The sequence below is a fragment of the Carassius carassius genome, chromosome 33 (genome assembly GCF_963082965.1).
Source record: "Carassius carassius chromosome 33, fCarCar2.1, whole genome shotgun sequence".
In the NCBI taxonomy this organism is placed as follows: domain Eukaryota; kingdom Metazoa; phylum Chordata; class Actinopteri; order Cypriniformes; family Cyprinidae; genus Carassius; species Carassius carassius.
In genome coordinates, this window is record NC_081787.1 from 4043835 (window position 1) to 4332192 (window position 288358).

The 288358-nt window shown below is 37.4% G+C and overlaps 1 protein-coding gene across 3 annotated transcripts; it reads right to left on the reverse strand.

Moving 5' to 3' along the window:
* Window positions 1-34895: 34895 nt before the first annotated feature.
* On the reverse strand, window positions 34896-200083 carry LOC132113540 (protocadherin-11 X-linked-like). Of its 3 annotated transcripts, XM_059521346.1 has the most exons (7): window positions 199479-200083; window positions 190788-191372; window positions 183167-185653; window positions 136996-137055; window positions 103811-104012; window positions 38412-38817; window positions 34896-35588 (listed from the first exon to the last, which is right to left on the reverse strand). In XM_059521346.1, exons 2-6 carry the CDS (start codon window positions 191325-191327, stop codon window positions 38420-38422), a joined length of 3687 nt encoding a protein of 1228 aa, XP_059377329.1. In that variant the 5' UTR covers window positions 191328-191372; window positions 199479-200083; the 3' UTR covers window positions 34896-35588; window positions 38412-38419. The 3 variants fall into 3 exon arrangements, with proteins under 3 accessions (XP_059377329.1, XP_059377330.1, XP_059377331.1); XM_059521347.1 differs by lacking the exon at window positions 34896-35588 and having other exon boundaries at window positions 36230-38817; window positions 190788-191369; XM_059521348.1 differs by lacking the exons at window positions 34896-35588; window positions 38412-38817; window positions 103811-104012; window positions 136996-137055 and adding an exon at window positions 177364-178401.
* Between the last annotated feature and the right edge of the window lie 88275 nt (window positions 200084-288358).

The window sequence follows — 288358 nt, forward strand, 5'->3', positions numbered from 1 at the left end:
AAGCTGCATTCAACTTGACTCCCCTCTGTTATAAGCCACACACGTACAACAAACTAATGTCACAGTGGTATCGTGTACTGTAATCGAATGTAGCCCAAGTTATTACCTGTTAAACAGTAGACAGCACACGCGGTGTTCATCTAATAAGGATCTCCATCGCTAGCAAATAATAACCTTTGCAGATTTCAATTCAGTGCAGTTCCAGCCACGTTTTCAACGCTCTTTCGGTTCTTAAACGTTACAACTCCGAGTGAACCACTTCAGACGCTCAGCGCGTGCGGCAGGGAACTGAGCGACTCATTCAAACTGATTCATGAACAAATTCACTCGTTTGCCAATTGGTTTGATCAAGCCTTTGAACAGAATTGACTCAAAAGAATGAATCATTCGCGAATGGGCATCGCTCATTGCCCAGAGAAAAGTAGACGGCGCGTTTGGAATAAACTGAAGCATTATAACATTTATTGCATTAAGATAAAGTAACGAGAGGAGCGTCGCCCACAGTAACGAAGTAAAAGTACAGATTTTTCCCCAAAAATTTACTCAAGTAAGAGTATAAAGTACCCATCTTTAAATATACTCCGAAAAGTATTCGTTACCCCAAAAAATTACTCAAGTAAATGTAACGAAGTAAATGTAACTCGTTACTACCCACCTCTGGGGTAATTGTAGAAGAACCCAGCTGGATGGTGAAATTATGCGTTAGAGTTGGAGTGGCAGGAATGACAAAAAGCTCAGTCTTTGCTATGTTGAGCTGTAGGTGATGTTCTTTCATCCATGCCGAAATGTTCCGCCAGGCAGCATGAGATCTGTGCAGATACCACTGAATCATCTGGTTGAAATATGAGATAGAGCTGTGTGTCATCAGTATAACAATGGTAGGAGAAGCCATGTGTCTGTATAATGGGACCCAGTAATGTAGTATATAAGGAGAAGAGGAGGGGTCCAAGAACTGCTCCCTGAGTAACCCCAGTGACCAGTTGATGTGCTTTGGATACCTTCCCTGCCCAGGCCACTATGAATAGCTATACATTGTTGAATTGATAAGGCATTCACTAGCACCAGGAAACTGCATACCTGTTTGATAAAAAATGGAATACCTCTTTTTTTTTATGTGGTCATAAATTAGATTGATTTATTTAATTCAGGCTTCTAAATTATAACTCAAATCAGATCATCAAGGTTTGTCACACTACAGTATGTGTAGCAAGGCAAGAAAACTGGGGATACACAAACAAGTGACGTTTCACAAACGAATTTCGGGAGAAGCGTGCACGGATAATTAACACGGCCAGTTCATCATCATTAGCAATTACACTGGTTAACAATCAGCTCGAGAAAACGCCTATAAATAAACAAGTACATCCTACCTTCGTTATCTCTCGACTTTCAGAATCCCTCCGCCACCCCATCTCGCACCTTCAGCCAAGTTTCTACCCCAGCACGCCAAATACGCATAACCTTTATTTAATTATAAGTAAATGCGAGCTCGTGAATAATACTTAAATCCAACCTTCAAGGGAATAAACACGGGCCCAACAGGAGCATAGGACACACACAGGTAGACATATAATCTCCGACCAACGTAAACTGAATGGACTAGGGCTTATAAACACAGGATGATTGGGAAAACACAGGTGCTAGGAATGACCAATTAAAAGGGAACACAGCACAGATGGGGAGGAAAAACACAACACTATGAGTCCAGGGGCGTGACATGGTTTTTCCTTATTTTGCTGTTTTCAATGCTGTGATCTTCATTTGGGAGCGGTGAAAGTGTTATATAGACCAGAATCGATCAAAATATGTATCTATTCAATTATGCTGTTTGTTAAAGAAATGTGTGTTAAATAGGAATGAAAATGAAGAGGAGTTTGTTTCTTGGAACAGATTTGGAGAAATTAAGCATTACCTCACTTCGTTTGATTCGAATCAGTTTGATTCCCCGGGAACACATGATAGGTAACAATTGATAGCCTGAATGCACTGTAAGTCGCTTTGGAAAAAGCGTCTGCTAAATGCATAAACCTCACTTGCTCATCAATGGATCCTCTTCAGTGATTGGGTGACAATAATTCACAAGTAATCCACACCACTCCATCCATCCATCCATCCATCTTCTACCGCTTATCCGGGGCCGGGTCGCGGGGGCAGCAGTCTAAGCAGAGAACCCCAGACTTCCCTCTCCCTAGACACTTCCTCCAGCTCTTCTGGGGGGACACCGAGGCGTTCCCAGGCCAGCCGGGAGACATAGTCTCTCCAGCGTGTCCTAGGTCTCCCCCGGGGTCTCCTCCCAGTGGGATGTGCCCGGAACACCTTCCCGGGAAGGCGTCCAGGAGGCATCCGGAACAGATGCCCGAGCCACCTCAGCTGACCCCTCTCGATGTGGAGGAGCAGCGGCTCTACTCTGAGCTCCTCCCGGCTGACTGAGCTTCTCACCCTATCTCTAAGGGATCGCCCAGCCACCCTGCGGAGAAAGCACATTTCGGCCGCCTGTATCCGGGATCTTGTCCTTTCGGTCATGACCCAAAGCTCATGACCATAGGTGAGAGTAGGAACGTAGATTGACCGGTAAATCGAGAGCTTCGCCTTGCGGCTCAGCTCTTTCTTCACCACGACAGACCGGTACATCGACCGCATTACTGCAGAAGCTGCACCGATCCGTCTGTCAATCTCCCGTTCCATCCTTCCCTCACTCGTGAACAAGACCCCAAGATACTTAAACTCCTCCACTTGAGGCAGGAACTCTCCACCAACCTGAAGTGGGCAAGCCACCCTTTTCCGACTGAGGACCATGGCCTCGGATTTGGAGGTGCTGATTCTCATCCCAGCCGCTTCACACTCGGCTGCAAACCGTCCCAGTGCATGCTGAAGGTCCTGGCCTGATGAGGCCAACACGACAACATCATCCGCAAAGAGCAGAGACGAAATCGTGTTGTCACCAAACCTGACCCCCTCCGGCCCCTGGCTGCGCCTAGAAATTCTGTCCATAAAAATCATGAACAGAACCGGCGACAAAGGGCAGCCCTGCCGGAGTCCAACACGCACCGGGAACAAGTCTGACTTACAGCTGGCAATACGAACCAAGCTCCTGCTCCGTTCGTACAGGGACCGGATAGCCCTTATCAAAGGGCCCCGGACCCCATACTCCCGGAGAACCCTCCACAGGCCGCCGCGAGGGACACAGTCGAATGCCTTCTCCAAATCCACAAAGCACATGTGGACTGGTTGGGCATACTCCCATGAACCCTCCAGCACCCTGTAGAGGGTATAGAGCTGGTCCAGTGTTCCACGGCCTGGACGAAAACCACACTGTTCCTCCTGAATCCGAGGTTCTACTATCGGCCGGATTCTCCTCTCCAGTACCCTGGCATAGACTTTCCCAGGGAGGCTGAGAAGTGTGATCCCCCTGTAGTTGGAACACACCCTCCGGTCCCCCTTCTTAAAAAGAGGGACCACCACCCCGGTCTGCCATCCCAGAGGCACCGTCCCCGACTGCCACGCGATGCTGCAGAGGCGTGTCAGCCAAGACAGCCCCACAACATCCAGAGACTTGAGGTACTCAGGGCGGATCTCATCCACCCCCGGTGCCTTGCCACCGAGGAGTTTCTTGACTACCTCGGTGACTTCAGCTTGGGTTATGGACGAGTCCACATCTGAGCCCTCAGCCTCTGCTTCCTCAATGGAAGACGTGACAGCGGGATTGAGGAGATCCTCGAAGTATTCCTTCCACCGTCCAACGACATCCCCAGTTGAGGTCAACAGCTCCCCACCTCTACTGTAAACAGCGTTGGTAGGGCACTGCTTCCCTCTCCTGAGGCGCCGGACGGTTTGCCAGAATCTCTTCGAGGCTGACCGATAGTCCTTCTCCATGGCCTCACCGAACTCCTCCCAGGCCCGAGTTTTTGCCTCCACAACCACCCGGGCTGTAGTCCGCTTGGCCTGCCGGTACCTGTCAGCTGCCTCTGGAGTCCCACAAGCCAACCAGGCCCGATAGGACTCCTTCTTCAGCTTGACGGCATCCCTTACTTCCGGTGTCCACCACCGGGTTCGGGGATTGCCGCCTCGACAGGCACCGGAAACCTTACGGCCACAGCTCCGAGCGGCCGCTTCGACAATGGAGGTGGAGAACATGGTCCACTCGGACTCAATATCTCCAGCCTCCCTCGGGATCCGGTCGAAGCTCTGCCGGAGGTGGGAGTTGAAGATCTCTCTGACAGGAGACTCGGCCAAACGTTCCCAGCAGACCCTCACAGTACGTTTGGGTCTGCCGAGTCTGTCCAGCTTCCTCCCCCGCCATCGGATCCAACTCACCACCAGGTGGTGATCGGTTGACAGCTCCGCCCCTCTCTTCACCCGAGTGTCCAAGACATACGGCCGGAGGTCGGATGAAACGACCACAAAGTCAATCATCGACCTACGGCCTAGGGTGTCCTGGTGCCACGTGTACTGATGGACACCCTTATGCTTGAACATGGTGTTCGTTATGGACAAGCTGTAACTAGCACAAAAGTCCAATAACTGAACACCGCTCGGGTTCAGATCAGGGGGGCCGTTCCTCCCAATCACGCCCCTCCAGGTGTCACTGTCGTTGCCCACGTGGGCGTTGAAGTCCCCCAGTAAAACGACGGAGTCCCCAGTCGAAGCACTTTCCAGCACCCCTCCCAGAGACTCCAAGAAGGCTGGGTACTCTGCATTGCTGTTCGGCCCGTAGGCACAAACGACAGTGAGAGACCTATCCCCGACCCGAAGGCGCAGGGAAGCGACCCTCTCGTTCACCGGGGTAAACTCCAACACATGGCAGCTGAGCTGGGGGGCTATAAGCAAACCCACACCAGCCCGCCGCCTCTCACCTTGGGCAACTCCAGAGTGGTGAAGAGTCCATCCTCTCTCGAGGAGTGTGGTACCAGAGCCCAAGCTGTGCGTAGAGGTGAGTCCGACTATCGCTAGTCGGAACCTCTCTACCTCACGCACAATCTCGGGCTCCTTCCCCGCCAGTGAGGTGACGTTCCACGTCCCTAGAGCTAGTTTCCGTGTCCAGGGATCGGGCTGTCGAGGCCCCCGCCTTCGACTGCCACCCGATTGTCTAAGCACCGGCCCCTTACGGTCCCTCCTGTAGGTGGTGAGCCCACGGGAAGGCGGCCCCACGTCGCTCCTTCGGGCTGAGCCCGGCCGGACCCCGTGGGGGGAGGCCCGGCCACCAGGCGCTCGCATACGAGCCCCAACCCCGGGCCTGGCTCCAGGGTGGGGCCCCGGCTGCGCCATACCGGGCGACGTCACGGTCCTTTGATTGTTCCTTCTCATAAGGGGTTTTGAACCGCTCTTAGTCTGACCCGTCGCCTAGGACCTGTTTGCCTTGGGAGACCCTACCAGGGGCATATAGCCCCGGACAACATAGCTCCTAGGGTCATTCGGGTACTCAAACCCCTCCACCACGTTAAGGTGGCAGTTCAAGGAGGGGCAGTTCACCACTCCAGTCCATCAAATAATTTTCAACAAGTTTTCATTTCTGGGCAAACATTCCTAGCTTAGATTTAATAAAAATTTATCTTCTTGCAGTCTTTTAAAATTGTTAAATGTAGCAGTGAAGTTTTTTTTAATTTTGTTCTTTAGGTGTTTTAAAATTACCTTGTACCATGCGTTATTCTGTAATGAACATATTAAGCTTGCTCTTGAAGACTTCTCTGCAGATATTGTATGTTTCTCCTATCTGACAAGTTCAGTTGAGTTCACAGAACTCTCTCCTAATGAGCAGAACATCTGAATCAGGTGTGTTGAATAAGACGGACACATAAAATGTGAAGTGCTGTGGGTCACAACTCAAGACACCTTTCAGAACGGGAAGACAGGGCCAGGAACACTGGTTTTAAAAATTGATTGCTATGCTTGAATAATCTTACAGCCTTGTAAAGAATGTTTTAGACTAAGTTGACTTTCTTTCTAATGTTCTGAGGCCTTGGCTTCTTCAAGAAATTACCTGTTTTTCTGTAGATGAATACATACAGGAATGTGAGGTTTAATTGCTTAAAAGGTCAGTCAGGTGTAAATGTAGTGTCAATATGTCTAATAATTTGTTCATCTCCAATGGATTGTATGCCATTGTAGGCTGCAGAATTTTTTCATGTAGCCATTCAGATTCTGTAGATGAATACATACAGGAATGTGAGGTTTAATTGCTTAAAAGGTCAGTCAGGTGTAAATGTAGTGTCAATATGTCTAATAATTTGTTCATCTCCAATGGATTGTATGCCATTGTAGGCTGCAGAATTTTTTCATGTAGCCATTCAGAAAAAGAGAAAAGAAGCACAGGCAATGTCTCTTGAACTTGACCTGTTCATTGGACCAATTCTGATTGCCACGTCATATTTGCCCACATTTTGCCTTAGGAATAAGGAGTGTGGCGATTTTCTGCTATGAATATAAGAATCCACCACTGCTGAATGATACAATAACATTTTACAGCGTTGAACTCAACGTCTCATAATATCTTCATTTATTCCATAGGATCAAGATTTTCCACATTATAAAGCCAAAAAGTGTTAAGTAATAATTTAACTGTGAAAAGGGTTCTTTCAAGTCCATTAGATATGCAAGTTTTCAAAGTGCAAGCATTTTAACGACGACAATTTTTTATATCACACCATTCTGTCTGCACCTCAGCATGAAAGCATGCACCTGTATCTTACTCTATAACTTTCCCAAAGGGTTCTCACACATACACACAGTCCTCATTTTCTGTTTGTTTGTTCTTGCACATTCATTGCTTGTTCGATTTTTAGAACAATAAGTTTTGCTTTTGTGAAAATGACATTGAAACAACATTTTTTTTCTTCGTGTTCAGATCTGGTAGGATGTTGAAAGATACAAGGATAATAATTTGTTGTCTGAAAGTTGCGGAATAATAATAATAAAAAAGGTTATTACCTTGAAATGGAATATTAAGATGCATGTCCATTATTATATGACAGATATAGCTTCAAAGCCTTACTGGTTGCCTGTTTTTCATTTAATCTACTACAGCAATGCTTCGTTACATACCCTTTATGATCTCATTTTGTTTTATAGTACATGAATTATTCCTCTCTGGTGATAGTTTCATTTATTATGACTATCAAGAAATAAAATGACCAAGGTTTAATTCACAACCCTGCGCTACATTTTTACACATAGCAACATTGCTTAGACATGCCAGGAGTCTTTCAAACTATTAAAGATGAACTAGATTTCAGTTGTCCTTATGTGAATCCAAAAACTTTTTACTCATACTCAGAACCATAAAAATGCAGGCTAAAACAAGATTGTGTCTCACAACCATAAAAAAAGCTATTGTGCTGCTCAGCAGAGTCCTGTAACACACTGAGTGAGGAGTATAATCTAAGTGCAGACCTGAGAAAAGAAAAATTGATCACTCTTTTGTGTGTCTGCTACACTTTTCTCCTAAATTTATCTGTCACCTCCTCAAGTGCACCTAAAATAACTCCAGCACATTCTTTTAACCATGGGCTCATGAAGGACAAAAAATGCATAATCCTGTCTGCGGTGGAGAACAAGGAGAAGCAATAAAGCTTTAAAGTTAATGTTTTCTACTTCTTCTGTGTTATATAACAGGAAAGAAGAATCACAGGAAATGCTAAATCACAAAGCAGATTCAGACTTTTATCTCAACTCTGTTATGTAAAACATCACCAAAATAATATATATGAATAATGATTTGTGTAATACCATTCTTATATCTTTTCTAGGGGTGTTATGAAAAACCTGTTAATTCTGCTTAGCCTACTGCTTATGTTTAGTTTGATTACCCTTTTGCTGATGCTAGCCTATTACTGCTAGCATGGGAATAATAATATTACTGCAGCAAAACAGAGCAAAGCTTAAATATTCAAATTAACGCATTATTGTTAACGCATGTTGAAGCTAATACTGTGATGTTAAACTGTTGATGCTAACATGCTAATGTTAGGTTTACACTCAGACATCCTCCATTCCACTCAAATACCATCTTGCAGAACAGAAAATGGATTAAGTTTTTTTTTTAATTAGTACTATGTTGCATTAAACGTTGCCCTTTGCAAACCAGGTCCATGAAGAGTTCATGTCCTGAGTTTGTAAGCAGGAAATCCTTATATATATGTTTTCATTTATTTTGAAAAGAACACACCGCTGTTTCATCACTGAATGAATCAGCTGCTTTAAAAAAGTTTGAATAAAATATTGAAGAGACCATGAGAGAATGATGGTGAACGGTAAATGATCATCCACCAAGCCTACTGGCAGTTTTCGTTTCATATTTAAACATATCATTTTATTTTTCCATCAGAATTCTATATTCAGAATTGTGTCTTTAAGACAACATTTCAGTATTTATGAAGTTATGAAGATGCAAACTCTGTGCCACCTATGAAGTGCAAAGTTGAATTTTTGTTATTAGTGATTTCATTCATCTGGTAACAGCTCCAGTGTCTTATTATTCTAATAGTATTAATTGATTAAATATAAGACATTTCTCAGACAGTATGTGGATCTTTCAGAAGTGATGGAATGGTCTTGCTCTTACTTGTCTTGGTCTCAACCTCTCCAAATCTTGGTCTTGTCTTGATTTCAGCACACTCTGGTCTTGGTTGTCACTTGCTTTTAGTTTAGGTGGTCTTGACTACAGCACCACTGATATAGGCCAATATCTCTAAACCACACAGCACTATGAAACTGCTGAAATAAAGTTAAAAGTTAGACCATAACTTAAGATAAAACTTTTTATGCTTCTGTTGAAGTGCATTAAAAGCAGCTCTCGGCAGGCCTAATGATCCCCTGATGGAGTAACTGACCCTCTGATGCTTTACTTTGAAACTTTCATCCTTGGCATTTTTCCCTGACAGAGTTTCCACTTTTGAAATATCGTGCTGGTCGTAGCAGACACCAAATTACTATATAGCCTATCATTCTTGTTGCTGACTAGCTCAGAATTCAATTTCGTTGTCTAATTGTAAGCATGCTGGCAAATTATAGACTGTTTATAGAAATACACAACTTAAATCTGTCTGATAGATCTGTCTGTCCGACAGCCATTGTCAACCTCTTAGGGTTTCTTGATGTACTGTAAATGATGACAAATGATGATTAGATACTGGCTGGCTTCACAGCCTCAGACAATGCAGTTATTTTTATGAAATACAAATCTACAGCTTCTTTAATGCAGTAGAAAACTTTGACAAAGTGTTTTTGCCATGGACCATGTTTCTGTCTTCTACTTACAAACAGATTCTGTAATGTGAAATGTGTTAACAAAAAGCTTAATGTGTGCTTAACTGTGAAATAAATAAATAAATATCTGTTGAAATAATGGTGTGGCTGTTTTCCCCATTTAAATGACCACAACTGGTTATTTAGTATAATTTGTAGTACATATAAATATAGTGAACGTTCTTTGAATGGTCTCACTAATCAATCAAATAAATTGGGTGATTTTCAACCTGTTGATGCATCGTTCAAGGCAAGCTATTTTTTAATACATATTCTATAGCCTCGGGCAAAACTCAGTTACTTTGATCCCCAGCAAGCCTTTGCATAAAGGATCATAAGGAATTGTGCCATTAGGGTGATGGGAACTGCTATCGAATACATCAAAGTTCTGTTGGTGCTTATTAAACACACACATTTGTTTCTCTGGACAAAGTAAAATAGGGCTATATCTGAAAGGACAGTTTTCTTACAATTATTTGGTAATGCACATGGATGTATATTTGAGTGTCAGGTACTTTTTATGGAATGAAAAAAAAAATGTTATATTTTTAGCAACTGAAGGAAATTCAGTTTGTAAACTTAAAATAATTTTGTTACTTTAAAGTTACTTCACAAAGTAGCCTAATTATGTAACTTGCATTGCTCTCCCAACACTGGCTTAGGGTTAAACTCCTTTCACTCTACGGTTATGGTTTATTTATTTTTAATTTCATGCCATAATGAGAATCAAAGGCTATACAAGTAATAATAATAATAATAATAATAATAATAATAATAATAATAAAATAACAACTTTGTAAAATCTTTCAATTTGAAATGGGATTAAATTATTTTTTCCAGTAGAATTATTTTTTTTAACTCCATTAATATAATTAATTAATTTCGGAGTAAAAATGTTTACTAGTATAATTTAATCTAAGGCACTCAAGAAAATATGTTTTACATTCAAGGTAGACTTACACAAATCTAATAAAGGCAATTCTTCTCTTTTCAATACATACACATGGGTAAGTATTGTGTGACCAATTCAACACCCTTATATACAGTCTGGATATTTCTATTATTAAAATAAAATCAACGTTAAGATCTTTCCTTTATAACTGGATGCCTCTCATGTAATTAGTTATTTAAAGTTATAGTATTTCAAGAGACTATTGATAAATGAATGCAAGTTTCAAAATTCAAATTTGTTTTTTTTTTTTTTTTGTATAGATGCATACACTTGAAAACTGTTGCATGAAACTATGTTCTCCGGTGCTTAAAACCTGCAAGTGCCTATTCTGATAAATTCTCACTAATGTACAGTACTTTGATACACTTGTATAAGCACAGAACCTGCACAGAAACCATTTGTGTTGATGGTTTTTGATATTCACAAAAATGAATGGCCCCCGTTGCTCTTTAGGAGAGCATCCGCTGGAGTTTGTGTGCCTGTGCTCTAATTATCCTGACAGCTGTGCTCAAAAAAAGATCTCCATGAATTAATCCTTGATCACCTGCACTGCCTATATTCCCCTCATATGTGATATCACTTAAGGGCATTGGATGAGCCACACATTTCTCTGTGTACACTGCAGATCCAAACAAGAGACCCCCCCCCCCCCCCCCCCCAAAGCAGATGAAATGCTGCTTTGTGTTTGTTTTCGCCTGGTCCTGAAGGATCACATTGCTTCTGAAGACTCTGTCGCTCTCGGCAACAACATCTGCCTTGTGAGTGTGGGGCAAGTCCCTTCAGAGCAGAAATGCCATTTAACAAGACGCGAGGGATTTGAGTCAATGAGTGCTCAATGTGGTGAACTTCATCACAGCACTGAATCTCTCCTAAGAGCTTTTAGTGATAGCCTTTTTCTCGGATTGCTGGCGGACTCTCTTAATAGTGGGGTAGCTAACAACACTGTGCTTTTGATTCTGCTTTTATGTCAGACCGCTCCAACTGGTCTGGCTGTTTTAGCTTAAACTACAACAGACAGACACACACACACACACACACACACACACACACACACACACACACACACGCACACACACACAAATGAACAACTCACTAGGTTATTAGTTTTTGTTTGTTCTAAGAACTTTTTTTTTTGTTGTTGTTGTAACAAGCCGCAGCTCATCCTTTATGATATTCTTCTAATTTCTCATGTTAGAATAAGTTTATTACACTTAAAATCAAATAATTTATGTTTTTTTAACAGTGTTGATGTTTGTAGGATTGTTTTTACAAGTGCTTAGTTCTCTATTACATGTACATTTATATAGAAAACATTACATAATAATAATACATGATTAATTATTCATTAAATTATTACATTACCAAATAATAATAGCACATATACTGTAAAAAAAAAAAAAAAAAACAACCCCCCCCCCAAAAAAATCCAACTATTTCAACTTGAAAATTTAAGTCCAGTGACGTCCTTAATAAACAAAAATTTTAAGCATAATGAACTTTTTTCAAATAATTTAAATTTAAATTTCATTAAAATGACTTAAAAATCAAGTTGAATTTCACATAAATAAAAAAAAATACATAAAATACAAAATACAAAAAATAATGCTCTTCTAAACTTTCTGGTCTTCAAATAATCCTAAAAAGAAATAACCATTTCCACTAAAATATTAAGCAGCTCAACTGTTTTCGTCATTGGTAAGAAATGTAGAATTAATGATTTCAGAAGGATCATGTGACACTGAAGACTGGGGGTAATGGCTGCTGAAAATTCTGCTTTGATCACAGGAATAAATTACATTTAAAATATATATTCAAATAGAAAGGTGTTATTTTAAATTGTTATAGTTTTTCACAATATTGCAGATTTATGATAAAATACATGCAGCATTGTTGAACGTAAGAGACTTAAAATAATAATAATAACAATTATATATATTATTATTCAACATTAAGATCTTGTGGCAAACAGAATGTTCAGATATTGTGTTTCTTTTATAAACACTATGGTTTACTTGGTTTGCTTAGTCCTAAAAGGACAGAACACCTGCTTTACCAGCGAAAGCAGGCCTTAGAATCAGTCTTGCTGTCTTCTGTCCAGTGCCCAGGAGAGCTGGGGATGAAGTGTATACTAGCATGTGTAATTACAAGCTCTGCAAACCATGTGAGTACACTACTAAACACGACTCATGAAAGCCTGTCCTCCTGCATGACATCACAACCATGCACATGTCACAAGAGGGACTTTGAGACCTTCCTCAACTTAATGAGCCCCCTGACAGTCCTAACCTCATTTTTGTTAAATTGGCTAATTAAAAAGACATTTACGACACAAATAAAACCAGTGTGCATTAAACGAATACTGCTTCAGTGGATATACCTTTTTAAACAGAATAAATCCACTCTTTTAGACTTCATTTCACAATAAAAAGCAACCAGAGAGGACATTAACCATTACAGTGGTATAACAACACAGAAAGCAAAGAATAAAAGATAATAAAAGATTACACTAAATGAATTTAAACGAGTCATTAAAAAATGTGTTCAGGTTGAGCTGTGGTGTGCTTCAGTAATGTGTTAGTTCATTATTTATTTATTTTACCTTTATTTAACTGTTCAAGTATAATTTAATAGTCTGGCAAACATAATATGACTTTTAAAGCTTGGCTTTGTAAATCTAGTTCCAGCATTTAGGGACTTGTTTTGTTACTGTTTAAATCAATGCGTGTAGTCTTGATCACGTTAATTAAAGTAGAAATGGCAGGAATACTGTGAACTTTTTTTTCACTCTTCTTCTCTATTGTATGATCTGTTAGCAAGAGACAATTTGCATTATGTGGCATTAGTGAAGGGATTAGGGAACATGATTTATGCCGGCAAGACATTCTTCATTTTCGCAAATGAGTTTCCATTCCCAGTTGAACAATGGAGCACTGTCTGACCCTCCCTTAATCTCAGTGAACAAAAAGGGCTTGCTAAACCATAACTTTGGGACCTTGTTATTCAGACCGTGATTAAACCAGTGCTCCTAAATTAACATTAGGTTGGATCTCTATTAATTCTCTGAATTTTCAGCATTAATCACAAGTTAGCAGCCAATCAACGAGTAATGACTGAAAAAAGTAAAGACTTTCTGCAGCATAGGCATCTGCTGTTTCAAATGGATATGCCTGATTGCTAATTTACTAAAGTAAATCAAATCAAATCAAATCAAATCAAATCAATCGGTAAATTACTTCAGGGCAGGTACCCAGGCAAGTATCCTTTAAGAATATATCGTGTCCTCAAACAATGCAGAATTACTTAGGCCTTGCCATATATACATATATAATTATTTTGTAATTCAAGCTATTTTTTTTTTACCTTCTTATGTTTTCTATATAGATTGTCAATAAATAGTCGCATGTGGTTAGATGTTTGACTAAACCACATAAGAAAGGTATGGTGTGCAAAAAAACGTATCCTTTTAGGTCGCTTTCTCTAAGATTGTACAACAATAATTGGCTGACATTAAAAACAATAATAATAAATGTAATTAATGGTACAGCAGATGTAGAAAATGGTTGAACAGCAAACATAGGAAAAACAGCAACGTGCAAATGTGTATTAGACTCTATGATCAAATTTTCTGCCTATTCAGAAGGAATAACTACAGACTATTTAGTAGATATCTTGTCTGTGAATATCCCATTAACTAGATACCAGGTGCCACAAACTAAATTCTGAATATTTTATATCAGATTTGATTCCATTAACCAATCCACTGATTATTTCATCTTCAAAAGTAAAAATCTTGGGCACTCTTATGCTTTTATGTGCAACTGCGGAACTTGTAAATCGGGCATTTATTATTTACAACATGTCATGCATTCAGGTCAGAAACATAACATGGATGTATTATAAACAAAAGAAAAATATTGTGTGTATATAATCTTTACATATAATCTCAATTAACGTGAAGCAGATTGTGATAATTTATATTATTTAAATATCAAATCAGCACGTTCAGCACAACTCTGCAACTTATCTAAATGTCTGGGTGTCCTATTTGTACATACGATTTGGTAATTCACGTGCTCTGAATTCATAATTACGATATTTCTGACTCAACTTCAATGGCAAATGAGTCCCAAAGGCTGCATAAATTCAGCTGATTAGATTAGAGCTAGCCATATTGCTAAATAATGTAAGGGACATGAACAGGAAATTTTACCAGCCAGAATCAAACCCAGGTTTCCCACATCAGCACCAGGGCTCAGCACAACTCCCAGGCCACAGCTCTGACTATACCTGCTGACTTAAAAATGTTAATGGCTTTTGGTAAGTAAATTGCCTCGAGCTGAAAGCAAATGAAGATGTGTGAAGACGTTCCCGTGTTGTTACAGCCGGTTTGTTTGGTGTAATCAATGAGAGAGGATAGGCGTGAGGAGAAGGCAGAATGACTGGCAAGGCCCTGACTGCACTGGCCAGGTGCAGAGTGAGTAGGGACCTCCCTGTTAACACATGGCACACCACTCAGCCAGGGAGATTAATGGGTCTGACTGCATGGCAGCGGAGCGGCCAGGGATCAGGGAGTGTAATTGTGCTGGGGCAAGTATGGACATGGACAGCTGCACATAGCAGGAGCCAATCACACCTCGTCATCCCTGCCATACCTCCAGTTGTTCACCCCAGGTAAGAGTATCCCAGTCCGAGCCGTGATGGGATACCAAGATGAGGATTCTAGGTGAACGAAAAGGTGTTTTATCTTCTATCACAAAAGCAATTTCATGTAATAAAAGTTCTGTTTTGGTTAAATTATGGCAGAAGCACTTTTGTGGGTACAGGTCATGTGTTAAGACTTTGAGAGAATCTGTTTCTGCCAGGTATCAGAAACTTCAGCAAAAGTTATGTTTTTATATTAGACCATTGCACGTCAGTGTACAGTGTGGGGGAAACACTGTATTCGAAGGTTTATCCTCTGGAAAATATTTATGTGGATCCCATGCTCAATAATGCATTTTTGTGTACATGAAAATCTCATTTTAGACATGAGAGACATTCACAATAAATATCTCATATCTATAATGATGAAATTGCATTTCTGCCTCTCCTAAGAAAATTTAACACCCTGCTCGTAACAGTCTGCTTCTTGCTCTGCATGAACTGTTTTGACACCCGCATGCTTGTATTATTTCACTGAAGTCCTTGTTCCAGCGACAGATGTTTAAGACAATGTAAATTCATTGGTGACATTGAGATGGTACTTTGCTATTCAAATGAGCTCCATCTCCTCCAGCGCTAAACGGCTCCGGTATTGGTTGGAAATATCAGTGTCTCTGTAAACAGCTGTGACCCCATGCAGGAAGTCAGGCATCCCACTTCCTGTGGCAAGCTGTGCCGCTGGCTCTCCTGGTCAGAGATGGCTTTCTAATTGGTGTCCTCTCACCTCTTTATACTGAGATGCTCCTGTTTGACAGCTCTTGGCAGCAGGATGAATGTCCTTGAAGAACAAAAAAGTTGAATCCCAAACCTGTAAAAGTAAAGCAATTTACCTTCAAGGTTTTTCAAAGAGAAAAGGGAAAAGAAACAATACCCAGTGTGTTCTTTAAAGAGGCAAAAGTTTGCTACTGAATCCTAAAAGTGTTAGGAAAGTGAAAGATGTTGTACTGTCCCATTTCAATCTAGAACTCAGTCTTTGCTAAATGATTTACTGATAAAAGGTCTCACACTGAATGAAGCTCTTTCTGACAATTTTTAAGAAAGGAAAAATACAGGTACACTGCTACTAAGATGTGTTAAACTTTATATTCCTTATATTTTACTAAAATAATGTCAATAATAATAATCAACTATGCACATAATTGGTAAAAATTATCCATGTGCATGTTTCACTTTTTTTTATTCATTGTAAATTAATATTTTCACTTTGTGTACACAGTTTCTAACAAACAAATAAACACAATTTTACACTGACAACCTATAATATTGTATCTTTACATTTAAATTCTAGTTAGTATAGAATCATATATTTAGATGATCATTGATTATTATATGATTATATATAAATATATACTGTAACAAATATTTAAAGCTTTTAAATTTAAGTAATTTATATTAACTATATATTATTATATATTCAAATAATTTGAGTTGGAAGAATCCGTGTTAGAACCGTGCAGCAAACTTCTCTTTTTCTTGTTTTGATCATTAGTCCGTTCGGTAAACACCGCAGGTGTCATGAAGTCTCAGGCACGGAAATTAATTTTTAATTTCACTAAAAATAGACTAACCCACAGTCACATATCATTATTTCTTCTGAGTCATGTACTATTTACTCCCATCCGTGATTTAAGCATAATACACAATGCTCACGAAGACGTGAACTTGAGAGGCGGCATTTGTTTTCATCATGTGACCAGTAAAATAGGCCAATCACACCGCGATGGAGGCGTTGTTTTGTTGACAGATGATTGTGATTGAGTTGACCAATGAAATCGATGTTGGGGCTGGGTTTATGTTTAAAGATCACATCGACCCAAATAAAGAGATAGGACATTGTTAGATACTGTATACTGCTTCCCACTAAAACGTGTCTCCGATTGTTTAAGTTAATATTTTTATTGTAGATTACCAAACCAGTTTTGCCTGGTTAAAGATGTTTTTTTCTTCTTCTGCATGTACTTTACATGTGGAAGAATTGACAATAAAGCAGACTTGACTTGACAACCTACAGTATAAAACAAAATGGAACTAATCTGCTTACAAATGGGATGGTGGGTAAAAATGGAAATAAGAAGATTTTTGTACAGACAACTGAACTTTTTGGCCATTGTCATGGGTAGAGAAATGCTCCAAGTTACTGAAGTTGAGAGGAGGCTCTTGGGTATGAAGCATTTACATGTCACAGACATGCAAAAGCTTAAATAAATAATACATTTGACCCAGGCAAAGGCTATTTTAAGAGGTCATCATATAGCTTCATAAGCAATGAGAGATCTGACAGCAAGCAGGTCAAGTGTCGTCCTCAAAACCTTGTTTTTTTTAAAGGGTTAGCTTGCAGCAGCTGTTCAAGCAAGCAGGTAAGTGACCTGCTCAGTAAACCATAAATAAGTCGGAAAAATATGCAATGACTTTGTAAAAACGGCTGTTGTTTACAACGGGTGTTGTTCACCTTGATTTGTGATACTTCAGACATTACAACTTGAATGTGTACCACATAATTACCAATAACCTGAATCCACTGAAGCCCATTTCTGCCCCATACGAAAAACAATAATGTTTTGGTAAGTCATAACTATGATGTAAAAAGTCATAATGATTAGACAAATAAATTGTATGTACCAATGACCTGTTTTTAAAATTACTTAAGTAATTGAGCTAATATTAAGTTATTTGCAGTATTGCAATATTCAGTCATTACAATATCATAACTTAAATATATGAATATACTATTCAAATGTTCTATCAATTTTGTATTGCATTGTTTATATTATAATGAGAAAACTGTTTAGATTATTTCTAAAAATATGGCTCAAAGGGCAATGTCCAGATTGTGGATGCCTTCAAGGTGCAGCTGAAAATCTGAGCTCCAGGGTATTTTTTCTTTATTATTTCTTTCATCATCTTTCATTTTTTTCAGTACTCTGAGGTGTAAACCATCTGTTTGTCTGAATCACCAGATTTCCCTCTGAGAAAGTCCACCAGCAGTACATTGTCTCACCTGTTTGACACTATCTCATGGTGGGCGCTGGCATCCGTTGATTGCTTCAGCCTTGGTTTTAGCAGGAGTCTCTTTGGGAATAAAGCAATCTGTCCATTCTCAGTAGAGTACTTTTTTAATGAAAAGCATAGCACTGCTGCATAAGGTGTTTGGCAAAGCCTCATTGTGCGGGTGCCAGAAGTTGCATTATCCTCAATTTTATACTTAAACAGTGTTTTCTTGGCAGTGGCTTGGCTGATTGCATTGAGTCAAATGTATACACTCACATCAAAAATGTCAAATTCATAAAAAAAGCTTATGATTTTTATCCTAATAGATAATAGATCACTTACCGTGCTCTTGTCAATAGTTTCAAAGCCAACCTTGAGAAAAAAAGAGGTGATATAAAATAAAAAAATCATTGTTATTATTTTATGACTTATAAGATGGTCTGTACAATCAATTAAAAATATAATCTTATTAATTACAAATATATGCTGATTAATAAATCACAAATAACATATATATATATATATTAAATTACATTTTGTTGATATATATATATTCTCATTTTCATTTTCAAAATGAAAATGAGAAATGCTGCCTTGGCAACTAGCTGAATTCAAATGAAATAATCTTATTGGATGGACTGTGTTTTTTTCACAAAGAGTCTCTGTTCTGTGTTCGAACAAAAACCTGAGGCAGGATTTAATGTAAGAATAGGTCTCAGACCTAAAACAGACTGATTGCCATAGTGAATTCTCCTTTTAAACTGACAATTGTGAATACATTTTATTTCTATATTGACTATATTTCTATATTCTATTATCTGCCAGTGAAGCCCCTTCAGACATTCAGGAGTACAGTAAAAATTAACAGTTTTATTATTCTTGACAGGCAGAGAAATTACTTTTAATAAAGCTGAATTCTCAGCCAGTCTGACGTATTGTTAACTACCCCCGTAGAGGAGCGGGCAAGAGAATATCACTAAGTGGAAACTGCCTTATATTTTGCTTAATGCTTTAACCAAGATAATTCATTTTTTTGTGAACCAGGCTGACTGTCAGGAAGCAGACTTTGACAAGGAAACCGACTCTGACCTTCAATTAGACTCCCGAATGATAATGCTGTGGGGAGAAAGTGGAAAGTAGAAAAAAGCGTTAGTGCAAAAATCAATAGCTCATTTTCTCCTTTTTTGTATAGGGATTTTGATGTTTGCTGAGATAAAGGCTGACAAGACTTAGGAGTGGAGTGTCAGATGAACTTGAAAAGCAGAGAAATTGTCACTGTCGTGTGGAACTCAATACGTTTTGTCCACGATTTGTAATTATGTGCAGCATTTTACAGGGGTCTGTCAGTGAGGAAAAACATTATCATAGAATATTGAATCATGTTACTCAATCTACAGTTTGACTGAATTAAAACACTGCTACACACACACACACAATGATTTTTTAAAATTTTTTTTTTTATTTCAGTGATCCTATTATAACACTATTATAGTTTTTACAACCCGATCTCACGGCAATTTGCAAATTTTTCACGAGGTGGCTTATTTGTACAAATTCATATGATTTTTGCCAAATCGTACGTATTTTACGAGTTGCACAATTCGTATGAAATTGTACGAATGACCTACACCTAACCCCGCCCCTAAACCTAACCGTCACTGGGGTTTAGACAAATCGTATAAAATCGTATGAGTGAAGTCGTACAAATTCGTACGAATAAGCCACCTCGTAAAATACGTACGAATTGGTTGTGAGATAGCGTTGGTTTTTATCAATATTCTGATTTAGTTACTTATTTTTATGTTTTCCCTTTTCATTTTAAAGTTTTAGTTATTATGCTGTGTGGGTTTGTCAATTTTATTCATTTTGAAAATATTTCTATATACATTTATAAAATCCTATTTTAGTTGTGTTTCAGTTATTTTATTATAAGTTAAAAACTAAATGATGAACAGATATGTTGTCATCTAGTTGAAATAAAATACGTTTTTATTAGTAACTTTTTTATGGTTATAGTTTTAGTTAACTATGATAACCCTGCTGTGTGTGAGTGTTAGGAGAAACCAGGGCAAGTTGTCAGATACACAATAAGGTTTAGGGCCCTATCATATACCCGGCGCAATGCAACGCAAGGCGCAGTGCAAGTGTGTTTGCTAGTTTCAGTCCAGTGCCGTTCGCATTTTCACGTCCAGTGCCACATTGTTTAATTAGCAAATGCATTTGCGCTGATTTGTGCGCCCATGGGCATGCTGGTCTAAAAAACAGGTGTGTTCAGGCACATTGCTGGTGCAATGCTATTTTAAGGAGCCGAAAATAGACTGCATAGGATTGCAATGCATAAGAATTTTTTGTAGGCTAACTAAATATATTATATATGCCTACATGTCATAATGGATAGTCATCACATGTATCAGAATTAGGCTATCTATTTGCTTGCACACGAACAGCTCCATTTCATCTCGAAGACACGTTCTGTCTTTGCGCTTGCCAAATTCCGCCGTCTAAATAGCAAATCTGTCATGGCATGAGCGCAACTGGCTCTTAAAGTGAATGGAAGATGAGACTCTGATTGGTTTATTGCACATTACGCCCAAAAAACACCCATTACTCATTAAGAGAATTAGACCATGTGCCCGGGCGCGCCAACTGTTTTTCCGTCGTTAAAATAGCAAAAGTGGATTTGGACACGCCCTGAGTGCACCTGCGCCGTGCACTTTACACTTTGCATTTAGATCATTAAAATAGGGCCCTTAGAGTCATGAGACCATTTGGATAATTATATGATTTCTCAGTCATTGCTTTTGTATACTGGCCTCAGACAACTAGTTAAAAAGACCTCTTAAATATTAAATATAACTAAAATTTAATATAAAAAAATAAGAAAGAAAAAAGTTTTTACTGTTTAATTAATTATTTTGTACCATACCTGTTTTACTGTTTAAGTTTTTGCTGAAAAGCTGTTTGCTGGCAGCTTCTATCTATCTATCTTTTTTATTTTCTAAATTTCTTGCAGTCGACTTCAAGATCTGTGTCTTTATAAAAATGGAGTAAAAGTGGGACAAGTTGCCCCGGACTCCTCTACACAATTTCTTGGTAGCTCATGCAGACCATGAAGAATCTGTAGAACTTCTGTAGAATATTTTTGTTGCGTATTTCTGGTTTGTAATTCCTATCCTATTCCTAAGTGCTGTGCAATGACAAAAACAAAAAAAACAAAAAAAGAGTCAGGAGTCCATATTGTGTGTTTTTTAAAGAGATGGAGTCTCTGAAGCATGTCTTCCCCATCTCCCTCAGGTGTCTGTGTCTCTTATGCTCTTCCGACAGTCCTGTTTCCTGCTATACAAATCTCCCACCCCAAGAGAACCAGTGAAGAAAGTTGTGGTTGTGTCTGTGTATTCGTGTTTATGAAAGAAAGAAAAAAATCATCACCAGTACTCAGTACGTACAATTGCAGGACATATGAACACATAAATTGTGCTGCAATCACTGCTCACTTTGCCTATGGCAATCAATTTCTCTTTATCTCCATACAACCCAGTTCTATATTTATTTATTTTTTTTTTCTACCTGGTTTCTCTTTAGGTGTATAAGCTCACCGTCTAAAAAGAGAAAAATTTGGGGAGGGGTTAAGATACATTTAAATCAAACTCTCCTTCTTTCCTAATGGTGAAGCTAACACTTGCAGAGTTTGATCTGAGACATTGATGACATAAAGATTAGATGACGCTACGGATGTCACAGTCCCTAAGCAGGCTGCTAGGTCTCTAATGAGTCCTGAACCATGCGAATGTTAAGTGGCATGTGTAAGGTCTCAGGGTACAGTTGTTTACAGTCAAAGGAATAGAGCTGAACTCCCTAAACACCTGCTCCATGACAGTTCTGCACCTCCCATCCAACTGGAGGAAGCTGTCTTGTGTGTTGCCAGCTCTGCAGCGAGCAGGTTGCACTGCATCTTAAAATAAAGCAACAACATGAAGAACCACAACAACATGGAAAATTTATCAGCAGCTACAAGGCTGTGAATTTCAATGAAAAGGTGGGACAAGTGTTTGCTTCCGCCGCAGATGAAGAAGAGGGTGGAGGAAGCAATCACTGTGCAACAACAGTCCGTTCCTGTGGGGTCTGAAAAACTGAAAGATGTTTTTGATGGTCAAGAGTTGATTGGAGGGAAACTTTTGAGAAGCAGTAGGAACATTTTGCACTTGTGACTTATATAACTTCCTGTCATGTCACATCACTTCAGTCCTACAAATGAGATGCAGCTGCTGTTGTCAAGATGTTTTCTTACCTCCACTTTATCACACTTGGTCTGCGTTTGATAATCAGATCTTATATAAAAATAAAAGGGATGCAATGCTATCAAAATTATGGTTGATTCATAAAAAAAATTAAAACTCTATAGTTTGCTGAAAACATCAATAATGTAATACTGAAAAATAAAGTTCAATTCAATTCAAGTTTATTTGTATAGCGCTTTTTACAATACAAATCGTTACAAAGCAACTTTACAGAAAATTATGTTTCTACAATATTTAGTAGTAGCTAGTAGTTTGTGCACGTTTGACAGGATTTTAGAAAAATAAAAATAATAATAATAATACAAGACGTAGTCAGCTAGATGATGAACTATCAATATTATTAATTAATAGTAATTATAGGATGCAGTCACACATGTAGCAATAATTGTTAGTTCTGTTTGTTGATTCAAGGTTAGCATCATCTGGGGTCCTCTGAGGGTCAGCATCATCTCTTCTCAGGTGTTCTGGATCCAGACTGGAGCTTGTGTAAATCCTAGTTACCACGGGATGTAAATCCCGTGGCAAAACATAGAAACAAAATAGAGACATCATTAGCATAGCTGCTGATGTAAAATTAGATTAACCCAAGCTAAAGAATAAAAATGCAGATGCAACTACACTCACAATTTAAGAGATACATTATTCGAATGCTTGGCGAAAGAGATGCGTTTTTAATCTAGATTTAAACAGAGAGAGTGTGTCTGAACCCCGAACATTATCAGGAAGGCTATTCCAGAGTTTGGGAGCCAAATGTGAAAAAGCTCTACCTCCTTTAGTGGACTTTGCTATCCTAGGAACTACCAAAAGTCCAGCGTTTTGTGACCTTAGGGTGCGTGATGGGTTGTAGCGTGGTAGAAGGCTAGTTAGGTACGCAGGAGCTTAACCATTTAGGGCCTTATAGGTAAGTAATGATAATTTGTAACTGATACGGAACTTAATAGGTAGCCAGTGCAGAGACTGTAAAATTGGGGTAATATGATCATATTTTCTTGACCTGGTAAGGACTCCAGCTGCTGCATTTTGGACTACCTGTAGCTTGTTTATTGACGAAGCAGGACAACCACCTAGAAGTCCATTACAATAGTCCAGTCTAGAGGTCATGAAAGCATGAACTAGCTTTTCTGCATCAGAAACAGATAACATGTTTCGTAGCTTGGCAATGTTTCTAAGATGGAAGAATGCGGTTTTTGTAACATTGGAAATATGATTTTCAAAAGACAAATTGCTGTCCAATATAACACCCAGATTTCTGACTGTAGAGGAAGTAACAGTACATCCGTCTAGTTGCAGATTGTAATCTACAAGATTCTGTGTGGTGTTTTTTGGTCCAATAATTAATATCTCTGTCATATCCGAATTTAATTGGAGAAAATTATTTGTCATCCAATCTTTTACATTTTTAACACACTCTGTTAGCTTAGATAATTGGGAAGTTTCATCTGGTCTCGTTGAGATATATAGCTGAGTATCATCAGCATAACAGTGGAAGCTAATTCCGTATTTTCTAATAATATTACCAAGGGGCAACATGTATATTGAAAATAGAAGGGGACCTAGGACGGATCCTTGTGGCACTCCATATTTTACTGATGATAAATGAGATGACACCCAATTTAAGTAAACAAAATGGTAGCGATCGGACAGGTAGGATCTAAACCATCTTAGAGCCTGCCCTTGAATACCTGTATAGTTTTGTAATCGATCTATGAGTATGTCATGATCTATGGTGTCGAACGCAGCACTAAGATCAAGTAAGACTAGAAATGAGATGCAGCCTTGATCTGACGCAAGAAGCAGGTCATTTGTAATTTTAACAAGTGCGTTATTTTAAGTCTGTTATTTTAATTGTGAAACATGGCATAAAAACATCAGTCCTAAAACAACTGTGTTGTTAAGTTATTAGTGTTAGTTATTACTAACTTTGAGTGTCAGATCATGTCAAAGGTTATGTTAATGTATCCAAAAATGAAAATCATCTGTAATCATTAACTCGCTTTATATATATATATATATATATATATATATATATATATATATATATATATATATATATATATATGTTTATATTCAGTATAGACCAAAAGTTTGGACACACCTTCTCATTCAAAGAGTTTTCTTTATTTTCATGACTATAAATTGTACAGTCAAACTGAAGGCATCAAGGGCTATTTGACCAAGAAGGAGAGTGATGGGGTGCTGCGCCAGATGACCTGGCCTCCACAGTCACCGGACCTGAACCCAATCGAGATGGTTTAGGGGTGAGCTGGACCGCAGACAGAAGGCAAAAGGGCCAACAAGTGCTAAGCATCTCTCGGGGAACTCCTTCAAGACTGTTGGAAGACCATTTCAGGTGACTACCTCTTGAAGCTCATCAAGAGAATGCCAAGAGTATGCAAAGCAGTAATCAAAGCTAAAGGTGGCTACTTTGAAGAACCTACAATATGACATATTTTCTGAGATACACTTTTCTGTTATGTATATAATTCCATATATAATTCCACATGTGTTAATTCATATGTATATATATATATATATATATATATATATATATATATATATATACATATATTTGTTGAAAAACTTTTCACTGCATGATCACATCACAAACATCAAATAAAAGTTTGAAAAGTTTTTTTCTTTCAGAAAGATTTTTGTTCTTAACAATAACTTTGTGAAAATCTCCTTTCAACAACCTTTGGGAGATTTTTTTATCTTTGACAACTGCCCTCACTGTAGTTTGACATCCATCTCATGAAATCCCAGTTGAAATCTGGTTGTAATTAAAGCAAACAGACATCAAAGCTTAGGTGCCCCAATCACCCTAATTCATGTTCCATAAAATCATCTGTTCATTGGTAAGTTCTATGACATTAAATACTCTTAACATCTTTTCTGTTGTCCAGTGATTTTTATGGCTGGTTTGTACTGCGATCAATAGTCTTCAACAGATCTGTCTGGCATCTGAGAAAAATGCATTTACTGTGGTTCTCATGAGGAAAATCTCTGTCAGCAGATATATCTTTGAATTTGTGCATCACAGCTGTGACACATGACAAAACAGTAACAGAAAAGTGACTATGGCATGGAAGGGAGGTGTCAGTTATTGAATGACCTCTTATATATTGGTGGAAAGGAATGAGGTGTCACAGCAAGCAGTGATAATAGACTGGAACACATTAAATAATGGGGGGGGGGGGTCTACTGAGCTGGAACCAATCTGTGCTTTCTTGAAGGTTCAGGGACCACCAAAACCAGACTGCATGCTGGGTATCTTGATTGTGTGTAAGCGATCTGGAATGCACGAGCAGACGGCACGATAAATGGCATCAGCTAGTGTTGAGACTCATTTCAATGAGACACTATCAGTATAACACTGAAGAACAATAAAATTCATCTCCAGAAATTCAATGTATATGTAATGACATTTATTTATTTCTTTTACACACCTTATTGACATCTCATAATGCTTATGTAAGCAGAGAACAACACTTCAATGTTAGGAACAATTTTTTAGCTCTATTTTTTTTTCCGCAGATGCAATGATAAACACATAATATCACAACAGTCGAAAACCAACTCATTTAGAAATGGAAAAGGCAGTTCATTATTTTTGCAGTGTCTTGTACTTTCTGTACTTTTTACATTTCCCCTCATCATTTCCTCCTAGATTTCATAGATTCTTCTCATGGAATATGTGATGTTATTTATCTGCTCTTTTCCATTTGTAATATATGTTATGTATAGTTAACATATTCAAAATACATTTGAGAAAAACACTTCCAATAATATGAATTTATAAGAATGTATTTATTATTAAACTTCACTTCAACTTCACATTCATTTATAAAGCATATTTAAAAACAGCTCATGGTTGACTACAGTTATTTTATGTTTTATTATTCACAGTCTCTTAATTAAAGCAATGTGTCAAACACAACAACAACAACAATTTCTAGCTATATCATTATTTGTATTTCCAATTCCAAAATTAAAGTAATATTTCCGGTAACAGCTACAACGATACTACTAATACTAATACTAATACTAATACTAATACTAATACTAATACTAATATTTCTATCAGATCTTCTGATAGAGCTCTTTTAGTTGTCCCTCGCTCACGCTTAAAAATGAAGGGTGATAGGGCTTTTTCTATTGCTGCTCCCCGTCTCTGGTACCAACTTCCACTGGACATTCGCCTTTCACCTTCTACTACAAACTTTAAAATGAAGTTGAAAGCATATCTTTATTCCCAGGCTTTTTAAATTTTAACATTTGGATTTTATCTATGTTCCATTGTTTTACTGTGTCATCTGTTTTGTTTATTTTATGTTTATCTTTGACTTTGTTCAGTGCTTTGGTCATCTTTGCTGTGATAAATGTGCTATATAAATAAACTTTACTTACTTACCTACTAACTAATACTAATACTAATACTAATACTAATAATATTGTTATTTCCAATCCCAAAATTAAAGTAATAATAATAATAATAATTATTATTATTATTATTATCCTGTCCCATTTTCAGAGAAGGTTTTTCATCCAAATCTGTTTGAACATGAAAAGGCTGCGTTCATACGTGTGATACAGTTGATTGATTCTATAATAGGACGCTCTGACACATTCAGCCATGACTTCATCATCGAAGAAACATTACTTCCTTATCTTTGTGTCTTATGAGCATTTCTTTGACATTTCAAAGGCTTTTGTCCAAGTACACCTCACAAGTCAACTTAAACAACAAATCTCAATGCATCTGGATGCATCAGGGCTGAAAGCTGCCTAGATCTGCTGTTTTGTCCTCCTTGGAATTGCTTATTCTCCCTACTGATCCAAATAGTCATCTTTGGGAGACATCAATGGCACAAAGGCACATGTGTTGCCAGGAAACAATAATGAAAAAAACTCTATTCTAAGTTCAAAGCACCTCAAGTTTGATATACTGTAGCAGTTTTCTGAAGGACTATACTCTATTTGTAGATATTGTAGCACATATTTCATAGACTGACAGGATGGTGGAGAGCGCCTAAAGCTCTCGGCTGGTAATCATGGGTTGCTGGCTTTATATTGAATGTTATTTGGGTGGGGGTCCAAGCAAATGTCTGCTACAGATTTCATTGAGTTTGTTTCATTGGAGAGGAGACCTTTTTCCCAGTCAGTAAAACAAATGTAGGTGCTCCAAAGTAAATGTTTTCAGATCAGCTATTTCAAGCTTGATGGTCGATATGTGAGTTTGTAGTCATGACTACCACAAATGCCAGGTGAAGCACTTAGTGTGTTTACATTTACAACAAAACTCTGATAACTATCTAACATAATATATTCACTTCCTGTTTCTAACTTCAACTGCACGTTAAGCATAAGATTTAGCATAACATTTGTATATTTTTGCAAAATCTTATTGTACTGTAAATGCTGTTTTTCAAAGAGATCTTTTAATATGACTTAATTTTGCCTGTTTTGTTCTACTATTTCAGTTGTTAAACTTATTTACAAAGACTCCAGAATCATTGTGCTTTTGAATTTGTGTCCTTGGATTTTCTGAGATGCCAGGTTGAGAAAGAAACTCCACTGGGTGAGAAAAACGTCTTTGATCAACACTTTCAGATTCATATCAAACTGTCTAGGCAATTGTACTCCATTCAACAGTTAACAAAACCCTTTGCCAACAACACATTAGCACAATAGCAATATTGGGTAGAGTCAACGCTGATAAAGTTTCCTATTGTATCGCAATTAAAAATGAGTCCTACTGGTGACTCCCTTGCTGATTTTCCTCAAGAAATGACAGTTCACACTCCATCTGGACGCGTTTCTGAGCCAGATTTTGGGAACTCAGAGGGAGGAACTGACAATCCAAAAAGGACTCTGAGCAAAGACATGATTAGTCAGACGTGAATATTAAACAATGCTCAGGGACCAGAGTTATCTTTTTTTATGACCCTCCCATGAGCCAGCGAGGCCGGTATTTGGCATGATGAATATCACAGGTAATGAACTTTTCACACCCCTGAATTAAGTTCTATTGTGCATCAGATGATACAGTTAATGCACACTTTAGTGGAACAATTTAGACCTAATTTTCCATTCATTATAATTAAGAGGCAGCCCCATTGCCATTGCGGTATTAATTTTTATTGCCACTGGTCTACCTGTTTATTACTTTACTGATCTAAAATTGAAGAATCGTGTCTACGCTTATAGTACATCAGCAAAAGCAGCTATTCCCTCTCTGATATCACAAGCCACAGGCCTGCATGACAACTTATGTGCTTCACAAAGGTTATACAAGAGGGTCACCCTGCTTCAGGACCATGGACAGAGAGAGAGAGAGAGAGAGCTGCAATATCACAACTGTCTACCTTCCCCCCCTTTTTCCTTATTAACTCTTCTTCCAAATAAATTATTCTAAGACTTGCATAAGAATGTTTTGCAAATACTTTTTGGAGGTCACAGAGCACATTGTGGTCTGGGATTGAGGAAGCATTAGAATAATATAATAATATTATAAGGAAGTACATTCTGATTTACATTATAAGCATTTACCTCAGCAGGGTCCTGCGCCATTCAAAATTCAATTGCCATGCCTTTTAAATTACAGTGTGGATCCTGAAGTTGAAATGAGGTAGCAAACAGGTGCAATTAAAATAGAATTTGCTGCTTTTTAAGACTTGGTTGTAGCACCATGAGTTTAATGTGAGAAATAAGTTCCATGAGCACCATCCTCCTGAGGTGACCACATGACAAGTGACAATTCTGAGGTAGAAAAGTAAAATTAGAAATTTGATTTTAATTGTAGTAGTAGTAGTAGTAATAATAATAATAATAATAATAACAATAATACATATTTGAATGATCTAAAATAAAGATAGAAATAAGATAAATAAGAATAAATAAGATATAAATATTTGGAACAGTAATATGTATATATGATCTTTTTAAAAATGTATATATTATGTCTCTTATTTGTTTACCCAAGTAAATCTATTTATCATATTCGGCACAAAATCTGAAACATCAGTTACAAAAGTTTATGTAAATGATTGATTTATATAAATTAATTCATTTCATAAAGCACACATGACAAACATGTCCCACAATCCTCAAAATTACTGCAAATTCAAGTCACTTCAAGAGGGGTGTGTAGAAAATCATCTCAAAAGATGAGACAATTTCTATATTCAGAATTTTGCTCAATCTGTGTCAGGAATTAAAAGATACTGCAGATGTTTTCATCCATCTCTACCCTTACTGCTATTGCAATGTACAGCTGTACTTAGAGTATCTTGGAAATTTGAAGACGCTGTGCGAACATGAACATGAATATAGAGTGTCCTTGTATATATTATTCATAACTCACTTACCAATGCACTTTATGAAAAGATAATAACCTGCATGGCTATTATCTAACTCCAGAAGGCTAGATGATAGCGGTTGCATGTTCAGCCTTTGGAAATGCATAGCAATAATGACATATAGCAGCCAGCATTACTTTAATTATGTCTTTATTCACAATCGATCATTATTGAGTTGATACTACAGCAAAAATAACCATACAAAGCCAATTTCGCTAATATGTTAAAACAAAGAAACAAAAAGTATAAGGTATATCCATTTACATAAGGTTGCCAGTGGCAGTGCAGCTGCAGAGTGACACATTCCTGCTCGACAGCTCCAGAAACCCTTCCATCAGCACCGTCACCAAGAGCTGTGCCGTCTCTAATTAGAGGAAATGTACGGATCATTATCCCGTTGGCCAATTAGCATTATTTAAATAAGTCATTGCAATTGTCACTCATTAATCAGCAGATACTGAGGACTTTCTGTCAAGCCTGTCAGCTCACATAGCACACAGCTCACAGCTGATTTTTGTGGCCTTCATTGTCTACATCACACAATCACCTGACCCCGTCCAGAGCTCGGTTCCTGTGGAAAGAGGGGACTATAGCTAATTTCTGATTGTTCCATCTGCTCGACTAAAAGCCTGCCTTTGAAAGCCTCTTTTATCTGAGAAAGGGTCTTTGTTTGCAATGCTTTCCGAACTTGTGAAGTCACGAGTGGATTAAAGTTTCAAAGCTGAGTTTTGAGTAATGAACAGGAAAGATAAACCAATTATTCATTTTCTTGACAGCGTGAAATCTATAAAGGAGCGATTAGAGACATTTGAAAGTTTCTGCCCCTTGCATTGGTTTTATGTCAACTAATTTTTTCTTGCCATTCCGAAATAACACCTAGTTTTCATTGTCACCATCAATAATTGAAATAGATTTTTTCCCTTTTAAATCTCTCTTTTTTGCTGCCACTGTTTGCTGTTACAAAGCTTAATCACTTATTACTTACACAATAGCCTGAAACTTTAATTTCTGCAATATACAAAACTAACAGTGTACATAGATGATTATAGATCCTATTTTGAAAGGCTTTAATATATGTGATTAACATCAAATATAGCCATATATAGTTGCTGGTTCCAAAACATTCCCCGGATCGCTCACTAAGAACCTCTTCAAAAGTTACACCTTTGTACCAGTGACATAAACCGAACACATTCCTTTTGGAACACCAGTGCTTACCATTTTTTATGCACATATTATGACAACATGACAGCAATGTATACAGAATATAATATTAATACTGTACCTATCATACAAGAAAATCTAATTTTTTAATCTCAAGCCGCATGTACTACAAAATCACTAGGAATATGATGAACTTTTGCTGCTTTTTGGTCACAGTGCGCTCTGTGACTTCTTAAAGAAAAAAATGAATTGCCCTATGGCAAGACAGGGGAAATTGAATCCCGTGTGTGAAGCACGAGAGACTGGACAACATAATACTATTACAGTATCAGGGCAAGAGCCAATGTGCACTGAGCCTAATGATTGAATTAGTTTGACCTGAATTTTTCTCTCTCTCTCTCTCCAGGAAATACAGAAGAAGTCTAGTTGGACTTGGTGCAGGTACACTGTGTTTACCATCTAAAGGTTAATGCTACAGTGTAGCAACATCAATAAAACATTTGAGAGAGAAAGAGTGAATTGAATTTACTTGTAGAAACAACTGGTATTATCACAAATGAAATAAACAGTAAGTTAGGAACTGAATTTACCGGGCCGGCTCGTAGGTTTGTGGAACCTAGATGAAATCATGTAAATGGACCCCACTGGTGTAAAAAAAATGTCATAACATTAAACCTACCACAGCAAACATGACAAGCCATTTATTTTTTAAGAGAAACCAGTAAACATAAACACACTGTACTTGGGTAGGTGAATAACACTGGCACAAACCTTTTGGAAGATTATATCTTTATAACTCTAAAGACTGGAGCAATGATGCAATGAAAATTTAGCTTTGATCACAGGGATAAATTACATTTTAACATATATTACAACAGAACTGTTATTTTCAAAATAATGTAGTAGTATTTTACAATTTTACTGTTAACACATAATTTGGTGTGCATGTAGTCACTAACTCTGTCCACAAAAAAATGTGTATGCATGGGGTAATTATCATAAATACAATCTGTGTTGTCTTCAATTTGACACCTACTCTATCTAATGTTTCAGTAAATTCAGTTATGAGGCCAATCATGATGTACTGTTACTTTTAAACCTTCTCTGCTCTGATATCATTTATAGAAAGGCTTCAGAATCACATTTGTAAAAATGTAATCATTTGACATTCAAGACAGTCAGGTCCTATATCATCTTGAAATTGAAAATATCATTGAGCTCTGACTTGTGTTTAATACATTGGTATATAACTTATTTTTTTGTATGTGTCATGCTGGATGAAACTGTAATACTGACATGAGTCAGTCTTCACTAAAGGCAATAAAACATAATTTTTTATCACCAGCTCAAAATGAACGTCACCATATGTGTAAAAATCCTTTCCCTCATACTGTACAGCTTGAAGACCGAATCACAGGGTTCGATCTGAAAATTCATTTTAATAGTTGTGGGCATACAAAGTTCAAAGCGGATGTCTCTGAAGCTATCTCTTCAATTATGAATTATTCACCAGATATTATTCCAAAGGTCATCTTATAGTAATTAGTATCCTGCTGAAGACTAAACAGCCTCAAGGTACCTGATGGCCAGTTTAATTACAATTTAAAATGAGCGTGCTGTTTGACACCCTCTATATGTTCATCCACGGCCTCTGCAGATGGTGCTTTGAAAACCAAGTGCGTCTCCACTAAAGAAACATATTTGCAAAGTTAACAAGTGTTCTTGAAGCAGGAAACGAATGAACAATAAGAAGGTGTGAGTTGCTTGCAAATGGCCACTTCAATCAATTTCCCATTTGACACATTGAGGCATTTTTCAGCATCTCGGCAGTCCGTCTCGTAGTGTATTGTATTTGCAGCTTCCGCCAGTGACAAATTATAAATGGCTTGCTTTGTTTTTCAATAGTAACTTTATTACTTTGTCACCGCACTGGCTTAAACTCTCACTGGCTCTGTCTTCGCTTCTGATTTTAAAAAGATTGCTGGATTTAAACGCTGGGTCAACATGGCAATGAGACATAAGCCATGCTGCTGCACTGGCTTCAGCAACCCACTTGAGCAAAAGGAAAAAGCTTTGAGCCGGAGATCTTCAGCGGTGATGTGATGACCCCATCTAGATGCCCTTGATGAGATACTCTCTCTGTACACATAAGCCCTCTTTCGACAGCCATTGTGTGATCATATAGTAACCTCAAATCTAGAAACTTGTTTAGCTTTTGCGATCAGTTCGCCACATCCACAGGGACTTACCCAACTCAGGTGGGCTTTAGCAACTCAATCAGTGTGGGCTGTGGCAGGAAAGTCTCTATCTACAGGTAAAGAATAAAACGGCAATGAGGAAAGTGTCAGAAGTCTTCTTGTCCCCCATTTGAGCTGCTACAACACAACTGGGTTGATTAGCTCTATGTTAGCCAGTCATGTCTCATTCTTCCAATAAAATGGCTATGGGGAATAATGCTGGGAAAGTGTGGAATCGCTCGCTGAATGTGTGACTGTAAGAACTTATCCTTACCCTTTCGCCCATTACCTTTTCTCATATTCCCCCATGCATATCAACCCATTGTCACAGCCACTTAGTGTCCACACATGCACTCTCTGCTCACACACTCCAAAATGCTGGTTTTATAGTTTCTGGCTTTTACACTAATGCACTGACACAACTGTGCTTAAAATTGCATCTTAAAGGGACAGTTCCACCACAAAAAGTTCTAAATAACATTCTAAATATGTGTGGAGTTTTTTTTGTATATATATATATATATATTTTTTTTTTTTTTTTCAAGCGTCAGAAATGACAGTGTGTGAAAGTAAATAAAGACTTAAATTTCAATATGTGCATCACACAAAGAGATCATGTTACATCAGAAGACTTACTGCCTGTACAAACCAAGAACAATGACCATAAAGATAACTATAACAATAACTATATTAGCGTCCACACCAACTTACAATAGTGTTCTTTTTATTAAAAGTAGGCAGGAGTTTTAGCACCTGGCGCTTTAAATGTGTAAGAATTTTTAAGCAGATTTGATTCTGATTGGCTGTCGATCATTATTATTATTACAGTTTGGCTGTGGTTAAAAAAAAGATATATATATATATATATATTTATATATATATAACAAAATATAGTTTTGTTAACAAAATAGTTTGTAAATGATACTAAAATGCCAGTTTGATGCTTTAAAGCTTTGGTTCCACTGACTTTAATTGCATGGAAAAAAACTGTTTCAGCAATCCTCGAAATGTTTTTTTTCCCTGTGTTCTTCAGAGGAAACACAGTTAAAGGACATGAGGGTGAGACAATTATGACAATGTTAAGTTTTCAAGAAAACTATCACTTTAAATTGTTACATTTGCATGCTGTTCCTGCAACTTTATCCGCATTGCAGTCTGGATGCTCAGTATTACTTTTGACTAATGAGGGAAAGGAAGGGTAATTGAGCTCACCCCTATATGAAAGCTAGCTCACACTTATATACACATACGTGCTCGTCAAGCATCAAAAATGTAAAGCCAGCAGAAAAACAGTTTAACGAGGCAGTGCAGCAAAATGTTCAGGAAGTTACAGTGCTGTAGGTAGACCATTTTGCTTGGATAATCTTTATTCATTTGCTTTATTAGGCTCCTTTCTTGCTCCCAACTCTGTCTTGGGTCCGGTCCAAAGCTGCAGTACTGGCACATTTGCAGAGCACATAATGGTGGTTATATGCCCAGACTCACCAATTATTCTTGAGTCCACCTAGGTGGCCTTTTCTCGGTTTGACTAAAATCTCTCAGGTGTGTTTCCGAAGCTTACCTCCTACACAATCAATGCCTCTAACAGCTGTATAACTGCTATTGTCTGTGCAGACGGACTTAATCAAGAGTTCCCTCTGCCTTCTTTTCTGCAAATAGATAGTGTTTCATATGCACATGCCTTGCTTCCCCTAATGGAAGGCAGTCCATAACCGAACCACATTTCTTTCTTCTTTTTTTGTTAGTATTCTCCTCCACCACCTGCTTTCTAAATCAAGGCTTTGCAGTCTATAAGAGAAAAATAGGATTAAAGTGTTTTGCAATGATAGGACACACAACGGAGTGTCTAAAGATACACAATATTTAATGGTTCAAGAAAAAATTCAAGACAAGGAAAAACATCAAATGTAAATGAGCGTGTTCTTTGTTTCTTATTCTTCTCATCTCCATTTTTTTTTTTTTTTTTTTTACATTTTACAGGGGTATGATATCAAGATATAGGCTTTTCAATTGTTCAACAGTGTTTGAATGCTGTCACATATGAAAGCTCACCTCTAAAGAAAGTAATAATTGTGAAATACAGCTAATTATGTTTCAATTACAAGCAGATTTAATATATCAGCAGTTTTATATTCTTTCAGATTCTATACAAGATACATAGTGTGTACATACATTATCCAGACACTGCTGTGCCAGTATACATACATGCACACACACAAACGCACGCGCACACATATAATAATACACAGTATGTATATGTTTTGAATACATTACAACAGAGATTGTCCTCAATTTTCATGATTTTTTGTCATTTTCAGAAAGTATAAACCACTTTTCCTTTTGTTTACACACACAGTATGTTAAAATTAGTTTCTGAGTGTTACTGCTAAGTATATCTATGTACACTTTGCTCTTTTTTTCATACGGTGAATTGATTTGGTTTATGTTAAGATGTGTTGGGGACTCAAAGTGTGTTGCAATTCTAGTCCTTCACACTAACTATAACACAACTGAGGAGATGATACTGAATACTGATTCGTGTCAGAACAAGGGTTTAGTGCTACAGAACACAATCAGCCAGAGGAGGTCAACTGGAATCACATGCAAATGAAGATGCCTGACTACTGGGACGGTCTGCCATAATATTTTCCTGAAGAAAAAAAAAACATCAAAAAAGGAAAGAAACAACTCATTACCAAGGTTGATTACATGATACATCAGGTAACAAACTTTTTAGAAAAGTACAAAAGTGCTAGAGGGGAGAATATCCATGCATATTGAGACCTTTTATGCATTTATTTATCACAAATGTCCTTATTTTTATTCATTCGCACACAATGTTTGTCTGTTTTCTTGGTAAACCTTTGGCACTAATATAGTTGCTCCACTACTCAAAAATAGCTGTTTCAGATTTCAGCAAATGTTTATCTTCATAAATTCATACATTTTTAAAGTCAACATGAAATATAATTTGCAACACATTTAACTTCCGTAATTGTGACAATTTTTTCTTAAAAAGAAACGGGATATTCAATGAGAAAACTATGGCTTATATTTATCAGTTGGGAAGTCACCAGAAGTCACTCTCAACAGTTAGGTTTTGTAGTTGAGAATGCAGTGGATTAGTTTTGTTTTTGATGGTAATGCGCTACCAAATAAAAAAAAAATACAAAAAAGAGGTGGGGTGAGCAGTAGCTCATTATAATTTAAAGAGACATGCACAAAATGTCATGCTATGTACAGAGCTGTTTTTGACAATGTAAAAAAGGTTGTTATGCAACCATTGAGGAATTTTAACCAAAGTATGTCGCAGACATTTCATAAAGACCCTAAAGAATCATTCATACAGATGAATCATTCACAAAAACCCCACTGACATGCATTACGAGAGTAAACAGGGTCTTTTTTCATTTCCTGTTGACTTTAAGAATGTAAAACCTCTAAATCTATGCAGTTCTGAAAAAATATGCAAATATATTTCATATGTGTTGTGAAGCTCTACAGCTCTCTTCTTCAAAAAAACACTGTCTTTAATCTTTGGAAATTTGATGATGATCTTTCTGTCCTTTGTAAGTAGGTGTTTTCTATTGTGTTTTGAATGAACAGAAGAAGTGATTATCAAGCAGTGTTAAGCAATACAGACACTATGGGTGATGTTAGTGTTTCAGACCTTTTCTTTCAAGTGTTTCTGATGTATTTTCTGATCTATTTTTTAAACTAGGAGTTGAGTCACCATCCTTATACTCTGTACTTTTACACCGTCCCAGCTAGCAGACATGCAAAAGCTCGTGCGAAAGACCAGGCCACCGCTACTTTCTCTTAATAGAGTCCCACTCCACAATTATTCCTCTTAATCAAGAGTGTTCAACAGATCTTAAATTGCTGCTGGAGTGATTGCCAGTTCTCTCGCATTAAAGAGCAACACACTCCAACACGTCTCGCTGTGACACATTTCTTGTTGCTGGCACGTACACTATTTAATAGTGAAGTAATTTTTTGGATCACTGACCCAAATATTTCTGTGTCATTAGTATATACTAAGGAGAACTGTTGTCGTATTACATTTGTGCTGATTTCTCAACCTGCACTGCATCTGCATCTGTGGGATTACTTGATGTCTCTGTTTGAATGAACTGGATGAAAAAATGACACGATTGTAAGCAAACTTCTACTTCACTTAGCAGTCATTACATCCATACAATACACATTTACATCTTAAGGCTGTTTCTTTGACATCGTTATATCTAAATCTTGCAAACACTTACGCAAGTTTAAAAAGAAGTGCGCACCATACACGCATACGCACACACACATTCAAAAGGTAGCCAATTATGCTATTATAGAGCAGCGTTCTGCTTCTATAGCAGTTATGGTGATTACTGATCAAAGTAATTATACTATTGGGAGATTCTTGTAATTGGTTCCACAGCACTTATTATGGTGCATAAATTGTATATATGAAGAGAAAAACTTGATATAGTAGTGCGAAAAAACAAAGGACGTCTTTTTAGTCATGTCTGTGCCTCTGCTAATGAGAAAATGTTGAAAATAAGCGGGTTTCTTATAATGGCAGAGAAAGGGTGTCAGATACATGGAAACTACCAACATGCCGAACATCAGAGGAAGGCTCTAAGCTCACCAGGGAGAAAAAGAGCTAACGTCAAAGTATAAGAAGAAAAAAGTACCCTAATACATAAAAGTTTCTATGTGTTAACACTGAGCAAGGCTAATTTTTGCAGAGAGGCATAGCTGTATCTGTAGTCTTGACAGAGTAAGCAGCACATACAGAGGCATGGAACTCTTCTCTTTAGCAGAATAAAACTGACTCAGGCAGAATTTCAGCTGGAAACGACGCACCTCACCAAAGCTGAAAGAAATACTGCAGTCACCCAGTGCTCACACATTACACTTAGCCTTATTGACTACGCTTACATGCCTCGTAATATTCCGAATGCGGTTCTTAACGCATTGTTTTGTTTAGAAGCATGTCTGTGATCATGTGCAAAGCACAAGGAAATAACCACTAGCTTTTTTTTTTAATATATATATAATTATATAAGAATATCAGTGCACATGTAAACATATGCAATGATTTCTTCCGCCAGCACACACTTAAAAGTAATTTGCTAAGTTGCATTCAAGAGGCGCACAAAAGAATGATATATATATATTGTCCCTTTTGATCAACAGTAAAGCTTAATTCACTTGCCACTAATCTGTCACTAAGACACATTTCACACCATTTTTTTTTTCACTTGAGGAGCTACTTTGGTCTATATCTACCAGTTGTCTACTGTACATGTTTCAGTTACACAGAGGATACCGAGAGCTACCGTCCTTTGCTTTAACTTCCCCTTCTGCTGAGTTTAGAAACATCCTGTGTCATGAAACATTTGACACATGCTAATAACGATCAGAACCCGTCAGCTTTTCCATTTCAATCACTCTCATTATGCAGTGCTCTGAGGCCTACCCTCACTTCTACAGCTGATGCTCGTGCAGGAAGGCGGAAGGACCTCCGCTCGTGGACATCTGAGAGCTGGACGTGGCGGAAAAGCTGGCTAGTGGGATGACCTTGATGGGATCCTCTTTCTTGCTGCAGTGTCTCTCAAGTGTGTTGTAGAATTGGGGGCGGTTGCTCCCTTTGTCCAGATCATCTCTGGGCACTGACCTGCCAAGGGTGTGACGCCCATCTGCCTTGGTCCCCCGTGCCCAGCTTTGTTGAAAACCAAAGGAGGGCAGAGTGGCAGCGCCGGATGTCTGGAATTGGGTCAGCGCTGGCGGCATCCAGCAGCTGTCAGAATGACCCAGGATCAGACATTCCTGGGTACAGGTCTCCGAGGCCTCGGCGAGAGCTTTCTGCAGGTTCACTTCAATAGCTGTGGATGATGAAATGACAAATGTGGAGGCTCAGTCAAGAGGTGAACATGGAAGACAAAATAAATCATACTTTCTCTTATTGCTAAGGCACTTGGAGATGATACAAAGTTGGAGCTATCAAAAGGTGACCTGTAAATGTCATCTTCTGAGAGAAATGAAAGGCAGTAATAAATGTTTAATTCATCTTAAAATGACAAAAACAACACCAGTTCTTTTAATTTAAATGGTATTCCCATGGTCCTAAGTGTTTACCTACAATATGCACTGAATTCCCTGTGGCTTAATTAAATCTCTGTTGTTCGTGTCTGAGATTGGCTTTTTATATATTAAAGAATAAATGAACAGCTCTAAAACCATTGTTTATTTTAATCGCAGTCATTGTGGTACACCTTTTCTTCTGCTGATGTCTCCTACTTAAATCAAGTCAATTAAGACAAATCAAATGGAAACGTAGCAGTTCTTCCTTCTTCAGCTACTTGTTAGCGAAGCTGACACGTACAGTATTAGGTGCAGTAAACTTGCTACAGTAGCTGCCAGCAACAGAACGTGATTTGCTCAAAGAAAAGAGAACATAAACTGCAGGACCTCAACTTTCTTATCTCATTAAACTTGCTCTGACATCACATGCGAGATGTGCCAAGAAAAAGGGCTCAGTATTGAGCCCCAGTCATAAAGCCTGTCAACTCTAATAATTAGAATGTAAAACAGTGCTTGTGGAGGCAGACTGGAGCCCTACAGCGGCGTATGTATACCTTAACCCGCTAAGAAAAGCAGAGCCATGTATGAACATCACTTCGCTCATGCTGGTCCCCACTCCAAGCTGACATTTAGAAATAATTTACCATATTTGCATAAGCAAAGATGTTAGAAATAATTGAAAGGGACTATGTCTGATTTCCCTGCATTACATGGTTGGGTTATTTTTGTTATTCTTTTTACCACCAGGAGCCAATTTAGTTATTGCTTTTTTATGTTCAGTATTTTAATATCATGCAGAGGGAAATCCAAATATTCTCAATAGCAGAAATACAGATTAAATATTAACACATTTACCCAAAGTGACAGACTTTGCATTCAATACATTTCATCAGTTCATGCATTTCTTGGGAATCAAACCCACGGCCTTGCATTGCTAGCACCATGATTTAATATTTGAGCGATAGATATCCTTACCATGTTACTGATTGTCAGAGAACTCTAACATAGGTATTTATGGTTTTCACAACCATAGGCTGCATAATGTTGACCTTTTCCATGAAAATTCATAGGTTTTAGTGTGAATGTTAAGCAGCCTCTGAAATGTTGACTGTTCCAAGATGGTGGACATGTACGTTTATAGATATCTATGATTTGAGTTATAGGAACTGCGTGGATTGAGCCACAGTAATGCTGTCAGACAAATCTGTAAATACCACCGCCCCCCCCCAAAAAAAATGCTGATTTCTAATAAACATGTGTCATTATACTCAAAAATATACTCTATTTGATAGCAAGTGCAAACACAGACCCTTGACATGTGAGCACTGGAATGTTTCATCCTTGTCCAGTGACTGTGCTATTTCTCTCCAGGAGTAAAAATATGTCTTTGTACTTTTTACTACTTTAAAATAATGCTAGAATGCCACTCCAAATTGGAGATCTTGGCCAACCCATCAACCCAAACTTCAGTTTGACAGTTTCCAAGATGGCAGCAATCAATAAAGAGCTGGTTCATGAGGAACATGAAAATTATCTTTTATGTATTCTGATGAACATATTGTATGAATGTGCAACATATAATATATTTTTTGTTCATCAATAAATGGCTACCTATTTTTCTTTTTGTTTTTTTTTGTTAAATGCCTACTAGTAAGACAGCTATTAAGTGCTAATGTCTGGAATAATGTACTATTACATTTGACATAAGATTGTTTAAAAAGTTTGAATAACGAATGAAAACATACAGATTTTAGGACAGTCTGAATGTTAATTTTCCAATAATTGGCAGCATATGAAATGTTCTTGAGTCATGGTGGCATTCTGTGGTGTGACTGGAACACACTCGCAGGTCAGAAGTGGGATATTCCCATCTATGACTTGTTGCACTCTCCAGTAGTTTGTTGTTGTTCAGTCTATTCAATGTCTTTTTTGATTAAAAAACAACAGGACAGGACAGTGTTGCCACCTTGTGGACGAATGAATTAGTGCAAAAAAATAAAAAAATAAAAATAAAATCAAGTTGTATCTGCGAGCGGACCATACAAAGTATATGCGGTTAGAATAATTGGGCATGCACCTTGCTGACGATATTTATGCCACATACACTATGCTTACGCTTGCACACACATAAAAATCAAAGTATATTGATGGCTTTAGACAGCTTACTAGGTTTTGGAACAGAGCTATATTATGCTCTTATTTTACATGTCAGTTGGTCTTAATACAAGAGAACTAGACAGAAAAGCACAGAAAGCTATAAACAGAAAGAGAGAAAAGAGTGAGAGAGATGTGGCCACATCCTCCCGGTCTTACCCTGCCATAGCCTGCCTCAGAGCATCAGTGCATAAATCAGTGGAGCGGTAAACGTGTCACCTTTCAGAGGGTCACTAACTTCATTAAGGAAAAATGATGCTGCTCACTCTCTGAGCAAGCAGAATGAGTCCTGGCCAGGTTGCTCTCGGAGGCTGCTGTAAATCACCCCAGAGCTGCTTTGGAAATTGGAGGCGTCTTACAGAGACATTGCTCTTTTGAGGGGCTGAGCGCATCACACCACGGTGGAAACATTCATGCCTGTAGACACAATATAGAATGTAGAGGCCCTAATACATTCGCTGAGAAGTGCGTGAGACACCTTTAGTGCATTTGCCCAGCAGGTCCATGTGTGTGTGTGTGTGTGTGTGTGTGTTTATAAAGCCAATCAGAACAAGCTGGGGAGAATATGTGCGCAATTACATTATGTGCAAAAGGTGTTTTGAAACCACCCTACTTTCCAGTGTGCAGAGGCACAGCATGAGCTGTCAGTGGCGCTATGTCAACAGCCAGGAGAGCTTCTATTTTTTGTAAGTGATATTTCACATTAAACAGCTCTAAAGATGTAGTCCGTATCAGTTTCTCCTCCACAGGGACTAGAACTGCTTGACTGATGTTTGTGACAGAGTTGAATGTTTTCGTCAGCCCGAGGAAGCGGCTCACTCTGATGCTGTTTAAGTGCTTTTTGTATTCAGGGGAATCACTACTCTCCCGTTGAGCTTTTAAAAAAGAATCAGCCCCCCCGTGCTCTGGTCTGCACATACATAGATATGTCGGTAAAGTGCACGTTTGCGGCTAAGAGATAGTATTTTTAATTTCACCTTCTGCAGAAAAAAATGTAATAAAATGTCGTGTGAGGTGATGATATTTACATTATTGCAAAACATACGCTTAAAAATGTCAAGCCTATTTACTCTGAGAGTAATAGAGCTTCTAGTAATGGCTCGCATTTAAAGCAAATTGTCTGCAGATTGAAACATTTCTCAAAATAGCCAGTGGTTATTGATTGAAGTCCCAGGCTGATTCACACTTGTAATTACAGCAGTGTGAATGCTTGAAGATAGTTTCAATCTTCCCTTGCAAACACTGCCTAACACTGTCGTCAGAGATTGGTAATCGGTTCGCTCCCGTATGACAAACCACAAAGGTCTCGTCTTCTGTTCCAAAAACTGAGCTTTATTTTCCAATCTAAAACTAAAGGAAAGTGTTCCAATCCTTAACGGAATAGTTCACCCACATGTGAATCATCATTTACTCCCCCTCCAGTTGTTCTAAACCAGTGTGAATTTCTTTCTTTAAAAGAAGATATTTTAAAGAATGCTGCTGACCAAACATTTGCTGGTCCCCATTGGCTTACATAGTATTTTAGGATTTTTTCATAAAGGAAATCAATGCGGATAATTTGAAGATATTATGGAGAATGTTAGCAACCAACTGTATGGTTACCACCATTTTTTTTTCTGTTTTGTTCGACTCATACTGGGGTGTGTTTCTCGAAAGCATCGTTAGCAAATCATGGTCACAAGTTCCGTCATTACTAAAATTATTCAATGATTTAGTGTTTCCTGAAACCAGAGTTCAAATGAACATTCGCTGTCACGGTTCGTGAACGCACCGTCTCCAGCTGTAGTCATGTTATGTCATGTTGATTGGTTCATGTGGGTGTGGCCACTGATCGCCTGATCAGCGGCAGGTGCATCTCATTCCAACCGCCTATATAACGCCCTGTCTTTCGTCTCCTGTTTGTCAGATCGTTGTTTGAGGTCCATGTGTTGATGTCTGTTCGTGCTCCTGTGTTCCTGTCCTTGCCCTGTTTCCTGTTCGGTCTACTTTGGATTATCACAGTCACTCACGGATTATCACCACGGATCACCGATCTACCACCACCGTCATCTCTACCAACGCACTCAAATCACCTACCCACCTGTCTGTGCTGCCATCGTGGTTCCTGCGTCACTCACCAGCATTCATCCATCACAACTCCGGTCAATAAACTACCTTTACTTGCATCTGCCTCCTGTCCTCCATTGTTAGCGTCACAGAACGATCTGACCAACATGGAGGCAGCGAGTAATCAACCTTCCTCCCTCGAAGTTTTCCTCAGCGCCAGTGTTCGGAGGATGGACTCCCAGGAGCAGACTCTTAACGACACTGGTCGCGCGGTTCAGACTTTAGTGACGCAGGTGTCCGAGCTCACCCAACAGTTCCAGCTATTACGAGCTCCCACTGCGCCACTCACACCGCCTGCTCCACCAGCCCCATCGGAGGTCCCCTCCCAGTCGGAACCACGCCTCCCGATTCCGGAAGCGTACTCGGGTGAGCCCGACTATTGTAGAGGTTTCCTTAACCATTGTGATATGCATTTTGCCCTCCAGCCTAGAACCTTCGCCAGTGAGAGGGCCAAGGTGGCCTTCGTTCTGACCCTGCTCTCTGGGAGGGCGGCATTGTGGGGAACAGCGGTGTGGGAGAACCAGGACCCTTGCTGCGCCTCGTTCCAGGCGCTCTCCGCCGAGATGAGACGGGTCTTTGATCGGGCCGCCGCAGGACGGGAGGCGGCCAGGAGGCTGGCGGAGTTACGCCAGCACGAGAGATCCGTCTCGGACTATTCCATCGAGTTCCGGACCCTGGCGGCGGAGTGCCATTGGAACGAGGAGGCGCAGTGGGACATGTTCCTGCATGGGCTGGCTGACCGCGTCCAGAGGGAGATCTACGCCCTGGACCTTCCCCCGTCGTTCAATGGACTTATTGAGCTGGCCCTTCGGGTCGATGCACGTCTGGCACGGATGGAGAGGAGGGGGCTACTCAACACCCCATCCAGGGGACAGGCAGACGTGCGGTTCAGCGGCGGGGACGTGGCCAGCCCCGTCTACGATCACGAGCCCATGCAGGTAGGGCGAGCTCGGCTTTCCCGGGAGGAGAAGGAGAGGCGGAGGTCCCTGGGCCTTTGCCTTTACTGCGGGGGAGCCGGACATCGAGCCCACGCCTGTCCGGTAAAAGGGCCAGGCCCGGTAGTACGCATGAGGCTACTATCGGGTGGGATCTCCGCCGAGAAGACCTCGTCATCATCATCATCATCATCACCATCATCTTCTACGCTCCTCCCGGTATGGCTGCGGTGGTCAGCACAGACACATCACTGTCAGGCACTACTGGATTCCGGGGCTGAGGGTAACTTCATGGACAGCACATTAGCCCACAAGCTCCACATTCCCCTCAGACCTCTTCCGCACCACATCACGGTTCACGCCCTCACTGGTCAGCAACTTCCCACCATATCATACATCACTGAAGACATTACACTCATCACCTCTGGCAATCACTCTGAGACCATCTCTTTTCACATCCTTGACTCTCCCCTGGCACCCATTGTCCTCGGACACCCTTGGCTCCTCCTCCACAACCCTAGCATTGACTGGCTCTCTAACTCCGTTTTGTCTTGGTGTAAAAGATGTCATGAGTCTTGTCTAGTGTCTGCCTGTCCGTCTGTGTCTGTGTCTGTGTTGCAGGAGGAGGCGGTGGATTTGTCTAACGTGCCCGCTGAGTACCTCCATCTGAAGGAAGTGTTCAGTAAGTCTCGGGCTGCTTCTCTTCCTCCGCATCGTCCTTACGACTGTGCCATAGATTTACTATCAGGTAAGTCTCCGCCTAAGGGCAAACTCTATTCACTTTCTGTTCCAGAGAGGGAGGCTATGGAGAAATATATTTCTGATTCTCTAGCTTCTAAATTCATCCGCCCTTCCTCTTCTCCTGCGGGGGCGGGGTTCTTTTTTGTGGGAAAGAAGGACGGATCTCTGCGACCTTGTATTGATTACCGGGGACTGAACAACATCACGGTAAAGAATACTTATCCTTTGCCGTTGATGTCTTCGGCCTTCGAGAGGTTGCAGGGAGCGTCAATTTTCACAAAACTGGACTTACGCAATGCGTATCATTTGGTTCGGATCAGGGAGGGGGATGAATGGAAGACCGCTTTTAACACCCCCAGAGGGCACTTTGAATACTTGGTTATGCCCTTTGGGCTCTCCAACTCCCCAGCGGTCTTCCAGGCACTTGTCAACGACGTGCTGCGAGATATGATCGATCAGTTCATTTATGTCTACCTGGACGACATATTGATTTTTTCTTCTTCTCTCCAGGAACATGTGCAGCACGTCCAACGAGTGCTTCAGAGGTTGCTAGAGAATGGGCTTTTTGTCAAGGCGGAGAAATGCGAATTTCATGCACAGTCAATTCCATTTTTGGGGTATATCGTGTCGACTGAGGGAATACGCATGGATCCCGAGAAGGTTAAGGCTGTGGTAGAATGGCCAAGCCCAGATTCCCGTAAGGCCCTACAGAGGTTTCTGGGGTTCGCTAACTTCTACCGGCGTTTTATTCGCAACTTCAGCCAACTAGCCGCACCTCTGACCGCCTTGACCTCCGCCAAGACTGCGTTCAGGTGGTCGGACACAGCTGAGGCTGTGTTTGCCAAACTGAAGAGCCGTTTCATTTCAGCCCCTATTCTGATTACCCCTGACCCTACACGTCAGTTCGTGGTGGAGGTCGACGCATCAGAGGTGGGGGTAGGAGCGGTGTTATCTCAACGTTCTCCCTTAGACGACAAGGTCCACCCTTGCGCATATTTTTCATATCGTTTATCTCCGGCAGAACGAAATTATGATATTGGTAACCGAGAATTGTTGGCAGTTAAGATGGCATTAGAGGAATGGCGACACTGGTTAGAGGGATCGGGGGTTCCTTTTATAGTATGGACTGACCACAAGAATTTAGAGTACATTAGCACCGCCAAGAGGTTGAACTCCAGGCAGGCTCGGTGGGCACTTTTTTTCGGACGTTTTGACTTTACTATCTCGTACCGCCCGGGTTCCAAAAATATCAAACCCGATTCTTTGTCGCGTATTTTTGACCATTCCGAACGCCCGTCCACTCCCGAGTGTATTTTTCCTGAGACATTAGTGGTCTCCACTCTCACATGGGAGATCGAATCGAAGGTCAGAACGGCCTTAGAAGGGGTAACGCCTCCGCCCGGGTGCCCACCGAACCGTTTATTTGTGCCGGAGGGATTAAGGTCCAACGTTATCCAGTGGGGACATTGCTCGAATGTAGCTTGCCATCCAGGGGTTAACCGTACTAGATTTTTAGTCAAGCAACGATTCTGGTGGCCACTTATGGCTCGCGACATTCACAGTTTTGTTTTGGCTTGCTCGGTTTGTGCCACTGGTAAGACTTCCAATCGGCCCCCTGATGGGTTACTCCAACCGCTGCCGGTTCCTTCGAGACCCTGGTCCCACATCGCTCTAGATTTTATTACCGCCCTCCCACCCTCCCAGGGAAACACGGTAGTTTTAACCGTGGTGGACCGGTTCTCGAAGGCGGCCCACTTTATTCCCTTGCCCAAATTACCCTCAGCCAAGGAGACAGCGTTGACCGTCGTAGACCACGTCTTTCGTTTACATGGCCTCCCGATAGACGTGGTTTCCGACAGGGGACCCCAATTTGTGGCTAAATTTTGGCAAGAATTCTGTAGACTACTGGGAGCGACTGTAAGTCTGTCCTCAGGGTTTCACCCCCAGAGCAATGGTCAAACCGAGAGAGCCAACCAAGATTTGGAAAGGGTGTTGCGATGTTTGGTCTCCAAGAATCCTTCCTCCTGGAGCCAACAATTGTCTATGGTGGAGTACGCCCACAATACCTTACCAGTATCAGCTACGGGCCTATCTCCTTTTGAGTGTAGTGTAGGTTACCAGCCACCTATTTTTCCCAGTATGGAATCCGAAGTTGCGGTCCCCTCCGCTCACGCCTTCGTCCAGAGGTGCCACCGCACTTGGACCAGAGCCCGTGAGACTCTACTCCAAGCGGGGGCGCGCACCAAGGCCAAGGCCGATCGCCACCGGTCTAGGCCTCCCGTATACGTCGTGGGTCAAAAGGTGTGGCTTTCAACCAAGAATATTCCTCTCCGGTCCGTATCTAATAAATTGGCTCCCAAATTTATTGGCCCGTTTACTGTCACCAAAATCATTAGTCCGGTGGCAGTCCGCCTTAAACTCCCTCCTACGTACAGGAGAATTCATCCCGCCTTTCATGTGTCCAAAATTAAGCCCGTATTTCATTCTCCCATTAATCCGCCTACCCCGGTCCCTCCCCCGCCGCGTCTCGTAGATGGGGAGACCACCTATTTGGTAAATCGTATTCTGGACTCTAGAAGGAGGGGACGCGGATTTCAGTACTTGGTGGACTGGGAGGGTTACGGTCCGGAGGAGAGAAGTTGGGTACCTGCCAGGGACATCCTGGATCACTCCCTTATCGATGATTACAATCGACAGGTAAGAGATTCTGGGGACGCCAGGAGGCGTCCTTAGGAGGAGGGGTACTGTCACGGTTCGTGAACGCACCGTCTCCAGCTGTAGTCATGTTATGTCATGTTGATTGGTTCATGTGGGTGTGGCCACTGATCGCCTGATCAGCGGCAGGTGCATCTCATTCCAACCGCCTATATAACGCCCTGTCTTTCGTCTCCTGTTTGTCAGATCGTTGTTTGAGGTCCATGTGTTGATGTCTGTTCGTGCTCCTGTGTTCCTGTCCTTGCCCTGTTTCCTGTTCGGTCTACTTTGGATTATCACAGTCACTCACGGATTATCACCACGGATCACCGATCTACCACCACCGTCATCTCTACCAACGCACTCAAATCACCTACCCACCTGTCTGTGCTGCCATCGTGGTTCCTGCGTCACTCACCAGCATTCATCCATCACAACTCCGGTCAATAAACTACCTTTACTTGCATCTGCCTCCTGTCCTCCATTGTTAGCGTCACATTCGCAAACTGCACCTCAAACTTACATGGCTGGAACTACAACTGTCGATCTGTGATTAGAATCATAGTTACTTGTTAGTAAGACATTTAGACTTAAATTAATGATGCTCTTGGGAACAATAAGCAAGCTAACATGCAGTACAATCTATATCTTCCATTTTATTTATATTTATATACACATTTTTATCCATATATTTTTTCCTGTACAGAATCAAATATTAAATTAAGCAAAATGACGGAACAAAAATAGTAAATTAGCCACCAGGTGCCATGGTCAATACAACAGTATCTCAGAGATCTCAAATACAATTAATCAGCAGAAGTTATTACTCCACCACATGTGTGCTATGTCATTAATAACTGTTCAATCAATGAGGTTCAAATGACGGAGATGCGACCGTGTTCGGGAAACATTTGTAAATTGCTAGTTCATTTACACAACAATTTATTATACTATGGTGGTTAAACAGAGAGATACGGGACATGCTCCCAAGGTTTGGAACAACTTGAGGGTGAGTAAATATAGATGGAATGTTCATTTTGAACCAAAGATCTACAAAACAAACAAACAAAGAAGTAAGCCAGTATCTTTGTGTGCATGTGTGTATGAATATTGCATGTTGAAAAAGCTTGCACAATGGGATCCAAAAGTAGTTTTTCAAATACACAATACATGAAATTAACATGCCTCTCAAAACCTGAGCTAAATTTTTTCAAAATAAAACAAAAGAATAGCAATTTTTTAAAAACCTATTAACATAATATAGTGTGAAAACTGAAAAGGAATTGTTGTAGAGTTTGTTAAATACATTATGACATCTCACTATCTACACAGTGATACAAGGTTATACTGTATGACAATAAATGCTATTGAGGAAAGAAAAACAACAACAGTTATCACATAAAATGAACCAACATGTGGCTGGGCTATAGTGACATTTACAGAAACAGACTATCTGACAGCATGGGACGCTCCTGGTCAGGACGTGTGATGAAAAGGTGCTCGTGCCGACAATAAGAACGGATGACAATTTGTGACAGGGCTGTTAAGCAAAGCAGCACGACCTGAATATAACTTGATGGGATTTATATCAAGGATGCCATAGAGATGATTACTCAAGTCATTATGTTAGCATGTGCAAACCTATTACAACCAATTAGAGGACTAATTGCATAAATATAGAAAATCATCTCTCACCGCTCTCTTTCTCCTGTCTAAACATTATCTGGTTGACTGTAGAGCTTAAGAAAAACAGCACATTTCTGCATAGAGCAGTGAGCTTTATGTCACATGAGATAATTCAACCTTGGATTTTATTGAACAACATATATGTAATATATATATATATATATATATATAGTGATACTGTATTTAGTGTTTCTTTGCTTTAAGTGTGTTGGGTTGTAAGGGTTGTGCTTTTTCGAAATGCAAATGATCAAGTAATGAGTCTCCATGAAGTTCACTGAGCCAAAACATACCCACTGAGGGGGTACACTGTGGCATATTTGATCAAAGTTTAGTATCGTTTCAGCCATGTATGCATGTATTTAATTGGCGCACTTGATACGAGCACAGTTAGAACCCTCGAGGACAGGAGAAGAACACGACAAGAGAGAATATCCATACTAAATTAAGGATATTATTATAGTTTCATCAGCTGACAACCTTAAGACCTGAAGGAGGGCTGGAGTTTCTTACAAATTCAATGACATCCAAATGTCTGAGAACACTGTTGAAGATACTTCTATTGGGCATTTTTTTGTTTGATGCTAATTTTTCCCATTACACATTAGTAAGAAAAAAAAAACATAAATTTCATATCTTTCGTTACAGAGCCTATAACTTTCACTCATCTAAATTTTGGGCAATGAATGAATGAATGAATGAATAAATAAATACATTAAAATGTTTTTAATTTACTAATGTTTTGAACTAGGTTTTTTGTAACAGTATCTCTCATGCCATTTGATTATGGAAAAAAAATGAAATAAAAAATAAAACAATAAATAAATAAATGGTTTTAATTTATGAGGGTTTTGAACTAGGCATTGTTGTAACAAAACCTGGGTTAGTTGTAACAATTTCACTCATGTAATTAGTTTGGAGGATACAAAACAAACAAAAACAAAACAAAACGAAAACAACAACAACAACAACAACAACAAATCAACCTAACTAAACTAACTAAATAAACATCTTTAATTTAAGAGCATTTTAAGCTATTGTTGAAAACAATAGACTGTATAAAAACATTGACGTAGTGTCAGTGATGTCACCCGTGGATTTCTCAAGAGTGTTTTTGACACCACGGGTCACTCCTGAATAATCGAAAATGGGCAAAGAGGCTGGAGCTGGTTGCTGAAACCACGCCCACCAACTCGACGGTGGTGACAGCAGCGGCAATCCACCTGTCACTGAAGTGGCCACGCCCTTAATTATGCAGAACTTTAAGGCTTAATATAATTGAAACGGATGAGTTATCTAAAAAACATTTCCCCTTCACAGTTGTCATGAAGGCCAAAATTAGCTATGTAGACCAAAATCACAAGAGAGAACGGAAGGTTGCTGCTCGTAGAAAACACTTGTGACTGAATCACAGTTACTAAGATCTAATGAGCATCGTGTGCTTTAGCAAGAACATCCCACTCTCTGTGAAGGAGTTGATTTGGTCTGTGTCACAAGTTGACTTATCTGATTAGCGAACTAGAAATACTACACCGTTTAAAATATTTCTCATTAATTTTACATGAATGATTTTTTATTTTTTTTTATAATTCTAAAATCTTATTAGATTTCCCATGCCAAGTTTTCATTGTGGCCACAGTCATCTGGACTCTGCAATACAGATGAAACAAAAGGCATGAGCTTCATGCAAATTCCATGCTTTAAAAAAAAAAAGACATTTGAAAGATAATAATTGAGTTTGTAATTACATGGACTTTATCATTTTATTACACACCTACTCTGACTCCACATCTAGATTGGCAAATGGATGGTCATTAATAATAATGGAGCTATTTAACCCCATGGGTGTTTTACAAGGGGAAAGATGCCATTTTTCACTCAAGGGTTGGACACAACCATCAGGTGAAATAAGAGACCCACTTTTCATTCTCATGAATCAGGGAAAAGCCACTTACTGCAGGCTAGATGCATTTCATCACCAGCTCCACTCCAGCACCAGTCTCGTATTTCATCGCTGCTTATGAGTGATTTACACTTTTACTTTTGCAGAGGAGATCCGTATGATCTCATGCTACTCTTAGCTATTATATATTCATGAAGTCCCAAATGTACAAATGTACAGTGGAATGTAAACTGTGACATGCATCACAAAAATAAATTACAACTGGAGGCCAGGGGCATGCAACACTGCAATATGTTAAGGACATTCCGGGCTCCGTGGAGCCATACAACATATTTTATACACTTGTGGGAGCTTTTCAGCATCTTCACAAGTCCTACTTTAAAGATTTCAGCAACTAAATATTACCTTTCAAATTAATCTTAATGATGAATTTGTAAATTGTTATAATGCATTTAATTAACAAATTGGTAGCCAATACACAGTCATATAGGAAAATATAGAACTCAACATTTCATGTTGATTAATACACTAAGAACTATAGAATACAATTATGTCAGTCAGTAATGTAATGTGTTAAGATAATATGATACAACTTAATACAAAAGTAATATATATATTTGTAAAGGTGCTTAAAATACATTAATGCTAAACTAAAAACACATTCCTTCTGATCAATAGGTACATTTCTTAATGAGGAATTTCCTATGAATGTATTAATTTAAGGCTGAAATTGTACCTACTGTCAATACAGAGCATGTTTTCTTATCATTTTGCATGTCTGAGAACTGTTTCTCAAAGCTGAACTACTTCTAACAGTAACTCAAAAGCACTGCCTTAAAAGGAATAGTTCACCCAAAAGTGAAAAACTGATGAAAGTTTTACTCACCCCTAGGCCATTAAAGATGTAGATGAGTTTATTTCTTTATCAGAATATATTTAGGGAAATTAATTTTATATCACTTCCTTACCAATGGATTCTCTGTAATCCACAATGATCCAAACAAACCGTTAAAGTAAATAAAAAAAAAAAAAACATTTTTTTTTTTTTACTTTAAACTGCTGTTTCTGGATTAAATACGAGTCCTCTATCCATAATACTGTTTTTTTTCAGTGAAAAAGTTGTTTTGTCTGCATAAGGAGAGAAATATGCACAGATCAAGCACTGTTTACAAGTGAAATCAATGCATATATTTTTCACTTCACAAGATGTCGTGTGGATTATTGTGATGTTTTCATCAGCTGTTTGGACTTTCATTCTGACGGCACCCATTCACTGCGGAGGATCCAGTGGTGAGCAAGTCAAGTAATGAAAAATGTCTCCAAATCTGTTCTGATGAAGAAACACACTCATATACATCTTCATCTTCATCTTGGATGGCTTGAGGATGAGTACATTTTCAGCAATTTATTTATTTTTTGGTCGTTTGTCTGTGAGAACTATTCCTTTAACAGTGCAAGACCCTGAAAACACAGCAAGATGTGACACAACGACCAAATACAGCAGTCTGAGACATGCATATATTCCATGGGGAAAAATAGCACACACAGACTACAAGAACTAGGCTTCAATCTTGTGTTCAGTGAAGTGGAAATATAACAAATAATAAATACACTGACTATTAAAGTGCATTTTTACTTAGGCCTATTGCTTTACTTATCTGCTACAATACTATCTGAATTATCTTTGGGGTGTGTGTGGGGGGTGGGGGTGGGGGGAGAGGGGTTCTCAACAATTATTCACACATGTGTTTCATTGTGATTAATATGATTATTTAATCAGCTTATCATGTAATTAGTTTGATATTTTACTAACTTGTTAATCAGTGTAATTGCTGATTTGATTGAAGACTGATCAGAGAAAAATAAACAGCTGTGGAATTCTATAGATAGTATATGTTGAAAAATGCCCTATTTGAGATTAAATGACCGATTGACAAACAGCGTGACAATTTCAGGGGGAGGTTATAATTCACTATTGCACAGCTGAGTTGCTCTGGGTTCCAGCAGAATACGGAGTGTTTTTTTTTTTTTTTGAATAATGGCCCCCTGAATATGTAAAGTACACATTCCACCATCTGTTAGTAAGCAGTGTAAAAAAAAAAGTACAAAAAAGCAAAAAACCTTGAGGGCAACACATGTGCTGTTTCCTGTATTTGAATACAAATCTGGCACAGATGATTTCTCCTCATGAAAAAGAGCATCTTACAAAGAGAAGCATGTGCTTTACGCCTGGCAAATGTTCAGAATTGTATCTTCTCAATTTGCTACTTGTTTATCATCTTTCACACCTGCGCAACAGACACTGCTTACAACACGAGGATATTCACAGTAAGAGTGCTGTCATACGGATACATTCATCCCAACAACACTGACCTGGCTTTGTTACTGAGGACAGTTTTTCTATTTAATTTGAATTATTATGTTTGATTACACAATGCACAATCATTATAACTTCTGATTGGTCGTGGAGGAATCAAGTCTTATAAATCATTAACAAACAGTGTGCAATTATTTAATTGACTTAAACTAAAATTTTCATCCTTTTCAAACCACATTTAATTGACTCAATCCTTATGAAATGGAAACCGCTGTGGCATTACAAGGATGCGCTATATTTCTCAAGCTAATACGTATAAAATAAGAGTGGAGTTGACTGACAGCACCTCAACACATTTTTAATGTGCATATTTTTAGGTGCATATTTCACAGTGCAGCTATGAAAAAAAGTGCCCGTTAATTTATAGCAGTCACAGCGGGCCTCATTCACTAATGATTGCACATAATATGCAATTTTTTTGCAGATTTTACATAATGTGTATGCAAAAATATTCCAGGTGTGTACATGCATAAATATGTTACTTTCATTCTAATAGTGATAAATTAAGATTATTCTAAATGAGTATGAGCTAGTGCATAAAGTTAGTAATTAGCATAATACTACAAGCACAAACCGTCACCATATAATGGCTTTACAAACAGCCTCTCCTGTAAAGCTATTTGTCAGACTCTACCAGTGTACCCTTATGCTCTAAAAATTTGCTTTCGCCTGAGCTAGAACACTATGTCCTTATATAGGACTAAGACAAGAAGTATTTAGACTATTTCTAGATTACTCTTGGTTGTCAAACATTAGTGGAATGTTTCTGTGATAAACAGCACCTGTGGTGACTCTGCTATAGGACACCTGTGTGAACTTGAGAGGAACTGACTTCATACATCAACTAAATATCACCTTGGGACAACTTGGTTAAAACAAATGGCAAAAATGGCTGGAAAAAGTGAAGTTAGATTTGAAAAAAGCATAATGTCTTTAGCAAAACCCACATAGTTTGATATTGTGTTATCTGTGAAATTACAGCATTTTTGACTGTGACTTGCAGCCATAGTTCCAACTGTATTTGTCAATGTCAATACAGTGAAACTTCCAAACACATTTAGAAACAATCAAAGAACTTTAATTTCTGGGTAAACTTTCCAAAATACTTATTGGAGCCACCATACATTATCGTTCAAGAGTTTCCTCCATACATGATCGTTCAAGAGTTTGGGGTCAGAACTTTTTTTCTTTTCTTTTTTTTCAGAAAAGGTATAAATTGTCAAGTCAAGACTTTTAAAATCTTACAAAAGTTTTCTAGTTCAGATAAATTCTGTTCTTTTTAACCTTTCTGTCTATCAAAAAACCATGACTGTTTTCAACATTGATAATAATAATATATATCATTGAACAGCAAATATCAAAGGTATAGGTCACCCAAAAATGAAAACTCTGTCATTAATTATTAGGTCAATCATGTCGTTCCAAACCCATAAGACCTATGTTCATCTTCGGAACACAAATTAACCCTCTGAACCTCCATAGACAGCAATGCAACTGCCACGTTGAAGTCATTAAAATAACAGTAAAAAAAAACAGTACTGTCTTTGACACACGTACCATGCATTTGGCACTTTTGTGAATGGCGGTGCAGACTGACACGAAAGGGAAGAAATTGTTGAATAAAGTCATTATTTTTGTTTTCTTTGCTCACAAAAACTATTCTTGTAGCTTTATCAGCTTTAACGATGTCCTTACTTTCTGAACATTGAATGTGACAGTTGCTTAGCTGTCTATGCAGGGTCAGAAAGCTCTCGGATTTCATCAAAAAAGATCTTAATTTGTGTTCTGAAGATGAATGAAGGTCTTACGGGTTTGGAACGATTTACAGGTTTGGAATTATTTGAATTATAATTTTTGGGTGAACTGTCCCTTTTATTATGCATTATTAGCACATTCTAATGATTTCTGAAGGATCGTGTGACACTGAAGACTGAAGAGTAATGAGGCTGAAAACTCTGTTTTGCATCACACAAGTATTGGAACAGAAAAAACTAAATTGTTCTGTTTGCTGTGGAGTTAAGAAATCTGTAAATATGATTAAAAGATTAATATGACACACAACTACAGAATGCCACATTTTATTATTGGGTGATTCAACACAGATATGTTTTACCAGGGAAGAAGATCAGCATTTTTAGAGTTTCATCTCCCTATCTGATGTGAGCAGAAGTATTGGAACAGTTGCCTCACAGGTCTTTCTACGTATTCAGCTGTGTCCTGTTGTATTCATTCTTCAGATATTAAAAGCAGAGAATGTGTTTTATTAGTTATATCCATTGCTTCTGCATTCTAAATCTTGCATTTGACGATAACACACACAAACCAGGATGAAGACGAGGAAGCCGATTCTGAAAGAAAAGCAAGCAATTTGGAGGCTAAAAGAAAAAAAGGAAGTCAATTAGAACTATACTGTAGGAAAAACAAAGGGAATGGAGAAATCAAGAGTTTGGAAACTACCGCAGACACCAGCATTCAATGACAACCTGATCGGCTGAGAAAAACAACAGTAGTTGATGACAGACAAATCATAAAAGCTGTGAAAATGAACCCTACAATACATGTCTGTAAAATGACCAACAACCTCCAGAAAGCTGAGGTGATGCTCTGTCAATCTACGGTCCACAGGAGAATTTGACACAGAATTACAGAAGCTACACAGCAAGATGCAAACCTCTGTTCAGCAGCAAAAATAGAAAGGCAAGATTCTTCACAAATGTGAGCCAGTAGAGTTTTGGAACTGAGTTGATGGACCAATGAGACAAAGATGAACCTTTATCTAAGTGATTGGAAAGCACAAGTGTGAAGAAAAAAAGGAACTGCAAATGATCCTAAGAATACCACCTCATCTGTAAAGCTTGGTTGGTGTGGTGTCATGGCTGTCTCTAGAACAGGACCTCTTCATTTTAATGATGACTTAATGTATGATGGCAGTAACAGAAAGAATTTGGAAGGGTACAAAATCATCTTGGCTACCAGTATTCAAGAAAATGCCACCAAATTCGTTAGAAAGCACTTCATATTGGATCAGGACAATGACCCAAAACACCCTGCCAGTTCAGTCAAGGGCAAAGATCAGGGCAAAGAAATGTAAATTGCCCAAATCAATCTTCAGATTTAAATCCGATTGATCATTAATTTCATCAACTGAAGAGGAGACTAAAAGAGAGAAACTCCACAAAACAAGCAACAGCATTTCAAAGCATAAGACCAAGAGTCTGGCGATGTCTATATGTCGCAGACTCACTGCTCTGATTGCATGCAAGGGATCTGCAATTAAATATTAGCTTTTAATCTTTTACATCTGCCTTAAATTCAACTGTTCCAATCCTTATGCTCACTTCAAATAGTGGGATGACCTCCAAAAGTGCTGTCCTTTTCATTTGGTAAAACATGTATGTGTCAAAAGAACTAATAATAAAATGTGACATTCTGTAGTTTTGTCACAAATACATCTTTTAACCATATTTGCAAATGTCTTGAATCCACAGCAGAGAAAGCAATTTTGTCTTTACTGTTGCAATACTTATGGAATATATATATATAAAAGCCTTGGTGAACATTAGAGACTTCTTTCAAAAACATTAAAAGATCACATTTTTGAATGGTGGTGTATATCAGTTGAGCTCCCAGCTGATTGCCCAGATATATCAAAGTTCTTCAAGTCTACTTCCTCTTTCCTTCTTCACACACCACCTCTCCTTCCCACTTCACTCTTCTCTCTATCCATGCTGTGTTTGACCCAATGCAACAGAAAGTAATTGCGGGCAGAAAACATTTAATGATTACTTCATCCTCAACTCATGAGGGGAGAGAAGTCACAGGCAGGTAATTTGAACAATAGAGGGAAACTTTTTTCCCGACACACCATTTTCAGACAACAAAGACTATTATTGACTTGGCTGAGATTAAAACAGCAAAACAAATAAAAGAGCAAAATCAAGGACAAAGTGACCACAGAAAGATGTTACCCCCCGAAACACGGCGGGTCAAACTGTCTCCACTTTCTTTTCTTTTGTTAGTGTTGATTAAAAACAAGCAGGGGACAAAAGATTCCATTTGGTGTCTGATCTGGAAACAAATAAGTAAATCTTCACGCTGCCACTCACACGCTTGAAGAATAAGATGCTGCCGTACAACTTTCCAAACATCCCTCTCTCCATGTGTGTTAAGGTGAGAATGAGAGGTAAAGAATATTGAAACTCTATTTTTTTGGAGGGGGCAAGAGATTGGCTGCATTCTACTCTTCTAGCTACTTGACTTTTCCCCTTTTTTCCCCTCTCCCATGGACTGATGGTCTTGATTGTCTGGTGTGGTCCTACCTCTCCTCTAGTCTGCTGTGTTCAGGCCTCTCCTCCATTAGGAAGACAAGAGGAGGAGGGTGTTAGCATCAACACAATCAGCACTGCCCAAACACACAGCATGGGCTGAATAGAAGAGTGGTGCAAACACCATAACAATCAGCAATCAGCACTGATCATGATAATAACATAGAGAGTGCTACAAGATCCATGCTGCGCGCTCCCTCCCCGCCAGGAGGACTTATTGTGTACATGGGCCGGCATGTGAAGAGAAGAGTTAAATTCAGCCACAATTTGAAAATGTGAAAAAATACCTTAAAATATAAATGGTAAAATGCCCAATGATGAATGTTTATGTGCTTTTGACAACTTATATAATACGCTAGATTTTGTTCCAGCGTATTATATAAGTTGTCAAAAACACATAAATATATAGATATACATTTATAGATGACATTTGTTCTTCACAACTTTACTACAAATAAATAGTCCTGTGGTGTGAGAAACGCATACAGTATAAACACGGAAGCACACACACACACACACACACACACACACACACACACACACACACACACACACACACACACACACACACACACACACACACACAACAATACATCAATAGTGATTAATTACTATTAGTACTTTTGGCATTTATCCAAAGAAAAAAATTCTAACAATGTAAATCTTTAATATCACATTTTTAATCAATTTAACACATCATCACTGAATAAAAGTATACAAATTAAAAAAATTACATAATAATAATAATAAAAGATAAAAACTACAGCACCCAAATGTTTAAATGGTCATGTACAGTATATTCTTACAAAATATTTCTATGATTTGTGATGATATCTGAAGGATCATGTGACACTGGAATAACTGGAATATATATATATATATATATATATATATATATATATATATATATATATATATATATATTGCAATTTTACTGTATTTTTTGTATTTTTGATCAAATGAATGCAGTCTTGATGAGCATAAGAAACGTCTTTAAAACACAAAAAAATCGTACTGATCCGAAACCTTTGAAATTTTTATTATATTGTATTGTTATTGTGTCATTATCTTTATTGTCTTGTTTAAGTTTATTGTATTGTGTTTTAATACAAATACACCATATTAATAGTTTATTAATTCATTTAAATAGTTCATGCACACAAACTTGTTTTGACCTCCACTCTGGACAAAAAGCAAAGGAAAAGGCCACATTAACATACGTGGAGAAATCTGCCAGTAAAGTGAAATGTTCAATGGACAACACTTTTTGAAATGTTAAAGTAAGGAAACAATTTCTTTGGGGTAAAATATCTGCCTTGTACACAGAGCCGGTGCTCTTATGAAGAGATAACTAAGATGGATGAAGCAATATGTGTGAGAGATTATGGAAAGCTTTGGAGGTAAGGGCAGAGACAGAGCCACGCACTGCCTCCTCGAAAACTCACTCGTCATTCATATCAGTTTGTAAAGCTGGGATGTTCTCCATGGTGGCTGATATGAACTCCGTTACCATTGGTAGTCCTCATAATATGTTTTTAGGCTTGCCAAGAACATCTGCAGATAGGCTTTAAGCTATTGGGCATTCCGTCAGTGCTGTTTTTGATCTGTTTACTACAATGCAACCTTTCTGTGGGGAAATATCATATCACATATGAGGGAAATAACATCAAAGATCCAAAACTGGTTTAGACGGCGAATTCATACGTATTGTTTTCATGCAGGTGTATCATTTGCACCACTTTCATGCCGCAGCCACAGAAGCATCATATACAAGAACACCAGTGGGCTTTTAACTCACACAACAGTCTATACCATCAAATAAATTCCTTCGGGGTGGGAGGGAATAAACTATGCCTCCGGATCTGCAATATATCTGTTAGTCACTAGTGATTTGTTCTTTTCCCCTCAGCAATATATTTTGGTAACTGCCTCTATGGTCAGGCAGATAGTGAGTACATGGCATCAGAGGTGGGCCATCTTTCAAGCCTTTACTGGCAGGACTGAAGGCCAGCTGCCATGCTCACTCCATTGTCTCGCAAAATAAATGTACCTGCAAATGATGGAATCATTAACAATGGCAATCCAGAGAAGTGGGGCTGGTTAATTAGCTGCTAGGAATATTTAATAAACAACGTTCAGGGTCTCCTTGTGTCCGTGATATATGCCTCTTAGTGATGCGCTTTCTATTCGACATCTGATTCAAGGAAGGGCCACGTCCAATTCTCTGAGAAAGAGCTAAGAATAGCCTGAGTGCTGTGAGGGGCGTCTGTTTGAGGTGCTTCGTACATTTTCCAACACGGAGAGGGTGTTTTCTGAGTTACTGTTTTATAGCGCTGATGGATTTGTGAATTATTTGGCATCGCCGCTGTAAAAAACAGAAAGCTTGGCGACTTGCTTTGTGACAGCAGCTTGCGATTTATTAAAGATGGTCTGGGACACCTCATGGGGTACAATGATTTCAATAAATCACATTTTCAAAAATGAAAAAGTTCTTAAGCTGCTGTTATTATGTTAACATTTCTGCCTTTCTCATTCTCTGCAAAGATTTTCCTCACTTTCTTGTAAACAGAAAAGCTCTCCCATTCCTGCTCCAGACCTGATCATCTTTTAGGATATATATATATATATTTTTTTTTTTTTTGCCTGCCTCTGCTCCGCTGGGAACAGAACATCTTTCAGGCATCAAGGGGACATGCCATCAGTTTTGGAATATCTGAGTATTTAGTGCTGTTGACATTATAACCTCTTGCTTTTTCTTGCCATAGTCCAGAGGTAGAGCAGTGTGTCACAAGTCCAACTAAAGGTCAGTGTGCTTTTTTAAATAGTACATTTGGAATCATTTGCATGTAAACTCTCCTCTAAACAAACATTTTGTTATCTCAGATTTATTAATCGTTAAACGTGTGTATGTTAATGAATCCCAGATATTGGTATAATTCATAATACCCGCCAATGAATTACAGCTATTTGAATTGCATGTACAAGAATGTTGTTGAATCTTCCGGAGTCCCTTTTTAGATTCGGCTCCAGTGATATGCATAAATGCAAAAGAGACTAATTGGCCATATGCCTAACAAACATTTTTCAGTTAAAGTGTTCTTGCAGGCAAATACTACTGGTGCTCAGAATAATAATTTATGATAAAACAGATTGCTGTTTTCAGTCATTTTTCAAAATCATTTAATTGGTTTACTAATTTTGTTATGATGTTTTTTAATAGCTATTAAAATGCACTGTCATTAGTTTGCCTAATATTTTGAATATCATTTTCATTAATCTGAAAAATATGTCAGAATGGCTTTATGAACAATTCACACGTCATTTATAATTTTCCTTTTACTTTTTTCCATCAATAATTAAATTTTTGCATGTTATCTTTTACATTTTTGACACCTTTTTCATATTTTATTTTATTGTATTTTATTATATTTTATTTCATTTTATTATTATTTTTTGTAGCATTCTGACAACTTACCCCATTCATAAACATACATAAAACAAACATGCATACTTTCTAAGTTTTATTAATACATCTTAGAAGTGTTCTCCTGAGTATGTACAACTGAAAAATGCCTCTGTGCTGTGAAATATTAAAACATTAACAAAAACATTATGCAGTAAAACAGCTTAACTAAACTGAGTTGTACAGTTAAAGATGAATAATTTATTAATGAGCATAAATCAAATTTCATGACATTTCAACAATTAAAAGGTATTTCCTCTAATGACCTGTTAAGCATTATATAAAGTAATGTTGCTCTTCTGTTAAGCACCACCAAAGATAATAATATTTTACAAAAGCGTGGCATTGTTCAATTGCAAATGCACAATGCTGATGTGTTGAGATGAATGTGCTGTATGTATGACTTCATAAGAATATATTTAAGTGCCCATACAGCAGTCAGCTCCAGGGCCCTTCTTCCAAAGACATGTTTTTCCTCCACTCTCTTCCCCTACACTTCACTGTCTACCTGTCAAACGCCTGTCACCAGCACCAGTAATCATACTATGTGCAGCGAGCATATTATGATCCTTATTTCTGAAAAATCATAGTTTTTAAATCAAGTCTCAGCATATTTATTATCTGCCAATACTGCAAACAAACTATACATTTATGCACATTTATACTAGATACTGTACGTAGATGCACAAGGAGTTATGGAGCAGAGCAAAATGTCAAAACATTTCTTTTTATTTTGAGGTATGCAATTTTTCATTACAACATTCAGGCATGAATTAGGGTCAAAAGTGGGATTTTATAATATCTAATCAAAATGCCTCCAGTTATTGTTCACCACAAAGTATCAGAGATAAAATGCATCTGTGCACATGGATATTTGCCGTTATACTAAGTTAGGGAAGGATTTTTGGTTTTTGGCTTTTATGCAAACAGAAAGATCATGTTTCCTAAAAAAAAAAAAACACACAACATGTTTAACTAAATCATGTACAGACTCAAAGCTGCCAGGCTTATAGAACAGAAAAGAAAAAGAAATTCTTCAAAATTCAATCAGATACATGAAATCTCAGTTTTTGCTGTTTACTAAAACACATTGAAACCATAATTATTCTTCTAAAGTTTCTCAGCAGTCCTCTTTGTTTATGTGATGATGATTTAAATCGCAGGACAAATGTTAAAGAACTTTGACATCCCTTCGACCATTTACCATAATGTTTATCATGGCGGGCCGAAGAGCGTGAGCTTTGAAAGGGTGAAACAAGAAATATAAATACACTGTGGCGATCAATATGTAAGCAAACTCAAAAGAGCAGGATATACACACGGGTCCAAGACTCAAAGGAAGCCGACAAACCATAATTCTGGAAAAAGACACCCAGTCACGATGAAGGCAGCTCAGATGGACAAGACTTCCAGTGAGTGTAAGGAATAGAAAATAGCCACAGGGCTGTGTTCAATAGACTGCCCGAAACCTATTGACCTTAATGCCTGAGGCAACCACTATCAAACCTTAACACCATACGTACGGGATTGTGTCTCTATCCAGCCCTAGATAAGCCTTGGTCATTTGTCCTGCAGTGCCAGAGCACTCGTAAGGCACTGTAAAGGGGTGTCATCGGGTTCTAGGTATTTTTCTTTTCCCCAGATAACCCTTTGTCTGTCACATTTTATGCTTGGCATCTCTTACAGCTGTAATGTCAGGACCTATTAGCGTGTCTCGGTGATGGCATGGAAAGACAGAAACTCCATACTCCAAATGTCATATAATTTTGTCATCATGTTGCGATGCCGGGGACGAGGCTTAGCGTGGCCGCTTGTCATCAAAGCCCATTCGGTGGATTCAGCCTCCTCTCCGTCTATAACGAAACCCGATCCCATATGCATGATAATGATGTCTCCTCACCAAACCAAGATGAGGTGGCCTATCTAATAGTGCTTGAGGAACAGGCCTTTAGATTATGTTCATTATTTCACAGGATTTGTGTTTCTGGTCGGGGGTTAGAAAGCGCAGGCTTTAATATGAAAGTAAGATTAGTTGCCATTGGTCAGCATGAAGGTTCAGAGCACATCACATACTGTAATATTCCAAGGTGATCCCTTCATAATTTCTCACGTTCTTGATCCGTGCTCTCCGCTCTAATATTTCACAATTAGGTGAACCCATCAGGTAGACAATTTCATTTTCAATTAAAACTCTTCGCCCCTTGTGACCTTAAGAGTAGCAGGGGAGTGCTGCATATAGACTGCTGCTTGGTATGGACCGGTCTGGGCACCATTTAAAAATACTTTTTAATTTAGGTTGAACCCCTCAGCATCTAATCGAAATGGCTGTTCACCTTCATGGAGGCTGGGGAAGTAAATTAAGGTGGACAGAGTAATATGTTAACATGATTTCTGAAAATGTTAACATGATTTGGCTTCGAGATGTATTGGCGGACTCAGCAGCAAGTCGCAGACTGAAAATTCTATGTACATGTGACCCATGTATGTCAAATCACATCAAGTCACCTTTATTTATATAGCACTTTATATAAAATGTTTCAAAACAGCTTCACAGTTATATATTTTATCATCATCAGCTGTTATAAAATATATAATACACATAATCAGTTAATACATGTATTCATTTTTGGATAGATACTGAATACTAAAATAATCAACTCTCTCTTTTGCTCTTTACTGGTGTTTCTTTTTTTATTATTATTTTAATTAATGACTTAATCTAAGTGTAGTGCCCTTCTGGTGCATATTAGGTCTGGTTACAGTTGATTGAGTGTGGTCAAATAATATTCATTCATTCATTATACTAAATGCTGCATACAAAAAGAATCACCTCTCTCTCTCATTTGCTCTTTATCTGTTGATTTTTTTTACCTCTTTATTTATTATTTTAATTAATGACTTAATTTAAGCACAGTTCTCTACTGGTGCAGTTCTACTGGTTAGGTCTGGTTTAAAGCTGATTGTGCTTGTAAATAAATACCACATAGTAAAGTGGCAAAACAATTTAGCGAAATTCACCCCACACAGCTTTGCTACAATAGCCTATAGCATGGCTGAGATATGAATCAAATTTTTCATAATGCCCCAAATAGGTAATATATAACTGGTGCAATCAAAGAATCCATAAAATCAATGTGGTGCCAATCAGCTGAATGTTTATTCAGCAAGCTTCTGCTTTTCATTTGGACATCAGCAGAGATGTCACAGTGAATCATCAGTCAATTGCTCTGATGGAGCTGATAGAAAAAGTTGATTTCTGATGATTCCCCTCACCCTGCATGTGCCGAATACGCAGTCAGGCATTGTTGGAGCCATAGCCAAAAATAGCCTATAATGGGCACTAAAACAGTCAGTCTTCATGGGCCAACAAACTAGGAAAATCTAAGCTATATACAGCTCTATACATCAACTGAGAAATGCAAAAACGAATACTTTATATATAAAAATACAGGTGTAAAAAATCAGGTAATTACAAAAAATTGCTTTAGTACTCACAAGTTCACTATTTTATATTGATAATAAGTAAAACAAAGCAAAACAAATTATTAATTTCACTTTTTATAATGAAGACGATAAACAGGATCTTATATTTCAACTTTAAATGACTGTAAAACTCTATTTAGATAGTGTTTGGGTATGATGTGGAGATACTGAATGAAAGCACCGAATAACAACATGTAACTACTCTATTCTGCAGCGATTGTATCACACAGAGAGAATAAACGACAAAAAGAGTGCTATCTAAATGTAGTAATTGACTATCTGAAAATCCTTACCTTACCACCTTCAATCAATACAACACTCACAGATAAGAGTTTTCATTTTTCGATTCCCCAGCTCAGCAATAACATGAAATGATGTGGTTGCAAACAGATAGTGACATTAATTTTGCACAAGCCTTTTCTGTGGTCACAAGGTCCATCTCGGCACAGTCTAGTATATTCCAAATCGAACACTAAATTATTGTAATTCATTTTATTGTACACAAGAATTACATAATCAAATACGCTGGCCATTAAGAGCAAAGCGCTCTCCTCTGCAGCGGTTTGAAAATGGTGTGCTGTATACATGTTACCGAGATGAATTCATTGAGTTTGACAGTTTTACTCCTTCTTGCCTACTTCCCCTTTCCTGCGCTGTATCATCAGAGTCTTAAACCTGCTACGGCTGGTTCATGACTAGAATAATGGACTGAAATCACTAGCTGAAAGCACAAATGATAATTTCTCTGGAAATGTGTTAATGTGAATTCATGTGAAACATAGCGTTGTAAAGTCATAATAGACATTTTGCACCCTAGAAATGTCAAGAACAAAGACGACAGGAATGACAAAACATGGATCCTCTGTGGACAGTTTTTATTTATTAATTTTTTTTATGGATATGCCTCAGCTCAGACTCTCAGGAAATGAACTCTGGGTAACTAGCTGCGGAAATGCCAAGCAGTGTCATTACACATGAGAGAGGAAGAAAGAAAGAAAGAAAGAAAGAAAGAAAGAAAGAAAGAAAGAAAGAAAGAAAGAAAGAAAGAAAGAAAGAAAGAAAGAAAGAAAGCTCAAACAAAAGATTAAGGATGGCAATAAAGAAATAAAAAAACAAAAGAAAGAAAAAATAATTAAAGAATTGTCATTACAGATATTATAGAAGGAAGGAAGGAAGGAAGGAAGGAAGGAAATGGAAAAAATATTGAATTAACAAACAAATACACGATCAAACAAAAAAAGTTTAAGGATGGCAATAAAGAAAAAAAAAACAAGTAAAGAGAAAAAAATAAAGAACTGTTATTATAGACATTTTTGAAGGAAGGAAGGAAGGAAGAAATTAGGAAGAAAAAAAGGAAATGGAAAAAAAATAAAAAATTGCAATGAAGAAAAAGAAAGAAAGAAAGAAAGAAAGACAAACAAAGAAACAAAGAAAGAATGAATGGATGAACGGACAAAAAAAGATTGAGCATGGTGATAAAGAAATAAGACAAAATGATAGAAAAACAAGATGAAAAAGAAAGAATGAAATAAATAGGGCTGCTCCGATCACGATCGGCCTATCGTTATGCGCATCTCATCAGTAAAGCCGGTAAAGATGCGCAAATAAACGCTGAAAATGAACGTGGATTTGCGCAGCTTCTCAGTTAACAATGGCTCTGTGTAGTAACAGCTGCTCTATGTGAAATCACGCACCTGAGGGAATTTACCGCTGATTAGAGAACCGGCTTTACTGACAAGATGCGCATTAATGATCGGCCGATCGTGATCGGACCAGCCCTAGAAATAAATGTCACTTTACTGACGAGATGCGCATTAATGATCGGCCGATCGTGATCGGAGCAGCCCTAGAAATAAATGTCACTGTAGATGGATGGAAGTATGAAAAGAAGAGTGATAAAAAACGAATATTAAATTCCCTTATTTAAGAGCGACTCTTTGTTTATTTTGTGATGTATTTGGTTGAAGGCAGCTGCTCATCTCGAAGCACGGTTCTGCTTGACTTGTGTAGGTTGACTACAGTCTATCCATCTCTCTGCCAAGCTGCAAACTAATTTACTAAATTTGCTTGTGGCTGACCTGGGTCATTTTTATTTATGATCCATTAGTGAAATATATTCAGACATCAAACCCCACATTAAGGGAATGATGGAGAATTACATAGCCAAGTAGTGGAGAAAGCCCTCGCTACACCCAAACATTTGAAGGAGGAAGGCATGGTGACAGGCACCCTTTAAAGTTAAAAGCAGAGGACACATGATTTGAAACAGGAGCGTGCCAGGAGAGGAGCTTGCAGATGTCTCATTTATAAACTGGACTGCGTTTCATACAAGGCACAGTAAAGTAGGACAATTACCATTTATAGTGGTTGTACGCCCTTTTCCCTTGCCTTTTTATATGAAAAATACTATACATTTTGCTATGGCCTAACGTATTGAGTGAGGGGACACCAGTGAGCTGGTGTTTGGGGTATTGAACTTTGTAAATGGGTGCAGATTGCTTCAATGTTTCAAGTGTCAGCTCCTTATAAGATGAGAGCAAAGTAAAGTAAAGTCATTAAAAAGTGCTCCAACAAGAGTTTCATCTTCATTTAAATCGAATGCTGCAGTTGATGTTTTAAGTGATGGCCGAAGTGTCTGCACCGTGTTGTTCGTCGCTGATTTATGGAGCAGCTGTTAGATCATCAATCATCGCAGCCAAAAGTTAATGACAATAAAACTGACAAATAATGTACAAACAAAATTAGCCTCTATAGCTGCGAATGTGCCAAACGGCACTGGGCGAACCAAGAACCCATGAACCCTGCCTAAAAAGGCTCACAGGGTACAGATGGAGCACAGGTTTGGATGGAAGGTCACTGGAAGAAAAATCACGGGCCCCGTCTTAACTATAAATAGAAAGTAAACCATGGCTACGAGCTATGAAGAAGCACGAATGCATGATATTATTAACTTTACTGAATATTTTAGTAGCATGCCTGTTTCTTTTAGAAGAGCTAAAGAAGCTTCTGAAGTGAATAATTCTTCTTTTCGTTCAAGAATTTTCTTACTACCTGCTTGTGTCAAGACAACTTCATGTGAGGTGTTTCTTGCTGTCTGCAAAGCTGTGATAAGTGTCTTATTCCAAATGAATAGCAATTCACCACAGCGGTCTGTGTACATACTTTCACTTCAAATTGTTAATTAATTCATGTCCTCTTCTATTTGCCTTTGATGTTTTTCTCCATTTTGAATGAGAATCCAAAATTAGGTGAACAATAGATGAGTGTCCTGGCTTTCTCTCTTGAGCATGGATGACGCATGCAGAAATGAAAAAGAAAAGAAAAGAAATTCCTGAGAATATCACTATTAACAGTTTTCAGTTTTCACATCTTAAATAAAGAAAGAAAGAAAGAAAGAAAGAAAAAGAAAGAAAGAAATCTATTAAACACGTGCACTGGTGTCCAATTGGGTAGAAATAGTGCATCACAAAAGTGAGGCAATGTTGTCACACTGTATTTATATTAAGCTGTCAATTACACACACACACACACACACACACACACACACACAAACACACACGCACACACGCACACACACACACACACACATTTATTTTTGTGAAAAGTGAGTTCATCCCATAGGCGTAATGGTTTTTATACAGTACTAACTGTATATTCTATCGCCCCTCACCAACCTTACACCTAACCCTAACCCTCACAGGAAACTTTGTGCATTTTTACTTTCTCAAAAAAAAAAAAAAACTAATTCTGTATGATTTATAAGCGTTTTGAAAAATGGGAACATGGGTTATGTCCTCATGAGTCTCCCTCTCCTTGTAATACCTGTGTCATACCCATGTCATTATACAGAGTTGTGTCCTGATATGTCACAAAAACACACATTTAAAAAAAATGCTTTGGGTCAAATATGGACTAACCCAACTGTTTTTTTAACTCAAAGCTTGGGTTAGACTATATTTGACCCAATGTTTGGTTGAAACAACCCAGCATTTTCTTTCTTTCTTTCTTTCTTTCTTTCTTTCTTTCTTTCTTTCTTTCTTTCTTTCTTTCTTTCTGTCTGTCTGTCTGTCTGTCTATCTATCTATCTATCTATCTATCTATCTATCTATCTATCTATCTACAGAGAGTGTGTGTGTGTGCATATAGCTACTGTCCGATACTCTAGCCTAACAAGGATGCAGATTCTCTCCTCTTCGCAGCATGTGAAAGGCGAAGGCCTGTTGATAGCGCGCTCGCAGCTCTTTGATCAGTGCGTAGCTATTCCATGCCCTGCTGAGCCCCTCTAGCCAGTTCTCAGTTTAATCAATGAAGATGAGTTTCTCTCCCTAATGAAATCTGCACTGGATCATGGGTTTGTCGATGACCATCACGAAAGGTCAGGCCATAAAGAGGCTGTTTTCCTCCTGGAGAGAAAGCATTGCCATAATGAGTTTACATTAAATGAAATCTGACACAAGAAACTCTATGACAAGTTATGCCTTCAGTTTTAATTAGGTCAATAACTTAATATAGTCTGGGTTAGAAAATCTCTAGGCTAATTGAATTTGACCTCTGAACTAGTCAAGTCATTACCACCTGAGACAAAACACAGCAGGACTCAGCTGCATGGAGTCACTTGCCAACACACAGTGGGCCAGGTCAGACACTAGAGAAATGAGCACAACGATAATTATGAATCCATGTTCATCTCAGCATTTTCATTTACACATTCTCTTCATTTGTCCATTGGCTTGGAGGGCGACCATTTAAAAAGCAATTAAATGTTGACCCAGAGATCGTAAGTGTTACTTAAAAGGGAAAATCTGTCATGTTTCCTGTTCCTATTCTATTCATGCTTTGTCTATGGTAAAAAAAAATGCTTTTACATTTATTAATCTCACCCAAATACACAAACCCCATTAATAATTGGCACAGTAAAGCCAAATATAATTTACATTCATGCATCAGTTTATTTATTTATTTATTTTTTTGAAAACTAAGGACTGAATGACCCAAAACATTTTGTGTGATTTAGCATGTGACATTTCAACACAAAATTGCATCTTATTCACCACCAACCACTTACAATTAATCATAACCTGCTGCTAAATGTGCTTCAACAGTGCTGCTTCAAGTAAATTAACGGTAACACTTTATTTTATGGTCCAGTTCTCACTATTAACTAGTTGTTTATTAGCATGCATATTACTAGCATATTGGATGTTTATTAATACTTGTAAAGCACATTTTAACGCTTTTTTTCTGCATGACCATATGCTAGATCCCTTAATCCACCCCATACCTAAATTTAACAACTACCTTACTAACTATTCTTAAGCAGCAAATAAATAGTGTATTAAGGGAAAACTCTTAGATAATAGTAAAAATGTGTTCCCTAATCTAAAGTGTTACCAAATAACCAAATAGTACAAACTAAATTTAAAATGTCCTGTATTCACAGCTAGGGATGTACTGATGGGGATATTTTGACTGATATCGATAACCAGTAATTACTAATATATATTAAAGCTGATAACCTGTACACTGCCAGAAATAAGATACTGTATCACTCCACATTTTGCGAGAGTAGAAAAAGAAATGTTCACTTTAAAAGTGTTTTAAATGACAGCAAACCTCACTTACAGTGGGAAATAGTAACAAAAAAAGTAGGTCTACTATGAAGCACTGGAATAAATAAATCATACATGCCTTAGGCCAAGTTTATGAAAGTAAAGGAAAAAAAAAAAAGCATTTTATTTTGTATGATTAAAACAACAGGTAGGTCACCCATAAATAATGTTAGCGTGATGCCATTATTATTGACTGATATAATTACCAATATCTTGTGCATCCTCAGCTAAATTTGATTTAAAAGAGATGTTTGTGGAGATCGACTGATCACTGCAGTTCTCCAGTGATGTTATAAGCAAGCATACATCCAGACGCACTTTCAACATTTCAAAGAGCTGATTCAGTAGTGTAGGAGCGATATTGTACAATCCCAGCATAACATACTACAATGAAGCAGAACTCAGAACCGAACCGCTAGATGGAGAACTTAAGTAACTGTGGCACTGAAACAATGCAAACGGAGAGTGCGAATAAACAACATCATCAGCGGACGTAAGCCATTCTCAGTGAATTCTCTCCTTAGTTGACAGCAAAAGGAAATATTTCTTAAAATATGCTTAAAAATCTTATTTTAACATGCACGAGCATGGGCCAGGAGTATCTCTTCTGATTCTTCTTTTGATTCTCTCAACATTAATATTTGATTACTGTAGGAAAGAAATATTACAACACGCAGGGAACAAAAAGGAAGCATCTCTGCCTATACCAAAGCTAAGAAGTGTCAGGAAATAACCTGCACATTGGATGCATGGGGTATTGTATACTGAATTTTCTTCCTCAGATCCATGATATCTAATGCAATATTCCCCTATTACAGTTAGACGTCTCCTCTACTTGGAGCAGCTGGCACATTGTGCAAGGGATCATTTTGCACATCCAAGAAAAGCCTCAAACTGTTAACACATTGATGCTGCTCAACACATCTGAAAAGATCCAGCCCAATGCATCCAGCAGTGCTTCATCACTTCCTATGACCTTTCAACACACTCTAAAGAACTCTAGATCTCAGCAAGGTTCAGATGCATTGACAAGCCAGCGTGCTTTATGCAGTAATAGGGTCCCAATTCTATGAGCCATTCATTGCTGGAGAGGAGAAGCCCGACTCCAGTGGTCTTGTGTTAATGTAAGATTTTGTATCTGTGGGGCTTTGGAGAAATGGGAAAAAAGAGGATGAAAAAGCCATTGTCTGCTTTCTGCATTCAGGTGAAACCAAAAGATTTTGATCGATACAACAGCGACTTGATGTACAGTAAACATGGATCATTCTTTATTATATGGCCTTGAAAGTGATCACACAAGTAATCTGTACCACATAGGAATATCAGAGTTCTTGGTGTTTTAAGTTCGTACAACCACTGTTTTCTCTCCATAATGTAGAATTGCATTCGTCCTCTCCTAGTTGGCCAGTAGAGGGCGGATGAAATCCCTAAAAGATGCAATGGCTTCAGTAATTACAAAATGTACTGCTTTGAGCAAGATCCTACCCTTTCTTCATAATGTAGAGACAGAGACGTCCTCTTTTGTATCCTCAAAAAACCTGAATATATGATTCCATAGCCACCTCTTAAAATAATATGGTCAAAAGCCTATGCTCAATTACAGTGTAAGGGGAGCAAAAAAAAAGAAGAAATCCTGAAAACATGCTGTGCGCCCCACAGACGGTAATTTATACGTGCCAGTGAAAGAACACATCTCTGCTCCCTTTTACAATGTAATTACCTGATAATTATGTGCTATTTCAACATGTGACAATTCATAGATTATGTGGATGTGCCCGAATACAGCAGGTTATCAGTCACATGGTCTGTGAGTGCCATTCGATAATGGGAGGACAGGCTCTCCTGTGACAGGTGAAAAAGGTGGCATAAAGCTGTGAGGTTGTAAGACATCCATTTAAAGTGCTGTCTAGGTTACACTACACAGGTCTGTTTGTTTTTCGGGCGATCACTGCGGGCCGGCTCCACCACGCTCTGATGCTGGATGTGACAGCGTGGCCCATGGATGGACCCGGATTAATGGCTTGTGACAGCTTCACCAGCCTGAATATGAAGTGACATCTTGCTGCCATTATGTAAGTGGAAACAGCTGTTATTTCAGGAGAGGTTTTGTCTGGTTAGGGTCTTCAGCGCATGGGGGAACAGACTCCACATCCCCCACCCCTCCAAAAACATTCAAATGATTTTCTGTTACCTTAATGTGAATCAATCAAAACTGGTTACTGTTGTTGTTGTATATATACAGCTTATATAATATAATAATTGCTGAACTGTTTTCAACATTGATAATTTAATCGGTAATAAACTGATAAACAATTACAGTAGAGACATTTCTAATGTTGTAATAAGTACCTTAATTTCATCAAATAAAAAAGTGTAGCAGTTTCCACAAAATTACCAAGCAGGGGTGCGTTTCCCAAAAGCATCGTTAGCCAAATGGTAGCAAGTTCCGTCGTTACAAACATATTAAGTCAAATTATGTCTTCATTATTAAAAGGAAAATGTGTTGCAGACAAAATTCTCCATACATCTTCCTACAGGCACACCTTTGTGCCCTCTATATAAAAAAAGGACTGCAAATCGTAGGAAATGCTGCCTTATAATTACACCCTCTATTTGGACATGTGTTTAGTGCACCCACTACTGTGACACAATTAATTGTCTTTATAAGGGATTAAGTGACTGTGAGGACAAACAGAGGCAGTGCAAAATTATACCCGAGTACAGAGGCGAGTGGTGTCTGCAATTAGATACGCCATCATTCCTCACCATTCACGCACTAGAGCAGCTTTGATGCAAAACAAAAAGAATTAGATGCTCTATTGTGATGCTTTCATGTTTTGACTGTAAACGTACATAGCGAGAAGAAGAGAGAGAGAGAGAAAAGACAATATGCTGTTTTGCATCTTCTTGCAATGTGTATTACAAGGGCTTTACGTCTATTGTATTTGGGTCATTCATGTGAGGAGAATTGAAAGCTTGTGCGAGGAGTCACAAATTCACATTTTTGGTGACTGAGAGCAGTGATGTTCACTCTCTAGTAAAGCCTTTGCTTTTGTTCTCTCAAACAGCATTTAGGGTAACGAGTGAGCTTCATCAGTGTGCTTGTTGCATTGAGAATGTACTATTGTATAAAGCAATCTAGCAATGAGAAGGAGTCAGAGCTCTGTAATACACACACACAGACTTATAAAACCCAAATTGTATGCACGGAAGTACACGAGTGGACATGTAAACATAATGTAGCATATTTTAGGTAACAGAGCAGAAATATATACAAAACATGCCCAGTGACGGGTTTCTGCTCTAGTCGATGAATAATTTCTCATCAGGATTCTGAAATACTATGTGCATCCTAGAGTTCAGTGTCCTTGCTTAGGATTCAGCAGATGGAACCAGGGAATAGAGGTTATCAGGCATCTCATCTCCCCCTGGACTGTAATTCAGTGGTGACAATGTGCTATGGACCCTAAAGGCTGGCCATCTGCTGAAGTTTTCCCTCTCCTAAGGTGAGAAAGACAGACCTCAACCTGGAAGTTCCAAAACACACGCTTAGGCACACGCTCGGATGAACACACACACACACACACACACACACACACACACACACACACACACACACACACACACACACACACACAAAAGAGCAATGGGTGTGGTGACCTTGAAATATCAGTACAATTAACAACCATGTTACTATATCGCAAGCTGTACAGTTTTTACAATAAAGTAATTTTATTAATAGCATGAGTTCACTATAAATCAAGCTCATCATTTGTTGCGTACTGTTGTTTCTGAAACAATTACTTTGAGCTGAGAACTGTAGAGACACCTAAATCCACAATTCTGCACAAGTTTAATACACAGTTTTACCAGAATATGTACACAATGTACACACTACCATTCAAACATTTGGGATAAGTTTGGAATAAGATTTTTGAATGTTTTGAAAAGAAGTATTTTATACTCAGCAAGGATGCATTTATTTGATCAGAAATACCTTGAAAACAGCAATATTGTAAATTAATAATAATAATAATTAAACAAAATGTTTTCAGTTTCACATAATCCTTCAGAAATCATTATAATATGATGATTTGCTGCTCGTATCTTATTATTATCAATGTTGCAAACATTAATAATTTTGTGGAAACTCATGATTCTTTGATGAAAAAAAGTAATCTTTTGTAACATTACAAACGTCTTTTGATCAATTGTATGTGTCCATGCAAAACACACACACCTATATATACATATATATATATATATATATATATATTGTACGGACACATGTAATTATATATATAGCTGTGCAATAGTTGTGGTTATAAATAATGTGCATTTTAACAGTTTCTGCCAGGTTGTAATCAAGTTTTTTTTTTTTTTAAGCCAAAATTATTTTCTGTGGTTATCAATATTATGTCACAAATGCTGTCGATAAAGTTTCTTTTGTATTGATCCTGTAACATTTCTTTTTCTTTAATGCTGAAAACATTATTTGACATTATAATGTGAGATTGTGAAGTCTGATATAATTTTAAACGGCAGACCGATCATAGACTCCTCATAGTCAATAAGGAGTTCAGTAACTGATTGTGCATTATAATAGCTGTTAATAAACTGTAATTTTAGTTAAAAATGAAAAGCAGTCTCATAATTTGCAGTTAAATTTGAATAATAACAGAATATTAAATTACTATAATTACTCATTTTATCTGCAGAATTCACAGAAATCTTCCATTTAACAGAGGTTTCAGTAATAGTAGTCTTAAACCTAAACAAAATCACCCACAAAGAGAGAGAGAGAGAGAGAGAGAGAGAGAGAGAGAGAGAGAGAGAGAGAGAGAGAGAGAGAGAGAGAGAGAAAGGGCTGAATCTTCACAAAATGATAAATCGACACCCTGAAAGAGCCTTAAAACTTTCAAGAATGTAATGGAAGCTAACATTGGTCACACTCGGCTAAGAGTGTCAGATGACAGAAACTCTGCAATGTTTGGACAAGATTAATTGCCCCAATTCAGAAAATAGCAGGGCATTTGTGTGGAAAGAAACATTTACTGTGAAACAGACACCAATAAGGATTCCATCAGACTGCTGAAAATACAACAAGCTTTACACTAAAGAAAGAAAGAAATGCCAAGGATCAGATTTTCTGATGCCAACCTCCAAACAAAAAGACAGGAAGTCATCACTCCCTATAGTCTCTTGGCAGAGATTTATCTCACCTATGACTCACTGTCTCCAGGTATCCCGCTTCACCTCAGACCTAATTTTGGGAGGGATTTGTCATAGTTTGAAACTCACTTGAAATAGCTGTATAAAAATGGTGTGCTGTGGTGATCTCCTGTGGAGGTAATACAGCAACAGATGAGCAAATCTTGCCTTGTCAAGTAATAACATGACAGCATAGTCAGAGGAAAATAATCTAAGCAGAAGTATAAATCACTTGTGCTAAAAAAGACTAAACCTTTAGACTACAGTTTTGCCTGCAGCACACTTGACTGATTGAAATTGAAAGTCGCTTCCTTGGTTTTGTTCTACGCCATAATATTGCACTGTTGCATTTGTGCTCTGCCTCTCTATCCTTCATTCTGGAATTGTTTCCTCTAAACTTCATTCCGAAATAATCACAGCTACGGCACGCGAAATACAACGATGCCATCGAGAAGCTTTTGTGACAAAACAAGACCCTTATGTATTGTGTGAAGAAAATAGGAACATCCTCCATCTCACATCACGCTAAACAGAAGCAAGCAATGGAAAGAGCAGAAATGATCAATGATTTGGGGTCAACCGACAAATAAAAAACTTGACAGAAAAACGACTTTAGTAGTGCGCTTAAAACAACAGCTAAATATACATCAGTAGACTGCAGCTGAGTGTTGTTCTGCTGGTTTCTGATGATACGTGAGGTACGTACCCGTTTTCTATACTCAAAAAAAAAAAAAAAAAACTTTAGACTAAATGTTGTTTACAAATACAAACTGACAGGTCGGATAATGCTCCATTGTCAAAGACTGGCAATGACATTTAACAGGGAAAAATATATATCAAATTTAAAAAAAACTTACCATAGGAAAATTACCAAAGGGCCACTTATATTTGGATGAATATATGACCTTCGCTGACACAGAAAGAAATAACAGGACATTCTATTGTGAGTTTTCCTCCTATTACAGCTTAATATGTCAAAAGTGCAGTAAAATAACCATTCGAATCAATTGCAAAAAGCCCAGACAAGATAATGGGGTGAGACTATCATAATACTGTTGATAATGAAATGAACATAATGTCAAGCCAACCACAATCATTTACCCTGGGCTTAGTAAACACAACCTTGGGGGAACATGGTTAAAATAATTAGGTGTCTGACAAACCCTGTCACTGTTACACTGTTGGATAGTTATTTTGGTTCCCTCTCAAATAAATAATGATATATCAACAACCCAAAAGTTCCCTTTTAACACGCTTTCGAACATCGTTTCGCTGTTGCATGACATGTGCCCCTGAATCTTCGCCTCCGTGCGTCTTCTATTTTCACACAGGATGAGACAAATAAAATTCCCAGAAATCAGGGCCCTTGAAATGGCCCGTGGCTTCATAAAACAAGGTGAGGGTGGAGGCAATCACAACACAGGCTTCCTCCATTAATAACAGACATGAGCAGAACGGCATGCATTATCCCAAACAAGACAATTAAAGAGTCGTGACTTGAGAAAAGATGGAAAAGAGTCTATACAACACAGACAGGCAGCTTGAAGTGATGCGAAATTACATTTATGTCTTGTCCATCACTTTATACTTCCATCCATTAGTCTGTGATATCATCTTGGAAAGTCTGAAAGTCTGAAGAACAGCAGTCGCTTTAGGAGACAATGTAAGCTTAACAAAAGAACAAAACCATGTTTCTGCAGTCGCTCTTGTGAATATGACATCCAATCAAACAGTGAGGTCATGAATTGGCAGGAAGTGACACACTTCCATCAGCATTTATTTCCAAACACAAAACAACATTCCCAGTAAATTCGCTGACAACGAACAAAGTGTTTAAACTCAGAAACCCCCTCAGATGCAGAGAGGCACACACTGTAATTTTTAGTTATTAAGAATTCGCACAAGTACTGTAATTATTGTGGAATGACAACAGTCAACTCAGTGAGCGCTAATGCAATCACTGAGCTATAACACAACACATTTTTTTTTTTGAGTGAAAACACTACAAACATAATCTTCAGATAATAATTTATTATTTCAGTAATATATGAATAAGATCAATGAGATGTGTGTGTTTTTATTTGTTAAATGGGGAATTATATGTGATTAACCTCCATTAGCAAAGAAAAGAAATACAGTACTGGGAGGTTTCTTGTATTTGTTTGAAAGTTGGGCCACAATGCCCATGCATAATCTTCTAGCTGCCTCTAGCAGTGAGACGAGAGCCAGCTGGCTCTGAATCGGAGCTAAACCATGTACTGTGAGCTAGGTTTTTTCAACATACTGTACACAGATGTAAGACACACAATAGGTGCAGCATTATGAAGCTGAAAAGGTTTGCAAGAAGAATAAATAACACAAGTACTGCTACAGACAGATAATATAACTCATTTAATATTTAGCATGAAAAAAGTCTTTTCAAATAAGGTCACATTGACTGACCTTGACACGCTTATTAGTAGCATTAGCTGGATTGCTAGAAACAAGCTAAACTATTATTATTATTAATTTTTTTTCTTGAAGCGGTAAATAAAACAAATTATTGGAGTTGGTTTTACAAGAAAATAGCATCCAATACCACCAGTCTTTGTACTTCGAAATTTCATATTTAATTCAGTGTTAATTGCCAATGCCTTTCAATTGTTTGTGAATTTCACTAGCAATTTCTGAGTGAAAATTGCTTCTACACCATATATATATGGTATATATATATATGTATATATATGTATATTGCTTTCTACACAAAACATATATACATATTTGAAAAATCATTTATAATACGTGAGAAAAAAGACGAAATGCAATAAAAAATGGCATTTAAAATTATTTAAATGCTATCTGGAAGCTATTTTTAATCATTCAAAATAATAATTAATAATTGGAATGTAAATAAAATCCTAAAAAAAATATTTATATTTTTTCCCTATGGACCACATATCATCTTCCTGGTGGTACCTGGATTCCACATGAATAATAATAATAATAATAATAATAATAATAACAAACCTTGGCCAGCATTATTCAGCACTTTTAGTTTATTTTTTAAATGACCAAATCAACATTCTAATGCTTTCGCAGCATTCTTTAGCACCAAATCGAAAGTATTGTTTCAGTTCAGCTGGGTGATGCAATCAGATAATGTAGCAATATATCACTGACATCACAGCTATCAAAGCCACGCATTTGGCAGGTTATACTCCAATCAATCATATCAGGATGGCATTGTGGAAAGCCTGCTAAAGCCCAGCAAGTGTAGGTGTGCAGGAGAACATTATTAAAGACAAGGATCAGAGCACGCATGCCAAGTAACAGTCAAAACTTGGTCGCGGTACAGAACAGCTAAGGTCATTGAACGAGCCCAGCAATTTTCTTGATAGGCTTTTAAAGCTATGCTCAATCTACCCGAACAATTCTCTGAAAAGTTCTTATCTCTGATGTGCAGTAAATTGCTGTGCATCAAGGCTGTTTCGAGACATTGGTGTCCAAGGATGAATAAATAATGACCGTTTGTGTGTCGATTTATAATGATGGCTTGAAATAATGTTTTGCACTAACACAACATACATTATTTTTGCTGTTGAGCTTGTTAAACAGAAGCAGAAAAAAAGATGAAGACAACAAGGAACAAAAGTTCAAAAAGAGCAAAGAATCTGCTCCTTATTTTCAAAGACAATTTGTGGGCCGTCTTACAAAACGGCACCCTTAATACCTGTTGATGCCCCATGGGTCCTTCCAGTTATTGCTCAGCTCCTCAGTGTATACCCTTAATTAACAGATTTTTTTTTTGCTACTGGCTTCTACGATCGCTAATATTGTAAGTTTGATGTGAATTTGGCAGTCTTTATTTTGGCTGCCCGCAGAGTGTGACGTTTTAATGATGAACGAATAATGGCTTCGAAGAGATTAGCTCATTAGCTGATGTCAATAGATCAGGGGTCTCCAACCTTTTTGTGAGTGAGGGCTCCCTGAAGGGATAAAATAGTCTTGAGGGCTACTTGTTTGATATAGGCACACACACACACACACACACACACACACACACACACACACACAGTTTCAAGTTTTGAAAAATACAACAACAAACAGTAATATTGTTAAATATTATGACTATTGAATATATAATTACCGTATATACCCGAATATAAGACAAGTTTTTGTTGTCCTAAAAATAGGCGTTTTTGTCCTAAAAAATGGGGGGTCGTCTTATATTCGCGATAAAGACAAAATCACGGGGGGAAAGGGAGAAAGAACAACGGCATAAATATGAAATAGTGCAGGGCCGGCCCTGACCAATTTGCTACCCTAGGCAAGATTTTACCTGGCGCCCCATGCATCACAGCCCATTTCACCCTGTCATTGTGTTCATGATTTAGCATATATATATATATATATATATATATATATATATATATATATATATATATATATATATACACACACACACACACACACTACAGCAGAACTGTTTCCAACACTCATAATAAATCATCATATTAGAATGATTTCTAAAGGATCATGTGATAGACTGGATGTCACATGTGACACTGAAGAATGGAGTAATGATGCTGAAAATTCAGCTTTTCATCACAGAAATAAATAATAATTTAAAGTATAATAAATTGAAAACAAATTATTTTAAATTGTAATAATATATCACAATATTACATTTTTTTCTGTATTTTTGATCAAATAAATGCAGGCTTGATGAGCAGAAGAAACTTCTTTCAAAAACATTAAAAATAGTAATGTTTCCAAACTTTTGGCCTGTACTGTATCCCCCCAAAACTGCACAACAGTCAAAATCACAGTCTGGGGACTCAGAACAACTGCTAACATTAAGTTTAAGGTAAAAATAACTGCCATGAAATTATAGTATCTTACTCCTATGCAATAAATTGTTATTTCACTACATCTCTTTACCTCTGTCTTTATCCTCTTCTCTTCTTTTTTGGCACTGTATCTATCGCAGACTATGCTCATTTATAATGTGTCATGTAAATTCGGCCTTCCGTCACAATCAGGAAACTTTCACCGTGTCTAGAACTGGCGCGATCTGCCAGGACCGTTTCTACGAGCTGTGTGTTAACAAAAGCAGTGCTGTCTACATTGGATGCGGCGTCGGGCACGCTACGCTACACAACAAATTACCAACAACTGATCGTGCGCGCGCTCTGTTTCTGACGCACTTCAAGAACTCGATGGGCGGGGGAAGATTGAAGAGCCGGACTTTTTTTTTTTTTTTTGCTTTATTTGGTAGTATTTCGAATTAATGGTTTTTAAATAGTAGCCTATTATAAAAAAAAATTCACTCGTTCACTCATTCTGGCGCCCCTATGAATGAGTGGCGCTCTTAGCATTTGCCTATGCTGCGGGCCGGCCCTGAAATAGTGACTGAATTATATAATTTACATACTTGCATGTAAAATTAGAAAAGCAACATAATATCTGTGTTTAACTAAATTAAAACGCTGCTCCTCTGTCGCGCGATACGCAGAGAGAACAAGAGAGGTGCGCGCACGAGACGCAGAGCGAGCGAGAGAGAGAGAGAGAGAGAGAGAGAGAGACAGAGAGAGACAGAGTCAGAGAGGTGCGCGCGCGCGAGACGAAGAGCGAGCGAGAGAGAGAGAGAGAGAGAGAGAGGTGCGCGCACGAGACGCAGAGAGAGAGAGATAGAGAGACGTGCAGATTCTAAATATTTTAAATTATTGAATTCTTTTATTATGTTTTAATGGTATATGAAATGTCACCAATAGTTATTTTCTCATTTTATAACATTATCATAAAAAAAAAAAATGAAAGATTACAATTCAGGCTATTTATAGAAGGTGCTCGGCGGGCGACTCAGAGACTCCACGCGGGCTACCAGGTGCCCGCGGGCACCACGTTGGAGACCACTGCAATAGATGAACAATACGGCACCATATTTCTGTGCGGGCATTGTGTATCTGAATACAGAGCTTTCTGTAATTTCTTGATTATATTGGGCCTTCCATTCCAGCCCATTCAGTAAAAAAGACAAAGACTTGGACAGTGACATCTATAATCTGAATATTAATGAAACCGCAGATAATATACTCTGTAAAATATATTTTTCTTAATCAGTATTTTTGGCTTGTTTTCCAGTCTAATCCACCTGACAAGTAAAACTGCTTTACATATCAAGACTTGATTTCAGAGATTATATCATGAATTAAGGTTTTTTTTTTACTAGATTGGCAGGTATGGTTTATTGTTGTTTAAAGAGAAAGTCAACAATAAATAAATAAATGAATTAATGAATAAATGAATAGATCCGTTTGATATTTTGGTTTAAATAATAATAATAATAATAAAAAAGTAAAAAACAAAATTGCTGAAGTTATAAGGCTTATTTTCAGAGAATATATTCTGACTTAATTTTATTATTCATATTCAATTGCCAGTTTATGTTCTTCCCTTGTTTTAAGCATAAATCAAACACATTTTGTAAGGCTTATTCTTAAAAGGTAAAGAACATCTGATAAATTGTGAAATGTATATTTATGAAAATGCTAAATTACTAAAGTAATTGAGAATTGATTTTAGAGAATATATCCCAATTTAAGTTTATTATTCTTACATAATTGGCATATTAAGTTTTTCTTGTTTTATAAGTAAATCAGAAACATTTAGTGAGGTTTATGCTTATGTTTTTTGTATAAGCATCACTATATGCTTAATTTGTATGTATCATTTAGTTTCATGCTTTCATAAATCATGCTAAAAATCATTTAGTATGATTTATGCTTTAAACATAATATACAGTATATGCTAAATCGCTAAGAAAACAAGACAGATATACTGATTAATAACTTTTGCATTTACGACCTGTTTTTGACTTTCAAAATCTTTATTAATGCTTGGAGGGAAAGAATTGGTGGAAAGAGGAAATAAAAAAATATATAGAATTTATTAAATGAGAAGGACTAATGCTCTGGTGGAGGTCAGCGAGGAGCAGCAGGATGTATAGTTTTTAGACTCAAATGTGCAGCTTGGACAACCCCTCCAGAACTCGTGTCTCGGAGCTTGTTAAAAAAGCCTAGTCGTGTGGTGTGTTATTTTAATGGCTGTTCCCATAGATTGGCCTCAGTGGCATCATGAAAGCCCATAACGGCAGATTCATCACTCTCATTGTTCACAGAGGGCATGATGGCCCGATACAAGTGCCTTGTAGGTCTGCGAAAGTCACTCGCGATGAAATCTGTCAACACAACGGATGTCTTGTCTCCATCCTCTGCCATATGCCTTTAATCTCCCGTAGGACTAGATGAGACTGCGCTGGCCTTTGACAGTCTTTAGAAATTACTAGCGGATGCTGACATTTGATTTGTGCTTACCCTGCTGCGCTCAAGCAAAACTATAACTAATCGGTGATTGATGGCATCAAAACTACAATGACACATAACACCGTTATAAAACGACAGTATACTGTATGGCTTTTTCACTCTGCCATTTCTTTTATAACCGCTTTTAACTATCAGGTGGTCATTAGCATTTGACAAGAATTATGCATGAGGTTCAACCCTCAGGACAATTGCGCACCATGATTTGCTGTGACTGAAATTTCTAACGAGGAGTGTCTACAAATCTTAACTAAGTGTGTGTTTTCCTGGGAAAATGCATGAAAAGCAATTGAAATTAAATGGATGCGTCACAGCCATGTATTTTATCAAGTAAGGCATTTCAACCTAAACTGAATGGCTGAGGTAATATGTATTCCGTCGATATATAAAAATGCATATTGTAACAGTGTAGCCTAACTAGTTTATATGCTGAGTTCCATAGGGAATAGGACAATATGCTCTGCGTATGCCAAAATTGAATGCATTTTCATCTAGTTTTGTGGGACTGTAAGGGATATCAAGTTTCAATTCAGAACAAATTGTCTTTTATAAGTGCAGATGCAATGTATCCATACTAATAGCTGAGACCCACATCTTAGAATGCTAATTTTACCGGACACGACAGTGATTGAAATAGATTTTTTTGAACAGTTACCCTCATATCTATGCAAAAGATCACATTTCTAAAGCACACAAATGGAATAAGTCACTTTCATAAAGTAAGTTGCGAAATACAAAACTATTTATTTTAACCGCTTCAGAGTCAGAGCAGGCCCAGTTTGATTCATCTTTACACTGTTAACCCAAATAAGTTGGCAACACACATGCACACACACACACACGCATGCACGCAAGCACACACACACACACGCATGCACGCAAGCACACACACACACACACACACACACACACACACACACACACACACACACACACACACACACACACACACACACACACCTTACATAACTTTTCATTTTTAGCATTTACTCTCCCTTTTGAGTGCCATAGAAAAGCATGCTGGAAAATAGAAATCCCAACTTAATGAAAAGCTTTTGTGAACTCAAAAGCAAAAGAAAGTTCAAAATACTCTAAATAACACTAAATATACTAAATAATTTGACTGTACTAATTTATTTTGCGCTACTCAAACCAATGGATTATTTTGAGCGTCAGGGTATACGTAGAGTACGAAAAATTATTGGTTGCCATTTTTGACCTTTTCATTACATGCATATGCTCAGTGGAATAAAAATAGGAAGCATGACATCATAGCATAGATGAACACTTATTTTTCTTCCCGTCTCTCTCTTTTACAGACGTCACGTTCAAAGGCAAGCTAAGATCCATGTAAGAAGTTTTGTCTTCACACAATTTCTTATCTTGAAAGGTGGAGGATTCGGAAAATGGATTGAGGCTGGATTTGGAAGGGAGGTGTGTCAGGCTGTCTCATTCTGTTTTTTTTTTCCTCTCAGATCCACCACAATTTCATATTGATGTGCTCGGCACCAACTCAAATTGCATGTCTTCTTTAAACATTTAACCAGCAAAGTGAACGATCATACTCTTTACTGGAATCCTGCTCAAATACAAATGCAAATCCCATTGCAATGAACAGATCACAGAGAAAGGATTTCACAAGCACAATACAAAGAATCACCACTTTTAAGATTGCTACACACTTTTTTGCAGAGTTTGAGAATGTTTCTTTCAGTTGATTATTTATATTCATACATGTATATTGCTTCTTCGCAAATGGCCTATTCAGAATATGAGCCTTCAAACATGTTTTGATACTGTGTGGATGAAAAGCATCGTGATCACTGTGGGAAGGCAAATGGGTTTGCTTTCTGTGAAGTACTCAAGAAAGGCGTACATTCATACAATAATTATCCCATACTCCTGCCCTATTACAACCCTACATTGACCTCTCCGTGAGAGCCATACACAACAAATTGGTTTCTTTCTCTGTAACTGCTGGTTTCTATGAATTATTGGACTTATCTTTTGATTTTAAATGTAACATTCTTTTACATTCTTTCACTATTTACAGTGTTGGTAAGAGTTTTAAAGATTTGTTTTTTATTTTTAAGAAGACTTATGTCTTAGTCAAAAATACAGCAAAAACAGTAATATTGTGAGATATTATTACAATTGCAAAATCACTGTCTTTTTAAATACAAAGTTCTGTTATTAAAGGCTAGATAGCTTGGCCTAGATATGCCACATGGCATTGATTGGTATCTTTTCATATCAGCAGCCAATGAGCTTGCTGCTCAAACTTTCAAACAATTGGCTAGTGCTAGTGCTTAAATATAATATTTTTGTACATTATAAATGTATTTATGGTCACTTTTGATAAATTGAATACATCCTTGATGAAAAAAAAGAAAGAAAAAAAACATTACTGCCCCATTAATTTTTTTGATGTTTTATCACTGAACAAGCATTAGAAACATTTTTTTTCTCTAATTCATCTGCCCCAACAATGAATAAATGAATGAATCAATCTTCATTTCAGGCTTTTCCTCAGCAACTGCCTTTATAGGGCCTTTTTGCTTCCACAATAAAAAGAGATATGAAAATCCATGTCTCCTTTGTGCCAGTCAAACCCATCCTCTTGAATGTCCAGAAAGGACACAGCTTAGAAGAGATAATCAAGGAATATATAAAGGAATCTCTCCTGCCCTAAGCCAACCATCGGTCCTTTTACAAATTCATCTGCAGCCTTCAGAGGGACTTAGCATTATATCTTAAATGCTTTCAAGTGATAACCAAATGAATAAGGAAGAGGTATGTTTTACCAAACTTTTTAATGCATTTTAATGCATTTTCTTTTAATGTACAAAGCATATTAGTTTTAAAAACACTGTTGTCTTGTTACTTGCGTCTTCATTGCACAACAATTTAAGCCATAACAGTGTAACATGCCTATAAAACAACAACAGATTTGGGTGTGTTATTGTGCTCCAGACAAAATCTCACACTATTCCAAAGAGTCTCCACACGATGGAAAATGAGCTTTGGGAAGTTCCAGAGCCCAGAGAACTTCATTTATTTGCAGACAGGTAATACCTCTAATGGGCCGTTTCTAGACAATTAAGAATCACCTTTTGTGTTTTATTTTTATTGGAATAAGAAAGCAAGGGAATCTGACCTAGAGCAACGCATGGATAATTTTGACACGTAAATCATGTGCTTATATGAAATTAGGACATTGTTAAACAAAAGAAGAGAACGGATGTGATGCATTACTGCAGTGAGAAGCCTAGAATACCCATATGCATAAGAAGAGGCGGCGATCGCACAATCCACTTGAGATGGGCTAAATGCTAAATGGGCTTGATGCTATATCTTAACTTAATGCTTTGTCAATATTTATTCGCCGCTGTGATGATCGTGAGGTTCTGTAACTGCGTGTGGTCTTCAGCTTCCTTCAAGGATCGGTTCTCCTGTGGCACATGTGTCAATTTGTCTGGTGATTTATGATGTTGACCAACTGAGCTGGTATCACCTAACTCATTCAGAGAGAGGCCGTACAGGATACTTGGCAGGCGTCCACTTTGTAATGGGAAAAGCAGTAGGCAAGCATAACCCTCATGAGGCAACAAGGAAATATGAGAAAATAAGTGGGTCAAGCACTAGGCACAAGGGCACGAGGATGGAACAGGACCTGTGAAATCAATGCTGCTTTCTTCAAGAGTTGCTTTTGTGGGATATTGAACACTACAAAATGTGTAGAAGAGTGGTGGCTGACAGTGACAAGGTGAAAGGTAAAATCCTTTTATATTTAGCTTTGATTATTTCATCCTCTGGTCATTTAAACACATAAGAGTTGACAAGGTTCATATTGTCTCCCCTGCCTTGCTATTCTTCTCCAGCCCTGAAGCGTGGAGAGTTATCAGGGTTTCTCGCTGTGTGTAGATTTTGGTGACACCGGGGCACAAAGCTGCAAGCGAGGAGTATCCTGTGATATTCCATGCACTTTTACCAACGTGTTACACCACATTCCCTCTTTGTTTAATAACGCCAAGCCGAATGAATATTTGTGTCTTTAATGGAAAACATTTCCCGAGACGAAATCCTGTGCCAAAGCAGCTCTGTTGTGCATTCGGCACAGATACCTGAGGTACCCACTGACCGGCTGATATTTCACCTCGATGACAAGATGTCACTGTTTCAAATCACATCAGAGACACAGCGTGCTTCTCCCTCGACTTGAAATCATTTATTTATTGCATTCTGCACTGCTACTCTCAACCCTAAATGTACTTGTAGCAACACTTTAAACATTTCACTGCTTAGTACAGGTGTGTTTTCCCAAAGATAAGCCATTTTGCTTTAGGTTAAACCTGTTATCTGCCTTACATTGCAGTGTTAGGTTTATCTGGAGTAAGCACTTCCTTTGTTGCCATGAGGTCTCCCAAAGGCAAAAGAGAAGATGTCTGGCTCATCAACTGTTTTCTCATTATGCTTCTTTTTAGTACACAGTGCAACACAACAAAGGCTAAGGCAAATTGTAGGACATTATCGCGTTTAATGACCTTCCTACGAGTCAATGGAACGGAACAGAGGTGTTTTAAAAAAACGTTCAGAGCGAATGTTATATATTTTTTTCCAGACCAGTGTAATGCTTTCTTAGACTGATTAGTTATGAAAAAAATTCTGATGCAACCATTAACCCCAAAAGGGAAATCACTATGAATGAACTATTTGTGCCCATTGTTTCCAAAAAGTTTTGGGTAAGATTTTTAGTTTTGTTTTTCTCATTTGGGCTGCATTTACAAAATTACAGCAAAACAGTAATATTGTATAATGTAATTTCTAATAATGGTTTTCTGTTTTCTAAAGTATTTTAAAGTATAATTTATTCAGAATTTTCAGCAACTATTATATCTTCATTGTCACATTATTCTTCAAAAACACTTCTATTATATGCTGATTTGGAGCGTTCCATATTATTAACAGTGCTGAAATCAGTTGTGCTGCTTAATTTTTTTGTGGAAACGATTGATATATTTTTTTTCTTTCTTTTCTTCTTCTTTGATGAATAGAAAGTTGAAAAGCATCATTTATTTGAAATAGAAATAGTTTCTTACATTATAAATGTCTTTCTAATCAAATGAAGGCATCTTCGCTAAATAGAAAAATAAATATTTTTTGTATTTACTGTGATCAAATTGCCTTTAGAAAGCAGAATGCAACAGTAAGAAAAGCCATATTCTGTGGATTTCTATAAATATATATATATATATATATATATATATATATATATTAGAGTATTTTTCTTCCCCAAAGCACCCGTGTTTGAAAACCTCTGCACTAAAGGAATTACACAAATCAGGAAACACAACTGGGCAAAACAATGTGCCATGATGGTTAAGTGAATTTGCCCCTAATTGATCTTTTCAATTCTCAACATGTGTTTACGGTATTGCTATAATATATAAAAAATACACTATCAAATGGAATAGTAGGTGAGCTATGACAGAATGGCTGTTAAAAAGCATGGATAGTATTAAGAAGTACATGACTGTAATGATGTTTTCAGTTGAAGAAATCATAGCAATCATAGCTTTATTATTATGTGTAAAATTAGACCACAGGCACCGCTTTCACTAGGCCATATGGGCTGGAGCACAGCCAGGGGTCTGTCATTAACATAAAGATATGAGATGAAAGCATACAACAAACAAGTAAATGGAAAAGCGAATGAAAATATCCAGAAATCAAATTTCTATCTATGTAGGGTTAACCAACTGATAGCAATACAGTGCAGTTGAAGGACAATTCACAATTGCTGTTTCTGGGGAAAAAGTGCTAGAAGGAGACTTTTTCCAAGACCTCTTGCATGATTTTAGTAAATGGGTTAATTTGATATAAATCATCGTCGAGCTAGATGTGGGAGTATCTCATTTACAAATTGTGTCCTCGTTTGTTAGTGGCACGGCACCTCAATTACCCGCCGAGCAGCTTTTTATTTATTCATGCGCACAAAGTCATGTATTCATGAGGATTAAGCAGAGAGTCTCACAGAGACTGGCAGGCACAGACGGCATATTTTAACAGAAGAGGAAAATCTGACACAGATTAAACCATAAGTAGATAGGGAAGAATGGAAGACCCCTGGATTTGTGCATTCATAGTTCAGTACATGGTCAGTTTCCCAAACTGCCCCATTCTGAGAAATCATCCTCAGCATGAAAAGACTTAGGGCACAAAGTTCAAAGAACAGTTCATGCAAAAAATTAAATTTCGGACAACATTTACTCTCCCTCTTGTCGTCCTAGACCTCTTTTCTCCATCAATCCATTTGATGGATTTGGAACTTGTGAAACTAAGAAGGAGATTTTTATTCATTTATATCCCTATTTGTTTTTGTTTTGTTTGTTTTTTAGCCCTATGATAATTTTGTATGAGAAATGGGTAGAATATAAGGCCCACCCCCCCAATTTTAATGTTTATGTGAGAATAGCATATCATTTCTGAATTAATCAAGCAAGCTTAATTTTGTAAAAATTCTTTTGCATCCTTTTTAAAGCTTGAAACCTCTCATCCCCATTCACTGTCACTGTACGGAAAATAATGACCATTACTTGACTCATATATGAACGTGAGTAAATGATGGCAGAATGGATGAACTACCCCTTTAAGATGGAGCATATTGACGGGCAAATGTCACGACTATTTTATGTTAGAGAATAAAAGAAAAAAAAAAAAAGTATATTGGAAGAGAAATGCATCACTGTTAAGCCAGTCTAATGAATTCCCACTATATTGTACACGAACAGAAGAGGGGGAGGTGATGTAGTGACATTGTGTAGGAGAATATAGAAAGTGAATTGGTGTAGCTATCTGTGTGACTGATTTTTATAATAAACCACATTAAAACATACAGTGAAGCTTCAAAATGTGCCACAGGACAAACACTCATTCTGGTAACTTGAAAGCGAGGAACACCAGCATTATCCATTTGTCTTCCTGGCTCGTACTTCTCATCAGGAAATCCTGGGTATTCTTTTTCCAGCCCGTACTCACAGCCACATTAGACACATTTATCAGGATTCGCCAACACCATTATGACAGGCCTTATCAAATTATCTGTCGGCCCAACTGGCTGTGAATGAAGAATTAGAAACACTAACTTCACTGAGGAATGCAATTTGCTTGGATCCAGCGTGTCGAATGCTCGCAAGCGTGGCGCGGGGCCCAGTGGAGGGTTAACAGAATGGTCGCTGCATCCTGATTGGCTGTCTGTTGGGACAGATGTCCTCCTGTCGCTCTGACTCGAGAGGTGGATGTCCCTGCAAGCCATGACAGATGCTCCGAAAGGTAAAACAGATGGAAGTGACTCAGGGAGTGTGTAGCTATGGGCAGTTAAGTTGAGGAATAATGGGAATAATCATTCTAAAAAGCAAAAGGCTGTTCGTTACAAAGCGACCACGCATACCCAGGCAGCCCTGCAGAAAGGTAGAGACACGAAACTCCTGAGAATGATTAAAAGCATCTCCCACCGTTCGGCGCAGGCAGCTATATTCAGACGCTCTGCTCCGCTACCCATTTTTTCTCAGACAGGGGAAGAACAGGTGTGCACCATCACACCGGGAACCAAGTATGCAGTTCCCAAGCTTAAGAGTGTTTACCGGTGTTGTTAAGAAATGGAGTGTAAAATGCCTAATTATATACACCTTGTACACCGTGTTCGTTAAGAATTATGAATTCAAAATACCTTTGGCATAATGAAATGCCTACTAGAGATCTTAATAGGACGATTAGTCACAGGACAGGCTGGTTTGAAAAACGTGTGTTTTGATTTAGCACTAAGCAGAACCATAACGCGGCATAATGCGTCTTGCTGAAAAATCAGCCCGGCTCGGTGGCGTCTGTGCCGTGGAAGATGTTGCATTACCCATATGAATCTCAGCTGGCTTGTGTTTTTTGCTCCTTCAGGTTCTCTCATTATTAACTTATGAAACCCTCTTCACGGCCGTGTGAGACAGCAATATGAAGCAGGAACATTTCTCTGAAAATAAGGGCTTGGGCATTCACTGGATAAACACGGGGCCTGCTTTATGGGTTCTACCTGCGGGTTGCCATTGGAGACACGGTGTCTCTACAAAGACATGCATAATTAACTGAAACTGTAGAGTGTGGAGGTGTAAAAGAGATCTACGAGCTGAAACGCATCAAGGCGTGTATTATCAGTAGAGCATCTCTCGTCATTAGAATGCAAATCTACAATTTCAAGGACAAAACCCTCATCAGCTGGTGCAATTGTGCCTCTGCTGTCCTCACGCCTGGCCCTCTCGTCATACCTTCGTTTGCAACTTTGCGTGTGTGGATTAGTACGCTGTGCCTCGTTTGAAGTTGCATTTTTACACTGACAGCAGGTCTGATCATCAATTATTACAGCTCACTGACTCTAAAATGGGCATATCCCCTGGTGTGACACTTGCAGCTTTGACCACAGGCATGAGAGAGAGAGACCGGGAGAGAGTGAGAGAGTTATCCCAGAAGAGCAGTGCACCTGCATGCACAGTGACATCAGACATCAAAGTGGCAGAGGAGAACGGCCATGCCGCAAGACAACATCTGCCTCCCGCTGTGACCGACTAGTTAAGCCAACTACACAATCAAGGACACACACAGTGCCTCTGTTAAAACCGCTGCAGACCCGCTTTAGAAATCGGACTAGAAGTTGTTTACAAGTAGACATTTTACTATATTTAAATGAAACACTATCGGTTTAACTTTCAAATTAAATTTGAATGATAAATTACATTAAAATTATGTACTTAGAAGTAAAAATTATGATTTGCCATATAAATCATATTGAAAATCTGTATTATTAAGTAAAATACAAAATCTTTCTTTCCTTTTTTACACACACACACACACACACACACACACACACACACACACACACACACACACACACACATTATAAGAAAGGATAGATGATAAATAAATTAAAAATAAAAATAATGATGGCTGCTATCTGTATGGTTTAAAATAAAATGTAGAATATTTTTTTATTTTTTTATTTTTTATTTTTAATATATTTTTTACCATGTACCATAAATAATATAAATAAACATATAATGCTTGAAAGGTTGTGAGTGTATAATTATTATTATTCATATTATTATTATTTGCAATCTCATTTTCTTTCTTCTTCTTTTTTTACAGTAAAGTTTGAAATTATGGCTCAGATATAATGCTAGTGTGTTATACCCACATCAAATGATGTGCATAATTCCATACTGTAGATCTTAATTAAATTGCAGTGTTTGGACCCATGGTGGCATGATGAAACTTAATCAGAGAACACCAACAAGGACTGTCTTCTTTTAACTAGAGACCAGGAACATGGTAAATAAAGATTCATACACAGTATCTGGTTCAACATGGAAAACTTTGCATGGCGTGACAGATGCTGAACAGCTGAAACCCCTGGGAGTTAGGACTGCCTGGAATGAGAGCAAATCAATGCAACGAAGCAGGTGCGCAGAAGAATCAGGGCACAGGGACACTGGTGGCTGGTCGGCACAGCAGCTGGAGGTGCACTTTGGTGGCTCTCCTCGACGGAGACGGCGCAAAGTGGCAGGCAACTGCTTGACCCTCCTGGTGCTCCGATGCCTGGAGGTCCCACAGATGCTGGGTAGCAGCATCATGGCCTGCGAACTTGACCATGGCAAATGTGATGAATGCATCAGCTCTTCTGTGCGCAAGCTACGCCTCTGCCAGACCTCCATGTTCAGTGTCAAGCCCTCAAAAGCTCCTGTCATATTTTGTTAGCCCAAACACTTCCTGCCAGGGCAAGTCTAATCCATCCTCCATGTGTCCCGAATGAAATCCTTTTTCTTCCACTCAGCAAAGCTACCTTGTTCCCACACTCCATCTGTCTCTGTTACTGGCCCCGAGCTCTTTCTGAAGTCATCCATTTGTTTGAGAATACCAATTTATCAAAGAATCAGAGCTCACATTGATCACCGGACCACAGGGTGCCACCAGGTAATCCGGTTCCTGCATGCACATGCACACACGCCTGGATTACATCCTACTGACCCGTGTGAAGATAAAGGACTGGGAGCTAAAAACGATTACTTATTCACATTCGATCGGTCTCATATTAGCTATGTTTCACTCCTCTTGTTGATAAATTGGAAATAGAGTGAGCTACATTTTGCTTTGATATAACAATAGGTAAGGTTTTCTCTCAAAATATCAATCTTAAATAGCCCAGATGCCTCATCGACTGAATGCCCTAGTTTACAGAAGAATTTGCAGATGTTTGGTTTCATGAATATGCAATATGTGATTTGCACTAATACTAAATCTAAAATGGCTTCAGTGGTTTATTAACCTGACACCAAAAAAAATGTCACGGGTTAATAAAGTTACTGTCACCAAAAATACAACCCCTAAGATGCTGAGTCTGTTTAGCTTTAAAAGAATATTGACGCTCGTTTTTTTCGGTCAATAATCCTATCTGAGGCCCATCTTTATCCTTGGCACTGTCTGCATAAGAAAAATGAGAAAGAGGTGTGGACATGCATTTTAATCAATTCGCTGTGGCATATTTTAGAGACCCACTTCTCTGTGTAGACACAACAGACCTAACATTAGATGCCGGTAAGAAATCAGGCATAATTTTGTTGAAATGTCATATATAAATAATATAATAAAAACTCTTATTTTGAGTGGTTTAAACAAATTACCTTAAATGTAAAAAATAAATAAATAAATACTGCACGGTCTATTCATGTTGCTAGACAAATAAATTAAATGAATACAAATTAAGATTAAGTGGAACATAATCTAACCACACATGCAACCAATATCTGAAGCTCACATTTAGTCTCCATGCGACAGTTCTGTTCAAAACCCGAGGTTTTTAGGATTTACTGTTGTATAAGAGAAAACAAATTCTTGTCAAACTATTGGCAACAAATGGCATTTAATAAAACATCAACATGTCAATTTTTCAGTTTCTTTCTGTGTTTTCTTGTTGCATCTCAATGAGGCAGCAGGCTGTTCGTACCTATCCCTTGCACCATGTCAAATCAAGCACGCTGGATTCTGTAGACGTCAAAGAGGCAAGTGTTTCTGAGGGATGATAGACTTCTAACAAAATGCATTTGATTGATGGAACTGGAGTCTGCAGTCTGGTTCTGTTCACAAAGTGAATCAAGAGCATGAAAAATGTATGTGTATCCAAGACAAACATATAGGCATTTTAATGCTTTGACAATGAGCTGCTCTACAGTACATATCTCTCTGGCAACCACACATGAAAGTGGCCACTGAAATCATGCCAATTGGGAGAAACGTAATCAAAATGACATTTAGATGATGAAGCCTCAAAGTGTCATGAACAGAAGTGCCTTTGCAGCCTGTCCAGGTTCTGGTCATGACTGGTCACGGATGAATAAACACTGGGTCCAAGGACCTCCTCAGTCCCAAGATGGGAAACTTTTGGTTTTAGTTTGGTTATGAAAATATAAATTGCTGAATATGCTATAATTATTTTATTTATTTTATTATTATTTATTATATGAATTTAAAATGACATGAAAAATATAAACAAGTCTTTCATATCATAATAATATTAATAATAACAAAAACTTTTCATATTAATAACATGACTTTTCATATTTCAAAAAAGTAACTATAGGGATTCTCTGATTCTATGAGTTTTACAGATATACACAGAAGTCTAAAATTAATCTGAAATCAATCTGTTCAGTTTATAAGAAGTTTGGAACGTACATGACAATAATGATACTATAAAGTGTCAAGAGTTGACTTTGAAAATCAGGTCCAACCTTCAGAAAAAAATCTCCACTACCAAATCTTCAGCACCTGTCGATGCTGCTAGGGTGTGGATTTCTCCTATTGAAGAGAGCACATGCATATTTAATTATCTTTTACTTTGTGAATCTGTATTTCTTTTGTCTTTGGTTTTTCAAGAACAGGTGATTTCAATTTTCAGAATCATATTACTTGTCAGAAAAATGAGACACGTCGCCTTGATAGCCAGTTGTTAGCAAGTGCTTTTGAACTGGGTGTTTGAAGTTCCCCCACAGAGTTCAGAATGCTTTATCCAGAGATGCAATCAAACGTGAAATCCTCCAAATCAGACATGAGACTTAATGAACATGTTAACAAGCGCCGAATAGCTGTTTTAATTGTCAGAGCTTTTGAAATCCCAGTCAGAGAGTTCCACAGTCAGTTTTCATTCAGAACTTGTGTTCATTCAGAAAACACTTCAAATGAGTCTCCAAATAATGTCCGAATGTTGGATTGAAGGTAGTTATGGATATTTTATCGACAAAAGGTCGATAAATGATCTCATGAGAATACGTGTGTATTTTTACGTTAAGTGTGGTTCTACAACACGTACATTTACTTACGTTTTCATGCACATAAAAACGTACAACATTGACGTATTTATAGCAGTAAAACATACAAATACTTACGTATTAGCAGCTAAAAAAACTTAAATAATCTAACGTAAAGTGTGAATGTATATGAATTCCCATGTATTAATATTAAAATCGTGGCTTTAATTATTTAAATCTGTTGTATTTAATTGTCATGAAAGCAGTTTACTCATCTACTTAATAGGAAATAACATTTCTGTGCATGCTGCAAACTCATTTAGGGGAATTAATGTTAAACGAGACTACACTTTGAAACCTTAAAATTAATAAAATTTCTGTAATTGTTTAACCATTTTGTAATATTTTGCTGTACGATTTTCTCCTATCCAATGACTGACAATACAACCATAGATACACAAAAGCACAGCATAAAATTACAAATCACATCCATTTTATTTGTTTGATGTACTCCATATCTTTAGAATCCAGATGATTGCAAGGAACAGATCCAAATTCAGTCCTTTATCAATCGATCTTCATCTTCATTCTCAGCAACAGTGACCCCCAAGGTCAAAGTCCACGCTCATTATGATTCGAATTTGAAAATAGCGTCAGTGCACCCTCGAGAAATGTTACGACATGGTTTACGGCACTGATATCGAACGGTCATTGGTTCTCACCTAATTCGTCACAGATTGTGACATGCCGTGTTTCAGTTGATAGACATTTGAAATGAGTATTGTGCCTTCACGTAGAGAAGACAGATTCATAATTTCACGGATTAATAAATTAAATTCTGCTCTGTACCCTATAAAAACTACAACGTATTACCTCCAGAGAGGACTGCGACTATAACTCATTATTATTTGAACTACTTTTGGTACCACTTTTGATATTTTGGCAAAAAAAAAATAAATGATTAACCTTAAGTTTGTTTGTCTGCTATTCATTTATTTATAACAGTAACGTTGTGTAGTTTTAAGAAATGGTTATGGGTAGGTTTAGGGGTAGGTGTAGGATTAACTTTAGTGTCTCAAAATATCGTTTTAATGTTATATTTTTACTTAAATTGTCATTTTCCTACACATTTCTGTCCATTATGTTTTATTCTTTTAACATTCTGTATAAAATGGGTAGGTTTTTCGGGTGGGGTTTAGGGATCTTACATTTATCAAAAAAATTATAAAAAGGGAAAATATACATAAGTATTATAATCAGATACGCATTGAAAAGCAGCTTCATGAGCAAATTTCTATGGATAACTGACTGGTCAGAGAACACGTTCTATCTGTACGTATTTGAGGTTGTTTTTACGTAAATTTAGATACGTATCGAATCTATAAATTCCGTCCAGATAATACGTAAAAGATACTATAAATACGAAAAGGCACATACGTAGTGGACAGTTTTAATTTACGTCTAAATATGAACGTTTTGATTGTGAGATCAGGCTGCCATGTATGTGGATAATGTGTGTGGGGGAGGGGGGGGGGCAATCAGAATGAGTGTGTGTAACCAAAACTAACTAAATGAATATATAAACATAATTGTTCTCATTTCTAATAATTTTCTAATACATATTAACATTTTAAGTTGTAGAAATGAACAGGCATTATGAGCAAACATTAATTAACAAACAAATGAACAGTTGCATGCTTTTAAATTAACATTAAAAATTAAATTCATTTATTTATTTATTTTTGGCTCAATCCCCAGCAGCGCAACACTTAATACACTGTCCTGGAGCTTTCTTGTATGACAGATTCCTAACTCTTCCTGGGAAACAAAGGAGATTTTAGTAATCTGACTTGACTTTCCAGATCAATACATTGTCTCCCCAAGAAAACTGTCAATGGCATTTGAAGTAGACTAAACACAGGTTCCCCTTAATATCAGCTCAAAGAGTCAATTCTTCCCTAAAACCCTCTTGGCTATGACAGATAAACAGATGAAACCAATCAAATCCCACCTGACCATGGCCAGACATGAAACAGGCAAAGACAGAAAAGAAATAAGGGCAAAACTGGCATGAAAATACTAAAAATGTGTACATTCGTCCTGCCGCTGGTTTAATTTAACTCGGTCTTAACGCAGCAGCTGGAAATAGGTTCCAAAACCCTGCAGCACAAAATCAGTTATTTGTTTAGCTTGAGAGAAGCCAACTTTGCAAATACGGTTTGGTTCAAGTGACCATCCCAATATGATTACTGGTGTCCCGTGGAAGGTCTTTAACAAGCATGCAAGCAAAAAAAGCTTTTTCATCCCAGTCGTTTCATTTCTCGTCTGTTTTTATTCCTTTTAGACTCAAGCTTTCATGCATGCTGGGCCGGGGATGAGATGACTTACTATGATGGTTGAAATACAGGCATTGCTTTGATGCAGTTGTGTCATATTACAACTCCGACTGAGATATTATGCTTAAATCAGTCGGAGTATTGCTATTATGATGAAAAAGGACAACAGCTAAAACGGCTTGCTTTTCAGGATGTCTCAACATCAACCAGGGACTCGCAGGCAGTCACTGATTCATATGTTTTCATCTGAATCAGATATTATTTCACAATGTCAAAATTGAAACAAAAGCAATGCTGAACAGTTTCAAACATGTAGCCTGTTTCCCTGGTAGTTAAGCAATTATTTTTGAATGTAAGAAGTTCATGTACCTATAAAAGTCACAATTTTGAGTAAAAGGTTTCCAGGGTGAATTCTGATTGGAAATGGAAAATAAAATGTAGTGTAATTAAGCTACATATTCATTACCAATGACTGAATAAAATAATAGGCAGCCTTAATTGATTTAATGAAAATGCATTTTACACAGCATCCCATCACTTTGTGCAATGTTTATAGCATTGTTTTACATGCTCCGCTTGAGATTATCTGAAAAGGCCAACCTAGCATCTGTTAAACCACTAACAGCAATAACAGCTATGCTCTGCCAAAGGGAAAAAGAGCGAGAGCATTTCATTTCTTAGGCTAAACCAAGTCCATGCTTGATTCAGTTTTAGACACTGCAGGAGAAAACAATGACAAAAAATACCCAGGAAAGCACTTAGGGAAAGTATATATTGAAGTTCTTATGCTGAAAGTGTTATTAAAAGTCTAATCTTATTATATTTAGACTGAATAAAATGGATTGGTTTATTTGAAAATATTTTTTAGACACCAGATTAGATTTTAGAAAAGTAAGACATAAGCTGGTCACATGAGGCCATATGCTACACATCGCAAAATCTCTCTCTCAATGGCTAATACTTTACTAATGACACTGCAAAAAAAAAAAAAAAAAAACATATTAGCTGTTAATATGGAGACTCCCTGAGACTAAATCGGTTAGACTTCACTGTTGATGCATGAAAAAATCATATTCAAAAGAAAAATGGACTTCATGAAGGCACTTTATAAGCTATGTATGCCTTCATTTATATGATTCAAGATGAATATTTTAGTAAATTCCATGAATGTGGCATTACATCAGCATCCATTCAGAATTTTTTGTTATATTTCTGAAAGCATACGCTTAAAAAATATGTTTAAAAACAATGGGGGGAAATACAGCTATATCAGTAATTAATTATTTTACACTACCAAAAGTTTTAAAACTTCAAAAGTTTGAGGTAAAAGGAATGATTACCTTATTCAAGAATAAATTTTTTTATTGTTTAAAAGTGACTGTAAATAAATTTATCTTACAATGTTTTGACTTCAAATGCTGCTTCTTTTAAAACTGACATTCATCAAAAAATCCCAAAAACAAACATATCACAGTTTCCACAATAAATAAGCAGCACTACTCTTTGATAATAATAGTAATAAATGTTTCTTAAGCAGCAAATATTATAATGATTTCTGAAGGATCATGTGACACTGAAGACTGGAGTAATGATGCTGAAAATTTCACAGAAATAAATTGCATTTTAAAATATATTCCAAACAAAAAAACAAGCTTCTTCATTAGCTGTTCTTTTCCATTAGTCACCTGGTGGCCATAAAAAACATAATGCAATTGCTACGAGGTTTCCACCAGTCCAACATCTGCGAGGGTTATTAAGGATGTAAATCAACACACACTGCAATGCTACATGATTATAGATCTATAAATAACCCTTATGTAATTAATCTGACTTATTTGGAAGGAAACAATGTGACTCATGCAATCACGAAGCACACCATTATGGCAAATTAGCTTTGTAGTGCGCAGTACTCACCTCCTTACAAACACTAGACTCAACACTTTCAAGGCAAAGCTTAATATAATTGTATTTCACACACTGTGTCCAAACGGTTCATTAAAACCAGAAAAAATGTATTTAAGATTACGTTTGTTTGCTTAAATAAGTAACCACCTGGATTCCACGGCAGCGCTGATCCCAAACATACACTTTAATGCATAATACTGTTTGATGTTAAGTACAAAGGGTTGGCCGCCTGAAGGGACAGCGAAGATTTAAAAATGTTCATTGCATGAGAAGTTCCCTTTTCTCTCTGCCAGCTGTTCGGGAGGATGGAAGCACAGGGTGGTGGCAGAGATACAACAACGTCCATGCTAATTCGGCAAACAGCAGACTGGGGTCTTTAGCCAATCGGCCAGAGGCTGTGGCAAATTTGAGCTGCTCAGAGCACAGTTTGGTAAAAATGAGCAAATATACTGGTGACCGTTTGATAAAGAAAGCCCGAGGAGGCAAAGCAAAAGGGAGCCATAAAACGAACGACCTCCTGCCTCATAAATAACAGTAACATAAATGCCACATGAACTTTATTTCGAAAGCGGGCGGTCTAATAAAGACGCTGTTTTAAAAAAGGAGCGGAGAAATACATTGTCGCAAGAAGGCCATATCCTCTGCTTTTCCAACTGCTATTACGCAAATCACAATGACACACGAGACCTTGCCATGCCACCTTTCAGTGCGTAAACTTGCTTCACATCACCTTTTCCCTGGGTCTGCCACCGGTACTCTGTTCTTTTTCTCAATCCCCCTTCGTCTTGCTCTCTCTCTCTCTCTCTCCCTTGCTCTTGTTCTCACTCTTTTCAAATTGAGACGACAAGATAAGCGATTGCCACAGCTACAGCTGCCTGCTGCTCATTGATAAAACCATATCTAATCCGTCTTGGGCTCCCTACGCCTCCAATGCACTCCTCTCACAGTCTCAGAGTCTGTCAACAGAGAGGGGATCTATCTCTCTTTTTGAACGCTCAGCCACGGTTACAGTTTTTATCAGTGAACTTTTGGGCTTGGAAATGGGGACCGAATGAGATGGTTGACTTATGTCTTCAATGAGCACACATTGGGTGGTCCCATCACGCTTGAGGAGATGATGTCAGTCTTTTCTCTTCTGCTTTATGCCATCTCGAACTACTCTTCTGCTGATTTTGAACAAATGACATGATTTCTATCAATCTGGCTTTTGCACAACAGCAAATAATCTTGGGATGAAAGTGCATGATGTATTTTTCATTTTAAGCAGCGTTGGATTTCTCATGTTTATTCATGAGGCCGTCAGTTTGGAAGCTTTCAGGTTTTTTCAGCTTGTGCTTTGACAATAGAATAAATGATAGATTTTGTGTACAAAGAATGGTTTGCTTGCACAGATGAAGTTGAAGTGAATAGAAACAGTGCGATAAGAAGACTGACTTCAGAATTCCCTCTCATATTTCTCATATATCATTTGCAGTCTGAATTACCTGAGAGCATTTTAGCCTCCAGATAGAGGGGGTAGTGGGGGGATTGCCAAAAAAGGTGTCCACTTTGCCAATTAACCCAGTTCCCAAATGACACGGACATCGTGCTCCCATTTACAAGGCTGATTTTATGAAGCCTGAGATGCATCCATCGCAGAATATTAATGAGCCAGAGAGCAATCACTTAGCATATGCAAATCACTAGTAGTGTTATTGTTTGTTTCTTTTTACAGGATGATGCACAGAATCAGCCCATTATCCAGCTTGTTGTGATCACTCAGTGTATGAAAAATAGTACACCAAAAATTTCCAAAAAGTCAGATATGGAATTATTAGTTTGTGGTATACAAACCATCCAGTGCATGTCAGGAATATAATATACTAAACTGCATATAGCCCTAAGCCTGTATATGACTGTAACATGTGCCTTAAAACATAAAAACAAAAACAACAACAACAAAACTACTACTTAGTCTTAGAGGGATAGTTCACCCCAAAAATGTAAATTCTGTCATCAGTTACTCATCCTCACCAAACCTGTATAAGTTTCTTTTTCCTTTGAACATAAAAGAAGAACAGTTGAGAGTAGCCATTAACTTACATAGTATGGGGGGGAAATACTGTCCAAGCCAATGGCTACTTGTTAACTTGCTACCATAGCTAATGTATATAGCTTTTATATTATTATTATTATTATTATTATTATTATTATTATTTTAAGTAGCAGTGTGGTGTGACAAAATACTTTTTTTGTCTCTCTCTTATCTCTTATCTTAAGAGAGAGTTTACCCACAGATGAAAAATCTGCTAATTATCATTCAGTATTTCAAAGTCTTGAGGTTTGAAATGACATGGGGCTGAGTGAATGATGACAGAATTGTAATTTGGGAGAACTAACTGTTTAATTTCATTAGCTTAGTGTTTAATGTAAATTAATACTTAATTATTTTAATTCTGTCACCCCAATATTCACATTGTTTTAGATAAATGCTGCTCATTTAAAAATAATTATATAATCAGATCATAAAAAAAGAATGTCTCCTTATATATAAAGTACACACACATATATACATATACAATGTAAAAATAGGGTGTCAAAACAGTTTATATGGAGATATGTGTATATACAGTATGTGAGATAGGTGTTTGTATGCATAGAAAAACAATTATGTCCAGTTTATTAGACATATATATGAATGTAAAAAATATGGATTTAAATGCATATACACTTTAGGATAGGGCACAGTTTGAGAGAACACGTTGCATTATCAGAGAGAGCAGGCTAGTTCAACAAAAGCTAATCTAAGAGCAAAGACCACCATGTGTATGTAAATAGTTTGGCGGGAGTAGAGCTGAAGAAATGCATTCATTCTTACACAGCACTGTGAGTGTCATAGCTCGGCTGCAGTGTAGAACTGAAAGACATTTGTGCTTCAGTCAGAGACGCTACTGTCTCATTTATGGACCAGAAAGAGAGGATATCTGAAGGTGGACACCCAATTTATTTTATTCATGTGCTTTTTTTTTTCTCTCAGTATTGTTTTGCCATAAACAACATGAATAACATTATGGCACTTCAGCCATATTATTGATGTGTAAGCCAGAAAGAGATGAAGAGATCTGTGCTGATCACAGGATCTGGCAGACGCACCTGACCATCCTACGGTGTTTGAGATACAAGGGCTTTACCTCCCTGGGTCATGGTGAGAATCAAACACAATAACTGCTTATATGCAGCATGATGAAGAAGATCTACTAAGCTTACATTCACAAACACCAGTCGGTCATACTAAAGGCCATGCAATATAGAGTAGCGCAGCAGTAAATACTAACCAGCTCTTTTGCGCCTCATTAAACAATAACAACTTGAGCAAATAAACACCCTCCCTAAACAAGCATTATTTGTTCTGCAAAGCACTATTGCAGAAGGTAGCATAATGTTCACTTAGCAGCAATGTGCCCTATAAACTTTGCATTTCTGATGCTGCGTCCAGCACTATTTCAAAAGTCTGGAGTCAGGTAGGTGTTTTTTTTTTACATCATAATTCATAATGTAACAGAATATTTTCTAATAAACATTGTTCTTTTGTACTATTCATCAAAAAAGTATCATGGTTTTTAGAAAATTATAAATATTAACTAATATTTACTGATTTCAGTATTGATACACTAAATAAATAAATGAAATAAATGAAAGAAAGAAAGAAAGAAAGAAAGAAAGAAAGAAAGAAAGAAAGAAAGAAAGAGATCATGTGACTCTGAAGACCGGAGTAATGGCCGCTGAAAATTACACAGCTTTGCCACCACATAGATTACATATGGAAATATATACATATATTCAGATAGAAAACAGTTATTTTAAATTGTAAATCACATTTACCAATAATACCGTTTTTACTTAGCTTTCAGTCAAATAAATGCAGCCTCATTGTGCATAAGAAAAAAAATATCTTAGTAATGCATATATCAAAGTGTGAGAAATATGTGACGCAATGGTCAAACATACTCATCTGAATATTTGCATAGATGAAGAATTAAAAACCTGTGTATACGTAAAATAACAACATTGCTTAGCAATTTATCAGCCTAGGCGGCATGGAGGAGGTCACAGTTGATATTCCTCTGCCTTTTGCCTGCTCAGATGCTGAAAATGTGCTGGTAAAGGACAGCAGTCAGTACTTACTGGACTCGGGGTCAGAGTTGCCGTCACCCTCAGTGCGGCTGTTCGGTGAGGTCTGTTCATAGTACTCTTCCTGAGGGAAGCCTAAGGGCAGAGGCTGGGTGATGCTGGCACCGCTATTGGGCTCCTGCTCTCCGAGCCCGCTGTCACTGCAGCTCTCCTGAGAGCCGTCCGGGAGGTGAAAGGTCACGCGGCGTTGCGTCTGCTAAAATACACACACAGAAAAACACACAGCAGTCAAGCTGAGAAGGCAGTGGCTTCAGGCTTTCAGGAAGGAACAGGAGACTTCATTTTAGAATATTTGTTCCTGTGTACCAGAGTCACAGCTCTGGACCTGCAGCTGTATTTTAAAATGAAAAACATTTAAAATGTCTTATTTTAATCACTGCAAAAAGCGAAAACACAAATGTTATCTTAAAGTTGAAGTGTGTAATATTTCAATCACTAGTATTACCAATGGAGTCACAGAAAATATGAAAATAAAAATGAAGCAAGAACAGGAAAATATATTTCACCAAGTACGTTTAGTGACTATTTATAGTTGACCTAAATCTTAGAAATGACTTTTGTTAGAATAACTTATATAGTCAGGTTGATTATAGTCCTATTGAAATATATATTTTTTTATAACTTGATTAAATATTCTGAGTATTCAAGATCATTCAATAAAATACAATAAAAAACGTGAGGTAGAAATAAAATAAAATTAAATAGGGAGGACCAGGCAGTTTTCAAAATAAGTAAGCAAATAAATAAAATGATACATTTTCTCAGTTTAAACATTTGATATGTCATCTATGTTGTATTCTGAATAAAATATTGACATCTGAAACTTCCACATGATTGCATTCTGTTTTTATTCACAATTTGTATAGTGTCCCAACTTTTTTGGAATTTGGTTTGTACAAAAAATGATTAAAAAGGTTTGTGTAGCTGGTTATTATATTGTATTTTATTGTATTGTTATTATATTATATAAAAACTATTTTTTTTTCTTTTAGTGTAGCTGTTGCCAAATGTATTATATTGCCGAGTATCATTCCAAGGAATAAACAAAATCACATAAACATAAACTTCAGTTATGAGATGACTGTCAGCAAGAACGGCAAAGTATGATTTGATCCATTTGAATAAAATCATTTCCGTCACTACTTGAGACACTGGTTCTACTCGGCTGCTCCTCCAGGAGAAAACAGCTGAATATCAGATCTTCAGTTTCTCCCTCCGAGCATTGTGTTTCTGATTGATATATACTGCCCACAGTCATGCAAACTAGTGATTCTTTTTCACAAGGCTCCACTGCTTTCGACCCACTGGCCCAATTTAGACGACGGAGGAGGATGTGGATCAAGTAGCTTTAACCAGGCAGATCTGGGAACTCTATGTAGATTTTCTTGTTCATAGGAGAAGAACCTCTGTCTCTTCAGGGCTGAAATTGGAATGTAAGGTGACCTTTTTGCAGTCTCTTAAATTGCTGGCGGTTAAGAAGATTCTACAGAAGTCCTTATAAAATAGGACACCTTTATCTTCTTTATCTAATATCACATTAGACTCTAATATGCCAATACCAGTTTATTTGCTTTTTCATATTTATACCTAGGACAGCCAGTGACATTATTATGGCCAAAATGAAAGGCAAAGCAATTGAATTCACAAAGCCAAATTCAATGCAAAGAAAAAAAGCCATGATACTGATGTGATTGTGTTTGTTTTTTCATGGCTTTGAGTATTTCATTTATATGAGTATTCATATTTGACTGGAAAAAAAAATACCTAAGATATATCCATGCGTTATCAGTATCAGTTGCTCCATGTGCTTTCTATTAATACTCCAAGAAAATACAGTTGAAATTAAAAACACACAGAACATATTTTCTTATATTCTTAAAGCATTGCAAAACGAAATGAAGAATCAAAAGTTAATCATGACCACATGCTCAAGTGCTCTAGGGAATTTAAACCAGCCTTTTTGAATGCTATTCTTCTGTCACTATGATACGCAAATAAAGGTCGTGTTGTGATTTGAGAAAAGGAATGGCTGTAAAAATAAATAGGAAAATAAAATTCCGTGCGCTAATAAAGAACATGTGTTTCCAAAAACAAAATCTCCACAATGCTTACCATTTCATTTTGGGGCTATTGGTGGATTGACAAAACTAAATCCTAACAGTTGGCATGCTGAATGCAAAGTTGTGAAGGTTCATTATAGTTGGTGTTTCTGCCACCTCAGAAGCATTTTTCAAAACTGAGAAATCAACAGAAAGTAGTTACCAAATATAAACTAAAAAAAAAAAAAATGTCATGCACATGCTTTTTGAAGAAAAAAAAAACCTTCAGCAACACCAAGATTTTCTGTATGAATAAAAGAATAAGCAAAATGCTGTCATATGATGCAATTTCAAGTTTTCATTTCTCTTTGGAGTTTTACAAGCTGTTCGTGCATAAATGAGATCCCTAACTTTGCAAAGACTAAAGTCTCAAACCCAAAGAAGTATTCTTTTTAAAAGTGAAGACTTGTCCATGCCCTCCTGAAATGCCTCATTTAAACACAACCCCACGTCTACGTCAATGTGTGGGAAGATTTGCATAACACCGCCCAAATGTTCACGCAAAGAAAGAAGGAGTAACTTTGATTCTCACTGTAGTCTTGTTGCTGCTGTTGTCACCATGTCGTGTCATCACCATGTCGTGGAAATGCTGTGTTTCGTTGTGAAAGCAGAAAACGCATCCTCGCGCGGGTCTAGAAACACGATGCCCCGCGTTTGGCATGTATGCCCCATAATACTAATCTTGCTGCTCATTATAATAACATACATTTCCTGTAAAGATACGAATCAAAACAACTCACCTGTCGAGTAAAACACAAGCACGATCGGCATCTCTTTCTAGTTGAAGTTTGTCGCGAAGCTACTTTCTGCATTTGTCCACGACACTGTTGTCATGTGGTTTCTACATCAGCAAAGGAGGTAACAAAGGGTAACTAATGTCATTGACAGGCGACTGCACTGCCCCGTGTCACTGTTTAGAATGGCAATTTTCTCATAATTTACAAGTAGTTGAAAACGTTAGAGATATTGTTAGTAATCAGCTGGACATAATAAATAACACTAGCCTAGTGGTTTTTGGATATTTTACTGCAAATATCTTACAAATTGTACCTTTAAGTCGTATTTACAACACTGTTCCAGAAAAGTTCAACCCGGATATTCAGATGTTTGCAGCGCATTTTTGCAGCACTGTTTCTATAAAGTGGGGTAGTTGCAACTTTGCAAGGACAATCTGGTGCTTCTGACACACAGCCTGTAAGTACTTTTTCATATTTAAAGAATTTGCCAATGACGATTCAAATGTGAGTTTTGAGCAGTGTAGAGGAGCGTTTGTTGTTTGTTGTTTCTCCGATCATAAATGCAGACATGGTTTTATGTTTACGTGGTGTGATATGCAATCATTAAGTCATTATAATCCATAATTATGGGACATAAATAATGTGTTTTTGGAACCTTAAACCGCATAAACACATTGCATTCCACCAAATACTCAAAATAATATTATTTTTAGCAATGCCATATGATCCCTTTAACATAGCCTGTTCATGTTAACAGTTATCTTATTTAGCATTTAAAAATGACAGAGAGAGTGATGATGATCTGAAGCTGCTGTGAAATGTTATATAGTTCTGTAGCTATACTGTCATAAGCTATCTGAGGTTAATTTCTCGCTTTAATTATGAGGTTAGTCAGCGTGCTTTTGCAGCTCTACTGCAGAAAGCAGTGTCTGACCTCTGAGTGTGATGTTAAGTGGTTCATCTCTGATCTGAGCTGACAGAACAACAGATTGTCACTGAGGAATTACGCCATCTATAATTCAGAGGCCATGCAGTCGCAATAAGGCGTAAGATGAACTTTTCATGTTTAAAGCAAACCATACATTAGTTGGCTTGATTTGCATATTTAAAACAGTTTATTTGCTGCTTTAGGAATGGAAATTATTATGCATATGATCACAAAACGCTAACATGCCAATGAAAGCATGTCTCATTTATGTCTTGTATCCTCATCTGGGAGAAGTGGCCAGCTGGATTCACTAGTCCAAACACAACTGGTTTGAATTTTGAATAAACTGTACATAAGAAAGTCAAAAGCTAGTTTAGCTGCTCTTATTTCCTTTTCCCTCTTTTTTACTGAATACTTAATCAGGATCTGATCTGAATCATCATAATGCCCCTTAAGGGAAATTCATTGCAATTTAGTGCTGTAAAGATGACAACAGTCAGCTGTCCAGAAATGTGCACAAATATCTTTTTAATGCTTCTAATTGCTGTGCTCATTCCAAATCTACTGTCATAATTGATTAAATACAGCTGTCAAGGACATTTTTCAAGAGTTTATAGCCACAGGGCTCCACTCTCTATTATAAGTCTCAATGGACTGCAAAAAGCAAATGAACAAGACACAAACATTGAAATATTAACTTTAAGACGTTACATTTCGGAATACTTCGGAATAAAAAAAAAAAGTTTCTTCAAACCTAAAACACAAACCATTTTACTTATTTAGAGAAGCACAAATCTTCATGAATCACTTGATGTCTGGTCGAAACGTAAAAAAATAAATAAATAAATAAATAAAATAATAATAATAATAATAATAATAAAATCTAAGACCAAATGGAACTAATATTTAAAGTCATGGTAACACTTTAGTTTAGAGACTTATCATTATTAATTATCATTATTAACTAGTTGCTTATTAACATTCATATAACTGTTTATAGTAATATAAACAGTAATACTATACTATAATAAAAATAAAGCACATACTAATGCCTTATTCTATTAAATCATATTTTAGATCCCTTAATCCTAAACTTAACAACTACCTTACTAGCTATTAATAAATAGAAAATTAGGAATTTATTGAGGCAAAGGTTGTAAATAATAGTTAGTGGTCCCAAGACTAAAACTTGACCAAAGTCATAAATTCATAAAAGTAAGGCAATTGGAACACTATGGAGCAACCATTACAATCCTGTGTTTTATTTTTGTATATTTATATTGACATACTATTTATTAAACTGAAAAGTTCCATGAATTCTATGAACCCTTAAAGGATTCGTAATTTTGGTAGGCGTAAAAGGATTCACGTTTTGGATACTTTATGTTTTAAAGTCTGTCTTTACATATGCAAACGTCTGCATGTCCAAATCCGTTAAAGGATTTTTAGGCTGCATTAATTAGGTAAACCGGAACCGGAAACACTTCCCATAACACCCTATGTACTTGCTACATCATGAGAAGAATGGCATCTACGCTAATATTTGTCTGTTTCTCTTTTGTTCCGAGGTCACCGTGGCCACCAGATCCAGTCTGTGTCCAGATCAGAGGGTCACTGCAGTCACCCGGATCCGGTATGTATCCAGACCAGATGCTGGATCAGCACCTAGAAAGGACCTCTACATCCCTGAAAGACAGCGGAGACCAGGACAACTAGAGCCCCAGATACAGATCCCCTGTAAAGACCTTGTCTCAGAGGACCACCAGGACAAGACCACAGGAAACAGATGATTCTTCTGCACAATCTGACTTTGCTGCAGCCTGGAATTGAACTACTGGTTTCGTCTGGTCAGAGGAGAACTGGCCCCCCAACTGAGCCTGGTTTCTCCCAAGGTTTTTTTCTCCATTCTGTCACCGATGGAGTTTCGGTTCCTTGCTGCTGTCGCCTCTGGCTTGCTTAGTTGGGGACACTTCATCTACAGCGATATCGTTGACTTGATTGCAAATAAATGCACAGACACTATTTAATTGAACAGAGATGACATAACTGAATTCAATAATGAACTGCCTTTAACTATCATTTTTTCATTATTGACACTGTTTTCCTAATGAATGTTGTTCGGTTGCTTTGACGCAATGTATTTTGTTTAAAGCGCTATATAAATAAAGGTGACATGTCATCTCTCCTGTCTTCATATTGGTTAAGGTGTGCACGCACTGTGAAAAATTATCACTTGTTTAAAGACCCAAGCCAGAAATCCATAAAACAAACACAAGCTGCTCGAAGAGATACCAAGACCAAACAAAGCCTGTCCAACAGGATAAAACATTACCATCAAAAGTATGTGCATAGAGATAAAAAAGAGAAATAAGCTAAGTTCTGTAATAAGCCAACTCCTGCCAAAGCCCCTCGCAGGTGGCGACCCAGACAATGTGCAGATAGGGCTGGATTGCTCAGTAAGAGAATTACAGTAGATGGTGCTTATATTAACATGAAGAAGAGGGAAGAAGAACATCAGTGGATCTTCTCCAGAGGGAAGTCACAGATCAGTGCACCACCATGTCCTTTCTTCCAAGCAAAGTCACAACAATACTGTTATTCAGAAAGAAGCCAGACATCTGCGGACCACCAACCACACACTTTTGTGTGACAAACATTTGCTCTTTGGGATTTACAAGCCAAAGCTGCACGTCTATACAGAGGGTTAATAGGAGCTATAAAAACAAGCTGTGAAAAACCTAATTCCCTCTGCATTGTTTAACAAATGAGATCTCAGGTGCTGTGACTTACAGAAGGAACAGAGATTTATCACCATACTGGCTACGCAATATGTGGTTTGATATAGTAGACATTTGCTTATTTGCAGAATATTACTAAAAAGAAAAAAATAACATTTACTTCTGCTTATATTATAATATACTTTTATTTAAATTATATTATTAGCAGTAATATATTTTATTTTGCTTCAGCTTTCTTTCTATCTTTCTCTTTCTTTCTTTCTTTCTTTCTTTCTTTCTTCCAAAACAAGCAAATTTGTACTTAATAAAACCACATATTACATACCTGGTATGGTATATATAATAATAATAAATATATATATATATATATATATATATATATATATATATATATATATAATACAACATAGATTATAATATATAATATAATATATGGCAAGCATACAATAAAAACTGAACAAAAGTGACAGTAAAGACTTTTATTTAAAAAAAGTAAATCTGATAAAAATACATCCAACAACGAAACAATGTTTATTGGGGACCAAATTAGCCTATTGTTACGCCCCGTCTAGGGGTAAAGGCATAACATGAAAAGAGAAGGGAGGAAACGGGGATTCTTTCGAGGGTGTTTAATTGAACCAAACAGGTGTGCCTAAATTTGAATGCACCAATCCGGATGGGCCAATCATTAGCCTGCAGGAGCCAATCAGCATCCTACCTGGACACAAACGCTTTCAAATACAAAAAAGGAGACAAATGACAAAATGCAAAACAATGGGTTGTAACACCCCCACACATAAGAATAAACATGGCAGCAGGTTTATACATAACACCGTGACAAAGAATCAGCAATGACATTATTTACACCTTTCTTGTATCTGATTTGTAAGTTAAAACTTTGACAAATAAGAGCCCATTGCATGAGTCTTTGATTCTCATTGCACATGCAATGAAGAAAAACAAGTGGATTGTGGTCTGTAAATACCTCAACAGGCTGTGAACTTGAACCGATGTACACTTCGAATTGCTGTTATGCTAATAAAAGAGCTAAAGCTTCTTTTTCTATAGTGCTATAATTTAACTGGTGTCGATTGAATTTCTTGGAGTAAAAGCATACAGGGTGGTCGATCCCATGATCATCCTCTTGTAGGAGGACAGCACCGGCAACGGTTCCACTGGCATCCACTTCAAGTTTGTACGGTTTGGTGAAATCTGGAGCAGCAAGGACAGGAGAACTACACAATGTTTTAGTGAATCAAAAGCAATTTGACAATTAGGACTCCAAACAAAAGAAACATCTTTTCAAAGACTATCAGTGAGAGGCTTTGCTACATCTGAGAAATTTTTACAGAAGTTTCTGTAATAACCGACCATGCCAAGAAAACGCCGGAGTTCTCTTTTAGATTTAGGAGAGGGGAAATCCATGATGGCACGAACTTTAGATTCCACTGGTCGAACCATACCATAACTGACCTCCTTACCTAGATAGGTGACCTTGGCATGACAGAAATCACATTTTGCTAAATTGAGGGTGAGATTAGCTTCTTGGAACCTAGAGAAGACTTCCTTTATAGAGTCTTTAAATGACTTTCCCATGTATCAGAGTAACACACAACATCATCAAGGTAGGCTTCACAATTTTTTACATTAGACAGCACCTTCCTCAATCGCTGGAAAGTGGCAGGGGCATTTTTCAGGCTGAAGGGAAGAACCTTGTATTGCAGGAAAACATCTGGAGTAGCGAAAGCTGAGATTTCTGAAGCACGATCAGTGAGTGGCACCTGCCAATATCCTTTTAGTAAATCTAGCTTTGTCACAAATTAGGCCTGACCAATGTGGTCAACACAATCATCTATTCTAGGAAGAGGGAATGAGTCTGATTTAGTCAACTGATTTTCGGTAATCTGTGCAGGAGCGTGACTTTCCATCTGGTTTAGGAACTAAAAGGCATGGAGAACACAAGGGACTTGAACTTGGCACACTGCATGATCTCACGCTTTACTGGATTGATATGATAAGCATTTTGCTTAACAGGACGAGGATCACCCACATCAATGTCGTGCTCCAACACATTTGTTACAGTGGGCACATCAGAAAACAGTGAAGAATACTTTTCAATCAACTGCATTAGTTCCTTTTGAGATGAACTAGATAAATGAGAAAGTTTTGAACTGATTACCGCAAGGGATTCAGAATTTTTCAGGAAAATGTCAGACAAACAGGCACTTCCAATTCGTAGATCATCTACACTAGGTGAATAGTCAGAGGAGACTGTACTCACAGATACAATAACAAGAAGTGGAACGGTGCATTCAGGCTTAGGACGAGAAACATACAATTTTAGCATGTTAATATGACATACCCTCTCTTTCCTCTTCCGGTCAGGGGTTTTTACCACATAGTCAGTGTCACTTAACTTTTCCTCAATCACATATGGACCCGCAAATCTAGCTTGAAGAGCTGACCCAGGCAAAGGCAGTAACGCAAGAACTTTATCACCAGGCTCAAATGAGCGTTGAACAGTGTTTTTATCTACTTTCCATCCGAGACTGTGAACTTTCTAAGCTTTGCCGTGCGAACTTCCAGACAGAATGCAATCTTTCATGTAAATAACTCACATGATCTAACACATTCTGTTCTTTAAGTGAGTGACTTTGAGAAAGAAGTTGTTCTTGCAACATCTTTAATGGACCAAGAGGAGAATGTCCAAAGACCAATTCAGCTGGGCTGAATCCAAGGGATTCCTGGACAGTATTTCTGACAGCAAACAACAAAAGGGGAACCTCTTCATCCCAATCCTTCTCATGTTCAAGACAGTAAGTTCGTAGCATAGACTTAAGAGTTTGATGGAACCTCTCTAACACGCCTTGTGATTGTGGATGATATGCCCTGGATACACAATGTTTGAGATTCAATTCTTTCATTACCTTACGAAAAACACGGGACATGAAATTCGATCCTTGATCTGATTGAATTATTTTTGGCATACCAATAGTGGTGCAGAACTTAATGATGGACTTCACAATTGCAGGAGATTTCAAGGTGCGTAGCGGAATTGCTTCTGGAAACCTGATAGCAGACCACATTAAAGTTAACAGATACGAATGGCCGGACTTAGTTCTCGGCAAGGGACCAACACAATCTATTACCAGTTTCTCAAAAGGTTCGCTCATTACCGGAACAGGCTTTAATGGTGCTGGGGCAACAACCTGGTTAGGCTTTCCAGCAACCTGACAAGCATGACACGATCGACAATACTTAGTTACACTAGCTTTCATGCCAGGCCAGAAAAAGTGTCTTAGCAGATTGTTATAGGTTTTCTTGATCCCCAAATGTCCAGACAATTCATGGTCATGAGCAACACGTAGAACATATTCTCTGTAAGATTTAGGCACAACTACCTGGAAAACAGAGTTACAGTCACATTTTCCTTCCGAACTCCATTTACGCATCAGTAGTCCATCATCTAGAAAATAAGCAACAACATGATCATCTAACAAGGTTTTATCTATCACAGCATTAAAACAAGTTGTCAGTGTACCATCAGATTTTTGTGTTTCGATTAGGTGCTTCCTATCAAAAGGAAAATCAAGATTTGGCCCAAAACTCAAAATTTGTTTGTCTGTGTTTAAACTGGTCTCAACATCTGACTGATCAGAACACATAAATGAGTCGGACAGATCAAGTTCTTCTTCAAACTTACGAGCTTGAGCTCGTGTAACAACACAGGAATGAAATACCTTAGGAAACTCCTGAGTCAATAGCGCATTACTTTTTGACACACAGGGTATATCAACTACTTCAGGAAGACAAGACACCTTACTTCCGGCTAAATTTTTACCAAGGATGAGAGAAATGCCATTCAGTGGCAACTGAGATTGTACAGCTATTTTAACTAACCCAGTCACAAGATGAGCATGCAAATATATCTCGTGGAGCGGAACCCTAACTACCCCAAGTTCAATTCCTTGAACTAGGACATCTGAACCACAGCTGGATTGTGTCGAAAAAGGAAGAACATCTGTCAAGATGAACGACTGTGCCACACCCGTATCTCTCAAAATGCGTACATGTTTATGCTCGGTGTCTAACTCAGAAAACGAGACTGTACCATCACACACAAATGGTTCAAAAGTTGGATCAATCGCAAGCATAGACTCTGAAGGGTGGGTATGCACAAAAGCAACACTTTTATGTGTGGTCTGTGTTTTCCTCTGGTTCTTACGTTGTAACGTAGGACATAAAGCGATCAAATGACCTTTCTCATGACAGTAAAAACACTCAAGAGAATCAGGACCCTGCTCATCATTCTGGCCAATCACAGTTTTAGGATTGTGATTCCGCTCAGTGACACGACGAGTAGGACGTAAAGGAGAAAACACAATTTTGTGTGTAAGCACAAATTCATCTGCAAAGATGGCAGCTTCAGTGAGTGATGTCACCTTTTGCTCATTTAAATGAACTACAATATTTTCAGACACGCAATTCTTAAACTCCTCTACGAGGATTATTGGGATCTATGCACTTGTCCTCATCAGACTTGAGCTCCTTTTCTAAAGCGTCCAAGTCGTCAGAAAACACTGGATTTGTTGCAACACCCGTTAACTCAGTTTCACCAGGTAAAATCCTTTGCTTAACTCCCTAACCAAAAACAGAGATCAAAAGGTTACAATAAACAAAATGGCGTCAAACGAACAATTCTCTCTCGCTCTCGCTCTCGCTCTCGCTCTCTCTCGCTCTCGCTCTCGCTCTCTCTCGCTCTCTCGCACTCTCTCTCTCTCTCTCTCTCTCTCTCTCTCTCTGCTCTGCACTGGAGAAAGGAAGTGACATCAGGGCTTTTAAGGTGTGCCTAAATTTGAATGCACCAATCCAGATGGGCCAATCATTAGCCTGCAGGAGCCAATCAGCATCCTACCTGGACACAAACTCTTTCAAATACAAAAAAGGAGACAAATGACAAAATGCAAAACAATGGGTTGTAACACTATCATAATAATTTCTGAAGGATAGTATTAAAATCTAACTAGTTATTTATTATTATTAAAATATATCACAGTATTACTGTTTATACAGTATTTTTTATAAAATAAATCCAGCATTAATGAGGAAAAAAAGATACTTCTTTATAATAAATAAATAAATAAACATCAAAAACATTATAATTTTTACATAATTTACATACATAGATTAGTTCTCTAAATACTTTCTGTTTTAAATATTAAACTATACACTCTTAAAAATAAAGGTGCTTCAAAAGGTTGTTTAAGTGATGCCATAGAAGAACCATTTTTGGTTCCACAAAGCAACATTCAATCAAAGGTTCTTTAAAGAACCATCTTTTTCTTACCTTTCAATAATCTGAAAAACCTTATTTCACCACAAAGAGCTTTATGGAACCATTTATACAAAAGGGTTCTTCTACGGCATCGTGAAAGCACCTTAGTCACGTGGAGTGATCCCATAAGCTGTTGCAGTCGCTTCCCATCACCCCAGCTCTGCAGATCCTGGCAGGGTTGATCTCCAGCAGTGGAGTACCGTGAAATAGCATTATGGTTAATTTTCTCATTTGCTGCTGCTCATGAACCAGTAAGGCACCAACAGCCATCTCTCCAGGTCTGCGCTCAAGCTCAGCTGAGAAACGTGAGCTGCCTCTCCTCACTTATAATCGCTTCCTGCAAATAAACTGAACATTCAAGGCCTGAACACAGTGATATGCTTGATTTTGAGACTGGGGAGATGTTGTTTTAACCCTTTTGTTTTGACCCAAGTAATACAAAACCACAAAACCAACCAAATTGATTATTAGATGGGTTCTAAACCAAACCACATGTGTTTTTGCAAAATGAATAAACGGGGTACATTCTTAAAAGAAAAATATAAAGATATCAGCTACTGAGACAAATGAGTAGTGAGTGCAAAGGTCATTGACAAACTTGTAGGTTCTCATCAGCTGAAGGTGAAAACACTTTGTCTTGTTTCTCATTTTGTTGCCAAAGGGCTCAGTGAAGTATGTGAGTAATGACACTGAATTTAGAACAATGCTTTGATGGTACCGCCGCTCACAGGGACAGCAGGTTTTGACTACACCTCAAATGTAAAAAAAAAATACATGGCAGCAGTGTTCAAGGGATTTGAAGTTGACATGGATGGCTGCCTCGAGAGCAACATAATTAACTAAATGCCGAAGATTACAGATCGCTCTAATCATAACTTTGTGCACGCTGACCCTGGGTTAGCACTTCATGATAATGAAAAGATCGTCCATGCTGGGGCAAGCACTTCAGAAACAAAAAAGAACAATCTCCAACCCTGCCGAAAGCCCCTTCCACGTATCAAGAACACTAATTCACCAGGCATTTGCAAATGACATTTGCTCAGAATAAATGGCTTTTGAAAGAGCAGAATCAGATGACTGCTTGTTAAATCTGTTGTAGTTCTGACAAGAGCTGATAAAAAATGAAAAACAACTGTCAGTTCATTAGGCATGTGATGGCCAAGGCACTGAAATAATTGCACTCTAACTATCCTGAAATTTTAAGCAAACCAGAGGTGACAAATGAGTGGGAGCCATTTCAAAGAGTAGGATTTTTTTTAATATACTGAAAATACAATTGCATTCTGTGGCTTTCAGTGAATCTCTAATAGCTTTGATGCCAAATACACTGAATTTAAATGTTCTCCAAATTGAGATATTTGCATTCAGTAAAGCTTCCGTGTGTGTGTGTATTTGGATGAGTGAAATGCAGAGCACAAATTCTGATTAGGGTTACCATAATTGGCTACACGTGATGTCAAAGCTTTATTTTTCAGCATCATTCCTCCAGTCTTCAGTGTCACGTGGTCCTTCAGAAATCATTCTAATATGTTGATTTGCTGCTCAAGAAACATTTCTGATTATTATCAGTGTTGAAAAAAGGACTTTTCCAGGATTTTGTTGAATTCAAAAGTTTTAAAAGAACCTCATTTAATTGACATTTAAAGATTCTGTAACATTATATATGCCTTTATTGTCACTTTTAAACAGCTTAATGCAAAAAAAAAAAAAAAAAAAAAAAAACCTGACCCCCATTATTTGAAAGTATCTTTTATACAACTATATCATGTATAGTACTATGTAGCTTAAGTGTCCCAATGCACTAGTGTCTGTAAATGTTTTAGCATAAAATCCCAGTGCTTTTTTTAAATATCAAAAGTGAAGGCATTCATTTGATGTGTTGATGCAAAAATTTCATAATAACAAAATACAAATGAAATTCTGTATAAATAAGTGTATAGACAACCTCAGGCACAGTTGTTTATTTTTTACAAGTGCAACTTTTGAGAGAGTAGGTCAAGTTCACTGGCCTAAACTTAAATAAAAAAGTGAATGTAGATTAGAGTTTACGACAGCCTCCTTTTAGTTTCTCAGTAGCTTAGACACTTTGGCAGCGGGGTCAAGGGGATTAGGCAAAGACTGTTAATGAGGACAGTTGTCCTCTGCTCCAATTATTGTCCATTAACAAAGCTACATGTGCTTTAGACAGCCGCGTCCAAATGAGGCTACAAGACCATCACAGAGGAGCTCAACAATGACTTTTCACCTTGAACTACATTTATTAAGTTGAGACACAGCTCCTAAAATTAGACCCCTACGTATTGAGAAGCCACATCACATGTATTTACCTCTGCGAAACTGTTTCTATGTGTCTGATTACGTATTGATTTGGGTGGTGGAGCAGAGTGAGTCTGCAGTCAGCTATGATTACCGCATTAGAAGGTTGACAGAGCTTGTGGTGGAATACGCTCTCTGCTCTATGTGAACCTCAAATCAGGACTTCACAGGCAGTCACTGACTGAGATGAGACATTCGTGCATGTCACGGGGAGAACTGCATATCAAATGAAGCATCAAAAATTAACAATAAATAGTGACATGCCTCCAAAATGAGAACAAAAGACGCCTGCAAGGCAGCAAAATACCATTCTCCCCCGAGGGACTGTGTAATAGCTCAGGAAGAGATAACGTTGTTTAATTTTTAATCACAGATTGTGTTTTCTTTGTTTCGAGGATAATAAATGAGCAATTTGATATTGAAAAGAAAAGCAGGATTGTGATGTCGCAGGAGCAATGGTGATGAAGAAATGGCGAGGACCACGGGATGTGAGATTGACGGTTGCGCCTTTTGATCTGCTTGTGAACGGAAAGCAAAGTATTCGTGTCAACAAATCACAGAGAAGAGGGCCCACGGGTATCTGTAGCGGAGCAATATGGGACAGGCTGACTGATGTGGCCTGTCAGGTCTTCAGGGCTTCAGACAATGTGGCTACAGAGTAGCATGGGACCATGGCGGCGAAAAGCCCCTCTTCAGACGCCACCGACGTAATTGCTTCTGTCGTGGAAAACAACTAAGATTCATCAAGGCAAATAAATATTTACACAGAGGCCTCTGGTATACCCGTTTAAAACGAGATGTAGATCTCAACAGGCACAATGTTGTATCTTCTGGCAGTGTTATAAGTGGAACGGCTCCTACAAAGTTTCACATTCAGCCAACTACCATTACACAAGTTTAGCTCCAAGAGAAGAACACACTGGAAATGGGACGGCCAGCTTTGGTGTCAAGATGAACAATATGGAACTTTGGCTTATGGTCTTAAAAAGCATATTCTTGTTTTTTTTTAAATAGATGGTTCCATTCAATTTGGAAAGTAGGCTAAGAAAGCCTTGCTTGGTGGTGTTTAACAGATTAATAACTAAATGCTTTCACAGCATGGCTGGGCAACATCGTAAAATCATAGCTTGATATTTTTAGGCTGCATGGCGACATACAATTTATATCTCGATATTTCTACAAAGTGGGCTAAATGTACAGTTTTGTTTTCATACAATTGCTAAATTATGCTTGCAAAGCATTTTGTTTCAGGGCAGATGACACTTAAGGCTGTAAAGGTTTCGAGGATGGGTTTCAACAACTTTCACACTCTTTGTAATGCAGTTAATGGTGCTGTTGTAAATGGTGTAGGAGATTTGAAATATTTCCACATTTGAATGCAACCTAATTATGAAAGATGAACGGATTTTGCTGCTCATCTTATCTTTTAGATCAGAAGAATATATATATATATATATATATATATATATATATATATATATATAAATATATACTGTATATATATATATATATATATATATTACAGTATTTTTTTTCTGTATATATATATTAAAAAAAAAGCTGTCACTGGGGCATTACCCATTTTGTACCTTATTTAGCCCTAAAGGGTTCCTTAAGTACCTTAAAAGTACATATTAGAATGTAAATTTTACTTGTGGAAAATAGCAGTTAAAATATATACATTACATGCTTTATAAAGCATAAATTAAAAACAACATTTTTCATTTAAATGTTGCAAACATTTAAAATAAAAAAGCACAGACAGCATGAGACTTTTTATCATTTACTGATGAGAGTACTCACATGAAACAGCATCTCTTATCATAACATGCATCTGTCTGAGTACTTGACATGACAAGCCACGTTAAACTATACGATTAAGGTAGTTTAAAGCACTTAATATACAGCATGTCTCATGTTTGGATGATGCAGTTTCCCCACAGCAGCTCACTCTGTGTTTTGTTTGCAAATTTTCAGATGCACTATCAATGTCAAAGTACTGTATCAATATACACTATATAGTCTTACCCTATCACTATCATCATTTTTTAAAATATATTAATGCATCTTACAAAGTTACAGCACCTAGCCCTTTTTCACCCTATATCTTGTCACCAAAGAATAATTTATACCTCATGCTCAACTAAAAATTTCTTTAGCTGTTATTTGGAAACATTAACAACCTGTTCTCTTGGCCAATATCTGCCCACATTGACTTATCCGAACCAAGGAAAAATATATCCTATTTGTTTTACAATTACTTTGACAAACACAATAGAGGCCCCGGTTAGCGTGGCTAAAGGCAGACAGCACACGTCCATAAATACAGGTCATCGACAGGCTGTCAGGGTGGCGGGAAAGTCTCCCAGACATCTCTTCTTGTGTCACAGATTGAATTGATTCATCAGAAGGCATTGAAACATCTCAGCTTGTGAATTTATTGCCCTTGAATCATGCGGTTGTTCGAGAAGACAAAAACTGCCGTGCGCCAATCCATCTTGAGGCTGAAAATAATAATCAACAAATTAATTAGCTCATTAGGTTAAAACCATGAATGGAACCATGCTTTCACTACAGGGAGCCCTTTTTAGTGGGAGATGCATGTGCTGGGAGTTAATGTGAGCTTTGTCCTTGCACTGGGTGACCAAAATGTACCTTACAGATTTAATTGAGAGTGTAATGCACACGGAAATTGACAAAAGATTGAAACCAGAGACATATATTTGAATGAAATGTGCTGTTGTAATTCAGATACTGAAGTCATGTTTATTTTTATTGTAGTCAACTAAACCATTGATATAAAATGATGTGCACAAACATGTTGTTATGCACTAGACATAATGCTATTTTCTTCAACTATATTTACACTCTAAAAAGAAATTCAGTGGACATATTACCACAGCTTAAATGCATGGTTGCAAGTTAACGGATCTAATTAGTTCATTTAATTACACCAAACCTTTTAAGTTGCAAGCATTATGTTGATGTGTTCTGTTGATATCAGCTTAATACTGTGTGTAAATTAGACTCAAATTTCTGCATTCATTAATTAAAAAAAAGGTACTGTTCTTCATGAAAACTTAATGAAATTGTTCGAAAGTTGGAGAGTGGGTTTTTAGTTCCCAGCATGCTTTGAAAAGGATGAGTTATGGAGGATAAATGTAGAAATTAAGTGTTATTTTATGTTATGTAATAAAGGGAAAGATATTTGACATATAAAAGAGTTTATATTATATTATTGTGTTGAAGAGAAGTGCTCATAGTTAGACTGGGTGGATACATGAAGGTCTTGTTTGTTAAATGTCATGCTAAATAATCTTCATTTAGCATTATTTATATTGCATGCTGGATAAGAAACAATTAGAATGTGCTCTGCTACCTGTTGTTTACCTAATAGTTTCCATTAATGAATAAAAAAAAAAAACATGTTGAAATATGGACTATATTTAAAGGAAAAAACTAATTGTACAAAGGCATGTTGTATTCTGGCAGTAATGCAGAACATAGACATGACAGAATGAAATCCAAAATAATGTTTATTCTGAATGATGAACAAAGGAATTATAATCAAAAGTATTCTTGATGATTCAAAGAAAAGTATAAACTCTTAGATTTCTCTTAGCTGAACATCCAGCACAGATCTAAAGGAGTACATTGTACATTGTTGTATTTTAATCTATGGCAAAAGGACGAGTCAACGACCTTGGCCTGGTCGCAGTGGATCTCCAGGCCAGTGTTTCTTCAGGGCTTCCACATGTATGCCTGACAGGAAAATGTGGAGATAAGTGCATTTGTTGGCGCAGCACTTCAAAGAGACAGAGTGTGTCTCAGTGAGCAATGGCAGAGAAACATGAACCAGGTCTTTGATCATCCTCATCTTTCTGATCATTAAAATATTGAATTAATAATTGATTAAAAATACCAGGGCTTATTGTGTTGCGTCACAGAATCCCAATTTATTTCAACCTTGAAGTTGCCTTTTCCTCTAAACAAATAAGTGAAACAGTATTATTTTAGAATGACTGAGATGCTATTATAGTTTTATTAATATTTTGAATTAGGTTTTATTTTTACATTAGCTGTGTTCGTTTAATTTTTGGTTAAAGTTTCACCTTTTTTTTGTGTGTGTGCATTTTTGTCATTTTCTTTTTTTAATATGTCTAGTTTGTACAGTATACATTTTAATTTGAGTCATTTTAGAACATTAAATTATTTATTTTTTTAATTATTATTTAATTATTTAATTTTTTTGTATATATATCTACATATATATATATATGACGAGAAATGTTGCCATGTCAACTAGATGAAAAAAAATATAAAAAATAAAGCTTTGTATATTATTTCACATAATGTTTAGTTTATTTACAGTAACAATAACCCTAATATGTATGGTTTTAGTTTTCATTAACCCTGAAATGTGTCTACTTGTAGCATAAAAACACATTGTCTTTTGTGAGATGAATTCCATATTGCTGGAAATCATACAAATTGAGAGTTCATTTGCAGTGCCTTTAAGTGGACTTCCCGCAATCGAACGGGTCACTGAAATATCAGCTCTTTGTATTATTAAAAATATCAGTATTTTGAACATTTGTGCATTTTGTAATTCCATTGCTCTAACTGTACCCAGTTGCACTACTCCTTTTTGCTTTATACCGAATTAAACACAAGGCGTAATATTTTCACGGCTAAGGATCCTGCTCAATAGCTGCTCAAATTAATGCTCATTCATCTAAACTCACCATTCTTTTGGCTCCCCATTTCTTCGTTTAGTATTCTGGCAGTACATGAATAAACATTGCAGGTGCGCTCGTTTAGCAAGCCATATGTTTGAGGTGTTTTAAGTACTTGAGTCGTGTGGCACAGTGCTGTTGTTTAAGATGTCCTTGCTGGGGTCACAGCCCTCTTGTGATGTCTGGGATGAGGAGGAAACATTCACTTTAGGCTCACAATCCTCAGCGGACTACTTGTTTAGTGTTGTCCTTCAATCGCTCTCTATCGCAAACCTGTCTCAGTGGATCTGGCGTGTTGAGGTGCTATTATGGGCGAATTTCAGACCCTCCACCAGGCTGGAACTGCACTGTTTATAGCTGGAGGCCAAATCCCAGCACTCCTTTAAAGCTAATGTCTTTATAAAACCAAATTCTTTGGCAAAATAAATAAATAAATAAATAAATCTGTCTTGTCAAAGTGGCCTGGAATGTAGGACGAAACCTACGATGAGCATAACCTTTTCCAACCATCACCCTGCTCTGTCAGGCCTAGAAGAATGATGCTCCACTGTGCTCACCCCTTCCATAAAGCTAAAATATATTGCTTGTTTGCAGCCAAGCTCATGCCTCAGCAAAGACAAAGAACTCTTCGTTTTGCCCTTAGGACTGAACAAACGCAGATGGAGGACTACTATTACTGTGACAGCAATATTTCCATATCGATCCTATCTGGGGGAAAAAAAAAGAAAAAGAAAAGAAAGGTGGCTGGAAAAATCTAGTATCATCATCATATATAATCCCATAACATAATAATATAATCACTATTCACCAAAAAATATTCACCAAATATAAACTCCAAAAATGATGTTATTTGGGTAAAATGGGTCTAAAGACTTTGTTGAAGGTTTTTATTCTCCTACAGAACATTACCTTCATTAAACACTATTTGTAATTCAATAAACAGAAAACTGATTCCTCATTTACTGAACTAGTCATTTTACATAAATATATATGTATACAGTATGTAAATATTACTCAGGCATTATCAGCAAGAACACATCCTGTATGAAAGAAAATCATTTCTTCCCTCCTTCAATATGACTGTAATGTAAAAGAACTTTTTATTATTAAAACCATAAATAAATAAATCTATAATATTATTGTACTGCAAAATATACCATAAATACATTATATAAAATATAACAACAACAATAGTAATTTTTTTACTGTAATAATGATAATGGTGACATTTTAGATTAGGGAACACATACAGTATTCACCAAAAAAAAAAAAAAAGAAAAAAAAATGCTGCTTATTAATAGTTAGCAAGTTAGTTATTAAGTTAAGATATTGGGTCGGGTTAATGGATCTAGAATATGGTCATGAAGAATAAGCCATTAATATGTGTCTAATAAGTAAATCGTGAGAATTGGTCAAGTAATAATCATAAACAATTATCCTACATTTGATCATGAGCTGCCACGCTACACTCAAACACAAGGCAGCCAGTTATCAGTCACTGTTAATATACTTGTCAACACTTTTACACATAATTATATGTTGGAATTATAACAGTCAATAAAAAAAAAAAAACATCACATTTTCATTTAGACCCAATGTACTGTTCTAAAACCAGATCTCAGAACACACGTAAAAATCTAAATGTATGTTATTCTCATCTCTGTCTCAATGAAGTCTTTTTCTGTCTTCGGTCTAACCCGCGATGGAGTCTGAGGAGCAGTGTTCTCTTGCTGTATTCAATGCTTCAAATAGCTGCTCTCATGACTGGGGACTCCTTGGCAGGAAGTGCCATGTAATGTGCTAAAACAGTGACAGGACGGTCAAGCACAAGCTGTCGTAGTACCTCAGCAGTGCAGAACTGTCTGGCAGGCCTTGGACCTCCACCTCAGCTGTTAAGTGGAGGTGAAAGAATCACGTGACCTGCCATCAGACAGTTGCCCAGGGAGCCTTGTTTATGTGGCTGTATACGGTGAAATACAGCGCAGCTTTCAATGTGTAATATCTCACTGCACCTTGTTCCACTGAAGCATGTGCACAACCACCCACTCGCGTAGACACGTATAGTTGAAGCATATGCCCACCTCCAAACATAGCAACATCATAAACTGTAATTGGGCATATGCGGACTAATGGGGAAAGTGGTTGACACTCGGTATCACATGATGATTTCTCCCTCAGATGCAATTATGTAGAAACCATCTGAAGAGGAAGTTCAAGGCATTTCACCAATCCCAGCAATCTCTTCGCCATTTCTATTTGCATAAATTGCACTGCTAACAGGCAGTTGCTTTTTTGACATGCTAAATATTTGCCTGACTCGATCAACCTAAATGCTCTTAAAACAAATATCCAATATCTATAACTATAAATAAAACAAATATTTAATTTGTGAGTGAAAAATCGGCATTGACTAAGATATTCAAAAAGAGTTTTGTTCACTAAAATTATTCTAGATAGATAGATAGATACATTTTATTACTCCATAAAATGTGACTTCCAGAACATATCCTCTAATATAACCTGAGAAATATTCACTGAAGTAAAAATAGTGATAACTAGCTCCAGCCACCCGTTTATCATTTCACATTGTGTTTAAAGATGTTTTCCTCACACTTTTAAAGGTCAACACTGCCCAGTTTTGTTAAGTGTGTTTTGGCACATCGCCACTGCAGATTTCGCTCCCACTATGGGAAAATCGTGTGCAAGATGTGAAATGATCAATCCTGTGCTGCTCATTAATGTCTGAGACAGCAGGAGTTTAAAGTGGAAGTATTGATGTGATTAATTCTTCTTCTTGCTTCAGGAATGTGCGGAGAGCTGCACATATTTACAGCTAGCATCTGTTCCTCCACTGCCAGGACAAACACAAAAATACTTTGCATATTAGTCTCATATTAGAAGATCAATAAATACGCCGCCCTTTGACAGTTTCATTTCATTCTTCATCGGTTTAAAACCCAAGGCACGGTGCATCCATTTCTGTTGATTAGCTGAGAACATGTAAGCGTAGCTCAACACGTCGCCACATGATCGCAGTTTGATAAGTTGCCACCTTCTAGTGACACCTCTATCTGTGTTCCAACAGATTCTCATTTAGCACATGCAGGTTTGTAGCCTTTTCATCAACTTATTACTATTAAGTGCTCTTTATTTCCCTGAACAATTCCTACCCAACTCACACTTAAAGACCTGTATTGATCCTCACGGTACACGCCATCCCCTCCTGATTTCATTAGGCCCGGTGCTGTTAATTACTCCACACTCTAACCTTTCAGTGTTTCATTTGCACCGACAAATTGGGTGAATTAAAAAGGAGATGGAAAACAGTGCAAAGCCTGATGGAGTGGATCCCTGTATTGGTACAGTATGTCAAATTCCCAAGAGGAGTAATAATTAAAAAAGTTCATCAATGTTCCCTTTGCCCATCACATTATGCAGAGGCTGGGCTCGCTGGTAATAGTTCTGGAGGATTCATTTAGGAAATTAGACCAGTTTGATCTGGTTCTTCATCAAGAGAGCAGTCTAAGTCCCCCCCAGAGGTTTTGTGTGGGTAAACTGCCATCTTTATTTGAGTGAAACAGATGGAAAGCATGTGCGGCAACACATACTCAATGTTGTACCTGCAATTTTGCTTGCTGCTCTATTGACGAGCGCCGATTTGGTGCCAATGCAGTCATTTTGTGCCATTATATGACTCTATGATAATAACTTTTTCATAATTGGCTTCTGATTCTTGGAAGAGTTGAATTCTCATTTTCAGAGGGGGATGAATTGATTTACTGCTTGATTTAATTATGCATTAAAATTCAATCATGTACTTTCAAGCAAATTCAAAGCGAATTTTCTGAAGCGCTCCCTAGAACGTAGGTGGAGTTGAAGGACATCTTCAATTACATTGTTGGAGTTAACTTAATAATTATATCTTATTGATTGAATTAGTCTGAAGGTTCAAGATTAAACAGGATCTAGTTTTTGAAGAAACAACTTTTTGATGCTATTCTTTAGTTATACATTAAGTAAAGGCATTATCAAACAAAAAAAGACTGCCTTTGATAGAGAGAGGAAAAATGCAGGAGAAGCCAGGAAGAGATTTGGGCAAGTTAATATTTTTGCACTCATGAGAAGAACCATTTGGAGTCCACGTTTAACTACCCATCAGTCTACAACTCTGCCCTCTACCCTCCACACATCCTGGAATCCCTCATCAGGCCAAAGGTCAAAACTCGGTCTACTTGTGTTCTCACCATACACCTGGCTTCTGTCATTGCAGCACAATGTGAAAAGAGATAGTCGGAAGGTTGTTTGAGCTTTAAGCTTTGACAGGCGGACAATGGGAAAAATAAGGACCTAATATCTGCATCAGCCTTCAATGTTAGCACCCTCAGCATGACATTTAGATTGTTAATGGTTTGGACTGTTCACTTTTTGAACAACTAGACACTTCCATTCATTCGGGGTGGCACTGTCTTTGTCTGTGGATGATAATGTGAAAAGCCCACTGTATTAGGACTCATGCTGGAACAAGAGGAAGATCACTTATCACTGTCACTTAGGCCTTGCCTGGCAAACAAGACACCTGATGGTGACTGATTAATGATACTGGATAAGTTTGGGAACACAGCGGGAACCCCACACAGGTTTCATCTGATTCATATTTAAGCATATGGGCACCATATGGATCTACGTGTTTCCATAAATATGATGACCAACTGCAGCGAACCTGCAGGTGTCATATTTGCCTTTTTGTTGTTGCTTTTGTGCAAATACAGATGGTAATTTTATTAAAAGATTCCATATGATAGATCATCTAACAAAAGCAGGACATTTTGCATTTTAAATATTAAAGGCATTGCAATATCTTATATTTACTCTTCAAAAAAAAAATATATATATATTTTATAAAAATAAATATATATATATATATATAGTCTAGCCAGACTAGGTATTTTGCTGCATTACTACAGATTTCCATAAAATCCATGTCTGTTTATACTCTATGGCTAAAAGTGTGTAATTAAAAAGCTTTATGAATGCATAAATGCTTAAGTTTAATCGCTGCCAATTTAAGGACGACGACTCTTACTTTTTTACATATGAGCCTCTCAAGTGTTTATTTACACTTTTGATACACTTAAAGGTATTGACTCGGCTTTGCCTTCTCTAACATTAATAGCGATGGTTATTGATTGTCAAGATTGATTTTAAACTGAGGGAAAAGATGCATACCCATGGTGGACTTAAGTAATTTTTACCGAGAGAGAAAGACTGAAGGGGAGATCCTAATAAGCCCAGACTAATTAACTCAATAACAGTTATCCATGTGCTGCATTTCAAGTATTCATGGACCTTCCTAGTCTCTGAACAGGTCTTTTCTTATAATTTGAGTTCTTTTCTACAGAAACATAATTGCAGTTGTCAGGAAAAGCCTGTCTAGAGGCTTTTAAATACTACAAACGAGGGGAGGCCTATCTGAGAATTTTGTGCTTTGATTGCACACAGTCTTTATGAAAAACTGCAGAGAGATGAGACTGCAACTCATAAAGCTGAAAAGAGAAAGACAAGGTCATGGGTTTTATCTTCACATTAAAATGATATAAAACTAAAGTAATAAACAGTAAAAATAATAGTAATAAATAAATGAATAATGTAAAAGGCTTTATAAGCTGAGAAGGGCAACCAAGGATAAGAACAGAGAATAAAAAAACAAAACAAAAACAGCACCAACTTTAACAAGAACAACAACAAACCAAAACAAAACATGTAAAACAGTTTCTGGGCTTGACTGACTTGACTTGTAAACTACTGTACATTTTTATTTTTATTTCTTTTTTGGTTTGTGATTCACCAAAAAGGTGAGGTACAAACCGCAGGGATCAAGCCGTAAAAAATATTAAAGTGGAAATTCTGTTTGCAGTCAAATCACTTCATAAAAAGATTCCCATGTTGGCCTTTCAATATGGATTTTCTACTCCAGGAACACTAAGCACATGGCAGCGGTATTACAGACACTATCTGATATTTTGAAAATGTTCTGGGATTGATGTGCTTGCATTTTGCTGGCCTGGCACTTGCTTTGTCTGTGTGATGTAACCTCGACTTTGGAGGGTATTCCTTTACATCCTGAGAGCTGAGAGGTATCAACATTTTACAGAAGGCAGAGTGTGTCCACTAAAAAAAAAAAAAAAAAAAAAAAATATATATATATATATATATATATATATATATATATATATATATATTCTAACAGGACCACATGACTCATTGGAACCTAAACACAGCCAGAGGAAGGTGTACAAAATACAGTTGAAAAGAAACAAACTGCCAAGTGGATGAACATCAATGTGTATTACAATATGAAATCTGAAACATACATTAAAGGTATAGTATATATAGGTAAGCTACCGACAGACCGTCCTCATGTACTTTAATCAAAAGTAAGAGCATGAGCCGATAATTATCAACATTTTTTAAATAAAACTTTTTTGAAACAACAATTCTGTAAAATGGAAATATTATTGAAATTATATTAAAAAAAATGTTTTGAGTAAAATAATATATATATATACATTTTTTTTCTGCTTTACGGCCAGTTTGAAAGTTCAGTGCTACTTCTATTAGTAGGTGAAATGTAAATGTTGGAGATAATGGAAAGGAGGCTTGACATTTGTGGCCACTCTTTATTTACATTTTATGGAAAAGAGCAGCTTGGACATTCTGCTAAACATCTCCTTTTGCATTCCATGTAAGAAAGTGAATGATACAGGTAGTAAATTACACGAGGGAGATGGAATAATGGATTTTCCTTAACATCAGTGTCAGACAGCTTTCCACCCATGACAAAAACTGTTTATATTTATGACTAACAAGATATTAATAATGCATGAGAACAAGCACAATACAAAATGTAACCGTCAATAACAGTGCACATCTGCACATGAAAAATGCCCTATTAAAACAGACCCGTGACTGAAAATATAGTCTATGTCATCAACCAGTGTAACAAGGGAGCAAACCTAACATTATTTCTATTCCAGACCTCTCACTGTTTTCTGGCTATAGCTATCAAACGCAGCATATGTTGTCACAGTGAACAGTGTTAGAAATTTCCAGCGCTTGATTCAGTCTGAAATCTTCCAGAGCTTGTTTATATTGAGTGTCAAGCTGACTGCTTCATGACCTGTAAGCCCCATATGGACCTTTAGAGAACAAACCACAAGTAAATATCTTATTATCAAGCTCTTTGCTGTATGTGAGAAGCAGCTCTGGATTAGAGGAGCAAAGACCAATGAGTCTTATTTCTCCTTCCCACAATGCAAGTATTTGGAGCAAATTTAATATTCCTTTAAGCGCAATGCTCTCATAGTACGTATATCCGTTTAATGATTATCATACCATCACATTTTCCTCCAGCCCTTCCCCAACAAAGACTGCCATATGTGGACCAGACCGAGGGTCTCTGAAAATCCTATATTTTACATTTTAAACAAGATCAGTCGTCACTGCAAAAAATCAATAAATAAATATAAATAATTAATATTATATATATTTTAAATCACCTTTAAATATTCCCTTGTCTATTCCCATTGGTGCCTCTCGGAATGGGGCTGGGAACGTATTTAAGAATAATATACAAATTATTGCCAAACTTGACAGTGAGAGTCCTATGGATAATAACATGAAGAGGAGAGGGAGGGTAAGGTTGCATTAAGGTGAGAGGCATTCATTTTGCTTTTAAGCTTATGGGAGATTCTTCAATGCTCCCCATGCTTAGCCACCCACTGTAAAAATACAGCACTACTCCTAGTGCCTGTGACACAGGCTCATTAGCATCTCACCCTACATCAGGAAAATTACTACCTTCCATGGGTGGATCATTATACTGCATTATAGGGAATACCTTATAACCGTAAATGTGGGGAAAGCATGTGCAATAAAAGCTCCAGGTGTTTTTTTTTTTTTTGTTCCTGAATATGAAGATTGATTTCCTTGTCAAAACAGGACACGATGAAATGTGGAGCCGCACAAATCACAGATTTAAATAATTGATTAATTGCACTTGAGTGTGATAACATTGTCTGAACACCTCTTATTTGCAGATTAAATACAGAGAAAAAGCCAATTTAGAGTTTAGAAATGAATCATGTGATCATCTCACAGTTTTTTATTCTTACTGAAATATTTAGCACTCTACTTTGATCAGTACGGAAGATCAGATAAGAATCCTGGGACTGAAACAACTCTTGCATTATCTTGGAGTCCTATACTTCAATTGCGTTTTGATTGAGCTCAGTATGTTCATTCTATGCACCTGTTCTAATTCAACTAGACCTTGTTTAAGGCTGGAAACTCATTAGAGGTTCCTGGTGTACATCAAGTGTTCGTTACATAAAAAGCACTTTAAATAGTACAAAATGTGGACGGCTCCCAGTAATCTCAATTTATTATACAACACGGATTCATAATAAGCAGTGGTGTCAAAAGTACAGATTAACAGTGACATTATAGGAACTGTGTCAAAATTTTACTCTAAAGTGTCAAACACACTTAAGTAAAAATGCTGCACTTGATATTTTCACAGGCTGTTTTAAACTTAATAATTAAAAGTCACTGCTCATTTATCTGCCTGTTACATGTTTATGGAAAGTGGTAGCTTTAAGTTGATATTAAATCGTATAAAAAATAAAAATTAAATTAAATTTATGCATTTAGCAGACGCTTTTATCCAAAGGGACTTACAGTGCATTCAGGCTATCAATTTTTACCTATCATGTGTTTCCGGGGAATCGAACCCCCAACCTTGCAATGCTCTACCAATTGAGCTACAGGAACACATTAAATATCCACATAATATGAATTTAAAGTATTTGTAAGATTTTTCTGTTTCTAAACCTGTGCTATTTTAGATGCTGCCAATACGTCCATAAGTGTATGTTTCATATATATCCAAAAGTTAAAAACTTTATGTAAATAACATATACAAATACTCATGAATAGTAAGGGGATCAGACTGAATCAAGTGGACATATTTCACATCCTGATAATAATAAAAAAAAAGTAAACATTTTGTAAATTTGATAAAAAATTAGTAATTATGTAAAAGAATTCTGTTAAAATTACACTTTCTGTGTTGAAAAATTATTCATGTATTTCATACCGCTGTGTGGATAAGGATTGAGTATAGCGCAACTGTAAAAATCATAAATAGCCTATACTAAAAAATTATAATAGTTAATTATCAAACAAAACATTGCTCATTTAAAGGCTTTCAAATAATCCATCTAACAAAATAGAATCTTATGCATCTCTAAATTGCCAGCTCCTGTCTGATCTAAATTAGACTTGCTACAGAAGGAAATCAGGTGAGGTTTAAGTTTTCGCCAGGAGTTCCTCTGAGAGCCATGAGAACAAAGAAACATGAAAGCATTATTAAAAAGTGCAATATATGAACTAAATGACCCCTCAGTGCCAAACTACTTCTCCATACAGCACAATCAGCAAATTACCTCCACCTGAAGAACTCTGGATTCTTTCACTTCCGATCACAAATTACACAATAATGGCAGTAAACCAGATTATGCTTGATGCCTCTATGTCACGCTGAACGTGGTTGTGTATCGTGTAACGTTAAATGCAATAACCAAGCAACAGCAAAAAGCAAATCATTTGAATCCTAATGGCTGCCTTTCTGTTATATAATATCGAGCTTTCTCTGGGTAGAGCTTTCAAAAAATTAAGAGGTTAAACTATGTAGTCAAGAGGCTAATGCATGGAAAAAAGCCTTTGGACCCTATCTGAATTAAATCCAGTGCGCACAATGACAGCCCATTAATAGGATGGAGGACACCAGGAATGCCTGAATCCGAACACTGAGCAGATTTCCAGGTGGACGGGAGTCAAGAGCCTCAGACACCTGAGTAACTGCACTCTGCCACCTCCGCTGATTTGATAAATGATTCTATAGCAAAGGGCTGCACACACATTTGACTTAATTGATTGGACAGCATGTGGCAAAATCCCTGATTGGTTTAACTAGGAGAGCAGGAAATCTGCCATAGTTTCAGAGAAAAGCCACGATCTTTGTGGTTACAAGAGGGGGAAAAATTAGTTCCTGCCTTCTTTTAAGTATGACTGATTACTATTGAAATGTGTATGAAAAATGGGACAAATTAATCTTGTTCTGATGCCATTAATCATCCAATCCGAGTGGGTTTACGACTGTAATTCTAGAGGGTTGTATTCCTTTCATCTCTTCATTAGTCTGGTCAACCACAGCCAGATGACCTTGTGAGGGACAAGTCTATAAATGTGGTACCCTGTGCACAGACCCCACTTTAATATGGCTGTAAAAAACCAACAAGTCTGCCAATTAAAGAGACACCATATTAACACTGCTTTTGTAATTACAGCCAATTGCAAGAGCAGAATAAACCGAATGGAGGACCACAATCCTTTTTCTGAAATAGAAATCAGTCTAGATATGTTACCAGAGTTAGTGCTTAAAAACAATCTGATCACCTGATGATTAGGAATTGAATTTAACCATTCCTCTTGATTTCAAAAGTGTTCGTGTGTGTGTGGGGTGGGGGGGGGTTGTTGGGGGTTAAGTGACATAATGAGTGGCCAAGTATGGTGACCCAAGTGCACACACACACAGCAGTGAGTAGTGAACTGTGGCGCCCAGTGTGCAGTTGGCGGTTTGGTGCCTTGCTCAAGGGGCTCACCTCAGTTGTGGTATTGAAGGTGGAAGAGAGCTGTTCATTCAAGTCATTTGTTTGGAAGACAATACTGGTTGTGCTGTACATGTTTTATTATAATAATAATTTGAATAAGAACCTTTTCTCAGTTCCCGACACACCTGATGAATCAAAACAGCTATAAATATCCTCAACACAGATGCATGCACTCGTAAAATGATGCACGGCAGGTGAGGGGGCCGGTGTACCTTTTCACTGTTTGACATGAACATGCTGTGCTTGCTAGTGACAGGCTCAGCATAGCCCTGCACCCAGAGGTCACAACTGACCTTTCCAATTGTGAGTTTTTCCAGATCTACTACATGTTTGTCTAAAGATGTCTGCCAAAGCATCGTCAGGCACCATGCTGAGACGGTGGTATGGACATCACACCTACTCCCTCCTGAATGCCGCATGTACAGTATGCGAGTGGAGCCCCTAACGCAGAGCACGCTGCCTTGAGTTTTGCATGCTATGTGGTTTAATTGCTGCATGACTAGCCTGTTGTTGAATGGCTGGAGGGATTTCCATATATTATCTAGTATGAATCATTTTTAAGATGTGCTTATTCACCACCAGTTCCCCCAAGTTCAAAACACCATTTAGAGTAGGATGCAGAGGAGTGCGCGGTCACAAGGGCCAATTTCTGACTGGCAGGGGAACTGGAGGACGTAACGTCATGGAGAAAGATGAAATATGTGTCTGTGTTTGCACGCAGGGGTACGTTGTTTGCACCATGACCAGATCAGGCGGCTTGTGCCAGGGTGTTGCATGCATCATGCTCAGGGAGGGAAGGGTCAAATTCTGCACTCCATCTTCCATCTGCTTTGGCGGCTCGACATGGAGGCTCTGCGACGTGGTGCCTACTAGGGTTAACTTGAAGCCTTGATGAATGCTGTTTAAATACCTGCAAAATATCAGTCCATCTGATCGGCAGAACAGACGTGCCTACTGTAATGTCAGACAAATGATCCCTTTCCGTCAAGTTGGGGCCACTTGATCAACGTTAAGCATCGAGATGTGCCATCCTTCACGTTCTGATAGGAGGTCTGAAATTGGGACTCTCTCCACTTTCACTACTGACCTATTGTGAATCGCAGTGGCTGGAATGAATTACCGCTGAGTGGACAAATGCATAATGTAAGATATTATTGTGGAATTTAACAATGCTCAGGCCTCAGGCACTCTCACAATGTAATGTATGGCCTTTGGAGTACAATTGCTATGGAAACTAGAAGCCCTGATGGACCAAGATGCCCACCCACACGGACAGCCGTTAATCATCTTCACTGCAATCCTGGCACAGCAGAATTTGGCCAATGTGTCAAGCAGCAATTATGTATACTTAGTGTTCTCTTCACCCCCCTCAGCTTCACTCTCTCATTCTCCCGCCATCCTTCCCTTCCCTTCCCCTCTCCTTTTAAAAGCTCTCTGTTCATTAGCTCCCTTTCATTGTGAATGCATACAATACCAGCAAAGAAAACAGGACCAGTCTTAGTGCGACACAGTATGACATTCCTATTATAAAATCATATCTAACCGCTTAGCCATTATACTTTCATTCGGTGCTGAGTGATGCCAAATTACTCCACTACTCCATTGCTTTCTTTGCATATTGGTTTGTGCAGATCAAAGGCACTAATGGGAAATGACAAGACAGAGATTATGTTCTGCTGGTCGTGGGAAACGTTAACGCCATCACAAATCGGTCGCATCCCTTCATTACCTCCATCCAAATCAGCTGTTTCGAGGAGAGCTGACAGCAACATGGGAATTGCAATGCTCTCTATATTTCAAGGACAAAACGCTGCAGCCTGGGTGTCGAGCAGGTGAGTTCGAGCGCATCAGCACTGTGTAGAATGTGTTATTAGAGGTGATCTCGACAGGGGTGAAGCACGCAGGCTCGTGTGAAGGACAGGTCAGCAATTAGAGCCATGTTTTGTGCCGAGAGGTTCAGGACAAAGCTGATTTCCTTTTTCATACATCTCATAATGAGCACCAGGGTGATTTGTATAAACATTTTGCCGCTTTCTCTTACAGCTTCGAATCCCTTTTGATGGTATTCTGTATATTAAGGGCTGCTGAACTGGACCGCTTACTGACATGCTGTCGGAAGTACCAGTGCCTGACTTTCAGAGACTTTTCTGTGAGGTATTTACTCTTGACCCACCCAGTCAACCAGAAAAGGAAATGAGTACTTTGGCACATTTGGGGTTAGTGGGCTGACAGTAGTGCGAGGTTTGGCAATATAACACATTATAGCGTTTCTCACACACACATACAGTATTCTGTGTGAAAAAGCCCAAGCTAAACTGCTGAAAAGCAGAGGCAGACAGCTTTCAAGTAGGAAATGTACTTTCTTTTTGTTCATCTGCATAAAGAATTCAACTGATTCTTGTCACTGTTTTGGTAAATCTTGAGCCCAAATGGCATGAAATCATTGATAATTTGGAATCTTGTAACAATACTACGGTTAAATTCAGGACCTGGTTTCCAATCTGAGATAAGACACAATACAAAGGAAATATCTGGTGTCATGCCTCCTTGCTCTGGTACATGGCAGCGTGGAGAAATATATATGTTATTCTATTTCAACATATTCAAGCAAAAAACTAAATACATTTTGAAATATTTACAGAATAAAATGATCTCTCAGATACAAATGTCCATGATACATAAGCACCAATTATATTTAAAAATTAATTAAAAATTAATGTGTGTGTGTGTTTGTGTGTGTGTATGTGTGTGATGCATGATTTACTGGTATCATATTATCATATCAGATCTCTATCAGTGAATATCTGATGTATATCAATACTGGATTTTTAATTGTGCATGCTCAGTTTTACATATACTTAATATGCATTTACATAATATAACATTCATTTAATATTAATACTTCAAAACGCTAATAATTTAGTAACACCGTTAAATTAAAGCTTTACCAAATCTCAAAATTAATTTCCATTTTTCAAATAGAAAAATATGAAATGAAACAACAAAGACTAAAATTAATTTTATTAATTTTAAAAGCTACAAGTACCAATTATTGTTGACAATAACGTGTAAAAAAATAACTAATAATAATAATAAAATAAAATAAAAATGCTTATCAGCTCATCCAGAATATTTTATATTTACCTGGTGCAGTTTTGTGGACAAGAGCATATAACACAACATGTCCATGTTGCTATTTGCCTAACTTGACGGGGTAATTTACATCTATGCATTTGGTAGATGCTTTTTACCAGTTCATGGATACCCTGGGAATCTAACCCATGACATTGACATTGTTTGCGGTAAAGAAATATTTGAGCTAGAGAAATTAACAACAAAAAAGACAGCAAAAAGCTCAGTCTGTGACATCAATTAAAAAGGACACATTTTCATATTGTTTTTCCCTTCTGTTTACTATTAGAAAAGACAAATTCTGGGCTTGTGATCTACCAGTTTAGAACAACCGATTCACAGAGGTGCAACAAACTGTAACACCTTTATCACACATTGAAAATACAATGCCTCTAACAGGCAGAACCATTAGTAAGACAGTGACTTACCTTGTGGGGGCACATGGCTGGGACAACAGGGAATGTTTTATCCGGAGTCTGGCTCTGGTTCTAGAAGAAAAACAAATCACTCCTTGTTAGTTATTTTAGTTCGAATAAAACTATTACATTGAAGCACAGTTCCTATGAATTGCATGTTTCGTAATAAGGGGGAAAAAAGTGACCTATTGCTTACACTTATTCTGAAGAAATGGAAAAGCCAATTGAGTGAATAAAGGTTAAGGTAATCAATCTGCACTGGTGGAATATACCGCCAACAGATGGTTTCGGCAAACCTTCTCCATACAAACCTATTTCTGCATCCACTGCTGAAAACATGAGCGTAACACATAGCACAGGCTTCATAACATATGCAAAGGTTCTCAAACAGGATTTCATTAACCAATTAGCATATTGTAAATATGGTGCTACATCAGACTGATACATGAAAACCAACACTAAAAAGGTTGCACGTAGGTAAGTCAACAAGGTAGCAACAGATGGTCCTGCTGTTTGTGATTATGCATGATGCAGGGCCTCTGCACACTGACAAAGGCAGTGCAGGGGGAAATGACCATCTTGAAGTGACCTCGCATACATATGAGGGAAAAAATGCCTGCACAGCAGGGGACAAACTTCTCTCACTAATATTTTTGGGACACATAGTTGATTCCAAGCAGGTGCTGCCAGTCATTCTCTTACATCCAGTTATCTTCTTTTTGTAAGACTAATGCTCTCTGACACTATTAATGGCTTCCTTATGGTATCACCAAGAGAGATGAAACATTGAGCGGTCCAGACTTCAACATTTATATTTCATCAGCACTTAGAGGAGTCAGCATGGGCTGTGTGGTAACCTCACTTCACACCCGCTGTCGGGTGAAAGACAAACATTGCGTGGTCAGCCCTAGGCGTCTCAGATAATAGAAAAGAGTTTTGTGCCGCTCCTGAAAGGATAAAACTCTACAGAGACATAGGTTACACGATTTCACATCTTTTTGCACAATTTACCAATTATGGAATATTTTTTTTCCCTTTTCAACCAGGTTCTTATGCTCCCGGAGACAGTTCTTCCTTTAATGAGCTAGTTTTAAACAATACATGATACTGTAACTTGAGCAGAGCCGGTTTAGGAACTCAAGGATGGGGAGACTAATAAAGCACACGTCCTCCTGGTTGCAAGGGCAGCTCAGAGGACATGACATGTTTATTCAGGAGAGTCGCTGTCAGCATCGCTCGCATTGACCTGTGTCTGCTCTACTTTGGTCAATCAAAACATCTATTAAGGTCTCTGTTAAGAACAGAGCAATTTTAACTCAATTCTGCCACTTGGTCCATGAGCAACAGCGCTATTCCGACCCACAACACGATTGCGAGTGTGATATTTCATACAACAGTTCAATAAACATTAAGCTAATATTGAGAAATGTACATTTTAGAAACAATTCTGTGGGTAGCTTTTTCTATTTCTAAACAATGCTGAAAAAGAGCTATCACATCTATCACACAGCAGTGGTGTTTACTAGTTCCTGAACTGAACTGGTTGAGTGAATGATTCAATGAATCACTTCGAAATCAATCGATGTAGTTAAACGAATCAGTGGCTCGCACCTGAATGAATCATTGTAGTCGAACAAATCAGATGAATAAATGATTCAGTGACTCACTTTTAAACGAACCATGCTAAATTTGGACCCACGTAATAGCCAGAGGTGGAAAGTAACGAATTACATTTACTCGCGTTACTGTAATTGAGTAGCTTTTTTGTGTACTAATACTTTTTAAAGTAATTTTTTAAATCTGTAATTTTACTTTTACTTAAGTATATTTTGTTTAAAGTATTGTACTTCGCTACATTTTAAAACACATTAATTACTGAGTAAAAAAAAAAAAAAATCGCTCCCTGGAAACTACGTCAGTAAATAATGGGCAGGAGGGCAAACTGGCGCTAAAATCACAAGAAAGATGCAGACGGTCAAAACAGGCGTTAGTGGTGCAGACACCGCAGAAAACGAAACCCCGTCATATTCTGAAGTTGAACTCGAAGGAAATGAAGTGAACCCCTGGCCATGTGTATGCTCTATTATGCAGTGTAAGCTGTACTTGCCTAGGAAGACCAAACTAGCAGCTTATAAAATCTCGACAAGACATCAACCCTTCGCAAGAATGTAGAGGTAAGCTAAATAATTGCATCGTTGCATTGGTGGTTAAAATGAAGCTTTGACATTTTAGCAAGAGGTTTTGCACAAATTAGCCAAAAAGACAGTGGCGAGGAGTTTGCTATATATATCATCTGCGATAATATCATGTTTTTTGTTTTAATGATGTGCGCGCTTATAGTGCGTTCTTTCACTGTGTGATTCAGTCTCCTAAAATGCATTTAGAATGATCACAAAATTGAAGATATAGGGGTAGAAAATTCACATATTTATATAATTTCATACATTAAATCAAAATCACACAAAGAATGCCATCTTTTCCTCCAAAAATCATCATGAATATATACATACATACATACATATATATATAACAGTTCAGTAAACAAGTTAATTAAGAGACTTGCGTTTTAGACACCATATTGCCTTTTTTTAGCTCTATTTCTACAACCGAAAATAATTCCAAACACAGCCACCAAAGCACAGTTTTGCGTCTCTGAGGAACGTGACAGTGTTTCGTTCCTGAATGAATCAACCGTTTAAATGATTCGGTTCAATCGCAATGACTCACTTATTAACAGTGACTTGCTGACACATACTGGCCATTTTAATATCACATTTAAAGTATCTTTTGATTTTTTTAAATAATTAATTTCTTATCATTTCAAATGAGTATTCAACATTTTATGTCTTGTATATCAAAATATTATTCATGCATTTGTAACTGCAGGTTAAATGCATTCTTGTCCTGCACTAAACAGTGTAATACATCTAAATGCCACTTCCAATGAATCTTCTGCATTTCCTCTGCATTAAAAGATGAGTTTGTTGATACTGGTTTGCCTGGTAACAGCCCAAATGTTTTATTATTCTAAATAACTGATTCCTTTAATTAAAAACCACTAGTTTGAGATTAATAGACCTATCCCAGGGGTGTCAAACTCAGTTCCTGGAGGGTCGTAGCCCTGCAGAGTTTAATTCTAACCCTGCTCCAGCACACATATCATGTAGTTTTCAAATAAACCTAAATGATTAGATTAGCTGGATCAGGTGTGTTTAATTAGGGTTATATCTAAACTGTGCAGGACTGTGGCCCTCCAGGAACTGAGTTTGACACCCTTGGCCTGTCCCATTTTTGACTCCCTCCCACTGTTAAAATGTAACTAAGTAATTTTTACTCTGAGTAAATTTTAAATGAGCTACTTTTTACTTTTACTTGAGTAGATTTTTAGACTGGTACTTTTACTTGTACTTAAGTAAAATTTCATTAATGTAATGGTACTTTTACTTGAGTAGAATATTTTTGTACTCTTTCCACCTCTGGTAATAGCATATATGGGTTCTAGTCCGGCTTTTTTGTGTGTTGCATGGTTTCTTTTAGAAAAAATTGCATAGGTGAAAGGGAAAAATATTCTGCAAAAAAGACTTGTCCAATTTGTCTCAAATGGAATTTGGTTATTGTTCTTAAAACCTTTACATAAAAAGTAGTATTAAATCATGCTATATATAGAACTGAATATCAATTACCTTTTGGCTTCATGCTGACGGCCAAATCACAGCCATGCTGATATCCAGAACAACACCTTTTGCTGGTGTGATATTGTTTAAATAAACAGGGCCAAAGTTATGAAACAAAAACATACTGAAGGAGAGAAATCTCTCTGGACAAACTACATTTGTGTTAATGCTTTATTTCCTGTTTAATGTTTTGCTCAGCCACGGTTAATTATTTAATATGACAGGTATGCTGCGCGGAGTGTATTAACTTGTCCTGCATGTTTAAATAATATATGATCCCATTAAAATCTGACATAGACGACAGACACACATGCCACTGGGGCTTTATTCATTTGCAGGTACACAGGCACCATTATCAGGCAGTGTTGACCTAGTGTGTTCGATTGAACAGCCTTTCTGCAATGTGTGGCAAAATTATACCTTGCACTGAAAGCCTAGGCTATGCAAATGATACATAACTGCACTGGTAAAAGCAGATGACTTTAATGCTCTGCTGTTATTTTGGAGAGCGGATACATCTATAAAATAAATGCAGTTGGAGGTAATGATTTTCAAATAGTCAATTTTTTTTACAAAAAAAAAATATATATATTTATTGGTATCTTCCATCCTTCTCAGCTCCTTTCATAATTCATGCAGCGCCAGTAATCTTGTGAAAGCAAAATGCGATTTTGTCAAGGTTGTGAAGTGCAGTCAAATAAACATGATGGAAAATGCCAGATAGAAGGCAAATGTATTATCTCTTCTCATTATGTGTTACATCTCTGCTTCACAGTACAGAGACAAATTAGTTTTTATCGAGATGCCAAATTGCTAATATTAAACCTCACTGCTGCCCCCCCCCCCCCCCAAAAAAAAAAACAAGCCATGGAAGTGATTTCTACACTTCACTCTGCTGAATGTTTTCTTTTCCAAATGATAGTAGAGAGAGAAAGAGAGCAAGCGGTAGGCTGCAAAGAGCAGTAATCTCCTTGCCAGCAGTGTTGAGGCTGACTGACGCTCAATGTGCCATCTATATAAAGGGGTGCTCTTTGAAATGACAGCCTCCTACAAGTGCACCAAGACACCAAAGGTTTCTTGCTCCTGGTGTGCTCATTTGCTAAGCAGTGTGAAGCCCCTTCTTTTAGAATGGTCTTGAGAGCTGGAGGAAGTCTCAATTAGACTTTTGTAATGAGTTAGAAGTGCAGGTATGCTGCATTTGAGTTTGGCACTACAGCCACATCTGTCTGCGTACAAAATACTGTGATACTGTTACTATAACAAGCACAGCCACTTGTGTACCATTTATACAGATAACAACTGACAACAAGTTTTAATATATATATATATATATATATATTCCATTAAGATAGATTAATTTAGCTTTAAAGAGCACAATGCAGTTTATTAAAATGTAAACAAATTACTTGCATGGTAGAATGTTTAAAAGTCTTTAAAAAAAAACACTACAACAACTGGTAAATGCACTTGTTTCATAAAATGATCCAGGTTTGCGTGACTGTGTTTCTCGTTATAATAGGAGACAAAACCTGCTTCGCTCAAAAGTGCTGTGGACCACATACTAGCCAATATTTGATTTGGAATGATATATATATTTATATTTTTATTTATATTTGTTTACGGATGCCAACAAAGTTAAAGCAAATTTTGTCACATACACAGAGCTACAGTAGGTAAGGAAATATAGCTCTCTCACACAGAAACTACTGTATCCCTAGGCCATAATGAGCCTGCTATGTGTTTTAAAAGGATTAGCTGCATTAAAAATCACATTTCATTCTCCAGCTGAGCAAAACAAAGCAGTTCATGGCAATCATGTTCATTTATTACTGCTTTGCAGGGTTTAAATACAAAGAATGAATATTTCATCACAGCTAATCTAATCTGGTTGTGCACGTGTGTGCATTTATTATGAAAACGAAAGCTTTAGTATAAGTTCTGCCAGGAAGACTCAATTGTTAGCGTCACCTATTACCTTCTCAATTGTCCAATCACGTTCTAATAATAGAAGTATAAAGAACCTGTGCTTACACTTGTCTGAGTTTGCAGATGCTGAACGCTTCACTCACCACCACCCTCCCCTCCACCACCAAGATGGTTTCCTCCCTCACCAAAAACAAAGCTTCTTCTCTCCATCTTCCTTACCACCGCAGGATGTTCTTCCCCTCCAACCACCCCACCACCACCAGGATGGTCCCTCCTAAAACCTCACAGGGGTCGGCTGCGCCCCTGCCTTCATCTTCAGGCAGGAAATACTGAATCCGTACCCTCGGACTGCTAGTTTCGGATGGGGCCTATGCCAAATACTACCATATATATATAGCTTGCTGGGTCATTAATAAATGGATGATTTGTTACAATATCTTCTCCGAGTCTTTTACACTACTGGTTTGAAATGATTAAGATTAAGATAAAGTACATTTTGAAATGAAAAAGACACTTAAATGTTGAAAATGTCTCTTATACTCACCAAGGCTGCATTTATGTGATTGATACAGTAAAAACAGTATACTGTGAAATGTCATTAAAATTTCAAATAAGTATTTTCTATGAGTATATTTTAAAATGTAATTTATTCCTGTGATGCAAAGCTTAATTTTCAGCATCATTCCTCCAGTCTTCAGTGTCACATGATCCTTCGGAAATCATTCTAATATGCTGCTTTACTGCACAAGAAACATTTATTATTATTACCAATGTTGAAAACAGTTGTGCTGCTTATTATTTTTTATTATTATTATTTATTTTATTTTTTTTGAAAAAAAAACATACACTACTACTAATACTTATATTACACAAGGATCCATTGAACTGAACAAAAGTAACAGTAACAGTATTTAATGAGACATATATAATGTTACAAATGATTTCAATTAAATGCTGTTTGATTGAATATTCCAATCATCAAAAAATTCAGTTATATATAATTAAAAAATTAAATGGTAATTTTCAATTGTAATTATATGTTACAATATTACTGTTACTTTATTCAAATAAATGTAGCCTCAGTGCACATAAGAGACTTCAAAAACAAAGAAATCATAACTATTCTATTTTGAATTCAACTTGTGTCTGGTATCTAAATGCAAAGTCAAAAAAAAAAAGACAAAATAAAAAGAAGAAAATTGCCAATCGATTGTTGCTAATGTGCTAATGCCTTTCTGTTTGATATTAATGGTGCTGGCAACACAGTTCCTAAGTGAACCCGCAAATAATTCTGTTACTCTCTTTCTCTCAGCCAGCCCTCAAGAGATAAAAAGCCTCAGGCTGAGAATTGGCAGGAGCGAGTGCCGAAGTACTTTCACCTTAAAAGCAGTCTTAAAGAGAGGGTCTGACGTCGTCACATTAACTTGTCTTCTCCGATACGCACCAGGTGGAGAAGACTCACCGCAATCTCAGACGACTCCCATTTAAACTCACAAACAAGAGCACCATTCACCCAAGGCAAAATAAGGAGCAGGGCTTTTCTGGCAGCCTGGCACAGCAAGGATGCTCTGGTCCAGTAACATTCTCCTCACACACTAGGAGACTTTGTACTTGTTACTTCCTGGCTGACACTCAAGAGTACTGAGTGTTAAATAAGTTGCACACCCCTCACACGCTCTTGATTTTGTTGTCTCCTTTTATGACACTTTCTGTTGTTGTTGTTATCGTTGTAATATGAAAAAGCGGACCAAAAAAAGATATACGAGGAAGCAACAACAACACCCACATTTCTCTCTATGGGATTAAATCTGTATTTCAAGGATTATCAGATGCTTTCGATCATGTGACTTTCATGTTTTTTGATCTTGCAAAACAAAAAAGAAGAAGAAGACTACCCACTGAAGTTATCAGATTTGTCTTACTTCATGCTGAAATACTTATGCATTCAGCATGTCTGCCTTTGGAGTGGGTTAGGCAACTTATTCTGTTTTCCTGGATTTTTCTTCCTGTTACCATTTTTGCCATCCCTTATTTCTGAAAGAGTAATGGTACAGGGTTTACATGGTAACAGTAGATCTCCTTTAAAGTTCCCCGGCACTGCTATCAAAGTGCTTCTTCACAGTTGATCATTAGCAATTTAAAACTCAGAGCTCTCAAACTGAGCAGTATAATTTAGCGGCGGCTTCGGCCATACAATCAGAGGACCGTACTGTACATTTATCATATTTGGGACATCCACCCCCCAAAATTATAAAGGGAATTTTAGTTTGTGACTGATATGAGGCCTGAACTGTGAGCTGGAGTGTCATACATTTTATGCAGACATAGAAAAAGAAATGCATTTTATTGTTCTCCAGGAAAATTTCTGAATAAGCTCTCTTCGAGATAAAATCCACAACGACTCGAAATGCGGCTTCAAGCGATGGAAGCTTTCAATTTGAGTGGTCCATCTGAAATCATGATAACGCACAGTTTCAGGCACAAACCATCAAGGAGAGGCCGAATATCATTTTAATGGCAAAAAAAAAAAAAAAAACCTACCAGGCAGTCAAAGTATCTAGCTGCCATATACAGAAATAAGTCCTGTCATTCATATCCAGTCTAAATTCATAGATGGTAAAACAGAGAAAAAAAAGTAAATTATGTTTTTTTTTTGTTTTTTTTTACCTATATTTGGACTATTGGAATTTGTGGTTTGTAAATTAGTTTTAGTATTGGATGGATAGTGTACACTGGAAAAAAACAACTAGAACATAACATCACAACAACAACCACATAGTTTATATTCACACTGCCTTCAGGAAATATCATGTGCCTGAGAGGGAGCCAAAAACACAGTGTTAAAGTTTTAGGGAAGTTTTGGTCCTGTGTAAATGAAATGCTGCATGTTTGCCAGTGGCATGGCATTAAGGACTGGTCTTATTCTAATTTTAATAAGTTAAATGAACAACGATGAGTGTAAAAACAGACCATTTTAGAATTAGAATTCATAAATCAACTCTACATTAACCAAAATGGTTGGATATGTAAAGTGCATATGTAAAAGGCATAAACATAACAGAAACAAAGACAAACATAGTTGTGTGTTTGCATATATAAAATGCAACCCAAACCAAAAATGTTCAAAAAAAAAAAAAAAAAGTGTGGGGGGGGGGGGGGTGTCAATGTAACTAATATATATGAATCACATTGAATTTAAAAGTTCAAGTTAAATTGGCTAAATAAATTGGAGCCTTTGCGACATGAACATGGCACCACCGCATCACTAGATCATTGTAAACTGAAACATACGTAATCTTTGTCAAATAATGCAAGTACACCTATGAAAAGCGTACAGAATGCTATATGGGATGTAACCTTAACCTCTACATTATTTTATGAGTACTGAATTAGATTTGAATATGTTAATCGGAAAACAAATAGTACCTTATTTTTGAAAACAGAAATCGCTGAATCCGAAATGCTTTTCCATATAATGAATAAAAACAAAAGAAAGAATAAATGGGACACCTCCCTCAGAGACTATTTACCATTCAAAATAAAAAGCATTATGAATGTGTGCATCACACACGTTAAAAACAAAGCACCTCATAATTATGCACAAACATCCTATAGTGTCATGCACGCGCACAAACCCTGCAGATATGTTCAGTGTGCCTGTGGGTTCAGCTTGTCTAAACTTAGTTGAGATTGCCAATTTGGTGTGGTGTGTTCTGGGAGCGTTTCTTGGCATGTGCCTGGCGGTGTCTCAGACCAATTTGTCATTCCAAGCCGGCTTTGTGTGTTGCCAGCAGAGAGACCAAGGCGGCGCACATCTCTGATCCTGGCAGCACCGAGGGACCAGGCCAAGTGTTCACACACTCAACTCTAGGACAAATAAAGGATTCTGCCTGCTGATCCTGGTCTCTGAGGTAGAGGAGCAGAAGAACCAGCTTTGCCTAACTTCTCCTCTGCTCCAGAAAAGAGCTCATCCAGTAGAATGTGCATGACAAGATACAGCTCTTTCTGAATGGCGTCGGAGTCTCCGCTGTGATTTAATGTCTTGTTTCTGAAAATGTTAACTTGTATTTGGTTGCACTGAATAATTCATAGCCTTTTGAGATTTGTGAAGAAAACAATACTTTTATTTTCCCTGCATTCTTTATAAATATTGTGATTCTGGGATAAAATGTGGCACAGAAACTCACAATGTGCCGGATTGACCCAGCTTTAGCGTTCAGCCTTAATAACACTGACTTTAAAGCAAGTCATAATGGATTCATGTTTTGCTTCGTAAAATGCTTAATATGAGCACTTCAACACTTAGAGGCTTTTCTTTGGTTCTTGTTTTTGAGTCTAAGTGGTTTATAAGCATATTGTTCGGTTGAGTCATCTGTTGCTTAAGCCACTGTCAGTGGAACAGCTCGAGCCTGGCTTATAAAATTGAGACAGAAAACACAGCGGTTGTATGTATTTCAGGTTCAAATGGACAAATAACAGCATATTTTAAAACCAAACTGATCCTGGATGATGCTCTAATTCTTTGTATTTTCTCTTCTTTTCAAATCTTTGCACTCATTTCCCTTTCTTCAGCTGCTTAAAAGCGCTGCATGGAATAAAGATGCAACTGTGTGATCAAATGCTGGCAGGTTGACGTACTGCCTCTAAATACAGCAGTTATGTGTCATTTAACACCGTAGTGGTCAGATTAGGGCACTGGATGTCTGAGAGATTCAATTCTGGGATAAAAGGGAAGTCAAAATTTGAAGTATAATTGGTAACCTCATATGCAAATTGCAGGTTGTTAACTGAATTACACAGCATTCAGTCCAAATGTTGCTGTAGAGGTGAAATAGTTATCTTTATGTTGAGAAACACGAATCCTAATCATTAAGACCTCAGAACATTTTGTGCCAATGCAGTGACGAAAAAAAAAAGGAAAAAGAAAAAAGGTTTTGTATTTCAATGCAATGCGCACCTTGTCATTTCTAATGTTGGATATGTTAACCTAGACATTTCTGAGGATACAAAAGAATGCTGTTCTTTTGAACTTTCTATTAATTACAATAATGCGTAAATAAATATATATATATATATATGGTATATATATGGTATATATATGGTATATATATGGTATATATATATATATATATATATATATATATATATATATATATATATATATATATATATATATATACATACATACATGGTTCTCACAAAATATTAAGCAGAACAACTGCTTTCAACAATAATAATAAAAAGAAAAAAGTACTTTTTAGAGCACTAAATCTGCATCTTAGAATTCTTTCTGAAGGATTATGTGACATTAAAGCTTGGGGTAATGATGCTTAAAATTCAGCTTTGCATCACAGGAATAAATTAAGTTTTAAGAAATATATATTTTACACAAAAGCAGTATATACTAAAAAGCCATTATATTTCAGTGCAATGTGTTCCTGATCATTTCTAATACTGGATATACTACTTAATACTACTTACTGTATGCTACTTAATATTTGTATTTCAAGTAAATGCTGAACTTTCTATTCATCAAATGAAATACACAATAACATTCCATGGTTTCCACAAAAGGTGGAAGGTTCCATAAAGGTAAAAAAGGCCTTTATATTTCAAAGCATTGGTACCTAATATTATCTAAAACTATATATGATGCACATGAATTTTTGTAGAGCATGCTGATATTTCAGATGATATTACAGGAATCCAATGCTTTTTGATTAAATGATAAGAAAAACTCACATCCACAGGAATTCCATGGAATAAGCCAAGATTTTTCACAACTAATTATCTCCTTTCTCTCTCCTGCCACTCATTTCTCTTTTCATTTTCTTGTTGTCTGCACAACACTGAATTATCTAAATGGCTGTTGTGATGGCGTGGACTCTTAGGATGGACCAAACGTGTGGCGGCAATTGTGGATGGAACAAAGGTAAGCCGTTCAAAGAGGAACCGCTGGCAGGCTGTATCTCTCTGGATTACAGCACCCTCCAGCACTAATAAAGAGGCTGTTTGAAAAGACAATGTCACGTCGTCTCCATTTACGGCGACGTCCTTCATGATGATTAAACTAATTCTAGCAGCATGCTCCTCTTAATCCTACAGCTCGACTCAGGGTTATCAAATCAGGTCGCGTGCTCAGTTAGTAACAGGGCTTTCAACACTTACACGTCAATGCTTTTAACATACATTGCACATTTACAAGCAATCGGCGATCAGCCTGCAGTAACAGGTGTGGTACTTGTATCGCTATTTGCGGAGTGCTACAATTGTAACCTGGTGAGCTAATAGGTTTAGATGAGGATAAGAGTAGGCTTTGTGGGCTTCGGTTTTCCATACAACACAGAAGATCAAATCAGGTTGCTGTGGTACCAAAGGTCACTTCAGGCCAGGGGCATTCGTGGTCTACATGTTCGTAGACAAACCTATGACATGTTTGAGGGCAAACAGTTATATTGATTCATGTTAACAATTTCAAATGTCAAATATTGCTAAAGGATGAAAAAAGCTTAGTTGTTTAACTGCGCCCCAAGCAGTGCCAAAATATTTACTTGTTTATTTAGGTGCAATATTTTTTGTTGGATATGAATTTCAGGGGCATTTTTTATTTTATTATATATATATATCTTAGTGAAGCAATAATTGATTTCATTTAACAACCTTTCAAAAGCATGGATATATTTGTTTATGTTTTAGAAATCCATATATTTATTCAGTAAGGATGCATTAAATTGTTAAAAATGTCAGCAATGAAGACATATTGCTATTATTTAGATTTCTATTGTAAATAAATGCTGCTCTTTTAAACTTTATCCATTAAAAGAATGTTGAAGCATGTTTTCAAATTTTTGAAGTTGATAATAATAATAAATAACAATTATTGAGCAGCAAATCAGCACATTAGAATGATTTCTGAATGATCATGTGACACAGAAGAAAACATCAAAGGAGTAAATTACATTTCAAAATACAAAATACATTCTCTTTTAGACTGTAAAAAACACTACATTAAATAAATATTGGTGTTTTACAGTATTTTTGATTAAATAAATGTAGCCTTATAAGCATGAGTCGTCTTTCGAAAAAAAAAAAAAATGCATTTTACTTTTAGAAGCTTAATTTCTGACTCTGACCCTTCATAATGTCATAGTTTTGTATGAGGAAACCTGTCGTACAGAATAATATATCAAAATTTGATTTAGGATTTAGGTTATACTCAAACAATGCATCTGTCATGCCACATGGAAGTTTATATATCCATAACATTACAGCGACGGAGCAGTATCATCCTGTATCCTCTTCTCAATTTTCAATCATTGTTTTTCGAGAATGAATTTACTTTCTGATCTCTCTACAGCTTGAGTATTCCAGAACAGCAGAATCCAGTGTATTATGTCTGACAATGAAACACTATTGCAATAAATCCCACCTCCCAAACAGGACATGCAGCAGTAAACCCAAAAACCCCTCATCAACGTCATGTGCGTTTTTTTTTTTTTTTTTTTACAAAAGGATTGATAGAGACAATGTATTAACAGCATGTTGAGATTTATTTGCTGCACCTCCCAGTGATAGACACAAATCCTTAATCCTCCCCCAAGATAATAACTATGTAATCCTCATTCCCAGATGGAGCTGTTTCAGAAAAGACAGTGCTAGCCAACACCGTGTCTGTCCAAGATCAAGAGAGGCAAGCTTATTAAAATACAGAGCAATTAAAAGAATAAATAAAAAAGTCGGCCACTGCCAGTCGCAACGTATAAACAATACTATCATATTTCCCTCTATATCCGTAATTGTGGAACAGTTAAAAGCTAACCTACAGAGCACTTCAGCATCACCTCGGCCCCCTGTTTGACGACCCACACACTCTGCAAGCGTAATGAGCGCGCTCCCTGTATCTCTCCATCCTGATGAAAGCTGATGTGAGAGGTGCATGGCTTGATTCATTTGCTTGACATTTTTCAACATTGTAATTAAGAGTCTTGCATCAACACTGCAGCGCACTGATTGTTTTCTGCAACTCGCCGGCTAATAAAATCTAGCTGATTGTTATGCAAATCCATTTAAATAACGAAGATAATCAAAAGACTAAGAGTGCATCTTCTTAAACACTGTCTGGGAAGTAAATAGTTTTCCCACACCACTGATCCAGTCTATCTAGAAGACATTCACGTGTCTTTTCCCTTTATATTCAGCAAAAAATCATGTAATAAAATAAAATAAAATAAAATAAAATAAAATAAAACCAACATGCTTTGACAGAGGTGCTCATGTGTAATTTTTTATATAAACATAAATGAATAAATTTGAATGCACCTTTCAAAAGTTTTTATTTTATTTTATTGTACAGCACAACTGTTTTTCACATTAATATTTTGAATTAGATTTTATTTCCTTATATGTTCTACTTTAATGTTAATTTTAGTTAAAGTTCAAGAAATGTTGTGATGTTTTTGTAATTTGGCTTAGTTTTTGTTATCTTTAAATATGTCTATATAGTTTTTACAAATTTTTATTTTAGTTTTAGTTATTTTAGTATATCAAGTGAATGGTAAATGGTAAATGGTTGACCGGAAAACTAACTATATTTTAAAATTTATATTTTATGTTATTATTATTATTATTTCAGTTATTATCACTATTATTTCAGTTTACATTTATTATATTTCAAGTATAATTTTTTTATTAATATTTTTTTTTTTTTTGATTGGAGTAATGGTAGTGGTAATGGGTCCTTTGTCATCCAAAGAATCAATTACATTTTACAAAATATTCAAATAGAAAACAGTTATTTTAAATTGTAATGATATTTCACAATGTTACTGTTTTACTGTATTTTTGATTGATTAAATACAGCCTTGTGAGCATAAGAGACTTCATTCAACAGAATAAGGCATGTAAGAGTATATTAAATGCTGTGGGAAGTAAAGTGTTTCCCACACCACTGATGCAGTCCATCCAGAAGATCTTCACGTGCCTTCTGCTCACTCTGAGCGACAGGCCACCTCTCCCTCTCGCCTTTCACGCTCACTACCCCACACGATTGCTGGATGTGAAGGAGGGCTGTCAGTGGGCCAAGACGAGCGCCTCTCCCTGCGAGGCAACTGCTGCCAACTGCAGGCTCTGAGCCACCCCTCCATACAAGCACCCTGGGGACCGACTGAGAGGAGAATGGCGAACAAGCTGTGCCCACCCATGTGCCATTGTCTACAGGGAGGCCGGATTGGAGCTCTTGGCTGCGAGTACAGAGTGCTGCACTGGAGTGCTCATTACGGCTCTGTAGGGACTGTACTCCAGGGTATCCAGTGTGTAGCTGAGGAGCTCATTATGGAAGGCTGCCTCCGAGCCTTTGCACCTAGAGGCATAGAGCCTAGAGAAGAGATAGGAAAGAGGAGGGCTGCCAGATTAAACTTAATCAGAGCCACCTGTAGCCAGAAGTGCCTCCTCCTCCTCCTCCTCCTCCTTCTCATCCTCATTCTCGCTGGTGTAATTACAGCAATCACTTTTATTTCTCCAGCAAGGCAGAGGCCAGAGGCTTAATGAGGACTTGTCAGTCCGGATCCCCTGATGTCGATTTTAAACAGAATGTATAATGCCAATTATGCTTTTAGCATGACATATTCCCTCAGTTCTCCTGTTTATAGAGTATTTGATGGGATTTGGCTGGAATATTTTTACAACTTGATCCCACAGTTGACACTTCAAAGGGAAATATTGAGTCACAAATAAATAAATAAGACATCAGCAGAAGAGTAAATGAAGCAGCGTTTCAGTATTGTGACAATGTGTTTGATGAAAGAATCAATTAGAGAGAGATAAAACGTAAATGTAACTTTTTTAATTTATTTTTTATTATTATTATTTTTTTATGATGCTTATGAGGACTTTATAGGAATATATAGACACATCTACATATAGGAAGTATCTCATGTTTTTCAAGACTGCATTTATTTGATAAAAAATACAGTAATATTTTGAAATATCATTACCACTTTAAGTAACAGTTTTGTGGAAACTTTTTTTCAGGATTTTTTTTGTATATATATATATATCTTGCTAAATCAACGTATTCAAACCCTTGCTAAATCAAAGTTTTACTAAAACATTAAAAAATATACAAACAATGAAATAAATAAATATATGTATGAATGAATTAATGAATGAATGAATTAATGAATGAATGAATGGGGAATGTCTTAAAATAATATTATTTTTTTATGGTGGTACAGAGAAATTACAGATCAGTATGTCTGGATCAAATGAAGCATCAAGTCAAAAATGTGTTGGTTAGTATGAAGAGTGAAGCCTTTGTGATGTACACATTATTTAAAATACCTCTCATGACAAAATCTTCCAGGTGTTTTTATTATCATAGAGCCAATAAAATCTGTCACATAACTCCTTCAGTCATAATTTAATCACATTAAGGCATTGATAGATAGGTTGAAAAAGTGTCATGTTTTTTTTTTCCTCCTCTTTCTCTCTACAGGTTCTGCACAGAGAGTTTGCAATGTTCAGCTGGGATTAATGAAAAGAGTGTGATGTGATTTGCATAACTGAATTGCCTCTGTGATTTCTCCTTCCTTGCACACCTCCCCTTAGGTATTGAAACATTCTGAAACATTCTTTGAAAAAAACTGTCAAATGGGTGTCTACTTACAAGGCATACAAAGAGCTCACTGAGGAACAGTAAGGCAGTCTGACATGCTCAAACTGAGGATACGCTTGCCTACCTCAGAATAGAGCTTCTGCCGATAAGCTTAAAATCAAGTCGGTATAATGCAGAATTAGCATTTGAAAATGCATGTTTAATATAGTTCACAGTGTTGTTTAACTATAGGATGGATGGCTTTTGTGACAACTTAGAAAATGTTTTATGTCACAGCATCCACACTGCATTTGATGATGATGACAGATTCTGTCTCAAACTGAATGCAGAAGTGCCTGGGTGAACCAGGGTGCAAATAATTTTGTCCCAAATGGACATCAAAATTCAAGGATGGTTACATTTATGCATTTAGCAGCAATGTTGGAGAAAGTTCATTTTAAAAGTGATGCATTACAGTATTGTTTTATTCCCTACAAGTAACTACTTGCTGTACTTATTATTGCTATTTTTATCTAAAGTCATATTAAAGTCATGCTAATGTTATAATGCCTGTAAAACTGAACACTGAACATACTTATGGAAAACATGTTATATAAGAATCTAGACTAGAAAAAAATGATTGAAACTGAGTCTTGTATATAAATGGAATTCTGTTTCATGAATACATTTGTCACACATTTAAATGATGATGCTTACCCAGTGTGTAGCTGAAAGCAGTCTGTTAAAATCTCTTAAATTTGTAGGAGCTGCGTATCTTTTTCTCGAACAGTGGAAAAACTCCCACAAAATTTTTATTACAAATTATACTCTTTTCAAATTCATGAGATAAACCTCCACAAACTGGTTTTCAAATATCATCTGAGAAACTCTGTTAATTATATATATATATATATATATATATATATATATATATATACGCTCCACAGGGGCCTATTGTACACTACCCCACCTCCTCAAAAAAAACATTTTTCTAAAGGTCATAGGCCATAATGACTATAATGTTATATTAAAATGATCATGTTGAAAAATTTGGGATGCACTAGGTTACCTGTTTCAGCCGCATATATGCCCATTGAAAATGAATGCACTTTAGTATAATGCAAATACATTAAAGATATGATGACTAGTTGCCTGTAAGTATTGTTATGGTGCAAAAAGTCAAACTTCAGAGGCATGTCATCAATAACCTTTAATGGAATGTTAATGTACATCCAAGCCTAGCTGCAGGAATCTGTGCGGGCCATGGACAAGAACATTGGTGTACCCAGGGCAGGCTTAGTAACAATTACCCTTGTATGGTTGTCTATTTACAATAAACATTATAGTGCTGTCAAAATGAATAATTAATATTAATTATTTAAAAACTAAAAATTACTAAAAATCCTGATACCTTCTTGATTGATACCTTCCTGTACATACGTCTGCTATGTCCAGTGTTCGGGGAGTGGCGAGTTACAAAGTTGGTATAGCCTACTTATCACAACATTGTCAATTGCGTCGTCAATCGCAAACGATGATTTATTAAAATGTCTTGCTACCGAACTACCTACAGTAGCTTAATTTGTGGAGGACGAAGAGAAAGCACCCATTTGGCAAATGAGCCAGTGAGAAATAATAACTTTTAAGTAGGGTCCAGTGCCATTTCGATACTTTTAAAACGGCGCCTAAACGGTGCCTGAACCAATACTTAAAAAAAAGAACCACAAAAAAACTATGGTAATTGTGACGAGTGGGGCGGGGCCGAGGGACATGGGAGCGAGGCCGGGGGAGTGATTGGAGATGAACTGCACCTGTTCGACCCACCGGTCTCGAGGCCCATGGAGGAGATGGAAGGATATAAAATTGGAGCGACGACAGTGAAGGACGAGAGAGGACCAGGCCTGGGCCTCTCTCGTCCTTCACTGTCGTCGCTCCAGTTTTATATCCTTCCATCTCCTCCATGGGCCTCGAGACCGGTGGGTCGAACAGGTGCAGTTCATCTCCAATCACTCCCCCGGCCTCGCTCCCATGTCCCTCGGCCCCGCCCCACTCGTCACAGTAATCATTAAAGAACATTAAAAATATTTTAAATAATTCCATAGCTTTCACCTTGGATGCTCTCATTTCCCAAGTTGTGCTTCCCTTAATCTAAGGCTAATAAATGTATTTCACAATCTGGGTCATTATTTAATACAAGCCACACATAATGTTTCTACTGTATCCGTCAATCACTCTGATATTTAGTTAAGATGAGTGCTGTCTGTCACTGTCTTTAATCAGATCTGTGAATTACTGTATGCTCATTCTTTAAAAAGTAGCAATAATGTCGTTTGTAAAGTAAAGTACTATGCAAAAGTCTTAGGCACATTAGTATTTTCACCCCAAAAAAGGGTTTTAAGCCAGTTATTTATATCCTTTGCTGTAGTGTGTCAGTAGGAAATATCAGTTTGCCATTAATTTTCTAATAATAATGTAGTGCGATTTTGAATGCACAAGCAGTATGACAACGGCAAAATGAATGTTTGGAAATGTAAACTGATATTTTTTACTGACACACTACAGCAAATAAATAACTGGCCGAATACCATTCTTTTAAGTGAAAATACTAACGTGCCTAAGACTTTTGCACAGTAGTGTATGTATAGAGTACGTATGATTAAATTAAATTAATTTTAATAAGTGTAATTAAAGTATGTGTTCGTTCATATGTGTTAAGGGCTAGATTTTCGCTGGAGGAAACAACTGTGTGTAATGAGCAGTGACAAGCGAAAACTTTACAGTAGATGAGAAACCGACTCCTCCCTCGTGACCTTTTGTAAACTGTATTTATGACAAAGAACTGCACAGATACGGATATTCTAACAATCTATCGATAAACACATACCTTGTGTCCTCTGTTTGTGTTTAAGTGTGCATGCACACACACACAGATATGAAAGATCAGCAGGGTACATGCTTGAAGAGACATGTAAGAACAAAACAGTAGTGAAAAGGGAAGAGCACTGTCCAGGTTTTTCAGTGATTAAAGTGCCTCTGTACACCAAGAGAACAAGTAGAGTCAGGTTATGTGCAGATGTGTGTGTGTGTGTGTGTGTGTGTGTGTGTGAGAGAGAGAGAGAGAGAGAGAGAGAGAGAGAGAGAGAGGCTGCCCTGTATACTGCTGCTGAATTTGATGAATCTAAAAAATCTAAAGTTCAGAACATTTATTTGAAATATTATTGTAACATTATAATGGTAGATTTTTTTTTCTGAAATAGAAATTATGAATTTGATGAATCTAAAGTTCAGAACAACATTTATTTGAAATATTTTTTGTAGCATTATAACAGTCTTCTTGACACATTTAATGGTTACTTGACCCCAGACTTTTTAATTAACACTATACAGAATTAACATGTATATCAAACTAAATCTGCTGACAAAGTTTACATCAGATCATGTGAAATTTGACATAGATTAACCTGATTGCAAACCAATTCATAAATGTCTGTCCTTTATATTTCTAAGAAGACTTTCAAATTCTACAGTCACATCAGGAGGTTGGTGGTCATGTGTGTTTGTGATATCACCCCTGTAGCTCTTTTCTAATTGGTTAAACTAATGTTGTTTTCAACTCACTGCATGTTACAACACTTCCTGGTCTCCCCTACAGAAACTCTCAAAAGCTAGAGGAAACAATAAGTGTCTTCCTCAGTCTATTTCCCACATTGTTTTCTGATGTAACAACACGAAACACCACACACTATTCTTCTGAATATATTCTTCAATATAAACTTCAACATTTTCTACAATTTTTGCCAAAATGGAAACTCATTAAAATATAATATGTAAATAACATGTGGTACTAACCTCAGCCACTTCGGGCATCCCAAACCCCACGGCCCTCTCAGAAATTTGCCCCCTGAGAAAGTCAATGTATCATTTTTTCCAAGGGGTGCTCTACAATCTCCTTGCCCACCACCATTATGACATCTGCCGTGTTTACTGAAGATTTTTTGACTAATGGTTTGAAGAAAGTGAAAATAAATAAAAGAATAGCCAAACATCATGTTTGCTTACTTCTTGTTTCTGTCTCCCTAGGATGAATTACACAGTTGTGAACCACTTTGGATAAAAGCATCTGGTGAATGGTATAATACATAATTGGAAATATACAACAATACTTAGTAGATGCAAATAAATCTACACAAAGTACAATACACTTTTGAGGAAATATATAATACACACATGCACACACACACACACACACACATTATAAATATAAAATAAAAAATTCAAAAATTAAATGAAAATTAAGTAAAAATATGACTGTATTGGTCAAGAGTTAAGGTAAATGGTGTTCAATCTGATGACATATTTATTTATTTATGTTAAGGTAACTTCAGAAATCAATCATACAAAACACAACCATTCAAAGTTTGAGGTCAAAACTATATATATATATATATATATATATATATATATATATATATAACTTTCCATAAATCAAATAATCATAAGGAAAAAAGAGAAGCCTTTAAAAAAAATAAAGAAAGAAAGAAATAAAATAAAAAAATTTTTTAACAGTATTATACACATCTATTTTTCATGCATGTGCATATTTAAATCTTTTACCTGTTCCCAGTGGTGTTACTTATTGTAATATGACATTCGGCAGAAATGTTAGAAGACTGCGAAAATATTCAAAAGTATGTAAATGTATTCCTCCTCAAACTTTGTTTTTACATGTCCTCATTACGTCTTATTTGAGAAGATCCCGCACCTGCCAGATGACAAACAGCGGATAAGAGTTGTGTGTAAATAGGCCTGATCTAACTAAGATGACACAAACTCTCGGGGTATCTCAGGAAGCTCTGCCCCTTTCTCCTAATGACACTCCCACAATGCCCAATATCATTTGCTCAGTGATTTAACACACAGGAGAAAACATATTTCCACAAATAAAGCACACAATCCAGTTATTGTGCTCTTGAACCACACCAGAATGAAAACAAAGGCATTCTTATAATTATTTTGAGTGGACTCAACAAACACATGAATTACAGCCGTCTAATAAATGAGTCTGCATTGGTGTCGCCCACATAGCGCATCAGGCAAAGGCAGAGCTCACTGTTTCAAAGCGTCTGTGCACTTAAAAGCTACAATGTCTCCTACATGTGTTGGAAAAAGTAGGTTCAAAAGTAGCTTTCCCAACACAAGACCCCCCCCCCCAAAGAATATAAAGATGGCGATACACAAAGCATTGATTTCTCTCTTTATTCTCTCCATGCTTAAGGAGATTAGCACATTTAGTTTTGCGTTTAGCCTGCAGTGAGGAGGCAAAAGGATGACATGAAGTGAAAAATGTAAAAACAGATGCTTTTTTACTTGCTAAGAAACACTGTACTGGCAACCTTTTCATGGTCATCAATGGGGAAGTGGCTCCCTAGAGTCTGACTGACAGTCACATTTGATAGCTCGCTCTCCTGCTTTCTCTGTTGCTGTGAGAGGCAGCATTAGTTGCCTCGCAGTGTTGCGTGGGAGTCCCTTTAAAAAATGGCATGTAATATCTTATCAACTCCCCAACTCTGGAGTGCAGACCGATGCCACTGCATAGCCATAATAATAAACATCACATAGAAGCTCACTTGTGAGCCATGATTAACGTTAGAGGCAAATATAGTTAAAGGAAAAACAAAATGTCAATATTTCTAACATGACTGCATTTTGCCTTCCCATTTGCATGGAGTTAGAAAATGGGGGTTGGTCTGAAAACAACTGCGCTTTGTCCGTGAGGAAGCTCGATATGCCAACAAAGACCTGCATTGACTTAGGCAGAATTTGGGTCAGCTCCTGACACGTTTCTTGACAGATGGTTTGCTCAAAGCTCTTTATGACCCTAGCAGGGCACGGGGATGTAACGCATCAAAGAATCGAGAGTTTTCGATGTGCGCTTACAAGTGACTACGACGAGCTGAGAAGATTATCCACAATGTGTTTTTTTGTAAAAGATGACATGGCTAAATCTAGGAGAGCATTGTGTTCATGAAATGATGTGTGACCAACAGCAATAATAATAATTCAGCAGACCTAAGACTCTTTAAACAAACTAATGCTGCTTAACCTAATCATTTTCAACCAGTCTCAATGCTGCACCCACAAAACCACCTCACGCACACAAAAAACAATCAGCGGAAACCCCATAACACCTAAAGAAATTAGTGTTATCTGCTAAATAGAGGTTTAAATGAAACTCTGGATAAATCAGGCTGTCGGCCGCTACTAGCTGTCCTATAAAACAAGACTCCCTCAGCCTGATGTCTTAGAGCCGAGCGCAGCAGTACCAATAGTCATTATCATTACTGTTTTATTAAGGCAGTGTACTCTAGCTGACTCTCCTGCCATTGCTGTGGAAGTTGATGGGGAGCAGGGGGAGGGATTTCTGCCGTAATTTAGGTCAGCGAGTGGCCCGCGTGGAACGGAGTGACAGACCCCTGCCGGATTGAATCTGCAAAAGGCATATGTTTAATCGCTATCCGCTCTAAATAATTGGCCTAATTATTCACAATACAGAAATGCAACGCTTTGTCAACTCAGGCCCACAAAGACTAAACTCAGACACAAACATTAAAGGTGCATTTAGTGAGATGGAGGCCACTGGTCAGGCTGACAGGTTAGGGCCTAATTGCTTTAAATGAGAGTACATGCAAATGCATTGTGGTGTGTAAAGGAGAGGAGAGAGCCAGGAGGCCACTGGGGAGAGGCAGGGAGTCAGGCTGTAGCCCACAGACAAAGAGCAAACCGAGACAGGCGCCACAAACAAGGAGCCACCGAGTATATTTCATTGCACCGAACATTTCATTGCAACAAATTTGTGCGCTCAGCAAACACGCCGTAAAATGGGCAGGAAATAACTAGATTCTATATCTAGACTCTACATGATGTTGGTGGTTCTTTTGATCAGGGTTCATTTAATGATTCCATATAAAAGAAGCACTTATGTCCATGGAGAGGATCCAAGATAATATTGCCTGAATGTTTATTATGCGATAATAAGGAATGCGTACTATTCAGACGCATATAGTCTCTAAGAGTCGTTTAAATACCACTTAAAGAAGCAAAGGGGTTTACACATGCAATATTGCACTATTGTTAAATATTCATCTTACTTTATGCTTAACTGGTTATGTTAATAGAATTTCAACTCAATTTATTCAAGTGCTGATCAATGCCATGCAATAACTGCACTTGATGCATTATGTATTTTAATGAAACAGCTGTATGGCATAAGATTAACAGTCCCAATAGGTAAGGCTCCCAAAAGACCCGCTTAAACTTGAAACATTACTTCTCTCACTTCACAACGAACACCTGAAATGCGCTAGTGCTTTTGCCTGTGGAAAAAAATAAATAAAATAAAATACTTCCCCTTCTTGTTAACCCCCAATTAGGATGTTTGTAAGAATTGTTACGAGATATTTTTGGTTCTGTTTAGAGACAAGGACAGAACAAGGTTTCATCAGAATCATGAAAATATTGGCTAGAATGTCAGGTTGTTAGACTATAATTGCCCCTGCTGTTTTGCACATTATCCTAATATCCAGTAATTGGCTTTATAAGTAATTGGCTTTAAAATAAACTACAAAACTGTCTTTTTTTATTTTTATTAAATCATCCTCATAACATGCAATCTTAATAGTAAGCCACTCTTAGATGCACATTAAGAGCACACACACACACACACACACACACACACACACACACACACACACACACACACACACACACACAGTCTTTACTGCATGTATTTAGTTCATAATATAACTAATTGCGTAGGTGGGATTGTGCATCTTTATTCAGTTCTGGTCAGGTCAGGCTAGGGCCAAGTGTGTGTCGATGTGTAAAAATGTTAATGAATACATAAATAAAACAAAGAATAAACAAATACTTCATTTAGAAGAGGAAGCCTGTCAATTTAAGGGTTTCAGTGACCAATAGGTCACCAAACAGATCTGGAGTAATTTTAGAAATACTGTTGCTGTGCTAAAGTTGACCACCTGGTTATTATCACTGTTACAAAATACCACATCAGTGTTGTGTACTTCAACAACAATATGCCAAAACTGGTTATTAGGTGATGCCATCTTTTTATTCCCAGTGAAAATATAGTCACACATATCTAGTGTACAAGTCACATAAAGAATAGACATTTTTTCATTGTATTATTACTCAGGTAATGAGAATGTCTACTAATATGCAACTAGACTGGCAAAACACTAGCTAAGATGAAGCATGAGTGATTAAAAAAAAGAGAAAAAAATCACTTAGTTGTCAATAAAAGATCCCAGCTGGAAATGGATGTAAAAGCTGTAAAGATGCACTTGCCTTCAACACAGCTTGAGCCACAGCCAACCATTTTAGTTGGCGCCATCCGTCTCCCCCCAGGTAATGCAATTAGGTGCCACTAATATATCGAGATGCTCTTCAAACCGCTAAACATCAGACAATAATAACCTGTGACAGCGCTCAAGATCTCCATCGAAAAAAGAAAAAAAAGTATTTTTGATCGTCTCAATTGATTTCCTTGGGAACATGTTACCTTTAAAGAATTCATAACACAATGCAAAGACCTTGCATTCAGACAGCTGATGTTACTAGCAAACAACCCCATGTGCCAACCCATACACACTACAGCCAATCAAGTGTCCCGAAACTGTTGTTATTTGAAAAGCATTAAAGATTTAACAGTAGAGGGCTAAGACTATGACCAAAATACAAACAAAAAATCTGGCAAATCAAATGAACAGGTATCAAAATACTCACAGGCGCTTTTCAGCAGTTTAGACTTCAGCGGAGCCACTGACAACAGGCCATGAGAAGTGAATCACAATGAGTAAAGCAGGAGTTCATATTCAGGGCAAGAAAAGAGAAGCCGTTAGAATAATAGACCTGATAGACCTTAGCACATTGGTTTGCAAGCTTCCAAATGAGAGGCCCTCGGGCTATTATGTGAGCGAAATATGCAGCATTCAATTTGTTACAGAAGAAGAAAAACCTGACTCTGTAATTTAATATGATAATGTCATACCAAAGCCCCTTTAAGGCAAGTCAATCTACTTGCCGGCCATTTTGGTAACACCCTTTGCAGCTATTTTTAAAAATTGACAGAAGTGTTTATAAAGATGATGCTTCAAAATCAAAATAAATACACAAATAATAGGCTTTTTTGACCTTTTCACCTCTTCCAAACCTACATACTGAGTGTCACCTCATGTCATTTCTCCCATACATTTTGCAGAATGTCCCGTCTGCTGTATTGTCTCTGGTTATTCTCATGTCTCAGCATTTCCTGCACCACTTTGCTTTAATCTTCAGTGCCATGGTGAAATAAATCATATTTTACTTGATAATATGTGAGTTTGCAGTCTGTATTGAATGTGATGTTATAAAAAAAAAAAAAAAAAAAAACGTACCATAAAATATTGGAGAAAAAAATATATCTTTTTATAGAGCTGTCCTCATGAGCTGCATGCAAAAGCAACATGCAGCACGGCCAGTGCAGTCCAATTTGTTAACAATTTGTGATCTATTTATTTGTTTGTTTGAAATGTTTTTTATTCAGCAAGGATTAATTTCTAATTTTATATACAGTTTCATCCACAAATCCTGACCAAAAAGTTTTTTTTTTTTTTTTTACTTAAAATAGTACGTTTTAATTGTAATAAATTATATATTTATAAAGGCTTCTGCTTCTTCAAAACTGCAGTATATAGGAAACAATGTAAAACGTGTTTGAGGGTCTTGTTGTGCATTATGAAGTAATGAAATGGCAATGATAGAGTGGGTTAGTTTGTGAACAGTGGCACTACGTGCTTTAGAGAGTTAAAATGCAGCGGGGAGTTGAAGTGTCTAATCTAACATCAAGCTGGTAACTGTTATAAGTGGTTATCAGTCCCAACTCTTATCACGAGCCAAGCACTTTACAGTTCTCTAAAGAAAGTGAGAGGGAAAAATGAGAGTGACATGTCAAAATGACATAAAATGACTTCACAATCCTTCTCAGCCATCAAGCAATTTGTTAAATTGAGATTTAAAATGTATTTAAAATGCGTTCATTTAAGGTGATATACAGATTTAGGCGCCATAGATGATGTAGATGTGAACGACGACACCAATGGGAAACCCGGTGCTTCCTTTTCCGCTGTCTCTCTGTAGGATTCGAATTATGACATTGCCTCAGGAGCATTCGCTCAGACACGCGAGAGCGAGCAAGAGCCAGCGTTCATAGAAACAGCATAATCTCAAGTTAAATCTTTTTACTTGAAGGATTAACCAGAATATCAAAGAGCAGAATGCAATATCACTAAACAAGGGAACAAGGGAAACCAGATAACAGTTGTGAATTCAGCCAGAAGTGAGAATCTGCTCTCTTGTTCTATTCTCCCGCAGGCAACTTCAGGGTGAGTCTTACAAAGGATTACCCCCGTCAAATAATGCTCTTTTCTCCTCAACATTGTATGCCTCTTTAAACACAAATTGATGCATCAGATATTCATGGATGGGTGGAAATCTGTGACAGAAAAACATTCCCCTGGCCTTACATTCTCTGACAAACAACACCTAATAAACAATATTTACATGGAAATACTGTGCGTCAAGCTAAGGGGCAATGGAATAATAATAATAAATTAAAAAAAACTCCTATACAACTTATTTTACTCTTGAACTCATATTTCTCAAATTGAATTGTCCAACAGCCAATATATATATATAAAACCATCATGTACAAATTATTATCTGGAATATGGAATGGAATGATAGATAGATATATTGTTATAGTTTAAATGTACTGATATTTTATAGTTTATTACTGAACATCTGAGTTTTGGATAAGGGTAAATAATAACATTTTTATATAAAATCCAATTAAAGTCATAAAGACAACTGATGAAGGCATTGTAAAACTTTCCGTTTTTATACGACCTTCAAATAACAGTAAGAAAAAGTATTTTTTTGTTTCATTATTATTATTTCTATTATTGTGGTTTAATTGGGGTTTCATAACAAAATCAACAACAAAAGAAACACTGTTAAACTGGTGTGTATTTGTTTGAATGGTAGTGACTCATCTTCTCTCCGTTATCAAATGGCAATGAGCTGAATTGGCTTCAGCTTTGTGTTTCATCAAGGCAATGCAGCAAAGTCTCGACTGTTGGGCACATTAGGATTGTCATCCATACTTTAAGAGAACTCAACACTTAATTATGTGTTTATTATGCAAGCTGTAAAGAGACCAACATATCCACTAATTATCGTTTTAATACTGAGTTGCCAAACAAGTGATCATAGATTTTGATGCCAGTCATTATTTTCCTTTTAAGATGGTCACCGCACATTGATTTCACAGAGTTTGGTGGAGATAAATTGGCTTCATTCAAGTCCGGAGTCACTGAAAGGGACGGGGTGCCTCTAGAATCAGCCGGGTCAGTGATTAAAACATGATTGTATTAATCTTGTCCTGGATCCAACAAAAGTGCATGCTGCCTCTGTTTTGTTTAAACAGCTTTGTTCAGAGCAATAGGCTTTTCCTTTAGATTGGCTTTTTTTGTGAAAGAGGGTGAATTTAATCAGTGCTCTTTTGGTTTGGTTTGATCAGATTAGAGAAAAGACAAAAAAAAAAAAAAAAAACCCAGACATCTAACCATTCTAACAAATCAGCTAATATACCTTTTACATTTTTTTCTTTTGAAACCAATATTACTCATCTACTGTAATCTCTTCTATGACATTGGTTATTTTTTTTTATTTTTATTTTTTTCAGCAGTGATTTAAAGGATTAGTTCACCTAAAGTTGAATTCAAAACATATAAAGAAAAATGTTTTAAATAATGTACTGGTCACTCTTTTTTATCACAATAAATGGAGACTTAAAATATATCACAAAGCTTTCACAATATTACAGTTTTTACTGTATTTTTGATTAAACAAATACAACCATGGTCAGCAATATATAAAATTTTACCAGACAAATATGATTTTGGAACGTCATAGTCCCAGGTGTCATTCACTTTCAAAAAAAACAAAACAAAAAAAATTCACTTTCTTCTTCTACCGGAGAGATAAAGTCATGTGGAATTGGAACAAAATGAGGGTGAATAAACTATTCCGTTAAGTAGGACTTCACTGCCAGGAGCTTGTTCACCTTTGGTTTTATGCCTCCGAGGTTTGATTTGCAATACTTTCAGCTGCTTATAAATTCTCTGGCTTTGCTGGCCTCATGCTTTATTTGCCGGAGCATTGATCTCTGACTGGATTGCAGATCACAAAGCATTATCATTCCTCCATTCTTCACAATTATATACTTCACTTATATTTAAGTACACTGCCACCTTCAGATTGGGGTTAAAGTAAAGACATGAGTCAAAGTTTTATGTGCATATTGCTTCTCTATAGGAGCTTAACATTAAAAGGAATATCACGTTTATCTCTAGCAGTAAACAATGATAGAAAGACAGCAGTCCGCAACAGGCAGCTTAACCTTGACAACACTAAAACTTTAAAAGTATGTTGCTAAAAGTATACCTCTGGCATTGATGTTAGATACCTCATGTCAAAGTTACTTAAAATCACATGACCAGATGCTGCAAGCGAACAGTTTTTGAGTTCAAAGCGTCTTGATTCAAACTGAATGCTAAATTCTGTTTTTCTACACTGCATTTTAGGGCAAGTTTAATGGTGGCAACAGCTGCACATGACGACTGTTAACATTACAAGTGCACTTGCTCGCTGGTTGATTAAGAAAATAGTTTCACTTCTGGTAACCTAATTACATCTCCATTCTGTTAAGTCAAACACGAGCATTAATATAAGACTAAAAGAACAAATTGTTGATTATAAAAGCTGCTTTGTCCAGCTTTGAAGTTGCAGGAACCACGGCTCCTTTCACAGCCAGAAATGTTTCATTATTCATGCGTTTTAATTCATTTCAGGAGGCCTAGCCAACTAACCAGTTTATATGAAGTGACAGAAAGACTGAGTCAGATTAAATTATCCTCCTCATGTGATTCGCTCCCTTCAGAACCACTCCTCCCTCCAGGTTCCCCTCCCACCGCACTGCCTTTCCAACAGCTTCTGTGTCTGAACCAAGTCCAGTCACACGTCTTTGTTTTAACTTTCCAAGCCTCAAGTGCATGCAAATTAATTTGGCACTTGAAGTTTGAAGCATAAGATGAAGAAAAATTCCCCAAGTGCAAAATCAAATAGATAAGAGGCAGGATCCCTCACTTTGCGGGAAATGTGTGTTTTGACTTGCTCTGCCTTTCATGTCTTCTCTTTAGACTTAATCAGTCAAGGACAGCTGGTTTTGAAGGCACTTAGTTTTCAATATCCAATTGCATTTACAGATTTACTCCATTAATATAATACATCTGGTGTAAGAACGGAAAGGAGACTAACCCTTTATTTCCATAACAGCGATTTCTCTGATTGTTTGGTTGTCTTGATCGTCTGTGATTGCTCTTCATGTTTATGAGTGGCATGGTTCTGGGTATCTGGCAATCATTTTTTATAGATTGATTTAAAGAACACAGACCCTGGGTTCAACTTTCTCTTTACAATCTCAGAAAGGTTTATACTGTACATTATTTTTAAGTAATCAATTTCCATATGGTGAAAATAAACATAATTTTTGCTTCCACTGCCTGCTTATTGTGTTCTATTAATGCTGAATTTCAGCAGCATAAAAGAAATAGAGTAGGATGGGAAGTTGTTTGGAACTTCACTCTGAGCTCTTTAGACTGAAACCACACATTGTGATTGCAGAAAAATAACCCACACAATTCCTTTCAAATAATTCCAGTTGCCTATTCACTCTTGTATTATACATAATTTACCTCTGATCAACGTTTTATATAAACCTTCCAAATAAAGTTATATCCTCCAAACATCTGACGGCTGAAAATCAATCATTAGATTCTACTTTAGTTCTAGAAACCCAGCTGGAGCTGAAGTCCTCATATTCTAGCTTAGATGCTGTTTCAATTTTCCATCGAAGTATGGCTAATGCACAACATACGTAATACTTCTAAATTCAATTATATGAAAACTTGGGAAAATGACATATTATGCTTAATTATTTATCATAGTTCGGGTCTTAAGTGAATAAAATCATACAGCATGGGGAAATATTCTAAAGTAGGTTACAGTAGACTCAGTATTTCCACAATAACTTTACCTTCCTAGGATTTGCTGTTCATCCATACGCGAGTAACTGTCTCTAAATTGTCCTACATTGTGGTGAAAAGTGTAAGGGTCATCTGTTATGCTACAACACGCCATCACACAATATTGGTCAGCATCGACAGAACACTTTAAAGTAAAAAAAAAAGGCCGACTTTGACGCCCCAATAGGGCACAGCAAGGAGATGAATTTAGAGTAAACTCTGTGTTGAAACTCATAAATCTCACATTACAGGCCATATTCAGCTGGGAACATTCAGCATGAGCTCCAGCCCAGTGTCTTTTTTCATGAGTAGCCATCTTACTAATTACTCGACATGCCGGTTTTAGCAATGTGGTCAGGACTGAATGCTTGTCCTTGGTACTGTAAGTTAGCAAGCTGAATATGCTTTAAAATTCCCCTTCGAGTGTTATCAAGCTGTCAGACAACAGATAACTGGCTAAAAAGAAAAGGATGGTTGGAGTACCTCGACATCGCCTCATCCCCGCCGTTCACCAAAGGTCCGATGTTAGCATTGCGACGAGAACTACAAAAGACTCCCCGAAGAATTCAAGCTGTGGTCGATGTGAGCAGGGGGTCAAGAAAATGTGGTATGTCTGGGTGACCTTAATCACACACACTCCGGTTTCACTTGTGGGCCTTATTTCAGGTCACTGCCTCAAAGTCAAAGGAGGGCACAGTCATTATCCCCAGCAGGAGAACCCAATCATCCACACAATGAAATGAGCTCTGTTCTCACAATGCACTCAAGTGTTGTCCATCTCCCTGGGCTGAACACATGTATTCACTGTACGTGCTAATCTATGAAGTGAATTAGCCGTAAGGAATGTATCTTGGTCTGCTCGCTGTTGCCTCGACACAAAGCAGATTTACAGCCCATCAAACAGCATCACTACTGAACCAACATCAAAACCAGTGTCTTGAAAATAGACTATATTAGCCATATTGTGCATTATGGTTTGCTATTATGGCTAGACATTCTGTCAGCTCTGTCTGTTATTGACGTTATGCATGCAATAAATGTATTACATTATATAGAATAGATTAGATGTTCTTTCAGTGGTATTATTTCTTTGAGGCCTTCATGTGTTTCAAATGGGTAAGCGTTACAGTTCAGTAACAGCAACATGCCAGCCAATGTAATCTCTTTAGTATTCATATGTAAAGTGTGGATCAGGCACATCTAGGTTTATTTATACTTGAAATATACACAAATTGACAGCATCTAAATTATAAACCTTAAATAATCCTAAAATAAAGTTATTAAAGTTTTAAAGTTAAATAAAGTTACAAATTAATACATTGCATATTGGGTTACATGGAATATCAAATTCATTAGTTGATTTTATTGGATTTATAAAATAAATATATTATTACATAAATAAATAAATAAATAAATACATGGAACATACAATTGATATATTTCATCTATTCAATTATTTAAATTTATAATAATTTAAATGTTGCCTTGGCAAATAGCTGAAACAAAATGTTACATTTATTTAATTCAGAACGTTTATTTTATTTTGTAACACTTTTTTCTTCTTCACAGTTTTAATGTTAGTTTTAGTTTTAGTTAGCTATAATACAAATATATATATTTTTTGTTTTATTATTCCTATCAACATTTAATTTATATTATGTTAATATTATAATATAATTTATATAAATGTATATTTAATTTAGAAATACATTTAAAGTGCATGCAAATTAAGTATAAGATAATATATATATATATATATATATATATATATATATATATATATATATATATATATATATTAAAAATAAATTTCTTGTAAAATCCATCACAGAATCTTGCTATTGCTATTATTGTGTTTTTGATATATATATACAGGTATATATCAACGTATATATAACGTAGTAATGTTTTTTCTCTAAAAACTTAAATATATAAAAAAGCTATTTTAGATAGTGTCAATATGTTGATGTACATATTATAAGCTCTATTGTCTATCCAAACCATTCATGTACTGCACACTTTGTGGACAAATACTATGCTATTGGATAGACCTGAATTGGCTCCTGTTAATTAATACTGGGGCTGTGCTTCTGTAAACTCTTTGTAATCTTGATTTAGAGCTATCAGGCTGCAAATTAAGTTAGACAGAGCTGCCAGTCCACAGGCACTCTCGCCTATGTTTAATTAGTACAGATTGACTCCCTCATTGGAGTGCAACAGGTGCTAAAGAAAGACTGCAAGTGATGGCATGAACATCCCTCATTGATTTCAATATCACTCAGTACAATGGCTTTGTTGTGTCACCAATGTGTCTTTACACCGGAGGTCCCTGCCATGCAAACAAACACGAAACAAGCAAAGCAAATACTCTGCACTTAAAGCTTGACAGCACTTTAGTCAGACTTCAAACTATGTGTGACTGCAGCAAAATGACGATCTGCTCTGGTGAAGGCTGAGGTGAATACATTTCATCTTGTGTGATCTAACCAGCCAAAAAACATCACAAATAACTATGGTGTTGGCAGAAATCACATGCAATAATCCGTTTAACTGATCTATCAAAGGTAGACTTCACATACTCAAGCTAATGAATCAGTTATGACTCCCGTCATTTGTTTCAGAGCGTTTTAACACGTTTCACTTGATTGCATGAGCTCAGCTGTTCATTTTAAGGGACAGTGGCTCAATGTTTTGGGGGAGGAATAACATTATCTGTCCATGTGCTTGGTTTCTGCTTATAAAGATTTATCATGCCCACCATCCATAGCACTCCGATGACTTCGCCCCATGCAGACAGATTGCAGAACAGTCAAACCCCATTTGCATTTAAATATGGCAGGATTTAAAAAAAAAGCAATATGAAAGTACATGGCTCACAAAAGAGAATACTACTGTTTTTTATCTAGCGATCAAACAATAATAAAAAAAAAAATACGACATTTGAAACAGCAATGACCATATGAGGTATTTATGCCTTTATGTGATCTCAAAACATCAATGAGCTTTGAAAAACAGGGGTACTTTGGTCTGGTCTTATGATTTTGTTTTTGTTAAAGATTTGAACTACGATCCAAGCCTGTTCAAATATTAAAATCTCAAACACTTTGAAAGGAGCGCTTTTGGTGTATTTAGAGAAGTGCTTGTGCTTGGTTTGAAACAGCATTTGTTTTATTTGAGCAATGAAAACCAGTTTTAAAAAATGTTTCATAAAGAAGCGCAAGACTGCAGCCGAGGAAACAATGCAGTAGCTTTCAAAGTGCTTACTAGGCAAGCGGCAGGCATCTGAAGGCATGCGGGGTCTACAGGGCAGATCTCTGGGGCAGACAATCTTTACGAACAGTATGTTTCCAGCTCCTGCTCGCGTTCCCCTGAACAGCAGGCCCACTTCTCTTACATTCAACTGCCTGCAGCCAAATTTAATATAAGGAATGCATAATGGCACACACACTATCCTATAATGAAATCTTGTCTTGCCTGTTTTGCAGTGTAGTACTGAGCTGATATTCCAGATCAGGATTTTGCATGAAGCAACACAAAGTTTCGATGTCATAAATATGTGATGAACCATACAATGAATAGCCAACTTAAAAATAGCAAGCTTTCTGCCCTGATATTGACATGTGTTAATAACCTGTGGCAGCAGGTTAACACTGGAAGATTGTCAATACAAGCTTGCATAATTCTAATTTTGTTGCCTCCTGGATTCTTAACAGTCAGTCTGCTCTTGTTTACTGTCCTCTGAACACGTCTGGCCACCTGCTGGAGATGCATATTAAATAAAGCACACCGGTCATCCAGTCTGGCCCCTGATCACCTCATTTTTGTCCAATTAAAAAGGACGGCTAATTGAATTCAATTCCATTTTGCACCATTTGACCACATTATAAAATGTTGTTCTATTCTGTTAACACTTTTTTCCCCTCCAGTCTAGCACCGGTTAACCTTTAAAAGTGCATTATATGGTCTCCTGGCTACGTGACGTCCAGATGTCATCCACTCTTGTCGTTCCGAGTGCTAATGAGTCTTCTGCGGACTAATTAGAGAAATATGTCCCGTCTATGCTTGCAGTCCATCCCTTGATGGTGAGGTAACTAAAAAGCAGGGATGCATAAACTAAGGTTTAGACGTAGTGGTGTTGACCGAATTTCCTTCTCCATAAATCTTCTCTATAAATCTCATAATTTGAGAGAAAAAAAAGTCAAAATTGTGATAAAAAGCAGCCTTGGACTAAAAATATTCAGCATATTCAAAATATTCAGACCCCTAAACTTCTGAACTCTCTTGTATGTCATTATTACTTTTATTTCTTTCCAAATATCCGGAAAGCTATTCATAAGAACCTATTCAGACCAGGCTTAGGGAGCGACGGCTTTCTGTTCAGCGCAAAAAACACAAGCTGTGTTGAGGGACAGCTCTTTTGAAGGGCTATTATAAAGTCAACAAAGTCAAGTCAACAAACGCCTCGAAAAAAAACAAAAACGCTTGTCCATTGTGTGGTCAGATATTGTTCGGAGCAGGGTTCAAAAGCCTGCCCTAATTGGGTCTCACTCCAGAGACGTCTACTCCATGTCAGCTATATAGCGTAAACTCAGCGGCAGAATGAAGCGGAGAGTGTCTAAGGCTCAGTGATTAGCACCCTGCCCAGTTAATTTTAGCAAGGTTTGGAACAGGACTAATCAGGAATTAAGAGTCGGCATCCACCCTAAACCGCCTTCTTTACGCCGTCACAGGGGATACTTTCAGGTTGGAAAAAAGGCAATTGTCTGCTGTCTCCGGTTATCCTCAGGAAAGCCTATAATCTGGCTGACAGTGCTTAAGGAGTCAAGCAGCAAAATAAACAGCATTGATTATCATCCACTGTTCTTTTTCACCTTATTTCTTGTCCTGTAGATGGATGAGCAAGTTTGGTGGCTCCAACCCCTCCTTCTTACCATCTGCTTCAGCAAATGTTAAGGCTGGGTAAATACCCCTGAGTCCTCTGTCTAAACCAGATTACCAACTATTCTAAGAAGAGGCTGGGTTCTTATCTTCCTTCAATCTCTTTTGCAAGCGCAAATCAAGAAATCTGTGCTGGATTACCTGGATTACAGTGGATCTGAACAATGTCTGTAAATCAACGCCTCCCAACCCGATCTTCTGCTTACTCACTTAGAAAAGAGCTCGTTCAAATGTCCGTCAGACACACTTCCACATGACACCGTTTTCTAGACACAATAAGATCTGCAGCTAGAAGCAGTGCTTTCTAAGGAAAATTAGCATATGTGTTTATCACTTATTGTAGTTGACCCATAAATGTTGACAACCTATCTGACTTCATTTGAACAATATAATATAAAAAGAGAGGGCTTCTGAACACTGTGCATGCTGCACTTTTCCATTCACTGTAAGAAGCGATTTGTTTGACATTTGTTTTACAAGGATTTTTATAGTACGAAAAGGAAAATACTATTTCAGTATTTCTACTTGCAACCTGCATGTGTGTACAGTGGAAGGCGTCTGAGAGCTTTTTGTAAAACATTTAGTTTTTAAGATTGCTATACACTAAATAGTTAATTAATAATAGAAAATAAAGAAAACAAATGTACCCTTTTGTGTTGAAAGTAAGTCATAAGAGTTTTGAGTGACATGTATTTATTTATTCTTAACCTCGTGTTGTTCCAAAGCTGTATAACTTTCCATCTTCTGCAAAACACAAATGAAAATATTTTGAAGAATGTTGGTAACCAAACCACTTGGTGACCTTTGACCTCCATTGACAAATTATCTCAAAATAGCTTCAATGTTTCAAAGAAAGAAAGCAAGTCATACAGGTTTGGAAAGTCATGGAGATATGTAAATGATGACAATATTGATTTTGGCTGTTAACAATACATTGCAGAGCAGTGCAAAGATGTGACACACAAACGTTACCTTGCTAGAATGACTATGCAGACAAAATGAAAAACAAGCCCTGGAAATTGAATTCTGATCCCTTGTTTAAAAGAATGTATTTCTAAGACAGCATCCTCCAGAAGATTAGTGTATAACAACGCTCTTCAATTGAATTTCGAGCATTTAATCAGACAGCAGTGTATTCATTTTGAAGCTTTTTTTTTACATTTTCCCTTAAGAATAATAAGCCTATGCAACCTGGCAATCCAAAACAAACAAGAACGACAATCATGTTTAAAAGCAATTCTTAAGTCCCCGAAAACCAACAAAAAGCTATATAGCTGCAGAGACCCATTTAGGACAATCTCTCCTGCATTTGAATGTTAGAAACAGAGTTTGTAGTTGACAAAACACACTGTTCAGTTCTATATTCAAAGAAATGTCTGCATACATACAGAATCACAATTCGCATCCTTAATCAATAGCATTAATATCAGCCATCTCAGAGCAATTGTATGCAAATCCATGCAGGCTAAAAATAGTCAGCACTGTGTGGCTTGTGAATATTTATACCATTGTACTTTTAACCAGTGGGCACATTTTAACAAGCCACAGCGACAACCAGTGTCTTTGAGACACCGATTTTTGAACACACAGATGTGGAAGTGCAGAAAGGATAGCATGATTGAATTATTCAGTTTGGCAGAGATTTGGCAGCAGGAGCACGCAGCACTGCCTTGAGTGCAAATAACAGAGACCATCTTCCTGTTTCCTACCCTGCTGTACAAAAATGCACAAATAGCACTACATAGCGATAATCAGCAAACCCTTTGGGACTTGGACACAATGTTCTCAGTCTGCAGTAATTCCCTGGTGTACCTGATCATTTATAACGACGGATGACTCTCCTGTACCCTCAAATCCCGGCCCCATTCTGCCCCTCTCTGTGTGTGATGTAAAACTGAGGACACAGGATATGATCGATATGAATTATAGATACGATCTCAAGACATATGTTTTGTTGCACTTTCTTAGCAATCTGATCCTAGTCTGTCCTCCTCAAGATACATTTTGTCATTCTAAAGTCCAGGCGACTTATTAATTCATGAGCTCTCTATGTTGCATTACTCTCATAGTCAGCACCTGCTGGAGACGTACTTTCACAGGCATTCAGACTCAAGTAATGCAATTCCTCACTGGTATCACTTTCATTGTGCTGTGCCTGGCTGTGCAGTTTGTTTGAAATCGTTTCCTTAAATAATCTAAATTAAATGCAGCTCTTTAGTTAATTTTAGATAGAATTTATGTATTTATGCATTTGTTCTTTCCCACCAACACTCACTGGAAACGAAGACCAAAAAACACTGTGGAAGGTCAGATGTAAAGGTAAAGTGCAAACAAATGAGACAATTAAAAAGTTACACTTTCATGACATAAAAAAGCAACTGCATCTATTACATACAAAAAAACCCAGTAAAATGTTTATTTTATAAAATTCTACTGTAAACAATAATACTGTAAACTCTAATAACAGTTTACTATTTTAATATATTTTAAAATGTAATTTATTCCATTATCATGTCAAAGCTGAATTTTCAGCATCATTACTCCAGTGTCACATGATTCTTCAGAAATCATTCTAATATGCTGATTTGCTGCTCAAGAAACATTTATTAGTATTATCAATTTTGAAAACATTATATTGTTTTTTTGTAACCAAGATACATTTTTATCAGGATTCTTTGATGAATACAAAAAATTAAAAGAACAGCATTTGTTTGAAATAGAAATCTTTGGTACTGACCCCAAACTTTTGAACGGTATAGTGGTATAGTGTAAATGAACGTTACCTCATTTTGTGAGTAAATGATTTTCAGTTTTTGGGTGAACTGCACCTTTAATATGTTGAAGGTTGTTCTAGGCTAATGCGGTCAATCCCTGAGGCATCTCCATTATTAAGGCCATAACTTTACAGACCCAGTTAACAAGTCTCCTTATTGACAGTTGCTTTATTAGATTATAAGCAAATGAGCAGGTGTTTCAGCTTTGTGCACACCACATGGAGCCACATAATCCACTGCATGGAGCTAGCACTTCTGTTTGATTCAGTGGGAATTCTCTTTCCTCTAAATGCTGTCAAACAAATAATACATTTAAGCTCAATGCCACAAATCAAGCAGAGCCAACACAAGAGTCTCTCCTCAGTTGTCACACTCAATTTGAAGAATAACAATGTCTAAATTTCATATCTTTAAGAAACATAATTTGCTAGCAGATGGAGACCAATCTGTTGGAAGATTTTTGCCCAAACTTTAAATCCAAATAATAAGACTCTCTGGAATACTTGATTGCGATTGGTCGATTGTGGCATTCTGCACTCAGATTTGTATAATGACCACATAACAGTAGCCTATAATTGACATTGTACAAGGCAAAAGATTCTTTTTTTGTTTGGTACTTTTTGTATTTTCTTAGCTGTTAAAATGTTTACATTTATGCATTTGGCAGACGTTATTATCCAAAGTGACTTACATTGCATTCATGCTACATTCAATCAGCTCATGTATTCTCTGGGAATTGAACCCATGACCTTGATGTTGCTAGCGCTGTCTAATGTCGAATCAGAACCCTGCTGAAGTTATCTTTTACATAACTTACACTGAATTGTTAAACATGGTTTCGTATTTATCGGTAACACTTGTGCAAGTTGAGTGAGCAAAAAGAGTTTAACGAAAGAGCAAATGTGATTTGATGATGGTCTTATCATTCAGATCTTATGGAAGAGTGCATACCAACATTGTCATGAATGTAGACAGAGTTTAGCACACTGAGAGTTTACATTGAGATATTAATAGCAGGCTGACATTTGCACACTATCAAGAAAAAAAGATACAAGCTCAACATAGTGAATGTGCACCATTTTCTCTAATCACCAAGGACATATTTCCCTCAAGGGAAATGATTAGCTCTCCAGTCTTGCAATTTAAAGTAACTTTGATAAGCAATTAAATTGTTTTCTATTGCGCCACTCATTTATCCATTCTTTCATGTGAACTTCTGGAACAGCTGCTTTGAAAACAGATACATGGGAACAATGGCTGGCTCTTGGGCATGCTCACAAACGGATGTCGAAGAAATACAGTTGTGTGATCAGTATATATATAGGTATATAAGGTATATTTCTAAAGATGCATAAATTCCAGTGCAGTTGCATACTTGGGCAAAAAAAGAAAAAGAAAACGTGGTTTTGTAATTGTAGCCCATGTGGGCTAACATGACTTCTGTGTTTTATATAAGAACAAGTAAGTAAATAACATTAGAAAACTACAATACAGAAGCATTAACACTAGTCATCTCCATTTTTTGACCCCATAGTATATGAACATAAAATTGTTTGGTCAATAAATGACACATGGAAATCTACAATACAATGCAAAAGACTTTAATAAACTTCCAAAGCTCAGACATACATAAAACAGTTATATACAGTTGACTTCACATGTTGGCAAAACAATGTAGAATACAAAGATGTAAGGTGCTTCATTTATAATGAACGTGATTTAACCAACTCCTTACATGAAAAGAAAAAAGTCAGTTTGTTACTTTTTCCCCCTCTCATTCTTTGTATGTGCAAATGTCCAGCATGTCTAATTGTTTCTTGCACTGTGCACAGTTTTAAGTGTGAGACATTCTGTGTTTCCTACTCCAGAGTGTTACACTTGACACCATTAAGACATTTGATACCGCCGCAAGAATAAGAGGTCAAACATTTGGGCCCAAAGACACTTCTACAAATCAGTCCATTTGCTAAAAAGGAGTAAATTACTGCTTGAACAAAAGTGCTATCCATTGAAGCAATTTATAAGTGATGTAATAGTCATTCAAGACATACCCGACTGTTAAGTTTCACAAAAGAGAGCTTTAGCTGTGGGATGCTTATTATCACGACTTTAAAGTGCTCATGTAGGGTGAGTTCTCGATTTATCATAAATTTATTGCTGTTGACATGAAACCTGTATAGTCCACATTGTATTCTCGTGCTCGTTGCAGTATTTTCTACTTTTAATATACTTGTATTATATATATATATATATATATATATATATATATATATATATATATATATACTTTTTTTTCCTATCTCCGGTTGTATGAATACATAGCATGTCAGTTTCAGAATATACAAACACCCAGATGATGTAACTAAAACCTGCCATCTCGTATGACAAGATTGCTGAAGGCTTTCTATTCAAAATCAGTTAATACATCTCAGAAGTTATATTGGCTCTGGTTAAAGCCAACAGACAACAAATAAAGGTCAGACCCGGTGTCCCTTTTTACTGCGTACAAGGGGATTCTTTGATTAGAAGCAGGCCACTGTCCCATATGATTGCATCCTAGCAAAGAATTGGGGCTCTTTTTGAAACTTCCACGTCCCAAATTTGGAGGCAATCAGTGACAGAGTTAAAAAGTTCTGGTACCTCCTATGGAGGGCCATGCATTTCAATGTTAACAAATGCTGGGACAGTGTGAGGTGTGCTGTGGCAATCAGTGATGAGGAGATCTCCATCTCACTACTGTGATCTATCGGATACAAGCACAGATTGAGCAAATGAAAAAGTAAAAGCAGGTGATCAAAGGATATGAAAAAAAAAAAAAAACAACCACCAGGCACATCAAAGTTTCATCGAACGTGTCAATCAAGAAAATCAGTGAACAAAATCAATAAATAGACACACAGACGACAAGGACTGTGGCTGCTGCTATACATAAATACATATCTATATAAACATTCTATACAGAGGTCTTTACCATATACCTATTCAATTTGGATAAGCAGAGTGGAGGTGTCTCTTGTGCCCTATTCGGTGCAACCGGTGAATGAGGACAAAAGGGGTAAACAATGCATTTCAAACCTCCTACATGTCACAAGCAGAGTTTCGGACAGTTAAATTAGTCTTGTGTTACTCTCTAGGACTCGTTTGAGGCTGGAGAATGTGTACAGTTCATGTTTTCACCTCTTCTGTGAGTGCCTTCCTCTCCCTCCCTCCCTCTCTTTAGGAAATGGCAGCTAGAGATTGATTTTTATCCTGTGGGAGCGAGCTGTACCTGTGCCACAGAGTGTGCCATAGAGTGGTGGTTTCAGTGCCGTCTCCTGTAATATAGAGAGACAGACAGATATAGGGAGATTGTAGTTACAAAATCATCTGGCTTGCTAAGCTGCAGTATGTACTGTGTACCATGATAACGAAGGCCTCTCTCTCTGGACATATACATTCACATGCATACATAGAGAGAGGGAGAGAAATAGCATTCTTCAAGGAACAGACCAAGAGTGGTTGATATTCTTTTTATCTTTTCAGATTTACCTTGAAGAATGCTTGGAAAAGTGACTAGTCAGTGCATGCAGGTAAACCAAATTGCTTTTTGCTCCAAATGTGCCGTGACAGCCACCACACTACAGCAACACTCATTCATTTAATGACTACAGGAAGCTCTTGTGACTAAAACCAATTTCCTTTTAAGATATCTGTGGTACAACACTATAATGAAGTTTATTTTTTATTATATGATAAACTCAACTAATAAGGTTATATTTACTTCATTATAACTCAATCTGTTAAATCCATAATTGAAATATCTGTGAGCAGCTGTGGATGTGTTTGATCTGATGTGCATGTGCAAGAGGAAAATACCATTTCAAAGCTCTTTATATCGTAGATTCAATCTTCAGCCATGCTAAATTAACATTGAGTGACTTTTAAACAACTGATATTACAGTAAGCCTTCCCTGATAGAACACAACGACAGTGATGTCAAGGTCATGGTTTGTTTCCTAGGGAACACATATGCCGATAAAACCTATATGCATAAATTCTGGTTTATTTGAAAAATAATAATAATAATTAAAAAAAAAACTCAAGCCTTAGAAATGCAAAAACAAACAAAAATGTATTTCTCAACCTTATGTGTTTCCAAGAATAAAAAAAAAAAACATTATAAATCCCTGTGCTGTCACTCTTAATTAATTTAATGCATCTTTGCTGAGTAAAAGTATATAAATATGTATATATATGTGTGTGTGTGGCATTTTATTAATCTAATTAATTGCAAATTAAATATGTCTGTAAAAATAGCCCCAAAAGATAATTTAAAGCCAATAATGTTAAATAAAAAAAGTATCAAGTAGACATAACAAAAAGTAGCTTTAGAAAGAAATATTTTGTTTGATTGTTTGATAGCTACAATAGCCTAACATAATTTATAGTACATAAAAAAGACTAATTTGAGAAATATCTCAGTGTTATTATTATTATTATTATTATTATTATTATTTTCACACAGTGAAATTCAGTGATTAACAAAACAGTTTGTGTAAATGATGACAGAGCTTAAATTTTTGTGTGAATTATCCCTAAATGTAAGATAATGTACGGATATTGGGCGGGGTGGGTGCGTTAACTGGGTGAACATTTTCATAACTAATATACTCACACACACACACACACACATGCATACATATATGGCTGGACCTAAAGTAAAATTGTATTTTACTTAGAATTATCAGTGGCAGAAACAGATGGTTAAAAAAGGCATAAACATAGGTAAGACTTGAGAATTTTAAACGAACATGCAGAATATAAGTATTACTAAAGGGCAAGATGTGCAAGAATTGCTGATGGGCTAAACGTTGCAGAAATTGTCTGGGGTAGGACACAAATTGATGTAATCAATAGAGAGAGAGAACTTCAAGAGAGCTCAATCACTCCATGTTCTAAAAAATGTGTTTGGTTGTAAATCTAGACACATCTGCTCTAAACCCAGCAAGATTCAAAAATGAAGTAGAATTTGAATTATTGAAACCCGGGTGGGTGAGAGCACAAACTGTGGACTCAAGGACATCCTCTCCCATATTTCATGATGTTTTGAAATGCTGAATGTACTAAGAAGCCTGATGCAAAAAAATGTGTTTGACTGTGAGGCCCCATAAGCCTGTGAGGGTATATACATAACAATCCAAATGGAGACATGAGGTTAGAATAGCAAAGCTGCTGACCTCAAATACACACCTGCTCTGAATAAAGAGACCTTATAGCATTTGATTTGACTAGAGTTCTTGCATATTCATGGCCCAGCCAGGGATCAGTCAAGTACGGTGGAATTTACTTGATCTGTCACACCTAAAGTGTGTATTCAGACAGAAGCACCACCACCACCACCGGAGGGACTGACCTCTAAAATCCCTGTCTGAGAACAGGGAGACGAAAGACAAAAAAAGCAAGGCAAATATGAGTGAAAGGGGTGGGAAAGGGTTTCATACTGGTTCTCTGAATGGAGAATGGACCTCTGATGGTATTATGATCCATATGGCCCATAAATATGTTGTATTTTGTCTAGCTTTTCTTTGATGCTGATATCATCCCAGGCCCTGCTAAGCATCCCATTGACCTTCATCAGCGAATGTTTCCTGGGAGAAATGCATCCTTTAATAGGCCCTACTAATGTTCTTGCACCAATTCATCATGGCCAATTCAGACATGATGTTTCTCAGACATCGAGATGGGGTCGCTAAAGTTAAATAATGCTGATATTTGTGAGACACTAGAGATTTTTCACCAAATATTAGGTCCAGACATGATCTGATATTCTAGATTAGGTAAGTAATGGCTCTATCCAAGTCGTGGTTTACAATGACTAAGTAAGAAGAAATATTAAAGACAATAGCTAATATGAAAGCAAAAGTTAGCTTTACAAAGATTATGGAATGGTTGGATACAACATAAAAAGTACTTTAATTCAGAATTGGAGATGATTCAACACTAACTTTCTTTAAGATAATTCAATAGTCTTTACCTGTCAAAAATGCAGGATACCTTTGAGATGTACAGCAATAACATGACTTAGGCATTCAATGTTAAACTCAACATCTTGAAAAGAGTTGAAAAGCTTTATGTTTATTTCTGCAAAATAAATAAATAAATAAATAAAAATGAATAAATAAAAAATCCGGTCAAAACCTGGCCTGCAGTAGGTTTTGAACTGCTGTTTTGAACTGGTCAGTCTCATTAAGAATGCACTCTTTTTCTACAATGAATAAAAATAAGTAGTTAAGTAAATAAATAAATAAAACATCAATCTCTTCATATTCCATACATACCTGCTCTCTCACACACACACACACACACACACACACACACACACACACACACACATTAATTTACTGTAGTAGCTATGGTATTGGCAGAACCAGGCACCACAAGTCACCATCTGAATAGGATTTAAATCACAAACATTTCAAGAATATGATGCAAGTTTTAAAATTTTCAACAAATATTGCTGCATATTTCAAAATATACAAAAGAACAACAACTATGGCAGGGTGAATTACAAATCTAACCTGAATTATGTGTCATTCCATAATCTCACTATATAAACAGACTTATGTATAATGCAGCATGGCAGAGCGTTGCTTTTAACTGCATTTTAAAATAAAGGCCTTATGGTGGAAATGGAACATCAGCTATGTGTGGGTGTCACCTTAAATTATCATTCGCACAATGTATCTGAGTGGATATACTGTAATTTGTAAGAAATGTGCAAAGGGGGATTTTCTTCAATAAGGACAAGAGCTCACAGTGGATGACATGAAATTACAGAAGAAAAAAAACATGATTGCTAATATATATATATATTAATATATATAAATATATATTTTTTTTTTGGGGGGGGGGGGGGGGGGCAGCTAGTCACTGATCATTTAGACAGTGTCCTATTTAGTGTCCTATCACAATCTTCATGCTCAGTCTTGTTTGAATTCAGGTCCCTGGAGTCTCCTAAACTTAAATTCCTGACCCCAGTCCTCGGCTTTCTAACCTGCCTGAGAAAATGGCTACACTGCAGATTCAATGCCTGGTCATTAGCAACATGCAGTTGACAGGTAAAATGAATGGTGTTTCAAGCTATTAGTGAATATGCTTCTATTTAAGTCTCATGTTCCCACAGCTCTGTCTTCACCTTGATCTCTCTGACCTACAATCGCACAGCTCAGTCTTCCACTCTGCGAGAAAGACCAATTGCTGCAGCAAGGCCACCTCTCTCTCCACCCCAATTTACATTTATGTCCCTCACTTGCTGTTATTTATTAGCTATTTTGCATTTGGCACATCTCCTCTGAAACCATAGACTAGAATATAAGTATTCAAATTAACCATCGTCTCATTAATGCCAGCAATTTTCCTCAGAGACAACTTATAAAGTTTCCTTTGGACTGAGTTTGAAATTCTATTCAAAACTAATATTTCCATACTATGTTATAAGTTTCAGCTCTAATGAGTTCTATCAAGCATTTCTGTGGAAAACAATTGTTTTAGCAGTGTGCATCTGTTCAGTTGTTGCTTTGGAACACAACCCTATCTTGTTTGGTTTTCTGTCAAGCATGCTTGGTTTTGGCATGTCAGTCAAGAACAAACATAGCTGTAATCTCAAGCTAGCAATCTTGTTTTTTTGTTGTTGTTGTTTTTTTTTTACACACAAAAAGTTGTTTTGCTAATAATTACTCTTTTGAATTAAACACCTGATTGGAAGACACATCCCACAATCAAAGTCGTCCAACATCTCGCTATCTGTCTTCCTAATATGTACAGTGTCCCTTCAGGTGGTAAATTGTGGCATTTGTTTCTAAAGTCTTCTTCAGTGAAGACGTGAAATTATATTTTTGCTCACACAACCATAAAACCAACAACCTCCCAGTTTTTAAGTTTCAGATTTTCATTTGCATCCTGACATTCATGCATCTTTGAGCCCTTGTTGAAGCTCAGCAAATGCGGCTGTCACCCTCCATTCTACATCTTTCTATCAGAAGGACAGTACAAATGGGAGCTGGAGCAGCAAGTGGTTTAAGAAAGGAACTTGTGAATTACCTGTCTGGTGTGGATTTGTCCAGGTGCTTTGAAGCCCCCTTGACAGCTGCACTCTGAAACGCTGTAGGGGTCGGAGCTGCTCGAGGAACACTTGGAGAGTGTGTCACAGCCCACCACGAATGTGTTGTCCAGCGGGAGTTCCTGAATGACATGATGCTTTTTGGGAGCCACAGGGGTCTCTGGTTTGATCTGAAATGTTGGCTGAGGGAAAGCAGATTTGTAGTGCTTGGCTAAGTCAGGACTGTCGGGTTTGAAGGTAGTTGGTGTGGTAGCCCAGTTATACTTTCCCATTGTCTGCTCCTCAAGTTCAACAGGGAGGTCTAAGGTGCCATTGATGTGCTCGTGAGTAGGGTCATCGGTCTTGGCTTCATCAATGGTTACGAAATTCAGCAGCAAACTTTTTGGTGACCTCTTCTTCTTCTTCTTTTTCTTTTTAATCTGCCGACCCTCCTGGTTGGGTGATACCCACTCGCCACTCTGTTTACTCTTCTGGACAACTTTGTGTCTAGGTGTCTGTCGACAACGTACCAAAGCAGTCACAAAGATCACCAAGATAACGGTCATAGTTCCAGCTATTATGGCAATAACAACAATTACGTAGCCATTTGTCTGGGGTGTCACGTCGTAGTCCCCAATGTTCCGCTCCAAAGGAGTCTCCAAACTCTTGCGAAGTTGCTCCTGGATGAATGTGGAATTGGAGACAGTATCATTGACAAACAAATGGACAAGGGCGATTGCATGTAAGGACTCAGGCTGTCCCAAGTCTTTTACCTTTACCACCAGCCTGTGGAGACCTTGATCTGAAGCTATAATCTTCTCCTGCAGAGTAATGTTACCTGTCATTTTGTCAATGGCAAACAATCCTCTCGGTGACCCTCCAATAATACTGTACTGCAACTCAGCATTCATCCCAGTGTCATTGTCAATGGCAAATACTCTGGTCACCACTGATCCAGGGCTGGTGGTTGAAGGTACTAGATCATAGGAGTAGTTTGAGGAGGGAATGACAAACACTGGTCGATTGTCATTCACATCAACAACATTTATGGTGACCTTGGCATAGGAGGTGGTTTGCGTTTGACCTGCATCAACAGCCTTGACAACAAACGTGTAGGAACTTTGTTGCTCCCTGTCAAAGGTAATGTTTGGTTTGATCACCCCGGTTTTGGGGTCGATGATGAAATTGTCCTTCCCATTTATGATCGAGAGAGTGACGACTGCATTGTCGCCAGCATCTGCATCAGTGACAGTGATCAAACCCACTGTCCCATATAAAGGCAGGTTCTCAGGCACATAGAAGTTGTACTCGGGATGGGTAAAGGCTGGACTGTTGTCATTTTGGTCTTGGACTATTAGCTTCACTGTGACATTGCTTTGGAGAGGGGTAGAACCATTATCCCTGGCAATGACTGTGAATGAATACTTCTCCTGCTTCTCCCTATCCAGCCTTTTGACAACAGAAAGGATTCCAGATCGGAGATTTATGTTAAATCCATCAGGAGCATCTGGGCCAAGACTGTAAATAATAAGGGCATTAGAACCGCTATCTGCATCTGTTGCACTGATTTTTATCAACTGTGTGCCCGGGTCATTGTTTTCCGGAATGGACAGCTGGATTTCAGGCTGAGGGAAAACTGGGACATTGTCATTCTCATCCTTTATTTTAATCAGAACCATTGCCGAAGTGTTCAAAGCAGGTTTCCCAGAGTCAGATGCAACTATCCTAATTGCATACTCTCGAGTGGTCTCATAATCTAAAGGAGCAGCAGTTTCAAGCAAAAACTGGTCATTGAAGACTGGCTTCAGTCTAAAAGGTACATCATGATCAGTGTAACAAGTCACTTTGCCATTCAGATCTGAATCTCTGTCCATCACAGTAATTAGAGCTATTTTTGTGTTAAGGGGGGCATTTTCAGACAACAGCACAGTGCCATTTACAAGATTCATTATATAACGGGTGTCTATAGAGGGGACGTTGTCATTAGTGTCTGTTACATTGACTATCACTGTAGCCCTTGAAGGGGTAGAGCTACCGTCACTGGCCAGCACTATAAGCTTGTGCACCGGGTTGAATTCCCTGTCCAATGGCTGCTTGACAGTAATCAGTCCATTTGTGCTGTCAATAGCAAAATGTTGTTTGGTGGAAGGGGATATTTGGTTGCTGAAGGAGAAGTGAATCTGAGCATTGGATCCCAGATCAGCATCTGTGGCATGAAGGTGAGTGACAGATGTTCCCATTGGGGCATTCTCAGGAACGTTTACCTCCACCTCGCTGTCCTTGAACACTGGCCGATTGTCATTCACATCTGAGACGGTGACCTGCAGAATAGCTGTGCTGGACTTTGGAGGGGTGCCACCATCCTCTACTTTAATTTTCATCACAAAGGTGTCCTTCATCTCCCGATCGAGGCTCTGTTGGACTATGAGTTGGGGCCATTTGTCTCCTTCAGGCGTCTCAATGATGTCCAGACCAAATTCACTTACACTCTGGAAAATAAAATAATAGCAGTCATGTAAAGTCTTTGCAGTATATTGGACTAAGAACAGTACATCTTTAAAATGTTTAGCTAAAAGTCAGTAAGAGAACACCCCCACTTGATGTTTATACTTTAACTTAAAATTTCTGTTTCAGTTGACATTAATATTATTGTAATTATTGTGTCTATTACTAGTTTTTCTTACTTTTAGTGTATGTTGAATTGTATGCTATGATAATCTCTCAGACAGAACAGAAGTAAAAAAAAAACATACAAATACTAGTGTGTTTGAGCCAGTAATTTATACTGGCTTTCAACAAATGTTGGCTTTAGCTCCAGCATTAAACCTTGGGGTTAAAGTTCTTTATTCCTATGAGAAAATGCGCAAGGTCTTCAAAATATTTACTTGACAAGCCCATCCGGGGGTTATGATCCTATAAAGCTAACACTGGATCCCTACATAGTAAACTGTTTCACCGAGCACCTGAAAACTAAAATATGTGCCATAAACAATGCATAGAGCACTGTTTCTGCCCCCAAAGTAAATAGGTCTAAGATGTGGTAAACAATCAAAAATTGTTTGTTGGAGAGGAAATTGCCTTGTGTCATTCCATATTTACTTGGGTAAGCATAAATCATTGCTAATATTCCTGTCTGGAAATATTACAGCAAGCCTTTGCTAGACTCTGATGAACTACATTTTTTCTTCCCTGGCCTTTGCTGACTCCTTAATACGCATGCTAAGTTTACATTTTCTTAAAAACGTAAGAACTATTTGCCAGTTTGACAGAAAATTGCAGATTTAACATTCAAAAACAAAATTTTCTACCAACAATTACAAGTAACAAAGCCACACGGCATCTCAAATTATAATAATGAAACAGTGAGCTAGCCCTATCCTCTTGTGTATTCTGCTTCCCTGCACACAACTTACTGTTTTATACAACTAGCAAGACTTTGGATTTAGTATATGGAAGACAGCTTGTGCAGTTTCAAGTTCATATGTGAAGAAAGAAGCTGAAAAAGGAGTCAAAGAGATAAGCTTAAATTTGAAACATACTGCAAGACCACCACAGATTAAAGAAAAGTGAAAAATCTGAACATTAAAAAAAGCTTTTCTCCCAGCAAGGAGCTAATTCTAGGCAACAGCAAAGCCTGGGAAAAATTAAAACAAATGCATTTGTAATCCCCAAGAGAAACCAGCTTCTACTGTTTAAAATAATTGCCTTCCTACCTAACTATCCCTAATATTTATTATTACAGATCAGGCTGCATAGTATGGCAAAACATCACACATATTCTATATTTCCACGATTGGCGAACGAGGGAGACAGGGGAACAGTGCCTGAATGAGAGTCAATCACATTTGTGAAACAAAGAGGCTCTTTGAAGCTCTTTCAGTCAAAAACATTTCATGCTAGAACAAGAAAAGGCAACTTCCTTAAGAGATAAGCTTCCTGCCTCACATAAAGCTGAGAACGATTACTCTGTCTAGGCAAATTACGATACATATATGCATTTCCCATGCCATGGTTAATCTTGAATCATTTAGTCTGGCACTAACAACCCATCTTTTATTGGCACACTGCATGCAGCCACAAATTAACTACAATGGAAAAAGACAATTTATATTTTGGATTGACAAAGTAAGCTTTGTACATGCTAAAATCATGTAAGCCCCCCCTTTGGTGGTTCTTGGCACACTTTTGTGACCATCTGTGGTCTACTGTCAGCACTACCAACACATGCAAAACACATATCAAAATACATCCAAGAACATAATTAGCATTAAAATGGAAAGGTTATAAAAGGAACCATTTGGATGCCTACATATATTAGCACATGCAAAACTTTTTCTTCATTTAAAAAAGTCAAATGTGACTGACGTGAAGATCGTGAAGATCACGAAAATCTAGGAGAGGTGGATCTGTTTAGTGCACTTGTGGTTATGATAAAGATGGGTTACAGTTTGTCAGTTACAAATGCATGCATGGTGACCATAGAGCTTTTTTTCACTAGTTATCTTTGATTGTTTCATATTTATACAGGGAGCTAAAACATGGATTAGTTAATGAGTCTGGTTTTAAAATGCCTAGCATTGAGGAGATCAATCATAAGTTTTCAAGCCAGGCCCATAGAAAATGAGGCTAGGGAATTCTGATTATCTTCAGACAGACTCAGATAGAGTAAAAAGAACATGACTCACAGTCCAAGCTGAAGTGACAAATGCCTGAAATCAATACAGGTAATGCATAAAAATCTACATATTCATAGCAACTGACCCATGGAGCATTATAAAAGACACATGGGATGAATCTCTTTTGTTCAAGTCGAGACTGACAGGGGATAATACTGGGTGTGACACGATGCCAAAGAAACTTGCTTAAACTGAACCCAATTGCCTGGTGCAATCAAGAAATATATGCAAAAGCGAATGTCAGTTATAAATAACCCAAAGAGAGGGGTATCTTTACAGTAGAATAGTAGGAATCAGTAGGCTTCATTTTGCATAGTTCAACCCCAGATTTTCTCTCAGCTTTACAGACTGGCTGAAATATCTGCTGTACGAATCAATGAAATGACCTTCTACAGCAACGAATGAACTCAGTATCAACAACAGAGAAACTGAATATTTTAGATCCTTGCACTATTGTATTGTGTTAGAATACAATATAAAGTAGTAAATGCATATAATACAATGCCATAAATATTTAATTTACACTAAACAGTCTGAAAATTGTGTCACCTTTTTTGATTCACTATGAATTAATCAGCCATTTGCAAGTAACCAAAACACAAGCATTGTCTCCTTGGTGAACCTTTGGCTGAAGAATCATCCAGAAATTAGGCACAAATGAAACATGTAACCAACTGACAGGGAGTAATGTGATTAGAATCAGCTAATATATGCCCAGCATCCATTATTGTCCAGAACAGTAGCAGAAATCAGTTTACCTTATCTACTCATCCTCAATTTTAATGCTGTTTTACTCAGACTGATTCTCAAGAGAGAAAAATGTATTAATGAGCATCTACCTGTATACTCTCATAAGCTAATTGTTAAAATTAATAGTATTTATTTTATATACTGTAAACGTTTCCTGGGAAACAAACCTTTTGTGAGAAGTGTCAGAACCCTTTAGCTCAACTTCAGGCAGAACAATTTCTTTGTTCAAAGAGGATAATATTTTCTCAAGAATCAATCGCAAGCCTTTGTGGTGCAATATTCATGGAAACTCTTTATGACATTTACTTGTCAACCCTTGATCATTAATGCATCATTCGACTGGCTCTTCTCATTGTCTTGAACAGAAATAACTGGAAGAGTGAGAAGTGTGAGCTTACAAAATAAAAAAAATCACACTTTCAATAAATTATTTAAGCCGAGCAAGTTTTTCTTCCAAGCTAGTTTCAAATCAGAATCATAGACAGATGAAAACCAAAATACTCATGAATTATTGAAATTAAATGATAACAACTTTAAGGCTGACCTTGACTCCCCAGATAAGCAATCCAATGGAGACTTTGCTGAAATGAAAGTCCTTTGAAGGATCTAAAATAACAGTGCCAGTTGTCCCAGGTGATTAAAAACACACAAATGGCTTCAAAAGGAGAGAAACAACTTTCTTAATGTGAGGTTAGAGTGCTTAAATGGCAGGGAAAAATAACAATGAGTTGGGTGGAACCCACAACAGAAAAGTCAATATCCTCATCCCATGAGCCTGATCTGATCCACATGCCTCCAGATAGGAGTTGTAAAGAGGTTCTCTTTGAGTGATAAAATCTCTTCTAATGGAAAGCACTCCTCCAGCCATGCATGTTACTTTCTGTATGCTGACCTTGATAGTGTCCAGGGGTGCTTCTGTGCATCATTCCAGGTGACATGGCAACACTAAAGCTGATGGAACAATTAATATGGCACCGCAATTAAAACCGGGGTAGGCAATAACGGCCTTCTGTGTAATAAGTGAGGGCTTCCTCCTTGGGGACATGACTGGAATGAGTAAAGAGCAGAAGAGGGATTGCTATCAGAGCTCTTTCAAAGCTACGTGTGCAGCAGCTGTGGCCCACAATGCTAATCTTGCAGCTCCATGCTGACGGTGAGCCGGTCTAACCATTACTGTGTGGGAGCTTCAGAGATACGTACTCTCATAGGACCATGCAAATACAGTCCAAGAGGTGGATTCACGGCCAGATGCTGCTCGTGGGATACTTTCAACAACCTCAGAGGATGAAACATATCCTCCTTTTCCATTTCTGTTTACTTAGATCTACCCTCACCAAACTCTGTGCGTGATTCATAAAAGGAAACACTACACTTACAGACAAAGAACAGATGAAATCATCTGAAAGGCAACAGATCTTTTACATATTTATTGTAATTTTGTGAGGCAATGCACTGGTCATTTTCCAAGCACAGGCAATCGAGAGAGCCGCAGCAGTCTTGGCAGAGAGGGAGAGAAAGAGACTCTTTAAACATGCAAATTGGTAACGTAATCAGACATGAAAAGCAAGGATTCGCCTAATTCTCAAAAGAAAAGGTACAAATTACTCTTTCACACTTTAATGACAGTCTTGAGCTCATTGTTTGACACTGTATTTGAATTTCACACTGTATTTGAATTTTAATTAAAACACAGGGCGACCTTTCTAGGGAATACTAGTTAATTCATTGAACTACGTACTTTGTTGTAATCTTACACATTGTGACTGACAGACCAGATGTACATGAGTGTGCTTTGTGACTTTTTACCACTTCTGGGGTTAATCGGCCTTCTCACACTGTATAAAATGCTAAATTATACACAAGTAACATATCAGCTTCTGTATATATTTTAATGGCACGCATATTATCCTACTCATTATCCTACTTTTCAGTTTGAGCTGACTATATTAATCCTCTGAGAATATTACGCTAGTTTCTCAGAAGACATCAGTTAAAAGAAATAACTATTCTCCCCATTGTTCATATCTATCTTGGTGCAATTAACAACTTACCAAACACAAAACAGAGGAAATTACTTTTAAATCCTTGAAAACTATTTTTTTATTGCTTACTGTGCTATTTTTATTCTGGATATTAAGGGCCCATTAAATGGCAGTAATAAATCATGTAATAAATCACAGCTGAACGTTGAACTCACCTTGACAAGCTCGTAGTGTTGAATCCCATTGATCCCTATATCAGGGTCAAATGCGGAAGGGACAGGGTAGCGGCTGTTGATGGCTGTGTTTTCTGGAATGGATATGTTGATAACAGTTGATTGAAAGAGCGGGGCATTGTCGTTGATGTCTTCGATGAGAAAACGTATCTTGACCAGTCGGAAAATCTCGTCTGGTAGCACGGCGACCTCGATCTCGTAAAAGCAGCGCTTATCATTGAAGACTCTGGAACAGAGTTTCTCACGGTCGATGCGGTTGGCTGTGGTAAAGATCTCTCCCGTGCTTGCCTCTACTTTAACCAAAGGCACATCACCCGTCTTGTAGACAGGTTTAAACTGCAGCGCAGAAGACAGTTTAATGTCTGGATCAAGGTTCAAGTTGAGGTCTTTGCGCAGGTTTCCGATGCGCACATTCTCCGGCTGTTCCTCTTTTATGGTGTAGTCCTTCTCTTGAGCCTGGCACATCAAGAACAGGCAGGTGAGTAAAACCACCAGAACATGGGCCTCACTTGCCAAGTCCATACTCAGAGTAGGTGCTGCACTCTCTCCAAAGATCTGCAAAGTCTGCTAGAGGAAGACAAGAGGGAAAAAAGCAAGATGGTCATGTCATACTCACAACCATAAAACAGTTTTCATACAAATAGCTTTTTGATCCTTTAAAACATTAACTTTTTGGGAAAGCATATTCACGTTTTCAATTAATTAAAGAGATTAGTTAGCCAGATATAAAAAATTTGCTCACTCTCGCACCCTCATGTACTTCCAAACCATCTGTCTTTCTTCTGTGTACAGGAAAAGAACACACACAAACAAATGCTGGTAGCTCTTCTTCCATTTAATGACAATAATGGAGACAGAGGTTTTAAATCTTTATCCATGTTCATGAGTATGCAATGTGAACAAATTTATCTTGAGTTGGATCTTTTCAAATGACTCGCTGGACTGGTCACTGGACTGATCCGGTTCACTGTGAGTGTGAATAGGACTAAAACTAGACATAGTAGTGAACAGCTCACACAGTGCATATGGATTACTTTTATTCTACTTTTGTGGTCCTTTTTTTTCTTCACACTGCAAAGAAATGGTTTAGTATCTTTGTCTTTCAAGTAAAAATATATAAACATCTTAAAACAAGACAGAAAAAAGATGAAATAATCTTGGTTTCATTGAAATATCAGTGTTGTTGTTGTTTTTTTTTTTGTGAAAAATAGTAAGAAAGAAACTTGACAGAAAATTGATTTTTTCTTCTTCTTTTGTGTTCCAAAGACGAAAGTCATACAGGTTTGGAACAACATGATGTTGAGTAAATGACACAGTTTACATTGCTGGGTGAACTACAACTTTAACCAAGTGGCACTTTTTATTAATTCATTTATTTATTTAAACACAAAAGGAAAAAGAAACTGATTTAACAAGAGGAATCATTGTGTAAAACATTCAAATGCTACCAAATACAACATACCATTGCATTAGAGAGGCTGTCCAGATTTCATACTGAACATAATGGACTCCTTTATGCCATTGGCTACACTCAACAGAGCTACAATGCCTGATATCAGATTGCAGTATGTTGATATTCTGAGCAGCCAAGATGTAACTGTAGTGTGAGTAAGAGTTTTATGATTTAAAGTTTAACAATAAAGACATGAGTTCCAAATGACTGTCAATATCCCTCAGAAGAATTGGACAAAGCCATAATTCAAAAGTACCAAGACATGATTTATGAATCAGCATTTCAGTGTTTGTTGCCAACTTGCTCGATGGCCACATAAATCCTGTCAGGGCATTATATAAATAAAAGTAGCCAGAGGGCTGAGGCTTTCACAATGTGCCAACAGCTCAACTAGGTCACAGAGAACTGTTGGGGGATAAGCCTAACACTTCCAGACTCTGGGTTTTGTTAGTTTACAGAGTTGTCCAAGCATTGCTATTTCTGTTTACATATCAATAACCACATTGATAACTCCAAAAAGCAAGGGTTTGACTTTCTTTTAAATCAAATTGATTGTAATAATATACAACTAGATCATAGGTTTGGGTATCGTTTGAGTTTTATCAATTCCGATACCGATTCCAATTCCGATTCCGATTCCATTTCCGATTCTGCTTATCGTTTCCAATTCTTTTGAATTCTCAGTTTTGATTCGTATGTGATTAATGATATCAAACATTCCAAGGTCCTGGCAGATCGCTAGGTCTGGTCCTCAGAAATGAAAAGAAAAAAAAGTGCATAGCAATTGATAGGCGGAATTGATATTTACATTTTTGAAACTTTAATTTGACAAAGTATCCAATTCCTGACCTTAATAATCTGATTCAGGAATCGAAATCTATTTTCGATTTCCAACCCTACTAGCTCATTAATAAAAGTTAAACATTTCAAAGCAGGAGTATCCAATAGCTTCAACATATTAATTATTCAAATAGTGCATGTGTCTAGAGCGACAAAGAAAAATTACAGCTCACGGCATAATGTTTTTGAAATGGGATGTCCTGAAAATACTGTTAACAATGACTCCCCATTCATCAAGTCATTAATGTGTAATTTCTATGCGCCAAAAGGATGTTTGTTTAAAAGCAAAGCCATGCGCAGCAGAGATACACGATAGTGTACCTTGAAGATTTGCTTCACACATCAAAAATTCATCACAAAGGCTGATTTCTTTAAACACACATTGAGCTAAAGGCCTCAATGTTCTGTTTTTCACAGTGAAAACTCCGGCTGGAGTGTAGGGACTCATTAAAGATTTGTTGGCCAGACGAGCACCACTCAGATTATTTACATGACAGTGATCAATGGCCATTTTACGATCTGCACATATTCTCAGACTGTTATGTTGTTCTTTGAAGAAAGAAGTGAAAAATGATTTGGTTTGCTTTTGAAGATTGCACTATTTTTGAGTTGGCGAGAGCAAAGCAATTACTATTCACCTACTGTACTCTAATTAGCCCAAAAGAGTTCAAGGCTGTATCCGACAATGCATAATGAAGAGGACTTACTGGCTAAGGAGTGAATTGCAGAGTAGTGCATAAAAGATGAAAAGACGATCTACATCTAAATAACGGCAACTGACATTAGCCATGACGCAGACAGGCCTTTATTACGGACAATAAGGGCGACGGGTCTCCTGTTCTGCAATTCCCTTGCATTTCTAATTAATCAGTTTACTTTCAACAATAACAAATCAAACCATCCCAAGGAGAGAGAGAATGCTGATGAACCTGTATAACTCAAAATAGCACCAAATAGTGTAGACAATATAAGCTCCAGCTCTCACTAAGTGATGTCTGGCATTTTGTATGGAGCTCTGCTACCCAGGGACATGGTGCTGGGATTTTAAAATTCCATACGGGAACTCACATGTCACTCCTCCACATATTTAGGACAGTTTATATTTGTTGCGAAAACTCATGGAGACATTTTCAGATTTACTCCTGGGAGCACTTCTTTCAAAACTGTACTCTGGATGAATTTGCAATGCTTTAAGTTTCAAAATTCCCAATCTTTGGAAACTTGCAGCTCGAGAGTGAATAAAAAGAATTAGCTGGGAAAATTGAGCTCAGGGGTATCGGTGCGACTTTCTTCCTGCTTGCGCAGGGTTCCAGTGATCTATTCTGAGCGGCGGACCATGCATTCCAGGGAGTATGCAAAAGCCATACTTCCCTCTGGAGCCTGAAGTGAGCGGCACACAGACTTTGCTTTACGTGATAACATGACGGACAGGCCTGCCTGTTTTTTTATTTTGAGCTGAGCTGTCAAGGAAGAAAATAATTCTACATGTCAACCGCGAGTTCATGCAGAATATCTGTCTATATGAATCAGCAGGAACCAAATGCTGCAGAGGTGGAAAAATCTATACAGTTCAACCTACCAAACGGGCATCAGATTAAAATGATCAAATTGAACACGAACGGTAATTAAAGCAAAATGACATTTCGAAATAATGATTAAAGCCGCTTAAGGAAGTTAAACTGGGACAACTGCCTGAAGCATGTCACTTAACTCATTTTTAGCAGAAGCTTTGCTCTCTTTATCGGTTTAAAGAAACCTCATGTGTGCACGATTATTTGACATTCTGATGTCTTGTTTGAGTTCGCCCTACACCTTTTGCCATCAGCAGCTTGAGACCCATAACCCCCTGGCAGCTGTTGGCCAGCCTACTTGCCTACCCATCCTTGTGTTGTCAGGATGTCAGGCTTTTCATCAAAAGAAAACATGTTTTTTTCATAATTTATTCAGCCTTTATACATCATGAAGGCATCTTTTTTAATCAAATAGGGGGTAATGAAAAACATCTGGTATTATTATTATTAAACACGAATATTACTTTTACTATTGGCTTGTTGTTCTGCAACATCATTATCGTATTTTCATATCTCTTAGTTAATTGCTCATATGTACCTGAACAGGCTAGAGTGATGCATAATATAAAGCTAGGATCTTTCTGAAATACACAGTCTGGCTTTGAGTAGCTTTGATGGCGATCCTAAGAACCAATGATCAATTGAATGATCAATAGGGAGGTATAAACATACAGGCTGCCAGTTGCAATGGATAAACAGATATAGTCGATTTAGGTCTGTCAGCAAAGATTATGCATCCAAACTGTCATGTCTGCCATTTATCAATTTATCAAAGTTTCCATGCGGTCAGGTGACAAAATAAGTTATGGCTAACTTCAGCCAAGAAGGAACCGAGAGTGATTTTCTTTACATAAAATGGTGTGGAGTGAATCATGGTTGAGATCTTGCTAATTTGCATCATAAATTATCATACTAAAACTTGATTTAATTCTTTAGACCAACATCAGGCAATTTATCGTGGGCACTTTCAGTGGAACAACATGTCAGTTGTTGATATATCATTCTCCCAAATTGATGTTATATGGACAAACATTGCAAAGTGTATAACATGCCATTGAAACTCTAAATCTTAAAGACTGGTATTTGGCATATGATGCACCATTCATCTTAACTCTTTCCTCTTAAATTTTATCTTCAAATAAAAAACATAATTAAATATATTATGTCTAAACTATAAATAGGAATTAGGAGCACAACAGGATTTCACAAATGAAGGACTATGTTTATTACAGACTTGAAAATGATAGACGTATATGCTTGCATCACTCATTTTTCACTATATAGTTTATGGTTTATTTTATGCATATTTAGAGTACTTATATAAACTATATGTCTTTTTTTTTTCAAAGCACATAGTTATAGGGAAAATATTTTCTTTTAAACATATTCAATTCAGCTCACCTTGCACACAAACACAGACTGTAAATTGTTGAAACGTATAAGGAGAGATAAATTATGCTACTAATCTGTAAATTGAAAGTGATAAAGCATGACTTTTCTTTCACTGTAAGGCAGGGCAAGATAAATAAATAAATAAAACTGCCATTAGAGGGCACTGGAGTGGTCACAGAGAGTTCAAAATAAAACTATTATTATAGAATAAATAACCATTCATATGCATGGTTACATAGTTGGAAGGCAAACTTTTATTCTAATTATCAAATCGTTCAAGATAACTTTGTATAATATATTAGGAAACTGTCTCAAGTGTAACCACCTTGACCAGCCCTGCAGTGCAGAAAATTATTATTATTATTTTTTTTCAATTTAATATTTACTACTATTTGAGTTTGCTAAGGTAAACTGTACAATTGATATCATCAACCTTTGCTAGGTAAGATCTTCACTCAAATTGTTGTTACTTATAATTGATGATACTGGTAGCTTATAAAGCAATACAGAATGTTTATTAAAACATCTGACTTCACAATAATGCATTTTTGAAGTCTTATCCATTTATGCTGCAATATTGCATTGCAGGACTATATTACAGTAACAACTGTTTCGTGATGTATGGTACAGTACAGTATAGTGCTTTCATGTTCGATGACATAATCGTACTTTAAGCAGCCAATCAAGACTGAAAAGAACGTCTTTCGTTTTACATAAAATAATTCTTAACTCACACCCTTAAATGTGCCATAACTTTTGTCTATAAAGATAATATTTTGTTTTAGATATAATTTACTGCATATCGAACAGCACAGCATTCAATATATTTAGAACCAAAAAGAACAAAAAAAAAGTTTCTTGTATACTGTAAAAAAAATTATATTGATACATTCTTTCATAATCTATAGGGGCTCAGTCCTTTTCACACTCCATGAAGTAATGTGTACTAAACACAATGGGTTATAAAGAGAAAGGCCTACTGAATTTCTCAATGTGTTGCCCAGCCAACAGATATGCACTGTAAAACTGAAAACCAGTTGCATTATTTTGCCTTAAAGCATGAAACAATGTTGAACTCTTGTCCTTATAAAAATGAGAAATTAATCAGATTTGACACTCATACCTGCCATCAAAGGTCAACTGGTGCATAACATGATGTGAACAAAGCATGAAGAATGGATTACACTTGTACACTTGTGATTACACTTAAAATTACCAGTGTAACTACAGTAGTTTGCTCCAAAATACCATCGCCACTACAGTTATTACCAAGGTAAGACTAATATATGAATATGAGATCCTTGCAAAAAGTGTAAGGCTCTTTGCTATTTTATTATTTTGTTTTGTATTATAATATTAAGCTACAACACATTTTCAGAAGTAACAATAAATGTAGTAACTTCACTTTTAATAAAGCTTCCAATTAGAACCACAAGGTTTAGCATGATCTAATAGGTGAACATTTTAAATTACACACATAAGCTTAAATCTTGTATGAACAAAAAAAAAAAGTTTCTTGTATACTGTAAAAAAAAATATATTGATACATTCTTTCATAATCTATAGGGGCTCAGTCCTTTTCACACTCCATGAAGTAATGTGTACTAAACACAATGGGTTATAAAGAGAAAGGCCTACTGAATTTCTCAATGTGTTGCCCAGCCAACAGATATGCACTGTAAAACTGAAAACCTGTTGCATTATTTTGCCTTAAAGCATGAAACAATGTTGAACTCTTGTCCTTATAAAAATGAGAAATTAATCAGATTTGACACTCATACCTGCCATCAAAGGTCAACTGGTGCATAACATGATGTGAACAAAGCATGAAGAATGGATTACACTTGTACACTTGTGATTACACTTAAAATTACCAGTGTAACTACAGTAGTTTGCTCCAAAATACCATCGTCACTACAGTTATTACCAAGGTAAGACTAATATATGAATATGAGATCCTTGCAAAAAGTGTAAGGCTCTTTGCTATTTTATTATTTTGTTTTGTATTATAATATTAAGCTACAACACATTTTCAGAAGTAACAATAAATGTAGTAACTTCACTTTTAATAAAGCTTCCAATTAGAACCACAAGGTTTAGCATGATCTAATAGGTGAACATTTTAAATTACACACATAAGCTTAAATCTTGTATGATTATTGTCATCTATTATTTTCTAGTTGTTGAGAAAACTATTTATATACTTCTTTAATTAAAGGTCACAAAACCATGCACTGATCTGAAGAACCTATAATCAAGAAATCAAGAACTTTGTAATCGCCAGTGAAACTATATATTAATCAACAACTTCTATATAGCCAAAAACGGTTCTTGACAAACCACTGAAGAATGTTTTTTTTTTTTGCCTATTATTTATTTATTTATTCTCTCTCTCTCTCTCTCTCTCTCTCTCTCTCTCTCTCTCTCTCTCTCTCTCTCTCTCTCTCTCTCTCTCTCTCTCTCTCTCTCTCTCTCTCTCTCTCTCTCTCTCTCTCTCTCTGTGCCCAAGAGGTTATGGTATTCTAGTGGAAAGTTTGGTTACCATGGCATTTTAAGGGACCGGTTCTGTGTTTAAAACAAAGTATTTCTGTTCTGCCTCGGCACACCGGTTCAGAAAATGACGCATCCTCCTGGATCAGCTTCCGACTTCATCTGCCGATGCTCTTCTGTCTCGCGAGCTGCACACAGCCGTGCATGTTTCGAGTAGCCTAACCTATGTGATGTTTCCATTTCCTTAAATGCAAACTAAACTATGGGATACATTAATATTTCCCTCATAGGTTCTGAAGAATTACAAAACCTAACCTCATTAATCCAGGAGACTGAGAAGAACGCTTCAGAAGTTGTTGGATGGCATCTTAGTGCAGTCTCTATGCTGCTATTCATTAGATGTTCCCTCAGAATTATATTTTTAACACGACTTTTTATTTGCGTTCAATACGACACGTTGCTTTAGCCATTGTACTTTTTTTTTTATATATATAATTTTTTTCTTTTTTAACGGACAAACTAGACTAGCGTATCTTCAATCGGAAAGTGAAGCCGTAGGGTATCTTTGGAATTTCTGCAGTTCGTTTTGTTATTATAATTTTTTTTAAAATATCAATATGAATTTATTTCCCTCAGGCAAACTGGGAAAATCGCATCGACTTTTGTGGTCAAAGGCCCTTTGATATTTGCGTTTATTCTTTTTTTTCTCGAACAGTAAAAGCGCATGTAAAGTGTAGTCTATATTTAATCTCATTCGCGATTTTCCTGAGTTTTTAAAGACGTTAAAGTAGCCTAATCTACAACCGATCGCTTGAATAAACTAGGGAGCGCGGTCAAATTCTGCTAATTTTTTCTGCTAATGTTTTTCTTCGCAAAAATTGCACACAAAAAAAGCCCATACATGTGCATAAAGAGGACGTGTCTTACCTCGGATTTCTCTGTGAATATGGAAACTCTCAATTCCCGTCACGTAGCGGCATCACTGCTGGAGCAGACTGAAGAAAATCCCAGAATCAAACAGCTTCACGTAGTGACCAGTCGGCATCCAACTAGAGAAAACAATCCATGTCCATGAAAAAGTCCAAGGTCCACGGACGAACAGCGAAAAATATCTGCGAGTGACTTTTAGGAGAGACGATGTAATTCCTCAGATGTCTCGCGGCTGGCTACTGCTTGAATCCCACGCGCGCAGAGCGATAGTGCTGCTCCAAATGGGTTTGACTTTTATTTCAGTGCATTCATACAGTCATAACGGGAAAAACCCGGGAACGCTGCTCGTCATGTACGGTAACTGTTTAGTTAAATTGTTTTCTTTTTCTCTGTACGTTTTATTGACAGCTAAAGAACTTGTAAATCGTTTAAAACATCCTCATTTTATGTCATCCCGTGGTTTGACAAAATGATAGAGAGCAAAATATCTATTTTGAGAAATACTCATGGGCTGTCAGTGTACCGGAGCAGGTGGAGAGTGCGCCTGTAGATGCAGCATCACTTCCATAAACTGAGACTGCGTTTTGGCGTAGTTGTACGCAGAGCTCCAGCAATCTCTGTTGTATTGTATGAACTCAGTTCCTTAGTACTGCCCACCTCCGACTGACATCATCGCGGGAGGAGGAGCCAGCGATAAATTTCACAGCCTTCATCATCTTAAAGCCGCACTGCTGCCGGAGTCAGAGCCCCGCTCGCTCGCACTCACCGCGGACTGATACCTCACTCCAACGCCGCGACTCGCCTGAGAGGAAAAGGGGGCACTGTTCTCTTTGCTTGCAAACATCAGTTAGTGTGCAAAGTCCAACGACAAACTACTTCATTAGACTTCACTAATGTGCAGAAAGACGGACGGACTGACAGACAGACAGACAGACAGACAGATAGACAGACAGACAGACAGACAGACAGACAGACAGACAGATAGATAGATAGATAGATAGATAGATAGATAGATAGATAGATAGATAGATAGATAGATAGATAGATAGATAGATAGATAGATGTTCCTGTCCTAGTCACTTTTTCTAGGTTAAATAAACATAACTTACACTACAAGAAATGTATTTATATACAGGGGCGGATCTAGAAATATATTGATGGGGTGGCGAGAAGGGAGCAGGAATTTTTGAGGGGTGGCAACATATGGCAGACGTATATATACTGAATTTAGTCACAGTTTGATGACAAATAGTACATTCACACACTACAAAAGGGCACAGGCAGCCGTTTACAAACTTAATCTCATGCAATTAGGGCTGGGACAACGCGTCGAGGTCATCGATGACGTCGACGCAAAAAATACGTCGACGCAAAATATGCGCATCGATTCGTCGACCTGTTTTTATTTCTCTAAAAAACGTTTGCAAAACGTTTACCTTATGTGCGCTGAATATACGCGATGGCCGGATCAACATTCTGTCCAACGTTATATAACCAATCCAGGGGTTTTTCTGCATTGATCTTTTTTTTGGCGGCTGTCAAAGCCTTATTTGATCGGTGAGTGACAGTGACAGGGCGCGTACGAGAGAGAGCCCCGGCTGCGCGCGCACTTACAGTCTTCAAACAACACGAGCGCTTCTTGCTCTCTCCCTCCCTTGTGCATATTAATCAAAATCATTAAACACGATAGAAAAAGGGCGAAACACCAAAGTTTCACGCGCGCTCGCGCACTCACAGTCTTCAAACTAAACGAGCGCCTCTTGCTCTCTCCCTCCCTTGTGCATATTAATCAAAATCATTAGACACGATAGAAAAAGGGCGGAACGCCAAAGTTTCACGTGGAGCATTCAGAGATTTTTTTTTCTCCATGACAGGCTGCTGGCTCCCACTGTTAATTATTTTTTATTTTTTTGTAAAAGCACTCTCTGTATTGGCTTAAAGCCCTCAAGTTTACATTTATATACTGTATTCTTTCAATTGCTCTAAACAAGTATTTTGGGTGAACTTTTTTATTGAATGCTAGACTATGTGTTCAGTAAGCATGTTTCAGTAAGCTATGTGTTTTCAAGGTTTCAAGGTTTTATTGAATGCTATCTCTATACAAGTGCAAAGTAATGCATTCTTAGTCAGTCTTTTATTTTGTAATTTTAAGAGCAATAAACATATATTGCAATGTTAAGGAATTGATGTTTTTTTCATTCAGATATGTAAATCAACATGTATAAATTGTTAGTAGTCAATTAATGGGGAGATAATCGAAATCAAATCGGTCTGGGAAAAATTAATCGTTAGATTAATCGATGCACCGAAAAAATAATCACTAGATTAATCGTTTAAAAAATAATCGTTTATCCCAGCCCTACATGCAATCAATGTCTTGCATTTGAAACAGTTCATATAAGGAACAAGTGACCATCATGTGATCTCACTTAATAGGTAGAAGTAAGGGGCATTATCACAGGAGAGGCATTAAGGTTAAGACACAGGTGATGAGTGGCCAATGTGTGAGAGGGGAAGCAAACTGTTTAGCTGACAATAATAATAAATAAACATTATAGGCACAAATACTAATGTACTTTTAGAAATTGTTTTTGAAACATATGGTGTTTTTGTTTTGGCAAGTTTAAAGAAAAAAAATTCAAAGGAAAAATTGTGTGATATTCCTTTAAAATAACGTTTTAGTAGATCTTTTATTAAGTATATTTTACTGTGCAATTTCTTACATATTTTTTATTTTTCATTTAGACCGAACTTTTATTTTTGTGGGTTGTAGACATTTGCAGTGGTGAGTTTTAAACGGAGTTTCGGTGTTTTTTGATAAACTATTTTTATTATTATTATTATAATTAGCTATTAGGCCTACTTGAAGTATAGCATACTCTACTGTGCAATAGTACTATATTTCTGTTTAAATTTCTTCAAGTTATACCAAAATTCTAGTAAAGGCTGCAGTTTCTGTCTGTGTATATACGAATGAATGACGATAGTTTTATCAAATGAAATGGTGAAATCCTCTCATAGCGTTCTGACGTGCACATGTAGCCTATCAGAAGAGTGAAGAGCTGAAACACCACGCGTTCTTCAGTGTGTGTGGTAGAGCACACATTGAGCGCTCATTCCCAGAGACGTGTATAACAACAATTGCAGTCTATTTGACCTTTAATATTCACAGATATTAGTCCATATCGAGATTTGATTAAATGTACAGGCCTACTTTTGATTTATTCATTCAAAAATGGCCGAATTCCGTGACGTTCTGCTTTATACAGCAAGTTCCATTTGTGACTGAAATCCGCGATTCAATCACCGTCGCTTCGCAAACACAGACAGGGTGAATTTATGAACGAAAGTGTGAAAGTTCTGACAACGAAGTTGTTACGTATCCTCGCGCTTTTTAAAAGTGGGTAACGTATCACGTAGTAGACTACACAACTATGCTAGCACTGTGCTTTCATTATAGCTTCATTTCTTGATAGATAGATAATCAATTTTTACCTCTTTTCTCCTGTGTCTCCTCGCGACTTGTAGCCTCACGTCGCGCACGCGGTCAGAATGTTTTCCAAACAAATCAGTCTCTTTCCGCTCTGTCCTCTCGTGCATTCACTGCAGTCGCGGTCGGACATTGGAGATTCTCGCTCGTAAATTTTCAAATTGGCCATAACTTTTAATTCGTTCCTGCAAACTGGGGTGGCAAGGCTTTCTTTTAGGGTGGCATTTGCCACCCCATGCCACCCCGGTAGATCCGCCACTGATATAATATATATATATATTATATCAGTGGCGGTTATTAAATAACAATTTATTTAATATAAATAAATTGTTAAAAAGTCACTATAAACACATCTTATGACAAAACAGATATCTATGTTTTGTATAACAAGATACTGATATGTACATATATATTTATTTTTTCTTAGTCACATGTCTCAAATTTTGATACTTCCATATTTGTCAACAGCAAATTTAATCTTTAATCAGTCTAATTAATGTCAAGTTCAAGTACAGTACAAGTACACCACCAGCCTGGTTTGTAACACCAACATTAATATTTAAAATTGTGTGCATGAGTCTATTGTGATAATCAAATTATGTTTAAAATAATTTATATGCTTTCACCACAAATTCAATTCACACTGAGAGTTTAGAAATTATTATTTATTTATTTATTTATTTTTGTAACTTTATTAATCACATGAAGGAACATAAACATGTTTCGGCTGTCAGGCCTTCTTCAATGTGTGAATCCATTTATCATCTCCACACACTATTTACACAATTAATAATTTGTTATCATTATTACAGTCAATTAACACATTTACTTTATCCAAATCATTGAATATAATTAGTCTCTAAAATCACAACAGCCATAAATAATGAATGTCATTCATCACCAATCTACCAAATGCACAACTGCGCAAACATAAATAAACAATAACCAACAGACTTAATTTACTGTACATAAAGAAAAATTACATTAAACACACAGAACATGTAAATCTAATGTCTGAAACATCAGGAACAGAATGTCATAAATCTCAGCATATATCTTAACTTTTTTGTTTTTTGTTTATGCAACATTAATACAAAGTAGGACTACAGGAATCCTTAGGATTAACCACAAAGTTTCAGATGTATAAACAAAATGTACACAACATGCCCCGGCCCCACTAATGCAAAGCGCTATGGTTCGTCAGCACAATCTTAACACTTTCTATTGCCAGGGATGGCTGAAAATCTTGCACAGCCCCACATTCAATAAAGGTCACTCACACAACATGTACACATTGATCTTCCCATTAATTTTTACACTGCTGCAATGTAACAAATCACAGTCTTTGACTGGTCCCCTCAAGCTAGCTTTTCTTACTAAAAGCCATAACCTTCGTAAAATCAATCACATCCTGATGCTTCACCTCAGCATGCTTTTAAATGATCACACTTTCAATTGAGTGTGACGTGCCCTTAAGCTTGGAAAATTGGCATTTAATAATAATAATAATAATAAAATCAATGATTGTGTACAATTGCATGTTTACAGCTATTTCTTGAACTCTTTCTAAGGCTAATGTGTATGTGATCGTAGTGTTTAACATCCCATTACCAGGCATTATTTTAGGGAAACATTTACAATGGCTTCCTTCGAAACACCTCAGGAAAATGTCTCCCAATTAGATTGCTAAGTTGCACAATCTACTCCGGGAAATTTACATCTTTGGAGGAATTTGGAGTTTCCAGGGAGCTTCTCTCCCTCATCAAGTAATGTATCTATCCGAGAGCTATACCTAAAAGGGTTGATCCCTTGATATTTTTAAGATTCATACTTCTTGTCACTTAAGGACTTATCCTAGGCATGTTAAAGAAATGCAAATCTGAGAGCCTTAAAGCAAAATGAAAGGCACAAAATACCTCATGAATTATTCAGAGGGCTATTTTGCCACCCTCAAAATGAACTTTTAGAGAAACCAGTTATGCATTTCTGAGAGGGTTAGAGAATCCACCAAATGCACTGAGAAGTTTAAATGTCATGCCGCCCATCTAATCTTGGACATCTTGTTTAATTTCCTGCTATAAATGTTGTGTTGAGGGTAACATTTGAAAGGAAGCACATGTGAATAAACTCTTAAATACATTGCATGTAAAGCAAGCACAAATGATGATGATTTTATAGTATCTGAGTCGTTGCTGTTGTCCTTGTTGCATCTCTGCATATTGTCTTTCAAGAGAACTGTACGCCAAGCATTTTTAGATAGCTGTTCTTCACCATCTCAACCATGATAATCTCATGATGTGTGACACTGGATGCCTGTATCTGAAGTTTAAGGGCCACATAAAGACAGAGTTACAATATTTAATGGTGTGAAGTGTTTGCTTTTTGTGCTCATTAATTAAAACTTCACTGGTTAACTTGTGCTGGGTTCAGAATTCAACACCACATTCATGCTCAAAGTACAAAGCCCTGCAGTAAAAAAAATTTCCACTGCATTTTTGGCACTGGATCTTTTACAATTTTTCAATAAAGATAATTAATAAATAAGTAAGAAAGAAAATATGTAAACCAATAATAAAATAATAAAGCAAATCACAATCTTCTAATTTACTGGAAAATCAGGAAGCTGATATACTGATTAAATTATAGCCATAATAAGACGCATTTTGGTGACTAACTACCCCTAACTTATAGAGTTCATAACTGTATGTCATTAAAAGATGTGAATGTTAATATACAAAATCATTTTCATCTACTAAATATGTTAACGATGATAATGACTTCTGATGAAAGTTCATCAAAAGTGGCCTTCCCATCAAATGAGTCTAATAAGAGATAAAACAATCATATACAGTGCACATACATACATAAATACAATAAATACTGAATAAAACCAAAACATGATGGTTCGTGGCAATTTTTTATATTTTTTTATTTATAAAACCATAATTCTAAAAGTATTTTACAGTAAAATTGCCTTGTAAAACATTAAATAAATAAAACAATTATAATATTTATAAAAAATAATAATATCAGATCGAACCAATAAATGTAATCAAGATGAGTGTTAATTACACCTCTTGCAGTAAAATCCAAACTATTTCAGTGATTATGCAGTTTCTTTAATGTGAGAAAAATGTACTGTGTATAATATGAGATCTTTCATGAAAAGTCTAGATTATTGCACAGAGCTGGGTTTCACTTTCTTTATTTTCTTTTTTTTTAATAAAGGGGTTTTCCTCTATTCATCCCTTAGTCTGCATGCGACTGGCCCCCTACCGGATCCATGACTCATTACTAACGGTACAAAGAGAAAGCATTGGAGGAAAGAACATACTAATATACCTTATCAGTCTAGCACAGCTTGGCAGAGAATGGTGCTGAAGACCAGGGAGGTAAATTGCAAGGTGTGCCTCAGTATATTAACATTCAAGTTCATTCAAAGAGGATTGATCTTTCTTTCCTATAAAACATGACCATGCCTCTGTATTATCCAACCTACCTTTAAAGAATGACTTGTTACTGTTCCCTCTTCCTCCAGGCATTCATTGGCCTCTTAAAAATCCTTTCATGCTATGCAGTGGATACATATAATTATGTATCGAATAAACGAATAAACAGGCTTGTATTCAAAAGATGTTTAGCACACTTACCTTGAATTCGTTATTAGCAAGAAGTAGTCTATTAACCTTGCATACAACATTTTGGCCCACTGCTTTTTTCTATGTCTAACAGGATGATTGAATTATCATCAACTATAATTGAAGTCCATTCTTCTATACACTGCATATATAGGCTGACCCTTTTATCCTACTCTGGCTAGATGCCTTCATCTAGCGAACAGAATGAACAAAGACACAGAGGTGTCTGAGGTTGAAAGGAGCTCCATATCTGACCTTCTCCTTCAAAACATACAACATTCAAGATCTCAGCTCAACCCGTTAAAGTAAGCTGGCATTCAATGAAAGTGCCCTTCAGGCATGATGATCGCAGGCTTGTCGTTCCACTGTGGTGGAAAATGGCAAAATGTAAACAAAAGTGGGCAGTAATACAGTCAGGGCCATGAATTATGAAGGCCTTTTGGAAACTAATGAAATATGTAAGGATTTAAGCCATTTGAACTGGATAGTGTCTTTTTGTCAGGTAGGTGTGAAATGCTTTTCTGCCTACAAAAGAGGAGGAAGGCAGAGGGTAAATCCTGCCTGTCTCTCAAAATGTCAATGACTGCTACCATCAGGGGTGAGCGTTAGGGTATGCATCCAACTATAAGGAGAGTCTTACATAAAAGATTTCAGAGTTTAATGCACAGTAGCTTCTCACACAGTATTCCCGAGCTGTTGTACGGCTCATGGAAGAGTCAATTGCACAGGCCATGGGGTTTCTCAGTTAGATGAGATGAAGCGATTCAGTTGAATGCTGGTGCTCAGTGAATTGCCTGGCATGAGCAAGCTTGCCGATGGTCAGGGAGAAGGATAGTTGTTTGTTTGTTTGTGTGGAAGTCAAGGTTGATTGCAATCATGGAGTGGATCTATGCCACGTCCTTGGGGAATATTATGAGGTGAGGAGGCCAAGGAGATATCCAACAGCAAGGATGCATCTGTCCTAAAGCCCGCATCCACCAATCCGTGACAGCTACGCTTGTGTTGCACTGGATGTTTTCCATGATCCTGGGCTTGAACGGTAGATTGTACATGTGGAAGAGCCTCAAAGACTAATAAGAGGCTCCAAATTATGTACATGGACCAATAATTATGGCATACCGAGGACACCTTATGCCAACTGTCCAGATGTTGCTGGATGGGACTTTTAATGAGAAGTAAAACACCTTGGGATGTTTGTATGTCCTTTTAACAGCTATTCGAAGAGGTTTTGTAGATTCTGAAAACAGGCTATTCATTTGGTTTATGACTGTAAGTCATCACAGCGACAATCACGGCTCTTGCTTCCTGATTGCTTCAGATTTTTATATGCTGTTTACACATTATGCTACATTGACAAACAACTCATGGCAGGAGAAATAACTTGTTATTCCTGCAATATCATTGGAAAATAATGATCTGGTTGCAGTAAATGGGAGTTAAAAAGTAGAAAATGTTTCATTTCACTGGTATTTATTAAAACATCTCACAACAATGTATTGTGAAATAGGAAAAATCAGAAGGGAAATGCAAAACAGACAATAATTTAGTGTGTCGTAAACAAATTAATTCTAATAAAGAGGAAAATATGTTCAATGAGAAAATGACTTATCCTAAAAATGTCTTATAGAAAGCAAGAAAAAAAAATGGTCTCTCTGAATTTGTGATGTATTAGTTCATACATCAAGCAATGGAAAAATACAGCTTATTATTGTTTGCACATCTTGCCATGAATGAGAGACACTGTTTGTCCTTTGCATTACATTTGAATAAGAAATAATATTAATGCACTGTAGTCATGCTGCTCATCCACATACATCACTGCATGCAACATCTGCTTTCTGTGACAGAACAGAGCAGGATCAATTTGTTGTGTGCATGCATAACTAATTTATTACATTGCCCCCCCCCCCATAGTTCTCAGCTGCAACACACGCTCACAAACCGTACACACACTTACACACAGGAAAGGAGAGAACAAGAGAGTGCAAGACAGAGAGAGAGGAAGAGAAAAAATGGTGACAGCAAGAAAGAGCAATCGAAGAGAGGAGGGGTTACATTAAAATACTTTTTGTCTTGATGAATCATGTTTGAAAAAAATCAAGGAAATTGGTTGCGGAGGCTGCACGATGCAAAATTGCATTAGTTTCAACAAAAATCTATTCTTGAGACATATGAATAGTTTCAATGTGTTTTTTTACTTAAACCCATTGATGTATTTTTTTCTTATTTATGTCATCTGTCTTTATTTTCTTTTGAACCAATGGCCCAATTGTAAGCAATATGCCTTTCTTTTTCAGAGGGAACTTAGGAATTTAAGGGATCTGCATTTAACTCCCACTGATAATCACAAGTAAATGGAGGAAGAAACTTTTCAAGTGGTCCTTCACTAAATTACAGGAGAGAGACAACTTAATGCTTGAACTTAATGATTTTACTTCATAAAACACTAATAAAAACATGAATATTAATAACCAGTTTACAATTAATGAGCCATTCGATATAAACATGCTTAATTAAGAATGCGCCCAAGTGATGCCAATTAGCTTGCGTATGGCTACCTACCTAAGTGACCCATCTTTGCATAGGAATGATGCTGAATTGATTTTAATGATTTTTTTTACTTGTTGAAATGCTCAGTCTTAATGACCAGCCTCTGTAAGATCAGGGATTAGACCGGCCTTGATAACAACAAAAGCAGGTGAAATGAATGGCATGTGGCGACTGGAGATTCTCCATCAATCAAGCCTCTGGCCCGGCAGCCCTGTCTCTGTCTGTGTAACATTTTAATAGAGCCTTTTCTTTGTGGTTTAGGGACAAATGAGATGAAGACAGCCACACGTATAAACAGCTGCATGAAAATATAATCGCATGGAAATATGTATCTGCTCAACACTGATATAAGTGAAACACAACATAGAGGAGCAATGAAGGACTGGTCATTATTTGGCGCTTGTAATGTGGCCCAGATGGTCCAATGCTTGGTGTTCAAATGAACTGTGTACACAATTGTTGTTTGAAGAGGAAAATTGAAGGCAATCTGTGTAAACCGTCATCATCTGATGTAGGAAACGGGACGATTTGCGCAGGACACTCGCTGTCTCCCAGACTTGACTCTGTGTAGGCTACGTGAATGAAGTAAGTGGCATGATTGCGACGCGTGCTGGGATTGAGATGGCTACGCATCTTAGGCGGGGGGAAGAGATAGATGAGCGAGAGAGAGAGAGGACTTGGGTTTACATGGCTGAGACAATTTCTCTTTAGGGTTTTAGTGTAATTTAGGTTAAGTGATGCTCCTCCTCTGACAATTGAAGTGAAGGCTCCATGTAATTAACCTAGAAATAGGATGAAAGCCCAACTCAACTCTGAGCTTCAATACAACACTGTCATCATCTTATCCTACAATTCAATTTCATCTCGACCCTATATCCTCTATTGAATAAACACTTAAATGAGATCATAATTAGGCTACAACTCTTTATGGGGTCAACCCTTTTAGTACAGGCTAATATCCCTTGAGTTTTCCTCAACGTTCTTTGATTTTGGAGCTCTTTAGACGGCGCCACTGTTGTTTAAAAAGTGTGATATATTCTAGCAACACAATGGCCTACATATATTCATGTAACAATCCGGGAAATATATCACGGGAACCTGCTGTTCATTATGTCTGACATTAATGACTGATCTGGAACACATGTGGACTGAACTCCACCAGCGCTTCTGGCCTTCATCTCACATTTGCAAAGCAATTAAATAATGCCACTTTGTTACTACAATATTCAATACAACAGCCGAGCATGCCAATGCCACACATCATGGTTACTGCCCACAGACACCATTGCTGGTTTTTTTAGTATTATTTATTTACTTTAAAAACAGACAATAATAAGACTTTAGCTGTTGCGCTGTTTTGTGTTTATTTTGTTATTAAAGTTTCATTTAAATGTTCGCCGATTCCCGCCTCCTTCTTCCTGTGACTATGAAAGTTTATACATTGTTACATAGTGAATTAAGAGTTTTTTCAAGGTTTCCGGGAAAACTCATAGTTACTACTGAATATGTGTTCCCTATTCTAAAGCGTTCCCAAATTACAATGTAGTGTATTCATGTGATAGCAAAGTTTAATTTTTAGCAGCCTTTAGTATCACATTTAAAATATGTTGTGCATCTTTCTTCTTCTTTTTCTTTTGTGGAAAACACGGTGCATTTTTCAGGATTCTTTGATGAACATATACTTATTGACTGATTGATTGATTGATTTAATTAAATGTCTTTTTTCATAAATTTCAATCCTTACCAAATAGTATTAACACCTTACTGAGCCTAAATATTTGAACAGTAATATGTGTGTGTGTGTGTGCTTTTCAAAAGAGTTTTAATGTTTTTTAAAGAAGTTTTTTTTTCTGTTCATCAATGTTGCATTTATTTGACCAAAAATACTGAAAAAAACAGTAATATTGTAAAATTTTATTATCATTTAAAATAATGTTTGTTCTATTTTATTATAAAAAAAAAAAAATTTATTTCTGTGATCAAAGTTGAATTTCCAGCATCATTACTCCAGTCTTCAGTGTCACACGATCTTCAGAAATCATTTCAATACGCTGATTTATTATCGTTGTTGGAATCAGTTGTGCTGCTTATTTATTTATTTATTTAGAAACCTGTGACCTTTTTTAATTTAATAAAGTTAAAAAGAATAGCACTTATTTAAAATACAAATCTTTATTATGATTGCTTAAGGATCATGTGACACTGAAGACTGGAGTAATGATGCTTGAAATTCAGCTTTGATCACAGAAATAAATTATATTTAAAAGTACAATTGATGAACAAAAAAGACTTCTTTAAAAAAACATAAAAAATATTTTGAAAAACACACCTATTCAGCTTTTCATCAAAGTAAAAAAATACATTTTAAAATATATTAAGCTAGAAAACCATTATTTTAAATAGTAAAAAAAACAACAACAACTGCATTTCTGGTGAAAGCCTTCATCTGCAGAAGAGAGACTCATAAAGACATATATGCATGTATGTGTGTGTGTGTGTGTGTGTGTGTGTGTGTGTGTTTGTGTGTGTGTGTGCGCGTGTATAGTGTGGTGTTTCTGGGGGTTAAGGTAAAATTTGTAAATCAGCTATATCAACTAAATTACCACTGAACCACCTGATTGCAACATATTGTTCAAATCAATCTAAACTCTTTTAAATCAATCTTAACTCCGTTGCACGGAGCTAATAATGTAAAAACAGAAAGATGTGTTCATTTGAGCTTTCTAAAGATGTCCATTTCATAAGATTAATATGATTTTTCAGCTAATGAACATGTGATTACATAACCAGCAAAAGGAATAAAACGATTTTCTACACTGCATAGATTTTCATGTCCAACTGCCTGCAAATCATGGCACTTCAACAGTGAAAAATCACATGCAATGAAGTACACATTGGTGTAAAACTGCTAAACCCTTTCAGTAAGATTTAACTTTTACAATTATTAGACTCAGGTATGCATTAGACACAATGAAAGCACTCTCACTTGGCCAACCAAAACTAATGGCATATTGCTCTCCCATGGTCTATGGCACAAATTCATCTCCACATTAGAACTACGAATGTGAAATTATATAGTTAATTTCCTTAAGTGCTGATGAATGCATTATCAGCTGTAGAATGACCTTCTGAGATATTACCAGAAGCTTGAGGCTTCACTTTTCTTTGTCATTAGGGCCAAAGGGGTGAGTGACAGGTTCATAAGATGTACACAAACAGCACTAAAGGGATAGCGGTGTCATGCATGTGACCTCTGAAATGACTTTAACACTTTGTTATCAGATTTTTCACAAGCTAGCTCTCCTCCCATGCTTTGTATAAGATGTGGTTGATAAGCTTTTATGAGAACTTTAAAATAAAGAAATGAAGTCTGTTTTGCAGTTCTACGATCTTTATAGGTTACTATCCTATGTGTCAAGGTGTCCTCCTTAAAGAATAACATCCATCTGATTTGAAATCTGATATGTGTCGCATACTCCCTCAGGAGTGCATGAAACAAGCTACTTCTTTCCAAAGGCTCTTAGTCACAGACAGTGAGCTCAGTGCAGCAAGATTTTGAACAATGGTCACAAATGTAGGTATCGCGTATGAGGGCTCTACCAAAGGAGCCCTACTTAAACTGGGTCTTCTGGGACTGCTTGTCTTATTCTTGAAATCACTTTAGCCTCTTTTATGTTTCTTTCGGCTTTCGTCTCATGTAATGCTCCAAGGGACACTTACGATGACATTTAAAATCTTTCACATAAGCCATCGATGTGTACTACTAAATAAATCAGAGCTTCAAACAGATGTTGCTCACATTAAACACTGAATTCATTAACATCTCAATTGTTCTAGCCTTAAACACATAAATATAGTGGCTCTTTAAACCTCCAAAACAATGCCAATATAGTATTCAAAAGACTGCCTAAATGGTCCTTGTTTCCATATGGTGATCATTCCATGTTCATAATCATTAAAAAAAAAAAAGATTTGTGTTTGTTTGTTTAAGAATACATATAAGTATCAAAATAGGTAAATGGGTTAAATAAACATGATATATTGAAAGGATTCATAATAGTTGGTTCATCTCTACAGTTGTTTGCATGTCAGATTATTAAATGTTTGTATGCTGTCAGAATGTTAATAACATAGGTCTCAGTTTCAACACAAACAGATGGAAATTTGTGCTATAACTACCTTATATTATCCATGATATTTGGCTTTAGACAATAAGATATTACAAAATTAATAAATAAATAAAATAAAAGTGTGATCTCATGCATATGTCAATGTCAATGTCACCTTTATTTATATAGCGTTTTAAACAAAATACATTGCGTCAAAGCAACTGAACAACATTCATTAGGAAAACAGTGTCAATAATGCAAAAATGATAGTTAAAGGCAGTTCATCATTGGATTCAGTTATGTCATCTCTGTTCAGTTAAATAGTGTCTGTGCATGTATTTGCATAATATACAGTTTGTTCTGTCAAGTTAGTCATGCTATGTGCTTCAGTGGACTTAAATATAGTGCAGTCTGTTCGAAGGAATGTTTCTTTTTCACGGCATCCCTATCAGCTGCTGAACGCTCAGTATTGATTTCATGTCGTGTGACCGTAGAAAGAACAGTAGGAAGTGAAAGGCTGTGGCTCAGCTTCCCAGTGACACAAGCTGCAATTGGCAGCCGTCAGTCATTCAGAGTCTTACAATATACACAATACTGATAAATGAATGGCATTTGAGTACTTTTGGACTGGAAAAGACATGCTATTAAATGTTATGCGCACATTATAAAAAAAAAAAAGACCTTTTTCGACTAGAAATAACTTTTTTGTTCAATGAAAAGGTTCCATGGAAGTTAAATAATCTTCATGGAATCATTGAACCTCTGTTTTTAAGAGTGTTAAACTAAATGACCTCATTTAGTTCAGGTAAAAAAAAAAAAAAAAACATAATAGTGCTGATGGGGTACGAACATTTATCTATAATGAATTTAAACATGCTCCTTGTTTGTTGCCTTATCATACTAGTGCAGTCTGAAAATACTTGTATTTTGAAGTGGCCAATTGGGACAGTTAAGAGTCAAACTTTTTATTTTATTTTAAATGCAATGCTCACAACCCGCCATCCCCAGTTCATACATTTGGGGAAGTCGTGGCCTAATGGTTAGAGAGTCGGACTCCCAATCGAAAGGTTGTGAGTTCGAGTCCCGGGCCGGCAGGAATTGTGGGTGGGGGGAGTGCATGTACAGTTCTCTCTCCACCCTCAATACCACGACTTAGGTGCCCTTGAGCAAGGCATCGAACCCCCAACTGCTCCCTGGGCGCCGCAGCATAAATGGCTGCCCACTGCTCCGGGTGTGTGCATTTCGGATGGGTTAAATGCAGAGCACAAATTCTGAGTATGGGTCACCATACTTGGCTAAAAGAAAAAAATTTTTTTTTTAATTATTTCTCGCTTTTTTGTAATCAGAACAGCATTCCTAATGGCTGTTTGACATATTTCAGGAATGACATAAATTACTTGATGAATAAGGCTGCTATTCGAACCCTTTTACCATTCCCTGTGGTCCCTCTTTTTGCAAACCACGCCACCCCCCCCACCCCCCATTCCATTTCAAGAAGCTTAATTTATCCTCAATGTGATCTGATTCAAAAGCTTTTCCGCTGGCCACCATTAGACACAGAAGAATCCGGCTTTGTTTTGGTCAGTTTGCTGAAACGCGACAGTAATCTCAGGATCCATTCACCCATCATCCGTGTCCGCCCCCATAGCTCCTCATACGAAATGCAGCTGAATAATTGTCTGTCATAGTCATGGAGATATGACCTTAAGTTGTTTTTGTACTTAGTGTCAGTGCATTGTGAAAATGATGGCCATCAAACATGGCAGGGCGGGCCTGTTTGTTTCACCATCAAAACATTTGTTTAAAAGAATGCAAATGATTCCCTGCCTGATGAAGCTTTCCTTGAGAGTGGTTTTGTATGGCTATGTTTACAGACAAGCTCCTTAAGTTGTCCCCTCTAGCTGGTGAGGGCAATAATAGAACTGTTCTCAATTTTGTCATCAGAGAATTAAATGGCTTCTTTTTGAAGTGTGTATTTCTGAGAATGAGGAATGGGCTTGCGACTATGTTTTTGGTGCAGAGATTTGCATAAAAGCCCCTCAGTCTGCTAAGTTTTGAGCGGATTGTGGCTGGAGTGGAGTTAGGATGTGAGACAAAATGAAAGCCTCGGGGGAGAAGGTGAGCCTCCGTATGTCTGGGTATGAAAGGAGTAAATCCGACTTGGTTGGTAAACAGAGGCTCTGGGGACTGCTTTGCTTTCACATGTGCACTACTAAGGAAAATTTGCGACCCTCTGTGATTCTAATAGAGTAAGCCCATTTAAACCGGCAGAACAAAACGCCAATAAATCATATGCCGACGCGTTTGTGTTTTAAAGAAAAAGATAAAAACGAGGAGAGGCTCTATTTACTGTGAGTGGGACCTGCATTGTACGTCACCAACATGTTCTCATAACCTGTGTCTTTTAAATTAATAAAAAATCGTCCATATGTTGCCATAGTAATAGACTCCATGAATTAAGAAACATATAGGAGAAAGCAGGGTTAGTTATCACACTTTCACTCTGCTGAATGCTTCTCAGCATTTGTTCTTGAAAGTCAATTTCTCTGAAGGTACATACCCTGACTAAATTTTTTTAATTTTATTTATTTTTTTTTACTTTTCCACTATTAGTGCCCAGGAAATAAGATACAGTACACTAAGCACAATAGCATGGCATGCTGCCACACTATACGGGGTTGCTGCCTGTCGTTAAACATCATATATTAGTATTTTCAGCTGCTGTGAATATAAATAACATAATTGGCAATTTAGTGATTATATAATGAAACATAAATCATCTCTTTAAACAGCAAATATGTAAAATGTTACAACTCATCTCAATAATAAAAATGTGAAAACCAAAAAGTTTTCAAGATAATTTTCAGTTCAGAAGAAAGATTTAACACTCTTTAAAATCAAAAACCAGAACTTGCATATGTGGACCACTGATCAACCAATTTTTTATTTATTTATTTATTTATTATTATTTTGACAATATCTTAGAGAGTCTGTCAATATATCACAGCATTTAATTAGAAATAATTAACTGGAAGAAATATCAATATACTGTCCACTTTGAAGAAATTCCACCTACTTCAACCTACTTCAACTGGTCTGTGTGCACCGGGAAGACCAGACAGCACTACTTTTCCATACAGTACACAGAATGAACATGACATGAATATGACAAACTGGACAGTTAGAAATGTCAGCATCCAAATTGTATGAAGTAAACACACAGATTTAACAGATTTATTCACCAAAGTTTGTGATGTTTGTAGAATTAAATGTTTATTAGCTATTCAAAAACTTGTGACAACTAGCCCCAGTCTGCCCTATATATATCTGAAAGGCAAATTCATACATGCTATGTATTCTTGTTCTATAATAACTCATTGTTTGCTATTTTATTATATTCCGGCTTAGTATTAACCTCATTCTTTGCATTTGTTCTGATTAAAGATTTTGCCTAATAATAACAACAAAGTGATTTTCCATTATTTATGTTTCTCTTGTTTTTACTTTATTCTGTCTGCAGATAAAAATTACCCTGCTAACAGGCAAGATAATTACCTTGTCATTTCCTTCACGATTAATTTTTTTTTTTAAAGCTGCTTTGAAGTGATTGAATGCAGCTATGTAAGAAACAAAATTTCTGTATAAGCAATCTATTTTGCATGGCTGACCACTCAATGCCAAAACTGATCAATAACAAAGTATTCTAGAGAGTAATTTAAGAAGATTTTATTTTGGTATCATTGGTATATTTGTGAGCATCCACTCAAACACATCTGTCTATTAAAGTTGATGGCATGCGTAAAGAGAATATCTGTTCACTGCATTTCAAAGGGAATTTTCAGTCAAATCTACTGTGACTAAGGCTGTTTATAATTAAATAATGATGCAACTTTCAATGGATATTTGAAATTAATAATATAATTAGTTGAAAATTAAGACTTGTAAATTATAAATTGTTATTGATCATGATATGCAGAATAAGTATATATACACTATAAATATACAATAAGTGTGTGTGTGTGTGTGTGTGTGTGTGTGTGTGTGTGTTTAGTGGATTGTGTACAATATGTACTGTATACAGCTTTCAGTTCTCAGATCATAATCCATTGCATAATCTTATTTAAGAAAGTTCCTATCAATTGTAAAATTATATATATATATATATATATATATATATATATATATATATATATATATATATATATATGTTTTTGTTATGAGTAAGAAAACTTAAATAAGCATTAAGTTTAAAGTTACATTAACATGCTTTACTTTTAGTCAGCATTTCAGAGTTCTAATGTGTTCCAGGAATATGCATTTCATGTGTGTTTGTATTTAGGTCATGGTCACTTTAAGATCGCGCTGTGCTAAATGTCCTATTACGCGATCCGTAGTGGGGAAGAAAATACTCACGCACTTCATGCGATTTTCAGCGGTTTGCTCGAGTTTATTTTCATGGTGCTTCAATCGCATCTGTCTACTTCTCATGTCTGACGTAGCATCGTCGGTATATATACTTTGTTTTGTGAGATTATTCTGGAAGTATTATTCGTTATTTTTGACAATAATTTTAAGTTTGTAGAGTGTAATCTGCCGATGGTTTGAACTCACGTCGGCTATGCATATGCTAGCTCTCACGTGTTCATTTGTTACAAGCTGCACGGTAAAGGTGCTATAATGACCAGAATGTAGTTCACATGTATTTCTTTATTAGTGTTAAAATGAGTACAAACAAAAATGCAACTGTAATTGTGCAAATTAGCCTTTATTCATGTGTTATTTGTCATTGCTCTTTTGTGTGTTGCAGTTTCACAATTTTCCTTAACTCCAATAAACCTGTGGAACTAAGAATTAATCTTCAGAGTCTTGGTGTGGGGAAAAAGTTTAGCTGGCCGTCAGGATATTAAGTTAACATATCGAGGACGGCACAGTGAAACGACGACTATCAAGCAAGCGAGATAAAGCAGAGCAGGTTGGAAGCTAGCCGACATGTCGTCGTCACACGCATCCAGTGGACGATCAACGGACCATACTCTACAGCCAAGTGCTACTGCAGCAGCGAGCACCACTGAGCACCACCGAGCTACAGGCTAGAGAGGAGAGTTTGCATGAAAATACAGCAACACAGGAGAACCCATACAGTGCATCGTTAAGAACACGCTCGCAAGTATGTTGTTCAGTGAGATCCAGTTCATCGTCAGCGGGGTCTGCAGCAGTCAGAGCAAGAGCGAGAGCCGAAGCAGCAAAGGCACGCCTATGCTATGCTGAAGAGGAAGATAATCTGAGGCTACAACAAGCTAAGTTGGAAGTGTCTATAGAAATGCTAAAACATAAAAAAGAGGCTGCAGCAGCCATTGCAGAAGCAGAGTCACTTGAAGCTGCTGCTGATGTAAAGAGCGAGAAACATAGTTGTGACCTGAACAAAGACTCTGTTCCTTTAGAAGCCTCACAACGCACAAGGCAGTATGTGCTTGATCAACTAAAAGAAAAAAAGGGATTCAGAATTTAAGTCATGTGATAACGGTGACACACAAGCAAAGACCGCGCCGGTCCTTAACCACAACGTGTCACCTCCTCCACTAAAGCCTGAAGCCTGTCCCTTCTATCCACATCAGAAAAATACTGCTACACGTAGTCTCATCTCACAGCAGCCTTACATCAGCATGTACGAGGGCAGCCACAAGCCATTCAACAGGATGCCTGGAGACGTAAGTCTACCTCACATCAAGTCCAGCGGTGAGCATGCTTCTCTAGTACACCACTTCGAAACACAAAATCACCACACCCAGCCTCCTCCCGTACACCATGCCATACCGCCAGACTACAACGATGGCAGCTCACACATAAATGAGGGCGGCTCACACATAAACGACTTTGTCAGGTATCTAGCCCGGCGTGAGCTTGTAGCTACAGGCTTGCTTCAATTCAATGACAAACCCCAAAACTACAGAGCATGGAAGCGTTCCTTTTTGACTGCCATCAGAGGCCTTATCCTGGAACCGAGTGAGGAGATGGATCTTCTGCTAAAGTGGCTCGGGAAGGAGTCAGCAGAGCATATTGAGCAGATAAGAGCTATACACATCAATAGGCCAGAAGCAGGACTGGCCATGGCTTGGGAAAGGCTCGAGCAAACATATGGCTCAGCTGAAGCAATAGAAAATGCTCTGTTCAAACGCATTGACAGCTTTCCGAAAATAGTAAACCGAGATGGATCTAACCTGACAAAGCTGAGTGATCTGCTAATGGAACTGCAGGCCGCTAAGGCTGAAGGAGACTTACCAGGCCTGGCTTTCCTGGACACGTCGAGAGGCGTCAACCCAATTGTACAGAAACTCCCACCTCGTCTCCAGGACAAGTGGGTGATAGCTGGTGCAGCCTACAAGCGTCAAAACCATGTGAGCTATCCTCCCTTTGGCTTCTTTGTTGATTTTGTCAGCGAGCAGGCTCGCATCGCAAATGACCCAAGCTTCAGCCTCATCGGCAACACAGACATGGCCCCCAGGACAGAGAAGACAGCGTGAAAGCCCAACAGACAGCGGGAAGTCTCCGTCCACAAGCCAGAGGTGTCACCCAGAGCCACATCTGACACGGGTGAGCCTCCAACAAAATCCGACGAAGGCGACAAACTGTGTCTGTTGCATAAAAAGCCACACCCTCTCCGTAAGTGCCGGGCGTTCAGAGAGAAGCCCATCGACGAGCGCAAAACACTCCTCAAAGAAAACAATGTGTGCTTTAAATGTCTTTCTTCCTCGTCTCACATAGCAAAGAACTGCAAAGTCAATGTCTGGTGTTTTGAATGTAAGAGCGACAGGCACAACACAGCGCTTCACCCTGGAGCAGCACCCTGGCAGCAGAGGGCTGGTCCTACTGCTGAGCACGGCGGGGAGGAGGATGAAGCTTCACTGCAGTCTCAGGTCACCAACAAATGCACGAAAGTCTGCGGAGGGGAACTCACAGACCGCTCTTGCTCGAAAATATGCCTCGTCAAAGTGTTCCCAGCTGGTCACAGAGAAAAAGCTGTGAAACTGTATGCGATCATGGACGAGCAGAGCAACAGGTCACTGGTTCGCTCACAGTTCTTTGATGTGTTCAACGACCAAAGTCCAAGCGCTCCTTACACACTGAGAACATGTGCCGGAGTGAAATCATCAGCAGGCAGAAGGGCCAGTGGCTATGAAGTGGAGTCTTTGGATGGAACTGTTCGCGTTTCGTTGCCAAGCCTTATTGAATGTAACGATATACCGAACAACAGAGAGGAGATTCCAACCCCCGAAGTAGCTCTTCATCATGCTCATCTAAGGTCAGTGGCACACTTCATCCCAGACATTGACCCACAAGCCCCCATTATGCTTCTCTTAGGACGAGACATTATCAGAGTGCATAAAGTCCGCAAACAGGTGAATTGCCCTCACATCCTGCCTTACGCTCAGAAGTTAGACCTGGGGTGGGTCATTGTTGGAAATGTGTGCCTAGGTAATGTTCACAGGCCACTGACAATTAGCACATTCAATACGAACACCACAGAGCTGCAATGGCCCACTCTCTTTGATGCGTGCCCCAACGTGTTCCATGTGAAGGAGAGGTTCAGCAACACCCAGGCCACCAGTGAGCCTCCAGTGTATCCTGAGGACCAGCCTATCTGTGAAACCGACCACCTTGGATGCACAGTGTTCAGGCGGACCAGGGATGACAACCAGGTGGCTCCCTCCATTCAAGATACAATGTTCATGGAGATAATGGATGAAGGACTACAAAAGGACCCAAACAACAGTTGGGTGGTGCCATTACCATTCAAGAGCCCACGCCCACGGCTCCCGGACAACAGGCCACATGCGCTGAGGTGTCTCATGTCTCTCAAGCGTAACTTTGAGAAAAAGCCTGAGATGAGAGACCACTTTCTCGCCTTCATGGGCAACATGTTTCAGAACGGTCATGCAGAGTTAGCCCCCCCTCTCAGTTCAGATGAAGAAAGGTGGTACTTGCCAACGTTCGGGGTGTATCATCCGAAAAAACCTAAGAAAATCCGTGTGGTATTCGATTCCAGTGCCCAATACAATGGCGTATCACTCAACAACGTGCTGTTAACGGGTCCTGACCTGAATAACACACTACTGGGAGTGCTGATTCGGTTCAGAAGAGAGGCCATCGCCGTCACAGCCGACATAGAACAGATGTTCTATTGCTTCCGGGTAAGAGAGAAAGACCGTGACTTCTTACGCTTTCTCTGGTTCCAGGACAATGACCTCTCCAAAGCCATCGTGGATTACCGGATGAACGTCCACGTCTTCGGCAATAGCCCTTCACCTGCAGTGGCTATTCACGGTCTACACAAGTCTGTTCAAGGCAACGAGTTCCACGTCGACCCAGATGTGAAGCACTTCGTGTTGCATGACTTCTATGTCGATGATGGGTTGAAGTCCCTGCCCACAGTTCAAGCTGCTATCAGCCTGTTAAAAAGGACACAGGATGTGCTCTCCAAGTCGAATATGAGACTTCACAAGATTGCAGCGAACAACAAAGAGGTCATGGACGCCTTCCCATCCAGTGACCATGCGAGTGACCTCAAAGACCTTCACCTCGACACAGACGCGCTGCCGTTGCAGCGCAACCTCGGGCTTGACTGGAATCTCAAGACAGTCTGTTTCCTTTTTAATGTCTCCAGTGAGACCAAGCCCTACACCCGGCGGGGTGTCTTATCCACGATCAATAGCCTCTACGACCCACTTGGATTCGTTGCGCCGGTCACAATCCAAGGCAAGGCTATCCTGCGAGGTGGAGAATGGTGACTGGGATGCGCCCTTACCTCCAGCCATGGAAGATGCCTGGACGTCATGGAGAACCTCTCTGTCTGAGCTCGCTGAGCTTTCCATCCCAAGGCGCTACACGGAAACCTCACCGTCAGCAGCGGTAAGAAGAGAACTGTGTGTGTTCTGTGATGCATCAGTCAAAGCTATCGGTGCTGTGTGCTACCTGAAAGTGACAGACAGTAATGGCAACAACCAGATTGGATTTGTAATGGGCAAAGCCAAGCTGGCCCCCTGCCCTGAACACACAGTGCCAAGACTTGAACTCTGCGCAGCAGTGCTTGCTGTTGAGTTAGCAGATCTGGTCTCAGCAGAACTAGACCTACAGCTTGATGCCGTAACCGACTACTCAGACAGTAAAGTAGTCTTGGGCTATATTTGCAATGAGACCAGGCGCTTTTATGTCTATGTCAGCAACCGGGTGTTACGCATCCGAAGATCCTGCCGACCAGACCAGTGGCACTACGTGCCAACAGACCTGAACCCTGCAGATCACGCAACGCGTTCCGTCCCTGCTGGCCAACTGAAACACACCAACTGGCTGAGTGGGCCAAAATTTCTCTCTAAGCCGGGGCCCAGCATTTCTGCATGCACTTATGACCTTGTTGACCCAAGCACAGACCCAGACATCCACCCTCTGGCATCCGTCTTAAGCACTACAGCCTCAAACAAGCAACTGAATTCACAACGCTTTGCTAAGTTCTCTACCTGGAAGTCATTAACTCGTGCAGTCACTCGCCTCGTTCACATAGCCTGTCATTTCAAGACAGCTCACAGAGAGAACAGAGCATGCAAGGGCTGGCATTACTGCAAAGCTGAATTCACAGTTGAGGAATTAGAGAAAGCGTCAACTGTAATCATCCAAGCAGTTCAACAGGAAGTCTACAGCCAAGAGATAAAGTGCATTTTAAAACAGGAAAGGATGCCAAAAACAAGCCCTCTCAGAAATCTGGACTCGTTCATTGACGCACACGGTCTTCTCAGAGTTGGAGGCCGTCTTCATTATTCAAGTCTCAATCAAAGTGAAAAGACTCCCCTGATTATTCCTGGCCAGCATCACATCGCCACTTTGCTCATCAGACACCACCATGAGCAAATTCATCATCAAGGCCGTCACTTTACTGAGGGGGCGGTCCGTTCAGCTGGCTTTTGGATAGTCGGAGGGAAGAAAAGAGTAAGCAGCATCATCCACCAATGCATAACATGCAGAAGGCTCAGAGCTCCACTCAGCATCCAGAAAATGGCTAACCTGCCAGCCGATCGTCTCTCAACAGATCCTCCGTTCTCCAGCGTGGGTCTTGATGTGTTCGGCCCATGGAACGTCTCCTCACGCAAGACCAGAGGCGGCTTCGCTCAAAGTAAAAGGTGGGCAGTGATCTTTACGTGCATGAGCATAAGAGCTGTGCACATTGAAGTCATAGAATCCCTCGACACTTCTAGCTTCATCAATGCGCTACGGCGCTTCCTTTCAATACGTGGGCCGGTCAAATACATTTGTTCCGACCGTGGCACAAACTTCATTGGTGCCTGTAAGGAACTGAAGACAGCCTCAAACATTGACAGCACTGCTGTAAAGACTTACCTCTCAGACGAGGGTTGCATATGGTCCTTTAATCCCCCACATGCATCCCATTGGGGTGGATCATGGGAGAGAATGATAGGGCTGGCTAGGAGGATTCTGGACGCAATGTTCATCCAGCTGAAAGACAAGCTCACCCACGAAGTGCTGGTGACTTTCATGGCAGAAGTTGCAGCGATCATCAACGCCAGGCCACTTGTTCCAGTGACTATGGACCCTGATGACTTGTTCATACTTACACCAGCTGCTCTTCTCACACAAAAGACGAACATTGTGCCTGCTCCTGCTGGTAAGTTTGGAGTGGCAGACCTCTACAAGTCCCAGTGGCGGCAGGTTCAGCACCTGTCCAACACCTTCTGGGACCGCTGGAGGAAACAATTCCTCCCAACACTGCAGGCCCGCAAAAAATGGCAGTCCACTCAGCCAAACATTCAGTCTGGAAGCGTTGTTCTCCTTAAGAACAGTCAAGCACCTAGGAATGAATGGCCTCTTGGACTGATTACACAGGCCTTCCCTAGTAAAGATGGGAAAGTGCGCCAGGTTGAGGTGAAGATCATCAAACCAGGCGTGACTAGCCTCTTTCTCAGGCCAGTCAATGAAATAGTTCTCCTTCTACCTCCAGGGGCACAGTAAATGGACTGTGCATGGACTGTGGGGTGACGTGTCTCCAAGAAAATGCTTATTTAAGTTAAGTTTAAAGTTACTTTAACATGCTTTACTTTTAGTCAGCATTTCAGAGTTCTAATGTGTTCCAGGAATATGCATTTCATATGTGTTTGTATTTAGGTCATGGTCACTTTAAGATCGCGCTGTGCTAAATGTCCTATTACGCGATCCGTAGTGGGGAAGAAAATACTCACGCACTTCATGCGCTTTTCAGCGGTTTGCTCGAGTTTATTTTCATGGTGCTTCAATCGCATCTGTCTACTTCTCATGTCTGACGTAGCATCGTCGGTATGTATACTTTGTTTTGTGAGATTATTCTGGAAGTATTATTCGTTATTTTTGACAATAATTGTAAGTTGGTAGAGTGTAATCTGCCAATGGTTTGAACTCACGTCGGCTATGCATATGCTAGCTCTCACGTGTTCATTTGTTACAAGCTGCACGGTAAAGGTGCTATAATGACCAGAATGTAGTTCACATGTATTTCTTTATTAGTGTTAAAATGAGTACAAACAAAAATGCAACTGTAATTGTGCAAATTAGCCTTTATTCATGTGTTATTTGTCATTGCTCTTTTGTGTGTTGCAGTTCCACTATTTTCCTTAACTCCAATAAACCTGTGGAACTAAGAATTAATCTTCAGAGTCTTGGTGTGGGGAAAAAGTTTAGCTGGCCGTCAGGATATTAAGTTAAGATATCGAGGACGGCACAATATATATATATATATATATATATATATATATATATATATATATATATATATATATATATACAGTGTTGGGGAGTAACTAGTTACATGTAACGGCGTTACGTAATTTAATTACAAAATAAATGTAACAGTAATCAGTTACAGTTACTAAGAAAAAATGAGTAATTAAATTACAGTTACTTATGAAAATTGTAACGATTACAAAGAGGATTACATTTGAATATTTACACACATCCACATACAGCTTATTTCTTTCCCAAATTGCACTAAGACATATGGCCCATAATCTCCGAGACGCGGAAAACACATTCGTAGAATCCAGTCATAAAAATGGAATTCGGCCTATAACGCGGACGCAATATGCCACATTTTGGACGAATAAATCAAAATTAGGTCAGTACACTTGAATCAAAACCCGATATGGACTGATGTCTGTGAATATTAAGCCGCAAAAAGACTGAATATGAATCCCGCACGTTCTGCGTGTCTGTGGAAATCAGGCGCTGACTGGACATCGGGAGAACCGGGACTATTCCCGGTGGCCTGGCAGACGATTTGGCCTTCTACTTTAATATTGTTATTGTATAATTGCAGGCTGAATATACTAAAGCGATTATTTCCGAATCCGCCATTCGATAATTAAATCTCTAATAAATCATGAATCGGTTAGTCGTGACTGGCAATGGTTGGGCTCGCGCGCTCTCCGCGCCTCCGCCGAACGGTTTGGATCAGACTCAGAGTAATCAATGCGAGAGAGAGAGACCGGAGTGAACTGTGTAAGCGCACAGCTGGAGCAGAGAAGCGACACTTCTGTTCAGGGTTTCAGATGCAGGTCAGTTTCATCTGTAAATATGCTAATGTAGTTTTGTCTTTGTTTTCTTAGTCAAGCAGCAGCAGCACATTACTCGCAATCACTCAAAATACTGTATAAACGACGTCATTATTATCTTTTGTAATGTTACAGTAGTAAGTTAGCAGACAAATCATCATATTTTATCATAGGTTTAGGGGGAGCTAGTGCATACAAAAACACAACCCTTAGGAAAATTAATATAGCCTATGGTATGGCACTAACCGTGGTTTAACTATGGAATTTGTAGTAAAAATAAATACAAGTGGTAATTCATTTGCCAAAAAAACAAAATTGCACTTACAAAACATGGTAAAAGTCAAATAAAAATCTTCAGTATTAAAGTCATGAGAGAGATGAATGGATAATGGAAGTGAAGGTGCAGTTCAGGAGAGAACTCTTAATTACGTTGCAAGTCCCCCAACCTAAGGATTCAAATCTTTTTCATGTCAGGTGCAAAAAAAAAAAAATAGGGTTGTCCATGTTTCAGAATGGGTTGTGGGTGTATGAGTGTGAGATTTCCCAGCCTATTTTTTTTCCCAGTCCGCCCCTCATGGAAATTAATCTCTAGAACAGTCACTTCATGAGCATTTTTTACTTATTTTGAGAAACTATCATCATATCATATTATATACAAAGAGACAGCAGTGTTTCAGAAAAACACCAATGTTTCAGGAGTTTAGTACACAAAATAGGACACATGCTTATTAGATAACCGTATTTGAGTTGATGTATATGCTTTTATTTTTTTTATTAACTATTTTTCCCCAAACCATTGTTAGATGCAGTTAGATGCCTGTAGTTATGCAAAGAGTTGGTTTCAAAAACAGTATCTATAAACTATTTCTTTTGATTTTAAATCTGCTTTGAACTTCAGATCAATCTCTAAGTAAAATGCAGTACTAAAGTCTGATTGTGTGGTGGATTTGTTCAAAATTGATCATCTTAATTCAGGTGATGAAGGATGGTGAAAGTCTGACAGTATTGAGCACTACTGTAAGGTTAAACCTGCATGGTGTAAATTGAAGATGATTAACAGTTGCAAATTAACATTCATTAGAAATTTATAAAAGTAATCAAAATGTACTCAAAAGTAATTAGTTACATTACTTTATTAAAGTAATTAAAAAAGTTACACTACTATTACATTTTAAATAGGGTAACTTGTAATCTGTAACCTATTACATTTCCAAAGTAACCTTCCCAACACTGTATATATATATATATATATATATATATATATATAGCTAGCATATGGAAATATTGCAATTTGATATTACAACCTTAATGCACAGTGTCCACTGCAATTGACAAATATATAACTTTTTCAAGTTTTATTAATCAAAAAAGGCAAATCTACTACTACTACTACTACTACTACTACTTCTACTACTAAAATATAAGGAATGATTATACCCTGTTTTAAAGGAAAAAATCCATCATGCATGGAAGACCAAAAATCCACACCCCACTTCTTCTTATCACTTCTCTGTTACTTTTGTTTTGCACATTGGTTGCAACATTCAAATGAAAAAAAAGAAAGAAAGAAAGAAAGAAAGAAAGAAGAAAAAAAGAAAAACCTAAGAACAAAGATGAAGAAGAATGTCTGTAAATGCTGTACATATGTTAGGCTGGGCCACAGCATGTGGTAGTGACAGCTTGAACAGATAAACATGAGACTTGTGGAAAGGCTTCTTAGTCAAGCTTCAGTGCTAAAATTTTGGAAGTTTCATGCCCTGCAGTAGGAATGCCAAAACACATCTAGACGTGCATACTGGAATAAACCACCCTTACTGTATGCTTGATTTGAGTTGTAAATCTGAACTATTTTGATTGGTTGAACCTCCTTTAAAGCCATGAAAAGATAAAAAAAAAAAAAAAAAAAAAACATTATACACACACCTGTGAACTCAGCATCAGTTGAATTCAATGTAATGTGTAATTTAGTATTATGTTGCCTACATCACTCCCTTTTCCACATATTCAAAATTACACATTCAATTACAATGACACATGAACCAATGCCATTTTATATCAATGACACACTTTAATGAATTCATATGATGAAGATTCTACCAAATGTATAATTATGTGTTTCATGGAGAAAAAAAAAATTGAGAGAATGTTTTTTCGCTTTAATGGAAAAACAATGCTAAACAGAATCTGTAAACAATCTACAATAGGTTAATGTTTGTTGATTTGATAATAATGATAATTATGTTAATTGGTGAAACAATTATTTATTGTGATCATTATTACTAATACATAATAAGTTAATTATTTATTTAACATTAGTGTCTTCTATTATATTGTTTTTTAAAACCCTTATTTTAATGCCCAAGAAATCACTTTTGTGACCTTTTGCTTTATTATGATATATTTTCTGTATAGGCACATATGATGAATTACCACTGTGAACACAGATGATTATAATTAATAATTACGAATTAAGTTACGATAACAAAACAAGATAATCAAGTTTGTTTTATTTCTCTGTAATCACTTGATTAACAATGTCAATCATCAAGTGGCGTTCACTTTTAAGATTTAAAAACCAGAGTTTTAGTGTTATTTTACATGGGAAGAATACTTGTAATTTGTCTTCATCAGCCTGTATGGACAACGCCGGTTACACAAAGTCTAGCCTGAGGAGGATCAAATCAACTCTACAATTTTCAGAAATGACAGATCCAATTTTATGTACGTCCCTGCAGCATTCCCCGACTGTTGCTGTGTTGACCCCTCACCCACTCTGCGGTACAGCTGCAGTTGTGTAAGATTGTGCCACATCGCCTGTAAACCTTCGCTTATGATTGGCAGACTAAAAATAAGAAGTGACAACAGCAAAGTAACCAAATGACATGCAAATTGATCAACAGTCATATTAATTATGTACTTAGGTTGGAATATGCTTTTCATTTTATATAACCTGCTGTGGTTCACTATATGCATCCTAATAATCTGACAACTTCTTTCGGACCTATTTTCACTCCTACCTTTTAGCTACCACCTTTTTTCATGAAATACTAATTTCGTTCATAAAAAGCAACTACTATGCCTTTGTATTGGTCACAGTCACCTCACCGACCCCATGTTATCGCCAGTTCATTATGAATTCATCACAGAACACCCACACAGCTTTGTTCGTTATTAGTGAAAGTGGTCTGATTCTGTCAGTTCTGTCGGACTCAAAATATTAAACCAAACACTGCAGAATACAACACTAACTGGAGTCTGGGTTTGCTGTTATAGACTCTGGTTTCTCCACTGTAAATGGACGTAGTGCATTAGTCACATCTTTTTGTTGTTTACCCCAAGCCATGTAATCGCTAACAGAAAACAAGAGAGCAAAAGAAGAAAGTTTTACTTTTGGGACGGCAGACTTCAGCAGGTGAAATAGTGCCCCAGATTTGATGGTGTGACTATTTCTCACTTCTCCTCCCTAATCTCACGAGACAGCATTCTGGAGCAAATACTTGTCAAATGACATGTAATAGAAAGAATGGTTGTGCTTGGGGGAAAAACATAGACATCTTTTTGTTTTTATCAAATCCTTAGATTATCATTTGATGTGGTGCGATGAAAGCAGCATGGAAACATATCACAGATTTGTGCTGAGCAAAACAAATCTTATAAACAAAACACAACTTTTTTGAAGACCAAAATAGAATTGTTGCCCATTAAATATTCCCAGAAAAAGTCCAACAACAGGATGAATGGTAAGACATGGCATACAGTTGTTAATTGGCACTGATTCACTTGTTAGGAAAGACGTTTACACTGTTGCTTGCATAGCAGATCGCCACACCTTGTACATGGTATATGGAAAATAGCAGATGAGCAGAGGGCTGTCTCTGCGCACATGTCAGATGAGACTTGAGGCAGATCCAGAAAGTACGGAGAAAACAGAGCATTATGGCACTGAAGCAAAAATGCAGCAAGGAAATCTGTCAAGGAATCAAAGCACTGACAAGTTGAAGGGAAGGATTCAAATGCAGCTAAAACACACAGTATTTCTCTCAAAACAGGGGAGGTGGGAAAGTCAAGCGTAATCTAATTCACCGAGATATTTTTAAACGTCTGCCCAAGCAAATGTTAAGCACTGTACAAAGGTATCGCTGGTCCGACCCGCAGGTCTCAAAGGTCAGAGTCATCCTTCAGTTTTGCCCTTTTAACTGTTTTAGCATGGCACCCTTGCGCCCGATGTATAGTGGAGAGTTGATTTGCATACTCAGAGAAGCATGCAATCCCTTTTTGCTGATCAGTGGTGTGTCGTGGACTGAAGGAGCTTCCTTTCTATACATTTTGTGATGAATGTTAGTGTTTGGTAGTGTTTGTTACACAGCATCTGGGTTAGAGGCTAGGTCAGTCTTACTGACTGTTGAAACTGCACTGCTGAATTACGGTCTGGTACAAATTATGACATAGGCTCATATGGATTAATCATTAAAAGATTGCAATCTCAATTCAAACACACGCAATCCTATCGCTATGACAATGATTTCACTACGTATATTAAACATTTGAATCACAATCACAATCACATCGGAATATTTAAACCTGCTTTCACACAGCTGCTGATCCAGAGAGATCTCCTCATGTAATGTTTGAAACAGCTTCACAAACAGTTACACGGAAGGTTACATTGCTGTGTTGCAAACATTAAATAGGCCTACTAATAACGAAAGTATTGGGATAAAAGTTTATAGTCCAGATATAGCTGATGTTGCAGCAGCCGCATTCAAAATGAGAAAACTACCTTTGGAACTCATTATGCTTTGAATAAAGATTGTACGCCTATATGTTATGCCAATAGGTACAGTTGCGAACAGTGACTGTTAAAATCGAGCGCAGCATTAGTTCAGTCAGGCCACGGAGGCATAGGCTGTGGCCAGCTGATGCGGTCAGCTATCAAATAGCTCCAATCACTACCATTCTACTATTAGACACGGGACATATATACGTGGCACTACTGCTCGGTAAGTATGCTCAAATAGCTCGCAACCCTCCCTCCCTCCCCATTATAAGCATGAGCCATGCACCTTCTGTTTGTCGCCTCTTTGTTTCAGATCACTAAGGCTTTCAAGACCCGGTTGGCATGAAACTTCACTGCTGAGAGACACTCATCCTCATAACCAAGCTACAGAATAGACGTCCCACTGTTTGGGAGCAAGAACCCCCATAAGGAACCATACCACCAAAGATAAATTGTGTTCAGTAAACTCAAGTAACTTGTCAAAGTGGTCCTGTCTGAAATGCATTTGATGTCAAATTCATTCAATCAAAAGATTTGTTCAAAATAATTGAATCAAGTTCATTAATTTATTTCAAATCAATTCAAACATTTTAGACTCATTAATAACGATAAATAAAACATTTTGTAAGAAACCTAAGTGAATTAGCCTATAACATATATCACGGTATTGTTGTTACAGCTTTGAAATGTGTCATTTTTAAATGACTGCTGGACAAAATATATTTAGTTTTCCAGCAACATATGAATATTAGAAACAGTAGAATTCGTTTTTTTTTCTTTGAATTGTTTCCTAAAAAGAAAATATAAAGACTGACATATTTTTATAATAACCCAATTTGAAGCAAAAACAGAATGTTCTGACAAGCTTTGTGAAATTATACCATGTAAACTTTTCAGAAGACAGTCAGCTTCCCTCAGAAAAACATTGATATAAACCTAAAAAAACAATATTGAGGATTTTCTTCCAATAGTTTGTGCATCATGAAAAGTGAGTGATCTGGGCCCGGTTCCCCAAAACGTTCATATCGCTAAGTAGTTCTTAACCTATTCCTTAACCTCTCTCTTAACCTTATGGCATGGTTCCCGACACGTTCGTACGCTAAGTATATCTTCTGTAAGTCACACTTTCGTAGCTCTCTCTTAGCGTTTTTTGAGCTCATGACGCTACTGTACAGCAGTCTTTAGAAACCAGCGCAGCGAAGTACAAGTCAAACTATGGTACGTTGACAATTTTGTGGCTCAACAATGATTTTCTGTTATTTTTTAAGACTCATAATAAATTATGTTCGCAATGGATACAGGCCTATTTATGAAGTTGACTTTATGTGGTTACAGAACTAATAAGGTGGTAATTAGCCTAGGCTTTTTCGTAATGTAATTAAAGCGAATTGACAATCAATTTTTTGATAATTAAAATCTGGCAAACAATATGGCTCTAAATGGCTAAGATCTATAAATGGGTAATCATGGTGGTGTCCAGTAAGCGACCAACTATAGCAGCGATCCAACGTGTCCTTGTATTGAATCAAAGACGGAGCCGGACGCGGAGCCGTTTAGCCCATGTCAATTTTTTTTATTTGGCAAAACTTAAGCCCTTTTGACATTTTGCCTGACGTGGCTATATTAAAAAAAAATTTGCCTCCCAAGACAGCTCATTATGGAGCTGCTGGACCTTCTCAGACCTCCGCTTGCCAGGCTAAAGCAGCGGAATTTTGCTTTAAGCCCTGAAGCCCAGCGCTACTTTTTTTATTTTCTTTTTCTTTTTTGCTACAGAGAGATTCATCGAGGTCATGGGAGAGGGCTACGGCCTAATCAAGACCTCGGTGTGGAGGTGCGTCCACACTGTCTCCAACACCCTTCTGCGCCGTGCCGGGGATTGCATCCTGGTCAGCGCCGCCGCTCCCACCACGCGCATCACGCACTGTGCGTAGGGCACCAAGTGCTGAGGGGGCACCAAAAATAGCCTAATGAATTTTTTTTAAAATGCCAGTATTATTTCATTAGCCTATAGAAATATTAGTCACATTTTAGCCATGTATATGTAACAAAAAAGGGGGAACAAGAAAGATATTTAATAATTGCTCTAGTCTAGTCTAGAAAGTAACTCTCTCTCTATCTCTCTGTTCATTGTAGATAGGTTGCTTTTTATTAAAAACATAAACCAATTGCAATCAATACCGCATTAAACAGAAGTAACTGCAGCTGCTTGCCAATCAATTCTGATTGTAAAGTACCTTAGCATTAATATAAAAGTGTATTATATAATTTTTATAAGTCGTTAAACCCATGTCAAGAAGCGGCACAAGTGGCACAACGGGATAAGGAGGGTGGATGATTAGCGAGGGATACTCGGTTCGTCTAACTGTCACAACATATCGTGTGAACATATTACTGACCATTTGATAATTTAATTTATAGTCTATATTTTACTGATAACTTAAACTACGTTAAAATAAATGTTACCTGTAATAATTTGAGGAATGTTTCATTTGCATAGAACGTGTTGTCTTTCTTAACGCTGTATTGCACCTTCGCGTGAAGTGGAAAATCGATTCCTGAGCAATCGATGCAAACTAATTCAGCACCCTGACTTTGGACAGCGCTCTTGTAATGTCGGACGTAAGAGGCAGCGTGCTAAGAAGCTTCCTAAGGGACACTTCGGGGAACACACTTAGAAACATCAACAACTTTGGTAAGATATATCTTTCGATGTCTTCTTAGCGCGCTAAGAGTGACTGTATCGGGGAACCGGGTCCTGGCTGCTACAGTATTTTTCTCTGTGCGTCTGTCTTCTGTGTCACTGGCCTGTGTTAACGGGCATTAACAGACTTCATATTTTCACTGAAATTGACATTTTGGAAAATTATTGCATTGCAACATAGTTTGTGCAAGTTGAGAACAGAGAGTTGCAATAAGGCAAAAAAAAAACCACTGATGGCATTATGTTAGTTTCGTCATCAAGAGGGCTCGCAGACAGCCACACTCCCTGTGGTACTGCGCATGTGTTGAGCTCATCCGTCCGCGCTCATCTGCGGTATACTTTTGAAAGCTCAGCGGATGTGGCTGTGTGTGTGACGGAAAGGAACACTAAATATGAAGTGTACCTGGGCCATCCTACACACACACGTGACTGACCGCTCGCTCGCACACAGGAGGAGGGGTCAGTGTTACTCTCTGCACTGCACTCAGCCTGAGGGATTCCTACTCTTTTAGTCATTGAGGAGACATGGAAAACAGCGCATACCGCAGGAATGGTATAATGGAAAATATATTAGTGGTTTTGAAACCGTGAAATTTTCAAATCGTGGTAAACCTTGAAACCAGTAATCGGCCCATGCCTAATATATATCTAATGTTTTGTTCATAGCTTAATAAATAATATCTTGCATCTAACTAATAGCCTAGTGTTATTACTGTTTATATATATATATATATATATATATATATATATACAGTACAGACCAAAGGTTTGGACACACCTTTTCTTTATTTTCATGACTATGAAAATTGTAGAGTCACACTGAAGGCATCAAGGGCTATTTGACCAAGAAGGAGAGTGATGGGGTGCTGCGCCAGATGACCTGGCCTGCACAGTCACCGGACCTGAACCCAATCGAGATGGTTTAGGGGTGAGCTGGACCGCAGACAGAAGGCAAAAGGGCCAACAAGTGCTAAGCATCTCTCGGGGAACTCCTTCAAGACTGTTGGAAGACCATTTCAGGTGACTACCTCTTGAAGCTCATCAAGGGAATGCCAAGAGTGTGCAAAGCAGTAATCAAAGCAAAAGGTGGCTACTTTGAAGAACCTACAATATGACATATTTTCAGTTGTTTCACACTTTTTTGTTATGTATATAATTCCATATATAATTCAACATGTGTTAAATCATAGTTTTGATGCCTTCAGTGTGAATCTACAATTTTCATAGTCATGAAAATAAAGAAAACTCTTTGAATGAGAAGGTGTATCCAAACTTTTGGTCTGGACTGTATATATATATATATATATATATATATATATATATATATATATATATATATATATATATATATATATATATGTTTTGTTTTGAGAATCATGGGAGAACCGTGGTCTCTATTATAAAAATCAATTATCCAGAGTCATAGCTTAAATAATATCTGGCATTTAACTAATAGTCTTGTATTATTACTGTTTCTAATAGCCTATTAAAATGTAGGCTAAGATATAAAATGTACAATCTTACAGACTGTATGTAGTACAACAACAAGGATTTAGTACATTTATAATGCATTACACTACCGCTTCTCATCCATTGTCCGAAGTTCTGCAAACCAACCCCCAACACTGTTTGTTGGTGTGTGTGTGTGTGTGTGTGTGTGTGTGTGTGTGTGTGTGTGTGTGTGTGACCTTGGACCACAAAAATCTTAAGTCGCTGGGGTATTTTCTTAGCAATAGTCAAAAAAAAAAAATTCAAATAAAAAACAAAAAAAACAAAAAAACCTTTGTATTCGTCAAAATGATAAAATTTTGCCAAAAATCATTAGGATTTTAAGTAAAGATTATGTTCCATGAAGATATTTTGTAAATTTCCTACTGTCAATATATCAAGACATCATTTTTTACTAGTAATATGCATTGCTAAGAACTTAATTTGGACAACTTTAAAGGTGATTTTCTCAGTACTTAGATTCAGATTCCAGATTTTCAAATAGTTTTAACTCCGCAAAATATTGTCCAATGCTAATAAACCATATATCAATGGAAAGCTTATATATAGAAATTGTCCTTTTTGACTGGTTTTGTTGTCCAGGGTCACACACACACACACACACACACACACACACACACACACACACACACACACACACACACACACACACACACACACACACACACACACACACATATGTCTATTTTATTTAAAAAAAAAAAAAAAAAGCAGTTTACCACAGTAACCCCATTCAGTGTGTATGTGTACCTTGAGCTGTGGGTACACAACTGAGGTGAGAAAGGTCAAACCTATCGTATTTTCCACAACCCTTTTCAACAAGCTGACTTTGCTCATTTACACAGGTTTAAGAATATATGTAACATCTCTATCCTTAGTTGTCATTTCCCTTTAAGTTATTTTTAGTCCAAATTTACCAGGTAGTCCTCTAGATGCAATCTAAAATTAATTTACTGCCCCTCTGCTTTACATAGTGTCCTCCAGACATGTGCATATTTCAGCAGGGTGAAGTCGATGGTGACTGGTATGATTTTTAGTACCTTGATAAATTTTGCTCATATGGTGCGACATATCTAAAGCAGAGCCTGGCATGACTTTTATGATCATTGCTACCCCTAAAATGATTAATGACAGGAGTCATATAAACCCTATTTTTTTTTTTGTATGATTAATTCACAATAAATAAATGAAAGGTCATCATTTACTCTCCTTCATGTCATTCCAAACTTGTATGACTTTCATTCATCCATGGATTACAGATGGTGAACTTTTGAATTATAACCTGGCCACTGTTTTGCATAAAACACAAATGGCTAAAATCTAGATAATACTACTAATAAGGAATTTTTGGAGTAAAATGAAAATTAAAGTAAATTAATGACTAAATATTTCTGGGTAAATTAGATTGTTTACCAAAAAAAAAGAAAGAAAAATCTAAATATCATGTTGTCCCAGATCTGCATCACTTCTTCACACACACACACACACACACACACACACACACACACACACACACACACACACACACACACACACACACACACACACACACACACACACACACACACAATTCTTTGAAGCATTCCTTTCCAAATGCACAATCAATTAAATTTTCCTAATCCTAAACCTTTCTTCCCCAGTGTCCCTTGTCGGACACCTTAATATTATTCAGAACTTGCTGCAGATACCTCATAGACAATATGAAAGTCAATGATATTTTGGGGAGGAAATGATTACAATTAAAACTCAACAGAAAGGAGGGGGAGATAATGATGGCTGAAATAAAAGCTATCTTCCCCAATTACTCTGGGCTTCCTTATCAAGGATAACATGGCCAGCCAGCTCTCTGGAATGCTGATGAGATTGTGGCACTTTTCTTGGCTTCCCTTGCCTCATCCTTTCAGTGTTTGACATGTAAACAAAGATTGTACAGTACAGTGGCTGTCAAGAGTCCTGCAAATGCAAGCTTTATTGTTGGTTTAATCAACACAATCTACACAATTCTAAAAATGTCTACATTATTATTTGTGTTTTGTAGTATATTTCAGCAGCACTACACTACAAGTGTTCCTCACATGATTGATTGACTCCCATGTAACATGACCTGCAACATTTACTTAGATTTGTATAATTCTTCTCATGGTGTGACATATTTGTTTAAAACATCATTGTTTCCGGAAGCCTCATGCAAATATAGTTTGTGTTTATTTGGATAGCAATAGCTTATTCAAAAATATATGTCTTCCAAAACATGTATGTATATATATATATATATATATATCCACACTACGATTGGTGGGAACAAACATACAGTAACTCTTCCTCCTCAACTATATAGTAAAATGGTTTGATGCATAGACTGTAAAATGATTTGTTTTTCTTGAACTGAAGTAAATGGTACAGTTTGGTACAAATGGTAAAGTAACGTAAAGTTTCTTACAGACAACTTAATAATAATAATAATAATAATAATATAGATAATAATGTGCTTGTGTGAGAATTTCGCACTCAGAACTACAGTGGCCTTCTAGACACGTCTGTATTTTACTGGTCCTTGTAAAATGAATCTAGCGGCTATATGGACTATTTTACGTTATGTTCCACAGAACAATAGAAGTCATATGGTTTGGAATAACTTAAAAGTAAGCAAATAATAACAGAATTTCCATGTTTGGGCTGAATTTTTCCTTAAATTGCAATGGTGACTGTAATCATAAACATAACCAAAAATAAACCTGAGCTACACTGTAAACACAGACTGTCCTTAGGGCACGACAGGGTAAAAAATGATCTCTACTCTGAAATAGGAGGAGGGTGGAGTACATGTATGTAAGAATTATAGAAAAATGTCAGTGAGTACACAATTACGCCCCTCTGGCAAACAGGTCTTTTTTGGGCTTGCTGCTGATTATCACATTTATCTAGATGTCTTTGAGCACTGGGGGAAGCTGGTCTTTAATACCTGGCAACAACCTCTCATGGGACATCCCACACCTGCTGGGCCCCAGATGTGCTCCCTCATGTTTTTTAGGGGTTCTGGCCTGCAGAGAATTCCAGCAGGGTTTTCCCATTACTGCCGAGAGAGAGCAGCGCAGAATATCTTCCAATATACACCCTGAGTAGTGCGCTGTGTAATGTCCAGTGTGAGTTGATCTTGGTTGTTTTATTTATTAGTTGAGAGTAATTTGCATCATTATTTATTATGGAATTAATTCATTATGATGTCGGAAGTAACACATAGTGTGTATAGGAAATAATCACCCCTTTTAAAAGAATCACAATTTGTTGCTTTTCAGCCTGAAAGAAGAAGGACACAGTTTCTTTGTGATGTGTGTGTTTTTTTTTAATAACATGCTGGTGTTAAATCTTTCACTTGGATGTTATCTGATTAAATACACCTGGATTAAACAAATACTGTGTGTGGGGTTGATTATTTTATACAAACCCGATTCCAAAAAAGTTAAAAATTATTGTTAAAATACATGTATTGCTAAATACAGATTGCAATACTATAGATGTTAAATATTTGCATTATAAAAACAATCCATCAAGGAGGCTATGAAATATGTAAATATAGCAAATATGTTATGCCATGGTAAAAGTGTTAAGAGGTTAGAGTCTGGATGGCACTGCATGAAGGGGCCACTGAAAATGTTAATGGTACATATTCAAGGGCTCATTAAATTTTGTCCTCTGTCCCTTTATGTATGTATAGTGACTAACACTCTACACAAACAGCCAAATATATCTGCCATTTTTTGTTGTCTTTTTAATTTAAAAAGGAGCTTTCCATTTTTGCAGATCTTAAAACATTACAGTCCCTCAGAGGCATCTGACTCACATCTTGCGCTCTTCTGTGTTCAGTGAATATAATCTTCTACACTTGAATAACAGAGACAGTTTCAGATATACTGAGCCCAAGGTGAAATGATTTCTTATGAGGATTTGGTGAAAACAGAGCAGTGTACTGATAACGATCAGAGGAATCGAACCACTCATTTGAGAAACTTCCGTCTCGCATCTTCCGCTTGATGGGGACAGGGCTGGTGTGCGTTGACATGTGTTGGTGACTGGCCCAATGTTTGCTCTGTGGAGTTTCACAAGATGCTCAGAGAAACATCCAGAGCCTGTCATTTGTCGTGAATGTTGCCTACAGCGACCCAGAGGCTCTGCTTGTGTAAGACAGACATTCTGCCCAGAGGCCATTTTGCTTTCCTGGTATCCCCTCTCAATTTATCTCATTGCACGATCTGAAGTCTAATGCGTATTAAGTTGCTCTCTCAAGTTTTCCTAGTATGAAGCTTTGTGCTTATAAAGGGTGGTTTGTTTGATTCATATTGTATTCTGTGAGGAAGACAAAATAAATTTTAGTTTCATCTTTGCATCACAGGCAACCCATTGAAAACTGCACACCCTAACAAAATAAATGTGTGCAAACATCCACTGCAAACACTGTGTGCCATTCTGCTATTATAATGAACATAATATGTGACTCGTGCTGTCAAAATGAGTCGGAATGCAAACAGGGTTATTTTGTGCTACAGGCAAAAAAAAAAGAAATTGTTGATTTTGAGGACTGGCAATAAAACTGATTTGGAAAAGTAATTTCTAAGAAGCCACATGTTTTGTTTTTCAAAAAACTAAGTTAACACGCACCTTAAAATTTACATTTCAGTAAGACTGAAATAACATTTGGTCTTATAATGCAAGCGCTCTATTCCTACTGAAATCATTCATTATTTATTTATTTATTTTATTTATTCATTCATTTAAAGTTAAACTAATAGATCTAGATAATATGATCATAGCTTAGCTTCATTTGGCATGTATACACATTCAGACTATACGTTTGGCTTGTGCTCAACATTTAGATTTACTTAAGTATATTTAAGTATGTGCAATTGTAGCAGTAATGTTTAAAACTTGCAAGGTTCAAGCGATTCTGAAATACACTTATATCATAGCTATATTGTGATTCATTAAACTTCAAAAGGTTATATAGCTAAACCAGTGTGTGTGAATGAATACCACACATTTATGTCAATTGATTGCTTATTATTTTGTTCTTAATTATGACAGTGTTTACTTTATGATTTTTACATTGTTATAAGTTGTCTGTCAACAGTGCACCAGCTAATGTGGTCATACTTCCTGGTTCTATTAAGAACTCTAGCTTCTGCATTTTGTACTAGCTGGAGGTTGTTTATTAAGCGTGCAGAACAACCACCTAATAAATCATGACAATAATCTAACCTTGAGGTCATAAATGCATGTATTAACATTTCTGCATTTGACATTGAGAGCTTAGGTTGTAATTTAGATACATTTTTGAGATGGAAAAATGCAAAAATGCATTTGTAAAAAATTGTTTTACAAATGCTAGAAACGTGGCTTTCTAAGGATAGATTGCTATCAAATAGCACACCTAGGTTCTTAACTGACGACCAAGAATTGACAGAGCAGCCATCAAGTCTTACACAGTGTTCTAGGTTATTAAATGCAGAGTTTTTAGGTCGTATAATTAACACCTCTTTTTTTTCAGAATTTGGCAGTAGGAAATTACTCATCATCCAGTTTTTTATATCGACTATGCATTCCGTTAGTTTTTCAAAATGCCAACAAAGTTTTCTAGGCTATGCAAAAGAATGTTGTAGTCAATAGTGTCGAATGCAGGGCTAAGATCCAATAGCACTAATAGAGATAAAACCACAATCAGATGATAAGTGCAGGTCATTTGTAACTCGAAGGAGAGCAGTCTCAGTACTATGAAATGGTCTAAATCCTGACTGGAAATCCTCACAGATACAATTTTTCTCTAAGAAGGAATACAATTGATAGGATATTACCTTTTCAAGTATCTTGGACAGTCTGTAATTAGCTAGTTCTTTGGGGTCTAGTTGCGTTTTTTTTAATGAGAGGCTTAATAACAGCCAGTTTGAAGGTTTTGGGGATATATCCCAATGATAATGATGAATTAATAATAGTAAGAAGAGGATCTATGTCTTCTGGAAGCACTTCTTTTAGGAGCTTAGATGGAATAGGGTATAACATACATGTTGTTGGTTTACAACCCGAATTCCGGAAAAGTTGGGACGTTTTTTAAATTTGAATAAAATGAAAACTAAAAGACTTTCAAATCACATGAGCCAATATTTTATTCACAATAGAACATAGATAACATAGCAAATGTTTAAACTGAGAAAGTTTAAAATTTTATGCACAAAATGAGCGCATTTCAATTTTGATTTCTGCTACAGGTCTCAAAATAGTTGGGACGGGGCATGTTTACCATGGTGTAGCATCTCCTTTTCTTTTCAAAACAGTTTGAAGACGTCTGGGCATTGAGGCTATGAGTTGCTGGAGTTTTGCTGTTGGAATTTGGTCCCATTCTTGCCTTATATAGATTTCCAGCTGCTGAAGAGTTCGAGGTCGTTTTTGACGTATTTTTCGTTTAATGATGCGCCAAATGTTCTCTATAGGTGAAAGATCTGGACTGCAGGCAGGCCAGGTTAGCACCCGGACTCTTCTACGACGAAGCCATGCTGTTGTTATAGCTGCAGTATGTGGTTTTGCATTGTCCTGCTGAAATAAACAAGGCCTTCCCTGAAATAGATGTTGTTTGGAGGGAAGCATATGTTGCTCTAAAACCTTTATATACCTTTCAGCATTCACAGAGCCTTCCAAAACATGCAAGCTGCCCATACCGTATGCACTTATGCACCCCCATACCATCAGAGATGCTGGCTTTTGAACTGAACGCTGATAACATGCTGGAAGGTCTCCCTCCTCTTTAGCCCGGAGGACACGGCGTCCATGATTTCCAACAAGAATGTCAAATTTGGACTCGTCTGACCATAAAACACTATTCCACTTTGAAATAGTCCATTTTAAATGAGCCTTGGCCCACAGGACACAACGGCGCTTCTGGACCATGTTCACATATGGCTTCCTTTTTGCATGATAGAGCTTTAGTTGGCATCTGCTGATGGCACGGCAGATTGTGTTTACCGACAGTGGTTTCTGAAAGTATTCCTGGGCCCATTTAGTAATGTCATTGACACAATCATGCCGCTGAGTGATGCAGTGTCGTCTGAGAGCCCGAAGACCACGGGCATCCAATAAAGGTCTCCGGCCTTGTCCCTTACGCACAGAGATTTCTCCAGTTTCTCTGAATCTTTTGATGATGTTATGCACTGTAGATGATGAGATTTGCAAAGCCTTTGCAATTTGACGTTGAGGAACATTGTTTTTAAAGTTTTCCACAATTTTTTTATGCAGTCTTTCACAGATTGGAGAGCCTCTGCCCATCTTTACTTCTGAGAGACTCTGCTTCTCTAAGACAAAGCTTTTATAGCTAATCATGTTACAGACCTGATATCAATTAACTTAATTAATCACTAGATGTTCTCCCAGCTGAATCTTTTCAAAACTGCTTGCTTTTTTAGCCATTTGTTGCCACCGTGCCAACTTTTTTGAGACCTGTAGCAGGCATTAAATTTTAAATGAGCTAATTAAGTGGATAAAAATGTAAAATTTCTCAGTTTAAACATTTGCTACGTTGTCTATGTTCTATTGTGAATAAAATATTGGCTCATGTGATTTGAAATTCCTTTAGTTTAATTTTATTAAAATTTAAAAAACGTCCCAACTTTTCCGGAATTCGGGTTGTAGATGATTTAACAAGTTTTTTAAATTCTTCCTCTCCTATAGTAGAGCATGAGTGGAACTGTTCCTCAGGGGGTCTATAGTGCACTGACTGATGTGATACTGTAGCTGACGGCTATATGGTTACAATTTTATCTCTAATAATACCGATCTCAGAAGTAAAATTGTTCATAAAGTCATTACTGCTGTGCTGTTGGGAAATGTCAGCACTTGATGATGCTTTATTTTATTTTTTTTAGCCATTGTATTGAATAAATACCTGGGGTTATGTTTGTTTTCTTCTAAAAGAGATGAAAAAGTAATCAGATCTAGCAGTTTTTAATTATTTTCTGTAGGATAGGTTACTTTCCCACCAAACAATACAAAATACCTCTACTTATGTTTTCCTCCAGCTGCACTCCATTTTCCAGGCTGCTCTCTTTAGGGTTTGAATGTGCTCATTATACCACGGTGTCAAACTGTTTTTTTCTTAATCTTCCTTAATCGTAAAGGAGCAACAGTATTTAAAATGCTAGAAAAGAGTCCATAGTTTCTGTTACATCATCAAGTTGTTCTGAGGTTTTGGATATGCTAAGGAATTGGGATACATCAGGAAAATTACTTACTTCTTTTGTGGTAGAATTGATGGTTCTACCACACTTGTAACAAAAAGCCAAATTTACAGTTTTAGCTCTATGAAGTTTGCACAAAACAAAATAATGATCATTGCTTGGCTGCATAATTTCAACACCATTAACATCAATTCCATGTGACAGTATTAAATCTAGAGTATGAATTTGACAATGAGTAGGTCCTGAGACGTGTTGTCTAACCCCAATATAGTTCAGAATGTCTATAAATGCTGATCCCAATGCATATTTTTCATTATCAACATGGATATTATAATCACCAACAAATAAAACTTTATCTGCAGCCAACTCGGTTACAAAATCAGCAAATTCTTTAATAAAGTCTGTATGGTGCCCTGGTGGCCTGTGTACAGTAGCCAATAAAAACATCACAGGTAGGGCTGTGAATCTTTGGCAAGGCAGCGATTCGATTCGATTACGATTCATAGGTTTTCGATTCGATTCAAGAACGATTTTTGCAAATTTAGAACGATTCGATTCGATTCACAATTAAATTCAATTCGATTCGATTATAACGAATCGATTCTGCATTCTTTAAGTGCATTCACGGGATTATTTAAATGCTTCTACTAAATTCTTTAAATGCTTAGTCAGGGGGCAAATTACAGTAGCATTTATGGTTAGAGAACCATAGGTTAAAAAAAAAACAAAAAACCTTTTGTCCATTGTTAAATGCTAGTTTAATGATGCGACATGGCATACGTAAAAATGTATGTAAGCCAAGTTTTTAAAAAAGAGCTTAAAGAATATTATGTATAAGCTAACATTTTGTCACACCAGGGGCGTAGCCATAATTTCAGAAGTGACAGAAATGTCAAATACAATCATTTTATGTATGTAGCCTATAATAATAATAATAATAATTATTATTATTATTTTTTTTTTTTTTACAAGGAATTATCTTCCTTTTTAATTACTTTTAATTAGTTGTAATAAATCAAATACACTGCTGGACAATAATCAATCATTTGTAATTGATATTTTTTTCCTAATGGCAATTTTATGATTGTTTTATATACTAGGCTACATTTAATTAGCAATTATTAAAATTTTCTGCACAGAATAAGGTAGAAAATATACTTTATAGTTTCTGTACTGTAATAAATGTCAATTAGCACTGCATCATTCATAAATTGTTTGTGGTTTTTTTTTTAGTTTCATTCATTCTGCTTTTATTCAGTTTAGCTGCAGATATAGCCTGGCACGTCTATGAGAGCGAGATCGCTTCTCTTTCAGTGTGAAAACGTCATCATCTCTATTTAACTTTTCCTCTCCATTAGCGAATGATTCTGAGAGAAAACGTGCCAGATGTCTGTTTGCTAATGAAACAAACGCTACTTTCATGCATCTGATTATGAGATAAATCTCGCGCTCTTATTTCAAGGTCGTTGTTAATGCTGTGGTTAATTTTAAAAGTTTCCTTCGTATATTCGGTTCATCCGCATTGTTTAAAAACATTTATCATTCAATGGATCTGTATGTATGATTTAGACACGCACATTTCTGCTCCCTCCATGCAATAAACACAGCTGTCGGCGGCTCCGGTAACTCCGTCGGTAAGATGCAGAGAGCCATTGACAAACTACAGAAAAGTAAAACTACTTCACGTTAGCATTAGCTACTGGCCACGAGTCCTATGGATCACACGTCAGCTGCGTCAGAGACGAACGGAGCGCGAGCGCAATCCTGTGACAGTCTCAGTCGGTAAACAGTGGAGCGCGTGAAGGACAGATAAGAGGCACGATTCACGAACACTCTTCAAGGTCTCCATTAATTCGTGCGTGTAGTAATTTAATGTGTATACATTTTGAAAGCATTGAATCGCTATAGAAATCGCGAGTTTCCTCCGTATATTCGGTTCATCCACATTGTTTAAAAACATTTATCATTCAATGGATCTGTGCGTATGATTTAGACACGCACATTTCTGCTCCGTCCATGCAATAAACACAGCTGTCGACGGCTCCGGTAACTCCGTCGGTAAGATGCAGAGAGCCATTGACAAACTACAGAAAAGTAAAACTACTTCACGTTAGCATTAGCTACTGGCCACGAGTCCTATAGATCACACGTCAGCTGCGTCAGAGACGAACGGAGCGCGAGCGCAATCCTGTGACAGTCTCAGTCGGTAAACAGTGGAGCGCGTGAAGGACAGATAAGAGGCACGATTCATGAACACTCTTCAAGGTCTCCATTAATTCGTGCGTGTAGTAATTTAATGTGTATAGTGTGTACAGTATATATTTTGAAAGCATTGAATCGCTATAGAAATCGCGATTCATTCGATTCTTAGCATTTTGAATCGATTACTGTCCAAGATCGGTGATTCACGATTCAAAAATCATGTTTCAAGATCGATGCATATGAATCGACAGGGTTTGTAATCGATGCATCGAGAAAATGAGTGAATCGTTACACCCCTAATCACAGGGGATTAATCATCAACACTTGTTTCTTTGGATAATGTTATAGGAAGCAAAAAAGTGCCCTAACTTTTGTAGAAAGGGACCTGATATTCGATATGCCAAGCTCTATCATATGTTTATCCGTATTGCATCTGTTTTGTTGAACCTCAATTAAATTGTTACTCTTAAATTGGTTTGGATGTTTTTTGCATTTTCTAGTTCAGGGAACAGACATAGTCTCTATAGTGTGATATCTAGATGAAAGAGTCTCTATGTGCTAAGAATTAACTTACTTCTGTGACGTGGGGCGGCTAGCAGACGGTCGGTTTAGCCAGTCTGTCTGCTTTCTGACCTGGGCCTCAATTAGAAAAGTACAATCTCTAAGACTATGTGCCATATTTCCAGAGAGAAGAGCGACACCACCCCAGGAGGGATGAAGACCATCTCTTTTCAACAGGTCAGGTTTGCCCCAAAAGCTCATCCAATTGTCTATGAAACCTATGTTATTCTGTTAAAATAATTTACTACAAACTCAGAAACTGGGACATTGGTCTGACTCTACAGTCAGGAAAACTGTTCATGCACATACTCTGGAAATGGACTATACAGTTTATAAATAGAAGTTCAGCACTGTTGATTCTCAAACAGGAAGTGAATACCCTAAAAAGACCAGCACTAGGCTGCTCAAAGGTGAAGACAGCAATAGATGACAACAATAACTCCTTGGTGACTGCTATGAATCTGCAGGAACCTCTTGCATGTGATGATGTCTATGGTTATGCTATGTGCACTGCCTTATGTTGGAAACAAAGAATATAGTGCATAGCAACATCAAAAGCCCATCTCGTCCGTGAAGCACGATTGAAGGAATTGAAGAGTCTGGATCTGCTGTGCTGGGAGGTTTGCAATTACTGAGTGACCAATGAATTCCAAGTCATGTGTCCATGAGCCAGAGGTGGGACAAAGTCATTGTTATGCAAGTCACAAGTAAGTCTCAAGTCTTTTCCCTCGAGTCCCGAGTCAAGTCGAGTCAAAGATGAGGCAAGTCCCGAGTCGAGTCAAAAGTCAAAGCCAACAAGTCTCAAGTCAAGTCCAAAATCCTACCATTTTAGTTTCGAGTCATTTCAAGTCCTCTTACCACAGAAATAGAATTGATACAAATCATGTATGTCTGTAAGATTTGTATTTATTCAAACCTCTTTTTAATACAATGACATTAATTAAATTAAATTACACTTTAATTTGATTTTTAATTTTAATTTTAAATTAAATTTTCACAAAAAATGCTTGTATTTCAACAGCATATTGCAATAGAACAATGGCCTGTTTTTGTCCCATGTGTGTTGGAGAGACTGAGATACACATTTGTGTTTATCCGTCTAGCAGCAAGGTAGAAATGGTACTTTAAAATGGACGTTGACATGATGTTGGCGAGGTTTTCCATCTGAGTGTGCTACACTCATGTACCTCATATAATCCGGGTTCAAAAATCCCTATTTTTGTTATCATGAACCAGCAAGGGAGACGTGCGTTTACTGTCTCGTTGATACAGTACGGTACATCCGATAAGGTGCTAAGCATTCATTCAAAACTAAACTTTCTTTGTGCAACTTCAAGTGTCGAACAAAGTTGGACGTTATTGCAGCTCCGTCTGTAATCTTCGACCCGCATGTTTTGCAAATTGCAACTTGTTTTTTGTCGACAACCTCGTAATTTTTATAGCCAAACGAAACTATCTTTGGTATCATTTTCCCAACTGGCACATTGTTTCTTGTTGCGCTTCAGTGGTTGTCTTGCAATGTGCCTGCTTAGAAGCTGTCGAATCAAACCAACGTGGGACTACAGTGATTGGATGTCGTGCAGGCAGCGCGCATGCTCTCTGCATGCATACAGGTGGTGCATATTTTTTTCACAGATGCAGATACACTGAGAGCGGCACGGCCGTGTGAACATTTTTTTTCCCCCAGGTTTTCATGGGAAGTAGCAAGTCTTCTCGAGTCAAAAGGCGCAAGTCCAAGTGAAGTCACGAGTCATTGACGTTAAGTCCAAGTCGAGTTGCAAGTCTTTGTACATTTTGTCGAGTCGAGTCTGAATCATCAAATTCATGACTCGAGTTTGACTCGAGTCCAAGTCACATGACTCGAGTCCACACCTCTGCCATGAGCTACAGTTCAAGGGAACTCAAATAGAATTGTCAAATAGTCTGAAAACCAACAATAGAAGAGTTTCCGCTAATTAACACATAAAGGTTCATACAGCTTTGAGCTATGAGGATATTCAAGTAATAATTCATTATTTATCCACACTCATTTGCTCACCCCTTTCCAAAACCATATGCTGTTATTAATACAAAAGAAAATCTGAAAAATGTTTGTGCCGTCCTCTTCCATGCGATTTTCATAGTGATCAGGCACTGCCAAGAATGTAATATAATTGTTGAAATTTTCATTTTTCATATTTAGAAGAAAATATTACTGAATGAGTTTTAATTTATTTAATATGTTTTCAGAACCATTGGAATATAGCACACTATAGCACGCACATTGTTTGAAATAGCATGCGGTGAGAACTTTTAAATGTTCAGTGCTCTGATATTCCAACTGGAATTAGTATGAGTAAAAAGTCAAATTGCTAGTAACATTTTTCATTAAGTGACAACTGCTCATTAGTAGCTCATTTGCTTTTAAAATAATATACAGATATTAAACTACAGTAGAAGTGCATCCTCATTAAAGTTAGTTTAATTAAAATGGTTCAAAAATATGTAAATATTTTCCCCAGACGAACAATGAAATAATGGATTGTTTTGACAGTCTATTTTTATTTGTTTGCTGGCTTTTAAATAGTATTTATTAGCAGTAGTGCTGTTAATCATCATGTTTTCAGTTCAGTAAATTCAGTTATTCAGTGTTATTTTCTGCAGATTCACTTGTTAACATTTAATGCTGTTGCCACAGTTGAGATTTTAATGGATTTTTTTTTTCTCAGATTTTGTAAAGAAATTATGTAATCGGATATTCCCCTTAACTATTAATGTGTTCTTAGATATTTCTTAAGTAATTACTTGTGGAATTTACTAACAATTTCTAAGTAAGTATTGTTGAGAAATAAAGTAAAAAATAAATAAATAAATAAATAATAATAATAATAATAATAATAATAATAATACCCCTTGCACATAGTGTACAATAAAGCCAAGGGTTAAATAATAATAATAATTGAACGTTTTACATACACACATACAATTTAAAAAGTATATATATATATATATATATATATATATATATTATATATATATATTGACTGCTGTATTTGAACTTTAAATGATGAGTAGCTTGCAGTTTAGAAAGCCAGTTACAAGGTAGCTTCTGCAACACTCAACTGGTTTATTATTCCAAGGGGAGAAGCAGCAGAATCAATGTTCAGTCTTCCTGCATCTTGTTAAGAATTTGAAGCTCAAGTCTGGATCCAATGAAGCATAGTCTTGAATATGAATCTCCTAGCAAATGACTCTTTAAGAAATCCATTGTATACTCTCCACCTTGTCACATTCACTGCATTTGCAGCCTTTTATACATTTTCTGTTGAAGATTACATGAGATTTCAAGATTTAAAAAGCAAACTGTGGTTTTATGTCTCCAAACACGCTAAAAGATGTCATGCAGATCCAATGGGAGATGTGTGTTCTAGTGTTGCAGTTGTCACTATCACTTCCAGCCTGCCACATGCAGGCTTTGTGGTGGTTAAAATTGCCCCATGACCAGTTTTAAAATCACTGATCCCTGACACATTCCAATTCGGAATGAAGAGTCAGTCCCGATAACAATCCCCCAGTGACTTCTAACTAGTGCAGAAGTGAAGTAGTGCCACGAATAAGGAGCAAGTGCCACAGCTCTGCTGTGGGCAGAGCCTTTGCCAATGTCTTTGATGCATAATAATCTTTTCAATACCACAAGCTTCTGTGGTGGATCATTTTGTAGTCTGAATCTGAATACTGAACAGGCAGTTTGGCCTTTCTAATTGCAGTGATATATCTGAATTTAGAAGCACTGGTGCACGCCTTATTCATTTGGTGCCTTGGTACCCTAGAGCCACTTGAGAGTTTCATTAAATAAATCACCAGAGCGGGATTCCTGTAGCCTCAGTTAATAAAGGAAATGTGTAACATTGTCAGCTTTAGGATTTCAATGAATATATTTTACATACTGAACAAGCCTTACAAAGCCACGTTTATGGCAAGTGCTGTGAAGAAGTTGAAATGTTAACACTCAGTGATGTGCTTCCTGACAATTTCTAGCATGAAAGCCTGCTTTTTTGGTACTTCTTCATAAATGAGCTCAAAAGGGGGTCATAATTGTCAGCCCTTTTGGATCATCTCATGATTTCATACTATGTTCAGAGGAAATGTGTTATGGCACTTGACCACCACCGAGATTTCCAACACATTCCTTTATGCCACAATTTACCTTCTGAGATTTGGCCTGGAAGTGTACAGGGTTTCTATGAGTCTCAAATTAGAGCATAAAGTCAGAAATTCATAATCATGGCATTCCATATTGCATGCAATGTATCCTGTAACTTGTATCATGTATCTTGAAATATCAAAATATCGTCATCATTCACCCACCCTCAATTTGTTGCGCCTGCATGAGTTTATTTAATCTGCTGAACTGATGAACACGGGGACACACACACGCACACACACACACACACACACACAATAATTATTTGTATTTATTTATTTATTCATTTATTTGTATTTTTTATTTTTGAGATATTTTAAAGAATGTGGGTAACCATACACTTGACAATAGCCATTGACTTTCATAGTATGAAATATATATATATATATATATATATATATATATATATATATATATATATATATATATATATATATATATATATATATATATATATATATATATATATATGTGTGTGTGTGTGTGTGTGTGTGTGTGATAAAATAGTAGTAGAGGTATATAAATGCTTACATGAATTAGTAATTATAATTATTATTATATGTATTTTCCTAGCATGTGACATTCACCCTAAAATATTATGGGATGGCATAACTTGAGCAAGTGTGGAATATCTGATGTTATCATAACAGCTTAAGTCAAGTGGGCTGTGAAAGACTGCCATCTCTAAGAATCTTCTCCCACTGGTAATCTCGTCAGACTGCTGCTGAAGCCTCTTCATCCTTTTGTCATTCAGCATTACTTAAAACAGATTGAAATTTCCTTTTTCCTTTTTTTCCCAAGACTGACACAAAAGCATGGTGCTTTTTTCTGATCCCTTCTATCACATACATTTAGGAAATGGCTGCATTGGGGAAGTGACACTGACATAGTCAAGCTGTGGTAAACTAGAGTATAACATGCTTAGGAACCTTCTTATCAGACACTATCACGACATACTCCTTATAGGTCATCTAGTTTTGTCCCACTTATTGTAGTCTGGGGAAGAAATTGGTCAGTGGGGAAGGAAACAGAGATGGATGTGGATGCATGGAAGTATTGTAAAGATATTCTTAAAGATTTATTGTAAAAATCCAGTTTATTTTATATTTGAGTATGTCAAGGGTTTGACTTGACTGTCAAGTACAGATGGTTTACATGAATGCATGTTTGTTATTCTACATTATGATTTATTATTAAATGTATATGGTGATATTTTTAACCAAAGAAAAATTAAAATTTATGACAGGTTTCCCTAACACTCCCTCGTCTACCACGGTTTGGGTGAACAGATATAAAATACTATTGAAATGTAGCATAGAAATTGTTTACAAACAACAGATGCATAAACAATACTTTATCCTTTATTTGTTTTATAAAGTGTTTTTTCCAATTCACATCACCAATAATATTTAAATTCATATGGAGATTGGTATTCAATATTCACGTAAAGCTCTTGGTGAATTTTTGAGAGGGCTTCATACATGTGACCCCTTTCTGCAGGTCTGAATTCTCACAGCATGCATCTAAATGATTGGAATTCTGTTTGTTGGTAAAACATGATACACAGTTAATTTCCCAGAAGTCATTGTACACTCATAACTAGTGTATAAAATCAGATCGAATAATGTGGAGTTTAAATAAAACACATATATTCTATTTTATTCCTGGTCCACAATCAGCTTTCAGCAGCCTCATAATGCATGGTGTAATTAAAAAAAATAATAAAATAAATAAATAAATAAAATCAGTTGATATTGCTTCTTTGATCATTGTTGCAAATGTTTACAGTTTAATTCTAAACATAAATGCTTAAATTTGAAACAGCAAAACCTAAAAAAAAAGAAAAAAAGTGTGAAAAGTGTGATCAATTTCATCCTTTCTGTATCAGCATTCCATCTAAAAGTAATGCATTAAACAAAAATGTACTTTCTTCAAACGACTCAAGGCTTACAGAACTATGCTTCATGCTGCCATTCTAATGGAGAATTTTACTTGAAACTTAAAAGAGAGAGAGAGAGAGAGAGAGAGAGAAAGGCATGAAAGTGAAAGCTGTTTTGCTTCACAGGCTGCTGCTCTCGTGGGTTTACTGAGACATACGCATGCTGCTTTTTTGTCCGCTGAAATCTTGCGTGGGCCTCCATCATTATAGTTGACATGTGATGTGATGTAAAACAAGCAAATAATTTGCACCACTGTCTCTCTAGTTCGCAGAGAATCTGAGATTAAAGCACATCCAGCTGGTGGATTCAGGAAAGCAACTTTCTTAATTGTTTGATTTTTAGAGAAGTGGGGCTCCTGGCTCAAGCTTTGAGTGTGTGTTCGCATGTGCGCTCTTGGGGCTAGAGGTGGATAAGGTGCGGAGGTGGTTGTTCTTAGGTGAAGAAACATACTAACAACAGATGGCATGCAAGGTTTGTACATTTGACTCCCTTGATCTTGTGACTAAAAGTTTGATTGGCTCATTATTTACTGTGCAGAATGTCTCTACTGCATTTCTGTTTTTACTGCAGAGATGATCAAATGAGCTTTCTTGAATCATTTATTGCATTTTGCTCATTATTGTCACATAGCCACAATCTTAAAAAGGGACAAAACAAATCATAGGCAGTCCGTAGTCTGTATTAGGAACATTTTCAAAAAGATTAGGGAAAAACAGATACTGTATGGAAGTTGTATAATGTTAATAACTCAATCTGAGATAGCTTTTAGCCATGTCCATTAGCTTTGGTCATTCTAGTCCATTCCTAAACTCATTGAGCTCACTTTTAGCAGATCTTCATTTTTCAATCAATCGATCAATAAAAATAGCAGTTACTATATAAAACTAAAACCAAAACCAATCAAAATGTGTTACTTGAATTAAAATAAATGTTAACTTAAATAAAATATCATATTAAAAACTTAAACTAAATTTTAAATAAATGTCTCCTTGGAAACTAGCTGAAATAAAATTTTCAACATGATGTACTAAAATAATTAAAACTGAAATCAAAATTAATAAAAATAAATAAATAGACATGTTTTAAAATAACAAAATATTATGCATTAATTAATTCATGAATGGACAATATATAACTATATATAACTACTGCTACTGCTAATACAACCACAACATGCTGCTGTGAGCATGTAAGAAATATTGCTGCTGCAAATATAACATACATGAAATAACCCCCACATAGCATACATGATAGCACCTCATAGCAGATCTAGACAGGTGGAGCTGGGGAAGGTGTAGGGTTTCTTAAGAAAGCTGCAGCTGTTACAGCATGAACTAATCATATATTTGAATGTTGAGCAGTGAGCTTATTGGCTCCCAATACAGGAGAGAACCAATCAGCTCTGCCATGTGATCTAGATCTAGTGATAAGCACCATCTAGAGTTTCATGCCAGAACTCTGTATATAACATCATAAGATCTGCTAAAAACCGTTACGTCTATGGAATGTCCCCATAAAACATGAAACACCAACGTGTGTTTGTGTTTGCATATGTACAGTCATGGCCAAAAGTTTTGAGAATTACATAAATATTAGTTTTCAAAAAGTTTGCTGCTAAACTGCTTTTAGATATTTGTTTCAGTTGTTTCTGTGATGTACTGAAATATAATTACAAGCACTTCATACGTTTCAAAGGCTTTTATCGACAATTACATGACATTTATGCAAAGAGTCAGTATTTGCAGTGTTGGCCCTTCTTTTTCAGGACCTCTGCAATTCGACTGGGCATGCTCTCAATCAACTTCTGGACCAAATCCTGACTGATAGCAACCCATTCTTTCATAATCACTTCTTGGAGTTTGTCAGAATTAGTGGGTTTTTGTTTGTCCACCCGCCTCTTGAGGATTGACCACAAGTTCTCAATGGGATTATGATCTGGGGAGTTTCAAGGCCATGGAACCAAAATTTCAAATGCATTGTTCTTCACCAAACTGTTGTTGGATTGTTGGAAGAAGTTGCTGTTGGAGGGTTTTTTGGTACCATTCTTTATTCATGGCTGTGTTTATGGGCAGAATTGTGAGTGAGCCCACTCCCTTGGATGAGAAGCAACCCCACACATGAATGGTGTCAGGATGTTTTACTGTTGGCATGACACAGGACTGATGGTAGCGCTCACCTTTTCTTCTCCGGACAAGCCTTTTTCCAGATGCCCCAAACAATCGGAAAGGGGCTTCATCTGAGAATATGACTTTGCCCCAGTCCTCAGCAGTCCATTCACTATTCTTTCTGCAGAAGATCAATCTGTCCCTGATGTTTTTTTTGGAGAGAAGTGGCTTCTTTGCTGCCCTTCTTGACACCAGGCCATCTTCCAAAAGTCTTCGCCTCACTGTGCGTGCAGATGCGCTCACACCTGCCTGCTGCCATTCCTGAGCAAGCTCTGCACTGGTGGCACTTCGATCTGAATCCTCTTTAGGAGACGATCCTGGTGCTTGCTGGACTTTCTTGGACACCCTGAAACCTTCTTTACAAGAATTGAACCTCTTTCCTTGAAGTTCTTGATGATCCTATAAATTGTTGATTTAGGTGCAATCTTAGTAGCCACAATATCCTTGCCTGTGAAGCCATTTTTATGCGACGCAATGATGGCTGCACGCGTTTTTTTGCAGGTCACCATGGTTAACAATGGAAGAACAATGATTTCAAGCATCACCCTCCTTTTAACATGTCAAGTCCGCCATTCTAACCCAATCAGCCTGACATAATGATCTCCAGCCTTGTGCTCATCAACATTCTTACCTGAGTTAACAAGACGATTACTGAAATGATCTCAGCAGGTCCTTTAATGACAGCAATGAAATGCAGTGGAAAGGTTTTTTTGGGGATTAAGTTAATTTTCATGGCAAAGAAGGACTATGCAATTCATCTGATCACAAATTGCTATTATAAAAACTTAAGCAGCATCTTTTCCAATTTCCAATATTTATGTAATTCTCAAAACTTTTGGCCACGACTTTACAGTACATATGTGATGTATCTACACCCCACTGGCTTTTTAAAAGGCCTACAAGCAGTTTCATCTGGCTTTTAAATATGATAGAATCATTCTCTTTTAACTTGGCACAACTCCGTTTTTTTATTATTATTATTATTATTATTTCACATGACCAGGTACTGGATCCTTACAAGGGCAATTTCCTTGAAACAACTGGCATGAGCTGCTTCACTCAAGGGCACAATGGTGGCTCATGGCCGTCCTTGCAGGTTTTGAGCCAGGATCTTTCCAGGTACCAACCCTGAACCTATCCATAACACAAATTCATGCTCGTATAGAAATTTGCTCTCAATACTTGGATGCACTAGTTCACTGACTAAGTTGTATGTGCGTTTGATTAGGTTTTCCAGAAAACGTCTGCTGCTTCCCCTAGAGGGCACTGTGGGGAATGCCTCAAGCATGACCAATGTCCGAAGCATGAGTCTAACCATGACAATGAACTTGACATTGGCAGGCAGCAGCCTATGACATCACAACAGATGCAGACAAGAGTATAAAAGAGCGCCTGTTAAATATGTCATCCCCTTCTTGTCTTCAGGAATTCCTGAAGCATGGCAAAGGGATGTAGCATCTCAGTCTACTTCTCAGGGAACCATGGTTATATACGAAACCAGAGACGTTCCCTTTCGAATGGGAACATGTGCTGCATCATTTACAGGGTGCTATGGGGAAAGGTATACCTAAACTGAGCTTAGTCAAAGACCCAAAGGAGTCCTCATTCATGCTCTGCAGTGTGGAGGCCTAAATACCACACCTCTCAAAATGAGAGGCGGCCTAGCAACACTCCATACTAAGGCCAGTAACCAAGGATACTTCCAAAAAACCTAATATCCAAGCATAATATACTGCCTAGCTGAGTTATAGAAGTGAGGCATCAATGAAGATAACTCCACATAGCAAAAGGAGGCCTAATAACTCTTGCAGTAGATGGCAGAGCTCTAGGAGTGGAGGCCTCAGTGTGGCTAACAATATCAGGCCCTCAGTAAGATATCTCTCTCCAGCAAGAAGAAGCCTAACAATGCTCGCAGTATCGAAGGAGGCTCACAGAGAACCTGGTCAACTAGGAGAACCTACTCTTGTTAAGAGCAATGGGGGTCTAACAAATGTAGAAAGGTCATGAAGCATGACTTTATCATAAGCATGGATTTTTAGAAAAGTCACAAAGCAGTCAGCACATGCTATTACCATAAACATGGATTTTAGAGAAGGCATTAACAAAGGAGACTCACAAAAAGCGTACACTCTCCGAAAACAAAGGTACAAAAGCTCTTATGGGGGGGGCTTTACAGATGGTACACTATTGTATCTTTTAGGTACTAATATGTGTCATTATGGTACCAATATGGACTCTTTAGTTACAAAGTTGTGGTACCACCCCAGTGACAACTTTTCCCTTTTTTCTGAAAGTATACAATTCACTTCAGCTGTCGTAGCATAACTCTTAAGGAGTGATAGCCTCAATAAAGATAACCCACACATAAAGTAGGAGGAGGTCTAACAATGCTAGCAGTAATCAAGAAGGCTCACAGAGAGCCTAACAATGTAGGTAACGACCTATCTGCAGCACTTTTCTGCCTCTAATTCCTCATAATTATACAAATAAATAACAATAGTGATATTTGAGTCAACAAGGGGAGCCAAAAAAACGAAAACTTCCTGTTTGACTCGTCTGTGCTCTGCCTACAACCCCAGCGCTAAATCCCGCCTCACAGTAATAGCGGCCACGGCACCCGAGAACGGGGTGCAGGCGCTCAACTCTCATCCTTCAAGAGAGAGTCAAAACCGGGTGTATCTAATTACTGCGATTCCATAGTAAAAAGCGCGCATTTAACCTCAAGCACGCTAGTTCAAAAGGCAGATTCTATAGTTCTGAAAATAATTATACGAGAACAGATGCAAGTGAATTGCTATAAGTGCCTTAAATCCCTTCGAAAGCTGAATGTGCTTGTGCAAACACTATACAGTCGTGGCCAAAAGTTTTGAGAATTACATAAATATTGGAAATTGGAAAAGTTGCTGCTTAAGTTTTTATAATAGCAATTTGTGATCAGATGAATTGCATAGTCCTTCTTTGCCATGAAAATTAACTTAATCCCAAAAAAAACCTTTCCACTGCATTTCATTGCTGTCATTAAAGGACCTGCTGAGATCATTTCAGTAATCGTCTTGTTAACTCAGGTGAGAATGTTGACGAGCACAAGGCTGGAGATCATTATGTCAGGCTGATTGGGTTAGAATGGCAGACTTGACATGTTAAAAGGAGGGTGATGCTTGAAATCATTGTTCTTCCATTGTTAACCATGGTGACCTGCAAAGAAACGCATGCAGCCATCATTGTGTTGCATAAAAATGGCTTCACAGGCAAGGATATTGTGGCTACTAAGATTGCACCTAAATCAACAATTTATAGGATCATCAAGAACTTCAAGGAAAGAGGTTCAATTCTTGTAAAGAAGGCTTCAGGGCATCCAAGAAATCCAGCAAGCGCCAGGATCGTCTCCTAAAGAGGATTCAGCTGCGGGATCGGAGTGCCACCAGTGCAGAGCTTGCTCAGGAATGGCAGCAGGAAGGTGTGAGCGCATCTGCACGCACAGTGAGGCGAAGGCTTTTGGAAGATGGCCTGGTGTCAAGAAGGGCAGCAAAGAAGCCACTTCTCTCCAAAAAAAACATCAGGGACAGATTGATCTTCTGCAGAAAGAATAGTGAATGGACTGCTGAGGACTGGGGCAAAGTCTTATTCTCAGATGAAGCCCATTTCCGATTGTTTGGGGCATCTGGAAAAAGGCTTGTCCGGAGAAGAAAAGGTGAGCGCTACCATCAGTCCTGTGTCATGACAACAGTAAAGCATCCTGATACCATTCATGTGTGGGGTTGCTTCTCATCCAAGGGTGTGGGCTCACTCACAATTCTGCCCAAAAACACAGCCATGAATAAAGAATGGTACCAAAACACCCTCCAACAGCAACTTCTTCCAACAATTCAACAACAGTTAGGTTGGTGAAGAACAATGCATTTTCCAGCACGATGGAGCACCGTGCCATAAGGCAAAAGTGATAACTAAGTGGCTGGGAGACCAAAATGTTGAAATTTTGGGTCCATGGCCTGGAAACTCCCCAGATCTTAATCCCATTGAGAACTTGTGGTCAATCCTCAAGAGGCGGGTGGATAAACAAAACCCACTAATTCTGACAAACTCCAAGAAGTGATTATGAAAGAATGGGTTGCTATCAGTCAGGATTTGGCCCAGAAGTTGATTGAGAGCATGCCCAGTCGAATTGCAGAGGTCCTGAAAAAGAAGGGCCAACACTGCAAATACTGACTCTTTGCATAAATGTCATGTAATTGTTGATTAAAGCCTTTGAAACGTATTAAGTGCTTGTAATTATATTTCAGTACATCACCGAAACAACTGAAACAAAGATCTAAAAGCAGTTTAGCAGCAAACTTTTTGAAAACTAATATTTATGTAATTCTCAAAACTTTTGGCCACGACTGTACTACCTCTTGGGAGAGAGCAGAAAGGAAGATTTTCCTACCTGGCTCTTGTAGTCAGTCTTGTGAATTTCTTTTCTTTTAAAATATGTTCTAGTTAAGCATATTTTCCTGTAGTATTATGACAAAATTAATAAATAAATAAATAAATAAAATAAAGAAAGAAAGAAAGAAAATTCCTAGTCATCATCGTTAAAGCAGTTAAATCATAAAAATGCTAATCTGGCACATTAAAAAATGCTGTTTATTTTCATTATGGAATGTAATAAATATAGGCTACATCTTGGTGATCACTTGAATGGAGAAAAGGCATATTTGCATATGCCCAAAATAAATGTTCATATGAAAATTTATGAACTTTAATAAGGTTCTTTAGATTCTTCAAGTGTGTTAACCACCCTTAATCATAGTATCAATTGTCACAGGGGAACATAATAAACACTTAAGTTGCAATAAACTGTGCAGAAGCTATTGTACCTAAAGGGGAGCAGCTTGTTTTCATGCCCATCAGAGATGTGTGAACTGTACATCTGCTCCCACAGGTCCACTTCTCCCTATATCTGTGTGTGAAGATAATAGCAGAGATAGTTCTAATAGCTTTCTATATAGGTACCAGTACAGCCATTTACTCTCATTCATGTCCAGCACTGCAGGGGGTGTTAAAAGAATACTTCACCCAGATATTAGCATTTTCTTAAAATGCACTCACCCTCAGGCCATCTGAGATGTAGATGAGTTTGTTTCTTCATCGGAAGAGATTTGGAGAAATGTAGCATTACATCACTTTCTTGTCAATGGATCCTCTGCAGTGAATGGGTGCCATCAGAATGAGTCAAAACAGCTGATAAAAACATAACAATAATCCACAAGTAATTCACACCTCTCCAGTCAGTGATGCGCGGGTCAATGCATAAGCAACCCGTACCCGACCAATGTTTTTAACTAATCTGCCCGCAACTCGGACCGCAAAAAAAAAGAAAATATTGTAGCCTACCCGACCCACTTCCTGACCCGCATTTTTTACAAGCAGTAAATGTGTCGCCCCTTTATATTAATTTAATTACTTAAATAGGCTATAGCCTACAGGATAATAAGCGTTATGACCGCACACATAAGCTTGCCACAAAGAACCGGTAATGATTATGAATGTGTCTAAATTAGCAAGGAGACATTTAATTGTTTAGTGATAAACTGGTGTTTTCTGTGTCGCTGCAAAGATGAAGTTGTCGATGCAGACTCGCCATGAACAGGGCCGTTGCTAGTGGGGTGAAAGGTGGTGACGATTATAGGGGCCCACGGCAGAGGGGGAGCCCCCGGCAATCTCGACCGTCTGGCTGAGGTCAGTCTAAAAAAGACACTCAGGACAGTTGACAGAACGCTTCTGCGTCGTCACGAAAGCGTATAATTTTGTTATTAAACCTTTAACCATTCAAAAGACTTTAAACCATTTAAACACAAGATGCAGAAAAGCTGAACTGAGTAGCTGGTTACTCACGCGCTGTGTTCGGTGCACACGCGGAGAGAGAGCCGCGTCTCACAGACAGCAACACTGAACCGAGCTCTCATTTGCAAAGTTCTCTTTTAAGTTCCTCCTGCACCTCAACGAACAAACACAAATCGCAGTTTAAACAAACAGAAAAGGATGTGTATGAGCCCACTTCAGCACCGCGGTGTTCTGGTGTTCAGTAGTGATGTGTCGTTCTTGAACGATTCGTTCATTTTGAACGAATCTTTAATGTGACTTGGGAAGAACGAGTCGTCTCGGGGAGTGATTCGTTCAGTCGCGCATGCGCATTATTCTATAGGTTCTGTTCTAGTAGTAGTGATTCACCTGTCAGTCAATGCAGTCTTGAGCCAGAAAGAGAATTGATTAGTTCATAGTTCGGGTCTATCGGGTTTTTGACTCGTTCCTTAATCCCGTGACAGCCCCATACGCTAAAACCAATTGCAGTCTGAGCCGGAAAGAGAATTGATTAGTTCATAGTTCGGGTCTTTCACTCGTTCCTTAATCACGTGACAGCCCCATACGCTAAAACCAATGCAGTATGAGCCGGAAAGAGAATTGATTAGTTCATCTCATGAGTCTTCGGGTCAAGTCATTCCTTAATCACGTGACAGACCCATACGCTAAAACCATAGACAGTCAAAGAATGCAGTATTGAGCCGGAAAGAGAATTGATTAGTTCATCTTTCGGTTCTTCGGGTTGTTCGTTCTTTTGTCCCGTGATGTGACAACATTGGCTAGAGTAATTATTAAATCAGATTGTCTGTATAAACCATACTTTTGTAACATATGACACTTTATAAACATTAAAAAACACAGTGTACATACTTTTGAATTGATGTTTATTGTTTATTTTTGTGCCAGAAAAGCTTTGTAACAAAGAGGACAACTATTCCAAATAAAATCAAAATAATAGAAAAGTAAATAATTAAAAATAAAATTAAAATTAAAAGATAATAAAGCCACAGGGTCTAATAACCTTAAAGGCGCAATATGTAATTTTTCCGCTTTAAAAATAGCAGATATCACTTTATCTATGTTATATATATTTGTTAGTTGTGTACTTACATTATCCCGAAAGTTTCCACGAACTTTCAAATCCAGAGAAAATTATAGTTTAATTAGAAGACACGGCACGTTTCTTTATTTCCGTTTTGTCGCCCGTCTATGGCGTCATATAAACTTTGACCCCTCTAGTTTATCTAACATCCTGCGGAACCCGGCGGATCCGCCGAATACAAAGGTGAACAGAAGCAAAGACGAGACGAAGAAGAAAAAGTAGTAGCTAGTCTTGATCGAGACTATTATATTTTATATTTATATTGTTTATATTCGTATTTATACTTCAATCAATAACTTAGTTATGGATCATGATTATGCTTTGCCTGCACATTCTGTGAAGCGCAAACGTACGGGTGAAATAAATGACCTGAGAAGGTTTTGGGACAAGAGAACAAACAAGACACGGGTAAATATTGGAGTTGCATTTCCAAGATAGAGAGAGCTTCGTGATAAGCTGAAACTACAGAGAGATGTTTGCATTATAATAAACAGGTATGCATCCATTCAGCTAACTGTATCTATCCGTATATTTTGTGAAACGATGATGTCTTGTGTAAAACGCAGACGGACTAGCTCTCATGTAGAGTATAATGTAAATCTACATGTGTTCTATATCTAGCTGGATAAAGTAGGCCTAGCTTTTTTTTAACATATATTGTGTTTTATACATATATTACTACTAGCTAGATGGAATATTGATTTGATAGGGGTCTGATAATTCATATATCTCTCCGTTCGAAAAGACGTGATTGTCAAAATACTAGGCTGCTGCTGCTGTAGGTGAAGGGAGACCGCTGACAGACCAGGCTCTTGTCTTCATGACAACAATATCTATACTTCATGTTGAACATAAATATAAAGCCTACTGATAAAGGACACCGTCAACAGTATTGACGGCAAAATAGACGATGTTTGACAGCTGCAATATTTGAAAATCGATACTTATTTATTTATTTTTTAAATTACATTTATATCTGAATTTATGTCAACCTATAGACTTCAAACATCAAAATGTCATGAATTAATATGTATTTGTGTACAAAATTACATATAAACATATTTTCCCTGGAAATGCTTCCAACACGCGTGCGTGTCGCGTGAAAAATAGGCGTCGGTTCTATTTCTAGCAAGCACACGTTTTCCGCGCGCCTTGAGCCGCGCCTGGCTGAGACGCTTGCGCCACGCATCCAGTGTGTCGCCGGCCTCAGTTAAAATGAGTGAGGAATGTGGGGAGCGACAGAGCGCGTGTTCAATGAACAACAACTCCCATGAGCCTACGCTCTTTCCCGACGTCATCAAAGTACGTCTTATGTTATTATTTTGATTGATGACCCCTGGTGGCCAAAAATTCCATACTGTGCGTTTAACAAATTAACTTTAAAAGTACAATATAAAAAAAAAAAAAGAAAAAAAAAAAGAAAAACTAAATATTGCACAACAAGCTTTGCTTTTTTATATAATAATTTAAAATGATTACGTTTTAAAATAAATAACACTTTTGTGCCAAAATAAAAACTTTATATCAAAGAGGATAACTATTCCCCAAATAATTTTAAACCATTTAAATAAAAATAAATGAAAATTAAGAGATACTAAAGCTACGGAGCCTTATAACAATAACAAATTACCTTTAAAATCACAACAACAACAAAAATATTGCACAACAAGCTAGTCTTTTTCTAAATAAATAAAAATAAATAAGCTTTAAAATAAATAACACACTGTGGCTATATTTTTAGGACTTGCTTTAAGGCATGTTTGCATTAAAAAAAAAAACAAGCTCCCTGACCTTGGACGGGCTGAGTCTGTTTCTTCTATCTGAGATAATCTGCCCAGTTTTAGAAAAAATTCTTTCAGATGGCACAGATGTGGCCACAATGCAAAGTCTTGTCTTTGTGACTTCAGAAAGGCTTTTGTATACTGGTGAACATCTCCTCCACCAGGCCAGAGGGTCTGATGTGCGGGGTAAGAGTGGCTCTGCAAGGTAGGCCTGCACCTTTATAGCATCTGAGGTCTTAGGAGAGGTAGCAGAATGCCTCAGGCTTGCTACCCTCTCGTCAAAGTTTTCCCAAAACATGGCCCCTGCACTGGCAGTAGCACCAGGATCTGAAGTATCCTCCTCACTCTGAGCTGGGTTAAAACTGTTAAAGATGAAGTTATCATAACCTTAATGTTTTAAACTAATAATTCAAATTCAAAATTTTATTTGCTTTTAATGTATATGTCATTATGTCCTTTTTTGAGCAATCTTCTTATACATATATTACACCAATATGTCAAGTCTGCCTAGGAAAAGAAATTATTATTACAAGCAAATTCAAAATTGGAGTAAAAATTAACAAACTAGTCTATAAATACTTTTTATTGTAAGCTTGGATTATATTATTATATAGCCTAGTGTTTATTTACCGATAGACAGTCAAAAAGACACATTAAACAATATTTTATTTATAACAGGGTGTTATTTATTTATAAAATAATAACAAACCACAGATCCTCAACAAATAGTAACAAAAACACAGTGAAAGAAAATGTCAGAAATAGCGTATGGGTCTGTCACGTGATTAAGGAACGAGTCAAACTCGACCCGAGACCCGAGACCCGAAAGAAACATGAGATGAACTAATCAATTCTCTTTCCGGCTCAAGACTGTGTTAGTTTTGCGTATGGGGCTGTCACGTGATTAAGGAATGACTTAAACCCGAGGACTTCTTGTCAGATTCTTGTCACAGACTAAAGACCCAGGTAAAGAATTATTTTTTTTCTGTATCTTATAGCATTTTAGTTTTATATTGTTTTTAGTGTGATCAACGTTTGCGTAAGTACTAGATGTGTTGGGGAAGTAACACGTAACATTTTCATTACATTTTGCTAAAATGAACGAAATGAACGAAATGACTCGAAAAAAGATTCGTTCATTTTGCTGAACGAGACTCAAAAGTCCGAGTCGGTAAAATGATCCGAACTTCCCATCACTAGTGTTCAGGCTCACGCAGAGAAAGGCGTCTCAAAACACTTGAACACCGAATCTGTTTTTGCTCTTGTACCGACAAATACATAAAAAAAATATGTGAAAATACCCGTCTTGGATAGTATGTCCGAGAAAAAAACTGTCTGTTATCTCTTAAATGAAAGTAAATAGTTGAGAAAAAAAATCGTATGTGTATGATATTGGATGCATTCATTGTCTCTTAAAGTGACCACGCCTAATTTTGCTACTAGCTGCTCTAATGTTAATCCAATGAAAAGAAAAATAAAAAAAATTAAAATGAAAAAAATATAGATTTTTTTTACTAGTATGTGCAGGGCACTATTAATTAATCTATGTAAGTGTCTATAGCATAATAAGAGGGGCAGCTGTGGCCTAATGGTTAGAGAGTTGGACTTGTAAAGGTTGCAGGTTTGAGTCTCGGTGCTGGCAGGAGTTGTAGGTGGAGGGAGTGAATGAACAGCGCTCTCTTCCACCATCAATACCCATGGCTTAAGTGCCCTTGAGCAAGGCACTAAACCCCAGTTGCTCCCCGGCGCTGGATCTATAGCTGCCCACTGCTCCGTGTGTGTGTGTGAGAGAGAAACTCTGAGTTCTTGTAATATTTTATTACCATTTTCTAAACTGTAGCAATATAGTTGTAAATATATAAACTGATAATGTGAGAAATGCTGAAAGTGTCTGAATAAACTTTGACTGTATATTTAATTTTTACAGTGCTATTTTGCATTTAATTATTTGTTTTCTGTACCTGGACACTTACAAACTTGACAAAACTTAAACACTTGTGTAAATAGCACAAACAAATAAACAGAACGAACATACAAATTAAACACTTTCAGACAGGGCCCACTGGTACAACCTGCACCGGGGCCCCGCTAACCCCAGTTACGACCCTGGCCATGAACGCCAGAGAGAAATGTATTTTTATTGGAATATTTTCGTTTAAAAGTAGACATTTCGAGCTTTCTGTAATATATTGCCTATATTTCTTTTTAAACCCCCCCCCCCCCCCCCCCCCCGACTAAAAGATTAAGACACTACCTGACCCAAAATAATCATCCAAAGTTTCTACAGTTTTTTCTTAGCTATTTCAGAATCTGGAAAAATTACTGGGGCTAACTTGTTACTGCAGTCAGTAGAGCGATATGAATGTGTGTGATGATAAATGCTCATCACTTCTGCTGCCCAAACTTTGTCAGCCTGTGGGTCATTTGGTATATTGAAAAACGATTGCACTGATTTGCATTTTTCTTGTTGATGTGTTTTTTTCTGTGGTACTCACATGCACCATGTCGCTTCACGTCGTGTTCATGTCCCACAGAAAAACTGCTCTCTCTGCTTTGCCATCTACAGGTCTTAACCAAGAGTATGTAGCGGTCCATTCGCTATTAAAAGTGCATCTTCTCTTTTTCGCGGCCATGGCTTAACCTGAGCGAACTGTGCGCGCTCCCCAATTTGAGATTGTTGACAATGTCGAGGAGGTGTTCGTGCATCAGTCAACAGTTTGATTGACGTACGACTCAGCCTATCGACTAACACTTTTATCAGGGTTGCCAACTCTCACGCATCTGGCATGACACTCATGCTTGGACTTCAGCGTGAGATTGATGCTGAAAGCGTGAGTGTCACGCCAGATGCGTGAGAGTTGGCAACCATGCTTTTATTGCTCTCCTCTGAACTATTGGACATAAGTTAACAGTACGCCTATGGACGTATCCGTGTATTTATTAGGCAGGGTCGAATGAAAAGCAGGACAGATGCTCAATTTGCATGAGGCAGGACAAAGGGTAAAATTGCTGTACAGTACAACATAAAGCGGGACAGGTGGTCACTCTACTCTCACCAGTTATTCAGCCAATAAAGTGTAGGCCTATGTATTTCAAAACTGTGTATAGTACTATATAAATAACAAAGGTTTAATTGGCATCTTTATTTCGAATGACCCGACCGACCGCAACCCGAATATCATGAAAAATATTTTTGGATGACTCGTAACCGCAGGTGACCGCAGGCACCCGCTCATTTCGAATCAACCCGCGCATCACAATCAATTAATACCTTGTGAAGCAAAGCAAAAAAAAAAAAAAAGTTTTATTTATTCATTTTTTGCTGTTGCTTATGGCTATAATACGAGCCATTTATTCATGATATTGCTTTAAGCTATTTGAACTTTCATTCTGACGGCACCCATTCACAGCAGATTATAAATGTACCCAAATCAGTTCAGATGAAGAAAACTCATCTATATATCTTGTGTGGACTGAGGGTGAGTGCAGTTCAGAAACGTTTTATTTTTCGGTTAAACATTCCTTTAAGCTAAATATGAACTATAACTGTTAAATAAATAAACAAACAAACACCAGAGTTTAATAAAACAAATATTATTTGATTTTGTTTTACAAAGAAATACTATTTTAGTCTTTCTATGTTCATGTTTATTAGATTTTCAATTTAATACGATGTGATCCAGTTTCTCGGAAATGATTTCTTAGATATACTAGCAATTTCTAAGTGAAAACTGTTCCAAAGCCATTTTCATTGTAGTTCTATAATAAAATGATTATGAAAAAAAAAAAACATACACTTGTAATATTGAGCAAATATAACGTGATTTACTTAATGTGATTTTACACATAGATTTTATTTCATTGTTCTTTTATACTCTTATTCATTTCCAGGAGTAACTCTTATTCATTTGTAGCAGTAACTCAAATATCTAAGCATTGAAGGATATTAGATTTTAGATTAAGGTGTTATTTATTGCTTCATATGACCATCTTTCAAGTTCTATAAATACGAGTCATACCTGAACCTTGGGGACATCTGGTGCACGCCAGCTCAGTCTCAGTCAAGGAGAGATGCTTTTCTGGATTTATGGCAGCAATGATAAGGCACAATAAGCATCAGTGCACCTCATCAAGCACTGCAAGTAGGGCTCTGTGCTTGTGCCCGTCCTCTTGGCCACTCACTAGAAAGATGATGTTCTGGCAATGAGGAGACAGATCCTCCGTCTCGGCTACCAATAAGATGTAGCTTTTAAGCATCAGGTTGAATCCAGATCAAATTAAAGCAATTCATTTATTTTCTCTACCACCCCCATGTACATATTTAGGGTTCTCAAACCACAAAATAACCTACTTTAATAGTACTAAAAAAACATAAGAGCGACACACCAAAGGGAAAAGGCACCAGGAAGACATGTTCCTGAAAATGGCCCATAACTCTATTAGAATCTAACCGGAACAGGAAATTAAATACATGAGAAATCTGTACCATTCTGCTGTCCTCTTGAATACAACGGAGTGCTTTTCAATCCAAATATCCTGTCCTGATGCTGCACTACATGCTCTCCAAGATCAGTTTTCATCCTATTACAATAAACTTTAAATGAAATGGCTCTGTTTCATGAAACTTTTTCTTTTGCAATAAGCCAAATTAAGTTAATCAATTCCTTCTCTTTTGTTGTGCTAACAGAATAGCAATAAAAGATGTGAACAAGAATGTGAATAATGTGAGAAATATATAAATAAATTATATAACGTGCAACAATGACAACTAGATCTCTAGGGCACCCACTCGTTTTCTTGAGTACTTTGTTTGCATGGTATGTTTCCATAGCAACACATTTGATGCTATGATCCTTGTCCAAGTGCCTTTAGCCTCAAGTTATGTGTGACTGAAACATTTTCAAAAACAATGTTTGTTATATTTGTTTCTTTATGATTGTGAAGTGTATTTGGTTAAACCTAAAAAAAAAATCATTATTAATTATGATTGTATTAATCATCATCGTCACCGTATCAAAATACATGAAGTTAGCCAATGACAGCAGAAGGCATTTAATGGAAATGAGGATTAAAAATAATATTTATTATTATTATTACTAGTTTGTGTGTGTCTGTGTGTGTGTGTGTGTGTGTGTGTGTGTGTGTGTGTGTGTGTGTGTGTGAAAAATAAATAAAGAAACATACTACTACTAGTACTACTACTAACGTTTTATGACCCATTTAAGCAGCAGACCTGTTGCCAGCATTGATCATAAGAATTTTTTTAGCACCAAATCAGCATATTAGAATAATTATATGGAAATTCAGCTTTGCCATAATCAAACATAGACAAAAAAAACTTTATTCATTTTCAAAGTATAAACTGTTTATGTTAAATTATAATAACATTTCACAATATTACTGTTTTTACTGCATTTTTGATTAAATAAACCTTGGAGAGCAAGTGACTTCTCTCATGAACATTGAAAATCTTACCAACCACTCTTTTGTGCCACGTAAAAAATACAATTAAAATATAATTATATATATATATATATATATATATATATATATATATATATATATATAAATTGTAATTTCCACTCAAAATATTGTAATATTTTATGTTTTAATATTTTCATTTATTTATATTCAGTACAGCTGCATAATTCTTTAAGCTGTATTTCTCAGTCATAAAGTTATAACAGAGCACAGGTGCAATCACAGCATAGCACCTCTAGACCAGATGAACAATAAGTGCTTTGCCGAAGGGCAAACCAGCAGCGGTCACAGGAAGGGCCTAAAGCGTAATTTAAACCTGAATCTTCCAGGGCACGCTATACAGCTGTTCCCACTGAGCCACCTGCCCCCATAGTACATGAGACCCGAAAACATATAAAAGTCGATTAACTATAATGCCACTGACAGATGATTGACAAGGTGAGTTCAGTGTCCAGCGAGGAGGCCATCTTCCCAGATAAAGCTCGGTCCCATCTCTTGAACACTTCTGTGTGCCCTGTGTTCACCCCTAAGCTGTTGTGTTCAAGGATAGGAAGTCGTGAATTTATGATGCACAGCCTATAAAGCTCAGGAGAAGAAATTGTGCATTCACTTGTTCCCTGCCGTCATCTTTGGCCCGGTGTATTGCTAAACTTAACCAAGAAAAATAGGTACAAAAAAATATGGTAATTTTTAATGAACCATCTGATGCTTATTGGGCCCAAATTGTGTTTCAACATAAATTTTTCCAGAACTGATTAACAGATTTCAGGTATGCCTCACCATGAAAGCAATGACCACCTGGCCTTGTGTCTCTGAACTCACTGCCTTATCTGACTGACACATCTGTCCTTTCCAGCACAACATGAACACCACGTCCCCTAGACATTCACACAACCCTGCCTGAACATTTCTACTCCTTTTCACCTTTTATTCTTTGAGAAATGTCACACTAGTCCTATAGTGTCAGTCTTCACTCTGTGCCATATGTTCAGACGATATGTGGTCTAGGGAGACACACCACATGGGCTGTACAACAGATACTGGGGAATAAATTACATCATAATAATGTTCTGAGATTAGTTTATTATCAATGAAAGAGTTAATGTTTTTGATTATTCTTGTTAGTTGTTGCGTACACTACTCTGAAAGTACCCTGTTCATGAAACATTTCAGAGTGCTCTCATAGACTTACATTCAAAGAGTTTTTTTTTTTTTTTCGAATTGCAGGCACTGCAATGCAATCTCAATGAGTTCAGGGAGGGCTAGCCTTAACGTGCTTTCTTCATCGTGCGTAACCTTAATTTGTGCAACGACTGGTGGGAACAGTGACATCCAATAATATTTAAAAACTATTTTGAATTTTAACAACAAGAAAAAAAATGAAAAACTACTTTTATATCTTTATAAAATGTGAAAAAAAAAACTGATGGGGACAGCTATGCCTTTGTCAGCTGAACTTGATCGACATCACGGCGAACGTTACCTCAGTCAGCACCAGAGGTGGGTAGAGTACCCAAAAACTGTACTCAAGTAAAAGTAAAAGTACTTCTAGAAATATTTACTCAAGTAAAAGTAAAAGTACTAGTCTTGAATAGTTACTTGAGTAAGAGTAAAAGAGTATCGGATAAAAAATCTACTCAAGTAGTTAGATACTAGTTACTTTGGGTCATATATACTGTACTGAGCCTATTTTTATTTAGATATATAGATAAAATGTATGTAATGTATGTGTGCGTGTATAAATGTATATATTTCATCAGCCTTTACTCCAATTTATGTAATTTATTATAAAACCCTGTCTGTTTACTTAAGTAACAGATATAGGTGTCATGCCATAACATATTTTTAATACGACTGACTTTATATTAAATGTGAATTTAACATTGAAAGTTAATGTGATATAAATATTGCTACTAATCTTTCATTGTTCAGAAAGAGAGCAAATAACATTTACATTATTAAAGATAATTTTCACTGACAGTCTAGATTTCAATCACTCTCAGAAACTCCCATTAAAATCACTGAAACTGTTAACACTGTGAAATCAATATCTTAATTATCTGCACTTTATTGTTCCTGCGAGAGAATTCGCCAGAAAGAGGTCTCCAGTCAGTGAGCGAGTGAAGGAAGCACCGGCATTTTAGCGATGACTCATCGGAACACCTCTGATTGGCCAATGCTTTAATAAGCTCAAAAGAATCATGTGTGATTGGTTATAATGTGCAGCGCTGTATAAACGCATCTATCTCTGGCTAAGCGCCAGCAAGCAATCACAGATCTGAATTTAGCAGCTGATAATATGACTCGCTGAACGTACTTGCACAGGTGTGATTGTATTAAAATTAATAAAATCTTAATCGGCTATTTTTTGTCTTTTGGAAGCTGCATTCAACTTGACTCCCCTCTGTTATAAGCCACACACGTACAACAAACTAATGTCACAGTGGTATCGTGTACTGTAATCGAATGTAGCCCAAGTTATTACCTGTTAAACAGTAGACAGCACACGCGGTGTTCATCTAATAAGGATCTCCATCGCTAGCAAATAATAGCCTTTGCAGATTTCAATTCAGTGCAGTTCCAGCCACGTTTTCAACGCTCTTTCTGTTCTTAAACGTTACAACTCCGAGTGAACCACTTCAGATGCTCAGCGCGTGCGGCAGGGAACTGAACGACTCATTCAAACTGATTCATGAACCAATTCACTCGTTTGCCAATTGGTTTGATCAAGCCTTTGAACAGAATTGACTCATAAGAATGAATCATTCGCGAATGGGCATCGCTCATTGCCCAGAGAAAAGTAGACGGCGCGTTTGGAATAAACTGAAGCATTATAACATTTATTGCATTAAGATAAAGTAACGAGAGGAGCGTAACACACAGTAACGAAGTAAAAGTACAGATTTTTCCCCAAAAATTTACTCAAGTAAGAGTATAAAGTACCCATCTTTAAATATATTCCGAAAAGTATTCGTTACCCCAAAAAATTACTCAAGTAAATGTAACGAAGTAAATGTAACTCGTTACTACCCACCTCTGGTCAGCACAGATTAATTCTGTCGTGTCATTGAAAGACGTGTCATCGTGTCATCGCAGCAATAAGGATAAATTGGCAATTAAAGAATTAGGACAACCAAGACCAAATTTAAACATCAAACAAATATCTACAAAGGGCGGGAAGTCGTATAAACGAGGATTTTCGAGGACATGATATGAGCGGAGAAAAAGGCTAATAGGCTGCAAAGTAGCTGATGCTTTGTTCTGCTAATTTACAGCTGCATTTTGTTCCATCGCGAGAGCATGATGGACATCACGTGAACAACTACAGGTGTCACCGAAATGCATCATCTCTTGGAGAAGGTGAAAAAACACGAAAGAGCAAATATGCATATGGATAGTAGGGAGCTAAGTGAGTAATTCAAGTAAGCAGTGTAGTGTAAGTGAGGAATGTGATATAAATGAGCAGTTGTGTAAAGTGAGTTGTGTAAACAGTGATTTATGTGACTTAAATTATTTCTTATTAAACTGAAATCGAAGTAAAAAGTTTTTTTTTGGAAAAACCACATCCTGGCGTCAGTCTTTATTTGCTGCTGAATTATGTTAACACGCATATAGATAGGTAAGGAGAGCAAGAGATTGATTCCTAATGTCAATTTATTTTGAATTAATACTATAGTAGTTCAGTTCCCTTTACATCTTTAACTAGCCGTTAATTTATCAATTGAATGGGTGACCTATCCTCATTAATCGAGCAAACATTTGACCCCCCTGAGAGAACTGGCAGGAGTATGTATGTGTGTATATATATATATATATATATAAAAATGCTAACATTTATGTATCATATTTTATTTTATAGTGCAAGCAATAAACAAAAAATGCATGCACACTAGAATGAAGTAGAAAATATGGATGCATGAGGGTTTTTCTCTTTTGCTCTGGTACTTCAGTGTCGCATGAGTTACAGTCTACTGTTCTTCAATACACACATCTTTTACACATCTTTATGCACTTTTACACATCACATCAGAGGTGTAATACATGTCTGTTATCACAATCAACACATGTTTATTGCTTGTCACCTCAATCTACAAAGTAACAATTAACTTTTGAGCATATGATACACTATTACCCCCAAATTATTCTTGTGTTAGTAGAATTCAAAGGTATGTCACCAAATGGTGTAAATACTATACAAGTGTATATAGAAACAAATTCATCTACATCTTGGGTGGCTTTAGGGTCAGTAAATTTTCGGATGATTTACTTTTTATGACATTTTTCTTTCTGGGTGAACTCTTCCTTTAAGACCGTTATATGATATTTGTATATAGATGATGCACATGTTATGAATAAATCTGAATTACTGATATGTGACCCTGGAGCACAAAACCAGTTTTAATTAATTATTTTATTTTTTTTCAGATTTATACATCATATGAAAGCTGAATAAATAAGCTTTCCATGAATGTATGGTTTGTTAGGATAAGGTGATATTTGACCGAGACACAACTATTTGAATATCTGGAATCTGAGGGTGCTTTTTTTTTTTTTTTTTTTTTTTTTACAAAATATCTTCATGGAACATGATCTTTACTTAATATCCTATTTTTTTGGCATAAAAGAAAAATTGATCATTTTGACCCATACAGGTGTTTTTTTTTTTTTTTTTGCCTATTGCTAAAAATATACCCCAGCGGCTTAAGACTTCACATATAAGAGGTCAAATATTTTATTTTTACTCTCCAATAGAAACAACATAATTGCACATCTCAGAACAAAATGACCTAGTGAATCAGCATTTTTATTTTCAGATCTTGCATCTACATGTACCATATAATACAAAATGTCTTCTTTTTCTTTTTTTTTTGGTGTCATCAAAGTGGGGTCAGTTTTAAAAAGGCCAATAGTGTCTAAAGACAGCACTTTAGCTTAGCAGGGTTTTTAATGAGTCTTTTGCTAGCAGATATCTCTTGATTTGTCATGGCGCTTTTAAGAATTTCAGACTGTGTTGTAATCTTTCATATCAGAGCTTTAAATCAATGATGAATACACTAGCCATTTACTACTGGTCCTCATTAAACCTTTGTATGGCCTCAACTACTGTTTCAGTGAGACGTTTTCTCTAAAAATCAAGTTCTAAAGACTTGACGTGTCTACTTGAGCCATTTTTGCAGTACTCACTCCAGTCTCGATCACATTGGTTATGTTTAAATCATTGCGGCATGCTGATTTATTAATACCATCAGATGTGAGGTGACAAAGCCAAATCTTCATAAATTAAAAATCAAAAGGTGTCTGAGAGGTTTAATAGATGTGTCAATGTGGCAATCATGGAAGACCGGAACAGCCCAGTGACAAATAGCCACTCTGTTTGTTGAGTCTGTATCTATGCGTGTCCCCTAGGTGACTGCTTTATATATCTGAGGGATCTGCTTCGCTTTGGAGAATGGGAATCTATTATTATTTTCTTTTAAGACAACACCCAAGCCATGGTTACTACATGGAAAGCAGTAATGGTAATGCTTAAGACAAAGGGTTCTTTGTTTGAGCCTGCAAATCACTGTAGTGCTTAAATGTTATGAATATTTATGACTGATTTTTTTCACCAATTAATATGCCAATGTTCTTTGTGTGTGTGTGTGTGTGTGTGTGTGCAAATAGAATGTGCATTTTATTCTCTTTTTCACAGTTCTGATGCAAGAAAATTAAGGGCATACTTTTGTGAGCTTAGTAACGTTACCTGTGGCACCCCTTACAGTGTCGATTTTCCTTGATAATCACCTTTACCTCAGAGCCCACAGAATGCACAGGCACATCTCACACCAAATAATAGTTCTTTGATGACACTAGAGACTGTATGGATTGCTGTAATTACGACACATTCTCTGAAAATGAAATAAGATATTATCACATCATAGCTTAGAAACCTGCTCATCATTTACCCTTAGATAGCCTGTGACTTCACTAAAGACCTATATGTATGTACCATAAGATGCCCCGTTTAATGACATTGTGTATTTACTTTATTTTGTGACATATTTAGATAGACGTTAAGCATGTGTAGGATGTTGATGCATCAGCCAGTAGTTATAAAGGGAAATAAATATGTCTTTATTGATTTATTTATTTGTTGATCTCGATTTGAAGTGGAAGTGAAAGTGACGTGACGTTACGTGTGGACAAGTATGGTAACCCATGTGAACATAATATAAAAAAATGCCAATATATGAAGTATAAAATAGTGTTCTTAACAGGAGGGCAAATGAGTGTCACATTGATGGACACTGATTTCAAAACCGGACTGTCTGACCTAAAACCTGTTGGATGGCCACCATAAATAATCAAATATTGACAGTTTAGTTAAATAATTGAATAATCAATGACAGGCAAGGCAGAAGAGGAATATGTTTTACTCCACACATGACACATCTAAAAAATTAATATGTCCACAAATCCCTCAATAATAAATAGACACAAAAAAGTATCATATTCACCATAATACAATATAATGGATGTTTCCAGGTACACAAAATTAGATCGGTTAACCTCAAACTGTTTGGACTGACTGAATCACACCAATGTAGATATACAAATGAAATGACAAAATTGAAAATAGCGTACTTGCCATGTTTTGATGGTCATTCAGTTTTATATTATTCATTTCACCTGTCTCTGTTATTCCCCATGTGATTAAAAATAAATGAATACAAATTCTATGCATATGACTCTAATTTTACATTGCAGGTAAGAGCACTTGTTGAAATGTTTGGTAGGTGTTGTAGTGCAGACTGAGCTTTGTTGTACCTGTTGTTCCATCATTAAATGGCAATATATCTCTGCTCAAGTGGAGCAAAAGTAGCCAATATCACCTTGTGCACCATGTAGAGTTTAAGCTCAGATTTGCTGGTAGCTATCAGCAGATGAACTGGCCCTCCAAGGACTAACTCATCGTCCAGCTCAGGCACTGAGGCAGAGAGACATCAAGATTTCTGATTGCTTTCAAAAGTAGTCATGTCATTAAATGTTGAGAATCAGCTTGCTGAAATGAGCACACTAATTTTACTCTAACCAAGTGTTAGGGCTTGTTATTTTTTTATGTGTTCTTGTAATAGTTAGTGTTGTAATTGCGGATTATAGTTACACAGGTAACTATAACAACAGCATGCTGCTTGGCCACTTTTAATTACAATCAGTTTCAAGTGGTACATTGATATAGCACTGGTATAGCATAGCAGTTTATTGCACGTGTACATATATATCAATAGTATATTCAAAAGTTTTGTTAAAGAAGTCTTTTAGATGGCAGTTTTAGCCCAAAATGACCTTTTCGTATTTACATGTAATCATTTAACAGACATAAAATTACTTTAAACTAGTCAATACCTCTGAAAAGTCATTACATAATTCATAAACCTCACAAAAACACATGCACTGTCAAAAGCCAACTCTAGTTTCTGAACAAACAGTTTCATGTTGGAGAGTGATGCTGGTTTGTCTGTGAGCTTCCAGTGTCCATTGCAGCATGAATAAATAATGTGGATACTCATATTTACTGTCAGTTAGACATTTAGTAATTTGTTGTGTGATGATGTTAAGAGTTCATCTTTAGTTAACCCTCTATGGTACGGTGTTGCCTCCAGGCAACATTGTCTATTTTAGCTTTTTTTTAATAAAAAAACTTAATAAAATGTAATTGTTCAATGCTCTCTAAGGTGAGGGGAACTCATATTTAACCAATGAAAATGCAAAAGAGTGGTCACATGATCCACATGGGTTCATTTTGTTCCCTCTTTCAGCACACGTGCACATGTCACATGGCTCCATATTTTCTCCACTGAAAAAGGCATTTTCCACTCATTTCTGTCCAGATAATCAGCTACAAAAAATCTGAATCACCTTCATTGGTTAGTAAAGAAGTATTTTCAAAAACTTTACATTATATATCATCAAATATATCATAGGAAATTACATAAAACTGCATGTTGCCTTGAGGCAACATTGTACAATAATGGAATCACATAAGGCCATACCAGGCATACTAGGTTTGAATACAAATATATTGGAGAACCAGCTTATGACAAGCTGTATAAGATGACCACTGCTGACATCCCTCTTTGAGCAGTTCCAAGCAATCCCAACTGGTGAAAATATTTGTGTGGTCGAACAAATTGTGCCATTCAAGGGGAAACACCCCATGAAACAGTACAATCCCAAGAAGCCAAAACGCTGGGGATATAAAGTCTTTGTTCTTGCTGATAGCAGTGGCATGGTCTACAACTTTGAGGTGTACACTGGGTGTATCTCTCCTTGCAATGGGCAGCCTGACATAGGCGCTAGTGGTAACATAGGACATGAAAAGGAAAGGAAGGGGGGCTTTTGAGGAAAAGGAGACCCTTTACAATGGGGTTGCTCTTAGGGCTGTGAAGTGGCATGATGATCGAGCAGTCACTCTCCTCTCCACCTTTGCGTCAGCGAATCCAGCAACCACTGTGATGAGATGGGACAAAAAAAGAAGACAACAGTCCAGGTGAAATGCCCAAGCATTGTCACCAAGTACAACAAAAGTATGGGAGGGGTTGATCTACTAGACTCCCTCATTGCCCTCTACAGAACAAAGATTCGATCCAAAAAGTGGTATCACCGAGTGGTCTTCCGCATGTTTGATTTTGCTGTTGTTGAGGCCTGGCTCCTCTACCGGAGAGACAGCAGAGACTGTGGCATCCCCCCAAAGGATGTGAGCAGCCTTGCAAAATTCAAAGCTGAAGTTGCAGGATGTCTCTGTATGGAGAAGAAGACCTTGAAGAGAAGAGGGAGACCATCACAGCACACTGAGGAAGAACAGCCTGAGAAGCGTCCAAAAACCCCTGTAGAACCACGACCATCAACACTGGTTTGCATTGTTCAGACCGTTCATTGTAAAAGTGCAGTGCTCAAAATGTGTTGAGAGGAATTGCTTCCTCAGCTTTCACAAGCAGCGAGGTGCCATTAGTGAGGAAGGAGATTTTGTGTAAGTGCTCGTGTACATGCAGGTCCTTGTGTGTGTGTACAGTATGTGCATGCTTGTTAGGATAAGGTTCATATTAGGATAAGGTTATGGTGATTGTTAATGTTTTAACTTGAAAAAACAACCAATTGTAATGTTTTGATATCATAATTTGATGATATGATGGTTTGCGTTCCACGATGGTACAATGTTGCCTGAGGGCAACAGCTGGATTATAAATGTTACTTTTTATTAAATATGAAATGTGTAATTCATTAAAAACTTGATAAATATGTTTGTTCAAGTGTTTAGTTAAAGAAGTTGATGATTTCAGTAAGTATATAAATTATTTCTTCATGAAAATGTCAAATGTTTCAATTTGTCCATTTTGGTACAATGTTGCCTTGAGGCAACAAACTTTTAATTAATAAATAAATTAAAAAATAATTATTATGTTTATTGATAGTGTCCAATTTTAAGCAGGAAAAACATAACAAATATTTTTTTCTTCACTGATATCATATTACGTACCATAGAGGGTTTTTAATTATGTTTTTCAAGAGAACTTTGTGAATGTGATTGAGTGTCCCAGTAAAGCTTGGACTTCACACTACCAATCAAGTACATCTAGAGAAACCTGAAAACGGCAGTCCACCGAAGGTCCCCATCCATCCTGACCGAGTTCAAGAGTATCTGCAAACAAGAATGACAGACAATCCCTATATGCAGATATGCAAAGCTTGCTCAAAATTACTAAAATCTGTAAACACTGCCAAAGTGCCGGGTTAAAGGTATGAAAATGTATGCAATGTAATTATTGTAATAAAATTTCAATATCTGTGTGTTATATATATATATATATATATATAAAAAAAATTTTTCTCCCTCACAAGGCAGTCAAAAATCACAATGAGAAAAAAAAACCTTGTGCTATGTTCTTTAATGTTTGAAATCATTAAGAATTCTAATTCATATGACATAGCCTGGACTTGTTAAGATGTCCTCAATCAAAGAGTTGATTTAATTAGAATGCAGCTTTATCTGGGGTTAAACACTAATGCATTATATGCATAATCAATTGGACGTATAAAAGTTCAGACTGCACCATGGAGTTGCTGGTGGTAACTGTGCCTCAGGGCTCCGCTGGTGCTGCTTACATGTCAGGGTTGATTCCCAGCAATGAACATCATGGTGAATTTTTCTCCTAAATCTCCAGACATATCCTCCTGGATATATTAATATAATGGCCCATATTCATTTAGCTAATCAAAGCATGTATGGACATTCGCTTGGGAAGGCAAGTGGTGCTACTCAACTAAGTCTTGCATTCAGCATTAACTGAATCAAAGAAGAAGGTGTTTTTTTTTTTTTTTTTTTTTTTTGCTCGCTCATAAGAGACACAGGTTCTTATTTTTTAACTTGGATAAACGGCGTTTTTACGTTCGCTTAAATTTTCAACAAATAAAGTTGTCTGAAGTAATGTTTAAGATGAATAAAATGCAGAAACAGGCACCTTCTGTTCTCCTTATTCTGTGGAGATGACATTAGCGTTAACATCCACCCTACATAATGCCTTTTTATGAGGTAGGGCAGATTGATCCTTAAAGATATAATCATACCAAATATGCCCTTTCTTGCATATTGAGAAGGTTTTATAGACGGTTTCATTGGGTGCATGCGCCTGGACCTAAGTTAACTTCCGGTCTGTGTTGTGTATATCGGTCTGGCTGCAGTGCCTTCTACAAACGCAGTTAAAGTCAAGGCGATGAGTAGACTGAGGGCTCAGGTGGTTGTGCTGTGGGATTTGTTTCCCATACATTTATTTATTTTTGGAAACTCAACACAATTTTAAAACTGATCGATTTTCAAAAAGGCTTCGCTGAATAAACATGAGTAACGTTATGTACTGCACGTTTAATAATAATAATCCCTTACATTTATATGTTTAAATATCAAAACGAGGCACAGGTGTTTTTTATATCGCTGTATTTCTGAAGGAAGACTTGCATGTTATATGCCTGATAAAGCAGCGTGTGAGCGTACCAGCTCTGCTTTGTTTACAGCTGTTACTGGGGAAACCTCCATTTCTCGCGCTTTATGTCTATGCTTTAAAACATCTCCTATTGGCAAAGAATGGATTTGCATTTTCATTAAGTCTGCCTGATCCATGCAGCAAACATATTTTGTTTGTTATCAAAAAATATCTACTCTAGAGGGACTTGGCTGTTGTTATTGATTCTATTTGGAAGTCTACCGGAAGTTAAGTTAGGTCCGCAAAAGCGCGCATGCGCAGTAACGTTTGTTTATGTTGTTGCCGTTGAAACCGTCTATACTGTAGTATTTGAAGAACTGGGTATTTTACTTAGGGATGTTATTCACGTTTTACAATCTGGCCCAAAATGAAATAAATAATGCTTTTGTGAGGACAGAACATCAGATATTATGAGATTTTCCACTTCATTTTGAGGTTGTATATGGGCCTCAAAACACTTCTAGCTTTTTTACAAAGTGCTACCACACATAATTTCACAACAATGCCAAGACAAACATGGAGTTTGACAAGCAGGAAATAGTGGCTCTACTTGCTTTGTGTGATATATTTCATACCGAAGAGCATAACAGGAAGAGAAAGGTGAGATACACAGCTTCAATGAGAAGGCTGCAGTGTCATAAGCTGGATGGGTTATGGCTTCTGATTAAACTTCAATGAAATCACATTGGTTGCTCTATAAAGTGTTGTTCATTATATTTCTTGTGTACATCTCACCTACTAAAGGTTAGTGAAAATTGTCTTTGTACATAATATTATGTGCATGTGGTCATACTTTACAATGCCCATGTTACACTTAACATGCAAAATAGATTTATACAATAATAACAGTAGTATAAAACTGCATTTATGAAACTCCACTTAATATGTAGTTCCTAACTCATTCATATTACTTAGTAATATGTGAAGTGACGTGTGGCCAACCCATCCAAGTGCACACACACAGTAGTGAACACAATCACAGACAGTGAACACGTCATAAAGTTACAATATTTAATCTCAGATAATCTCATATTTTTAGTTAAGAAATTCAAATATTTTGTAAGGAAAGAAAACAAAATATGAGTCATTTTTGGGTTCAGCAAGTTACATGAATGACACTAATAGTGGGATTGACTGTACATAAAATGTAAAAGACATAGATGGAGGCAAAGATGGCAGCAGCACATTTTAGTCTCATTAATGGTGTAACAGTGCTAAATTTCTCGAATAATTACAAATGGAAAGAAACACATTGAATTAAATATGACATTTTGAAGGTGAATAACTGAAATTGTATTTCCTTCTAAAAATACTCCAACAATCTTTATTTACCACTTGTAAAAATCATCTTTTACAGTATTTAGATAGAAGATATAGATATACAGATATATTTAGATATACACCTGACTAGTTGAAGTTTATACAAAATTTCCAAGTTTCATATAGGTTAGTATGTATTAGTCAAGCAATTAGGCATTTAAATAATCAGTTTACCCTAAAATTTTAATTAGTTGACATCTTTTTGGGTGAACCATTCCTTTAATGCTCTGATGTGAAAAAATGAATCTAGTTTGTATCCATTGTGAAAACCACAGTGCACAGGTTTTGTAAAATACATGGCAATATAACAACCAGCATCAGCAAAAGCTCTCAAAACCCGAGTTAAGTGTGCTGTTGGCCAGTGTCATGTCAAAACGGTATGTTCAATTTGTTTAAAATCTGCAATAATAATGCAGACAATGTGAGGGTCATGTGTCAAATGGTTTAAATGAATACACTGGGCTTGACAGATTCTGGTGTGGAATATAAATGCTGTTACTGTTTACATAGGCCTCTGCAGGTGAACGAACAGGCGAAACCTCATCCTGACCTGAAACAACAAAAGAAAATATCCCATTGCCCTCTGACTAGTCTATACTTGAATAATTAAAATTCAGTAAATACAGAAGTTTGACTTAAAGATGATCACACTCTAGATCATCAGTTTAGCATGTAACTTGACTTTTCATACAGTGATACTGCTTTGAAAAGAGTTTACCCAAAGCACACTAAGATTACGTGACCTAACACTGAGGTTTGTTTGCAGTGATTTAATGCTTTGAACCCACTTCATGAACTCGTCAAGTACCATTTTCCCTCTTTTGCAGTCTTGCTGTCTGTGGCATTTCTGTGACATACTCATTTGATCATTACCATTAAGACTATCAGGAAATGTGTTGCATGTTATTAATTAGTATCACTGTTAGAAGGTTAATGGTATTGTTGAATACTAAATGTCTTGTTCATTGCATCAAACCGAGTGGATGATGCATTTGTGTGGCTGTCTGCTTGTGTTGACTATCATTTCAGCTCTCCACATTTCATTGCTTTCCTATTAAAGAATTTCGTCTTTTGTTCTTCCAGAAAGCCAGGTAACAGTGGAGCCAAACATGAGTAGGGATGGGTATCGTTAAGGTTTTAACGGTATTACTAGTACTACTCTTATCGATACTGCTTAACGGTACGGTACTTTAACGGTATTCTTATTGGTACTTTGTGTTGTGTTACTTTGTGTTGTTAGGCAGTCTAAAACAATCTGTCTGTTTGACAGATTGCTTGTGTTTCCGCGCTTACATGCAAACATTTTGTTACACTTATGACAACCAGCGTTGTCTGCATCAACTCTAGTGAAGTATAACCACACTTTGGAACGTTTTGCTGTCTCCGCCATCTTCACTCTTTGTATTAAGCAAGAGTTTTCAAACTGTAAGGGGCCGTTCACATATCGCGCCTAAAAACGCGTGGAAAACGCTTGGCACGCCGCTTTCTGATTTTTTCCCCCCATAGCCTTCGGGCACTTGCGCTCCTGAGGAGTCTGCCGTTGCTAAGCAACCATGACCTGCTCTCTCCATGAAGACGCGGAAATATAAAAAGGATATATGGATTTATAAATGGATTTGCAGCACTAAAAACTGCTTGCAGTAGCACTGCTACTAAATTAATTTAAAAATCCACATACAGCTATCAGCTGTTCCTTCATCTTGGCTGAGCTTTCAACGTTGTCACGGAAAAGGTGAGGAAGTTACATGACCTGCGGTGCGCTTGCGGCATTCTGAAAAGTTGAGATGTTTTTAACTCGATGCAGTGCGGACGCGCCTGGAGAAAACGAGCTCGTTGCACCGCGAGCGCGTCGCGACCGCGTCGCTTCCATTATGAGCGCGCATACCGCGCGCCTACATTTGAAATAACGAACTTGAGCGCGCAAAAGACGCGATATGTGAACGGCCCCTTATGCGTGTGTGTGCCCCGCGCTCGTTCTTGTTGTGTGTGTGTGTGTGACTGACAGACAGCCTCCGCGGGCGCGCATGAGAGACCTCGCAGATCTCACAGACAAACGTCTTAATAATATCGCAAATTAGAAATGTTTGGTAAGATAAAATGTGCACGATAACATTAGGCTATTAAGCAAATCTCTTCGCCATCGTCACTCTTTTTTATTAAGCGGGAGTTTTCATACTGTTATGTCTGTGCGTGCGCCGCGCTCGTTGTGGTGTGTGTGTGTGTGTGTGACTGACAGACAGCCTCCGCGGCGCTCATGAGGGATCTCGCAGATCTCACAGACAAACGTCTTAATATGATCGCACATTAGAAATGTTTGGTGAGATAAAATGTGCACGATAACATTATTAAGCAAAAATACATAGTATATTAATGTTTTCCCCTCCAGTACCGAAAGCAGAACCGATACCGTCATTTCTTACTGATACTACGGTCTTTCATAATTTAGCCCCGGGGCCATTTTAATACCGGGTTTAGGTACCCATCCCTAAACATGAGTGAAGAAAAGGTGAATGAATCTACACCTTGCATCTCTGAGAACAATACGAGACATATCAGTGCGAGGCTGGGTTTGAGTAAAGTCACATGGCTGACTTGTTTTGTTTGACAGTCTAATTTCTCCTCAGTCTACAGAAGTATGCGCGTCTTGACAGGAAGCAGCAGGAATAAAAGGTAGAATGAATTCTGGTGTTAAACTGCACCTCTCGAACAGAAACAAACAACAAAAAGATCATTTATCCCCTCCATCGGCAAGCATTTGCTGTCTAACAATCACCTGTTGTCTGTAGGCTTTACCTTTGCAGAGTCTTTCAAATTCGCCATAATCTGTTTTTAATTGCAGAAGTGGGTGCCGTTATCCTCTTTGTAGTTCTGCTTAGCTTAAAACGGCTCAGTCTTTATGCGAATCAAATGATGCTAAAGGCACCAGAGTCTTTCGGTATTACTGCGTACATGATAACAAGATTGAGTCATGTTAACACTGTTTACTATAATCTACTTGCAAGTACAGTTATCTGGAGTGTCATCAACAAATATGATCTGAGCTGCAGCTGCTGATTCCCACAAATGACTTAAAAATAGGAATCTATTACAGTTACCCATATGGTTCCACTGCTTTTGCACGCATAAAGAGCTTAATTGCATGTGGATTTGTTAATAAACAAATAGGCAAGGCCCCTCTGGGTGACGACCACTGCTTTATCAGCATATTGCAGCACATCCTTGACGAAACACTGGAGGAGCTAAAAGCAAATATGCTGTAAGTTTCTTTCATCTTTCAAAAGAAAATGAACCAGTTTGTTACCTGAACACATTACAGACTGTTTTGACTCACTCCAAGTTACATATTCCAATCATTATGTGCATATTAGGTGCCAGAAGCCTCTAGCTAACACAATAAATACCGGATGTCACTTTTACATTTACATTTTTTTTAAAGCAAAGATTTGGTTGAACTATTCCGTTAACATCAACTTTTGAAGTAAAATAAATCTAAAGCAGACATTAATTTCAGTTAATGTTCATTTCAGTATTTACTACATTTGTTATCATAATTGTTATTATTAGTTAATCCACTGTGAACCAAAATGAACAATGAACAATTTAACACTATCAAAGATTAATACTTTATTTTTTCATGTTGACTAGTTCATTCACTGATGTAATCTAAATAGATCATGACTCCCCTTTCTGTATATTTAGCAGCATTTTTACATTCAGAGGTCATGTGTAAGCACGACCCGTTCTAGAAATGTCTGATCCAGAAATATTCAATTTTAAGAAGTGGTAATATTGTTGGAGAAGTTTTGCACTGAAGTTATTTGTGAACAAAGTCAGTCATCTCATCTCATCATATCACATCAAACTTGCATCGTTCCTATTTTAATAAAAGTAGCTGTGTAGGTTGGAAGCATCCACTATGGCATGACATGTCAGTTGAAGGACGCCCCTTTCTCTACTCCTAATATGCCATGGAGCAATTATTAGTTATCTTATTAATAAATATGGACAGACACTTAAAAAGAATCAGAGTGGATTACTGTCAAATGACATCATAGTTTTAGCGAAAGACAGTGCTGATGTGTTCACAATATGCATAAAGCCATTGTATGTATGAATAACAGATGTGGTCAGTTTAGCCGAAAATGACATTTTTACTGTGATTTACATGTCTCATATGTGAGCATGGCTAGCATCTCCACCAATCAGAGTGAACTTTAAGCCAGGTTGCACTTTTTTCAATCCATGTTCACACCGAGGGAAATCTGATTTATTCTGGGAGCGAGATTGAATCCTATATTTGAGCTTGCCCTCTAACACACGGAGAAGAGATGTCTGATAGGTTTTCACTTCAAGGATACTTCCACTTCTTCAGGCCCGGGAATCTTGTTATTTCCAAAGCCTTCATGCTGCCCTAATTGGCCCCAGTCATTGTCTTGTTAGATAGACATTGTCCAGCCTGATATTTTGTCTCTTCTGAGGGGCCACTCATTTTTGCAATACCTCCTTGTTCTTCACAAGATGTCCTCTTTGCAGGGAAAGGTTCATGATACTCTTGAGTATCATTGACAGAAACCCTTATCTGTGGTGTCAAGGAATCCTTAGAGTGCATCCAAGGATCAAAGAACAAGGCATTTCGGCCAATTTCTGAATGTCTACTTTTTAAATTATTTTTGTTTTTGGCTTTAAAATTATATATATAGGTATATACGGTATATACGATATATATATATATATATATATATATATATATATATATATATAATTTGAATTTGAAAGCTACTCTTTTGTCCTTAAAAAAAAAAAGAAAAAAAAAAAAAGATTCCCGCAGCAGTGTTCTCAAATTATGTCAATTTCTGCAATAGAGACATTGTGAAGCTAGTCAGTAATAATAAAAACTACACCTTCATCTTATCTCTTGCAATATCTATCCTGTTACGCAAATATTATTGCATAATTGCCATTCTAAAATGCGATATTAGGAGGTTATTGAAATAAGCTAAAGTCGGCTAATCTTTAATTGGCCACATTTATAACAACAGTGTGAACAGCTATACCTAAAAATCAGATGGGAAAAACAAATAAATAAATAAATAAAACAAATTCAGAACTGAGCACTAAGGCTTGCAGTGTGAATGTAGCCTTAGAGCAATCAAAAGGCCACAGGGTTGAGAGAGAAACGTGGAAAAAGGGAAATAATAGCAGCTTCCTCTGCATTTTACTGGACTATGCCATTTTTCTTTTGTATTCTGTGCTTAAGGGTCGATATCACCTTTAGCTGTGCCTTGTTGTCCTACCTGTCACCCATATGGTTTTTGTTTTGTTGTGTCTTGTCATGGCCATGGGTTTGCAGCATATAAACTCTATGCCTTTTTTATGGTGCAGGCACTGATGCTATTGGCCTAAAAAATTAAATAGCACAAATCTAAAATTCCAGATGTGTATGACTTTTGCCTGTTAAACATCTTTAAAAAAAAAGGCCAAAAACTACCAGCCAGTCAGGATGAGGGCTGAAGCATTTAAAGCAACATATGACAAAACTGCAGCTCATGCTGATTAATAGAAGGTTAGCATGTGGTGGTGCGGATGCTAATGTAGTAGTTATTTTTATAGTTGTTTTCCTTTGTATGAATGGCTTTTTGAGTATTCATCTAGATTCAATATTGTTTTTAGATTTTATAAATATTGTGCATTTACATTCATGTTCACAAATTGTACCCTGTTGTGAGGGCTTACTCTTTTTCTGTGGTACCATCTTATCTTTTAGCCCTTGCCTTCTGCTACAGTGTAACCAGGGTGAGATGTCATCCCAGGTAGACAATGGCATACTTTCAATTTGCAAAAATGGCTCTGTAATGAGAGCTTCAATATTCTCAGGCTCAACTATTTTTCTTGACTGCTCTTTCTTTGTCAGGTTACAGAGAACAGGAGAGAAATTAAGGGGCATGGAGCACCTGTAATACCCTGCAAAGCTCTCAAAAGCATGTACCTGCCTATTTGTAGTGGGTCTGGAAAAAGACTTGACCGCTTTCACCTTCTTCCAGCAGCTTTATTATGGCATCTGATCTGGAAGCCCAGGTAACATGTTTCTTATAACCCTGGATGTCGCTTCTTCAGGCGATTCTTCTTGCACCTTCTGAACTCATTTCAGATGCTCTCATAACAGACGATTACATCATCCTCCTAGGCTATTTCAAAGTCTTGATGTGGATAGACAATTACATCCATCAACCACCAGAACGAGTGGTTAGGAGTCTCTGAACTGATCTCTGATTGTAGTTTTCTTATGATTGTTCCCCAATCTCAACCATGAGCAGGCACTCAAGGCAAGGCAAGTTTATTTATATAGCACATTTCGTACACAATGGTAATTCAAAGTGCTTTACATAAAAGAAAGTAAAATAGTAATGAAGAAAAATAATAACAAGAATAAAACAAGCAATTTTAAAACTTTTAAAATTATTAAAACTGTACTTATTTAAAACAGTAAGAAAATGATTTTAGATAAAATTAAATAAAAAAAAAACAGTGAATATATATATATTGCAATCAGTTCGGACATTGCACAGTGCTCATTCAATAAATGCACAGCTAAACAGATGAGTTTTAAGTCTAGATTTAAATGTGACCAGTGTTTTAGCACATCTGATCTCTTCTGGAAGCTGATTCCAACTGCGGGCGGCATAGTAACTAAAGGAGGACTCCCCTTGTTTTGTGTGAACCCTTGGTATTTCTAACTGACTCGATCCTAAGGATCTGAGTGCTCTGTTAGGTTTATATTCAGTGAACATATCTGCTATATATTTCGGTCCTAGGTCATTTAGTGACTTATATACGAGTTAAAGTACTTTAAAATCAATCCTAAATGTAACTGGAAGCCAGTGTAAGGACCTGAGGACTGGTGTGATATGCTCATATTTTCTGGTTCTAGTCAGAATCCTAGCAGGAGCGTTCTGGATGAGCTGCAGCTGTCTAATGGTCTTTTTGGGAAGGCCGGTGAGGAGCCCATTACAATAGTCCACCCCGCTGGTGATGAAGGCATGAACAAGTTTCTCTAAGTCTTGGCTGGAAACAAAAGATCTAATTCTTGCAATGTTTTTTAAATGATAGTATGCTGATTTAGTTACTGCTTTGACATGACTATTGAAACTAAGGTCTGTCTCCAGAATCACACCAAGATTCCTGACTTGATTTTTAGTTGTTTGACCCCTAGAGTTAAGGTATGCATTCACCTTGAACACTTCATCTTTGTTTCCAAATGCAATGACTTCAGTTTTTTCCTTGTTTAACTGAAGAAAGTTCTGGCACATCCAACTATTAATTTCATCAATGCATTGGCAGAGGGAGTCAATTGGGCTGTAGTCATTTGGAGATAAGGCTAGGTAAATCTGGGTATCATCAGCATATGGAGTTATGGAGATGCTGATTTCCTCTTCTAGTAGGACGTTAGCACCTGCCCACAGTGAAAAAAAAGTGGTTCCAAGTGGTTTGCTGACCATGATATTACTGTCCTTGATTGGCCAGCCAACTCACCTGACCTGAACCTCACAGAGAATATATGGGGTATTGTGAAGAGAAAGAGAAGTAACATCTGACAAACAATACAGAGGAGCTGAAGGGCGCTATCAAAGAAACCTGGTCTTCAGTAACGCCTCAGCAGTGCCACAGGCTGATCGCCTTCATGCCGCGCCACACTGAAGCCCTGATGC

Excerpts from the sequence above, each read along its gene's own strand:
- LOC132113540 (XM_059521346.1), bottom strand. The coding sequence starts at position 191,327 with ATGGACTTGGCAAGTGAGGCCCATGTTCTGGTGGTTTTACTCACCTGC. Across the intron at positions 185,654-190,787 it reads AACACTACGAGCTTGTCAAG|AGTGTAAGTGAATTTGGTCT; the intron begins GTGAGTTCAACG and ends TTTATTTTCCAG. Across the intron at positions 38,818-103,810 it reads CAACTCTGACCCCGAGTCCA|CTATTGAAGTGAACCTGCAG; the intron begins GTAAGTACTGAC and ends CATCATCCACAG.